The sequence below is a fragment of the Myxocyprinus asiaticus genome, chromosome 43 (genome assembly GCF_019703515.2).
Source record: "Myxocyprinus asiaticus isolate MX2 ecotype Aquarium Trade chromosome 43, UBuf_Myxa_2, whole genome shotgun sequence".
NCBI lineage: Eukaryota > Metazoa > Chordata > Actinopteri > Cypriniformes > Catostomidae > Myxocyprinus > Myxocyprinus asiaticus.
Genome location: NC_059386.1, coordinates 491737 through 780094, shown reverse-complemented (window position 1 = coordinate 780094; position 288358 = coordinate 491737). Strand labels below are relative to the sequence as shown.

Below are 288358 nucleotides of genomic sequence, written 5' to 3'. Positions count from 1 at the left end.
CATACATCACAGGAGATTTTTGTCATCCCATTCATTTCCAGCACATCTCAAATTCTGTATTGTGTTTAATAGAATTCTGTGCTGGAAATGATGCTGATGGAAATGGCATTATTAACCTTTTTCAAATAAAATGACAGACTCCTTTATCCTTGTGTCCTAAATACACACAATTAAATCATATTTTCCTGAAAATCTTCTGTGATTTTTCTTTGTTTTGTCTCATATTTCATCTCAAGCATGTTCTTCACTGACACTTTTGTCCACTTGGTTAACATGTACATTAACTTTTGAAAAACTGTATTAAACGCAGAATTGTTTGGTTGTACTGTACTGTAATTTTTGAAAATTTTATAGAAATCATTTTCACACAGTAAACATTGAAATGGTTTATTTTACTCTTTGTGTAAATGATCATAGATTTAAATATGTAATAATTAGTTTTTTATAATGTATTTTCATAGTTTAATATTTATGGTCTGGGTCTCGGACAACAAGGCTAAAACAGTCAAATCTACTGTATACATAAAAGACATTTGAAAAGTACAAAAATAAATGAAGGCCTGGTGAAAAGTTTCCAGTTCAGTTTTAATGAAGTTGTAGACTACTTTAAAAAAAAACAGCTTTGTTCTCTCTGCCCTATTTGGACAGGCTTATTTTATACGGGACGTGGGGTCATGTAACGTTACTGTTGTAACCCCCGTTCCCTGATGGAGGGAACGAGATGTTGTGTCGATGTAGTGACACTAGGGGTCGCCCTTGGGAGCCCCAAACACCTCTGATGTTTGAGAAAAGGCCAATGAAAATTGGCGAGTGGAATCTGCATGCCACTCCCCGGACATACAGGTATTAAAGGAGCTGGTGTGCAACCACTCATTCAGGTTTATGCTGAGGAGGTTCGGGCATACCAGTACAAGGTCCTCCCCTTCGGTCTGTCCCTGTCACCTCGCGTGGCCGACAGGTTTACTACATCGACACAACGTCGAGTGAGTGACAGATAGGGAACAGCATAATTACAAGAGCTTCTTATTTATTTGAATCCTGTGCTAATCATTTTTGTCAGTAATTGTTTCAGAGTTTTTGTAGACTACACAGTCCCCCATCAGTAAAGATAATAGTGTCTTTTACCTATCAAACACACTGTAAAAATAACCCGTTATTCTTATTCCGTGCGAATTGACAGCTCCTCCAAGGTTATCTCAGAATCAAGATAATTTTTTTGCTCAGTCGTCAGTTTAGGGAGTTCTAATGGTTCCACAAAGTTTCTTATATCTTCATCAGTAGACGAAGACATGGAACTATAAAGATCAAGATAGAATTCTTTAAAAGCATTATTAATATCAATGGCCGAGGTAAAAATTTCACCACCAGCAGATTTCACTGAGGGAATGGTAGAAAAAGACTCTCTCTGCTTTATATATCTAGCCAAAAGCCTCCCTGCTTTGTCCCCCGACTCAAAGTATGACTGTCTTGCCCTGAATAGCCAAAACTCCACCTTCCACGTATTATAACCGTATGTCAATCAGGTCAATTCTCTGAGGCTATCAGACGACATTTGGCGCTTCAGCTCTGCCTTGGCACTTATTACTATTCCCTTCCAACTCCACGAATTCTCGTGCTTTGGACTTTTTGATGAATGAGGCATACTGTATGATCCGACCCCTAAGAACCACTTTAATTGCCTCCCAAGCCAGAGGATATTGAGCACCAACTGGTCTCCATATGCACATTGATTTGAGCCTTTAGCATTTGTTGGAATTCAGGATTTTGCTAAAGGGATATATTAAAGTGCCAACTATATGATTTCCTTTTCTCCATATGTGGCAACACCTCTAAACTCACCAGGGCGTGATCTGAGACTAAGATGTTTCCAATTGAGCAATCCACAAAAGATGAAATTAGGGACTTAGATATAAAAAATGAATAAATTCTAGAATAAATCTTATGATCTGATGAAATAAATGTATAGCCCCTACTAGATGGGTTAAAAAGTCTCCAAATATCTGTAAAACCAAGATGTTTACACAATCTGTGAAGCGTCAATGTTGCTCTAGGGGGCTTACACACATTTGCTTCACTATGATCAAGGACTGAGTCCATCAAAAGATTAAAGTCTCCACCCAATATTATATCATGAGGAGTGCCAGCGGCTTGCAACATCTCTTCAAGAGCTATAAAAAAAGCCCTGATCATCAACGTTAGGTGCATAAATATTAGCCAAAATCAACCTTTGCCCCTGAATTTCTGCTAAAACAATAATGACTCTTCCTAATTTATCTTTAATCAGTTTGAGACATTTGAATTGTAGATGCTTACTTATCAATGTAATGACTCCCCTGCTCTTACTCGAGCCTGCACTAAAGAAAACATGCCCACACCATATCTTCCCAAATTTTTTAGCTTCCTGCTGGGAAAGATGCGTTTCTTGAAGAAACACTATATCATATTTATTACATTTAAGAAAAGAAATAACCTTCCTTCTTCTTATGGGGTGCCCCAACCCATTCACATTCCACATGGAGAGAGACAATCCCCTCATATTAACATTTGACATTTTGACATATTAGAAAAAATAGATTGTGTGTCAAAAACAAGATTATAAAGACCACATTCCAATATTAGTGCAACAAACAAACCCCGAACTTCCCCCTGAACCAAACAAACAGAAAAAAGAAAAACATGCACATTAAACCTGTGCACGACATCGCCAACCGACATCCATCCCGCTAAACTCAAACTGTCCATGTACGTACGCCTACGAGAGCCCCCGCGACAACTTTGCCATTGCTCAAGTCCGGTGCTTCTGTACAAATTTTGTGAGACAGAATTACACAACAGAAGATAATCTATAAAACAAACTCCAGCCAATAGACGGGATAATCACACAGAGACGTGTAGTTTCATCCACATAACTGTTCCGAAGGTGTGTTCCTCCACAAAGCAAGCTCCAGCCACTAGGCGGAACCAGCACACACACACACAAAAAAAAGCACCCAGTTTCCTCGCACAGTCAAGTGAATGTTTAGTGAGTCAGGCCCACTCGGCTGTTACATGAGTGAAAAAAAAATGCCCTAATCACTCCAATGTTTTGCAAGAAATATTCCACAACAATAACTCCAACCAATAGGAGGCGTAAGCACAAATAAAATGCAGATTCATCCACAAACTGTCCCAAAGGAGTGATACTCCACAAAACAAACTCCAGCCGCTAGGCGGAACCAACATAAAAAGGAACAAAGAAGGCGCTCAGTTCCTCGGACGGTCAAGTGAATGTTCAGTGAGTCAGGTCCACTCGGCTGTATAGACAGTATCACACAATGACTTATTCATTTATTCCACTGACTTTATGAAGGACATTACTTGCTGTGGGCAAGTAAATATTTTACAGCCATCCTTAGTATCTATTTTCAATTTGGCCAGGAACATCAGTGCAAAAGTGATGTAAGAGTTTCTTTCATTCCTTGAATCGATCACGTTTCTCTCTTATCGAATTCGCAAAGTCTGGGAACAAGAAAATGCTGTGGTTCTTCCAAGAAAACCTTCCTTTATTCCTCGCCTCATGTAACACAAGATTTTTTTCGGATGATCTCAGAAATTTGGCCAGAATTGATTGGAGCCTGTCTCCCTCAGCGGATCTCCGAGCCGGAAACCTGTGAACTCACTCGATTTCCAGCTTATGGCCTGTTATGTCGAGCAGACTCAGGAAGAGCTGGTCTAGGAATTTCACCATATCTCGCCCTTCTACATTCTCAGGAATTCCAACAATTCGGACATTGTTTCGTCGGCTACGATTCTCAAGGTCTTCCAACTTTTCGCAAAAGCGTTCCAAGTCTATCTTGTTCACTAGCGTGTTAGCAGCTAATTTCCTCTCCGATGACTCCAGATAATCGATCCGTTTCTCAACATTCAACTCTCTTTTAACCACCTCAGAAAAATTTCGTCTCCATGGCAGTGATCGATCGACGAATTACAGCAAGATCCTCCAAGTCTGCAACGACCTTCACCAGCATTGCTGACATGCTCGACAGTTGACGCTGAATCTTCACTTTTTCAGTCAAACATTTTGGTACTCTGGGTTGCAACAGAATATGGAGAGAAAAGCAGAAAAGACACCAGTCCAAACTGAGTCTCTGGTCTGCGGCCCTGTCTGCGGTATCAGCTTGAGCACATAAGTGTCTTTTAATGTCTCCAGAGCCCGAGGACTTTGAATTCTTTGACATATTGTCTTCATAGAACAGTTATGGAACAGGGTGTATCGATTCTCACCAGTTTATGACACAAAAAGTATTAAAAACTAGCAAAGTGCGCAGAGCTCACCATTCACACATCCGACCCTCGCGTGGCGCCACGCAACTCTCCTATATTTTCTTTTTGAATATCCTGTTTCACTTGGAAATATGTCATATTACTAATGTTAAATGGGTTGCGAAATCTGTTTCATATTGACTCTAAACCCTGCCCTTGACCTTTAAACTGGATCAGCCATCATACCAATCTCCACAACACAGTTACAAAAAGTTAATCTGTCAACCATATTACAATACAATGAAAGCACTTCACAGGGCTTATTAATTGTCTAATTATCAAGTATTTATTTACCATACCTGACTTGTAAATTCCATTCATACTTGTGGTTCTCTGCTGTTTAGTCAGTGATGAATCATAGATATGTTAATAGCTGTAAATGATGTGTATGTGTCACAAGAGTTGATGAATCTCAAACCTTTTTTTTCTAGAAGAATGGTCCTCCACCAATTTGTGGATCACATATAGACATAGGACAGGCAAATCTGATGATAACAGCATTTGTTCTCGGGCACAAGATTACAGGAGCAGCACTTCAAGATCTTCTTACTCTTCTAAATGAACTGATACCCGGTGTAGCACCCCATACTTGTATGAACAAACTCTAACAGGTGTATATGGTGAAATGGAACTGCAATTATATTGTCCATCTTGCACTGAGTATATTGGAGAAACTGGAGATGGTGTATGTAAGAATACCTACTGCCTATCCAAGTATGATTTGACAACATGCAAAATAAAAACATGAACATTTTTATCTATTTACCACTAGCATCACAATTAAGGGACCTCTTAGAAAATGAAGAAATTTGCTCTAAACTTGAAAGGTCCCAGAGCCATAGTAGTGATGTGGTTTTAGACATACAGTATGTGATGGTAATGAAATGCAGAAAACAATATGGGAGAATAACATAAGAGAGACAGATTTAACACTACTTTGGAACTGTGATGGTGTTCCAGTTTTTGAATCATCTGGCTATTCCATCTGGCCTTTACAATGTCTTGTCAATGAATTGCCACCCGAAAGCCGAAAAAAGCATGTGCTTTGCATGGCTTTATGGTTTGGAAAGTCATCACCCAATATGACTTCAGTGTTCACTCCTGTCATTGAGGAAGCTAAGGTGCTTTCCACACAGGGCTTTACCTGGCAAAATCCAATCACAAATACACCTGTTATCTCCCGAATATTTTTACTCACTAGTGCTTGTAATGCATTTGCACAGCCTTGGCTGAAACATTCCATTCAGTTCAATGGGAAATTTGGCGTGATTGGTGTCTCCATCCTGGTGAAACTGATGAGAAAGGAGCTGGGTTGGTGCATGTATATCCATTCAGTGTTCCTGAGCCTGAACAGAGAACACAGGACAAGTGGGAAGATCAACGGCAATAATACATCTGTAAATGGTGTGCGTGGCCCTTGTCAGCTTCTGTTCTTGCCATTATTTAACATATTCAAAGGTTTTGTACCTGACTTGGTTAGGCAATGGACTACTCTGTGGTTAGATCCACAATACAGTCAGCACTACCTTGGTAGGCACATACTCTGGACTCTAGGCTACTCAGGATGAAACCACCGAGGGAGATAAGCCGGGCACCATGTTCACTCAGAGAGAGAAAGTTCTGGAAAGCCAAAGATTGGAAGTCTTTCCTATTGTTTTATTCACTTTTTGTACTTATGGGTGTACTCCCCACTAAATTCTATCAGCACTGGTGTCTTTTCTGCTTTTCTCTCCATATTCTGTTGCAACCCAGAGTACCAAAATATTTGACTGAAAAAGTTTGTCATATATGCTGAAACGCATCATTCAATGTGCACCAGCTGACACATTAAGCCAGTAATGTTTATAGCTTGGGACATCTTTGGGCTGCGTCTGCCTTTTCTTTTGAGTTCAATAACAGAAAGTTGCTGAGCTTTTTCCATGGAACTCAACATGTACCCATTCAAATCATGAAATCTTTCTTGTTATGGAGAAGATTCCCCAAAATGCTAAAAGCAGCAAAGGATGCATCACCATCTGTGGTCAGCTTTGCTGAAAGACTTTGGCATTGCAGAAGTGTTCTCTCACAGAAACCCTTTAAAAGAGATATCTTTACTTTTTTCTCTCAGGGTATAGTGAAACAGTTGCCTGTGTAACATATACTGGCCTTAAAGGGACTTCTGGGTAGAAGTTTGCAATTTGACCACGGCTTTTATCATTGAAAGGTTTTAATTGGACAGAACCTATATGCAGTGGAGTATAGTTCTCCATCAGAATGGAGATGTAATTACGTGGTTGAATTTTGTGATGGCATATTTGGCATTTTAAAGCATATTCTTGCACCAAAGTGAGTGAAATGTGACAACATTTTTACTACAGAAGTTCAGTGTGACTGCAATTCTTCGGTAATGGTTTTGTACTCAAGTCTGACAACTGACTTACCTGTGCTTTATAGAAACACACAGATAGGTTTCACTTCGGCAGGTTTTACGCACAGAGTTTCCATGGGGAATGGAGTTAGAGCTAAATTTTCAAAACACCTGAAATGAAAGTGCCTCTTGATTTCATTTCAAGATACTTTGTTTGTTGTTCCAATTATGAACACAGTAGAATCTGACTAAGGACATTCAATGGAGTGTCTAAAGGAGCAGCCTGTGTTCTGACACCCCTCTTCTTTTTCCTGTAAAATAATAGATAATCCAGTAGTATAATTTTGTAAATAATAGATGTTCAGTAGGTCTACAGTATATGTCATGTCTTCTTAAACATATTACTGTTATTGTTAAATTACAGTTATTTCTGTTATTGTTATCAGCATCAAACAGTTGTCATGAATTGTAGTAATTTCATCAATCTTTTAAAACTGGTGAGAATGTATCACACTGTATCTCTGCTAGAAAAATTATTTTGTAGTTTTATAAAATTTACAAAAAGCAGATCAAACCATAAGCTTGTTTATTCATCAGCTGATCAAATCATTGTTGATCATACATTAATCCAGATCTACTATAACCTCCAACAGGTCACATTTTTGTAACATTGATACACTATACAATATGCTATTTTTATATTCCAACTCACAGACGGCAATACATTTCTGCCTGCACCACCCTGGACAAATACTGCAGCAAAAAGAGGTCAATGTTTTGATAACACTACACAAACAATACAAATACTGATTCTTATAGTATATTCTTGTGATATTGCACAAAAGAACATGCTGTGGAAGCCCTGTCATATTCAGCTGTGTTCAAATGTTTTGGTAATACCCAGGGTTGGGAGGGTTACTTTTGAAATGTATTCCACTACAGATTACAGAATACATGCTGTAAAATGTAATTTGTAACGTACAGTATTCCGTTAGATTACTCAAGGTCAGTAATGTAATCTAAATACTTTGGATTACTTCTTCAGCACTGGTAGATTTTTTCACTTGTTTTGACTATAAAAACTCTGTCAGTACAGTAAGACAAAAAACACGTTAAAAATACATCCTCTGAAAAACCCAAATATCTTATGCAGTGTTGTTTCTAAAACAAGATAAATCAAACTGATCTTGTTTTAAGGATTTTAAGATATTTTTACAGGAAAACAATACAAAAATGATCATCAAGAATATGATTTTTTTTTAAAGAAATTATGATCCAACGTGAATTTTCTTGATAAAAAATATGATCGTGCCTGGTAACATGTGCATGTAAAATGGCTAGAAATAGCATTTTAGCTTAGCGTAAAGCTGACAATTTACACAAGGTTTATTTCTATTTCTTCTGCTCCAAACTTACTTCAAACTTACTTCTCTGTCTGCTCGTATGAATGTAACACATCATAAGAAAGTGTTTCACCGCTGTTCAAATGCACTTTGGATCACATCATTTATATGTATAAATGTTTTCCATCTGAAAGGACTAAATATTAAATGAAACAAATGACAATAAAATGCAAAGTAATCTCTTCAGTAATCAAAATACTTTTTGAATGTAACTGTATTCTAATTACCAATGATTTAAATTGTAACTGTAATGGAATATATTTTGTATTTTAAATATGTAATCCCGTTACTCCCCAACCCTGGTAATACCACACAAAAACAATAAAAATACCACAGACTGCACCATGGTAAACTCTTGTGATACTGTACAACAGAAAGTGCTGAGATAATCCTGTTATAATCTGCTCTGTTCAGATGTTGTGTGGTAAATTGCTGTTTTGCGGTAGTACCATATGAATACAGCAGGGCGTTTTTACTTTTTTTTTTTGTTTTTTGTTTTTCCAATGTGCTTGTGTTTATCGATTTGTCATTATTGTCTGCAAAACATAGTGCCAATAAGCACTTTGAAATGGAAAATTTAGTGAGATGGCCACTAGATGTCGCTCACACTACACACATCGCAGAGACACTGTAAGAGAGGACAGACGATGAGTTAGTACAGCATCAACACTATAAACAAGAGAATGATTTAAGCACATGTTTAATTATAAATCCACACACAACAGCATTATCATTAAGTGCTCTGATACACACAAGATATTATATGAGCTCACTGTGTAGCTAATTAGCTATTATAAAATATTGGGGTGACAATACGTCCTGTTTTCCCGGACATGTCCTCTTTTTCGGACCTTAAAAAAGCGTCCGGCCGGGATTTCTAAATTTGTGAAAATGTCTTCAGCTTTAGTTGCATTATGATGTGCATCTGGTCTAATACTTCATTGTGTGCGCGCATATTTGCATTGCTTTAACCCCTCTTTGTAAGTCCCGCCTTCTTGCACACAATTGGTAGATTATAAGAGGCTTGCAGCAACTATTGGCCAAATTCCTGCCTGTCAATCTCTCCGCGAACGCGCAAAGCACTGTTGTGCTCAGCATCAAACAGTTGCTTGACAGCAGCAGCAAATGACAGCTGAGTGGAAACAATGCCCAAACGAAAGTGCAAATTTACAGAAGATTTGCACAAACAATTCCCATGCTTTCGTCCAGGTCGAGATCCGTGGGAAGCAGAATGTATGACATGTAAAGCTGTTGCTAATAAAGGTGCAAGTGATTTAGAAGCACACATTAGCTCTGCGAAGCATAAAGGGTCAGCAAAAGGTGAAAGATCATCAGGTAAATTAACGGACTACTTTTTGCGACCAGGTAAAATTGTTATCACATTGCTTCATTTTCCATGGCCATTCAAAATAATACTAATAGTTAATGAAGGTACACTCATGGCATCAAATATTTTATTTTAGTACATGGACATTCAAAAGAATGTTGGAAATGTTTATTTATTTATATATATATATATATATATGTTATGCTAATAGAGTTTCTTTTTCACTGTATTAAAGTTTGCATTCATAGTAACACTGTTTTGAACCCTATTATTCTCGCTATTTGATCGCACGCAGGGAACATTATTTTATTTAAATGAAACTTTACTCCTGTAAGAGTTTATCGGCTAAAATTAACTTGATATTCGATAAATGACTCACATTTCGGTTTATTATCTGTATGAAAGTTGACTTGTTAAAGATTAATTCTCGAGGGTAAAGTGAATTAGAAAAGTTGAAGTCACCTTTGGCTTCTACGTGCCGAGTTTTAAATTCCATTAGGCAGGGCCAGAGTGGGATTCATATTCAGCCCGGGATGTCATGTCCAAGTCAGCCCACACCCAAATGGGGGGTTGGTGGTGAAGATGATAACAATAAAACAAGATCACAGCAAAAATATGCAATATATGTAATTACTTGAAAATTATTTAAGCTCTCCATGTCATTATACCACATACAGCATTCACTAAGATTTTCACTTTGCCATTAGACATCATTGTATGTGTTGTAAAAATAAGTGAATGTTAAAGGGACATTTGATCATTTCCTCACCCTCATGCCATCTGAGATGTGTATGACCTTCTTTTGCAGAACATGAATGAAGATGTTTAGAAGAACTGTTGGTCCATTCAGTGCAAGTAAATGAGAAGCGGTGAGAAACAGATCAATAATTAAGTCATTTTTTACAATAATTCTCCACTTTCAATTTCTTAAGCACTCTTCTCTCTTAAGAGTTCTTCTTCTGTTTTTGGTGATTTACATAAGCATATTGCCCCATACTGGGCAGGGAGGAGAATTTATAGTAAAAAAAATAAAAAATAAAATATTGATCTGTTTCTCACCCACACCTATCATATCGCTTCTGAAGACATAGATTAAACCACTGGAGTTGTATGGATTACTTTTATACTGCATTTATGAGATTTTTGTACCTTCTGAGTTCTGATCACAATTCACTTGCATTGAAAGGACCAACAGAACTGAGAAATTCTTCTAAAAAGCTTCAAGACAGAAAGTCATACACATCTGGGATGGCATGGGGGTGAGTAAATGATGAGAGAAATTTAATTTTTGGGTAAACTAAGTTTATTTTAAAGACTATCTAAGCACATAATAACACTATAGAACTGTAAATGTTTATAACTCTTTCAAGATGTACAGGCTCACACTTTAAATGGTCAGTGCTTTGTATTTTAGATCATTAAAATAGCAACAGATCCAGTGAAACAATTAAGGTTGAGTGATTGTTTTTACATTTTTACATGCCATTCAAAAACGTGCCATTTTACAGTGATGAGAGTGAAATAAAAGACTAAAAATAACACATTTGTACTTTTATTTTACTTGGAATGTAAATGTTCAGGACAAAGGCAAAATGGTTACTGTCTCTTTAAGAGGGTTTTATCACATGGTACAACATTGAAGGCACTGTGCAGTTTGTTTCGTTGAGTTTAGTCTTTTGAGAGCTGTAAAGTCCCATTATTTTCGTACCGTGTCGAGCTGTTGCATCTGTATTCATTTACTTTAAGTATTCTGTTATTTTGTGACAAAAAATAATTTTGCTATTATCATTCTGCACTGCTAAGGAAGAGGATTTCAGAGATTAATTGATTGAGATTGTGAGACTGCAGTCAGTATTAAACTTGTGATGATCTTGTAGGCTACCTGAAGCACGTTCATCCATTCAGCTATTAGTAGCCTGTCTATTCTCGATGGATCTTCCGTGATCCTTCCCGCGCTGTTAAGTGAAGTGGCGCAACATCAGTTTTGTCTCTCACAGGCTACTCTCTCATTTGTTTGGGTGTGAGATGATAAAATACGAACTGCGTCCGCTATAGTACGGAACGCAATTCTGATCCTTTAAATACCGGATGTTACGGACTGTTAGCAATTGTTATGCGACATATGATGAAAGTTTGTCAATCAACATGCGGACCTAACCGGACCAATTTTTGACCGGCCCAGCGAATGCTCCCGATCTTCCCGATTGCCACTCCGGCCCTGCCATTAGATGTGTTCCACTTGAACTGCGTCTCGATTTTACTGATCGGTGAGATTTGCCGGTTGCGGTCGGGGGAGGAGTTGAAAAGAGAGTCGTCAAGCCGGACACTTTGTGCTTACAGTAGTCTGCTGAACCTACACCAGTCACGGAAGATCACGTGATGTTTGCAGACGCAGTGGAATTCAGATAGACAGATGCTTGAATTTGACACAAAATATGTAGAAACATTATTCATTTGAAAGGTTTATGTGCTGCTTAATACAGTGCCTGTTGGGTGTGCAAGAAGAAAGTCCAATAAAAGTCTTTATTAATTTTATTACCAAAAAAAGAGTGTATTTTTAATCATTTTTTTTTATTTATTTTTTTTATTTATTTTTTTATGAATAAACATGATATTACTTCGACAATATAATATAACATGATTTATACTGTGGTCTGTTCTACTACTCAATTCTGACTGGCTGGAATGTGTGCAGTTCAAACTGTTGAATGCTAGTTCCAGTCAGTTTTACTCACCATTCTATATTAATGCACCTTCTCACTGTCCTCCGTTATGACACATTATGATAGTTTTATGCCTCTATTCAAACGAACTCTGGACGTGAATATAGTGTCAGAGCTGAGATTAACTATCACATCACAAAACAATATCATCAAGTCATGCAGTGTCGTCTTTAAATCAACTGTGACACCAGGTGGACAGAAGGTAATCGGGACCAATCAAAGGCATCTTTCGTTGTCCAGCAAGACGATTTATATTGTAATATGATAAATATCCATCTAAAATGGCTGCTTTACTCAACATGTGCACATATAACCACTAGAGGATGCCATGAGATCACACATCGCTGACTGAAGCTCTGAATGGAGATTGTTTCATAACAAGCAGCCTTTCACAGTTTAGTAATCATGCAAGGCCGCATCGCAATTTTATTCTTAATTCAATCAATCGTGCAGCCGTAATGGATACCATCTGGATGTCTCAGAGGTCAAAGTCTGCAGGAATAGAGTGTTTTGGATGATTTTCTCCTCATCTTGAACAGTAAGTGCAACTTTTACACTTCAGCAACGCCCCTTTTTCCTCATTATTTTGAAAATGACAATGAACAGGAATTGAATATTTCATGTTCTCAGGAATGCCAACCCTTCTACATTATGTGGCTATTATTATATCTGGATTGAGTATTTAAATTCACAGTTTTTAAAGAGTGTTTGGTCTCCAAAAAACTATATTATTGCATTACTTTATCTCTGAATCTGATTTAGAACGGACAAAACTCTAGATCTAACAACCTGGATAAAGTTACTGTAATTTTTTTCTTCTAGTCAAAATTTGTGCTGCATTAATTAATGACAGTTTTAACTAAACAATGCTAGCAAGTGACCATCATATAAGCAGGATAATCCATGGCAAGGTGTGTGTTAAATGATTTTAAATGCACTTTGCGGAGGCATCAGATGGTTCTTCTTGCACACCTAGCCGTGGATTATCCCTTACATAAACAGATGTACTGTTATAAAAACAAGAATTTGTTAGAGTTTTCGCAGAACTGCAGGTGTCAGAATAAACACCTTGTTAACGGCATACTACCATACTACTCTTATTACTCTTATACTCTTATTTATAGACTGACACAGCAGAAGTGGTAAGAATAGTATGTGAAGTATGCAATTGTGAACACAGCCTAAGAAACACGTGTAACCTTTGTCACGTTGTGAGTCTGGCCAGTTCAAATAAGCTGTGTAGTCATTCAGAGCTCGTGCAGTCGCTCTGGAGAAGCTGTGCCGGCTGAGCCAGACGGCTGCTCTCGAATTGCTCTCGCAGTACTTTGATGGCATACATCTTGGTGATGCAGCGATTGCACTGTCTCAAGTCGGACAAAAACGGTGTACGGTGCAGATCCATCTGCGCAGCGCTGCATGAAGTCGAACACACCAATAGAACTTTTTCACACTCTGGGTTTTGTAACGCAGAACTAAATGTTTGCAGGATAAACTTCAACAGCGGTGAATGGGAGATCACAACAAATATTATTTTCACTTACCCATTTGCTCCAAGACCAAAGAAAAAAATCCACTATTACATTTGAATGACTTTCCAGAAGAAGAATAAAATAGAGAGCAGTGGATTAAGACAGTAAAGTGGGAGAAGATGCCAAATTTACTGTCACTCTCTCAGCAGCTGCAATAGAAACCTCATCGCAGCTGTGGTAATTCATTTTTTTAAACTAATTCCAGGGTAATATAACACAAAGAATAATGTTATAAACTTGCACTCAATATTTAAAAAAATTATCTTATAAAAAAGTTTGCTAGATTTACGCTGCTAAATAAGACAGAAACGCGTCATCACAGTCTGTGAAAAAGGTATATTGGCTCTCTGTAGCTGCATTTATGATGTCACAGTAGCGCCACTGAGGAATGCCTATAAAACAGATGAAGCAGTAAAAATCGGTCAAATCAAGTCACGGCCAGGACAAGAACTCTCTTGATGACTTGAAGAGGACTGCTCAAGAGCTTTACATTGGCAAAGCAACTAGTAACAAGTGTGTAACTTAAACACACATTTACAGAAATACACTGTGAAATGTTTTATTAGGTAACCCAAAAATGTGCTTTATGATTTTACATGTAAATTAAATGGTTTTATTCGAGTCAATGATATTTTTTACATGACTGAATCAATATGAATACATTAGGTTACACCAAAGGAAGTCATTTTGAACGGTTGAATCAGAAATCGATCTTTAAGGTAACAATTGCGTGCAGCACGCAGCAGCTTGCCCGTGTTCACTCTTCCGTGCCTCGTGACATGGTTCAGTGCCTGCGGTGTTTCCTATAGGAACCCCTAGTGTCACTACATCGACACAACGTCGAGTGAGTGACAGACAGGGAACATTTTGGTTACTGATGTAACCTCTATTCCCTGATGGAGGGAACGAGACGTTGTGTCCCTCCTGCCGCGGCGCTGAACCAGCCACTGACATGGCCAGGACTCTCTATCGGCTCCTCAGCATAAATCTGAATGAGTGATGCATGCCATCTCCTTTTATACCCGTATGTCCGGGGCGGAGAGTGGCATGCAAATTCCACTCGCCAGTTTTCATTGGCCTTTTCTATTTTAAGCAAAAGTGATTGGGGCTCTCAAGATCGAACCACTAGTGTCACTACATTGACACAACATCTTGTTCCCTCCATCAAGGAACAGAGGTTACATCAGTAACCAAGACATTCTCTCTCCACTGCCCCTCCCCGAGAGCCCTCCAAGAAGGCCAAATAGCTGCCCTGTTTTTTCAAATCAAATCACTTTATTGTCACTCAACCATATACACAAGTGCAACAGTGGGTGAAAGTCTTGGGTGTAGTTCCAAGCAACTTAGCAGTCATGACAGTGATGACACTTACCAATTTACAATAAACATCAGATTTACACAACACAATTAACGAAACAATTATACACATAATTACTCAGTACAATTTACGTGTCGTGTATTTTGTTGATTCATGTCTTTTATTTTGAAAAGTATAGTTCCTGTTTCATGTCATGTGATCCCTTGTCATGTGATTTCATGTTTTCCGTCCATGTTCATGTGTCAAATTTTCATTGGTTTATTGTTTAATTATCTTGTTAGAGTTCTGTTTGTTCACTGGTTTATGTTCTCCCATGTCTTGTATTTAAGCCCTCATGTTTTCCATTGTCCCTTGTCAAGTATTGAATGTGAATGTTTATGTAAGGTTGGTTCAAGTCAAGTCTTGCTTATAGTCAAGTCATAGTCAAATTCATATTTATGTTTTATGTTTCACGTTTGTAGTTAGGGTTATAGGTTATCACGTTTGTAAATAAACTGCACTTGGGTTCTCTACACTTCGTCATCGTCATTGTCTTCATCATTGCCAGCACTGCCAACTACGTTACATTACGAAACTAACATACACATAATTACTCACAACACAATATACAAATAATAATATACAATGTACAGTATACAATACACACAATATAGAATACACAGTATACAATAAAATAATATATATAAATGTGCAGTAAGGTTGTATAGTGTTGTATTGACATTCAGGCTGTCGGTTGATAGTCAGTTGCCAGTGTGTTGTTAAGAGAAATATAATTATGACAGTCCAGTGTGAGATTAATAAAGGGCAATGCTGATACACAGTTGTGCTCATACGTTTGCATAGCCTGGCAGAAATTGTGAAATTTTGGCATTGATTTAGAAAATATGACTGATCATGCAAAAAAAAAGTATTTTATTTAAGGATAGTGATCATATGAAGCCATTTATTATCACATAGTTGTTTGGCTCCTTTTTAAATCATAATGATAACAGAAATCACCCAAATGGCCCTGATCAAAGGTTTACATACCGTTGAATGTTTGGCCTTGCTACAGACACACAAGGTGACACACACAGGTTTAAATGGCAATTAAAGGTTAATTTCCCACACTTGTGGCTTTTTAAATTGCAATTAGTGTCTGTGTATAAATAGTCAATGAGTTTGTTAGCTCTCACGTGGATGCACTGAGCAGGCTAGATACTGAGCCATGGGGAGCAGTAAAAAATAACTGTCAAAAGACCTGCGTAACAAGGTAATGGAACTTTATAAAGATGGAAAAGGATATAAAAAGATATCTAAAGCCTTGAAAATGCCAGTCAGTACTGTTCAATCACCTATTAAAAAGTGGAAAACATGAGGGTCTCTTGATACCAAGCCAAGGTCAGGTAGACCAAGAAAGATTTCAGCCACAACTGCCAGAAGAATTGTTTGGGAGACAAAGAAAAACCCACAGGTAACCTCAGGAGAAATACAGGCTGCTCTGGAAAAGACGGTGTGGTTGTTTCAAGGAGCACAATATGATGATACTTGAACAAAAATGAGCTGCATGGTCGAGTTGCCAGAAAGAAGCCTTTACTGCGCCAATGCCACAAAAAAGCTCGGTTACAATATGCCTGACAACACCTTGACATACCTCACAGCTTCTGGCACACTGTAATTTGGAGTGACGAGACCAAAATAGAGCTTTATGGTCACAACCATAAGCACTATGTTTGGAGAGGGGTCAACAAGGCCAACAAGGGGAATACCATCCCCACTGTGAAGCATGGTGGTGGCTCACTGATGTTTTGGGGGAGTGTGAGCTCTAAAGGCACAGGGAATCTTGTGAAAATTGATGGCAAGATGAATGCAGCATGTTATCAGAAAATACTGGCAAACAATTTGCATTCTTCTGCACGAAAGCTGTGCATGGGACGCTCTTGGACTTTCCAGCATGACAATGACCCTAAGCACAAGGCCAAGGTGACCCTCCAGTGGTTACAGCAGAAAAAGGTGAAGGTTCTGGAGTGGCCATCACAGTCTCCTGACCTTAATATCATCGAGCCACTCTGGGGAGATCTCAATTGTGTGGTTCATGTAAGACGACCAAAGACTTTGCATGACCTGAAGGCATTTTGCCAAGATGAATGGGCAGCTATACCACCTGCAAGAATTTGGGGCCTCATAGACAACTATTACAAAAGACTGCACACTGTCATTGATGCTAAAGGGGGAAATACACAGTATTAAGAACTAAGGGTATGCAGACTTTTGAACAGGGGTCATTTCATTTTTTCTTTTTTTTTTTTTTTTGCCATGTTTTGTTTTATGATTGTGCCATTCTGTTATAACCTACAGTTGAATATGAATCCCATAAGAAATAAAAGAAATGTGTTTTGCCTGCTTACTCATGTTTTCTTTAAAAATGGTACATATATTACCAATTCTCCAAGGGTATGCAAACTTTTGAGCACAACTGTATGTTGATCGTGAGCGATCAAGAGTTCAAAAGTCTGATTGCTTGGGGGAAGAAGCTGTCGTGAAGTCGGCTGGTGCGGGTCCTGTTGCTGCATGCCTGATGGTAGCAGTGAGAGCAGCCCATGACTAGGGTGGTTGGAGTCTCTGATGATTCTCTGAGCTTTTTTCACACACCGCCTCATATATATGTCCTGGAGGGAGGGAAGCTTACCTCCGATGATGTGTCTGGCAGTTCGCACCACCCTTTGCAGGGCTTTGCGGTTGAGGGTGGTGCTGTTGCCGTACCAGGCAGTGATGCAGCCAGTCAGGATGCTCTCTACAGTGCTGGTATAGAACCGTGTGAGGATGTGGTGGTTCATTCCAAACTTCCTCAGCCATCTCATGAAAAAAAGGCACTGGTGAGTCTTTTTCACAACAGCCTCAGTGTGGAAGGAGTTCCTCAGTGATGTGGACACAGAGGAACTTGTAGCTGCTGACTCTCTCCACCGGTGCTCCATTGATGGTGATGGTGTTGTGTTCTCTGTCTTTTCTCCTGAAGTCCACCACAAGCTCCTAGGTCTTACTGACATTGAGGGAGAGGTTGTGCTCCTGGCACCAGCATGTCAGAGTGTGCACCTCCTCTCTATAGGCTGTTTCATCATTGTCAGTGATCAGACCTACCACGGTCGTATCATCAGCGAACTTGATGATGGTATTGTTGCCACACAGTCATGTGTGTACAGGGAATACAGGAGTGGGCTGAGAACACAGCCCTGCAGGGCTCCAGTGTTGAGGGTCAGTGATGAGGAGATGTTGCTGTCCATTCTAACAACCTGGCGTCTGCTTGACAGGAAGTCCAGGATCCAGCTGCACAGCGAGCTGTTTAAGCCCAGAGCCCAGAGTTTTACATCAAGCTTGGAGGGCACTATGGTGTTGAATGCTGAGCTGTAGTCTACAAACAGCATTCTCATTTATGTGTTCCTTTTTTCCAAGTGGGAAAGAGCAGTGTGTATTGTGACTGCAATGGCATCATCAGTGTTGCAGTTGCTTCTGTAAGCAAACTGTAGTGGGTCCAGTGAGGCAGGCAGCACAGAGCAGATGTGGTCTCTGTTAAGCTTTTCAAAGCACTTACTGATGATAGGAGTTAGGGCAACAGGACGCTAGTCATTTAGGCAAGTTATCTTTGACTGTTTTGGTATGGGCACAATGGTGGATGTAAAAATGTTAAAGCATGTAGGAACCACAGACAGGGAGAGGGAGAGGTTGAAAATGTCCATTAAAACACCCGCTAGTTGATCCACGCATGGTCTGAGAGCGCAGCCCGGAATGCCGTCTGGACCCGCAGATTTGCGAATATTCACCCGTTTGAGAGATCGGATCACATGCGCAACAGAGACCGTAAATTAGCTAACCTCTGCTGGGTCGGACACGGGAATTCTCTCCATGGAGGAGATGTTGTTTTCCTCAAAACGAGCATAAAATATGTTTAGCTCGTCCGGAAGAGAGGCGGTGGTGTTCACAGCGGAGTGATTAGTTGCTTTGAAATCTGTGATTATGTTAATTCCCTGCCACATACTTCTCACGTCGGTGGTGCTGAACTTTGCTTCCACTTTGTTTTTGTATTGTTGTTTGGCTGCTTTGATTATTTTGTGGAGAGTATAACTGCCATATTTATATTCCTCAGTGTTCCCGGAATTTAAAGCGGAGGTCCATGCATTAAGTGCTGCACGAACATCGCTATTAATCCACGGTTTCTGGTTAGGGTAGATCCGTATTGTTTTGGTCGGCACTACATCACCTATGCACTTCCTGATGAAACATGTTATCAGCGTAGACCTCGATGTCGTCATCAGAGATGGACCAGAACATTTCCCAGTCCTTATGATCAAAACAGTCCTGTAGCGTAGAATGTGACTGGTCCGACCAGCACTGGATCATACTGAGGGTGGGAGCTTCCTGTTTCAGTTTCTGCCTGTAAGCGGGCAGAAAGAGAACGGAAGAGTGGTCCGATTTGCCGAAAGGTGGGTGGAGGAGGGATTTGTAAGCATACCGGAAGGGAGAATAGCAATGATCTAAAACCCCCCTGTGTGTTGCATCTGATGTGTTGGTAGTATTTAGGCAAGATTGTCCTGAGATTGGCTTTGTTAAAGTACCCTGTAACAATGAATGCAGCCTCAGGGTACGTGGTTTCCTGCTCACTTATACTCCCATACCAGTTCCCTTAGTGCTTGCTCTGTGTCGGCTTGTGGAGGATTGTACACGGCTGTGATGATGACCGCTGTGAATTCCCTCGGTAACCAGAATGGTCGACACAGTAGCGTGAGGTATTCCAGATCAAGGGAGCAAAAAGACTTGATAGAGTGTACGTTCCTTCGATCACACCATGAATCGTTGATCATAAAACATACGCCCCCTCCTCTGCTTTTCCTAGAGAGATCTTTAGTTCTGTCCGCACGATGCACGGAGAACCCCATTGATTGCTGAGTCTGGGACCTCACTAGACATCCAAGTTTCTGTAAGGCAGATAATGCAGTATTTTCGCATCTCTCGTTGGTAGGAGCTTCGTGCCCTAAGTTCGCAGAGCTTGTTGTCCAGAGACTGGACATTCGCCAGAAGAATGCTGTGTAGCGGGGTCGGTTGGCACGACGTCTGACCCTGACAAGGACGCCGGCTCTCCTTCCCCTTTTTTGGCTGCGCTTTCGTGGTTGCGGCCGCATGTTCCAAACAAAGGGCTCCACTGCTGTGTTTGTAAAAAGAGCACCATCGTCATTGTGGGACTCAAAGCTTGGTTTCCAATGTGTTAATGAAAATCCAATGTCCAGAATAGTTTGCCTGTCTTATACAATAACACTGATGACATCTAACACAAAAAAACCATGAACTAAAAACATTAAAAACAAGAAACTGCTAAGTTGTGTTGGAGCTCGCAACATGGCTGCCATCCTCTGATGATATCTTGGACTCTAATTGACTTTATTGAATGAATCTAAATTGCCTAGCCTTCTACATGACATTTCCTCAAATGTCGCCACCCTCCGATCAGATAATCGATCCGTTTCTCGACATCCCCCACTCCTGTGACCACATCAGTAAACTTCGCCTCCATGGCAGTGATCGATTGACGTATCACAGCAAGATCCTCCAAGACAGCAACGACCTTCGTCAGCATTGCCAACATGTTCAGCATCTCTCGCTGCATTTCCCGCATCTCTCCAACCAAATCCACTCCCAGGCCCGCGGCCTGCTCAGGGGTGTCAGCTTGAGCATGTAAGTGTCTTTTAATGTCTCCAGATTTTAATACTTTTTATGTCATAAACCAGTGAGATTCGATACACTCTGATTCTTAACTGTTCTAGGAAGACAATATGTCAAAGAATTCAAAATCCTCGGGCTCTGGAGACATTAAAAGACACTTACGTGCTCAAGCTAAAGCTCCTCCAGAGGCCTCGAGCCCGGGACTCAATTTGTGCGGTGGAAAAGATTCAGCGTCAACTGTCAAGCATGACGGCAATGCTGATGAAGGTCATTGCTGATTTGGAGGATCTTGCTGTAATACATCGATTGATCATGGCCATGGAGACGAAATTCACTAGGTTGGTTACAAGAGTGTCAGATGTTGAGAAATGGATAGATTATCTGGAGTCATCGGAGAGGGAATTATCTGCTAATCCACTAGCAATTAAGGTGGACTTGGAACGCATTTGGGAAAAGTTGGAAGATCTTGAGAATCGTAACCAGCGAAACAACGTCCGAATTGTTGGAATTCCTGAGTGAGCAGAGGGTCCCAGAATTTGCAAATTCGACAAGAGAGAAATGTGATCGATTCAAGTAATGCAAGAAACTCTTACATCAACGGAAGGTTGCTTTTGCACTGATGTTCCCGGCCAAATTGAGAATAGATACTAAGGATGGCCGCAAAATATTTACATGCCCACAGCAAGCGATGTCCTTCATAAAGTCAATGGAATGAGTAAGTCATGGTGTGATTCTCACATTGCAGTCGAGTGGGCCTGACTCACTGAACATTCACTTGACTGTTCGAGGAAACTGGGTGCCTTTTTTGTTTCTTTTTGTGCTGGTTCCGCCTAGTGGCTGGAGTTTGTTTTGTGTAGTAACACTCCTTTGGGACAGTTTGTGTATGAATCTGCAAGTTCTTTGTGTTTATTCTGCCTATTGGCTGGAGTTTATTTTATAGATTTTTTTCTGTTATGTAATTCTGTCTCACAAAATCTGTATAGAAACACCGTATTTGAGCAATCCGATGGCAAAGTTGTCGCGGGGGCTCTCATAGGCGTACATGGACTGTTTGAGTTTAGAGGGATGGACGCCGGTTGGCACTGTCTTGCGCATGGCCTGTTTGTTTTTTCTGTCTGTCTGGGGGAAGTTCGGGGTTTGATTATTGCACGAATGTTGGAATGTGGTCTTTATAATTTTGTTTTTGACACACAATCTATTTTTTCTAAAATGTCAAATGTTAATATGAGTGGACTGTCTCTCTCCACATGGGATGTGAATGGGTTGGGGCACCCCATTGTAACGTTGGTGTCTTGGAGAAGAGAGGAGACACAGGAGTAGATTCTTTTAATCTTTTTAATTATAAACATTGGAGTATCACAGTAATCACAGGAGTGGAAACAGAAGAAAGGCTCAACAATAGTAATCGCTGGAGTGGAACAAACGCTGGAACAAACACTAAATCTTAACATTCAAACTAAGCTTAACATAACACCTCATAACGAAACATTTCACAACGTAGCACTTCAAGGACTGACAACTGAATTAACAATACTAGAGGGTATTTATACACAAAGCACTAAATGAAGGAATGGGATACAGGTGAGGAAAATAAGGAACAGGTGGAGTGATTAGGGCAGAGAATTCTGGGAAATGAAGTCTGGGGGAACATTTCAAAATAAGAGTCCTTGAAGAAAATGAGGGAGACAAACTGTGACACCCATAAAATGAAGGAAGGTTATTTCTTTTCTTAAAGGAAATAAATAATATATAGTGTTTCTTCAAGAAACACATCTTTCCCCACAGGAAGCTGAAAAATTTGGGAAGATATGGGGTGGGTATGTTTTCTTTAGTGCTGGCTCAAGTAAGAGCAGGGGAGTCATTACATTGATAAGTAAACATCTACAATTCAGATGTCTCAAACAGAGTAAAGATAAATTAAGAAGAGTCATTATTGTTTTTGCAGAAATTCAGGGGCAAAGGTTGATTTTGGCTAATATTTATGCTCCTAACGCTGAAGATCAGGGCTATTGTATAGATCTTGAAGAGATGTTGCAAGCCACTGGCACTCCTCATGATATAATATTGGGAGGAGACTTTAATCTTTTGATGGACTCAGTCCTTGATCATAGTGAAGCAAAAGTGTGCAAGCTCCCTAGAGCAACACTGATGCTTCTCAGGATTAGTTAAAATCTTGGTCTTACAGATATTTGGAGACTTTTGCACCGATCTGGTAGGGACTATACATTCTTTTCATCGGTCCATAAGATTTATTCTAGAATAGATTTTTTTATATATCTAAGTCCCTCATTTCATCTGTTGTTGATTGCTCAGTTGGAAACATCTTAGTCTCAGATCATGCCCTGGTGTGTTTAGAGGTGTTGCCACATATGGAGAAAAAGAAATAATTTAGTTAGCGCTTTAATGTATCCCTTTTGCAAAATCCTGATATCCAACAAATGTTAAAGGCTGAAATCAATGTTTATATTGAGACCAACTGGTTCTCAGTGGCCGGATCATACAGAATGCCTCATTCATCAAAAATTCCAAAGCACAAGAACTTGTGGAATTGGAAGGGAATATTAAAAGTGCCGAGGCAGAGCTGAAGCGTCGAATGTCAGCTGATGGCCTCAGAGAATTGACCCAATTGAAATACAGATATAATACTATTTTGTCATGGAAGGTGGAGTTTTGGCTATTCAGGGCAAGACAGTCATACTTTGAGTCGGGGGACAAAGCAGGGAAGCTTTTGGCTAGATTTATAAAGAGAGTCTTTTTCTACCATTCCCTCAGTGAAATCTGCTGGTGGTGAAATTTTTACCTCGGCCATTGATATTGATACTGATGAAGATATTAGACATTTTGTGGAACCTTTAGATCTCACTAAACTGATGACTGAGCAAAAAAGTTATCTTGATTCTGAGATAACCTTGGAGGAGCAAGGTAAGTAAGGCCTTGCCTACAGGCAAGACTCCGGGACCAGATGGCTTTGCTGCTGAGTTTTTTAGATCTTATGCTACAGAACTGGCTCCACTTTTGCTAGAAGTTTATACAGAATCTTTAAAGAATGGAAAGCTTCTGCCAACCATGTTGCAACCCTGGATCAGTCTGATTCTTAAAAAGGACAAAGACCCAAATGAGTGTTAGAGTTACCATCTAATTTCCCTGATCCAGCTAGACATTAAAATGTTGTCAAGATTTTGGCTAATTGATTAAGTAAAGTTATGACATCTCTTATACATATAGATCAGGTGGGGTTTATTCGGGGCCGCAGCTCCTCTGATAACATTAGGCATTTCATCAGTATCATGTTGTCAGTGGCATATGATCAGACTCCGGTTGCTGCCATCTCTCTTGATGCCGAAAAGGCGTTTGATATGGTAGAATGGGATTATCTTTTTAAGATTTTGGAAATGTATGGGTTTGGGAGTACATTTATTGGTTGGATTAAGTTACTTTATAAACACCCTGTAGCAGCGGTACAAACAAATGGATTAATTTCAGATTATTTTATTCTGGATAGGGGCACTCGGCAGGGCTGCCCTCTTTCCCTGTTATTGCCCTGGAACCATTAGCAGCCGCGATAAGAAAGGAGGATGATTTTCCAGGGGTGATTGCAGGAGGTGTGGCGCATAAGCTTCTGCTTTACGCAGATGATATTTTATTATTTGTCTCTGAACCTACTAGATCTATGCCTTGCCTTCACAGAATTATTCATTCCTTTTCTAAGTTCTCAGGATACAGAGTCAATTGGTCTAAATCTGAAGCTTTGGCTCTGACAGCGTACTGCCCAGTAACAGCTTTTCAGCCGGCACCTTCCAGTGGCCCCAACAGGGCATTAAGTATTTGGGCATTTTATTACCAGCAAATTTGTCTGATTTAGTTAGAGTTAATTTTGACCCTTTAATAAAAATTTGTATCTAAAATTTTTGAGCAATGTGGGCATGTGGGCTTCATTACATTTATCTATGATTGGAAAGGTTAATGTTATTAAAATGAATTGAATTCCAAAATTTAACTACCTGCTACAATCTCTCCCTTTAGATGTCCCCCTCTCTTATTTCAAGCAATTTGATAGCATAGCATAATCCTTCATTTGGAATGGCAAGCATCCCAGATTACATTTCAATAAGTTTCATATTGCAAAGCCTTTCTATCAATCTAAATGGAGAAGTTAAGTTACACCCCGTTATCTCGCATTTGCACTTGGTATGGACAAAAGTGTCCAGAGTGTTTAATTCAGACATTTATTTAAATGTTGCCTCGAGCATATGGCAGAGCCCAAAATTATGTATTAATAAGTCCCCTTTCTGCTGGTCAGAGTGGATTGTGAGGGAGGTTAATACGCTCGGTGACCTATATGAAAGTGGAGTGTTGAGATCTTTTGAAAATTTGGTTCAACATTTTGGAATTCCCAGATCTCAGTTTTATAGATATTTACAGCTGTGCCATCTGCTCTGTACTATTTTTGGGAGTAGCATACACCCCCCTAAAGTGCAAGATACTCTGGGAATGGTGATTATTGCTTTTGGAAAAGGTCATGAGTCATCAGTGTATTACTCCCTGCTAATTCAGAGTCTGGGGGACGGAGCTTTAACTTCTATCAAGAGATTATGGGAGAAAGATTTCAACTTGGTATTGGAGGAGGAAGTGTGGGCTAGGATTCTAAAAAACATAAAGTCTGCATCTAGAGATGCAAGGGTGCACCTTATGCAATTCAAGATTTTACATAGATTTAATTGGACCCCCTCTAGATTGTAGAGGCTTGGTCTTAAAGACACATCCACCTGCTGGTAATTCCAGTTGGAGGATAGAGACACGGCCCATGTTTTTTGGTGGTGTGTTGAGATCCAGGAATTCTGGTTGAAGGTTAAGAGTTTTGTATGAGACGTGTTGGGCACTCTGGTTTCGTTTTGCCCCAGACTCTGTGTTTTGGGCAACGGGGCGGTCATCGATGTGGGGAATAGACACATAGAGAATTGGGTTCTGACCAGTGTGATGATTGCCAGGCAGATTATTTTGAGGGGTTGGAGGTCAGCTGGAGTGCCCCCATTTTGGGAGTGGTGCACGGAGATGGGGAGGGTGGCGGCTTTTGAGGAGGTGTCATTTGGAAGACGGGGTAACTTGGATTTGTTTGTTGGGAAATGGGGCAACTATTTGGAGTTTTTGGAGGGCTCTCAGGGTGGGGCAGTGGAGAGAGTAGTATAGTTTTAAATGTGTATGATTTTTATATATATATATATTTTTGTTTGTGTGTTTGTTTGCTTTTTTTGTGTATATACTCATGTGTGACCACAGGGATGTTTGTTGGGGGTCAGGGCAGGGTTGGGGATTGGGAGGGGGAGGGGTGGTTGTGGAGTTTAAATGTTGATTGTATGGGTATATGTTTTTGCTTTTCTTTATTTATTGTAAGAATTAATAAAAAATGTTAAATAAAAAAAAAAGAAATAAAAAAAAAGAAGACACACATATTATAAAATAACCACATAACATTTATTTTTTATATTAAACAGCAACAGTCATTTAAATTATGTGTACGAAGTCTGGAAAAATATATTAATTTAAATATATAACAATTAGTGCTGTCAGAATTAACACGTTATTACATTAATACAGCATATACCAGCACAAACACTGGTTGGGAGGTTGGAACCTTTGTATTGTGTCAACGTGTCTGCCCGGAGTCATTACACTGATTCACACACCACAACAGCGCTTCCCTGTAAGTGATAAAATGATGGAGAAAGGAGCTATAAGCGCTATTATTTTATGTACAAAACAAGCCAAGATGGGAATTGTGATAGAAATAAAATATTTTTCAGACTATGTAAGGCACATTTTAATTACCACAGAAGCATGTCAAATCTTAACTCTTACTCCGCTTTTCCTGTGGAGTTCATAGCGGCGCCGGACACTGGCATTGTTGCACCGACGCGAATCATGAACGCAGCTTCACGATTGCTGTAGGAAAGCTGAACAAGCTCAAAATGGTGGAGATGGTTGTGGACTTTAGGAGGAACTCCCCAACACTGACCCCCCCCTCACCATTCTAAACGGCAATGTGGCAGCAGTGGAATCATTAATGTTACTTGAATTGGTGATATTTTAATACATTTCTGTCTTTACTGTGGAAGGTTGTGTTTGGAAAATGTTAATAAAGCATTATATTGTTACATATTTTTTTGTTTTCTAAGATGGAAATAAATGCATTTTGACAGGAAAATTTTGTATATATGGTATAAAATTTCAGCATTTTCAAAATCTGTGATTAATTGCAATTAAAACATTTGAATCGACTGACAGCCCTAATAACAATACATTTTTGTAAGTATACATGTGGATGTATTATATTAACTTATATATATGGATGCAAGTTTATTTATTTTACTTTTATTTGTATTTACACAAGTATATTGTGTCATCTTCCTTAAACCCCGTGATCAGCGCGACTTATCTGTTGTCTTTGTTTGATGCCATTTGTCAAGTGAAATGAACTTTAACAGATGTCCTGTGCTCAGTGAGTAGGGAGCAGTGAACACTGCGTAGGGACCCTCCGGATTAGAAAAATAGCATTAACACCAACAATGTAGTGAACATGACAGAATTTACATCCCATGTCATGTGTCGTCACAACAAACAGCAAGCGAAGAGGAACTCAAAAATAGAGGAACTTTTTCTCAATTAAAAAAAATACAACTACATTACCTTTATTCTTGACGGAAATTTTTGCATACTCTTTATGGACTGCGCATTTGTGCGTAAAGTTTACAGCGTCTTTTGCCAAAACATCTGGTAAAAAGAACCCCAGTTTATACTAATCCCATACAATTGACATGCTGGTAAAAAACAAAACAAAACTGTGAATCTGCACTGTCCAGCCTGTAAGCCTTTTTTATGGTTGTTTAAGTTCTCAGAGTGTCTCAAGTGGATGTTGGCCAGTGAAAATACACCAGAAAAATTGTTACTTTTTTATTGTATTGCAATTTTTTAAAGAGTTTTGATAACAGAAAAAAAAAATAACTGCAGATCATGCTGGCTGTTGCTTAGGGACTAATGCATGTTTGTCTTAAGCATTTCATGCTATCTAGTGTTTATTTACACATGTAAAAGAAAAAAAAAATATGTACGTTTTATTTTGGATAGAAAATGAGTGAAGAGGAGTGTTTTTTTAATCCCCTTTTGCTCCCCAATTTGGAATGCCCAATTCCCACTACTTAGTAGGTCCTCGTTGTGGCGCGGTTACTCACCTCAATCCGAGTGGTGGAGGACGAGTCTCAGTTGCCTCTGCTTCTGAGACAGTCAATCCGTGCATCTTATCACGTGGCTCGCTGTGCATGACACCGCAGAGACTCCCAGCATGTGGAGGCTCATGCTACTCTCCGCGTTCCACGCACAATTTACCACACGCCCCATTGAGAGTGAGAACCACTAATCACAATACCCCATGTGACTCTACCCTCCCTAGCAACAGGGCCAGTTTGGTTGCTTAGGAGACCTGGCTGGAGTCACTCAGCACACCCTGGATTTGAACTCGCTGAGCTACCTAGGCCCCAGTGAAGAGGAGTGTTAAAGTTTTTGTGTTTTTTGGACAACGTAGACCCCCGTTTCACAACATATTATCTGCAGGGACACATAAAATTACATAACATGAACGGATTGTCCATATTCTTTATGCAAGAGTGTAATATAGGACTATAGGCTCATTAATGCTACCAGTTCTGTTGTATTTTTCCAGGTTTTCCAATCACTTTCTTATAAAATGGTCAGATACAGACAAGCTACTTGTAACACTTGGGACATTCTCCCTAGCAGCCACTAGAGGTCACTAGAAGGATAAAGACTTTTAGTTTGAAGATTGGTTTTGGTGTTTGTTGTGTCTCTGTTCTCTGTGTTCCCCTTGATTGATCACAGCTGTGTCTTGTTAACCTTGTTAGTTCTTGTGTACATATTGCCCTCATGTTTTCTCTGTCTTTGTCAGTTGTTAACCTTTCATGGATGTAACGATTTGTTCTGTTGTGATGTTCTTTTATGCTTATTTCTCTAAGTTTTAATTAAAAAGCCTGCACATAGATCCTCCTTTTCTTGCCTCTTCCTGCAAACATTACAAAACAACTGACCAGACTATAGATCTAGCGGCTTGGCAATTGTTGTCTCTCAGACAAGGAGGTGATACCATAGATCAGTCTCACCCAGGATTTCAATTGTGGAGATATTTGTCTCAAGGACTGCTATCGGTTCGGACTTAATGAGCCTGTGAAATCCTGTCTGCCAGGTGGCAGATGTGAACTTTCCTTGGTTGAATTCATTGACTATGTTTTGAGGCTCACATTCTCCCCTTACAATGTGGGATATGGCAGTAATCCCATGCTGCTGCCAGCGTCCATGCCTGCCATGGTCAACAACCCAGAGCCAGCGCCTGAAGTCTCATCTGTCCCAGAGTCAGTGCTTGAAGCCTTGGTCATCTAAGTGCTAGCATCCTCCCACAGCAGTGCTCCTGGCCATCTGGAAGAGGAGGAGGAGAAGGGCCCCTGCTCTCCAGTCACAGCCTGCACTCACAGCCACGGAGGCCATTCCCCAGTTGCTGACAGCGCTCCCGACCACGGAGGCCATTGCCCAGTCGCTGCCAGTGCTCCCGGCCACAGAGGCTGTTCCCCAGTCACTGCCAGTTCTCCTGGCCATGGAGGCCGTTCCCCAGTCGCTGCCAGTGCTCCCGGCCATGGAGGCCATTCCCCAGTCGCTGCCAGGGCTCCCGGACACGGAGGCCATTCCCCTGTCACTGCCAGTGCTCCCGGCTACTGAGGCCGATCCACAGTTGCTGCCAGTGCTCAAGGCCATGGAGGCTGTTCCCCAGTCGCTGCCAGCGCTCCCAGCCACAGAGGCCGTTCCCCAGTCGCTTGCCAGTGCTCCCGACCACTGAGTCTGTTGACCAGCCTTTTCTGTTCCCCGAGGCTGTCAACAAGTCTGTCCTGTTCCCCAAGGCTGTCAACGAGCCTATCCAGTTCCCCCGAGGCTATCGACGAGCCTGTCCAGTTCCCCGAGGCTGCCAACGAGCCTGTCCAGTTCCCCGAGGCTGCCAACGAGCCTGTCCAGTTCCCCGAGGCTGCCGACGAGCCTGTCCAGTTCCCCGAACCTGTCCATTCCCCCGAGCCTGTCCATGAGCTTGTCCAGTTCCCTGAGGCTGTCCACGAGCCTGTCCAGTTCCCTGTACTCATTGAGCCTGTCCAGTTCCCAGCAGCCGTCGACCAGTCTGTTGCTCAATCCAGTGGTTAGCACCTGTCAGACACAAGCTACCAGTCTGTTCAGTGTCCAGCAGCCACCCACTTCCAGTATGATCCCTGTCCAGCAGCCGTTATCCAGTGTGCTGACCACTGTACAGCGGCTGTCATCCAGTGTGCTGACCCCTGTCCAGCGACCGCCATCCAGTCTGCTGATCTCTGTCTAGCGACTCCGCTCTCTGAGTCTCCACCTCCTGTGGTTCTGCCTCCTGCTGCTCCGCCTCCTGCAGCTTCGCCCCTGAGTCTCCACCACCTGAGCTTCTGAAGCTCCTCCACCTGAATCCTTGCCTCCTGTGGCTCCATCTCTGGAGCCTCCGCCTCCTGCAGCTCAGCCCCTGAGCCCTTGCCTGCCATAGCTCCATCTCTGGAGCCTCCACCGCCTGCGGCTCTGCCCCGAGTCTCTGCTTCCTATTAACTATTTTTTTGTTTTTTGTTTTTGTTTTACATGTTAGATGGGGGGCTCTGTAACACTTGGGACATTCTCCCTAGCAGCCACTAGAAGTTGCTAGACTTTTAGGTTGAAGATTGGTTTTGGTTTTTGTTGTGTCGTTGTTCTCCAGTTTTCCCCTTGATTGATCCCAGCTGTGTCTTGTTAGCCTTGTTAGTTCTTGTGTATTTATTGCCCTCGTGTTCTCTCCATCTTTGTCAGCTGTTAACCTTTCACGGATGTAACGGTTTGTTCTGTTGTCGTGTTTTGAGTTCTTTTATGTTTATTTCTCTGAATTTTAATTAAAAAGCCTGCACATAGATCCTCCTTCTCTCGCCTCTTTCCTGCAAACGTTGCACTAATTCTCCATTTAAACATCATCTGATGTTTCTTACGATTGCATTATTTGAAATTAAAAGGACAGTATGCTGGCCAATTTTAATAAATTGTCTCAATACTCTAAATGGTCTCCATTTTACACAATTGTGGGGACATCTGGGATACGAAAGGTATAAAATTTGCGATACAATTTACACACAAAATTCTGTAATGGCTAAAGGGCAAATTTATTTTGCGCTAAACCAAAACTTATGTGACAAAGTGTTTTTTTTAAAGAATGACGTCGTGACCCACACCCTCTCCCTCTAGCTGAGAGACGAGTCCAGTCCACTCCCCTCCCACCATGCTCCTTCTGTGGCACCCTTAGGACCACACGATGGAGACATGCAAGGACGGGATGAGCTGGATGAGTTTTAGGAGGAGATGTCTCCGGTTCAAGTCTTGTGCGTCTCCTCACCTCATCCGCACACTAAAACACATATGATACACAGATGAAAACATCATTCAAAGAGACATTAGTAGTGATTAAAATATACTGTTCCATCAACATTAATGTTCTAACAAACTCTAGACTGCTATCAAACACAACTCCTCACTCCTCACACTATTTTGGCCAGAAATTAACAGCCCATACTGCCGACTGAAACAAGTATAAGAGAGTAGAGGAGCAATAACGATAACCTGTCACTTGGAACCACTCTCGTTTAATGCCGAAGTTACGCTCTACTCGCTTCTCATCAAGAGACCTGTCTCTGTCGGGTGTCTCCGCATGTACATGATGTGGAAGGGGGTTATCGCGCCACCACAGAGAGGAGCTGCCACACTCACACACTGAATTTGAAAGCACACATTGAGGCCAACGGCCCAATATTTTGGACCATAATAAACATAAATAAAATGATAAACGTCTCTCAGAGGGCTGATGGCACATCCACTGTTTGTTTACCTAGTCATTCATGTTTAATTGTAGGTCCGTTTTTTTATATAAACCACCCTAAATCCCTAACTGAGATTTAAATAAGAGTTTAAAGTATTGGGAGCAATATGATTAAAGTTAATACAGATTTACATTGAATTTAAATCAGGATCAGATCGATGGTTAAAATGTAACCCTGAAACAAGGTTTAAAGTTTGGTGCAACAAAATTATCAGATAAACCTTGATTTAATCAAAATTTAAGATTAATCCTTGTTGGTGCAACCCACCCCAAGTATTGTGGAAAATCTGGGAGGACAAGGAAACTGTTATGCTAGTTCTGCCGGAATGGCCCAACCGTTCATGGTTCCAGAATTAATAGAGCTCTTGAATGCCCCTCCATGGAGGATTCCACTGAGCAGCTATCTGCTCACGCAGGCGGGGGACATGATTTGGCATCCACAACTGGAATTGTGGAAACTTCACATCTGGCCCCTGAACGGTACCCGTTCAATGCAAAATGGCTCTCCCAACCAGTGCTCGACACCATATTACAGCCCAGAACTCCATCGACGAGATGTTTTTACACCTTGAAATGGCAAGTGTTCACTGATTGGTGTTCCTCTCGAGGCGAGGACCCTGTAAATGTGCTGTACAGCCCATACTTTACTTTCTGCAAGAGTGCTTGGATGTGGATCTTACCCCATCTATGATTTAAGTGTATGTTGCTGCCATAGCAACCGGTCATGTCCCACTGGGCGCTCTGTCAGTAGGCAGACATACTTTGATTGTGAAATTCTTACATGGCACGTGACGGTTGAGACTGTCTCACCCCATTACTGTTCCGGTTTGGGACTTAAAAACACTCACAGGCTCACCGTTCAAGCCATTGGATACAGTGAGTTTACACATACTCTCATCAAAGATTGCGGTGCTTCTCACTTTGGCTTCAGTGAAACGTGTCAGGGACCTTCAAGCACTATCGGTCGATGACTCTTGTTTAGAGTTCGGACCAACTAGTCAAAAGCCATTCTCAAATCCAGAAAAGGCTAAATGCCAAAAAGTTTGACTTCAGAGTGCAGAGTGCAGGTTATTACCCTTCAAACTTTCCTCCTCCGTTTGATTCAGATGAGGCGCAGAGGCTGCACACTATGTCTCATAATGGCTTTATGTGCATATGTCAATCATATGAAGCAAATGAGGTTGCCAAATCAGCTCTTTGTATGCATCACAGGTCACTTTAAGGGTTTGGCCATTTCCAAACAAAGGCTTTCACTTTGAATCGTAGCAGAGCATGTGAGCGGAGCATTGAGCGGAGTGGTGATAATTCCACCTAAGCAGAGAGCGCCTTTTTGAGGATTCCACTCCGCTCGCTCAGGCTGCTTAGTGCCACTCGCTCAACCCAGAATGCGCTTCATGACATGCTGGTTTGGGAACCTGCTAAATAAGCAATAGGCCTGAGGTTATGGAGTTCAAACATTGTTTTAGTGAAGTTGCAAACTTTATACATAAATAAAAAGTAAAAATCAAAGTTAAGAATGAGGAAATCGAAAGGGAGGCTGGAGAGACCATGAGAATTGGCAAATATTCCTTTTGGAATGCCAGAAAGCACGAGGATGTGCTACGCAAACATGATAGTGCAGCAAAATCTGAGCTAGTAGACTACACTACTATTTGATAAGAAATTAATAGATAAGTAGATCGTAAAGTATCTTGTTGTTTTGCAATCATGTCAGTGCAGCTGCCAGATAGATGCAGGCCTGGTTCTGCTGGGTTGCGAACATTAGAGCACCCTTAACTTAATATGTAAGCTTATTTCCTTGAATCCCGGCGAACACACACAAAAAATCACTGCATCAAAACTAATAAATGTATGATCTTGCAGATCAGTGTGTCCCAATTTGCAGGCGCAGCATTCTGCATTCTGCTTTCATGCCTCCATTGTACAATTGAGCATTTGAATGGTAAAGATTTCCACTGTCACACAGAGAATTTCATACTAATTGTAATGCGTGGTAATGCGCTAAAGAAAAAGGTACCAGCGGGCTGTGAAACTAGGAGACCAGCAGGTTAGTCAGATAATTTAGGGAGTTAGGTTTACTTGGGTCAGTATTTAGAATTTCCATGACAATCTGGCAGGCCAGAGCCAGGAATCTGAGGGCTTTTCTTTCTTCAGCTGCCACAGAGTTTCCTTAAGCTGAGAAGATTTGAAGTTGTGTTTAAATTTTTTTGTCACACATTCAGAGCCAGCGTGAACCCATGACGGCTGAGGAGGAAAATCTGGAGCTAAAAAAGGACTTAGGACTCAAGGTAGGAACCAGACATTTATCTTTCGGAATTGAGAATAGCACATTTGAAATTGTAAAAATTGGAATTATCATCAGAAATAAAAATTCAAAGACAGTCGTGGCCTTAAATTGAATTCTAATTGAGATTAAATTTAAGAATAATAGAATTAATTTGAATTGTGTTTCATAAAAAGTTTTTTTTCTGACCATGTCAGGGTCATTTTTGTGGTGCACCATGCTAAACCGAGCATACATCTTCTCGATAAAGAATGATGGCAACAATTAGACAAGAGGACAGGTTTACCTGAAAAGCCTCTCAACAATCCAGATCTGATGTTTTGTTGATGTCTCGAGCCTCAGATCCTCAAGAAGGTTCTGTGTTCTTTTGTGTGTTTCTGTGTCTCGAGTAAAAGTGGTGTACACACAGAATAATGTCATTATTGAAACTAACTTTTCTCTTTCAGAATGAAAATGGAAAGTAATGCATAGAGAGAATCTTAAATAAGATGATATTAGGCATATAATAAGGCAATCAATTAAATCAAAATTGTATGTGGGTGTGGTCACGTGCACACACAAAGAGATATTGAATAAAAGATAATAAAGTATGAAAATACATTATATATTTCAACTCTGTAAAGGAAACTGAATCTGAGAATCATAAATTGGTTTATGTGTAATTATCATGCCTCTAAAAAATAAAAATGCAGGTTAATGTAAATTATTAAAAAACTGTAAGACTGGTCATAGATATAGAGAAAAGAGATACATTTCGCAATATTTGGGAAGCTGTTGAACAGGTTGCTATGTAAACATTTAGGGTTTCCTATGTAAACATTCTGATACTAACAATGAATAAAGAATAAATATCACTCCCATATTTAGATGCAATAAAAAACAGCTGAAGGTGAATTTGATATTGGACACTGTTGTGGTAGACCAGGTAAAACTTTGCTCTTGGTCCATTTAGGAAAATGCCAAAGAAATGCTATTTCATAGAAGAACAAAATCAAGTTTTCATAGTCCCTCAGAACAAAGAACCTACAAAGAGGGATGAAGAATTATGTTGTTGATGTTGTTGTTGCTTCACAGTTTGAGTAGACTTGAAGGGAGCCATGGGAGTGGTAGTTGACAAGAGGAAGAGGAAGTGAAACTTAGTGCGGTGGATGCCGCTCACTACTGCCATCAGAAATAGATGGGTGAAATTGTTGAAGAATGCTAACGCCAAAGCCTGCATAAGTGAGGCATGATTCATGTTCCTCTAACAGGGAAAGGACTGATCCTGAGATCAGAATGGGAAGCAGAGGTATGGAGGGTGTGGCAAGCTGACAAGAAGCAGGCCCTGTCCAGAATACCCAGCCACTGGGTAAGGGTCTTTAAGCGACCACGGTGCCATGAACTCTCCCCTCCTCGCCGCAACTTCTCACCCCCTGGTGGCCATCCTAACAGTCTCCTGACCTACCCTAATCTCCCAACTGCTAACCCCTCAACCACACAGGACACATAGACTTTCTTTTTCAAATGAACTGAAACAAAACACAGTAAGAGACAGGCTTAACCCAGTCGTGGCCTCTTTTCCCCTTCTCTTTTTTCCACTCCCAAAAAAAGAAGGGGGATTATCCGACTGGGCTGCCAGGTCTAGTCGGGGGGTGTCCCTCCCAAGGGGAAGACACCGCGGAGACCACACCTCGCCCAAGAGAGGGGGGGATATTTAAGTGGAAGAATACGTCACATGGTCTTTCCAACCATGTGGAGAGTCTTCAAGGTAGATCCTACCCAATGGGGGAGGAGTTATTACAAACATGGAGACTGGGGCAGAAGGGCTCTGCCCAAGGAAGACGCAGTTTGCCAACAGGGAAACGAATTAGCGGAAGATATACATCGTATGGGGTTAGCCTTACAGGGAACCGCCACATGCGGAGCACCTACCCCAGAACAGGACTCTTAGTTAGCACGTGTACTGGGCTGGCAGCGAGTCTCTCCGAAAACTCGACTGCCACAGGGCTCGGAGGAAGTCAACCAGGGAACAAAACTTGTGAACACTACTGGGAATTAATGGCACACAGTCTTCAGCTCAAAAGGAGGTGGAAGGCGCTATGTGCAAGTGATTCATCCGGCCGGCTATCCCGGGCTTATCTGCTTGTATTGCATGTCCTGGGTGTGATATGCCATAGTTATGGCGTCAATGAGCCAGTGGGCGGTCCTCTGCTTGGACACAGCACTTCCTTTCCGCTGTGCACCAAAGCAGACAAAGAGCTGCTCAGAGATCCTAAAGCTCTGCGTGAGATCCAAACAGATGCTTAAAGCGCGCACCGGACACAGCAACGACAGGGCTGGGTCTGCCTCCTCCTGGGGCAGCGCTTGCAGGTTCACCACCTGGTCCCTAAAAGGGGTCGTGGGAACCTTGGGCACATAGCCCGGTCGGGGTCTCAGCATCACGTGAGAGTAACCCGGACTGAACTCCAGGCAAGTTTTGCTGACAGAGAACGCTTGCAGGTTGCCCCACCACTTAAAGGCATACAGGTGTCTCGTAGAGGGGGCCCTAGTCTGAGTGATCGTGTCTACCACTGTGTCCCATCCAGGGGCCAGACATGGTGGTCACAGGTGCCAGATGGTGCCCCGTCCCTGAGAAAGAAGGTCCTTCCTCAGGGGAATTCACTGGGGGGGGGCTGTTGCGAGGAGCGTGAGGTCCTAGAACCACGTCTGGGTGGGCCAGTAGGGTGCTACCAGGATGACCTGCTCCTCGTCCTCCCTGACCTTGCACAGGGTATGTGCAAGTAGGCTCACTGGGGGAAATGCATAATTGCGCAGGCCAGGGGGCCAGCTGTGTGCCAGCACGTCAATGCCAAGGGGAGCCTTGGTGAGGGTGTACCAGAGCGGGCAGTGGGAGGATTCTTGGGAGGCAAACAGGTCCACCTGTGCCCGTCCGAATCAACTCCAAATCAGCTGGACCACCTGAGGGTGAAGTCTCCACTAACCTGCCATGACAGCGCGTCCGCTGTAGTGTTGAGGTTGCCCGGGATGTGAGTGGCTCGCAGCGACTTGAAGTGCTGCTGACTCCAGAGGAGGAGATGGCGGGCGAGTTGTGACATACAACGAGAGCGCAGACCCCCTTGGCGGTTGACATATGCTACCGTTGCCATGTTGTCTGTCCGAACTTACACGTGATTGCCCTGGATCAACGGCCGAATCCTCCGCAGGGCGAGCAGAATTGCCAACAACTCGAGGCAGTTGATGTGCCAATGCAGTCGCGGGCCCGTCCACAGGCCTGCGGCTGCGTGCCCGTTGCAAACAGCACCCCAACCCGTTTTGGAGGCGTCTGTCATGACCACGACGCACCTGGAGACCAGTTTTAGAGGAACACCTGCCCGTAGAAACGAGAGGTCGGTCCAAGGGCTGAAAAGACGGTGACAGACCGGCGTGATGACCATGCGGTGTGTCCCGTGGCACCATGCCCATCTCGGGACTTGAGTCTGGAGCCAATGCTGTAGCGGTCTCATATGTATCAACCCGAGCGTGGTGGCTACCGCCGAGGATGCCATATGCCCCAGGAGCCTCTGAAAAAGTTTCAGTGGAACCACTGTTTTCTGTTTGAACGCCTTCAAACAGGCCAGCACCGACTGGGCACGCTCGTTCATAAGGCGCACCATCAAAGAGACTGAGTCCAGCTCCAAACCGAGAAAAGAGATGCTCTGAACCGGGAGGAGCTTGCTCTTTTCCCAGTTGACCCGAAGCCCTAGTCAGCTGAGGTGTGAGAGCACCAAGTCCCTGTGTGCGCACAACATGTCCCGAGAGTGAGCTAGGATTAGCCAGTCGTCGAGATAGTTGAGAATGCGAATGCCCACCTCCCTTAACGGGGCAAGGTCAGCCTCTGCAACCTTCGTGAAAACGCGAGGAGACAGGGACAGGCCAAAAGGGAGGACTTTGTACTGATACATCTGACCCTCGAATGCAAACCGCAGGAAGGGTCTGCGTCGAGGAAGGATCCAGATTGCCCCCAGTGCTAGCCACACTGGCCACATACCCGTAGGTAGAAGGACCGAGGCGGGGAGCCGCTGGGGTGGCGACCGCAACGTTGCCATGGTCATGTTCTCGCAATGAGAACATGAACCATCCACAAACGCTGCCTCTGTGTGGGTCGCACCCAGACAGGAAAGACAGCGATCATGACCATCCGAAGTTGAGAGATAACGACCGCAACCAGGAATAACACACAATCGGAAAGGCATCTTTAAAAAGACGTGTCTTTAAAAGACATTCCGTGTGTGCCGCACTTTCAGAGAAATATACTCTTTTAGAGGAAAAAGCTCTTTCAGAAAATATACTCTCTTTGTTTTCTGCCAAAGCGCCCAGGGGCATTCTCTGCGGTACACCAGTACAGAGGAGGGAGAAGCCACTGAAATGTGCCATCAGATCCAGCAGAGGTGAATGAACAGTAGAATTCAGCTCAATGAGCATGACCGTTCAGCTCCGAAGAGAAAATCTGAATGAGTGGTTGCATACCAGCTCCTTTTATACCCGTATGTCCGGGGGAGTGGCATGCAAATACCACTCGCCAATTTTCTTTGGCCTTTTATCAAAGACCAGAAGTGTCTCGGGCTCCCAAGAGTGACCCCTAGTGTCACTACATCGACACAGCGTAGAGTGAGTGACAGATAGGGAACCAATTCTGTTTTCATTTAAAACATTTTAGGTCAAATGTGGATAGGATACCACAGGGATGGAATAAATTCCCTGTTTGTCACTCACGCTACGTTGTGTCAATGTAATGACACTAGGGGTTCGATCTTGAGAGCCCCAATCAACTTTGCTTAAAATAGAAAAGGCCAGTGAGAATTGGCGAGTGGAATTTGCATGCCACTCTCTGCCCCGGACATACGGGTATAAAAGGAGATGGCGTGCACCACTCATTCAGATTTTTTCTTCAGAGTTGAATGCATGCTTGTGTTCATCCTCTCACCTTTTGCTTACGCTGCTGGATTTTACGGCGCATATCAGCGGACACCCTCACACGGTCGAGTGTTGTGTTTCCCCTGGGCGCTTTGGCAGCTGAGTCTGCGGGTGCTAAAAGAGTATATTCAAAAGAATATGTTTCCTTCTAAAAGAGCTCGCGCAAACGCTTTGCGTCTTTTTAAAGATGTCCTTCCGCATTTGCGCTACTGGATGTGGCCATTATCTCTCCCCTCTGGACAGCCATGAAATCTGCCTCGAGTACTTGGGGCCCCAGCACGCCGAGGCAGCTTTCGTGGAAGGGACATGTTCTCATTGCGAGAACATGCCCATCAGAACGTTGCGGTCACAGCTCACTTCCTTCTTGAGCCACCGCGGCTGCTCCCCAACCTGGTCCACCCTGGGCTGATGCTCAGCCGGCCAGGTCGGCAAGCACCGCTGGCGATCTGGATGTTGACATGGGAGCTTTTCCGCCGGCTCAGCCCCGCGGACCTCCCATCCCCCAGCTCGCTCATTCTATCCGGACGAGCTGTCAAGCGATATAGGCGGTCCGCCTCAGGGCGGATTTAATGTGTCCTTCGTGGCTTGCGACGAGGATGAGTTTTCGGTCGCAGCATCGGAAGGTTGGCTTCTGCTATTGGAAGTGGGCAAATCTTCTGAGCTCCTGCCCACGGGCAATAGAGTACAGGATGAGGCAGACGCTGAGATGGCAGCCGTGCTTGCCCTGGCAGCTGCGAACATCGGGCTAAGTGGAACCCTCCACCCTGCCCTGAGTGTTCGTGGCTGGATAATGGGCTTCTGGGCTCGGAGCACGACTCATGGCCGCGCCCTGCCCCGGTGCCTTTCTTCCCGGAAGTGCACGAGGAGCTAACGAAGTCGTGGAAGGCACCTTTTTCTGCCCATACATGCTTCGCAGGCTCATCCACTCTGACACCCTGGGCCGGACGATGTCCACTCTTGTGGTCCAAGAGCGGCACCTGTGGCTCAACCTTGCAGAGATGCGTGACGCCGAGGAAGTCCGCTTTCCCAATGCGCCCATCTCCCAAGGAGGGCTTTTTGGTGACACCATCGAGGATTTCATCCATCAATTCTCGACGGTGAGAAAGCAGACCAAGGCGATTAAGCACATCTTGCCGGCGTGACTCGGCCGCCTCCAGGCCTCCGAAGTCTCGCGCCCCGTCTGCTTCTCACCAGAGCCATTCCCCTGCGGTGCCGGCCCCGGCTCCCGAACTATCGGAGTCCATATGCCGGCCTCAGAGAAAGAGATCCTCCTGCGGGAAGTTGGCTCCACCTGCCCGTCAGTCAGCCCCCAAGAACCCCATATGGGCTTTGAGGTGGCCCTGACAAGGGCAGCCCAGGGATGAGGTGACTGCCTTCGACCACGTGGTGAGTATTCTATCCCTGAGTGCCCCCTGGGCCTCAGCACCCACATGGTAAGTAAAAGGGCAGTCCTCAACCGGCAGCAGATGCGCTCTCATGGCAGGTAATGTTCCACAGGGAGTGGGGACTCCACCCCCATGTAGTCCAGCTGGTTTTGGAGAGATTCGGGGAGGCGCAGGTAGACCTGTTCGCCCCAAGAGTCCTCTCACTGCCTCCTATGGTACTCCCTGTCCGAGGCCCCCCTCGGCGCGGATGCCTTGGCACACAGCTGGCCTCAGGGGCTGCGCAAGTATGCATCTCCTCCTGTGAGCCTCATTGCACAAACTCTGTGCAAAGTCAGGGAGGATGAGCAGCAAGTCCCCTCTACGAGGTGGCTGTATGCCTTGAAGTGGCGTCTCTTCGCGAACTGGTGTTCTTCCTGTGGGGAAGACCCACAGAGATGTGCCGTCGGGTCTGTGCTGTCTTTCCTTCAGGAAGGGCTCGGGAGATGGCTGTCTCCCTCTACCATGAAAGTGTACATGGCTGTCATAGCAGCTTATCACGACACACTGGACAGGAAACCCTCATGACAGTGTGACCTGATCAACAGGTTCCTCAAGGGCGTGAGGAGGTTGAATCCTCCTAGACCACGCCTGATTCCCTCTTGGGTTCTCTCTGTGGTCCTACCTGCCCTTCAGAGAGCCCCCTTTGAGCCCCTGGAGCAGGCCGAGCTCAGCACTTTGTCTCTGAAGATGGCCCTCCTCGTGGTGCTTATTTAGAGGGTGGGGGACCCGCAGGCGATCTCTGTTACCAGTGAATGCCTGGAGTTCGGGCCGGCACACTCACGTTATCTTGAGACCCCGGCCACTAGTGGTGTTGCGTCCTCCTGGGCACTGGCAAGGGGGGGCATCTGTAGCGGACATATGCAGAGCTGCGGGTTGGGCTACACCCAATACCTTTGCGAGGTTTTACAACCCATGCATAGACCCGGTTTCGACCCAAGTGTTACAGGGTACCAGCAGGTAGACTGGGTGGCCGGTTGGGTGTATTGCTTGCATTGTGCATTTCCCCTTTTTCAAAAGGTGATAATGTGTGCCTTTTTGTCCACAAAAGTTCCCCGTATCCATTGAACCCCGGACGCCTCTTTAATTCTTAAGCACTGTTCGGTGACGAACTCGGCGGAGGAGTAACGGCACCAGGCCCAGTACTCGTGGTATGCCCCTTTTCAGGTGAGTCCGTGTGCTCGTGCTCAGTGCTCCATGCATGGTGATTCCCCCTTGGTAATCCCGTATGATGAGTTTCCACTGTTCAGGTTTCCTCTTAGGTGAACCCTGTGTTTCCCCTAGTCAGAGCTTTCTCTGCCTCGGCCACTGTTGCTGCATACCCTCTCTGAAGATTGGGTCCTCCAGTGGTATCATTCCATATGTGAACTCCCCTGTTGGTAAGTCCATGTGAGATATTCTCCACATGTTAACCTCCCTCCGGTAGGATGTGGTCTCCGTAGTGGTCCCCCTCCAGGAGAGGGAAGAGCACTTCCCAGCATTACTCTAGAAAGTGCTCGGCGGGAAATTGCTTAAAAGCAATCAGGTAAGGCTCTGCCGGTTGCCTCCTTGGGTAAGTGCCTCCTCCCCACTTAACGGGACTAGGGAGACACCTTACCTAACTCGCTGGAAGGTCACGACGTGGTTGAGCGCTCGCTGTCCACTCTTCCATACCTCGTGACGGTTCAGCACCTGCAGCGTTTCCTATAGGAACCCCTAGTGTCTTTACATTGACACAACGTCGAGTGAGTGACAGACAGGAAACGTCTTGGTTACTGATGTAACCTCTGTTCCCTGATGGAGGGAACAAGATATTGTGTCCCTCCTGCCGCAGCGCTGAACCGGCCGCTGACATGGCCGGGACTCTCTAGCGGCTCCTCAGCATAAATCTGCATAAGTGGTGCACGTCATTTCCAGGCGTTGCTGTGACATGGCATGGAGCAGACTCAGGCGTGGCTGTGACATGGCATGGAGCTGATTCTGGCGTGGCTGTGACACGTCATGGAGCTGATTCTGGCGTGGCTGTGGCATAGCATGGAAACTTGACTTGACTTGACATGAAACGAGGTTACACCAACAATTTTACATTAACAATACCTGACAAGAGACAATGGCAAACATGAGGGCTTAAATACGCAGACATGGGTAACAAGTAAACAAGATAACCAATCACAAGACTGATCTAATAATAAGACAATGAACCATGAAAACAAGACACATGAACATGGAGGGGAACAGGATATCACATGACCATGAACACATGAGGAAACAGGAAATCACATGACATGAAACCACATGACCTGAACAGGAACAGTAACTAAACTTAAAAATAAGACATGAAAACCAGATCAAAACACATAAATGTGACAGCATGTGTGGGGTAAATGATTAATGAAATCATGAGGAGTAGAGAGTGACAGTATATTCAGTTAGATCCTATAGCTATGAGGCAAGAGAATGATTTTGACAGTTGGATGGATAAGAGAGAAGGATGTTGTGAATGATGAAGTGTATGAGATAATGTCTGGAGGGGTAAGAGAGGAAACTGTTTAAGGTTAAGTAATCGATAAATTGATGATCGTTTAATAATGATCGAAGGGGGGATTTTGATAGCAAATTTTTAGCTAAATATGAAAGGTAGCTGAGAAGGGGAGCAAAAGAATGGTCAGTGCAAGTGGAATATTTTAAGGCACACTGAAAATGCTAATTCTTAGAATTAGCTAAACATCTTGGCAAGAGATCAACATTATGATATATGGTTATAAAAAGAGAGTATGATTAAAATTACAGTCATCGTTAGCTGCATATTCCAGTACATAGAGTTTCACAATGTCAGTTTCACATTTTATTTATTTTTTTATTTTTATTGATTCATCTATTAAACAAAGAAAAGCATATACAAACAGAATCAATACTTTTCAATCAATTCCCCTCTCCAAATGCTGCCACCCTGCCCATCTCCGAGCACCACTCCTGAAATGGGGGCGCTCCAGCCGACTTCCATCCCCTTAAAACTATCTGACTGGCGATCATAACACTAGTTAGGACTCAATTTTTTATGTGCTTATTCTCTATATTGATGACCGCTCCATCGCCTAAAATACAGAGTCTGGGGCAAAATACAATTTGGGTGCCCAATACCTCACACATAAAACTCCAAATCTTCAACCAAAATTCTAGGATCTTAACACACCACCAAAAGACATGGGTTGTGTCTCCATCTTTTGATTGACATCACCAGCAAGTGGGTGTGTCTTTAAGACCAAGCCTATACAATCTAGAGGGGGTCCAATAGAATCTATATAAAATCTTGAATTGCATAAGGCACACCCTTGCATCTCTAGATGCAGACTTGATGTTTTTTTAGAATCCTAGCTCACACAAATTTAAATCTTTCTCCCATATACTCTTGATAGAAGTTAAAGCTCTGTCCCCCAGACTCTGAATTAGCAAGGAGTAATACACTGATGCCTCATGACCTTTTCTAAAAGCAGTAATCACCACTTCCAGAGTATCTGCCACTTTCTGGTGGTGTAAACTACTCCCAGAAACAGTACAGAGCAGGTGGCGCAGCTGCAAATACTTATAGAACTGAGATCTGGGAATCCCAAAATGTTGAACCAAATTTTCAAAGGATCTCAACACTCCACTCTCATATAGGTCATCGAGTGTAGTAACCCCCTTCACGATCCACTCTGACCAGCAAAAAGGGGACTTATTAATACATAATTTGGGGTTCAGCCATATGCTCGAGGCAACATTTAAATAAATGTCTGAATTAAACACTTTGGACACTTTTGTCCATACTGAGTGCAAATGCGAGATAATGGGGTGTAACATAACTTCTCCGGTTAGTTTGATAGAAAGGCTTTGCAATGGCGAAATAGGGGCAAGAACTTCCTGTTCAATACAAAACCAGGGAGGGGCTCTCTTAGGTGGAAGTGACCAATGAGCTGAATGCATAATAATATAACAAAATCTTGGGTAGGCCTAGCCCACCTTTGTCAATCGGCCTATGTAACTTATTGAAATGTAATCTGGTACGCTTACCATTCCAAATGAAGGACTTCACTGTGCTATCAAATTGCTTGAAATAAGAGAGGGGGACATCTACAAGGAGAGACTGCAGCAGGTAAATACATTTTGGAATAAAATTTATTTTAATAACCTTAACCTTTCCAATCATAGATAAATGTAATGAAGCCCACCTGCCCACATCGCTCGAAAACCTTTTTATTAAGGGGTAAAAATTAACTCTAACTAAAATAGACAAATTTGGGGGGAATAAAATGCCCAAATACTTAATGCCCTGTTTGGGCCACTGGAAGGCGCTAGGCTGAAAAGCCGTTACTGGGCAGTACGCTGTCAGAGCCAAAGTTTAGGATTTAGACCAATTGACTCTGTATCCTGAGAACTTAAGGAATTAATAATTCTGTGGAGGCAAGGCATAGATCTAGTGAGGTCGGAGACGAATAATAAAATATCATCTGCTTAAAGCAAAAACGTATGCGCCATACCTCCTGATACCACCCCTGGAAAATCATCTTCCTTTCTTATCGCGGCTGCTAATGGTTCCAGGGCAAGACAGAACAATAATGGGGAAGGAGGGCAACCCTTCCCGGTGCCCCTATCCAGAGTAAAATAATCTGGAATTAATCCATTTGTTTGTACCGCCGCTACCAGGTGTCTATAAAGTAACTTAATCCATCCAATAAAAGTATTCCCAAACCTGTATATTTCCAAAATCTTAAAAAGATAATCCCATTCTACCATATCAAATGCCTTTTAGGCATCAAGTGAGATGGCAGCGACCGGAGCCTAATCATTTGCCACTGACCACATGATATTGATGAAATGCCTAATGTTATCAGAATAATGTTATCTCGGCCCCGAATAAACCCCACTTGATATATGTGTATAAGAGATGTCATAACTTTACTTAATCGGTTAGCCAGAATTTTAGACAATATTTTAACGTCTAGCTGGATATGGGAAATTGGATGGTAACACAGGATCTTTGTCCTTTTTAAGAATCAGACTGATCCGGGCTTGTGTCATGGGTGGCGGAAGCTTTCCATTCTTTAATGATTCCGTATAAACTTCTAACAAAAGTGAAGCCAGTTCTGTAGCATAAGATCTAAAGCATTCAGTGGAAAAAACATCTGGCCCCGGAGCCTTTTAGGCAAGGCCTTAATTACCTTGCCAAGCTCCTCCAAACTTATCTCAGAATCAAGATAATTTTTTTGCTCATTCGTCAATTTAGGGAGTTCTAATGGTTCCACAAAATTTCTAATATCTTCATCAGTAGACGAAGACGTGGAACTATAGAGATCAAGATAGAATTCTTTAAAAGCATTATTAATATCAATGGCTGAGGTAAATATTTCACCACCAGCAGATTTCACTGAGGGAATGGTAGAAAAAGACTCTCTCTGCTTTATATATCTAGCCAAAAGCTTCCCTGCATTGTCCTCCAACTCAAAATATGACTGTCTTGCCCTGAATAGCCAAAAATCCACCTTCCGCGACAAAATAGTATTATATCTGTAAGGTTAGCATTTTCAGTTCCCCTTGAAATATTCCACTTGCACTGACTGATCAGTGTCATTTTGATCCCCTTCTCATCTACCTTTAATATTTAGCACTAAATTTGCTATCACACTACACAAAGCTTAAAACACAAAGGGACTCCTCCCATATCTCATGCAAAGAAGTCGTACATCATGCATTGCTGTGTTCGCTAAAAACTTGTCAAAATAGTGAATCAAATAAAACGGCATAATTAAAATGGCAAAATGTTACTTTAAATGTTAAAGGGTTTCATTATAGTTGATTAATCAAGTTGAAATTCAAATGAATCTTTCTCTAACTTGTCGACACACACAGATGTTTTTATGTTATGACGTGTCATGGTAATGATATTTATTCAGTTTTTGAAGAAAGAGACAAGTTGAAATCAATTATTTTGAAATCAATTACCTTGAACTTATAGAAATAAAAAGAATTTGTTAAAACCTTTTTTGTTGTTGTTAATCATGAAAAGAGCATACCCAACATTACTGTCCGGCTGCTTTGAATGCTTTTCCAGAGCCCTTTCCAGAAGAGATGTGTTCACACGATGCATCATCAAAAACTGTCCATTGAAATGAAAGACGGGAATGTCATATCTGTATCTGTATCTGTCCAACCAAACTTTGTTCTCTGGAAGAGTGATGTCAGCCTGCTGCAAACTGAAACAAACAATTGTTTGAAAAGAAAACAAATCTATGCTCAGAAAAGCATACTACTAAACTTCTTGCAGTATACATTAAGAATACAAATATTGTATACTGTTCACAATATATAAATGTTCTGTTTGCATGGATGATCAACTACATTTGCCAAAGTGCATTATACAACAGTGCACACTGCATAAATTAATGTCTAACATACTCAGCTTGACCTTTAATTTCCAGTGTAATGAATGAACAGACAGGAATATCAATTGTGATTTTATCATCTCTTTCTTGACTGTTTTCAACAGTTATTTTAGCACATGTCATTCAAGGAGGTGATGATCCACACACAGATAATATCATTCTATCACTTTTATTTAATATGTTTGGAAGACAGATGCTCAGGACTTCCTCAGTGTGTAAAACAATCCATATGATCATCCTCATCTTATACAGACAGCATCTCCAAACAATAAGTGTCTAAGTGATCCCATAATTGACACATGAGTAATCACATAATATTTGGGTCATTGTCCAAGGTGAGACAAATGTGACATTTAAAAAAAAATCTAGTTTAAAACACGTGTCAAGTTCACAGAGATGTAAACTTTTTGTCTATGTTGGTTTCGTAAATGTCTGAAAAACATTTATAGGATTTTCTACAAAAAATTTTGAGTAAATGACTTGTAGTGTAACCATCAAGTAAAAGCTATTAAAATACATTTCTTGCATCTTGAAAACATGAGAGTGTACGCAGCATTATCATTAATTTTAAAAAGTTTTCAAACATATTTTTCAAGGTGACCATTTTTTTTTTTTTTAGAAAAATAATGACTTTTTAGATCACAAATATAAAGACATATATATATATATATATATATATATATATATATATATATATATATATATATAGAGAGAGAGAGATTAGTATTTATTTTTTATTATTATTATGTTTTTTTTTTTTTTTTCAGAAGACAACAAAATGCTATCAAGTAATTATTTTGTGTGAATTACATTTGTAATGTATTTTTGAATAATGTAATAGATCTGGACAAAAAAATTAGCATTGTGTCATTGACCCATAAACAATAATCATAAAGATACAAAAATATTAATAACCATTAAAAATAAAACAATCAAAATACAAATATTCAGACATTATAAACCACAAAATTTATTTTGCATATTTTACATGATCTCAAATAAAGATCATAACAGAGGATGATCTAGATGAAAATCGTTGAACAAGTAATTTGGCCTGTTCATCAAATTCAGCAATGAATCAGCATGTGGTGATTCACAATGTCAGAATAAAAAGCTCTCAAATCTAGAAAGACAGCCAGTAGTTCTAGGCAATTGATGTGCCACGCCCATTTCGCACCTTTCCAGGTCCCAAAAGTTGGGCTTCCATCACACAACGCCCCCCAACCTGTGTTGGATGCATCTGTGGCACCACTCTTCTTCTGATTTTTTGACCCAACATAACACCATGTTGGTAGAAGGCTGGCGCTGACACCGCGATGCGTGTGTGCCCGAGGCACCAGGCGCGATGTGGAATGTACCGCTTGAGCTAGTACTGGAGAGGTTTCATGTGTAACTGAGACAGACTCAGAAGAATGGTCTGTATGCGCTCATTCGTGAGGTGTGCACGCACACTCATGGAGTCGAGATGAACCCCTAAAAAGGAGATTTGCTGGCTGGGGGAAAGTGTGCTTTTCGCCCAGTTGACATTCAGACCCATATTTTTCAGATGGTAAAGCAGCAAGTCTCTGTGTACTATCAGTAGTGCCTCTGATTGGGCTAGTAATAACCAACTGTGGGACGACCGCCACATCGATACATTTTGTGAATCTGCGGGGAGCCAAAGACAGACAGAAAGGAAGGACTTTAAATTGATATGCAGTTCCCTCGAATGCAAAACCACTTGTGACGCGGTGCAGTTGTTACATGAAAATACGCATCTTTCAGATATATTGACGCAAACCAGTCCTGAGGACTGATGTGCAATAAGATCTGTTTCTGAGTTAACTTTTTGAATGGGCGCTTTGCGAGCGTGCGATTCAAGTGTCTCAGATCTAGAATGGGCCAAAGCCCCGCCGTCTCTCTTCGGAACGAGAAAATAACGGCTGTAAACCCCACTGTGTGTTTTGCGGTCTGGGACAGTCTCTGTCGCATTTTTTGCAAGGAGACTGCGAATCTCTGCGCACCACAGATTGCAGAACGCCGGTAAAGTGAGGTGGCTGGCGTTCAAACTGAATCGAATAACCGTGGTCGATCGTTTTTAGCACCCAGTCTGACACACCCGTAAGGGCTCGCCACGCGTCCGCAAAGCGGGACTGCAGGCTTATTGATTTGCTCACTATAGGCGATAAAGCGCCGCTCACCATAGGGAAGTGGTTGAGCATAACGTGTGGGATGCATGATACGGTAAGAGAATGGCCCTTTTTCTGAGAATGTGTGAACGTCCCATGTTTGTACAACGGACGTTTTTTCTCTTTAAAAAAATAAATCATATAGTTGCCATTTTAATGTATCCCTTTTGCAAATCCTGAATTCCTACAAATGCTAAAGACAATCAATGTCTATATGGAGACCAACTGGTCCTAAGTATCATCTGTGGGCGTGGCTTAGGAGGCACTTAAGGTGATTCTTAGGGGCCGGATCCTACAGTATGCCTCATTCACCAAAAAATCCAAAGCAAAAGAACTCGTGAAATTGGAAGGGAATATTAAAAGTGCCGAGGCAGAGCTGAAGCGCCGAATGTCGTCTGATGACCTCAGAGAACTGACCTGATTGAAATATGGATATAATACTATTTTGTTGCGGAAGGTGGAGTTTTGGCTATTCAGGGCAAGACAGTCATATTTTAAGTCAAGGGACAAAGCAGGGAAGCTTTTGGCTAGATATATAAAGTAGAGAGAGTCTTCTTCCATTCCCTCAGTGAAATCTGCTGGTGGTGAAATATTTACCTCAGCCATTGATATTAATAATGCTTTTAAAGAATTCTATCTTGATCTTTATAGTTCCACGTCTTCGTCTTCTGATGAACATTAGAAACTTTGTGGAACCATTAGAACTTCCTAAACTGACGACTGAGCAAAAAAATTCTCTTGATTCTGAGACAGACTTGGAAGAGCTTTGCGAGGTAATTAAGACCTTACCTACAGGCAAGGCTCCAGGGCCAGATAGCTTTGCCACTGAATCTTTTAGATCTTATGCTACAGAACTGGCTCCACTTTTGTTAGAAGTTTATATGGAATCATTAAAGAATGGAAAGAAACAGAAACACTGTGTGCCTCTAATTGAGCCTTCTTCAGCTCTGGGCCATGAATAACAGCGAGCTCTGGGCTCCTCTTCACAGGGCTGGGCATGTCAGTAACGTTTCTGTTGCCTGGCCTGAGTTTTTTCATTAGTGCATTTTCATGCTGAGACGGCAGGTGCTTACACTTGGGCAACGGCTTGCGTGGCTTCACTGATGGCTCATTAGTAGCTTTCGGTTGCGCTGGGGAAGCAAGAAATGAATTCTTTGTTGGCCGCTGACCAAAATTAGATTGGGATCATGCCAGGAAAGGGGAAGTGCTACTTCTCTTTGGTAGAAAGTGTTTAAATGCTTGAGATTGCTTTTGCGCCATGATGAAGCTCTCTGAAAAGCTTTCTATGGCATTGCCAAAGAGACCATCAGGCGACACCGGGGTGTCGAGGAGGGTGGCTTTCTCTGCATCACGCATCTCCGTGAGAGGTAACTAAATATGCTGATCCAAAACCACCAGGTTGCTCATTGTTTTACAAATGGCCTGAGCGGTAGCTGTTGTGGCTCGCAGTGCAAAATCTGTAGTGGTGTGGAGCTCTTTGAACAGCTCTGGATCGGAGCCTTGCTCATTCATTTGTTGAAGAAGCTTAGCTTAAAAAACCTGGAGCTCTGACATGTTGTGGAGTGCTGAACCAGCTAGGCCTGCTGCTGTATAAGTTCTTTCAGCCAGTGCGGACATCAGTCAACATGGCTTGGAAGGGTGGGCATTGTGGGATTTCCATCCCATGGCAGTATTATGGCAAAGGTGTGCTGCAACCGCCTGTTCTACAGGGGGAAGTTTTGAATATCCTTTTTTATCAGCGTGGTCCACTTTAGTGAGGACGGCAGCACCTCCAACCTGAATGCGTGAATTGTAAGGCGCACACCAGGTCTTTGTGAGCTCCGCATGGACCTCAGGGAAGAAAGGTGTGCTCCTCCGGACTGTGGCCTGTTGACGGGCGATTTGCAAAAACCATTCATCCAGGCTCTTCTGGAGGGGACCACTCAAGACCAAGCTCTTCAACCATGTTTGCAAGGACACGAAGAAGCTCCTTGTCTGTGGCATGTGCATGCTCTTCACCCTTGCATCCTCCGTGAACCACTCGCCCGAAGTAGCGAGTGACACAGGGCTTGCGCCTGCACGAGATCCTCCTCTAAGACTTCCAGCTCTACCTCACTGCCCTGCCATGCCTCATGTGGTCCCTCGGGACTTAACACAGAAGAGGAGAGTGGGAGGGCATGAGAGGCTGGACCTTCACTTAGAATGAGGTCGATCCTAGATCAAAATCAAATCAAAAATCAAATAACTTTCATTGTCACACAGCCATATACACAAGTGCAATGGTGTGTGAAATTCTTGGGTGCAGTTCCGATCAACATAGCAGTCGTGACAGTGATGAGACATATACCAATTTACAAAAACATCAAATTAACACAGCACAATTTAAAGTCTAATATACACATAATTACACACAACAATATACAAATAATAACATACACTGTACAGTATACAATACACACAATATAGATACACATTATTCAATAAAAATAAATAAAAAATACAAAATATATATAGTAGTATATATAGAATGTACAGTAGGTTGTATTGTACTGTATTGACATTCAGGCTGTCAGCTGATAGTAAGTTGTTAAGAGAGAATATAATATAATAATAATATAATTTATGACAGTCTGGTGTGAAATATAAGAGTAAGAGTAATAAAGTGCAGTTCTGATGTATTTTGATCGTGGGAGATCAAGAGTTCAAAAGTCTGATTGCTTGGGGGAAGAAGCTATCATGGAGTCGGCTGGTGCGGGTCCTGATGCTGCGATACCGCCTGCCTGATGGTAGCAGTGAGAACAGCCCATGGCTCGGGTGGCTGGAGTCTCTGATGATCCTCCAAGCTTTTTTCATACACCGCCTGGTATATATTTCCTGGAGGGAGGGAAGCTCACCTCCGATGATGTGTCTGGCAGTTTGCACCACCCTTTGCAGTGCTTTGCGGTTGTGGGCTGTGTTATTGCCGTACCAGGCGGAGATGCAGCCAGTCAGGATGCTCTCTACAGTGCAGGTGTAGAACCGTGTGAGGATGTGGCGGTTCATTCCAAACTTCCCAACTGTCTCAGGAAGAAGAGGCACTGATGAGCCTTCTTCACAACGACTTCAGTGTGGATGGACCATGTGAGTTCCTCAGTGATGTGGACACCCAGGAACTTGAAGCTGCTGACTCTCTCCACTGGTGCTCCATTGATGGTGATGGGACTGTGTTCTCTATCTCTTCTCCTGAAGTCCACCACAAGCTCCTTTGTCTTACTGACGTTGAGAGAGAGGTTGTGCTCCTGACACCAGTGTGTCAGAGTGTGCACCTCCTCTCTGTAAGCTGTTTCATCATTGTCAGTGATCAGACCTACCACCGTCGTGTCATCAGCAAACTTGATGGCATTGAAGCTATGTGTTGCCACACAATCATGTGTGTGCAAGGAATACAAAAGTGGGCTGAGAACACAGCCCTGTGGGGCTCCAGTGTTGAGGGTCAGTGATGAGGAGATGTTGCTGCCCATTCTAAACACCTGGCGTCTGCTTGACAGGAAGTCCAGGATCCAGCTGCACAGTGAGCTGTTTAAGCCCAGAGCCCGGAGCTTCTCATCTAGCTTGGAGGGCACTATGGTGTTGAATGCTGAGCTGTAGTCTACAAACAGCATTCTCACATAAGTGTTCTTTTTTCCAGGTGGGAGAGAGCAGTGTGTATTGTAGATGCAATGGCATCATCAGTGGAGTGGTTGTTGCGGTAAGCAAACTGCAATTGGTCAAGAGAGAGAGGCAGCACAGAGCAGATGTAATCTCTGATTAGTCTCTCAAAGCATTTGCTGATGATGGGGGTCAGAGCAACAGGACGCCAGTCATTTAAGCAAGTTATTTTTGATTGCTTTGGAACAGGCACAATGGTGGATGTTTTAAAGCATGTGGGGACTACAGACAAAGAGAGGGAAAGGTTGAAAATGTCTGTAAAAACACCAGCCAGCTGGTTCGCGCATGCTCTGATGACGCAGCCCGGAATGCCGTCTGGGCCCGCGGCTTTGCGGATATTCACCCATCGGAAGGATCAGGTCACATCCGCTACAGAGACGGAGAGTGAACTAACCTCTGTAGCTTTGGCCGCGAAAGCTATCTCCACGAGGGCGGTGTTATTTCCCTCAAAACGAGCATAAAAATTATTTAGCTCATCCAGGAGAGAGGCAACGGTGTTCATGGCGGAGTTTTTATTCCCTTTAAAGTCCGTGATGGTGTTAATTCCCTGCCACATGCTTCTAGAGTTGGTGGTGTTAAACTGTCCTTCAATCTTGCTCCTGTACTGGCGTTTTGTTGTTCTTTGGAGGGCATAACTGGCTTGTTTATGCTCCTCCGCATTCCCGGAATTGAAAGCGGAGGTCCGCACATTAAGTGCCGTGCAAACATCGCTATTTATCCATGGTTTCTGGTTCGGATAGATCCGTATTGTTCTGGTCGGAACGACGTCCTCCACGCACTTTTTGATGAAACACATTACGGTATCAGCGTAAAGCTCGATGTCGTCATCAGAGGCGGACCGGAACATCTCCCAGTCAGTGTGATCAAAACAGTCCTGTAGCATAGAGTCTGATTGGTCTGACCAGCACTGGATCGTTCTGAGGGTGGGTGCTTCCTGTTTCAGTTTCTGCCTGTAAGCAGGCAGAAGCAGAATGGAAGAGTTGTCCGATTTGCCAAATGTTGGGCGGGGGAGGGATTTGTAGCCATCCCGGAAGGGAGAGTAGCAATGGTAAAAAACCTGATCCCCTCGTGTGTTGAAACTAATGTGCTGGTGGTATTTTGGTGCGACTGATTTGAAACCGGCTTTATTAAAGTCCCCGGTCACAATGAACGTGACCTCAGGGTGCGCGGTTTCCTGCTCACTTATACTCCCATACAGTTCCTTGATTACCCGGTCTGTGTCGGCTTGTGGGGGGATGTACACAGCTGTGATAATGACCGCTGTGAATTCCCTCGGTAGCCAGAATGGTCGGCACAGAAGCATGATAAATTCCAGATCAGGAGAGCAGAAAGACTTGATAGAATGAACGTTCCTCTGATCACACCAGGATTTGTTGATCATAAAACATACACCACCACCTCTGCTTTTACCTGAGAGGTCTTTCGCTCTGTCCGCTCAGTGCACGGAGAACCCCACGGGTTCAATGGCTGAGTCTGGAATCTCCGCAGACATCCAAGTTTCCGTAAGGCAGATAATGCAGAAGTCCCTCGTCTCTCATTGGAAAGAGATCTGCACTTTCAGCTCGCAGAGATTGTTATCCAGAGACTGAACATTTTCTAGTAGAATAGTGGGTAGCGGGGGTCGATTTGCACGGCGTCTTACTCTGATGAGAACGCCGGCTCTGTTTCCCCTTTTCCTTTTGCGTTTCCGCGTCCGGACTGCCCAGACAAAGGGCTCCGCTTGCGTGTTTGTAAACAGTGGGTCGGCACTGAGGAATTTGAAGTCCGGTTTACGGTGTGAAATTGCTGAACCAATGTCCAAAAGTGTTTGTCTGTCGTAGACAATAAGGCAGACAACATCCAAGACAAAAAACATAAGAATTGTGAACAAAACATACAAAACACTACCATGTTGCGTCGGAGCTCGCAACGCAGCAGCCATACTCGGCGCCATCTTGAGTCCAATAGAGCGCAACATCCAGAGATTCCTCACAGTGAGGGCAGTCTGTCTCCATGAGAGCTGCTTGTGCATGGATGTGGCCCAGACAGTGAACACTGTGGCACAGTGACAGTGCTCATCAGGTGACAGGAAGTGCTGTTAGCATAGAAAACACTTGTGGAACGGCATCTTTAGAAAGATGCGTGTCATGCAAGCGGCTCTTTTAGTCAATATTGTATATATATATTGTCTTGGTTGCTGATGTAACCTCTGTTCCCTGATGGAGGGAACGAGATGTTATGTCGATGTAGTGACACTAGGGGTTCGATCTTGAGAGCTCCAATCACCTTTGCTTAAAATAGAAAAGGCCAGTGAGAATTGGCGAGAGGAATTTTCATGCCACTCTCCGCCCTGGACATATGGGTATAAAAGGAGATGGCGTGCACTACTCATTCAGATTTATGCTGAGGAGCTGATAGAGAGTCCCAGCCATGTCAGCGGCTGGTTCAGCGTCACGGCAGGAGGGACACAAAGTCTCGTTCCCTCCATCAGGGAACTGAGGTTACATCAGTAACCAAGACGTTCCCTGTCTGTCACTCACTCGACGTTGTGTCGATGTAGCGACACTAGGGGTTCCTATAGGAAACGCCGCAGGCGCTGAACCGTGTAACGAGGTATAGAAGAGTGGACATGAGCCTCGCAGCGAGTGCTCAACCACGTCGTGACCTTCCAGCAAGTTAGGTAAGGCATCTCCCTAGTCCTGTTAAGGGGGGAGGAGGCACTTACCCAAGGAGGCTTTTCCTGATTTTCTATCAAGCAATTTCCCACCGAGCACTTTCTAGAATAATGCTGGGAAGTGCTCTTCCCTCTCCTGGAGGGGGAGCACTACGGAAACCACATCCTTCTAGAGGGAGGTTAACATGTGGAGAATACCTCATATGGACTTACCAGCGGGGAAGTTCACATATGGAATGATACCACCAGAGGACCCTATCTACAGAGAGGGTACACAGCAACAGTGGCTGAGGCAGAGAAAGCTCTGGTGAGGGAAAACATAGGGTTCACCTAAGGGGAAACCGAACAGTGGAAACTCATCATACAGGATTACCAAAGGGGAATCACCATGCATAGAGTACTGAGCCCGAGCACACGGGCTCACCTGAAAAGGGGCATACCACGAGTACTGGGCCTGGTGCCGTTACTCCACCGCGTTCGTCACCAAACAGTGCTTAAGAATAAAAGAGGTGTCCGGGGTTCACCGGATACGGAGAACTGTTGTGGACAAAAAGGTGCACATTATCACCTTTTGAAAAAGGGGAAAGGCGCAATGCAAGCAATACACCCAACCGGCCGGCTGGTCTACCTGCTGTTACCGCATAACACTTGGGTCGAAACCGGGTCTATGCATAGGTTATAAAACCTTGCAGCTATTGGGTGTAGCCTAACCCGCAGCTCTGCATATGTTTGCTAGAGAGGTCCCCCCCTTGCCAGTGCCCAGGAGGATGCAACACCTCCACCTAGTGGAGTGCGCCCGGACTCCCAAGGGGCACGGCAAGTCCTGAGATTAGTATGCGAGAGAAATGGCATCCACAATCCAATGGGCTAGCCTCTGCTTGGAGACAGCTTTCCCCTTCTGCTGTCCTCCAAAACAGACAAAGAGCTTCTCTGAGCATCTAAAGCTCTGCGTGCAGTCCAGATAGATGTGCAGGGTATGAACTGGACACAGCAACGACAAGGCCGGGTCTTCCTCCTCTGAAGGGAGCGCTTGCAGGTTCACCACCTGGTCCCGAAAATGAGTGGTGGGAAGTTTGGGCACGTAACCGGGCCGGGATCTCAAGATCACGTGAGAGTGTGCTGGCCCAAACTCCAGGCATTTGCTGGTAACAGAGAGCACCTGCAGGTCCCCCACCCTCTTGATGAAAATGAGTGCCACCAGGAGGGCCACCTCGTTTTCATTCACATCAAAAATCAAATATGGCACTGCTGTGAATATGATCTGTGGGCAGTTGATGTAGAAAACTTAACAGAGGGGTACACTTAATTTGTATGACCAGGCTCAATTGGACAGACTTCAAAATAAACTTAACAAAATCTATGAGGTAAAAGCAAAAGGAGCTTTTATTACAGTTGCAATTTAAATTATTCAATCCCCCCAAGACAGTAAGGATTTACAAACGTAAGCTTTTCTGATGACCCAGAATTTTTAAACTTTACATCTATATCAGTTGAGTGACACATCAAAGTCATAGTGTGAATATATAACCTAATATTTGTAAATAGTAGGATTTTTAAAAATACAGCCATGTCATAATTATTCAACCCCTATTGCATGTAGCTGTTTCTTAAATATGTAAGGCTACACAATTTTGTTTTAAAACAATTACTTAAGTCATCAATCTGCAATGGCACTTATTTAAGTTTAAAAATTTAAGTTTAGCATTGTAAGCAAAAATTTATTTCTATGCAAAAAATGCAATTAAAAATAAGCTGTCTCTAAAGCTAATAGAGGAGATTATTTCATTACACAAGAAAGGTCATGGCTAAAAGTACATTTCCAAGGCACTTCAATTTCCAATAGACAAAGTTGGCAGCACCATTCATACATTTTTTAAATATGGTACAACAGCTACCTTCTTGGGGTGTGGAAGAAAGCAAAACTTCACCAAGGGAAATGTTGACTTGAATATTCTAGAAGTAATTAGGAAAGACCTGTGGAGTCCTGGAAGAAGGTTTTATAGATATATGACACTAAATTGAAAATTAGTTTTAGACCCATGGGTCAGCAGTACATCTGGAGTAAGATGACAAGGTGATGACAAGAACGTCACCATCCCCACAGTCAAGCATGGAGGTGGGTCAGTCCTGTTATGGGGGTGTTTTGCGGCTGCAGGAAACGGCTATCCTGACTATGTGACTGACACCATGGATTCTTTCAGGTATCAGGCCATTTTGGCATGAAAAATGTGATGCTTTCAGTGTGTAAATTGAAGCTCAGTGATCACTGGACTTTCCAGCAAGACAATAACAGCAAGGATTCATCCAAGTTGTCCAAAATCTGGTTCAGGGTAGGTCATGGAATGTCCTTAAATGGCCCTTTCAGTCCATCATTAAAATCCCATTGCAAACCTTTGTTGGGATTTCAAGGAAGCAGTGGCAGCACAGAAACCATCCTGGTTACTTTCATAACCTCTGTTCCCTGATGGAGGGAACAAGATGTTGTGTCGATGTAGTGACACTAGGGGTCACTCTTGGGAGCCCTGAACACCTCTGCTTTTTGAAAAAAGGCAATGGGAATTGGCGAGTGGAATTTGCATGCCACTCCCTCAGACATACGGGTATAAAAGGAGCTGGTATGCAACCACTCATTCAGGTTTTGTGCTGAGGAGCCGAGACAAGGTCTCGGCCATTTCAGCGGGTAGTTCAGCGTTGTGGCAAGAGGGACACAATGTCTCGTCCCCTCCATCAGGGAACGGAGGTTACAAAAGTTACCAGGATGTTCCCTATCTGTCACTCACTCGACGTTGTGTCGATGTAGTGACACTAGGGGTCCCTATACAAAACGGCTAGCTGAACTGTGTTACGTGGACTGGCAGTGCGAGACAGACAGACCACTGTGTGCCTCATAGCCAGTGCACCAGGCCGTCACGTAACCTCCCCCAATGCTCTTATGAGCGTCGAACGGTCCTTCGGGAATAAGTCGACTGCCCAACAAATAGGGACAGGCTAGCCCAGCCGTGGCCTCTTTTCTCCCCAAAAAGAGTGGAATTTGTTAACTGACTGGGGGCCATAAATGTCTATGTCAGGGGTGTGTCACTCCCAAGGGAAAGACACCACGGAGACCACATCCCACCCAGTGAAGGGGGGGGTATTTAAAGTATATATTTAGAGTATTTAGAGATACGTCACATGGTCTTACCGAGTCTTGTCAGAAGTATGTCATGTGGAGAAGTCGCATGGTAGGTCTTACCCGAGGGGGGAGGAGTTTCTACAAGCATGCTGACCGGGGGCAGAGCGACCTCTGCCCAAGGACGATGCAGTTTACAGACAGGGAACTTATTTAGCAGAAGATATATCATATGGGGTCACCTATGGGGAACCAGCATATGTGGAGCACCTACCGCAGTACAGGGCTTAGTTAGCACATGTACTGGGCCGGCAGTGAGTTTCTCCGCAAACTCGTCTGCCACAGGACTAAGGAGGAAAGTCATCCAGGGATCACAACTTGTGAACACAACTGGGAGTCAAAGGCACACGTCTTCACCTCATGGGAGGGGAAAGGCGCTATACGCAAGCGGTACACCTGGCCAGCTATCCCGGAACTTACCTGTTCGGACCTGACAACATACGTGACGAAACCAGCTCAACCCGGAGATTATAGAACCTCGCAAAGGTGTTGGGTGTTGCCCAGCCCACTGCTCTGCAGATGTCTGCAAAATCACGATGGCATCAAAGACCCAGTGGGCGATCCTCTGTTTGGAGACAGCACTTCCTTTCCGCTGTCCACCAAAGCAGACAAAGAGCTGCTCGGAGCTTCTAAAGCTCTGCGTGCGATCCAAATAGATGCGTAAAGCACGCACCAGACACAGCAACGGCAAAGCTGGGTCTGCGTCCTCCTGGGGCAGAGCTTGCAGGTTCACCACCTGATCCCTAAACGGGGTCGTGGGAACCTTGGGCACATAGCCCGGTCGGGGTCTCAGGATCATGTGAGAGTAGCCCGGACCAAACTCCAGGCACGTTTCGCTGACAGAGAACGCCTGCAGGTCCCCTACCCTCTTGATGGAAGTGAGCGCACTCAGGAGGGCAGTCTTCAAAGAGAGTGCCTACAGCTCAGCTGACTCCAGGGGCTCGAAGGGGGCTCCCCGTAGACCCCGAAGGACTACAGAGAGGTCCCATGAGGGGAAGAGACATGGTCTGGAGGGATTCAACTTCCTAGCGCCTCTCAGGAACCTGATGATCAAGTCGTGCTTCCCTAAGAACTTACCGTCCACTGTGTACATACACCTTTAAGGTGGAGGGGGCAGCTGCCCCTCCAGGCTGTCCTGCAGGAAGGAAAGCACCGATCCGACTGCGCATCTCTGGGGGTCTTTGCGTCGGGAAGAACACCACTTAGCAAACAGACGCCACTTCAAAGCATACAGGTGCCTCATAGTGGGAGCCCTAGCCTCAGTGATCGTGTCTACCACTGTGGGTGGTAGGCCACTTAGGTCTTCCGCGTCCCGTCCAAGGGCCAGAAGTCTGGTCACAGGTGCCAGATGGTGCCCCGTCCCTGAGAAAGAAGGTCCTTCCTCAGGGGAATTCGCCGGGGGGGCAGTCACGAGGAGTGTGAGATCCGAGAACCACGTCTGGGTGGGCCAGTAGGGTGCTACTAGGACAACCTGCTCCTCGTCCTCCCTGACCTTGCACAGGGTGTGGGGGCCAGCTGTGTGCCAGCGCGCCTTTACCGAGGGGTGCCTCGGTCAGGGCGTACCAAAGCGGGCAGTGGGAGGATTCCCGGGAAGGAAACAGGTCTACCTGTACTCGACCGAATTGACTCTAAATCAGCTGGACCACCTGAAAGTGGAGTCTCCACTCTCCCCTGAGGGTAACCTGACATGACAGCACGTCCGCTGCGGTGTTGAGGTCGCCCGGGATGTGAGTGGACCAATACATGCTTGCTCTAGATCAATGGCCGGAACCTCCGCAGGGCGAGCAGTACTGCCAACAACTCGAGGCAGTTGATGTGCCCATTGCATACGGTGCCCCAGCCCATCTTGGAGGCGTCTGTCGTAACCATGATGCACCTGGAGACCTGCTCTAGGGGAACCCCTGCCCGTAGAAATGCAAGGTCGTTCCCATCTCGGGACTCGAGTCTGAAGCCAGTGCTGAAGTGGTCTCATATGCATCAACCCGAGTGGTGTAGCAACCACAGAGGATGCCATATGCCCCAGGAGCTTCTGAAAAAGTTTCAGTGGAACTGCTGTCTTCTGTCTGAACGCCTTCAGACAGTTCAGCATTGACTGTGCATGCTCGTTCGTGAGGCATGCCATCATCGAACCGGGGAGAGCTTGCTCTTTTCCCAGTTGACCCGAAGCCCTAGACGGCTGAGGTGCCTGAGCACCAGGTCCCTGTGTGCGCACGGTAACTCTTGAGAGTGAGCTAGGATCAGCCAGTCATCGAGGTAGTTGAATATGCGGATGCCCACTTCCCTTAGCGGGGCAGGGGCTGCCTCTGTGACCTTCGTGAAGACGCGAGGGGACAAGGACAGACCGAAGGGGAGGACCCTGTACTGGTACACCCGGCCCTCGAAAGCAAACCGCAGGAAGGGTCTGTGTCAAGGTAAAACCGAGACGTGGAAGTACGCGTCCTTCAGGTCTACCGCCACGAAACAATCTTGATGCTGGACGCTCGCTAAAATGCGTTTTTGCATCAGCATCTTGAATGGGAGTCTGTGCAAGGCCCGGTTCAGAACTGTCTAGTCAGGATTTATGAAAGTTCACCATATTTCCAATAATTTAATTCAATAAGTTTTGGATTTGATTGATTATAATTACTTGATCTCAGACCCCTTTCTGATTTTGTTTTAAAATTTCCAAAAAGCTTTTGACACTGTTAACCCAGTTAATTTAATTGTTAGTGCCCGACACGTTTTTAATTTAGATAATTACTTTATTAATGCTATTAAAATGTTTCATATGGCCCTCATTTCATCTGTTGTTGATTGCTAAATTGGAAACATTTTAGGCTCAGATCATGTCCTGGTGTGTCTAGAGGTGTTGCCACATACACAGAAAAAGAAATCATATAGTTGGCATTTAAATGTATCCCTTTTGCAAAATCCTGAATTCCAACAAATGCTAAAGACTGAAATCAATGTCTATATGGAGACCAACTGGTCCTCAGTATCCTCTGCGAGGGGGACCAAGGGGATAATCACGTCGGACATGGGGACGCGGGTGGGGCCTCGCGGCGGGGCGGAGCCTGAGGTGCCACATCGTGGGGGCTCAAGCCCCGTGGCCGTGCTGAGTCCAGGGACATCGAAGCATTTACCTGGCTCCTATATCCACCATAAGATTGGTCGAGGAGGGTGGAGGAACAACATCGTCCCCGCAGTCCATCGGAGAAAAACCCGGTGTGGGTATGTTTGTGCCACAGCTGGGCACGCAGGGGCGGAGGGGTCTGCCGCTGGAGCGCCAAACCTGCCGAAATGGGACGGTGGACGGCAGTCGTGATGACGGCCATGCGCACCTGACATGTGACCCAGAGAACAAGGAAACTACTCTTTTGTTGAAGTTTTGGGTACTGCAGCCTCTTGGGCATGCGGCGAAAAATGAAACAAAAGATTCTCCTCCCGGCCCATGGGACCTCATACTGCTCCAGTGATCTATTGAAGATCTGTGTGAAGATGGGGGCCAGCTGTTTAGCACAGGATCAAAGACACGCTGTTGAGACACTACCTGGGCCTGAAGCTTTCCTCGTCTTTTGTTTCCAAAAGACCCGGCTCACATCATCTTCACAGATCACAGGGGGGTTGCAGGAGGTGTTGGTGTTTGTGTGAAGTGAAGGTCAGAGTGGGTGTGGGGTGTGAGATTGGGCCTTTCAAATCTGCAGTAGAACACATTCAGGTCATCAGCCAGTTGTTGGTCCACCACAGGGTTGGGGGTAGGAGTCCTGTAATTTGTGAGTTGTTTCATGCCACTCCACAATGATGCAGGTTCGTTAGCTGAAAACCTTTTTTGTTTTTCAGCTTCTCAGAGTATCTTCTTTTAACCTCTCTGATTTCCTTGTTCAGTGTGTTCCTGGCCTGATTGTACAAGACTTTATCCCTACCCCTGTAAGCATCCTCTTTGGCCTGACGAAGCTGCCTGAGCTCTGCTGTAAACCACGGTTTGTCATTGTTGAACTTTAAATAAGTCCTAGTAGGAATGCGCATATCCTCACAGAAACCGATATATGATGTAACAGTATCTGTGAGCTCGTCCAGGTCTGTGGCTGCAGCCTCAGAAACACTCCAATCTGTGCAATCAAAGCAGGCTTGTAGTTCCAGCTCTGCTTCATTGGTCCATCTCTTTACAGTCCTTACTACTGGCTTGGTTGATTTTAATTTCTGCCTGTAGGTTGGAAGAAGATGAACCAGACAGTGATCAGAGAGTCCCAAAGCTGCTCTAGGGACAGAGCGATATGCATCCTTTATTGTTGTGTAGCAGTGATCCAGTATGTTCCTGTCTCTGGTGGGGCATGTAATGTGCTGTTTGTATTTGGGCAGTTCACGTGTGAGATTTGCTTTGTTAAAATCCCCAAGAATAATAATAACTGAGTCTGGGTATTGTTGTTCTGTGTCTGTGATTTGATCATTCAGCTGTTGCAGCGCTGTTCACAAACGCGTTTGGCACGATATACACACTCACCAGAATAAACAAGAAAAACTCCGGTGGCGAGTAGAATAGCTTACAGTTAATAAAGAGCACTTCCAAATTAGGACAGCACATCCTCTTTAACGTTGTTACATCTGTACACCAACTTTCATTGATGTAAATGCATGTTCCACCGCCTCTCGTTTTCCCCGTTAACTCCACGATGAGATCCACTCTGAACAGCTGAAAGCCCGGCAGATGTGACGCGCTGTCCGGAATGGCTTCACTCAGCCAGGTTTCTGTGAAGCACAAGGCAGCAGAGTTTGAAAAGTCCTTGTTTGTATGGGTGAGGAGATGTAGTTCGTCCGTTTTGTTAGGAAGAGAGCGGAGATTCACTAGATGAATGCTCGGCAGCACTGTTCGAAAGCCGCGCCAACGGAGCCTGACCAGCGCGCCTGCTCATCTCCCTCACCTGCTTCTCATAGCGCATTTAAACAACACAGCTTCGCCTCCAACTAAAATGTCCAGCAAAACGTCCAAATATTCAAAAACCGGGAAAGATTGTCTGGTATATGCTGCCGAATGTTCAGCAGTTCGTCCCTGGTAAAACTGACTGGAAAAATATTACTAAACACAGGACAAACAAACGAAAACAACAAAAAAACTGAAGAGCTACACACCAAGGCGGCTATCTGCGGCGCCATCTTTTTACGATATCAAAGTGACCCTAATCTATTTGACCCTTTACCTACTCTATCATTATCAATTACAAGAGGATTGTTAGCAGTGAGTTCAATCTTCAGAATCAGAATCAGAATCAGAATGAGCTTTATTGCCAAGTATGCTTACACATACAAGGAATTTGTCTTGGTGACAGAAGCTTCCAGTGCACAAACAATACAACCACAAGACAGAGATAATTAAAAAATAGAATAAAAACAAAAAGCAAATAGAAAATATAAGTATATATAGAAATATACAATAAGACAATATATATATACAAATACAAATCTGTTATATATATGGATTTGAACCCAGGTCACTGAATGTTTTGCCAGCAAGCCTAACCACTGAACCAGTATCCCAGCCGTTTAATCAGATAAAAAAATAATAAATCTCCCAGGAGTAATGGTTTGAATTTAGAATTATATAGAATGTTTTGTGACCACACCTCTAAGTTCTTATTAGCAGAATATGAGGAATCTTTAATCAAGGGCCACCTTCATTATCATTGAGAGAGTGTCATGCGCTTATATCAAAATCACGAAAAGTCACCTCTTTGACAACTGGCGTCCGATTACTTTATTAAATAATAAAGTTGTTCTTGCATCAGTGTTAGAAAAATTACTTTAATTGGGTCTTGATGAAGTGGTGGATGAAATCCAGTCAGGATTTATGAAAGTTTGCCATATTTCCAATAATTTAATTCAATAAGTTTTGGATTTGATTGATTATAATTACTTGATCTCAGACCCCTTTCTGATTTTGTTTTAAGATTTCCAAAAAGCTTTTGACACTGTTAGCCCAGTTAATTTAATTGTTAGTGCCTGACACGTTTTTAATTTAGATAATTACTTTATTAATGCTATTAAAATTTTTCATATGGCCCTCATTTCATCTGTTGTTGATTGCTAAATTGGAAACATTTTAGGCTCAGATCATGTCCTGGTGTGTCTAGAGGTGTTGCCACATACAGAAAAAAAAGAAATCATATAGTTGGCATTTTAATGTATCCCTTTTGCAAAATCCTGAATTCCAACAAATGCTAAAGACTGAAATCAGTGTCTATATGGAGACCAACTGGTCCTCAGTATCCTCTGTGGGCGTGGCTTGGGAGGCACTTAAGGCGGTTCTTAGGGGCCGGATCATACAGTATGCCTCGTTCACCAAAAAATTCAAAGCACAAGAACTTGTGAAATTGGAAGGGAATATTAAAAGTGCCGAGGCAGAGCTGAAGCGCAGAATGTCATCTAATGGCCTCAGAGAATTGACCCGACTGAAATACAAATATAATACTATTTTATCACGGGAGGTGGAGTTTTGGCTATTCAGGGCAAGACAGTCATATTTTGAGTCGGGGGACAAAGCAGGGTAGCTTTTGGCTAGATATATAAAGCAGAGAGAGTCTTCTCCTACCATTCCCCCAGTGAAATCTGCTGGTGGTGAAATATTTACCTCAGCCATTGATATTAATAATGCTTTTAAAGAATTGTATCTTGATCTCTATAGTTCCACATCTTTGTCTACTGATGAAGACTTTAGAAACTTTGTGGAACCATTAGAACTTCCTAAACTGACAACTGAGCAAAAAAATTATCTTGATTCTGAGACAACCTTAGAGGAGCTTGGCAAGGTAATTAAAGCCTTGCCTACAGGCAAGGCTCTGGGGCCAGATGGCTTTGCTACTTAATCTTTTAGATCTTATGCTACAGAACTGGCTCCACTTTTGTTAGAAGTTTATACGGAATCATTAACGAATGGAAAGCTTCCGCCAACCATGACATAATGAGTCCCAGATCAGTCTGATTCTTAAAAAGAACAAAGATCCAAGTGAATGTAAGAGTTACCATCCAATTTTCCTGATCCAGTGAGTCATAAATATATTGTCAAAAATTCTGTCTAACTGATAAAGTTATGACATCTCTTATACATATAGATCAGGTGGGGTTTATTCGGGGCTGCAGCTCTTCTGATAACATTAGGCGTTTCATCAATATCATGTGGTCAGTGGCGAATGATCATACTCCGGTCGCTGCCATCTCACTTGACGTTGAAAAGGCGTTTGGTAGAATGGGATTATCTTTTTAAGATTTTGGAAATGTACGGGTTTGGGAATACTTTTATTGGATGGATTAAGTTACTTTATAGACTCCTGGTAGTGGCGGTACAAACAAATGGATTAATTTAAGATTATTTTACTCTGGATAGGGGCACCCGGCAGGGTTGCCCTCTTTCCGCATTATTGTTCTGTCTTGCCCTGGAACCATTAGCAGCCACGATAAGAAAGGAGGATGATTTTCCATGGGTGATGGCGGCAGGTGTGGCGCATAAGCTTTTGATTTAGGCAGATGATATTTTATTATTCGTCTCCAACCCCACTTGCCTCCACAGAATTATGAATTATTTTTCTAAATTAATTAGAGTTAATTGGTCTAAATCCGAGCTTTGGCTCCAACAGCATACTGCCCGGTAACGGCTTTTGAGCCAGGCGCCTTTCAGTGGCCCAAACAGGGCATTAAGTATTTGTGTATTTTATTCCCAGCAAATTTGTGTGATAATTTTGACCCTTTCAGTTATTTTTTTTTATTGATCCATAGACATATCACAAAGAAAAAACACAACATATATACATTGATGTAATGAACTGGCCGTGGAGATGGTGTTAGGATCCACGTGCTGGAAGTTTATTAGAACACAAGCAAACAATCCAAATCAGCAGGCAAATAGAGATAGGCGTTATGCAGGCGGTATAATCCAATAAACCAAAAAGACAGTTCAACAAGGCAAACAAAACAAAGGGGTATCCAAAAAGCAGAAAATCCAGGAATCAGGCAAAGGTCATAACAAATAAACAATCAGTAATGGCAATGGAAAAGCGCTTGGTAAGGCAGGGTAAGCTGGCAATACTTCGCAACTTGACAGTGGAAACAGCATGGTATCTATATAGTTCAGACAGGAAGTAATCAATGAAGAAACGGTACAGAGTTAGTATTCGGGAGAGGGCTCCCGTGGTTGGTAGGAGGGGTAACAACCTCAGATGTTACAGAACCCCCCCACGAACAACTCCTGGTGTTCTTCTGCTGGGACATCCCCTTGGTCGTGGTGCTGGACAATCAGGATGAGCATGATGAAATTCTTGGATCAGGGACGGGTCCAATATGTCCTTGGCAGCTACCCTTGATCTCTCCTCTGGTCCGTAACCCTCCCAGTCCACCAAGTATTGCATCTGGCTCCTTTGTCGTCTTGAGTCCATGATCTCTCTGACCATATACGCTGGGGCTCCATCTACCTCCAATGGAGGTGGAGGCTCAGAATCCGTGGTTCCGGAGCCAGATGCCGGGTGGATGGGTTTCAGCAAGGACACATGGAAGGAAGGAGAGATATGGTAATTAGCAGGAAGCTCTAAATGGTAAGTAACTGCGTTTATTTGACAGATAATTCTGAAAGGACCCACATACCTTGGACTGAGCTTCCTGCAGGTTAGCCGCAACTTGAGATCCCTTGTGGACAACCAGACCCTCTGTCCCGGCTGATAGTTGGGATAGGGACGCCTCTGCCGGTCAGCCTGGAAACGTTGAGCTCTGACAGCTCGCTGTAACCAGACATGTGCGCTGTCCCACACCCTCTCGCTTCGCCTAATCCAATCGTCCACCACTGGCACCATAGAAGGTTTTCCTGACCAAGGGAACATAAGGGGTTGGTAGCCCAGCATGCATTGGAAGGGGGTTAGACCCGTAGAAGTATGGGTGAGAGAGTTCTGTGCATATTCGGCCCAGGGCAGGAAGTCGCTCCATCTCTCCTGTTCACAGCTACAATAGCTTTGAAGGTATCTCCCAAACTCTTGATTCAGATGTTCCACCTGTCCATTGGCCTTAGGGTGATAACCAGAGGTGAGACTCACATTAATGTCCAACTGTTTGTAGAACGCCTGCCAAACTCGTGACGTGAACTGCAGACCTCGATCGGACACAATGTCCTCTGGTAATCCATAGACCCTAAAGACTTGGTGGAATAAAGCATTAGCGGTTTCCATGGCAGTGAGTAAACCCTTGAGAGGGACAAGTCTACATGATTTGGAAAATCGGTCAATGATTACCAGAATGGTAGTGTATCCATGGGAGTTTGGCAGGTCTGTGATGAAGTCGATGGACAGGTGAGACCGTGGTCTTTGAGGTATGGGCAGTGGTTGAAGCAACCCCATGGGCAGTTCTCTGGGGGTCTTGGATTGAGCACACACCTGGCAAGACTTCACATAATTAGTCACATCATGAATCACAGATGGCCACCAGAAGGAATTACGTATCAGAGTGATTGTTCTTTGGATGCCAGGGTGTCCTGTGCTCAAGGAAGTATGGACCCATTGGATCATCCTCTGTATGTAGTGCTTGGTTGGGGGGCAGTTAGGTTGTGATGGTTCATGCTGTTGTGCTTGTTGTATTTCCTCCATTATGTCCCAGCTAATCGGTGCTATGATGACAGATGGTGGCAGGATGGACCCAGGGTGAGGTTGGAGGAGAGTTGGATTGTGTCTGCATGAAAGAACATCTGCCTTGCTGTTCTTGCTGCCAGGGCGGTAAGTGACTGTGAAATTGAACCTGGTGTAAAACAATGACCATCGGGCTTGGCGTGGATTCAGTCTCTTGGCTGCCTTGATATATTCAAGATTCCTGTGGTCGGTGATAACTTGGAATGGGTGGACTGCCCCCTCTAACCAATGACGCCATTCCTTGAGTGCCGCTTTCATGGCAAGTAACTCCTTATTCCCCACATCATAGTTACGTTCAGCTGAGTTCAACTTTCTGGAGAAGAAGGCATAAGGGTAAAGCTTGCCTGGTGTTCCGTGACGTTATGACAGGGTTGCTCCAATCCCACAATCTGAAGCGTCTACCTCAACGACGAAGGGAAGATTGGGTCAGGATGTTTCAGTATTGGAGCAGTTGTGAAGCTTGACTTGAGGGATATGAAGGCTTGCTATTCAGCATCGTTCCATGGCAACTTGCTTGGCTTTCCCTTGAGCAATGACATGAGTGGTGCTGCAATGGTACTGTAGTTCCTAATGAACCAGCGATAGAAGTTGGCAAAGCCCAGGAACTTCTGTAGTTCCTTGAGTTTAGTAGGTCGAGGCCATTCGGTGACAGCTGTTACCTTTGAGACATCCATCTCTACACCTTGATGGCTGATGTTGTAAACCAGGAAGGTGGTATGAGAGGTATGGAACTCACATTTCTCTGCCTTGACGAATAGTTGATGTTCCTGGAGACATGACAAGACTGTCTTGACCTGCTGGATAAGTTGTTCCATGTTTTGTGAGTAGATGAGGATGTCATCAATGTAAGCCACCACACAATGATTCAGTAAGTCTCTGAAAATCTTGTTGATGAAAGACTGAAAATTCGAGGGGAGTCCATACGACAAGACCAAATATTCATAGTGCCCCCTGGTGGTGATGAATGCAATCTTCCACTCATCCCCTTCTTGGATCCTGATGAGGTTATAAGCACTCCTTAGATCCAGTTTGGTATAGATCTTGGCTTCACAGAGTTGTTCAAGGGCAGAGGGGATAAGTGGCAATGGGTAACGGTATTTTATGGTGACAGAGTTCAGGCCTCAATAGTCGATACAGGGACGTAGACCTCCATCCTTCTCCACGAAAAAGAATCCTGCAGCAGCTGGGGAGGTGGAGGGACGGATGTAACCGGAGGCAAGGGCTACCTCAATGTAACTCTCCATGGCGAGGGTCTTGGGGCGTGACAATGCATATGCCTTGCTTCTCGGTAGAGCTGTATTAGACAGAAGTTCAATGGCACAGTCCCATGGACGATGAGGAGGAAGTTGTGTAGCTTTAATCTGGCTAAACTCTTCACTGAACTCTGCATACTCCTTGGTAATCATGGTCTCCTTCTGTGATTCAGGGCTCTCTACACTGGTGATAAAGCAAGGCCTGGAAACAGCAACATGAAGACAATGTTCATGACAGAAACTTGACCAATGTGTGAGCTCACCTTGGTTCCAGGATATCGATGGGTCGTGAACGGCCAGCCAGGGATGACCCAGGATAAGAGCGTGATTTGGTGAGTTGATGACATATAGTGAAATATTTTCAACATGAAAAAGTCCAATCATGATGGTTATAGCAACAGACATTGGGTTATGCCAGTACCAATAGACTCTATGCTACAAGACTGTTTTGATCACACGGACTGGGAAATGTTCTGGTCCGCCTCTGATGACGACATCGAGTTTTACGCTGATAGCGTAGCGTGTTTCATCAGAAAGTGCGTAGAGGACGTCATTCCGACCAGAACAATATGGATCTACCCGAACCACAAACCTTGGATTAATAGCGATGTTCGCGTGGCACTTGATGCGCGGACCTCCGCTTTTAATTCCGGGAATGCGGAGGAGCATAAACAAGCCAGTTATGCCCTCCGAAAATCTATCTGAACAGCAAAACGCCAGTACAGGAACAAGATTGAAGGACAGTTCAACACCATCAACTCTAGAAGCATGTGGCAGGGAATTAACACCATCACGGACTTTAAAGGGAATAAAAACTCCGCCGTGAACACCGCTGCCTCTCTCCTGGATGAGCTAAATACTTTTTATGCTCATTTCAAGGGAAATAACACCGCCCTCGCGGAGAGAGCTCTCACGGCCGAAGCTACAGAGGTTAGTTCACTCTCCGTCTCTGTAGCGGATGTAACTCGATCCTTCTGACGGGTGAATATCCACATTCCGGGCCGCGTCGTCAGAGCATACGTGAACCAACTGGCTGGTGATTTTACTGACATTTTCAACCTTTCCCTCTCTTTGTCTGTAGTCCCCACATGCTTTAAAACGTCCACCATTGTGCCTGTTCCAAAGCAATCCAAAAATCACTTGCTTAAATGACTAGCGTCCTGTTGCTCTGACCCCCGTCATCAGCAAATGCTTTGAGAGACTAATCAGAGATTACACCTGCTCTGTGCTGCCTCCATCACTAGACCCATTGCAGTTTGCTTACCGCAACAACCGCTCCACTGATGATGCCATTGCATCTACAATACACACTGCTCTCTCCCACCTGGAAAAAAAGAACACATGTGAGAATGTTGTTTGTAGACTACAGCTCAGCATTCAACACCATAGTGCCCTCCAAGCTTGATGAGAAACTCCGGGCTCTGGGCTTAAACAGCTCGCCGTGCAGCTGGATCCTGGACTTCCTGACAAACAGACACCAGGTGGTTAGAATGGACAGCAACATCTCCTCATCACTGACCCTCAACACTGGAGCCCCGCAGGGCTGTGTTCTCAGCCCACTCCTGTATTCCCTGTACACACAAGACTGTGTGGCAACACACAGCTCCAATGCCATCATTAAGTTTGCTGATGATATGACAGTGGTAGGTCTGATCACTGACAATGATGAAACAGCCTACAGAGAGGAGGTGCACACTCTGACACACTGGTGTCAGGAGCACAACCTCTCCCTCAACGTCAGTAAGACAAAGGAGCTTGTGGTGGACTTCAGGAGAAGAGATAGAGAACACAGTCCCATCACCATCAATGGAGCACCAGTGGAGAGAGTCAGTAGCTTCAAATTTCTAGGTGTCCACATCACTGAGGAACTTACATGGTCCATCCACACTGAGGCCGTTGTGAAGAAGGCTCATCAGTGCCTCTTCTTCCTGAGATGGCTGAGGAAGTTTGGAATGAACCGCGACATCCTCACACGGTTCTACACATGCACTGTAGAGAGCATCCTGACTGGCTGTATCTCCGCCTGGTACGGCAATAGCACCGCCCACAACCGCAAAGCAATGCAAAGGGTGGTGCGAACTGCCAGACACATCATCGGAGGTGAGCTTCCCTCCCTCCAGGACATATATACCAGGCGGTGTGTGAAAAAAGCTCGGAGGATCATCAGAGACTCCAGCCAACCGGGCCATGGGCTGTTCTCACTGCTACCATCAGGCAGGCGGTATCGCAGCATCAGGACCCACACCAGCCGACTTCATGATAGCTTCTTCCCCCAAGCAATCAGACTTTTGAACTCTTGATCTCCCACAATCAAAATACATCAGCACTGCACTTTATTACTCTTATATCTCACACCGGACTGTCATAAATTATATTATTATTATATTATATTCTCTCTTAACAACACACTAGCAACCTACTATCAACCGACAGCCTGAATGTCAATATAGTACAATACAACCTACTGTACATTTTATATATACTTTATTGTATAATGTGTATTCTATATTGTGTATATTGTATACTGTACATTGTATGTTATTATTTGTATATTATGTGTATATTAGATTTTAAATTGTGTTGTAAATCTGATGTTTATTGTAAATTGGTATATGTCTCATCACTGTCACGACTACTATGTTGCTCGGAACTGCACCCAAGAATTTCACACACTATTGCACTTGTGTATATGGTTGTGTGACAATAAAAGTGATTTGATTTGATTTGATTTGAGGTGCGTTATCCACAGTGGTGATGTTAAGCTTAGGAAAGCATTCAGTGGTGGGTATGTTGAGTTCTTGTACAATCCCCTGATTAATGAGATTAACAGCAGCCCCAGAATCCACTAATGCTGTAACACATCTTACATGATCACCAATGGAGATCTCTACAGGCAAGAGAAAATTATGTGAGAGGGGTGATTTAATAGTATCATAGTATTCACGTGCTGCCTTGACTCAGGGAACCTTGATTTCTTGTGTGGGCATGCAGCATTGAGATGACTTGGTGAACCACAGTAAAAGCAAATGTTTTCGTTGCGTCGTCGTTGGCGTTCCTCCAAGGAAACACGAGTGCGAGCAACATGCATGGGTTCGGGTGATACAGTGGACGTCTGAGCCTGTACTGAGACTGTAGAATCCGGGGTGAAACATAACTGAGGCCGTGAAGCATTCTGAAGCAGGTTATCAATCTGGATGGCCATAGTGATATATTCAGAAAGATTCATACCTTCACCCTTGAAGGTTAGTTCTGTCCTGAGTTTCAGGTTAAGCCCCTCACGGAAAACAGTCTTCAGAGCGACATCATTCCACCCACTCTGAGCCGCTAGTGTCCTGAACAGAACTGCATAATCTGCTGCTGATCGATGACCAAGGCGTATATGAAGTAGCTGAACAGAGATATCTTGACCACCTACTGGATACTCAAAGACTTCATGGATTTGTTGAACAAAGTAATCAAATGAAACCTGGATTTGAGTATCTTTATCCCAAACAGTGGCGGCCCAATCGAGAGCTTTGCCGGTAAGCAGTGACATCAAAAAATAAAATTTCCTGGCATCTTCATCAAATGATTCAGGCTGATTTTGAAAAAAATACCTTACGTTGTCGTAAAAAACCCGGCATTTTTCAGCAGAACCATCAAACTTATCAGGGAGAGCAAAGCTTACCGGGTTAGCATGGGGAGCTGGCAGTGAGTGAATGTATTGTGTCAAACATTCATTGGTAGCTCGTAGTTTGTTCAGCTGGTCTTGGTAACCCCTTAATACCTCGCACTGGTGCGTGAATGCAGCCTGGAGCTGTGAAACTTCCACTGGATCCATGTTAGGCGAAGTATTCTGTTATGAACTGGCCATGGAGACGGTGTTAGGATCCATGTGCTGGAAGTTTAATAGAACACAAGCAAACAATAAAAATCGGCAGGCAAATAGAGATAGTCATTATGCAGGCGGCATAATCCAGTAAACCAAAAAGACAGTCCAAGAAGGCAAACAAAACAAAGGGGTATCCATAAAGCAGAAAATCCAGGAATCAGGCAAAGGTCATAACAAATAAACAATCAGTAATAGCAATGGAAAAACACTTGGTAAGGCAGGGTAAGCTGGCAATACTTTGCAACATGACAGTGGAAACAGCATGGTATTTATATAGTTCAGACAAGAAGTAACCAATGAAGAAACGGTACAGAGTTAGTATTCAGGAGAGGGCTCCCTCTGGTGGTTGGTAGGAGGGGTAACAACCTCAGATGTTACAACTGAATCACATTTAACATTTAATCCCCACTATTAGCAGGTGGGTGTGTCTTTAAGACCAAGCCTATACAATCTAGAGGGGGTCCAATAGAATCTAAGTAAAATCTTGAATTGCATAATGCACACCCTTGCATCTCTATATGCAAACTTTATGTTTTTTAGAATCCTAGCCCACACTCCCTCCTCTAATACCAAGTTTAAATCTTTCACCCATAATCTCTTGATAGAACTTAAAGCTCCGACCTCCAGACTCTGAATTAGCAGGGAGTAATACACTGATGCCTCATGACCTTTTCCAAAAGCAGTAATCACCTCTCCCAGAGTATCTGCCACTTTTGGGGGGTGTATGCTACTCCCAAAAACAATACAGGTTGTGCAGCTGGGTGGCGCAGCTGTAAATACCTAATGAACTGAAATCTGGGAATCCCAAAAAGTTGAACAAAATTTTCAAAAGATCTCAACACTCCACTCTCATATAGGTCACTGAGTGGAGTGACCACACACTCCACTCTGACCAGCAGAAAGGGGACTTATTAATACTGTTGAAGTCGGAAGTTTACATACACCTTAGCCAAATACATTTTAAACTCAATACAAATAAACATTTTATACATTTCACAATTCCTGACATTTAATCATATTAAACATTCCCTGTCTTAGGTCAGTTACGATCACTACTTTATTTCAAGAATGTGAAATGTCCGAATAATTATAGAGAGAATGATTTATTTCAGCTTCTATTTCTTTCATCACATTCCCATTGGGTCAGAAGTTTACATACAATTTGTTAGTATTTAGTATCATTGCCTTTAAATTGTTTAACTTGGGTCAAACATTTTGGGTAGCCTTCCACAATCTTCTCACAATAAGTTGCTGGAATTTTGTCCCATTATCCAGACAGAACTGGTGTAACTGAGTCAGGTTTGTAGGCCTCCTTGCTCGCACATGCTTTTTCAGTTCTGCCCACAAATTTTCTATCAGATTGAGGTCAGGGCTTTGTGTTGGCCACTCCAAAACCTTGACTTTGTTGTCCTTAAGCCATTTTGCCACAACTTTGGAGGTATGCTTGGGGTCATTGTCCATTTGGAAGACCCATTTGCTGCCGAGCTTTAACTTCCTGGCTGATGTTTTGAGATGTTGCTTCAATATATCCACATAATTTTCCTTCCTCATGATGCTATCTATTTTGTGAAGTGCACCAGTCCCTTCTGCAGCAAAGCACCCCCACAACATGATGCTGCCACCCCCATGCTTCAGGGTTGGGATGGTGTTCTTTGGCTTGCAGTCCTCACCCTTTTTCCTCCAAACATAACAATGTTCATTATGGCCAAAATGTTCCATTTTTGTTTCACCAGACCAGAGGAAATGTCTCCAAAAAGGAAGATCTTTGTTCCCATGTGCACTTGCAAACTGTAGTCTGGCTTTTTTATGGCAGTTCTGGATCACTGGCTTCATCCTTGCTGAGCAGCCTTTCAGGTTATGTTGATATAGGACTTGTTTTACTGTGGATATAGATACTTGTCTACCTGTTTCCTCCAGCATCTTCACAAGGTCCTTTGCTGTTGTTCTGGGATTGATTTGTACTTTTCATACCAAACTACGTTCATCTGTAGGAGACAGAATGCGTCTCCTTCCTGAGCAGTATGATGGCTGCGTGGTCCCATGGTGTTTATACTTGCGTACTATTGTTTGTACAGATGAACGTGGTACCTTCAGGCATTTGGAAATTGCTTCGAAGGATGAACCAGGCTTGTGGAGGTCCAAAAAAAGTCTTGGCTGATTTCTTTTGATTTTCCCATGATGTCAAGCAAAGAGGCACTGAGTTTGAAGGTAGGCCTTAAAATACATCTACAGGTATACCTCCAATTCAGTACACCTCATATCAGAAGCTATTTGGCTAATTGTCTAAATGCTTGACATCATTTTCTGTAAATGTCCAAGCTGCTTAAAGGCACAGTTAACTTAGTGTATGTAAACCTCTGACCCACTGGAATTGAGATATAGTCAGTTAAAAGTGAAACAATCTGTCTGTAAACAATTGTTAGAAAAATTATTCGTGTCATGCACAAAGTAGATGTCCTAAATGACTTGCCAAAACTATAGTTTGCTCATATTAAATCTGTGGAGTGGTTAAATAATGAGTTTTAATGACTTCAACCTAAGTGTATGTAAACTTCTGACTTCAACTGTACATAATTTAGGGTTCAGCCATATGCTTGAGGCAACATTTAAATAAATGTCCAAATTAAACACTCTGGACACTTTTGTCCATACCGAGTGCAAATGCGAGTTATCGGGGTGTAACTTAACTTCTTCGATTAGTTTGGTAGAAAGGCTTTGCAATGGCAAAATAGGGGCAAGAACTTCCTGTTCAATACAAAACCAAGGAGGGGCTCTCTCAGGTGGAAGCGACCAATGAGCCATATGTCAGACTGAATGCATAATAATAAAACAAAATCTTGGGTAGGCCTAGCCTACCTTTGTCAATCGGCCTATGTAATTTATTAAAATATAATCTAGAATGTTTACCATTCCAAATGAAGGACTTCGCTATGCTATCAAATTGCTTTAAATAAGACAAGGGGACATCTACAGGGAGAGATTGTAACAGGTAGTTAAATTTTGGAATACAATTCATTTTAATAACATTAACCTTCCCAATCGTAGCTAAATGTAATGAAGCCCACCTGCCCACATCGCTCAAAAACCTTTTTTATTAAGGGGTCAGAATTAACCCTAACTAAATCAAACAAATTTGCTGGGAATAAAATGCCCAAATACTTAATGCCCTGTTTGGGCCACTGGAAGGTGCCCGGCTAAAAAGCCGTTACTGGGCAGTACACTGTCAGAGCCAAAGCTTAGGATTTAGACCAACTGACTGTATCCTGTGAACTTAGAAAAGGAATTAAAAATTCTATGGAGGAGAGGCATAGATCTAATGGGGCCGGAGATGAATAATAAAATATCATCTGCGTAAAGCAAAAGCTTATGTGCCACACCTCCCACCACCACCCCTGGAAAATCATCTTCCCTTCTTATCGCGGCTGCTAATGGTTCCAGGGCAAGACAGAACAATAATGGGGAAAGAGGGCAACCCTGCCGGGTGCCCCTATCCAGACTAAGATAATCTGAAATTAATCCTTTTGTTTGGTACGCCGCTACCGGGTGTCTATAAAGTAACTTAATCCATCCAATAAAAGTATTCCCGAACCCATACATTTCCAAAAAGATAATCCCATTCTACCATATCAAATGCCTTTTAGGCATCAAGTGATATGGCCGTGACCGGAGTCTGATCATTCGTCACTGACCACATAATATTGATGAAACGCCTAATGTTATCAGAAGAGCTATGGCCCCGAATAAACCCCACCTGATCTATATGTATATGAGATGTCATAACTTAATCGTTTAGCCAGAATTTTTTGACAATATTTTTATGTCTAGTTGGATCAGGGAAATTGGATGGTAACTCTTACAGTCGCTTGGATCTTTGTCCATTTTTAAGAATCAGACTGATCCGGGCTTGTGTCATGGTTGGCGGAAGCTTTCCATTCTTTAATGATTCCGTATAAACTTCTAACAAAAGTGGAGCCAGCTCTGTAGCATAAGATCTAAAAGATTCAGTGGCAAAGCCATCTGGCCCCGGATCCTTGCCTGTAGGCAAGGCCTTAATTACCTCACCAAGCTCCTCCAAGATTGTCTCAGAATCAAGAGAAAAATCAAAATTTGCTCAGTCATCAGTTTAGGAAGTTCTAATGGTTCCACAAAGTTTCTAATGTCTTCATCAGTAGACGAAGACGTGGAACTGTAGAGATCAAGATACAATTCTTTAAAAGCATTATTAATATCAATAGCTGAGGTAAATATTTCACCACCAGCAGATTTCACTGAGGGAATGGTAGAAGAAGGCTCTCTCTGCTTTATATATTTAGCCAAAAGCTTCCCTGCTTTGTCCCCCGACTCAAAATATGACTGTCTTGCCCTGAATAGCCAAAACTCCACCTTCCGTGACAAAATAGTATTATATCTGTATTTCAATCGGGTCAATTCTCTGAGGCCATCAGACATCATTATGTGTTTCAGCTCTGCCTCTGCACTTTTAATATTCCCTTCCAACTCCACGAGTTCTCATGCTTTGAATGTTTTGATGAATGATGCATACTGTATGATCCGACCCCTAAGAACCGCCTAAAGTGCCTCCCAAGCCACGCCCACAGAGGATACTGAGGACCAGTTGGTCTCCATATAGACATTGATTTCAGCCTTTAGCATTTGTTGGAATTCAGGATTTTGCAAAAGCGCCAACTATATGATTTCTTTTTCTCCATATGTGGCAACACCTCTAAACTCACCAGGGTGTGATCTGAGACTAAAATGTTTCCAATCGAACTATCAACAACAGATGAAATGAGGGACTTAGATATAAAAAATGGGTACCAGATGGGTTAAAAAGTCTCCAAATATCTGCAAGACCAAGATTTGTACACATCTTGTGAAGTGTCCTGATCATCAGCATTAGGTGCATAAATATTAGCCAAAATCAACTTTTTCCACTGAATTTCTGCTAAAACAATAATGACTCTTCCTAATTTATCTTTAATCTGTTTGAGACATTTGAATTGTAGATAGTTACTTATCAATGTAATGACTCCCCTGCTCTTACTTGATCCAGCACTAAAGAAAACATGTCCACCCCATATCTTCCCAAATTTTTCAGCTTCCTGCAGGGAAAGATGAGTTTCTTGAAGAAACATTATATCATATATCTTATGTTTAAGAAAAGAAATAACCTTCCTTCTTTTTATGGGATGCCCCAACCCCAACATTCCACGTAGAGAGAGACAATCCACTCATATTAACATTTGACATTTTGACATATTAGAAAAAATGTATTGTGCATAATAAATACATTTATAAATTAAAATTATAACAACCACATTCCAGCATTAGTGCAACAATCAAACCCCGAACATCCCCCAGAACAACAACAAAAAAAAACAGAAAAAAGAAAAACGTGCACATTGACCCCACGTACAGCAGCGCCAACCGGCATCCATCCCTCTAAACTCAAACAGTCCATGTATGCCTATGAGAGCCCCCGCGCAACTTTGCCGTCGGATTGCTCAAATCTGGTGTTTCTATACAGATTTTATGAGACAGAATTACACAACAGAAAATAATCTATAAAACAAACTCCAGCCAATAGGAGGCATAAGCACAAAGAGCATGTAGATTTATCCACATAACTGTCCCGAAGGTGTGTTATTCCACAAAACAAACTCCAGCCGCTAGCAGAACAAGCACAAAAAAAAAATATATACACTCAGTTTCCTCAGACAGTCAAGTGAATGTTCAGTGAGTCAGGCCCACTCGGCTGTTACATGAGTGCAACAACTGACCTAATCACTCCAATGTCCTGCAAGAAATATCCACAAAACAAGCTCCAACCAATAGGAGGCATAAGCACAAAGAACATGCAGATTCATCCACAAACTGTCCCGAAGGAGTGTTATTCCCTAAAACAAACTCCAGCTGCTAGGTGGAACCAGCACAAAAAGAAACAAAAAAGGCGTTCAGCTTCCTCGGACAGTCAAGTGAATGTTCAGTGAGTCAGGCCCACTCGGCTGCAACATGAGAACCACAAATAACTTACTCAGTCATTGACTTTATGAAGGACATTGCTTGCTGTGGGCATGTAAATATTTTGCGGCCATCCTTAGTATCTATTCTCAATTTGGCCGGGAAAATCAAAGCAAAAGCAACCTTCCGTTGATGTAAGAGTTTCTTGCATTCCTTGAATCTATCACATTTCTCTCTTGTCGAATTCACAAGGTTTGGGAACAAGAAAATGCTGTGGTTCTTCCAAGAAAGCCTTCTTTTACTCCTCGCCTTGCGTTACACGAGATCTTTATTGGATGATCTCAGAAATTTGGCCAGAATTGATCAGGGCCTGTCTCCCTCTGCAGATCTCCGAGCCAGAACTCTGTAAGCTCGCTCGATTTCCAGTTTATGGCCTGTTATGTCGAGCAGACTCGGGAAGAACCCTTCTAGGAATTTCACCATATCTCGGCCTTCTTCGTCCTCAGGAATTCCAACAGTTCAGACATTGTTTCGCTGGTTACGATTCTCCAAGTCTTCCAACTTTTCCCAAACATGCTCCAAGTCTGCCTTGGTCGCTAGAGGGTTAGCAGCTAATTCCCTCTCCGATGACTCCAGATAATCTGCCACTCTTGTAACCAACTCAGTGAATTTTGTCTCCATGGCAATGATCAATTGATGTATTACAGCAAGATCCTCCAAGTCAGCAATGACCTTCGTCAGCATTGCAGACACTTTCATCAATTGACGCCGAATTTCCTGCATTTCACCATCCAAATTGACTCCCGGGCTTGTGGCCTGCTGCTCAGGGGCTTCAGCTTGAGCACGTAAGTGTCTTTTAATGTCTCCAGAGCCCGAGGATTTTGAATTCTTTGACACATTGTCTTTCTAGAACAGTTAAAAATCAGGGTATATCGAATCTCACCGGTTTATTACACAAAAAGAATTCAAACTAGCAAAGTGTGCAGAGCTCACCATTCACACATCTGAAACTTGCATGGTGCCACACGACTCCTCAGTTTTGACCCTTTAAAGAAAAAAATTGAGCGATGTGGGCAGGTGGTCTTCATTGCATTTATCTATGATTGGGAAGGTTAATGTTATTAAAATGAATTGTATTCCAGAATTTAACTACCTGCTGCAATCTCTCCCTTTAGATGTCCCCCTCTCTTATTTGAAGCAATTTGATAGCATAGCGTAGTCCTTCATTTGGAATGGTAAACGTCCCTGATTACATTTCAGTAAGTTGTATAGGCCGATTGACAAATTTGGGCTAGGCCTACCCAAGATGTTGATTTATAATTATGCATTCGGTCTCAGACATTTGGCTCATTGGTCACTTCCACTTGAGAGAACCCCTCCCTGGTTTTGTATTGAACTGGAAGTTCTTGCCCCTATTTCGCCATTGCAAAGTCTTTCTATCAAACTAATTGGAGAAGTTAAGTTCACCACGTTATCCCACATTTGCACTTAGTATGAACAAAAGTGTCCAGAGTGTTTAATTTTGACATTTATTTAAATGTTGCCTTGAGCATATGGCTGAACCCTAAATTATATATTAATAAGTCCCCTTTCTGCTGGACAGAGTGGATTGAGAGGGAGGTTAATATGCTCAGTGACCTATATGAGAGTGGAGTGTTGAGATCCTTTGAAAATATGGTTCAGCATTTTGGGATTCCTAGATCTCCGTTCTTTAGATATTTACAGCTGCGCCACCTGCTCTGTGCTATTTTTGGGAGTAGCATACACCCCCCTAAAGTGGCAGATACTCTGGGAGTGGTGATTACTGCTTTTGGAAAAGGTCATGAGGCATCAGTGTATTACTCCCTGCTAATTCAGAGTCTGGGGGCGGAGCTTCAACTTCTCTCAATAGATTATGGGAGAAAGATTTAAACTTGGTATTGGAGGAGCGAGTGTGGGCTAGGATTCTAAAAAACGTCAAGTCTACATCTAGAGATGCAAGGGTGTGTCTTTTGCGGAGAGAGAAGTATAGTTTTAAATGTGTGTGATTATATATATATATATATATATATATATATTTATTTATTTATTTATTTATTTAATTTTATTTTATTTTTTATTTTTTTCTTCTGTGTATACTCATGTGTGACCACAGGGATGTTTGTTGAGGGTCAGGGTGGGGGTGGGGATGGGGATTGGGAGGGGGAGGGGTAATAGTGGGTGTTAAATGTTGATTCTGTGAATATATGTTTTGCTTTTCTTTGGCAATTTTGTGAATCAATAAAAAGTGTTAATCAGAAAAAAATTCTTCATATGGGAGGAAGCAGCTTTAAAGTTTCTTGTTGAGCTACACTAAAATTTTCAATTCAAACAGGGTTGTCCCATTTCACCCATCCTTTTCCTATTGGTAACACAATTTCTGTCTTTAATGGTCAGTCAAAATATTGGTTTTGAAGGTATTAGAATTCAAGAAGAATAAATGAAAATCTCACAATTTGCAGACGATACCACATTTATGCACCAATGTAAGGTGCCTAAAGCTTTATATATAATAATAATAATAATAATAAAAAATCCCAAATCTCTGGATTTTCCCTAAATGTTTCCAAATGTGAAATATTAACTTAAAATTATTTATTTTTAAATAAAAATAAAATACTGATAGATCAGCAATTTGCAGAATCCAGTTAAAAGACTTAATTACTTATTTGGGGGTTCAGATAACATTAAATTGAATGGTGAGTCTTACTGATATAAATCTGAACCCCATGACTGATAAGATTAAAAAGAACTGTAATTCATGGCAAGGAATTTGCAAGGGATCTGTCTCGCAGTGGTCGAGTTTTGTTATCCAAAGTATAGGGTTTCTCAAGAGCATCTCTTTTCTTTTCTGTTCTAGATAGTCCTAAATTTTCTTGTTTTTTGTTAGATAAATTACTCTATAATTTCATGTGGAAGAACAAACTGCACAAGATCAAAAAGGAGGTGTTAAAATATAACATTTTAGGTTTGTGTGTTGTTGACTTTACAATATTCCACAATACTGTTATGATATTTAAAAAGAAAAAAACAAAAAACAAAAAACAATTCAACATGTAATATTATTCAGAATGTAATCTTTGAAAAACTTGAAGGTATTAATGTCTCATTGCAGTGCCCCTCCTCAGTGGGTAAATTACTAGTCAAGCTTGCTCAATTTCACCAGCAAGCATTGCTGTCATGGTCATTAATTGATAAACATATTTTCTCACCTCACTTAATTTGGGATAACTGTAATATTACTGAATAAATCACGTTTGTTTGATAATTTATTTAGTAAGAAGATTTTTATTGTTAGCCAGTTGCTAAATGACCACAGTTGTTTATTTTAAGATGTATTTCACAAAAGTACAATTTTGTATTCAGTGTCTCCAACCAACAATGCCCCAGTTCAAGGAATCCATGTGACTGATGACAAGTTTAAAATCCACTTTATCTATAATTGTCTTATTAGAAGATATATTCCAGCATCTTCTTTTCAATGGATGGCTATTTATAAGGAGAATTGGAACTTGTTTTGGCCTCTTCCTCATAAATATTTAGTGACTAATAAAGTTAGAGAGTCCTCTTTTAAAATATTACACAAATATTATCCTTGTAATAGTATGTTTTCTAAATATATTGACAAAATTAGGAAAATGTAACTTTTTGTGAGAAAGATTAGACGATTGAACACCTGTCTTTTGTGAATGTGTTACTGTTAAATCTTTCCGGAAGGATCTGAGCAAATATCTCTCCGAAAAAAAAAAAAAAAAATGGTATCTGATATATGTATTAATGCTTTTGAAATATTTTTTTATTATAACAACAAAAACGCACAGATTCAATATAGTGTCGATTTGTTTATTATTTTTGGAATATGTTTCATATATAAGTGTAAATTCTCAGGCAAGAGTCCACTCCTCCCACTATATTTGGTTGATTTGAATTCTTATGTTACACATTTATTGGCCATAAACAAAAATGTCAACGAATACTGTTTATTGATAACCTTTAAGAACTGTTTCCCACTGGCTGTTGTATTTTATTTTATTTGTATTTTCCTTTTTTGTGTGCTCTTGGCACTAAAAAAAAAAAAAAAAAACCTGACGTAGAAACCGAATCTCAGACGCTTTCTCCACAGAACAGCGGCACCTATTGGCTGTCCGCCGATGACTTCATAAGAGCAGTAGAGTCTCGCTTGAGGAGTTGAAGCTGCGCGAGTAACAGTAGTGGAAAACTCCACCAACAGCGAATTCCTTCATTAAACAGATTTCTGTTCTGTGACACTCACATTAAGCGGATTCCATGTGTTTGGATCAGACGGAAACTTTTGTTTAGAAGTGGTAAGTTTTTATTTTCATAATATTACTGACACATTATATACACAGTATTGTGACTAAACCACTTTTATTTCATTCATATTTTATATATTTCTGCTGCACGGACACAAAACAACACTTAAGCTTCATCATAAGATAAGACCAAATACATCGGACTTCATAGTAAATTAATTGGATATGTGTATTTTTTCCAGGTATCGTTAATATTAGTTCAGTTTATGAATGTTTTAATGATAAGGGGGGTATTCAATTATATTTGAAGTATTATCTAAGTACGTAGCTATAATCTTAAATCAATTAATCTGATCATTCATTACTTGAGTTTTTGTGCGTGTGTTTGTGTGTGAGTGAGTGTGTGTGTGTTTGTGTGAGTGAGTGTGTGTGTGTGTGTGTGTGTGTGAGTGAGTGAGTGAGTGTGTGTGCGTGTGTGAGTGAGTGAGTGAGTGTGTGTGCGTGTGTTTGTGTGTGAGTGAGTGTGTGTGTGTTTGTTTGAGTGTGTGTGTTTGTGTGAGTGTCACGCTCATGTGACTGTCTCTGAATGCAGCAGCACACATTAATCTCTAATTCTCTTTTCTCATTTAAACACTCAGAACTTAAATCAAACAGAATGTTTTACTCTTGTGCCTTTAGTTTTCTCTTCTTTTTTTCTTTTTAATTTATTTGTGGAACACTTTTTACAATACATGTTGTACTTTATACAGAATAGTGCATTAAAAGGTTACTGTGGCAACTCAGGATAAAATGATACATTTATAAGATGTTGAAGTAGTTGAGGACAAAACCTTGAGAGAAAGTAAGACTGCGCTGGGAAGTCCTCATGCTCCCACTGGCACATATTCAAACAAATGATGTACTGTATGCACTCTATATACAATATGTGTATCACAAACCCTTTTGACATTTAATCATGTGCATGATATAAATTATAGATATCTACAATTCTTGATATCATTAATGGAATTACTACAAGTGAAAATGTACAATTTTGATTTCAGTAAGTAGGTTTGCACTAGTAAAAATGTTAATTCTTGATACAAAAAATGACATTTTTGATTGTAACTAGTAAGAAAGCCTTTAAGATATCTTTAATTGACCTTTCATGTATTAATATCTGAAACGCCAAATCAAATATGTTGAATTCGAATGCAGTGTATTGTGTATATCAGTAAATATGAGTGAAGCTGATGAATGATATCAAGTCTCTCTATTCTGTCTGATGGTGAGATGAGCAGACGGCATTATAAGAGGATTTCTGTATTTTGCGTTCAGTTTTCTACTTCATGTCTGCAACAGTTATATTTCAGTAAACTAGTATTCTCATGTAGCCAGACCTTTGATTAAAACAGCAAAGAGCACAGACTGTGGGCCGTCTGAAGCTGAGAATATAAACTAGTTACCTGATGTGTTTACTTGTGTAGGCCACTTGTAAAATAAAAATGTAGTGTGATTCAGTGTGTTTGTGCTCATTATTCTGTTAGCAGATAACATCCATCAGTGTTGTGTGGGTGTTTTGCTGCTGTGATTCTGACCATCTGATGATGAGAATATCTCTGTTTAGAATAGTTTGAGATGCTCCAGCTGCTGGCAGTAAAGCAGCATTATTCCTGATCATAATTACAAGGTTTGTTATAAACCAACGTTTCCAAAAGATTAAAATAAATCAGGCCATAGCTTCACATTCTTCTGCTGTATGTTTGTACGTGTATTTGTACTTCATATTCAGCTGATTCTGCAGTCATTTTCCCTCTCAGAATCTAATGGAGATGAATTCACATCCATTAATATTTGTTCATTTCGAATATCACAATGAGGTGTTTTAATGAGGGAGTTTGATTTGAGCTGTTGTGAGTATCTCATATTGTTGTGTTTGTTCAGAGGCATTGATGCAGTCTTGTTGCTATTAAAAGAGAAGACGATAGGTAAAAAGATGCTAGGGAGTTAAACTGAAGCACAAACTGAGCTGTGTTGATTGACAGCAACACGTGTGTGTGTGTGTTCACTGGGTAGTTTGAGAGAAAAGCCATGACGTCAGTGACCTACAGAGATGGGTCCTCTTTCCCAAAAAATCCCATGAATTTTGAGCTATCTAATACACTTTTAACATTTCTACTTTTCTGATGATATAGTCTGGGTTTGATTTTTTCAGAGATATTGTTAAAGTACATGAATATATTGACCAAACACAACACCAGTACTGCACACTGATGAAAATATTTATTTAATTAATCACATATTATACATTTGCACATATACAGTGAAATTCTTTTTTTCCACATATCCCAGCTAATCTGGGGTCAGAGTGCAGGGTCAGCCATGATACAGTACCCCTGGAGCAGATAGGGTCAAGGGCCTTGCTCAAGGGCCCAACAGTGGCATCTTGGCAGTGCTGGGGCTTGAACCCCTGACCTTCTGATCAATAACCCAGAGCCTTAACCGCTGAGCCACCACTGTTCCCTAGTTCTCTCCACACTGTAAAATCAGTCAATACATCCATTCATAGAGTAAACACAGCAAAACATTCATGGAGACAAAAGAGAGAGCATGAATTAAAAAAAAAAAAAAAACCCTAAGCATCATCTCTTCGCCTAGCTGGATCTCACCATAGCACTTCGTCCACATCACAGGCTATGTCTTCTCTTGCAAGACAGCAAGGGGAGAATCTTCTTGAATGGCGAATCCATCCTTGCACAGAGCCTGCATCAATTAGGTCGCAGGCCTCCTCCATGGCTTGAATGAGGGGTATCCTGACATAGGGCTGGAGATCGTAAACCTTCCACTGCCATGCGGAAAAAAATCCTCAATAGGGTTAAGGAAGGGAGAGTGTGGTGGGAGGTATTTGAGTGAAAGTTGTAGATGCTGATGAAACCAGTTTTGGTCCCAGATGACAATGTATCTCATCTGCTCTGCATCCATTTGGTCTTCTGCTGTGACGATGTTCTGTAGTCTGTCTAAAAATGTGAGTATGTGGGCCGTGTTGTAAGCACCTAAGTTAGTGGAGGACCCCATTCTGCGTGATTGCAGCGCACATTGTGATGTTACAAACCAACACGTTGGCCCGGGACATTGAAAATAGCTCTGTGGCCAATGATGTTTCTCCCTCTTCCTCTTCCTCTTCCTGCAACGTTGCTTTCCATTTTTGTTGAAGACAGGTAAACTCACCTGTTGCCTTTTTATAATGCTTACGCCTGATCAGGGAGTTTACAGTTAAGCACCTAAGTGTCTTTACACCTGACAGCCGTGTTTGATCAATTGGTTCATAGGTGTGGTATTTTGTAAGGCAGTGCCTTGAAATGGCAAAGAAGTGACATTGTGTTAGATTTCTGTGTCTAATGTGGAGAAGTGTGTTTAGTGTTTTGCAAAAAGTGTGAGGCTGAGAATGTGCATATAGTTGTGCAGATCTGGGCTGAGGCTTTGCTCCTTGAGTGTCAGGTTTCACTAACTGTGTGTTTTTAATCTTAGTGTGAAAGCAATCGTAAAAAAACTGTAAATGACACCTTCATATCTGAAATCATAATATTCATTTTCATTCATTCAATTCACATGCATTTCCCTTGAGTTTGTCTTTTAGTTTTATGTAAAAAATCCATCGATAGACCATAAAGGGAAAAATGTCTCAAGTAATTTCTGTGAAAGTAACTTGATATTTCAATCAGTGATTGCTGCCTCTGAAACCCAAACATGACCAGAATACAATGAAAACACATCAGAAATGTCATTTATTCTTTGGCGTATCACCACAACAGTATTTATTTATTTTTTGCCTGAGCAAGAATACATCATGTCTATGTAATAATGGTTATGTCGATTTATTAACACTTAAAGGGGTCAAGAGAATCAAATTGTCCTTGATATTTAGACATATAAGAGGTAATTGTACTATAAAAACATGCTGTACATTTCAGAACTCAAAACTTCCTCCACAGTCTAAAAAGAGCATTTATAGTTACCACCCAGCTGAAACGTTTCGTTTTGAAATCTGTCTGTTCGTGACATCACAAAATATTGCTCATTTGTATTTACACATCCCACAACATGCGTCATGGCCCCGCCCACTGGCGCAGTTCAAATAAGAGAGCAGGCCTTGTGTGGCTAACTATTCCTTAACACCAAAGAGGGACCCATCTGGACTATCTTTAATTATTTTGTATATAAACATGAACTACACAGACTCACTGCCATGTATCTCGCCACTTTTAAAAGATGCGGTGTCAAGTTACAACTCTGAAAGGGAGAAGCAATTTTCTTTCATTCAGCTGCTGCCTCTTGTTGTTTTGAGAACAAACGCGTCATGGACCCGTTCTTTCGCCCATCTGCACTATATTTAATTGTTGGTGTATATAAACATGAACTAGATGGACGTCTTTGACCGCTTCAGTGTGTTTCCGGTGATGTGCGCCTCAGTGTGCCTACAGTATGTGTGTGTGTCATTTCACCATGCTTTGGACTGTGTGTGTGTGTGTGTTTTTTTTCGGCTCATGTCAGCGTGTATTGCTTGTGAAACATTCATAATACGATTCAAGCTTTGCAAAGGAACTGTTATTGAAGAATGGGACAATTAAAAACACTTCAAAAACGTAAGTAAACCTTTTCATTCATGAATATTTCAAATGTCATGACTGTTTGCTGAATTTGAGGGGCTGCATGATGTTATTTAATCATAACAGTGGGTGTTTGCGTTGAAGTTGTTAGGAGGCGCTTAGGCCAAAACCAAGTGTTTCAGACAGAGGGCCAAAAACAGGGTGGAAAATGATATATGATATATGATATATTACAAAATTGTGACTGTTTTGGTGCAAAAATATTTGTATAACATTATCATTGGACCTCAGGGAAGATAATACAATTATAAAAAAGCACTTCATGACCCCTTTAAAGGAACATTCCAGGTTCAGACAAGTTAAGCTCAGTCGACAGAATCTGTGGCATTTCAGGCAAAAAAATAATTTCAACCCATCCCTCAATTTCTTTAAAAAAATGCAGATACCTGGGTTACAGTGAGGTACTAGTAGTAACATTGTTACTAGAACAAGTATCCATTCTTGTTGAAACTAGTACAAATGTTAATTTTCTGTACATTTATTTCAACAATAGATTTGGCATTTTAGATGTCAATAAATGGAAGAGCAATTTAAGATATCTTAAAATACTTTCTTACTAGTTCCAAATTACAGAGCTTTATAAGAGATCTAGAGATCTGTCCACATTATAACTCAAATAGACTATTCAGATGTAATCACACTTAAGACTTGTGTATTTATTGGAGGAGATGAATAAAAGAGCAGCTTTCACATTGACTTTACAGATTGTAATCCCAGTATGTCCTGTATGCGAGTTTTGCTCTTTGTCTGAACTGGTTCCCCTCACAGATAAAGAGTGTAATGTAATATTTCCCCCCTTGTGCAGAGCTCTTGAAGTGCCACTAGACATGTACGAATGTACAGTAGTAGACACAACACTAATTTCCTGCTCACTTCTCCACACGTCGTCTACAGGGCTTATAATGCTCTTGATGTGTGGAGCTCAGCGTAAACATGACACACTGCACATCTGCTGAAACCATCAGCAATAAAACTTGAGCACATTACAATATCCAAAGAAATACTGGATGAATGATTCGGAATCTGTGTTCATGTGTTGGTTTGAGCTGAACGAGACTGATGCAGTGATCATTGAGGGCATCTTAGTAACATCTGCTCCTTCAACTGTTCTGGAGACAGTTTAGAGAGGACACACTTTACTCCTGTTGAGTGTTCATGAGCCCATTGTGTAGTGTTACTCTATCAATACTGTCAATGGGCTCACTGACTGCACATACCACACAACATTATACAAGACTGTTATCAGCAGATATCCTTACAGTCATTAGTGGTTTCTTTAAAGAGCACCTATTATGGTTTTTAAATGTGCCTAATTTTGTTTTAAAGGTGTCATACAATAGATTTACATGTATCCAGAGTCAAAAAACACTTTAATTTGCTCATAATTTAAATTGCAGCATTACCTTTTTTTCCCCAGTGTCAGAAACGACTCGTTCAATGATCCATTCTAAAGGATTCATTCTAAACTCCTCCTTTCAGAGAGCCTACTCTGCTCTGATTGGTCAGATGTCCCAGTCTGTTGTGATTGGTCTACCACTTAGTGCAGTGTTTGAGGGTGGGTCAAAGCTGTTCGTGAGCAGCCAACGAAGACCAGAGGTGGGTTTTTTGTACCAAATTACATAGGTTAGTACAGGAAGTATGTCTGGAATTACTAACGACTCATTTCAGGTGTTCAGAATCGGTTCTTTCTTTTGGGAGTCAATAACTCCACTTGTTGTGCACTTTGATTTTTTTAGACTTTTTTTACATTCACAAACAGCTATATAACACACTACATGAAAGGTAATATTTGAAAAACCATAACAGGTGCTCTTTAACTTCAGGCACTTTTATCACTGTGGACTTCTAGACAGTAAAGTCTCATTAAAACATATTTCAGTCTCTCACTTTAATTTAATTTGTTTATTAACAATGTCCAACATCACAGGAGCTTTATGTCATTCCATTCATTTCCAGCACATCTCAAATTCTGTATTGTGTTTAATAGAATTCTGTGCTGGAAATGATGCTGATGGAAATGAAATTATGAACCTTTTTTCAAATAAAATGACAGACTCCTTTTTCTTGCTCAGGATAATTTAATAGCTAACATTTAAATGTCTTAAATATACACAATTAAATCATATTTTCACACTTTTTTTAAATTTTTTTTTTTTTTACACTTTTGTCCACTTGGTTATCAAATACACAATTGAAAAAACGTTATTAGGTGCATAATTGTTTGGTGTACTGTGTGAACACAACACATTGGAAAATACTAGTAAATTTTGCACTGGCTATTTCCCTGAATGAGAAGTTGTAACATTACCTAAAAATTCAGTTTTGATGCTGTGTGAACAGAGTCGATAGATTAACGGTTTGAGCACGTACAAGGTCAGGATGCCGTAAAATGGAGATGATTCATATATACGCTGTACTGTAGAGGAAATCTCATAGTGTATGATGCTCCATGACTCAAATATGAAGTCATACAGTGAGCAGCCAATGGAAGTGGACCGAGCATGGCCACAAAACTGGACCACGAAGAAATGGAGATGGCGCTCAAAGCACTCAACAAACATTTATGGCCACTCACCTTCAACTCACATCGCAGTCTTGTCTTTCTCAAGACCACACCCAAATGAGCTCGGCCCATTTCTTTTGAGACTGAACAGAGAAGCAGCAGCATCAACGGCAGCGCTCCCATACATCCATGTTTGTTTCCGTCTGTCATGTGTCTCCTAGAACGGGAGCTTGTGTTTCCACTTGAGTTTGTGATCAGATTGACTTTACGGCCAGAGTGATTCTCAGTCATTTAGTGAGTAATGCTAAATTTTTGTTTATAGCCATTTACATAGCCCCTTTCACAAATGCAACCAGGTAAATTACAGGAAAATCATTAGGTTGCCTTTAAATGAACCACATGTGTTATTCACACATGCAAAGACTTTCTGTAATTTTTGTTTTGATAGTACCATTCACACAACAGCACCAAATGCCATTAAACTCTGTGTTGCCGTTTGCCGAAAATGACATTTACATGGCTGTGTTGGAAATGTAGTTTTTTTTTTCTCCCCAATTTGGAATGCTCAATTCCCACTACTTAGTAGGTCCTCATGGTGGTGTGGTTACTCACCTCAATCTGGCTGGTGGAGGACAAGCCTCAGTTGCCTCTGCTTCTGAGACAGTCAATCCGTGCATCTTATCACGTGGCTCGTTGTGCATGACACTGTGGAGACTCTGCATGTGGAGGCTCATGCTATTCTCTGCAATCCACGCACAACTTACCACACACCCCACTGAGAGCGAGAACCACTAATCTTGACCACAAGGAGGTTACCCCATGTTACTCTACCCTCCCTAGCAAATTTGGTTGCTTAGGAGACCTGGCTGGAGTCACTCAGCACACCCTGGATTCGAACTCATGACTCCAGGAGTGGTAGTCAGCATCAATACTCACTGAGCTACCCAGGCCCCCAGAAATGTAGGCTTTTTTGAAAACATGGTGGGGTATTATTTTTTTATCTTAATGTATGTGGTCGGTAATGTTGGTTAATGTTTTAAATTTTTTGTCAAATGTTTACATTTATTTAGTTGCTTGAGACTCAACAACATCGTATGCGATGACTTTATGAACTACAGAGAAAAAAGGGTATATGTTTATTTCACTTTTTGTTTAGATGATCATAGATTTAAATGTAATTATTTTTATTTGAATAATGGATTTTCATAGTTTAATATTGAAAGTCTGGGTCTGGAACAAGGCTAAAATCTATTCATAAAAGGCATTATAAAAAGTACCAAAAACAAATGATGAAGGTCAGGTCAAAATTCAAGTTTCTATTAAGGTGATCTTTATATAGCGAATAAAAAGAAAAGTTGTGTTTTAATTAAAATCAACCCCTGGGCAATGTTGGTTGTAATCCTATTACAAAGTAATTTGTTACTTTAATCAAATTACTTTAAAGTCAAAAGTAATGTAAGTGATTAAAATTTATTTTTTGTAATCAGATTACAGTTACTGACTTTTAAATAGCTGAAAGTGTGCGATAATATACAAGGAGGAAATATAGATATTATTTTGAATTATTTGTTTGGGAAAACAAAAGCTTTCATATGAAAAGTGTTTTAGAAAGAAATTTAAAAGTAAAGTAATTAGTAATGTGATAAACTTTTCGTTAAAGTAATCAGTAAATAAACAGGTTAAAATTTTGAAGAAGTAATTTGTAGTGGTTTACTTTTTTGAGTAATTTGCCCTACACTGTCCCTAGGGCATGAAAGTGCCTGAAGTTGAAGAAACTTGCTTGATGTGAATAGTAAAGACTGTCACTCACTGAGCGAATTGTTGTTTTGTAAAGGAGATATTTGGGGACAGACCCTCTGTCCACTCTGGAATGACTTCTGAGGCTTCAGAGACTATTGAGTTTTGGTTACTCAGTGTTCAGTGCTGTAGAAATCCCCCCTCAGGCGCCTGCAGTGCATGGCCGAGTCATCTCTTGTGTGTATACGGCTGCAGTTTTTGCGAGTGCAGCTGTGTGGCATTAACTCTCAGTGAAACTGATGTTGGACAGCACTGCTATTCCCATTAACTGCCTGCAAACACACTGGGTCACAGAGTCATCTTACACCCTCATTTACAGCTACAACACAGATATTCCTACTATGTTGCCAGGTTGTTAATACTGCAGTTGAGACACTAAATCAAGACGGAGTCCTCTCATGTGAACGCTCAGTAAATGCAACACAAGCAGCTGTAAATGGATGCTTTCAATGGAAAGTGGTTGTTTTTCATAAATTTTGGGGATGTTGTAAGTACATTGTAGACAAATAAAAATTCTGTATTTTAATGGTGTAGCAGAATAAAGAGGAGTAAACACAATAATATTTAAAGAATAATTGTGAATATAGATGCTTCTGAGAGGCGTTGATTTACAATAAACTGGGAAAGTGATGCTGAAGAGTGAAGATACTGAAAGATCTCTAGCAGGGTGTGAATTACAGGGTCTGACACCATCCACCCCGGACCACCCTAATTGTAGGTTAGGGGGGTCCAGACAAAAGTTTTGGGGCTCTTAAAAGGTAGACCATATCACATATTCAAACTACACACTGTATTCTCATTCAAATCACTTTTAATTCAGAAAACGTCATGAACGCTTCAGTAACTGCAAAAGTCAGTTAGACAAATGAGTTTGAGTGCACTAAATAGACGCCTGCAAACATAAGTTGTTTTTGCCAGAAGAAGTAACCATAGCAACAGTAGATTGCACATTCAGTTTCAATAGAGCGCAACAGTGCCCGCCCACTTTATCAGCTGTCCTGATTCCGGAAGTATTTTTCTCATTCATTTTTTTCCTTGGGAATTCATAAAATCTTTCACAAAAGAGTTGTGCGCCATGAACCAAACCAACCAGCTCCAAGGTGAATCACAACATCATGAACTTTGATTTGAAGCACAAAAGTATTTCAAAATCAGACAAAAAGACAAAAATACAAGATGGTGTGCTTAACATCTTTAATGAGGGAATAAACTACAACCCCATGAGGCATTGTGAATGAAGTAATTGAATTAAAAACTATGCTTGATTATAAGTGTAGAAACAATATATTTTATTCATTTCAAAATATTTAGACATATACAAATATATAAGTAGTTTGAGAGTGATTCGATTGCATCATTCACAGTGCATCATGGGAGTGGGCAGAGCTGCAGAGCTCTTTTGGCATGATTCTCTGATTGGTGAATCTTTTCTACAGGATCATGGGTAAGTTCTTCATCAGGAATTCCGCTTTTAAATACTATTTCAAAAAAATTTGAAAAGTTGAAAATAAAACAGAAGGATGGCTTCAACAGAAGCATATACCATCGATTAACAACCTCGGAGCTCAAGGTAGGTCTGTCTTTAAAAGTTTATATAGTAAGTAATTTATTGTTAAAATCAATTACACAATGGAAAACATTTATGGGATTTTTACTTCCGGAACCAGACAATTGCGCTCTATAGAGTGCACGAGATGAACCTCAACAGATTGCGTCAGTAAAAACTCGACCACCCTGAATGTCACTGTATCTTTGGCACACTGATCTTAACAGTGGCATACTGATGAGTGTAGTGATGATTGTTGTGAAGTCTGGAATGTAGCACAAACAGCACGTTTTATAAACTGCATTTTTTAACTGCGGGAAGGGGACACCCCTCGGAGGGTCGTTCCAAATGAAGAACTGCGGGAAGAGGATACCACTCGAAGGGTCGTTCCAAACGAAAGTACGAAAAAAAGTTCTCTATGAAGCGCCCATCCACAAGACTGTTAGCGAAGGGTCCATTTATACAGTAATGTCATGTTCCCTTCAGAGTGGCCACATCAAGAGATCTGTCTTTTGGAGTGAGTAGGGCATAAGGAATGGGTCATAGTGAGTCACAGGTGGGGCTAGTCAAGTTCAGTTAGACTTTGTCATGTGTTCCCTATCTGTCACTCACTCGACGTTGTGTTGATGTAGTGACACTAGGGGTCACTCTTGGGAGCCCGAGACACCTCTGGTCTTGGATAAAAGGCCAATGAAAATTGGCAAGTGGTATTTGCATGCCACTCCCCCGGACATACAGGTATAAAAGGAGCTGGTAGGCAACCACTCATTCAGATTTTCTCTTTGGAGCCGAATGGTCATGCTCACTGAGCTGAATTCCCACGACTGTTCATTCACCTCTGCTGGATCTGACGGCGCATTTCAGCGGCTTCTCCCCCCTCTGCACTGGTGCAATGCAGAGAATGCCCCGGGGTGCTTCGGCAGAAATAAAAGAGTATATTTCTCTAAAAGAGTGGCACACACGGAACGTCTTTTTAAAGACGCGTCTTTCTAAAGACGCTTTTCCGATTGCGTGTTATTCCTGGTTGCTTTCGTTATCTCTCGCCTTCTGACGGTCACGATCACTGTCTTTCGTGTCTGGGCACTGCTCACGTGGAGACAGCGTTCTCATTGCGAGGACATGTCCATGGCAACGATGCGGTTGCGGCTCGCCTTCGTAAGAAAGCAAGCCACCCCAGAGGCTCCCCGCCTTGGTCCTTTTACCCACGAGTATGAGGCCAGCGCGGCTAGCACTGAGGGTGATTTGGGGACCCAAATGGGACCGCCTCTGCCGGGTATCCCCCCGTGGACCTCCCATTCCCCGGCACGCTCGTCTGCCCTGATCGGGCTTCCGGATGAGTCCGCCGGCTCATCTCACAGCGAGTTCGACCTCTTATTCGGAGCCCGTGAAAGTGATGAGCTCTCGAGTGCAGCATCGGAGAGCGGGCTCGTCCAGTCGGAAGCCTCAGCTGGGCTCCTCCCTTTGGGGACGATTGTCCAGTCACAGGCTGACGCGGAGATGAAGACATGCTTTCCCGGGCAGCCGCGAGCGTCGGCTAGAGTGGAACCCTCTGCTCTTCCCTGAACCCTCGCGGCTCGATGATTGATTGGTTCCACTCAAAGCCACGCCCCGCCCCCGTTCCTTTCTTCCCGGAAGTGCATGAAGAGCTGGCAAGGTTATGGGAGGCACTTTTTACTGCCCGGTCCCGATCTTTTCAGCTTCCCTGCCCTTACTACCCTCGATGGTGGGGTGGCCAAGGGCTATTCGGCAATCACCCGGTGGATAAAGGCGCTCGCAGTGCACCTATGCCTGCAGAGCGACGCCACCTGGCGCGGGTGCCCAAAGCCCCCGTCCAAGGCCTGTAGGTTTACGTCGTCTCTGATGGCCAAGGCCTACGGTGCCGCTGGACAAGCCCCCTCCGCCCTGCACGCCATGGCTCTCCTGCAAGTCCGCCATGGCGCTAAAGTAACTGTACGAGGGTACTTCCGCCCCGAGATTGATGCAGGAACTGCGCTCGGCAACCGATCTCGCTCTCAGAGCGACGGAGGTCACGGCGTGGTCTCTCGGGCGGACGATGTCCACATTAGTGGTCCAGGAGCACCACCTTTGGCTCAACCTGGTCGAGATGGGTGAGGCCAACAGGACACGATTCCTTGCTGCCCCCATCTCCCAGGCTGGCCTATTTGGCAACACCGTCAAGGACTTTGCCCAACAGTTCTCGATGGTGGAGCCATAGATGGATGCTAGCCGGCATATCCTGCCCCGGCGCGGCTCAAGATCCCGCACCCCGTCTACTCATCCCCCTGCGGTGACTGCACCGGCTCCACCACAGCCCACCCCTTCGGCCCGGCCCCGGTGTGGAGCCCACTGCAGGAAGCAGACGCCACCCGTCTCGCGGCCGCCCAGAACCCGTGAAAGGCTTCAAAGCGCCCTTGAGACGGGCGACCCAGGGATGATGAAACCCGCTGCTCTGGAGCTGGTAAGCAGATCTCTCCATCTTTTTGTTACCTTTTGCATTTAATTGCGCTGCATGCCCAAGTGGCTGCAGTACTCAAGAGTTTAGCAAGAGCAGTTTCCTTGTTCCCTGGGTCACGTATCCGGTGTGCACGGCCGTCATCACGACCACCGTCCACCACTCTATTTGGCAGGTTTGGCGCTCCAGCGGCGGTCTCCCGCCCCTGAGCGCCCAACTGTGGCACAAATCCGCCCCCGATGTGACAGTCTCCACGGGTCATGAGGACAGGCCTCTTCCTCCCCGTCCCAGGCTGTTCTGGGGGTGGTCACAAGGAGCCAGGTAAGTGCTTCGATGTCCTTAGACTCAGCACGGCCACGACGTGGTGTGGCACCTTGAGCTCCGCCTCGCCGCGAGGCCCCACCTGCCGGTACGTCCGATGACGTTGTCCCTTGGGACCCCCTTGCGTGGAACTTGGACGCGTGGCTTGCGCTTTCCAAACCATCACGATGGCTGGTTCCTTCCTGCAGGAGATGTTGGAAGGGAGGCTGTCCATTTCCACCTTGAAGGTGTACGTTGCCGCCATAGCAGCACACCACGACGCAGTCAATGGTAAGTCCTTAGGGAAGCACGACCTGATCATCAGTTTCCTGAGAGGTGCCAGGAGGCTGAATCCCTCCAGACCGCGCCTCGTTCCCTCATGGGACCTCTCTGTAGTTCTTCAGGGTCCACAGAGAGCCCCCTTTGAGCCTTTGTAGTCAGCTGAGCTTAAGGCACTCTCCTTGAAGACTGCCCTCCTGACTGCATTCACTTCCATCAAGAGGGTATGTGACCTGCAAGCGTTCTCTGTCAGCGAAACATGCCTGGAGTTCGGTCTGGGTTACTCTCACGTGATCATGAGACCCTGACCGGGCTATGTGCCCAAGGTTCCCACCACCCCTTTTAGGGACCAGGTGGTGAACCTGCAAGCGCTGCCCCAGGAGGAGGCAGACCCAGCCCTGTCGTCGCTGTGTCCGGTGCGCGCTTTATGCATCTATTTGGATCGCACGCAGAGCTTTAGAATCTCTGCGCAGCTCTTTGTCTGCTTTGGTGCACAGCGGAAAGGAAGCGCTATCTCCAAGCAGAGGATCGCCCACTGGCTCATTGACGCCACAACTATGGCATATCTCGCCCAGGACATGCCGCCCCCGGTAGGGCTACGAGCCCATTCTACCAGGGGTGCCTCTCTAACAGACATTTGCAGAGCAGCGGGCTGGGCAACACCCAACACCTGTGCAAGGTTGTACAACCTCCGGGTGGAACCGGTTTCGTCCCAGGTAGTGGCACGCAACAAGCGGATAAGCCCGGGATATCCGGCCGGGTGGATCGCTTGCACATAGCGCCTTCCACCTCCTTTTGAGCTGAAGATGTGCGCCATTAATTCCCAGTAGTGTTCACAAGTTTGTTCCCTGGTTGACTTCCTCCGAGCCCTGTGGCAGTCGAGTTTTCGGAGAGATTCACTGCCGGCCCAGTACATGCGCTAAGAGCCCTGTTCTGGGGTAGGTGCTCCGCATGTGGTGGTTCTCTGTAAGGCTAACCCCATGCGATATATATCTTCTGCTAATTCGTTTCCCTGTTGGCAAACTGCGTCTTCCTTGGGCAGAGCCCCTCTGCCCCGTCTCCATGTTTGTAGTAACTCCTCCCCCATTGGGCAGGATCTACCTTGAAGACTCTCCACATGGTTGGAAAGACCATGTGATGTATTTTTCCATTTAAATATCCCCCCTCTCTTTGGGCGAGGTGTGGTCTCTGCTGTGTCTTCCCTTTGGGAGGGACACCCCCTGACTAGATCTGGAGGCCCAGTCGGATAATCCCCCTTCTTTTTTAGGGAGTGGGAAAAAAGAAGGGGAAAAAGGCCACGACTGGGTTAGGCCTGTCTCTGTCTTTTGGGTAGTCGACTTGTCCCCAAAAAGAGCCATTCGACACTCATAACTATGTTGGGGGAGGTTATGTGTCGACCTGGTGTGCTGGCTATGAGGCAAACAGTAGTCTGCCCACCACACACCACCAGTTCACGTAACACAGTTCAGCCAATTGTGGCATTGCGAATAGGGACCCCTACTGTCACTACATCGACACAACGTCGAGTGAGTGACAGATAAGGAACGTCATGGTTACTTGTGTAACCTCCGTTCCCTGATGGAGGGAACGAGACGTTGTGTCCCTCCTGCCACAACACTGAACTACCCGCTGAAATGGCCGGACCTTATATAGGCTCCTCAGCATAAAACCTGAATGAATGGTTGCATACCAGCTCCTTTTATACCCGTATGTCCGGGGGAGTGCAAATACCACTCGCCAATTTTCATTGGCCTTTTATCAAAGACCAGAGGTGTCTCGGGCTCCCAAGAGTGACCCCTAGTGTCACTACATCGACACAAAGTCTCATTCCCTCCATCAGGGAATGGAGGTTACACAAGTAACCATGACGTTTCTTTTCATTATTCTTTTGTGAAGTGTTCGGTGCTGACCATGATTTGAGCAAAGAATTCAGATGATGCTGATATAGAAAATTGCCTTAACAATCTAGATCTAACTACATAGAATACAAGTGGGGTAGTCCAGTGGCATTTCTGTACATTAAAAGTATCATAAAGTATCAGATCAGTTTGTGCCAGCCAGAGGAAGACATATTGCAGCTGCTTGAATCTTCATTCCTCTGCATTCTTCTGTACTGATCATCTGAAATGAGTTGGTGTGCTTTTCCCAGGGCACAAGTAATACGGAGGTCAAGTTCTTCTCTTAATCTCCAGCTCTTGTGCTGCCTCTTTTTCATTTAGAATTATGCAGCACTAGTAATAGTCTTCAAACCCAGGGTAAGTGTGTACTGTCTTTGTGGTGGTGTGAAGGAGCCACACTGTCTGTAGTGTCCTTCACAGTCATTCCCAAGTATTTTTGAGTTGGTGCAGTTCTTCCGGTTCTTAAAGTTGTAATGACATCTGCCATTATGAAGTAGATGATGGCTCAATCTGTGCAGTTTTGTTTTACATGCATTGTATAATGTATTTATGTAGTTTACTGTATATATACATTGTCCAGTTTTCTTTTTTTTTTTTTTCAGTTTTGCTCTAAGTCCTCGTGGTGTAGTGACTCGGGGGGGAGGGGGTTTAATCTGAAAAATTGATTCCGTTTTTTATGTTGTGTTTGTATGTTTTTATGTTTGGAATAAATAAAATTGTTAATAACAAAGTTTTTGCCGCAAAATATCCCATTATGAATGCTGAAATAAATGTGTTATGTTAGATTGCATATATCGGTATTTGTGCTGTCAGTCACATACATCCAGGGGCATAGTTGTCAGGGGAGATGGGGGGATGTAACCCCCCCCCCCCCCCCCAATAATCAAAACAAGCAAGTACAACCCCCAATATTTATACCATGATCAATGGAAACATGTAAATGCTTCACGTTGCAACCCACCCCCCCCCCCCCTCCAAGTCGCTGCAAGCCACTCACATCCCGGGCAACCTCAATACTACAGCGGACGCGCTGTCACGACAGGTTACCCTCAGGGGAGAGTGGAGACTCCACCCTCAGGTGGTCCAGCTGATTTGGAGTTGATTCGACAGGCATAGGTGCACCTGTTCGCCTCCCAAGAATCTTCCCCACTGCCCGCTCTGGTACGCCCTGACCGAGGCCCCCTAACCCTAGCCAAATCTACACCCTTGAGTTCATAACTGTTTCAATTACTGACTATTTATTGAAAAGTCCTGCCCATTTAAGAGCTTGACCAATCATCATGTAGAGAAGCCAAGCTTCCAGATGGGACAAAATTACATTGATTGAAAGCCTGATGTCCAATAAACAATCAGATGCAGATCCAATGCAAATCAAACTCATGAAGCTCCCAAAGACTCCAAGAGAAGCGTCCAGGCAGTACACAAAATTAAATTTTTACGAACATCAATCTCTCCTCCCCTGAAATCTACTGGTACAGGTCAGGGTCAGAAATGATGGGGTGCTCAGGTCAAAAATGCCACTGAAAGTGACAAAAATGCTCCAGAAATTCAAAATATAGAGGGAAAAAATGCCACATAAATTCCTCTATTTAGGCCTAATTACACACATTACTGTGTACAGTATGAGTTGATGTTGATTTAATTTTATGGGTAAGAGGTAATCAATTCTCAATCTAGTTATTCATATTTATTTTAATCTATGATTTAAGTGTTTGACATAAAAGATAACACTGCATATATTTTATTTGGTTTGTATGTCCAATATAATATACAAAATGCCCCTGAAAATCAAATCCAGGTACTGAATATTGCCCCTTTATGGAAAAGTTCATTTCTCATCCTTGGTACAGGTACATGCTACAGACGCCCATTGAAGCAGCTTCTGTATGACTTATATGGACATATTCATGTAGAAAACCATCAGCAAAAGTTTAATAATATGCTCCTCATGAATGTGTTGTGTTTAAAGCATTAAGCAGGATTGTGTGAAGGACATATAGTGCAACAACAACAGCAAAAAATTATAAAACTAAAAAGAAAGTCGTCTGTGAATCAGTCTTAATGTCCTGCTTCTCAACAGCACTTATGAACCCATAACACATCACTCATTAAACATGCCCAACATCACAGTCAACAGCTTCACACTTCTTCTGACAGGACTGAATACTGACATTTATTTATTTGAACCAATGTTAGCTGAGCATAAATATCACCATGTGTCTGTACTAAACACAGTTCCATTACAGCCCATGAACTTCTCACGTATGAATGATTTTACTGTGTTTATGCTTGTTTGTGCAAAGGTGTTTGCTGTAATGATGCCATCCTGTACTCCTCTTCTATTGGCTGTCTCATGCTGTGTGATTGCTCTGTCAACATCACTTAACCTGGATGATCCCAACGTCTGCAGTCACTGGGAGAGGTGACAAACACATACATATAAATGCTTTATTTGGATTCACATCTAATTTTATTAATCTTAATGAGGACATATCATAGATCTCTATTGGTCTATTATTGTATAATTAATCCAGACTAATTCTCACCCAAACCTCCACCCTAACGTCAGTATTCTTGTGTTTTGTGCCTAGAACAATATGCTTTATGTAAAAATGTGATCACTATGATTTTTTGTTCTCATAACAGTGTTGAACTCTTGAGCTTGAGTGTAAACATACTGAAATTGTGATAAAGACTTGAAGTCTCAAACTCTGCTCTTTAAAATTTTTTAACTTGTTTACATAACTTGTAGTCTGGGTTCTTGTCCTTTGTGTTAAGATTAATTGAATTAGCTTTCAGCAGGCAAGTTCCTTCACCTCAAAAGAGTAAACTCACAACCACACAGAGTTTTAACAGGCAGGAGATGTCCGTGGCCAAATTAAGGAACGGCTCGGAAATCCATTAAAGCAGATTGAAAAGAACAAAGCTGTGGGTTTGTTTCCCAGCTAGATTCACTTTCACACAGTAATGTGTGGGAACAGCTGTGAGCTGAGAGTGTGTTTCCTAAAGCACAGAATGTGTGACCGTACAACATAACACAGAGTTCCTCAAGACATTTACAGTCTGATGTTGTTTTACTGTAGTAATACTGCTGCTGAAACACAGCTACATCATTGTGATGCAGCACACAATACTTTAAACCAGTGTGACACAATGATTTTCAAATCAAATCAAATCCGTTTACTGTCACTTAACCATATACACAAGTGCAACAGTGGGTGAAAGTCTTGGGTGCAGTTCCAAGCAACATAGCAGTATGACAATTACAATAAACATCTGATTTACACATAAAACAGTTTACACATCTTGTTACACAACACATTATACAATATACACCTAATAATATACAATATACAGTATACACATAATAAGAAGACTGTATACAATAAAAATACAATGTACCCCCCCAGTGGAAATAAATATGAAGTGTTGTGTTGACATTCAACGGTTAGTGTATTATTAAGTGAAGTATAAAATGTTGGTCCAGTCTGAGGCTAATAAAGTGCGTGCTGATATATGTGTCGTAAACGATCAAGAGTTCAAAAGTCGGACTGCTTGGGGGAAGAAGCTGTCATGAAGTGGGCTGGTGCGGGTCCTGATGCTGCGATACCGCCTGCCTGATGGTAGCAGTGAGAAAAGCCCATGGCTCGGGTGACTGGAGTCTCTGATGACCCTCCAAGCTTTTTTCACACACCGCCTGGTATAGATGTCCTGGAGGGAGGGAAGCTCACCTCCGATGATGTGTCTGGCAGTTCGCACCACCCTTTGCAGGGCTTTGCGGCTGAGGGCGGTGCTGTTGCCATACCAGGCGGTGATGCAGCCAGTCAGGATGCTCTCTACAGTGCTGGTGTAGAACCAGGTGAGGATGTGGTGTTTTTTTTTTTTATGCATTTGGCAGACGCTTTTATCCAAAGCGACTTACAGTGCACTTATTACAGGGACAATCCCCCTGGAGCAACCTGGAGTTAAGTGCCTTGCTGAAGGACACAATGGGAAGTTTGGTTCATTCCAAACTTCCTCAGCCGTCTCAGGAAGAAGAGGTGCTGGCGAGTCTTCTTCACAACGGCCTCAGTGTGGACGGACCATGTGAGTTCCTCAGTGATGTGGACACAGAGGAACTTGAAGCTGCTGACTCTCTCCACTGGTGCTCCATTGATGGTGATGGGGCTGTGTTCTCTGTTTTTTCTCCTGAAGTCCACCACAAGCTCCTTGGTCTTACTGACGTTGAGGGAGAGTTGTGCTCCTGACACCAGCGTGTCAGAGTGTGCACCTCCTCTCTGTAAGCTGTTTCATCATTGTCAGTGATCAGACCTACCACCGTCGTATCATCAGCAAACTTAATGATGGCATTGGAGCTGTATGTTGCCACACAGTCGTGTGTAGAGGAAATACAGGAGTGGGCTGAGAACACAGCCCTGTGGGGCTCTAGTGTTGAGGGTCAGTGATGAGGAGATGTTGCTGCCCATTCTAACCACCTGCCATCTGCTTGACAGGAAGTCCAGGATCCAGCTGCACAGCGAGCTGTTTAAGCCCAGAGCCCGGAGTTTCACATCAAGCTTGGAGGGCACCATGGTGTTGAATACTGTGCTGTAGTCTAAAAACAGCATTCTCACATATGTGTTCCTTTTTTCCAGGTGGGAGAGAGCAGTGTGTAGTGTAGATGCAATGGCATCATCAGTGCAGCGGTTGTTGCGGTATGCAAACTGCAGTGAGTCCAGTGAGGCAGGCAGCACAGAGCAGATGTAATCTCTGATTAGTCTTTCAAAGCATTTGCTGATGATGGGGGTCAGAGCAACAGGACGCCAGTTATTTAAGCAAGTGATTTTGGATTGCTTTGGTACAGGCAAAATGGTGGACGTTTTGAAGCATGTGGGGACTACAGACAAGGAGAGGGAAAGGTTGAAAATATCTGTAAAAACACCAGCCAGTTGGTTCGCGCATGCTCTGATGACATGGCCTGGAATACCGTCTGGACCCTCGGCTTTACGGATATTCACCCATTGGAAGCATCATGTTACATCCGCTACAGAGACAGAGAGTGAACTAACCTCTGTAGCTTTGGCCGCGAGAGCTCTCTCCCGCAAGGGCAGTGTTAGTTCCCTCAAAACGAGCATAAAAAGTATTAAGCTCATCCGGGAGAGAGGCAGCAGTGTTCACAGCAGAGTTTTTATTCCCTTTGAAGTCCGTGATGGTATTAATTCCCTGCCACACGCTTCTAGAGTCGGTGGACTTTACCACAGTTAAAGGGGGTTTCTAGGCACAACATGGAGTAAAATCCCCATAGCAATGGTAAAATCACTGCTTTTATAAAAAGGTGTTCAAAAAGCAGTTAATAATCAGAATATAATTAATCTGCTTAGTAATGCAGTTAATTATTCTTACTAAAATTTTTTCTACTTATTCTATACTGTAAACTTAGGGCTGCACAATTAATCAAATAAATAATAGAGATTAAATTCCAGATGCTACAATTAAATGGGTTAGTTCACCCGCAATCGTATCAGACGCGACTAACGGCACGGTTCCAAATATAGAAATCAAGTGATCGACAGAATGTCATGTCACTCGTCGCAGCTGCTTAGGACAAAAACTCTGATTAACATAGAAAAGATAACTTTTATTGCATGTCGTTTGGTGTCTGAGTAGGACACGGTGTGACAGTAGCTACCTTCAGCCCCATCTCTCTGTTTGATTGAGGACTCCGGTTCAAACAAATAAGGCTGGGTATAGAACTGCATCTATTCTTCACTACAAACTCTTCAGACAAGTTTTTAAGTTCTGCTCTCTGGTTTGTGCGCAGCTATGTTGTGTTTTTTGTTGTTAATATCGCAGATGGTCCTGTTGAAGCGAAACAAAACGAGTTTTCACTTGAACGCCCTTCCTCACGAGCAGCAGTGTAACTACTGTTGCTCTCGTGCATGGAGCTCTAAAGCTTGCGTACAGACTCATGAATGTGCACAGGAGACCAATGGTCGGTGAAGATTTTCACTAAACAGTACATTTGATTTTGGTTTGTTTCTCACCAAACCTTAACGTATGCTCTCATAACAATCATGAGTCTCATGGAATAATTTATTAGACTTCTGAACTATACATTTTGTTCTTTTGAAGCTTGAAGAGGTGGTCACCATAAAATGCCATTGTATGACATCACAGCACAAAATCTTTTCACAATTTCTCCCTTTGTGTTAAAAAAAAGAAAGAAAGTCATATGGGGTTATAATAACACAGGGGTGAGTAAACAATGACTGAATTTAAATTTTTAAGCAAACTAATCCTTTAACTAATTATATAAAGTAGTCCATGTAGGTTTATTTATGTTGCGTCAAAATGTTCCATTTAATGTGTATTTTTTCAGCAGTTCAACATTGTAACTAATCTTTCAACTCCGCTGCGCACATATGTGTATAATTTATTCAAAATCTGAATAACAGCTTTGTTTTTTGTTCTTCTAAGAGGACCAGTGTGAAGTTGAGCATTTAGTTGACTTGATTTACCAATATATAAAACGTCTGTAAAGTCATTCAGTAACACAGTTCTCAACTTGTTTTAGATGTGTAACTGACATAAAGATTACAGCATGCAGTTTATCCACCCAAAATATGTTTTGATGTAAATTCTATTAATTAAAATGAATTACAATTACAATAGCAAGGGGCATAATGGACATTATCCTGCAGCCAATGCACACCGTTTACAGTTGCAAAGAAACATAACAATAAGCGCATTAATATGAAATGTGCGCTCACAACTGTGAGTTTATAGTCATTTTACAGCGGATTCAAATGTGGCTCACCCAATTAGATTTTACAATCGGAAATATGCAGTTTATAAATAATAGTATATTATACACAGTGGGGGTTTCTTTAAGACTGCACATGAAGCACAGCTTCCCCTAAAAATGTCATCAAAAATACAGCAATAACGTCAAATTTATGAACAGTACATTATATTTCAATATTGTATAAATTAAAGCTGTCAGATATCACACATCATTATTGCACTGTTTGTTGAAGTAACACAATCAGTCAGTGGACACGTGGGCAGTTGAGCACTTCTGAAGCCGTGTTTCATTGGGAGTTTATTGCAGATACCTGTACCATTAGAATTCATGTAAAGATCTATGTTCATTGGATGAGAATCTCTAAACACTTCATTTTGGGTCCCACCCAGATGCCGGGAATCACTGTGAATCTAAAGGGCTTTTTTACACTAGAAATTGTTTTATATATATATATATGATCCTGGGTTATCTTGTTTCATGTTTCACACTGTTCATCCTTTGCCCTGGGTTAGGAATTAATGCTGCACATTTGTAAACCAATGGATTAACTAACCTATTTGCCTATGTATGAGGCCGATAACAATGATTGGATGAATACAGCTCGCGACAGTCAGCAACCTGCAGTAATAACTGCTTATTGATAGAACTGCTTGTCTGTGGAAATTTCGCCAAGCAAATGTGCAATGCAAGTGTTTCTTGGACACTGAACTTTCAATCAATGTATTTTTGTCCCAGCTGCCCCTGTTTACACTCTGACCAGTGCGTTATGCAGAGCAGGACACCAAACAGACACCTTATAAGGGCTGCCAGTACACATAAACAGCAACCAGTACTGTGATTTCATTTTGGCATCATCACTCCAAACATTAAATTAATAGTAATAATGATCTGGCTGTTGCTATTTATAATGATATATCTTATTTAGGGGTCCAAGCACTGAAGGTGCAGGAACCCTATTGTATTCGTTTCTGATTTTCTTATTATTTTTAGGGGTTCAAGTGCTTAGCGCTGAAACCCTATTGTATTTGTTAAGATTTTTATTATTATTATTATTATTATTATTCTGCCATAAAACTGATCGGGCAGAGCAAACCGTAATGCCTAGAGACTTGAAACTTGGTCAGATGGTAGTAGTATTGCTCGCTACTCAGAAACACGGACTCGGTCAAATCGGTCAATAGGGGGCGCTACAGCGATCAAAAACGTGAAACTGCTCATAACTCCTAGACCGTTTGTCATAGACTCAAGTGCTTTTTACCATTGGAATCCTTAGCTCAAACCAAACTAAACGTATATCTCCGATTTAATTTCCACCTATAAAAATTTTCCGTTTTATTTTTCATAAAACCTACTTTTGCGAACTAGTCCTAGGGTTTTCGTCCGATTGGGACCAAACCAGTGCCAAACGATTCTATGGAGTCTCAATATCAAAAGTTATCAAAAAAAGTTTGAACTTTCGACTCGAGCTAGCTATGGTATGCGAAAACATAGGAAGTAGGAGTGGCCAATTTTACGTAAATGGCTATAACTCTTGAAGGAAATGAGATATCTTCACCAAACTTGGTATGCTTATGTAAGAGGTCAATCTTTGGTCGCCCAGAAAAGTTGGCATGGTTTTGCCACATGGTGGTGCTATAATACCAAAAAAACATGAAATTGGCTGTAACTATGAAACCGTTAATCCTATTGACTTCACAATTTGCATACATTGTTTTTGTCTCAGCTGCCATCATTGTCTCTATGGACATTCACGTATGTTCAAAAACATGGCCGCCATCGGCCAATCAAATTTCAGCAGTAATTACACAACGTTAACAATGACCGATTGGAACGAAACTTGGTGGACCTATTTGACTCTTGGTCTGAGAGGGTTGTGCAAATTTTTAAAAAAAATCGCCCACTAGGTGGTGCTATTACGATTTTTGTAGGTGGTAATGGTTGTATATAATGCAGTGTTGTGAAAAAACACAAGTAATATATATCACCTGATAGCTCTTCTCATTCTAAACAACTTTGCCATAGGAAGCATTGGTGTCTGTCGAACCGTTCGGTAAATATTTCAGATAATGTTAAAAACCTAATTTTGTGAACTAGTCTTAGGTTTTTGCCCGATCGGAACCAAACAAGTGCAGAAATATACTCTGGAGTCTGATTATCAATAATTATAAAAAAAAAATTTAAACTTCGACTCACGGTCACTAAGGGGTGCCAAAACGTTCGAAAAGGGTGGGCCATTTTTACTAAAATGACTATAACGCCCGAACGAAATGAGATATTTTCACCAAACTCGGTACACATGTGTATGAGCTCAATCTGAGGTTACAGTAAAAAACTGAAAAAAACATGAAAACAGCTCTAACTACGCAACCGTTAGTCTGATTGAGTTGTAAATCGGCATGCAGTGTCTTTGTCCAAGGTGCCATGACTGTCTATGAGGACATTGGCGTATCTCAAAACAACATGGCCGCCATTGGCCAATGAAATTTGAGCACCTATCAGACAAGGTTAACGGAGGCCGATCGGCACAAAACTCAGGTCAGAGACCGTAAGTCGTAGAGATTCCAAACTTGGCAGGATGGTTCCAAATCCCCCCCACTACTCAGGTGTACAGACACACATCCGTCAGACACTAGGTGGCACTATTGCGAAGAAAACAAACAAAAATCACATTTTGGGCCATAAATCTTGTACCGTAAGGGCTAGAAACAAAATTTTGATTCCTCTGATTCCTTGCGTCATGCCGAAGAGTTTTACCCCCTGCCCCAATATGAGAAGTTATCAAAGGAATTTTGAAATTCTGATTTATCATCAAACGGTACTCAAAACGTTCGTAGTGGGCATGTCCATTTTACTAAAATGGTTATAACTTTTGAACGAATTGAGATATTATCACCAAATTTGGTACACATATGTATCGGCTCATTCTGAGGACACACAAGATGTTGCACACCTTTGCCTCTTGGTGGTGCTATAATAATTAAAAAGCTAAAAGTGGCTCTAACTATGGAACTGTTGGTCCAATCGACTTAAATTTTGCATGCAGTTTATTTGTCCAAGGTGTCATCAGTGTCTATGAGGACAGTAGCATTTTTTGAAAAACATTCCCGCCATCGACCAATCAGCTTTCAGCAGCTTTTATATAGTCAATTTGTGTCATTTGGCAATTTCTGTCAATTCTGATTATTTTGGTTATTTCTTCACATGTGCTTGGACCCCGATGATTGCCGCTTGCGGCTATATTTATAAGTGTGTATTGCTCTTCTTGCAAATAAATGGCTATAAACACAGCCAGTGGACACAACTGTTCTGACTGTAATCACACAAGAGCTGTTGTCACTGTAACTGTATGAATATCACACAAATACAGACAGACAGGTGCCTACATCACTACATACAGAGCTGCTTTAATGTCAATACTGGTGTGTTTTCTATGTGTATTTTGGAGCATTAGTAACCCCCCCCCCCCACAAACACACAACAAACACATGATGATATTTAGTTTCTCAACATGTTTATAATGATACACAGATAATTACACACAGCTGCTGCTCTCAGACATTTGTGATGCAGTAATAGGACCACACACATGTGAGAGATACAGGCTTCATGTGTGTGTGTGTGTGTGTGTGTGTGTGTGTGTGTGTGTGTGTGTGTGTGTGTGTGTGTGTGTGTGTGTGTGTGTGGGTGCAGTTACTCTGTCACCGTGCAGGAGTCGTATGCGCACCCGTTTGATCAGATCTACTACACCAGCTGCACAGACATCCTTAACTGGTTCAAATGCACTCAACACAGGTGTGTGAGCATAACATCACTTCACAACACTCACATTTCATAAAGAGGACCTTTTTTCATATTTTTATCATATTCACTTACAAAGTTTAGAATATTGAATGATTAGTAGATAATGCATTATATATTCTTGAAATAAGAAATTAATAAATGAAAACTGTCACAGGATTGGTAAAGATGAATAATTGTATCCATCTGTGTTTGGCGGTTGTTTAAGGGTGAGCTACAGGATGGCGTACCGCAGGGGTGAGAAGACGATGCATCGACGCAAGTCTCAATGCTGTGCAGGATTCTATGAGAGCAGAGATATATGTGTCCGTGAGTATTACTGCTGTGTTTACTGTATTTACACCTGTAATAGATGCCATTTAGCACGGTCACTGCTCACAGTCCATCTGCTGTTCACCAATATATTGTAAAATACATCTTTCATCCAAAGAAGTGTGGTCTAAGCCAGAGCAGGAGTTTTCATGAGGTCATGATGAGGTCATGACCCCATATGAGGCACACTCAGAGGTTACATAAACACAAAGTAAACAACTATTATATATTTATTGTAGGTGTGTCTTTTAGACAGACAGATAGATAGCTAGATATATAGATAGATTAGGACTAGATTAGGACACAGAAGGAAATAGCTGCAGAGCTCAAAAAAGGGAGCTTCATACCACCTCAAGCCCTTAACCTAACCCTTTCCCTAACCCTAACTGTGTGTAAAAGTGTTGCTTCCTTTTGAATTTGGCACAACCAGATTCTGAAGTAATTTACTTTAAGTAACTCAATTTACGCATTGTATCACTCAGTATTTGGCCTTGTTTTAATCTGTAGCACCTTGTTTAAGAAATCGTGTGTAATGTTTCATGAAAATAAGCAATAAATAAACCACATCTGTTTAGGTAAGTCTATGCTGTGCACAAATAAACAGCTTTTAGTCTGTAAGTAAAAAAAGATGCCTGTTGTAATCGATTTCATTTATTAACGTTAGCGACTGTCTATCTGTGGATATTTCTGATATTTGCAACCCTCTTTGCTATGCACTAATTATCCGGTGTTCCCTGACTGTCACTCAGTTGACGTTGTGTCGATGAAGTGACACTAGGGGTTTGATCTTGAGAGCCTCAATCACCTTTGCTTAAAACAGAAAAGGCCAATGAAAATTGGCGAGTGGAATTTGCATGCCACTCTCCGCCCCAGACATACGAGTATAAAAAGAGATGGCGTGCATCACTCATTCAGATTTTTTCTTCGGAGCCGAATGCTTGTGTGTTCGTCCTCTCACCTCTTGCTACACTGCTGGATTGTTTACGGCGCATATCAGCGGTCACCCTCACACGGTCGAGTGTGGTGCTTCCCCTGGGCGCTTCGACAACCTGAGTCTGCGGGTGCTAAAAGAGTATATTCAAAAGAGTATATTTTCTCTAAAAAAGCTCAATCAAACGCTTGCCGTCTTTTTAAAGATGTCCTTCTGCGTTTGTGCTACTTGATATGGCCGTTATCTCTCCCCTCCTGATACCCATGAAATCTTTCGTGGAAGGGTTGTGTTCTCATTGCGAGAACATGCCCATGAGAACGTTGCAGTCACTGCTCACTTCCTTCTTTATGAAGCAAGAAGCCACCGTGGCTGCTCCCCAACCCAGTCCATCCTGGGCTGACACTCAGCCGGCCGGGTTGGTAAGCACCGTGGGCGATCTGGATGTGGACATGGGAGCGTTTCCGCCGGCTCAGCCCCCGCGGACCTCCCATCCCCCAGCATGCTCGTTCTGTCCGGACGAGTTGTCGAGCGATGCAAGTAGTCTGCCTCAGGGCGGGTTTAATGTGTCGTTCTCGGCTTGCGACAAGGATGAGCTTTCTGTCGTGGCATCGAAGGGTGGGCTTCTGCTACCGGAAGTGGACGAATCTTCTGAGCTTCCGCCCACGGGCAGTAGAGCACAGGATGAGGCGGACTCTGAGATGGCAACCGTGCTTGCCCGGGCGGCTGCGAACATCGGGCTGAAGTGGAACCCTCCACCCTGCCCTGAGCGTTCGTGGCTGGATGATTGGTTTCTGGGCTTGGAACACGACTCACGGCCGTGCCCCTCCCCAGTGCCTTTCTTCCCGGAAGTGCACGAGGAGCTAACGAAGTCATGGAAGGCACCTTTTATTGCCCATACACACTTCGAGGGCTCATCCACTCTGACTACCCTCGACGGCGGAGCGGCTAAGAGATACGTTGGGCTTCCCTAGGTAGAGCGTGCCGTAGCAGAGCATTTATACGTGTGACGAAGGTCACGGCACGTGCCCTGGGCCAGACGATGTCCACTCTTGTGATCCAAGAGCGGCACCTGTGGCTCAACCTTGTGGAGATGCATGACACCAAGAAAGTTCGCTTTCTTGAAGCACCCATCTCCCAAGGGGGTCTTTTTTGCGACACATGGATATTGCCTATCAGTTCTCGACGGTGAAGAAGCAGACCAAGGCAATTAAACACATCCTGCTGCAGCGCGACCCGGCAGCCTTCAGGCCACCATGGTCCCGCACCCCATCTGCTTCTCGCCAGAGCCGTTCCCCTGCGGTGCCGGCCCCGGCTCCTGTACCATCATAGCCCGCACACCGGCCTCAGAGAAAAAGATCATCCCGCGGGTTGTTGTCTCCACCTGCCTGTCAGCCGGCCCCCAAGAACCACAGACGGGCTTAAAGGCGGTCCTGACATGGGCTGCCCAGGGATGAGGCAACTTCTCCTGACTGGTCTGGCCCGGGGAATCTCTCCAGCCCCACCATCGCCCCGGGGCCAGTATGTGGTGAGCATTACATTGCCGAGTGCCCGCTGGAAGTCTTTCCGGTTAATCAGGCGAACGCGAGTACCTCTCGTACCCTCATTCTCTGTCAAGAGACAGCCGGCGATCAGGTAAGTATGTTGGTCTCTGGGGCCGCTCGCCCGCCCTACTCACTGGCCACCATTGCGGGCTTGCGGAGCAGCACGTCCCCCCTGGGCTGTCTTCCAGGTTGGTGCCTGCTCTGCCTTGCCACGAACCACCCTGCCCGGACACAGTAAGTCCAGTCATCCCCCTGGTGCTGCTGTCGCGGAGGCTGGAGGCCTGGTTAGGTGCCCCTTGCGGTGGCTTATCAGGACGATTCACCTCGGCTATGCGATCCAGTTCGCCAGATGCCCGCCCCGGTTCAGTGGTGTCCTCTCCACTACGGTGCAGGGCGAGGGTGCCTCAATCCTTCAGGTGGAAGTTGCCACCCTTCTGGTGAAGGGAGCAATAGAGTCCGTCCCCGTAGCTGAGCTGCACAAGGGCTTCTACAGCCCTTATTTTATCATGCCCAAGAGAGGGGGAGGGTCGTGCCCAATCTTGGACGTCTTTACCAAGATCGCAGAGGCTGCCCAGGCCCTGCTGAGGGAGAAGGGCATACGCATTCTGAATTATCTCGACGACTGGCTAATCCAAGCTTACTCGCAAGATCTATTGTGTGCACACAGGGACCTTGTGCTTCAGCACCTCGACCGACTCGGGCTTCAGGTCAACTGGGAGAAGAGCAAGCTCTCCCCTGTGCAGAGCATGTCACTCTCAGGGCAGAACCTTCAGGCAGAAGTTAGCAACACCAGTGAAACAATTTCAGAGGCTCCTGGGGCATATGGCATCCTCGTCGGTGGTTCTCCCCCTTGGGTTGATGCATATGAGACCGCTTCAGCACTGGCTACAGACACGAGTCCCGAGGTGGGCATGGCGCCACGGCACTCGGCGTGTGACCATCCGCCACACTGCCGTCAGACTTTCAGCCCTTGGTCGCACCTTACATTTCTACTGGCAAGTGTTCCTCTAGAGCAGGTCTCAAGATGCATCGTGGTCATGATGGACACCTCGAACTCGGGCTAGCAGGCAGTGTAGGGGCTCTGGACATGGCCCTGACTCCAATGGCACGTCAACTGCTTGGAGTTGCTGGCGGTATTGCTTGCCCTGAGGAGGCTTCGGCCATTGATTCAGGACAAGCATGTGTTGGTCCAAATCGACAACACAGCGACTGTAGCCTACATAAACCACCAAGGCAGCGTACGCTTGCGTCGCATGTCGCAACTCGCCCGCCGCCGCCTCCTTTGGAGTCAGCAGACCTCAAAGTCTCTGTGAGCCACTCACCTTCTGGGCGTCCGCAACCGTGCAGCGGACGCACTCACGGCAGGTAACGCTTCGCGGGGAGTGGAGACTCCACCCCCACGTAGTCCAGCTGATTTGGGAGAGATTCGGGGAGGCACAGGTAGACCTGTTCGCCTCCCAAGACTCCTCTCACTGCCCCCTGTGGTACTCCCTGTCCGAGGCTGCCCTCAGCACGGATGCCTTGGCGCATAGCTGGCCTCGGGGGCTACGCAAGTATGCGTTTCCTCCTGTGAGCCTCATTGCACAGACTGTGCAAAGTCAGGGAGGACGAGCAGCAAGTCCTGTTCGTTGCACCATACTGGCCCAACCAGACTTGGTTCTCGGATCTGATGCTCCTGACAGTAGCACCTCCCTGGCGCATTCCCCTGAGGACCTTCTCACTCCAGCACCCGTGGCCGGACCTCTGGAATCTCCACATCCGGCTCCTAGCAGGTCTTCCACCAGCGGTGGTAGACACTATCACTCAGGCCAGGGCCCCCTCTACGAGGCAGCTGTACGAATGTTGCCTATGATGCTTACATAAAATACAGCCTATTGCAACAATTCTTGCTTGGAGAAAAAATTATAAAAAGAGTGAGTGATTTCGGGTTCGGGTCGGGTTCGGCTTAAAATCTAACCATTTGGGCCAAGTAGGGTTGGGTCACACAATCTTGGGTAGAGGTCGGGTTTTCATTTTAAGGCCTGTGCAGACAGAAGACATGAGGATGTTTCTGGTAAGGGAACATAGTGAACAACAATGCTCCCTGGTTTTTACGTTTCATTGCGTTGTAACGATTTCGCGATTGAGCCCTAGAAATGGCTGACTCCCTGGCCAGTGCTCTGACTACTGATCTAGGGTGCTGACTGAGATGCACCTCTTGATTAGCTTGTTCACATGTGTTTGATTAAGGTTGGATTTAAACTCTTCAACACTATGGCCCTCCAGGATCAGGATTTGACACCCCTGAGTCTGTCCTGCTATAAAGCTGTTTGGCTTCATGGATTTGGTTCTTTTCCTGCTTTAATTTCATTCACTATGTTTGCAAGGAGTCACCTCACTTTGTTGCAGAAGCTGTTTGTCTTTTGCGGGGCTTATTGATATCATGATCTCATCAGCATGTGTTTGTGTGGTTTGAAGTGGTTTTCTGTGGTTTCCTCTCATGTTTGTTTTGTGCTCCCCTCATTGAATGGATGTAATGTGATCAGACTCTCTCTTGTTTTCGCTGCAGCTCACTGTGCTGAGAAATGTGTGCACGGCCGCTGCATGGCCCCCAACACCTGTCAGTGTGAGCCGGGCTGGGGCGGAGCCGATTGCTCCAGTGGTGAGTCCCACAGCTGTGCCCATCTGTCTCTAACACACACACACACACACACACACACACACACACACACACACACACACACACATCTTCATCTACAATTCTATTGTTTTTGGATAAAGCTTATTATAATGACCACACTACCCACACCCTAAAATAAAACTTTGTTTTTTGAGAATAGAAAAAAAAATACTATTGAATACTAAAATATACAATTGAGGATGTCCCAAAATGTCCCCAGAAGAAAGTTTTGTTAGATTTAGCTCACGTCTGGATATAAATTTGTCCTGTCTAATTACTATAGATAAGTATACAGACACTAACACACACACATTCATCTAGTGTCTTTAGCAGCATCTGGATAGTTAAGTGTTTTGAGCGGACATCATTCAGAATAATATCTTATCTGATATAGTTAATCAGTCTAGTTCCTCAAAAGACTTTAAATTTGATGTTATTAGAGTTCTTCAGCTGCAGTATGGACCATTGGTTTGTCTGCTTTAAGTGGTGATTGCTTTAAGACTACATGAGAAGCACAGCATCCCCTAGATTTAATAGAAAATACAGCAATGAAGAGTTAAATATATGTACAAATAATCTATGTAAATTACATATCACTTTTTGTACAGCGAATTAAAGTGTCAAATATTACACATTACTATTGTCATGTAATCTGTTTTTTCTAATCAAATCAAATCCCTTTATTGTCACAATACCATATCCACGAGTGTACAGGTGTGAAAATCTTTAGTGGATGCTCACCAGCTATGCAGTGTGGACAAATATCAGACCACAAAATACACAATAGACGTATGTACAGTATGAACAATATTTACATATACAATATACACTGATATACATTTAGACATAGTACAAATGTACGGATAATATACAATGTACAGTGTACGAGGACTAATATATAAATATGAATAAATAAAATATACTGAATATAGAATAATGAGATATATAATGTGCATAAAACAAGACATAATAACAACCGTGATAGGATGATCATGTGCTGGATGAGCAATGCAGACTCTACATGAATATGTCAATAGTAGTCAGTGGGCTACCACCCACAGAGCACTGCTGAAGCCGTCTTTCAATAGAAGTCTATGGCTGAAACCTCTACAATTAGATTTCAGGGGAGGAAAGATTGATGCTGGATGCTCCTCTGTGAGTCTATGGGAGCTTTATGAGTTTTATTTGCATTGAATCTTCATCTGATTGTTTATTGGACATCAGGCTTTCAATCAATGTATTTTAACTCATCTGGAAGCTCGGCTTCTCTATATGATGATTGGTTGCGCTCTCAAATGGGCGGGACATTTTAATAAACAGCCAGTAATTGAAATAGCGATGTACATGATTGACAGCTTATTAAATGTAAAAGCACCGCTGTCGAGTGTTCGGTGGATTGGAGATATACATACAGATATTTGCAATCTGATGTAACACATTTATTTCAGCTATTATAATCAGATATTTTGCTGCATGAACTCTTTTGAGCTTAGTTAATTATTTTGGTTTAGTATTTGCACTGTTTGAGTTTTAGTTTGAGCAGCTTTTTTGGAACAACATTGCAGACCCCCCTGAGGGTAGTGAGAGCGGAGGAGCTCAGAGACCGGGTCCGGGCAGTGAAAGGTGCCCGTTGCGACCTCGTGAGCTCCTCACGCACCTCCGGGAAGAAAGGGACCAGGGCGTGGCGTGGCCGTGAACCAATCGTCAAGCTGCAAGGGTTCAGGGGGGTGGAGGGTTCCACTCCAGCCCGACGCACGCAGTCACCCGGGCAAGCATGGCTGCCAGCTGCACGTCAGCTTGCGACTGGGCGACCGCACCCGAAGATGGGAGCCCAGTCGAGTCCTCAGTGTCAGCCCGCTCTCCGATGCTGCAATCGAGAGCTCATCCACTTCGCGAGCGCCGAAACAAGATCGCGAACTTGCCCTGAGACGAGCTGGCAGTCTCATCCCAGTGGGGCAAAGGAGCGTACTGGGGAATGGGAGGTCTGTGGGGAGTTACCCGGCAGAGTGGCTCCCACTGGGGTCCCCAAACCCCCCCAGTGCTAACCGACGCAACATTGCCATGGTCACGCTCTCGTAGTGAGAACATGACCCGTCCACGAACGCTGTCTCAGCGTGGGCAGTGCCCAAGTACGTAAGACCGCGATCATGGCCATCGGAAGCGGAGAGGTAACGACCGCAACCAGGAAATACACACAAACGGAAAGGCATCTTTAAAAAGACGCTCTCCATTAATGCCACTCTTTTAGAAGGGAAAATATACTCTTTCAGTAGGAAGAATATACTCTTTTAGCTGCTGAAGCACCACCGGTGCAAGAGGGGGAGAAGCCGCTGTAATGCGCCGTAAATCCAACAGCTTTTCAAGGTGAATGGACCAGCAGAGGATTCAGCTCGCTGAACACAACCGCTCAGCTCCGAAAAGAAAATCTGAATGAGTGGTTGCGAGCCAGCTCCTTTTATACCCGTATGTCCGGGGGAGAGGCATGCAAATTCCACTCGCCAATTCCATTGGCCTTTTCTCAAAGATCAGAGGTGTTTGGGGTTCCCAAGGGCAACCCCTAGTGTCACTACATCGACACAATGTCGAGTGAGTGACAAATAGGGAACTGTGCCTTTAAGCAGCTTGGAAAGTTCCAGAAATTTTGGTTAAGCCTTTAGACAGTTAGCCAATTAGCTTCTGATAGGAGGTGTACTGAATTGGAGGTGTACCTGTGGATGTATTTTAAGGCCTTCCTTCAAACTCAGTGCCTCTTTTCTTGACATCATGAGTAAATCAAAAGAAATCAGCCAAGACCTCAGAAAAAAACTGTGGACCTCCACAAGTCTGGTTCATCCTTGGGAGCAATTTCTAAACGCCTGAAGGTACCACGGTACCACCTGTACAAACAATAGTATGTAAATATAAACACCATGGAACCATGCAGCCATCATACTGCTCATGAAGGAGACGCATTCTGTCTCCTAGAGATGAACATAATTTGGTGAGAAAAGTGCAGATCAATCCCAGAACAACAGCAAAGGACCTTGTGAAGATGCTGGAGGAAACTGGTAGACAAGTATCTATATCCACAGTAAAACGAGTCCTTTATCTACATAATCTAAAAGGTTGCTCAGCAAGGAAGAAGCCACTGCTCCAAAACCGCCATAAAAAGCCAGACTACAGTTTGCAAGTGCACATGGGGACAAAGATCTTACTTTGGAGAAATGTCCTCTGGTCTGATTAAACAAAAATTTAACTGTTTGGCCATACTGACCATTGATATGTTTGGAGAAAAACGGTGAGGCTTGCAAGCCGAAAAACACCATCCCAACCGTGAAGCATGTGGGTGGCAGCATCATGTTGTGGGGGTGCTTTGTTGCAGGAGGGACTGGTGCACCTCTCAAAATAGATGGCATCATGAGGAAGGAAAATTATATGGATATATTGAAGCAACATCTCAAGACATCAGCCAGGAAGTTAAAGCTCGGTCACAAATGGGTCTTCCAAATGGACAATGACCCCAAGCATACCTCCAAAGTTGTGGCAAAATGGCTTAAGGACAACAAAGTCAAGGTATTGGAGTGGTCATCACAAAGCCCTGACCTCAATCTGATAGAAAATTTGTGGGCTGAACTGAAAAAGTGTGTGTGAGCAAGGAGGCCTACAAACCTGACTCAGTTACACCAGTTCTGTCTGGAGGAATGGGCCAGAATTCCAGCAACTTATTGTGAGAAGCTTGTGAAAGATAAACAATTTAAAGGCAATTCTACCAAATACTAACAAAGTGTATGTAAACTTCTGACCCACTGGGAATGTCATGAAAGAAATAAAACCTGAAATAAATAATTCTCTCTACTATTATTCTGACATTTCACATTCTTAAAATAAAGTAGTGATCCTAACTGACCTAAGACAGGGAACGTTTTCTATGATTAAATGTCAGGAATTGTGAAAAACTGAGTTCAAATGTATTTGGCTAAGGTGTATGTAAACTTCTGACTTACACTGTATGTATTTTTCAATGGCTGATTTTTAAACTATTATCCACAATCCTAAACATGTGGTTACAGCCTTGAAAACTACTAATAGTTGCATCTGTAGGGATTTACTGGTTGTTTAGATCAGTGTTACTATCAGAAATAATTAATAATTATTTCTTTAGTTATTAATTAATATTTAAATTAATTAATTGAATCCAACTCATAGTCTAACTCATGTAGTGTGCTACGTTTAGGAGCGGGTTTGGTTATTAGCAACAATGAATAATTATCAAAGATAATTATTAATTATTAAAATCAATAGAACATTGATGAGAATCGATGAAACGTTAATTAAAATTAACAGCTTATTATTAGCTTATTGATTATTCAAATTCAACAATCATCAAAGATAATTATCAGTTATCAAAAATCAACAGAATATTAATAAGGATTAACATTGACGGGGCACTACCCTGGAATCAGGGACTAATAACCAGATAGTAAAACAGTCTCAATATTAGATTGTTTTCTTAGGAAAATCGACATTCGAAGAATATCGATTTTCGGCAAAAAAACAATGAATGAAGGTTTGAATCCGAGCACTGACATCCCGTCAGCATGACACAGGCGTATGCAAAAGAAACCAAAACACTTCTCTTTGTAATATAAACAAAGTTTATTTATGCAGTAATATCAATTAATAATTAATACAATGCAGTCAATAAACTTCTGACTTACAACTACAAACTAAACAGTGATATGATTAGATATGGAAATCAAAATAATCCTATAACACATGAGGGTGTGTGTGTGTTTGTGGTTAGTACGAGAGAGAGAGAGAGAATTAAGTGATGGCCCTAAAGCCGATTTCGCGAACGTGGGAGAGAAAGCAGCTGTTAGTTTATCGCTCAGAGACGCGGTGGACGGCTCGTAAAAGTCCTGCGTTCTTTGACTCTTTAATGGATAACTCAGTTTGCCGGTCTCACCCGCGATGGTGAAAACGCACGACAGTCCAATTTGGTTGGACCACAATACAGCAAAATAAATTTGTGATAATTAATACCCTGAGTATTAATAATGAGCGGACATGGTGGTCCGTAAACTGTACAAGCAAAAACCTTGAAACACAAGAATAACACACTAGAATATTCTATCTCTGCCCAGACGTAACCTCTTACTTGAATCGCATGAGGATGCAGAATGTGCGTTCATCCGTCCTTTAAATCTGACCCGGTTCCTTGAGGCTCAGGTGATGAAGGGAGGCCATTTCCTCGCTCTGTCGGCGGGCGTACGGCTGTTGATTCTCGGCGGGCTGGCGGAGAAATCAGAAATGTCGACTTGATTGAAGATGGAAGAGAAATCTTTAATCTCTTCACTTCTGCAGGCAAACGGATGAAGATGCGGATTGCTCAGCGGTCTCCTTCGGATCCGTTAGAGTGTTCGGTTGAACACAGAGTGATCTCAACTTGTGCAGCGAGATGGAGATTGTATGGCCACAGTTTCAAGTCGGACGTTACTTCCTTGTGCCACGAGGTTGCACCTGAGAGCAGCGATGAGCTACGTCTATACATGGTGAACAAAGTTGCTGGAAGCAAATCCCGGAAGCATTTCAGAGGTATTTCTACTCCTGATGATGTCATGGTTTGAGGGACGTTCTGTCGTGTGCCTCATCCAATAGGAGTTGAGAGTTCGATCCTTTAGTGAGCAAGGCTTCATGGGATTTGAAGTCTGTTTTGGACTCCCTTTGTTTGATTTTGGCGCAATTTTTATCAGTATAATTTATGACCAGGTATGTGGGGGCTTGAGTTAGGTTTTTACGACTGTGTTAGGCCTGCCTTTGTCTTCTATCTGAATACATGAGGCCCAACACATCATTACTAACCCTGAAGCGCAACATTATTTTAACCCTGTTTGGAATTCATATGCTTATATTTTGAATAGATAATTAAGTAAATTCTGATCGTATCACACAGTTTAAATGTGCCTTGTAATACTGTAAATCACACACTATTATTGGACAAAAAAAATATTGATAACCCATGACATTTCTCTTTCAAAACATATTTTGTGTTAACCCCATTACATTCAAACACCAGATTTCTTTTTTCCTGAGAGTGATTTGTGTATGTTGTAAAGTGCAGATGGTCTTTCAGGGGTCTGAACAACATGTCTTGAGTTTCAGCTCTTTATTGTATCTGTGTCCCTCAGGAACTAAACTCACTCAGTTGGTCAGGATTAGTTAACCACTGCTGGTGCTGGTCTTGGTTTGACTATAGTGGCAGACAAACAAAGGATTTGGTAACCTGATATTCAACCGGGTTTAATGAAAGGTCCTAATAACAGTATGAGATGGTGAAATCGTAAAAAATCTTAAGACGTACAACTTTAACTGCCATAGAGAAACAGAAACCAACTAAACATGTTTTTATTAAAATGTTTCCTTAGTTTAACCCCTAACCCAAACATAAACCTTACTATAATGTGTAAACCCTAACCCAAACCCTAAACCTAATGATTTTAATAGGGAAAAAAACTTCAGTGTACTACACAAGAAAGAAAATATCGGCGTTTGGAAGGGAAGTGTACATGATTGGTTGATCTAAAAGTTATACATTTTTTGGCACAAGACAAGTCGTACAATATCTTATGATTCTGCCATCTCATTTTAATTATTACAAGTTGTCATGAAACTATGTTGCTAATATCATATTTAAGCTTTTTGAGTAATTCTCAAATCTCAGTGTTATCTTGTAGGGATAATTTAGTTTGTCATTTAAATTTTGACAGCATGCTTGAAGACACTGAAGTTATGAATCCAAACATGTATAATTCCTTACACGTTAGATAGATTTTGTTGATTGTTGTGTATGATGTCACTATAATAACACTTTTTGAAATTTCGAGTTGTTTTTGCTGTTGACTCTTTGGTTTATCACAGTGTCAGTAAATGCTAGAAGACTTTAATTTCCTCAGAACATTCTTTGTATTTGGCCTTTCCACGTCACAGAACGGCAACAAAAAATAGCCGCACTGGATTGAAGTTGAAAGAATGATGAAGGAGAAAAGGCCTTTCTTCATCAAAACAAAGAGAGGAGTGTGATTGGCCAGAGAGGCAGGAAATGACCTCAGGGCTCAGATCATGTGATGTGAGATGTAGGCCAGAGCATGACAACAACACATCATCCTCAAACACACTTGACTGGCCTTAAACTCTTCCTTCAGCTTGACTACAAATGATAGAAGTATTCACCATCATGCACCATCTCAGCGTTCAATGGCATATTTACAAACACTTCTGTACATAACATCTCCATAATCAAATACAGCGAGGATAGTAGACATAATATTTTGACCAGGCAGATTAATCATCCTATAATTGGCCATTTTGAGATTATCAGAATCAGCAGATTACAGTTCATGATTGGCTGATTAAGAAAAGAGCTCTCATTGGTTGATCACTAATCAAAATTAGACACTTTGTCAGACACGTGTTTTTGTTGATCCGGTCACATGTGGTCAGGCGAGACACATCACCATTTACACTTGGTCGCTCAAATGCGTCTTCTGTGACCACTTTTGTTGGGATTTCAAGGGGTCCAACACAGTCTCATGAGAATTCATAAGAATAGTAAGAGATGGCAAATTCACATATGCTTCCTTCATCTGCTTCAAAACCCTCATATTTACTTTCTTCCATCATACACAAAACATATTTATCAATTACAATCATGGTCACAGGTTCAAATTTATGGTTTGGTTTGTGTATGGGCTTTGGTTTGGGGGGATTAAAATTACTAAATATATCACGAACACGCTTACTGATCCAGGAAGTTTTGTTTCTTCCATCGTACAGAACAGTGCTTTTTACATTACTATCATCGTAACTTTTAGGGTTTGGGTAAGGTGTTATGTAACCTGTCCTACTCAACCTCCTCCATGTGGGATTCGAACTGGCATCTCCAGCATGGGAGGCGGGTGCACTAACAAGAAGGCTAAAGGCTACAGCCTATAGCGTCAGATGCTAGTGCGCCTCTTGATGCCAGGGCAGTGAGGTTTATACACTGCACAACTACCTACCAGCTGGCTACCATTACAGTTACACTTCATTGTTAGGTTTACCTTTGCATCAAAACAGAATATATCTGTCAGGTTTTGTTGTAGAAAAGGCAGGACTCAAACACAGAGTAGCATAATGGGCTTTTATTGATAGAAAAATATAACAAAAACAACAAAAACTACTCCGAAGGGGAAAAAAAACACAGTCCAGGGCAACAAACAAGATGACGGGCTGGAGCAGACAAACAGGACAGGACAGGACAGGACAGGACTGGACAGGACTGGACTGGACTGGACAGGACTGGACTGGCAGACACCTAACAGGGAACAAATTCACAATGAACTGGCACAAGACAAAAAACATAATGGGGTTAAGTAGGGAAGAAAACGAGATAACGAGGAGGGCAAGTGAAAACAATCAACTAATGATCAGACAGATAACAAGGCAAACGAGAGGGTGGGGTTATCACGAATGCACAAGGGAATGAGAAAACACAAACCCAAGTATATTCACACAGCACAAGACAAAACACAAGTGTCTGGATTCAGCCACAGAGTAAATAAATCAAACCAACCGAAGTGGCTGAATCCAGACACAAGACATAAAACAGACATAGAACACTTACTTGTCAGGGCTCTGCCACAAAGGGGAAAAAACCCAAAACTAAGGGCAGAACCCTGACAGTAACAAGGAAGAAACAAAACATTGGGGTCTACTAGGACACATGGGAAGTGCATGTGGTGTATAAGTCGTACGTTTTCATACAAACAAAGTCGTATGATTTCTTACAAATTCACCATCTCATGCAGTTCTCATGAATTCTAATAAGATCAGGTTGGAGTGTGTCTGATTTCATGACAACATGCTGTACATCAATCATTATGACAGTGTATTACTGCAAGATAATGAAGGGCAGAAAAAGTAAAATAATACAATTGTGTAAAAATAGCATATTCTGTTTCTCCCAATTATACTTGCTTTTAATCCAAGCACAAACATGAATTTTAAAGCAGAATTCTCAATTATTTAACTGGCAAAGTTTAAATTCTTGTTTCAGCATATCAGTTGATTGACCGGTGAGTAGGCGGTGTTTCATTGCTGTTTGAACGCATTCGAACAGATGAGCATTTACACTGCGAGCCCAATGTGCTCACATGCATTTTTGTCCACATATGATGTGGTTGAAGTGGACAAATCTCAAAACATTTTGGGTCCCGTACACCCGTCTTTAGTGTTGTGTTTCAAACGGATTGCCCCAAAATGCATCTTAATACCTGGTGAAAACAGGGTCTATGAGATGTCACATGAAACATCCCAACATGATTTTCACGTATCACAGTAGTTCATTTTCACCGGCATGTTTCTAACAGTCACCATCCTTCGTTTCTTTGACTGCATCTGATGGTATCAGAGAGTTTTCATCTATTTACTGTGATACAGTATGTTTAATGGTCAGAGGTGGATTAGCGCATCTCATGTCATGAACACACGGTTTATTAAATCTTGCTCAGTGTATGTTTTCCCCTTATGTTTGCTGTGTTGTGACATGATCAGTCTTAGTCATGTGACAAAAACTAAATGCAATTCAAGTCATAATAATATGTTTTTCCTTCTGAGTGCAATATGCCATATAACTGCAAGATCAAATAATTGAATGTTTAGTGATGTTTGTAACGGATTGACATAAAGGGAGCATGTTGAATAGAGTAATTGTGTATGACCTTTACCTCCGCTGTTGAACTGGGTCACGTTCACTAATGCTCTTTGGTCAGTATTGCTTGGCTTTTGTCTCTTATTTGCCTGAAGAAACATTATGGATGCTTCAAAAACATGACCTAAGGCTCAGGTCTGACTTACAGAAAATAAAAGACTAAAATCTTTTCATGTGAAAGTCACACACACTGGATTGTGTGTTTGTTGTTTTTCAAAATTATTTGTCATGTCTTCTTAATATTCTTAGTTTGCAAAGGCAGATCATTGAACTGTGAGTCATCTTTATTCAAACTCATCTTTATTCATTGTTAAAAGCTCTGTTGAAATCTCCAGAGCAGTGTTGTATGTGAAGTAAGCCAGCACATTTATAAGAGGAGTGAACAATCATTTATTTCTCACAGGGTGAAGAAAATGAACATCACTCAGTGTATTTACGGCAGATTCCATGCGAACAAATGAAACGCATGCAGTGAATGTGAGAGAAATACACTGACACTCCTTAGGCTTCGTATGACTTCACAGCGTGAATTGAGGGACTGCTGCGTTCAAATTTTCACTGAAATGTGGCTGCATGATAACATTCCCGACTCGGCAGTTCAGCTAGATGGATTAGCCTCTTTCCGCGCGGACAGAAACTCATTATCCGGTAAGACAAATGGAGGAGGACTGTGTGTTTATGTGAACACAAACTGGTTTACAAACGCTTCAACTGATGATGCCAACTGTTCAGAATCTGCAGAATATTTAACAATACAATGCCGGCCCCACTAAACTGCCACCATCATCCCTGTCCCCAAAAAGTCATCAGTAGCCTGCCTCAATGACTACCGTCCTGTTGCACTCATGCCCATCTTCATGAAGTGCTGAGCGGCTGGTCATGACTCGCATCAAGGCTCTCATCCCACCCACTCTGGACCCTTTACAGTTTGCCTGCAGACAGAACCACTCCACTGCAGATGCAATATCATATGTCACCCACCTGGCACTCTCACATCTAGAGAACAAAGACACCTATGTCAGAATGCTGTTCATTGACTTTAGTTCAGCATTCAACACCATCATCCCACAGACACTCACCAGCAAACTCTCCACGCTTGGATTTAACACCGCACTTTGCAACTGGATCCTGGACTTTCTGACAAACAGATCTCAGGCAGTGTTCTCAGTCCACTACTGTTCATGCTGCTCACCCATGAGTGTGTCACCAAGCACCAGAACAATTATATCTTCAAGTATGCTGATGACACAAGTGGTGGGACTCATAACAATGAGTCGGCATACAGAGAGGAGGTGAGAGAACTTGAGCTGTGGTGCAGAGACAACATCTATCCCTTAATGTCAGCAAGACAAAGGAGATGATTGTTGACTTCAGAAAGTCTCCTCTGGTCCACTACCCTCTGCATGTCAATGACGCAGAGGTGGAAATGGTCCAAAACTTTAAATTCCTTGGGGTCCACATCACTGAGGACTTCACCTGGAGCCAGAACACCACCTCCTTAGTGAAAAGCCCAACAATAGCTCCACTTCCTTTGGAGACTTAAGAAGGCTGGTATGTGCAACACCATCCTGACAAACTTTTACAGGTGTGTGGTGGAGAGCATTCTGACCAGTAACATCACTGTGTGGTTTAGAAGCTGCTCTGCTGCTAGCAGGAAGACTGAAGACTGCTCAGAACATCACCGGGTCCAGTCTTCCCTCCGTGATGGACATCCACACAGTGTGGTGTTTAAGGAGAGCAACAAACATTGTGAAGGATAGCTCTCATTCCTCCACTGGACTGTTCTGCCCATTACCATCTGGAAGAAGGCTCAGGAGCATCCGCATATGGACCACAAGACCACAAGAGAAAGAGTTTCATCCCCCAGGCGATCAGGCTACTGAACTGCACTGCCTGAAGCCCCCCACCATCCCACCACACACTCATACACACTGGGAATCATCTGCTACCTTTATATATATACACTGGCGACCAAAAGTTTGGAATAATGTACAGATTTTGCTATTATGGAAAGAAATTGGTACTTTTATTCACCAAACTGGCATTCAACTGATCACAATGTATAGTCAGGACATAAATAACATGAAAAATTACTATTACAATTTGAAAGAAATGTTCAGAACTTGTTAAACTTCTTCAAATAATTCTCATTAAAAAATCCTCCACGTGCAGTAATGACAGCTTTGCAGATCCTTGGCATTCTAGCTGTCAGTTTGTCCAGATACTCAAGTGACATTTCACCCCATGCTTCCTTTAGCACTCGCCATAGGTGTGGCTGTCTTGTCGGACACTTCTCACGCACCTTACAGTCTAGCTGATCCCACAAAAGCTCAATGGGTTTAACCCTCTGGGGTCTGAGGGTGTTTTGGGCCCTGGAGAAGTTTGGACATGCCTTGACATTTGTGATTTTTTTCAGTTGCTTAAAAACATATTAATGGCTAAAGTCTGATAACACTGTATTCAGCACAAACTGGGCTACAATAATATGTGAACAACATGTATGTACATGATTGTATTTTTGAGAAAATAATGTTTATGCGTGGTTTTTGAAAAAACAAAAATTTTAAGTTTCAAGTTGAAATAAGGCCATATAACACATACTAAACATTTGTTCACAAGACTTTTGAGAACTGGATCTTGTAGCCTAGATTTATTGCTATAAAATGATGTGAAAACCATCCTGATCACTTATTCATACAAAACAATATAGTCATTTAACTTTTGTAAGACACTTTTAGTGTTAGAAAGGCTAAACCACAGGAGGTGTGGATGATCATGAATATTGATGTGATTCACACCTGAGGAGACAAAGACCCCTCCCCTGAGAGAGAATGAATGTTTGTAGCTTATTCACAAAATCAAGTTTAAATTAAAAGAAGTAATCTGACTATACATTTTCTTTACATAAAGACTTTACTTTAGACCTACACTACCATTTAAAATATTTTTTAATGTTTTTAAAAGAAGTCTCTTCTGCTCACCAAGGCTGCATTTATTTGATCCAAAATACAGCAAAAACAGTGATATTGTGAAATATTTTTACAATTTAAAATAACTGTTTTCTATTTGAATATATTGTAAAATGCAATTTATTCCTGTGATCAAAGCTGAATTTTCAGCATCATTACTGCAGTCTTCAGTGTCACATGATCCTTCAGAAATCATTCTAATATGCTGATTTTCTAATATGGGCATATTTACAGCACATTTTACATATTTACACCCGAACAGATATTTGCAAGCACAAGCTTCGTTGATGATAATGAGGCAGCTTAAACACTAGTTAAAATATAATCTAAACATTCATATTATTTTTATATCATATTACATATCATATTTATATCATACAGCATACATACAGCCGAAACAACATTTAAATGTAAATAAAACTTGCCTATTAGGACATATTTCACATTTCAATACTCTGAATCCTGGCTGGCAAGTCTGGAAAATGTGAACTCTTTGTCACTATCCAGGACCATCTGTAGAGCTTCCTCACCTGTGTAGAGTGCCATCTTCCAAACGCGCAGGAAAGTGAATGAATCTGATGATGAACTTGATGCTTTTTAAGGCATTGTTGGGGGCGTTTACCATTTGCGTTGATCGCCTCAGCACATTACCATATGAATAGCGCCCTCTGCTGGTGGGTGTGATCACATTAGCGATAATGAGCTGAGCCTGGAGAAACTGTACATCGCTTTGTTTCATACAGATTACATTGCAGGAGAATATTTGTTTTAAATTTGAATTGCTTTATTTAAAACTAGACATTTTAAGCTTTCTTAAGACGTATGTTTCATGTTTGTGTGATAAGTATTCGCTGAGTTTCAGTTCATTTTTGTGACGTGTTTCAGAAAGATGCTCACGGAGACAGAGATGGCTGAAAGCGCACCCTGTTTATTTTCTTTATTTTACAAAAGCACAAGGTTTTGTTGTTATTGTGAGTGTACACAAATAAAAGTAGACCCTTTATAGTTTGTAATGAGGTCTTACACTTATCTGTATGCCCAAACATGATGGAGTATTTTAAGTTGTTTCCGCTGTTATGCGGAAAAAATACAGCAGGACGCACCGGCGCGTCCGTTGACCCCAGAGGTTTAAGATGCATAACACTCTTTTCCAGTTATCTGTTGTCCAATGTCTATGTTTCTTTTCCCACTCTAACCTTTTCTTTTTGTTTTTCTGTTTCAAAAGTGGCTTTTTCTTTGCAATTCTTCCCATAAAGTCTTCTCTTTACTGTTGTACATGAAACTGGTGTTGAGCGGGTAGAATTCAATGAAGCTGTCAGCTGAGGACATGTGAGGTGTCCATTTCTCAAACTAGAGACTCTGATGTACTTATCCTCTTGTTTAGTTGTACATCTGGCCTTCCACATCTCTTTCTGTCCTTGTTAGAGCCAGTTGTCCTTTGTCTGTGAAGACTGTAATGTACACCGTTGTATGAAATCTTCAGTTTTTTTGCAATTTCAAGAATTGTATAGCCTTCATTCCTCAAAACAATGATTGACTGATGAGTTTCTAGAGAAAGCTGTTTCTTTTTTGCCATTTTTGACCTAATATTGACCTTAAGACATGCCATTCTATTGCATACTGTGGCAACTCAAAAACAAACACAAAGACAATGTTAAGCTTCATTTAATGAACCAAATATCTTTCAGCAGTGTTTGATATAATGGCAAGTGATTTTCTAGTACCAAATGAGCAATTTAGCATGATTACTCAAGGATAAGGTGTTGGAGTGATGGCTGCTGGAAATGGGGCCTGTCTAGATTTGATCAAAAATGACTTTTTTTTTCAAAAAGTGATATATATATATATATATATATATATATATATTTAGCTTATCTACCCCGCTATGTACATATGTTCCTCTTGGTTGGTTAAAATTCATTTGTACATATTTATATATCCTTGTCTGTCCCATTGCACTAAGAGTAACTGCAGCCTATCTTGCACATAATAAGCCTACCTCACTGCAATACATGCAGACTAGACATAACTTGCACTACAGCAACTACCTACACTAATTACTGCCTCACACAACTCAGTATGGGTGCCTGCACACATTAAAAAAATAAAATAAAAAAAAACTTTATTCATTATTTATTGTTTATTGTTGAATTCATTATGTGTACTTATCATGCACAGTGTTGTTTTGTATTGTTGATTCGTATTCACTGTTGTATTTAGTGTTGCACTAATTCATGTGTCTACCTGTGATAGTCTTGTAAGACATGTTACATGTTAAATGTTATGCACTGTGGTCTCAGGAGACACTTTGTTTTGTTTCTTCCCCTGTACACAGAAGGAAATGACAATAAAAACTACTTGACTTTAGGATGAAGGGTTATCAGTGAACACTTGTTATCAGTGATCTGGACACTGATTGATTAATGTCATACTGAAAATGTGTTTTTACACACTTCAGGCATGTAATGTAGTAATCATTGTGTGTTTGCCTAGCGTGTGACAGCAGCCACTGGGGTCCTCACTGCAGCAACCGGTGTCAATGTCAGAATGGCGCGCTGTGTAACCCCATCACTGGAGCATGCATCTGTGCACCAGGGTACCGCGGCTGGCGCTGCGAGCAGCTCTGTGATCACAGCACCTACGGCAACAACTGCCAACAGACGTGCCAGTGCCAGAACAATGCCACGTGTCACCACATCACAGGAGAGTGTGTTTGCAGCCCAGGATACACAGGAGCATTGTGAGATTTACCTGCACACACACACACATACATGCACACAGAAACACATGACTGAAGAGTATCTGACTGACAGGTGTGTGTGCTGTATTTCAAGTCAAGTCATTGTTATTTGTGTAGCGCTTTTCACAACACACATCGTTTCAAAGCAGCTTCAGAAAATCATGCATTAACAAAAAATGAAACTGAAATATCTATAAAGTGATCATTGTGTAGTTTGATTAAATATGATTGTAAATTGTGTATAAAAATTAAATAATTAAATAATAATTGTATATCTGCAGCTGTGAGGATCTGTGTCCTCCAGGTAAACATGGGCGTCAATGTGAGGAGCGCTGCCCGTGTCAGAACAGCGGTGTGTGTCATCATGTGACGGGAGAGTGTTCATGTCCTGCCGGCTGGATGGTACAAAACACACACACACCTTTATGAATATTATAACTGAAATTTTGATGCTTGAGAAAAAAACTCTTTACCTGCAATTTAAAATTCAGCAATAAGATAGAAGAGGTTGTTTTATATTATACACCGGTGAGCCAAAAACATTATGACCACTCACAGGTGAAGCGAATAATGCTGATCATCTCATCTACCATCATTTGATGGTAAGCGAAAAATCAGTTCTCATAGTCAACGTGTTGAATGCAGGAGAAATGGGCAGGAGTAAAGACCTGAGCGACTTTGACAAGGGTCAAATTATTATGGCCAGACAACTGGGTCAGAGCATCTCTGAGACAGCAAGGCATGTGTAGTTCTCCCAGTCAGCAGTGGTGAGTACCTACCAACAGTGGTCCGAGGAGGGACAAACCACAAACCGGTGACAGGGTGTTGGGCACCAAAGGCTCATTGATGCTCAAGGGCAACGAAGGCTCTCCATCTGGTCTGAACCGACAGAAGGTCTACTGTGGCACAAGTCACCAAAAATGTTAATGATGGTTACGGGAGGAATGTGTCACAACACACAGTGCATCATATCCTGCTGAATGGGGCTATGTAGCCACAGACCGGTCAGAGTGCCCATGATGATCCTTGTCCACTGTCGAAAGTGCCTACAATGGGTTAGTTTTAGGTGGGTGAGCATCGGAACTGGACCTTGGAGCAGTGGAAGAAGGTCACCTGGTCCGATGAGTCCCATTTTCTTTTGCATCACATGGACTGCTGTGTACGTGTGCGCTGATTACCTGGGGAAGTGATGGCACCAGGATGCACTGTGGGAAGATGACAAGCAGTGGAGGGAGTGTGATGTTCTGGGCAATGTTTTGCTGGGAAACCCTGGGTCCAGCCATCCATGTGGATGTAAATTTCACACGTGCCACCTACCTAAACATCGTTGCAGACCAGGTACTCCCCTTCATGGCAGTGGTATTTCCAGATGGCAGTGGCCTCTTTCAGCAGGATAATGTGCCCTGCCACACTGCACATATTGTTCGGGAATGGTTTGAGGAACATGATGAAGAGTTCAGGGTGTTGCCCTGGCCTCCAAATTCAACAGATCTCAATCTGATTGAGCATCTGTGGGATGTGCTGGACCAACAAGTCCGATCGAAAGCGGCTCCACCTTGCAACTTACAGGAATTGAAGGATCTGTTGCTAATGTCTTGGTGCCAGATACCACAGGACACCTTCAGGGGTCTTGTAGAGTCTATACCTCAGTGGGTCGGTGCTGTTTTGGCAGCACACATAGGACCAACAGCATATTAGGTAGGTGGTCATTACGTTTTCGCTCATCAGTGTGTATCCTATTAGAGTGCTGTTAGGCACAACACATACTCGAGTGAATATATTCACCATATAACAGTTACTACATAATCATGTCAAAATCCATGATCTCTAATATTTCTGGTTGAATATACAGGGGTGAATTACTAAAGAGTTGCACCACTGTTGCCCACAGTATCTCAGTGCATGTCTGTGTGTGTGTGTGTGTGTGTGTGTGTGTGTGTTCAGGGGACAGTGTGTGGTCAGCCGTGTCCTGCAGGGCATTTCGGTAAGAATTGTTCACAGGAGTGTCAGTGTCATAATGGCGGAAGCTGCTCGCTGTCCACTGGACAGTGTGTGTGCACTGCAGGATACACTGGAGACAGGTCAGTAAACACACACACACTATACCACTTTAAATCTCATAATTAGCCACTTTCACACATGAAACACGTTAAATTGCTGTAAAATTAACTTTTAATGTACCAGATCTGCTATTCACACATGCAACTGCTTTCTGTCTTTTATTTGTATTGCTACCATAAACATCAGCGCCAAAATGCCAGTAATCTTTTTTCTCTTTTTTCTCTTTTTTAAAATATATGCGTATAGCAGATATTAAAGGAAAATAGATAGTGGTGGGATAGCTTACACTATGTAATGATGGTCACCCACACTTTAGCAGTTCACAGTAACACCATGACCTCTGACCTACTGACATACTAGAACAACTGACATAGCGTTATCAAATACACACATTATATATCAGCCAGAAATAAAAGGATTTTTTTTAAGTCTGCTGCATCACTCTTTCTTGTACTGATTTTCATTCTTCTGTTACTACAACTGTTTAGAATATTCACTCACTGAGCACTTTATTATGAGCACTATGGTCCTAATAAAGTGCCTGACATGATCTTCTGCTGTTGAAGCCCATCCACCTCAAGGTTTGACGTGTTGTGCATTTTGAGATGATATCCTTCTCACCACAATTGTACAGAGCGGTTATCCGAGTTACCGTAGACTTTGTCAGTTCGAACCAGTCTGGCCATTCTCTGTTGACCTCTCTCATCAACAAGGCATTTCCGTCTGCAGAACTGCTACTCACTGGATGTGGTTTCAAGATGGCGCCGAGTATGGCTGCTGCATTGCGAGCTCCGACACAACATAGTAATGTTTTGTTTGTTTTGTTCACAATTCTTATGTTTTTTGTCTCGGATGTTGTCTGCCTTATTGTCTACGACAGACAAACACTTTTGGACATTAGTTCAGCAATCTCACATCGTAAACCGGACTTCACATTTCTCAATGCCGACCCGCTGTTTACAAACACGCAAGTGGAGCCCTTTGTCTGGGCAGCACGGCCGCGAAAACGCAGGAGGAAAAGGGGAAACAGAGCCAGCGTTCTCATCAGAGTAAGACGCCGCGCAAATCGACCCCTGCTACCCACTATTCTACTGGCAAATGTTCAGTCTCTGGATAACAAGCTCTGCGAGCTGAAAGTGCGGATCTCTTTCCAACGAGATACAAGGGACTGCTGCATTATCTGCCTAACAGAAACTTGGATGTCTGCGGAGATTCCAGACTCAGACCCACGGGGTTCTCCGTGCACCGAGCGGACAGAGCGAAAGACCTCTCAGGTAAAAGCAGAGGTGGTGGTGTATGTTTTATGATCAACAAATCCTGGTGTAATCAGAGGAACGTACATTCTATCAAGTCTTTCTGCTCTCCTGATCTGGAATTTCTTATGCTTCTGTGTCGACCATTCTGGCTACCGAGGGAATTCACAGCGGTCATATCACAGCTGTGTACATTCCCCCACAAGCCGACACAGACCGGGCACTCAAGGAACTGTATGGGAGTATAAGTGAGCAGGAAACCGCGCACCCTGAGGCCTCGTTCATTGTGACCGGGGACTTTAATAAAGCCAGTTTAAAAGGGGACCGGGTTTTGGACCATTGCTGCTCTCCGTTCCGGGATGGCTACAAATCCCTCCCCCGCCCACCATTTGGCAAATCGGACCACTCTTCCATTCTGCTTCTGCCCGCTTACAGGCAGAAATTGAAACAGAAAGCACCCACCCTCAGAACAATCCAGTGCTGGTCGGACCAATCAGATTCTACGCTACAAGACTGTTTTGATCACACAGACTGGGAGATGTTCCGGTCCGCCTCTGATGACAACATTGAGCTTTACGCTGATAGCGTAATGTGTTTCATCAGAACGTGCGTAGAGGACGTCATTCCGACCAGAACTGTACGAATCTATCCGAATCAGAAGCCATGGATAAATAGCGATGTTCGCGCGGCACTTAATGTGTGGACCTCCGCTTTTAATTCCGGGAACGTGGAGGAGCATAAACAAGCCAGTTATGCCCACCGAAAAACTATCAGAACCACAAAACGCCAGTACAGGAGTAAGATTGAAGGACAGTTTAACACCACCAACTCTAAAAGCATGTGGCAGGGAATTAACATCATCACGGACTTTAAAGGGAATAAAAACTCTGCCATGAACACCGCTGCCTCTCTACCGGATGACCTAAATACTTTTTATGCTCGTTTCGAGGGAAATAACACCACCCTCGTGGAGAGAGCTCTCGCGGCTGAAGCTACAGAGGTTAGTTCACTCTCCGTCTCTGTAGCGGATGTAACCCGATCCTTCCAAAGGGTAAACATCCGTAAAGCCGCTGGGCCAGACGGCATTCCGGGCCGCGCCATCAGAGCATGCGCGAACCAGCTGGCTGGTGTTTTTACGGACATTTTCAACCTTTCCCTCTCTTTGTCTGTAGTGCCCACATGCTTTAAAACATCCACCATTGTGCCTGTTCCAAAACAATCAAAAATAACCTGTTTAAATGACTGGCGTCCTGTTGCTCTGACCCCCATCATCAGCAAATGTTTTGAGAGACTAATCAGAGATTACATCAGCTCTGTACTGCCACTCTCTCTTGACCCGCTGCAGTTTGCTTACCGCAACAACCGCTCCACTGATGATGCCATTGTATCTACAATACACACTGCTCTCTCCCACCTGGAAAAAAAGAACACTTATGTGAGAATGCTGTTTGTAGACTACAGCTCAGCATTCAACACCATAGTGCCCTCCAAGCTAGATAAGAAACTCCGGGCTCTGGGCTTAAACAGCTCGCTGTGCAGCTGGATCCTGGACTTCCTGTCAAGCAGACGCCAGGTGGTTAGAATAGGCAGCAACATCTCCTCATCACTGACCCTCAACACTGGAGCCCTGCAGGGCTGTGTTCTCAGCCCACTACTTTATTCCTTGTACACACATGACTGTGTGGCAACACATAGCTCCAATGCCATCATTAAGTTTGCTGATGACACAACGGTGGTAGGTCTGATCACTGACAATGATGAAACAGCCTACAGAGAGGAGGTGCACACTCTGACACACTGGTGTCAGGAGCACAACCTCTCCCTCAACGTCAGTAAGACAAAGGAGCTTGTGGTGGACTTCAGAAGAAAAGACAGAGAACACAGTCCCATCACCATCAATGGAGCACCAGTGGAGAGAGTCAGCAGCTTCAAGTTCCTGGGTGTCCACATCACTGAGGAACTCACATGGTCCATCCACACTGAAGTCGTTGTGAAGAAGGCTCATAAGCACCTCTTCTTCCTGAGACGGCTGAGGAAGTTTGGAATGAACCGCCACATCCTCACACGGTTCTACACCTGCACTGTGGAGAGCATCCTGACTGGCTGTATCTCCACCTGGTACGGCAATAGCACCGCCCACAACCGCAAAGCAATGCAAAGGGTGGTGCGAACTGCCAGACACATCATCGGAGGTGAGCTTCCCTCCCTCCAGGAAATATATACAAGGCGGTGTGTGAAAAAAATCTCAGAGGATCATCAGAGACTCCAGCCACCCGAGCCATGGGCTGTTCTCACTGCTACCATCAGGTAGGCGGTATCGCAGCATCAGGACCCGCACCAGCCGACTCCATGATAGCTTCTTCCCCCAAGCAATCAGACTTCTGAACTCTTGATCTCCCACGATCAAAATACATCAGCACTGCACTTTATTACCCTTACTCTTATATCTCACACCGGACTGTCATAAATTATATTATTATTATATTATATTCTCTCTTAACAACTTACTATCAACCGACAGCCTGAATGTCAATACAGTACAATACTGTACATTCTATATATATATACTTTTTTACATATTTTTATTTTTTATTTTTATTGAATAATGTGTATCTATATAGTGCGTATTGTATACTGTACAGTGTATGTTATTATTTGTATACTGTTGAGTGTAATTATGTGTATATCAGATGTTTAAATTGTGTTGTGTTAATTTGATGTTTATTGTAAATTGGTATATGTCTCATCACTGTCACAACTGCTATGTTGATCGGAACTGCACCCAAGAATTTCATACACCGTTGCACCTGTGTATATGGCTGTGTGACAATAAAGTGATTTGATTTGATTTGATGGATGTTTGTTTTTTTGTAATTAACATTTTTATTAAATCATACAATAACAGTGAAATGTACAACATATATATATATATATATATATATATATATATATATACACATATATATATATATATATATATAAAATCAACATTTAAACCCCACAACCCCCCTCCCCGACCCGCCCCATATATATATATATATATATATATATATATATATATATATATATATATACACATATCAAATCAAATCACTTTATTGTCACACAGCCATATACACAAGTGCAATGGTGTGTGAAATTCTTGGGTACAGTTCCGATCAACATAGCAGTCGTGACAGTGATGGGACATATACCAATTTACAATAACATCAAATTAACACAACACAATTTAAACATATGTTATACACATAATTACACTCAACAATATACAAATAATAACATACACTGTACAGTATACAATACGCTGTTTTTGGTGGGGTTTTTTTGTTTGTTTTTTTTACTATATAGATACACATTATTCAATAAAAATTAAAAATAAAAATAAATATATATATAAAAAGTATATATATATATATATATATATATATACAGGTGCATCTCAATAAATTAGAATGTCGTGGAAAAGTTCATTTATTTCAGTAATTCAACTCAAATTGTGAAACTCGTGTATTAAATAAATTCAATGCACACAGACTGAAGTAGTTTAAGTCTTTGGTTCTTTTAATTGTGATGATTTTGACTCACATTTAACAAAAACCCACCAATTCACTATCTCAAAAAATTAGAATACATCATAAGACCAATAAAAAAAAACATTTTTAGTGAATTGTTGGCCTTCTGGAAAGTATGTTCATTTACTGTATATGTACTCAATACTTGGTAGGGGCTCCTTTTGCTTTAATTACTGTTAAATTACTGTTAGGTGATCAGTTTGTGGCACTGCCGAGGTGGTATGGAAGCCCAGGTTTCTTTGACAGTGGCCTTCAGCTCATCTGCATTTTTTGGTCTCTTGTTTCTCATTTTCCTCTTGACAATACCCCATAGATTCTCTATGGGGTTCAGGTCTGGTGAGTTTGCTGGCCAGTCAAGCACACCAACACCATGGTCATTTAACCAACTTTTGGTGCTTTTGGCAGTGTGGGCAGGTGCCAAATCCTGCTGGAAAATGAAATCAGCATCTTTAAAAAGCTGGTCAGCAGAAGGAAGCATGAAGTGCTCCAAAATTTCTTGGTAAACGGGTGCAGTGACTTTGGTTTTCAAAAAACACAATGGACCAACACCAGCAGATGACATTGCACCCCAAATCATCACTGACTGTGGAAACTTAACACTGGACTTCAAGCAACTTGGGCTATGAACTTCTCCACCCTTCCTCCAGACTCTAGGACCTTGGTTTCCAAATGAAATACAAAACTTGCTCTCATCTGAAAAGAGGACTTTGGACCACTGGGCAACAGTCCAGTTCTTCTTCTCCTTAGCCCAGGTAAGACGCCTCTGACATTGTCTGTGGTTCAGGAGTGGCTTAACAAGAGGAATACGACAACTGTAGCCAAATTCCTTGACACGTGTGTGTGTGGTGGCTCTTGATGCCTTGACCCCAGCCTCAGTCCATTCCTTGTGAAGTTCACCCAAATTCTTGAATCGATTTTGCTTGACAATCCTCATAAGGCTGTGGTTGGTTGTGCATCTTTTTCTTCCATACTTTTTCCTTTCACTCAACTTTCTGTTAACATTCTTGGATACAGCACTCTGTGAACAGCCAGCTTCTTTGGCAATGAATGTTTGTGGCTTACCCTCCTTGTGAAGGGTGTCAATGATTGTCTTCTGGACAACTGTCAGATCAGCAGTCTTCCCCATGATTGTGTAGCCTAGTGAACCAAACTGAGAGACCATTTTGAAGGCTCAGGAAACCTTTGCAGGTGTTTTGAGTTGATTAGCTGATTGGCATGTCACCATATTCTAATTTTTTGAGATAGTGAATTGGTGGGTTTTTGTTAAATGTGAGCCAAAATCATCACAATTAAAAGAACCAAAGACTTAAACTACTTCAGTCTGTGTGCATTGAATTTATTTAATACACGAGCTTCACAATTTGAGTTGAATTACTGAAATAAATGAACTTTTCCACGACATTCTAATTGATTGAGATGCACCTGTATATATATAGAATGTACAGTATTGTACTGTATTGACATTCAGGCTGTCGGTTGATAGTCAGTTGTTAAGAGAGAACATAATATAATAATTATAATATAATTTATAATAGTCCGGTGTGAGATATAAGAGTAAGGGTAATAAAGTGCAGTGCTGATGTATTTTGATCGTGGGAGATCAAGAGTTCAGAAGTCTGATTGCTTGGGGGAAGAAGCTATCATGGAGTCGGCTGGTGCGGGTCCTGATGCTGCGATACCGCCTACCTGATGGTAGCAGTGAGAACAGCCCATGGCTCGGGTGGCTGGAGTCTCTGATGATACTCCGAGCTTTTTTCACACACCGCCTTGTATATATTTCCTGGAGGGAGGGAAGCTCACCTCCGATGATATGTCTGGCAGTTCGCACCACCCTTTGCAGTGCTTTGCGGTTGTGGGCTGTGCTATTGCCGTACCTGGCGGAGATACAGCCAGTCAGGATGCTCTCCACAGTGCAGGTGTAGAACCGTGTGAGGATGTGGTGGTTCATTCCAAACTTCCTCAGCCGTCTCAGGAAGAAGAGGCGCTGATGAGCCTTCTTCACAACGACTTCAGTGAGGACGGACCATGTGAGTTCCTCAGTGATGTGGACACCCAGGAACTTGAAGCTGCTGACTCTCTCCACTGGTGCTCCATTGATGGTGATGGGACTGTGTTCTCTGTCTTTTCTTCTGAAGTCCACCACAAGCTCCTTTGTCTTACTGACGCTGAGGGAGAGGTTGTGCTCCTGACACCAGTGTGTCAGAGTGTGCACCTCCTCTCTGTAGGCTGTTTCATCATTGTCAGTGATCAGACCTACCACCGCCATGTCATCAGAAAACTTAATGATGGCATTGGAGCTATGTGTTGCCACACAGTCATGTGTGTACAGGGAATACAGTAGTGGGCTGAGAACACAGCCCTGCAGGGCTCCAGTGTTGAGGGTTAGTGATGAGGAGATGTTGCTGCCTATTCTAACCACCTGGCGTCTGCTTGACAGGAAGTCCAGGATCCAGCTGCACAGCGAGCTGTTTAAGCCCAGAGCCCGGAGTTTCTCATCTAGCTTGGAGGGCACTATGGTGTTGAATGCTGAGCTGTAGTCTACAAACAGCATTCTCACATAAGTGTTCTTTTTTTCCAGGTGGGAGAGAGCAGTGTGTATTGTAGATGCAATGGCATCATCAGTGGAGCGGTTGTTGCGGTAAGCAAACTGCAGCGGGTCAAGAGAGAGTGGCAGTACAGAGCTGATGTAATCTCTGATTAGTCTCTCAAAACATTTGCTGATGATGGGGGTCAGAGCAACAGGACGCCAGTCATTTAAACAAGTTATTTTTGATTGTTTTGGTACAGGCACAATGGTGGATGTTTTAAAGCATGTGGGGACTACAGACAAAGAGAGGGAAAGGTTGATAATATCCATAAAAACACCAGCCAGCTGGTTCGTGTACGCTCTGATGACGCGGCCTGGAATGCCGTCTGGGCCCGCGGCTTTGCGGATATTCACCCGTCGGAAGGATCGGGTTACATCCGCTACAGAGATGGAGAGTGAACTAACCTCTGCAGCTTCGGCCGCGAGAGCTCTCTCTGCGAGGGCGGTGTTATTTCCCTCGAAACGAGCATAAAAAGTATTTAGCTCATCCGGTAGAGAGGCAGTGGTGTTCATGGCAGAGTTTTTATTCCCTTTAAAGTCCGTGATGATGTTAATTCCCTGCCACATGCTTCTAGAGTTGGTGGTGTTAAACTGTCCTTCAATCTTGCTCCTGTACTGGCGTTTTGCTGTTTTGATAGTTTTTCGGAGGGCATAACTGGTTTATGCTCCTCCGCGTTCCCGGAATTAAAAGCGGATGTCCGCACATTAAGTGCCGCGCGAACATCGCTATTGATCCACGGCTTCTGATTCGGATAGATTCGTACAGTTCTGGTCGGAATCACTTCCTCTACGCACGTTCTGATGAAACACATTACGCTATCAGCGTAAAGCTCGATGTCGTCATCAGAGGCGGACCGGAACATCTCCCAGTCCGTGTGATCAAAACAGTCTTGTAGCGTAGAGTCTGATTGGTCCGACCAGCACTGGATCGTTCTGAGGGTGAGTGCTTCCTGTTTCAATTTCTGCCTGTAAGCGGGCAGAAGCAGAATGGAAGAGTGGTCCGATTTGCCAAATGGTGGGCGGGGGAGGGATTTGTAGCCATCCCGGAACGGAGAGTAGCAATGATCCAAAACCCGGTCCCCTCGTGTGTTGAAACTAATATGCTGGTGATATTTTGGTGCGACTAATTTTAAACTGGCTTTATTAAAGTCCTCGGTCACAATGAACGCGGCCTCAGGGTGCGCGGTTTCCTGCTCACTTATACTCCCATACAGTTCCTTGAGTGCCCGGTCTGTGTCGGCTTGTGGGGGAATGTACACAGCAGTGATAATGACCGCTGTGAATTCCCTCAGTAGCCAGAATGGTCGACACAGAAGCATAAGAAATTCCAGATCAGGAGAACAGAAAGACTTGATGGAATGTACGTTCCTCTGATCACACCAGGATTTGTTGATCATAAAACATACACCACCTCCTCTAGTTTTACCTGAGAAGTCTTTCGCTCTGTCCGCTCGGTGCACGGAGAACCCCGCGGGTTCAATGGCTGAATCTGGAATCTCCGCAGACATCCAAGTTTCTGTTAGGCAGATAATGCAGCAGTCCCTCGTCTCTCGTTGGAAAGAGATCCGCGCTTTCAGCTCGCAGAGCTTGTTATCCAGAGACTGAACATTTGCCAGTAGAATAGTGGGTAGCGGGGTCGATTTGCGCGGCGTCTACATCTGATGAGAACGACGGCTCTGTTTCCCCTTTTCCTCCTGCGTTTCCGCGGCCGTGCTGCCCAGACAAAGGGCTCTGCTTGCGTGTTTGTAAACAGCGGGTCGGCATTGAGGAATGTGAAGTCCGGTTTTCGGTGTGAGATCGCTGAACCAATGTCCAAAAGTGTTTGTCTGTCGTAGACAATAAGGCAGACAACATCCAAGACAAAAAACATAAGAATTGTGAACAAAACAAACAAAACATTGCTATGTTGTGTCGGAGCTCGCAACGCAGCAGCCATACTCGCCGCCATCTTGATTCTGATTATATACACATATAAATACATACATATACAAACATAAATACATATACATATATGTACACATGAATACAAACATACACACACATAATAATCATACTAACTTTAATACACTACTCTCTCCACACCCCACCCGAGAGCCCTCCAAAAACTCCAAATACCTGCCCCATTTCTGAATAAACTTATCCAAGCCACCCCGTCTTCCCAATGACACCTCCTCATAAGCTGCCACCCTTCCCAAACTCCGTGCACCACTCCGGATATTGGGGCGCACCAGCTGACCTCCAACCCCTCAAAATAACCTGCCTGGCGATCATCACACATGTCAGAACCCAGTTCCCTATATGGCCATCCCCTACATCGATGACCACCCCATCGCCCAGAACACAAATTCTGGGGCAAAACGAAACCTGAGTGCCCACCACGTCGCACACAAAATTCTGAACCTTTGACCAGAATTTTTGGATCTCAACACACCACCAAAAAACATGGGCCATGTCCCCATCCTCCGATTGGCATCTCCAGCAGGTGGGTGTGTCTTTAAGACCAAGCCTATACAGTCTAGAGGGGGTCCAATAAAATCTATGCAAAATTTTGAATTGTATAAGACACACCCTTGCATCACCTAGATGCAGACTTAACGTTTTTAAGAATCTTTGCCCTCACTCCTTCCTCCAATGCCAAGTTGAAATCTTTCTCCCATACTCTCTTGAGACAAGTTAAGGCTCCATCCCCCATACTCTAAATTAACAGGGAGTAGTACACTGATGCCTCATGTCCTTTTCCAAAAGCCGCAATCACCTCTCCCAAAGCATCTGCCTCCTTAGGGGGATGTGTGCTACTCCCAAAAATAGTACAAAGCAGGTGGCGCAGTTGTAAATACCTATAAAACTGAGGTCTGGGGATCCCAAAATGTTGGACCAAGTTTTCAAAAGATCTCAACACACCACTTTCATATAGGTCACCGAGTGTAGCAACCCGCCTCACAATCCACTCCGGCCAGCAGAAAGGAGACTTGCCAATACACAGTCTTGGGTTCTGCCATTTGCTCGAGGCAACATTTAAATAAGTGTCCAATTTAAACAATCTGGACACTTTAGTCCATACCGAGTGTAAATGCAAAATAACGGGGTGTAATTTAGGGCACTCAGGGCAGTGGTGGCTCAGCGGTTCAGGCTCTGGGTTACTGATCAGAAGGTTGGGGGTTCAAGCCCCAGCACTGCCAAGATGCCACTGTTGGGCCCTTGAGCAAGGCCCTTGACCCTAACTGCTCCAGGGGTGCCATATCATGGCTGACCCTGCACTCTGACCCCCAGCTTAGCTGGGATATGTGAAAAAAAAAGAATTTCACTGTATATGTGCAAACATATAATGTGTGATAATTAAATTAATTAATTAACTTTTCCGATTAGTTTGATAGAGATGTTTTGTAATGGCGAAATAGGGGCAAGAACTGCCTGTTCAATAACAAACCAGGGAGAGGCTCTCTCAGGTGGAAGTGACCAATTAGCCAAATTTCTGAGACTGAATGCATAGTAATAAAACAAAATCTTGGATAGGCCTAGCCCTCCCTTGTCTATCGGCCTATGTAACTTATTAAAATGCAATCTGGGACGTTTACCATTCCAAATGAAGGACTTCGCTATGCTATCAAATTCCTTGAAATAAGAGAGGGGGACATCTTCAGGGAGAGATTGTAGCAGGTAGTTAAATTTTGGAATTCAATTCATTTTAATAACATTAACCTTCCCAATCATCGATAAATGTAATGAAGCCCACCTGCTCACATCGCTCGAAAACCTTTTAATTAAAGGGGCAAAATTAACTAACTAAATCAGACAAATTTGCTGGGAATAAAATCCCCAAATACTTAATGCCCTGTTTGGGCCATTGGAAGGCGCCCGGCTGAAAAGACGTTACTGGGCAGTACGCTTTCAGAGCCAAAGCTTTGGATTTAGTCCAATTGACTTTGTATCCTGAGAACTTGGAAAAGGAATTAATAATTCTGTGGAGGCAAGGCACAGATCTAGTAGGTTCAGAGACAAATAATAAAATATCATCTGCGTAAAGCAGAAGCTTATGCGGCACACCTTCCGCCACCACCCCTGGAAAATCATCCTCCTTTCTTATCGTGGCTGCTAAAGGTTCCAGGGCAAGACAGAACAATAATGGGGAAAGAGGGCAGCCCTGCTGAGTGCCCCTATCCAGAGTAAAATAATCTGAAATTAATCCATTTGTTTGTACCGCTGCTACAGGGTGTCTATAAAGTAATTTAATCCAACCAATAAATGTACTCCCGAACCCATACATTTCCAAAATCTTAAAAAGATAATCCCATTCTACCATATCAAATGCCTTTTCGGCATCAAGTGAGATGGCAGCGATCGGAGATTGATCATTCGCTACTGACCACATGATATTGATGAGACGTCTGATGTTATCAGGAGCTGCGGCCCCGAATAAATCCCACCTGATCTATATGTATAAGTGATGTCATAACTTTACTTAATCGATTAGCCAAAATTTTTGACAATATTTTTACATCTAGTTGGATCAGGGAAATTGGACGGTAACTTTTACACTCACTTGGATCTTTGTCCTTTTTAAGAATCAGACTGATCCGGGCTTGTGTCATGGTTGGAGGAAGCTTTCCATTCTTAATGAATCAGTATAAACTTCTAACAAAAGTGGAGCCAGTTCTGTAGCATAGGATCTCAAAAATTCTGCGGCAAAACCATCTGGCCCCGGAGATTTGCCAGTATGTAAGGATTTAATTACCTCGTCAAGCTCCTCCAAGGTTATCTCAGAATCATATTTTTTTGCTCAGTCATCAGTTTAGGAAGATCTAATGGTTCCACAAAGTTTCTAATAGCTTCATCAGTACACGAAGCCGTGGAACTATAGAGATCAAGATAGAATTCTTTAAAAGCATTATTAATATCAATGGCTGAAGTAAAAATTTCACCATCAGCAGATTTCACTGAGGGAATGGTAAAAAAAGACTCTCTCTGCTTTATAAATCTAGCCAAAAGCTTCCCTGCTTTGTCACCCAACTCAAATAACCAAAACTTGAATAACCAAAACTCCACTTTCCGTGACAAAATAGTATTTTATCTGTATGTCAATCGGGTCACTTCTCTGAGGCCATCAGCTGACATACGGCGCTTCAGCTCTGCCTCGGCACTTTTAATATTTCCTTCCAACTCCACAAGTTCTTGTGCTTTGGATTTTTTGATGAATGAGGCATACTGTATGATCCAACCCCTAAGAACCGCCTTAAGTGCCTCCCAAGCCACGCCCACAGAGGATACTGAGGACCAGTTGGTCTCCATATAAATATTGATTTCAGTCTTTAACATTTGTTGGAAATCAGGATTTTGCAGAAGGGATACATTAAGGCGCCAACTAAATTATTTCCTTTTTTTCTATATGTGGCATGTCCACCCCATATCTTCCCAAATTTTTCTGCTTCCTGCGGGGAGAGATGTGTTTCTTCATGAAACACTATATCATATTTCTTACTTTTAAGGAAAGTAATAACCTTCCTTCTTTTTATGGGGTGCCCCAACCCATTCACATTCCTTGTGGAGAGAGATAGTACACTCATATTAACATTTGACATTTTGATATAGTAGAAAAAATAAATCGTGTGTCAAAAACAAAATTATACAGACCACATTCCCCATTAGTGAAACAATCTAACCCCGAACTTCCCCCCGAACAAAACAAACAGAAAAAAGAAAAACGTGCACATTATCCCCGCGCACGACAGCACCAACCGGCGACAATCCCTCTAAACTCAAAAGTTCCATGAACGCCCACGAGTCTCCACGACAACCTTGCCATCGGATTGCTCAATTTTGCCTCACAAATTTGTGATGAAGAACGAATAGATTAATCCACAGCTGTTCCAAAGGAGCATGATTCAATAGAACCAGCTCCAGCCACTAGGTGGAATCAATACAAAAAGAAACAAAACCGGCATACCTGTTCCTCGGATGGTCGAGTCAATTCACTCGGAGGCCGTATAAAAGTATATACCATGACTTATGTAGGGCTTTACTGGTTGTTTAGATCAGTGTTACTATCAGAAATAATTAATAATTATTTCTTTAGTTATTAATTATTTAAATTAATTAATTGAATCTAACTCATTAAAACCTCATATGGGGCTCCAGTAAATGTAGTGTGCTACGTTTAGGAGCGGGTTTGGTTATTAGCAATAATTCATAATTATCAAAGATAATTATTCATTATTAAAATCAATAGAACATTGATGAGAATCAGTGTTAGCTTTTTTAATCCTTTAAATCAACAATTATCAAAGATAATTGTTAATTGTTAACATCGATGAAACATTAATTAAAATTAACACTAGCTTATTGATCATTCAAATTCAACAATCATCAAAGATAATTATCAATTATCAAAAATCAATAGAATATTAATAAGGATTAACATTGACGGGGCACCACCCTGGAATCAGGGACTAATAACCAGATAGTATAACAGTCTCAATATTAGATTGTTTTCTTAGGAAAATCGACATCCGAAGAATATCGATTTTTGGGAAAAAAAACAATGAATGAAGGTTTGAATCCGAGCACTGACATCCCGTCAGTATGACACAGGTGTATGCAAAACAAACCAAAACACTTCTCTTTGTAATATAAACAAAGTTTATTTATGCAGTAATATCAATTAATAATTAATATAATGCAGTCAATAAACTTCCGACTTACAACTACAAACTAAACAGTGATATGATTAGATATGGAAATCAAAATAATCCTATAACACATAAGGTGTGTGTGTGTGTGTGGGTGTGTGGTTAGTATGAGAGAGAGAGAGAGAATTAAGTGACAGCCCTAAAGCCGATTTCGCGATAGTGGGAGAGAAAGCAGCTGTTAGTTTATCACTCAGTGGATGGCTCATAAAAGTCCCACGTTCTTTGACTCTTTAATGGATAACTCAGTTTGCCGGTTTCACCCGCGATGGCGAAAATGCACAACAGTCCAATTTGGTTGGACCACAATACAGCAAAACAAATTTGTGATAATTAATACCCTGAGTATTAATAATGAGCGGACATGGCGGTCTGTAAACTGTACAAGCAAAAACCTTGAAACACAAGAATAACACACTATAATATTCTGTCTCTGCCCAGGCGTAAACCTCTTTCTTGAATCGCATGAGGACACAGGTAGAATGTGTTTCCCTCCATCCTTTAACTCCGACCCGGTTCCTTGAGGCTCGGGTGATGAAGGGAGGCCGTTTCCTCGCTCTGTCGGCGGGCGGTACGGCTGTTGATTCTCGGCAGGCTGGCGGAGAACTCAGAAATGTCGACTTGATTGAAGATGGAAGAGAAATCTTTAATCTCTTCACTTCTGTAGGCAAACGGATGAAGATGCGAATTGCTCGGCGGTCTCCTTCGGATCCGTTAGAGTGTTCGGTTGAACTCGTCATGCAAGATGGAGATTGTATGGCCACAGTTTCAAGTCGGATGTTACTTCCTTGTGCCACGAGGTTGCACCTGAGAGCAGCGATGAACTGCGTCTGTACAGGACGAACAAAGTTGCTGGAAGCAAATCCTGGAAGCATTTCAGAGGTATTTCAACTCCTGATGATGTCATGTTTTGAGGTGCGTTCTGTTGTGTGCCTATTCCAATAGGAGTTAAAAGTTCGATCCTTTAGTGAGCAAGGCTTCATGGGATTTGTAGTCTGTTTCGGACTCCCTTTGTTTGATTTTGGCGCGATTTTTATCAGTATAATTTACGACTTGGAATGTGGGGGCTTGAGTTAGGTTTTTACGACTGTGTTAGGCCTGCCTTTGTCTTCTATCTGAATACATGAGGCCCAACACTTACATAATCCGTCAACTTCATAAAAGACATCCTTTGTGTGAGCTTGTAGATATTTTGCGGTCATCCGTAGTGTCCACTCTCAAACTGGCCGGGAACTTCCATGCAAAATGTCTTTAAGGAAAAGTGTTATTCACAAAACAAGCTCCAGCCGCACAGCGGAGCCAACGTAAAAAGAAAAAAGAAACCAAAATGACGCACAGCTTCCTCAAGAGTAAGTACAGCGAGTCAGACCCACTCACATGAGAAACATCCAATGGATTACTCAGACATTGAATAAAAGACATTGTCTGATTTGGACATGTAAATACTTTGTGACCGTTTTTCGTTTCTATTCTCAGTTTGGCCATGTTTCTCTCTTGTCGTGTTTCTCTCTTGTCGAACTCGCAAAGTCTGGGAACAAGAAAACATTATGGTTCTTCCAAGAGAGCTTCCCTTTGCTCCTCGCTTGGCGCAACACAAGATCTTTATCGGATGATCTCAGAAATTTGTCCAGAATCGATCGGGGCCTTTCTCTCTCAGCAGATCTGTGAGCTGGGACTCCGTGAGCTCGCTCGATTTCCATCTTGTGGTCTGCTATGTCGAGCAGACTCGGGAAAAGCTCGTCTAGGAATTTCACCATATCTCTGCCCTCTTCATGCTCAGGAATTCCAACAATTCGAACATTATTCCTGCGGTTTCTATTCTCAAGATCTTCAAGCTTTTCAAGGAGATGTTCCAAATCAACTTTGGTCGCGGGCGGATTAGCGGTTAATTCCCTCTCCGAAGATTCCAGAAAATCGATTCGTTTTTCAACATCAGTCACTCTTGTAGCTAACTCAGAGAATTTTGTTTCCATCGCCGTAATCGATCGACGTATTACAGCGAGATCCTCCAAGTCAGCAAGAATTTTCGTCAACATCACCGACATGTTGGACAACTGACGCTGGATCTCCTCTCCCGCCGTGCCATCCAAATCGAGTCCCCGGTCTGTAGGTCTGTCGGGGCTTTCATCCTGAACACATAAGTGTCTTATAATGTCTCTAGAGCCCGAGGATTTTGACTTCTTTGCCATGTTTTGCATCAAAGAGCAAAAGTGTAACTGGGTGTATCAAAATTCACCAGATTATAACATGAAAATAATAAAAAAGTTAGCAAAGTGCGCAGAGCTCGTTGCTCACACGTCTGCCTCTTGCATGGCGTCACATGACCCCTTACTCACTCGATGTTTTTTGTTTTTGGCACCATTTGGAGAAAATTCTAGAGACTGTTGTGTGTGAAAATCCCAGGAGATCAGCAGTTAAAGAAATACTCAAACCAGCCCGTCTGGCACCAACAATCATGCCACGGTCAGAATCACTGAGATCAAATTTTTTTCCCCATTCAGATGGTTGATGTGAACATTAAATTAAGCTCCTGACCCGTACCTGCTTATACATTTATACATTACACTGCTGCCACACAGTTGGCTGATTAGATAATAATCCTAATAAAGTGCTCAGTGAAAGATAAAACTACTGCAGTCAGTGTCACAACAGGATGTAGTCTAGTGATATGGATGTAGAATAAGTGAGTGTTGTGTCAGTAAGTGTTCACTGGAGCAGCAGCAGAATGTGTATGTGTAATTACAGTATGAGTGAGTATGTAGCATGTATTTAAACTGCAGGAATAGAAACTCAAGTGCATTTTTATGAGTTAATAAAAGCTTTGGCTTCAGCAGACGTCACAGTTACCTCCGATCTACCCTCATTTCACCACACCCTACCGCCCGGAAAATAATCACATCACAGCCGCAGGGAGGAGCCCACCAGACTGTGTGTATGTGTGTGTGTGTGTGTCCTAGCTATAGTTTGGAAATAACATTTGTCTCCAGAAGTCAGCTAAATCTGTCAATTTAGGGACATTTGAAGTCTTCAATTAGAAAATCCATTCCTAAATGAAGCAAATAATCTTTTATAAAATTCTAAAAAAGTTTCCTTTTACCAAAGACTGTTCTCAGGCAATACTCCTGATAATAGAACAAGTTAAAGCATCTCTCTTTCGTGTTTTTCTTCAGTCTGTCATCAAATTATTCATGATGAACTCATCTGCTCTGCTAATGAACCAGATAACTCTGTCCACATTCATGAGCAGCAGATACAGTCATACAGCGCTCAGTATATCAGTGCATTCTGCTCCACAGAGACTGAGAGAGAGTTCATAAAAAGAGAGTTCACAAAACAAATGATAAACACATACTTACTGACCTTCTGAGAAATACTGCTTTTTTACTGTTAGTATAGACAATATGTCCTCTCAATGCATTTTACAGGTGAAGTACACACACAGTAGATTACTAGAAGTACATATACAATATGTAATAGAAATATATCTTAGTCAGGGGCAGATTGGCCATCGGGAGCACCGGGCGTTTTCCCAGTGGGCTGCTGGGTAATTACCGGCCCATCATACAGGCCATATAGGCAGCCGCCCTGGGCTCCAACCTGCACGGACCCCTAACAAAGCGACAATTCAATAAACTCTGCAAAGTAAGCCAATACAATGGCTTTTATTTTGAAATTACTTACAAATAGAAGCTTATATCTGTATGAGCAAGTTATCGCTGTACTTCGCTTGGACCTCATTATTTGACATACACATCATAATAATGGTGACAACCAAAAACAACATATTAAGTATAAGATGAGCTCTGAATAATCACAAAATGACAAAGTTACAACAAATACAATAACAGAAGCATAAATAAAATCAGCAAACAGTAATGCTGCTGTACATAGTCATTTGCATAATTTATTCATACCGCAAAGCATTACTGGGAGCTAAAGTACAGCTTGCTGAATAATGTTTACGCCTGATAAAAATGCAGAAAATATGTCATGACCAATATTATTTTGTGGCTATTTGAGTCTTTGAGGCTTACTTTGTTTAAAGGATAGCAGAAACAGTGCTTGTCAACGCATAGGGCTTTTCACTTTTTCTCAAGAATAATCTGGGGAGGGAATTAAAACACTGCAGATATAAGGAAAATATGAACAATTAATCTGAAAAAAGTTATTCATTTTAAGAGGTATGTTTATTATGTTTTACATTTGTTTATATTTGTATATGTACATATTCTGGCCAACTTTGTTTTCAGTGGGGGTTTTTTAAATAAACATTTACACAGTTATGGGAGTAATTGACATGAAATTTTAAGCATTGACATCATTGTCCTGCTGTCTGACACTTTCTTCATCTAACATTTTATGATCTTGTATACCTCATATTAACTAAGACAATAGTTTATTTGCACTTCTAGAAAAAAGTTGAAAGGTGATTGTTTTAAAAACTTTGAAGAAATGCTGACTTGTCACAGCACCTAAAATACACACTTTCCCTTGTACTTTCATGTACATTTTATAAAGTGCATTTTATAAGTGCTTATTTTTTGTACTTTCTCTAAAAAATCCACTCATCACATTTACAGTGGTTTTATATGTTTTAATGTTGTGACAATTTGTGCACTGTGGGGCCTGTTGTCATGACTAGCAGTCAATAGAACTGTCTTGTTCTTTTTTCCAACACAAAATTTTGAAACTGAGCTGGAAAATGAAATCAATGAGCCGGTGTGTTTTGGTGTGGTGTGTTGTGGGCCGGGTTTGGTGGGCCGCTCTGGGCCAGAAAGTCCAGGGCCACTTTTTTGTCTCAGTCTGCCCCTGATCTTAGTCAACACACTACTTTTCATAATCACTGCTAGGCAGCAAAACTTGGTGTGAAATAAGATAAATTATTTCAATAGCTGTTGCACATGATTTACTATGGATATATTTAACAGCAAACTGAGACGGTATAGGATAAGACGAGTAACTGGTAAACATATTAATGGAAGAAAACGCTAGCAGCGGTTTGAATGGAAGTCCTGCCTTACAGTTAAAAGAGCTTAAAACCTTTTTGATAGAGATATCACCTCTCGGTCTAATCAAGAATATGCATGTGCATTAGCTGCACCAGCCTGAAAAATAGCAGGTTTTAGCATGATCTGAGCTTAAGGAGCACAATTATGATTTGATTGTCAGATTTTACTGCTGATTTGAAATTTGAATTTGAAATTATTTGCACCAATCTTGACCAGCTGTTTTGGAGATTTCGGTCTTTCCGGTTCTCTGCCCTGAGGCGTTACGAACATACCCACTGAGTGGGCACTTTAAACTCTCTCACATTATCAGAAATTTAACTTTGTTTCGCGTGTAATTGTAAAATTTTATACCCCAAACATGTGTAATGCATAAAACGCAAGAATTCTGAGTTATAAATAATGTGATGTGGTGCAATGATACATTACAAATGCAAAACAATGACTTGAATACACCTTTTCTATGATTAACATGTTTTCAGTTACGGAGTTCAAAGTCACTTTAATATTTTTTCTGGGGCTTAAAGTAAATCAATTTCATGTGGTGCAACCGTCCGCAGTAAAAAAAAATGAAAAAACGTAAAATCTCCAAAAAGAAAAAGCTGAACATCCTTAAATTGGCATGAGTAGTGCAGGATTAATAATATTTAAAAACGTTTGTCCAGCTAATCAAAGTCATGTGGTGTAACCAACATGTAGGTAGCATTTTGTCATGTGGCCAAAAAAACAAAAAACAGCCCTTTTGACCCTCAAGACAATGTTTGTGAAGTTTAAGAAAAATATTTTGTCATATCATTAAATATTAATATTTTGATATTTTATGTGTAACGTATACTCAAACTCGAGGATGATGTTTGAACCCAAGCAGGTATTTATCGACACACAAAGACAGCAGGTAAGTGTTGATGTGACTGTACTAGGTTGCAGTGGTGATAGTTTACGCACTGAAGACTAATGCTGATAGAGATGGGGACTTTCCTTGAGGTGGAGGGTTTGCAACAACGAAGCTTGCATTGAGGGGATGGACACTGGAGAGGAGAAGAATCATGATGACATTAACACTGGTAATACAGGCAAGTGAGTCTGTACACAAAGTTAGGACCAGACACAGAATGGAAGAGGAGTGAGGTTTATATAGAGGGGTTGATTGATGCAATGATTGGAGGCAGCTGTTGGTGATCAGTACTCAGGAGGGTAAGAGGTTTGAGTGAAATTGGTAGGTGGGTCAGAAGGATCCGTGACATTATGAAAAGGCACATTTTGTTCAGGTCATATGGCATAACCCTGAGAGAAGTTCTTTATCTTTTTGATCTAAAAAAATCATCATATTTGAAAATATAAAAAAAATAATTTTCACCTTGAAAAATATGTTTGAATTTTTTTAATTTTTTTTATGAATGATTAAGCTGTGTACACTCTGTATTAAAGATGCAAGAAAAGCCTTTACTTGATGAATACACCACATCACAAGACATTTACTTAATATCTTTTGTAGAAAATCCTTTAAATGTTTTTCAAATATTTATGAAACCAACATAGACACAAAGATTACATCTCTATGAACTTGACACGTGTTTTGAACTTGATTAAAAAAAAAAATTCTTATTTTTATCTCCTCTGGCAACCTTATTAATCAATAACCAATTTGGTAGCTAATGCTGTCATTAAAAATGTTTTGCATTTAACCCCCGAAACATTTGGAAAGTAACAGTGTTGACATAAACCATGTTTTAAAAGAGAAATGTCAAGCGTTATTAATATTTACCTCTGAAAATTGATAATCTATTAGATTAGAAATTCTTGCCTCGTGTACACGGTCCTTGTCTGTGCGCATCGTCTGCGCATGCACTGGCCATTGACTGCACTAGTGTCGCAAAGCAGTTGTAGTGCGCATGTGTCAAATACATTCCTATTCGTTCATGGTCAGAAAAGTATACTCAGAAAGGCAACACGGTCGGCTGGGCGCAGTCCGCAACGCACAAAAACAAAGTATACCTGGGCCTGAACGCTTCATTACGTAGAGCTCAATGTATTTGGCCATGCTGAAGTTAGACATGAAGAGACCCCTTACGAATCAGCCATTAAAAAAACATATTTGTTGAGCACTAATCGAAATATTGGCCCTGGTACTTTGGGTCCAAGCTGTGAAAATATGAATTCTTCATAGTTCTGTGGTGTGTTTGCAGGTGTCAGGATCAGTGTCCAGTGGGCATGTATGGTGCGGGCTGCAGTCAGTCGTGTCACTGTGTAAACGGAGCACAGTGTTATCACATCAGTGGCGAGTGTCTGTGTGAGGCGGGTTACACCGGCGAGAGCTGTGAGCAGCGCATCTGTCCTGATGGTCTGTACGGACTCAAATGTGACAGGAAGTGCCCGTGTCATGCCAAAAACACACGCAGGTAACACACACTTGTTCTCATCATACACTGAATACAGTTCACATGAAGAAAAGGGAATATTTACACTTCTGCGGATGTTTTCTTCATGTTCCATGAAACACCTCTCAATGTTTGAGGGGCAAATTCAGTAAACAGTTGTGGTACTTTTTAGAGAAGTATTTCAGCATAAACCCCTGTGTTTTATTTACTAACCACCTGAATTTTATTTCAAAGGGTTTTTTGATCACATTTACATTTAGTAATTTAGCAGACACTTTTATCCAAATGCAATGTGTCATACAAAAGTCTACAATATCTGCAGTATCACACTGCCAGGTTCTCAAAGTGACTGGAGAAGTATAGAAGCTATCGTAGAAGACAGGCTGACAAGATTTATATATATATATATATATATGTATATATTGTTAAATACTAGTGCATTTAGTGTGGACTGGTTAAATGTTCTCTAAACAGATGTTTTCAGCTGGTTCTTGAATGTTGAGATGGTTTCAGCAGATCGTGTGGAGGTTGGAAGCTCATTCCACCACAGAGAAAGTGAGTGATCGTGAATGCCTCTATGCAATGGGACCACCAGGTGCCGCTCGTTCATTGACCACAAAGAGCAAGTTGTCCAGAACAAAATCTGCAATTCAGCAGAAAAAAGCATGATAATAATCCATCAGAAAAATATGTTCCTGACTCTATATATTAACATAAATATTACACATCACTGTTATGCAGAGAATCTCAGCTTTCAAAGGACACCTAGATAAAGCTTCTAGTCCATTCACAGGCCAAAATACTTATCAAAACCATGGGGAAGGTGAGTGGGATCACAAAATAGACTTAATGTTTATGGACGAGCACATAGCGAGTAACTCAGCTGCATTAGAGCGCCACCTGCAATTCAGATCTGTATATTGTGATGGAAGGTGATGGAGAAAAATTTCTTTTTCATAGTACTTGCTGCCATCTAGTGGAATGAACACTTTTTGGAGGGACATAAGAATGAACAGAGCCTGAATCACTGGCTTTCAAAGACAAAATTAAATAAAAATATACAGTATGTTCATCATAAGATTGCAGACATATACAATATTATTTATGATGCCCATGTCACCCATGCCTAAATCCACCCCTGTATGCAACAGAGCTAAATAAGTTAAAAATCAGATTCAGGTGTCTGGATCACAGCGTTGGAACAGCAGTGCTGACTGCGAATGCAAATAAAGCACACTATCAGCCTGCACAATTTATTCTTTGTAAATTCACCCACAGTGTTCTTCTGCGCATGCATTCAGGCATTCATCATATGAAATAAAGTGAAAATAAAGATCAGAGAGGAGCTTAAAATATGGTGAAAGTGTGTGTTGTTGTTTTTAAGTGTTTGTGTGTGTTTAGAGACACAGTTTCTCATTGTTTAGATCAGACAGACATGTACAGCTGACTCAGCGCATGTGTTGCATGTGACTGCAGCTGCTGCAGACGAACTGAAAGTGGTTGCACAGCTGCGCTGCAGTCAGATACAGCACACACAATCACAGCTCATGACATCTGACAGCAGACACTGAAGTGATTTACTGAAGCTGCTCTGCTGAAGAGGAATGACAAATCTACTGTACTTGAAACACAATAAATCGGTGACTGTAAATTGTGTAAATGTGTATTTGATGATCAGTAACAATATCAAATGACACTAACATAATCAACCTGGTCTCATAGACAGGGCCGTTTCTAGATCTAAATGGTATAAGAGGCTGCTTAGGACCCCCGACCCACCAGTGGGCCCAGCAAGGCATGGTATTTTTTTATTTTTTTATGTCTGGACACATTTTAGTGTAGCCTGGACTACCTGTAGCTGCTGGCGGTTCCCCCTCCTCTTGCAGCCGCTTGTACAGATGATTACAGGTGGACACGGGATCTAGCGTGTAGAATGAGGATGCATTCCGTCATTTCATTGTATTTGTCATGTCAATGATTATCAGTTCATAAACGTTTTTCATCCTGTTACTCACACAATGCTATCTTATGACATCTAAACACTTTTACTATAGCGCATGACTTGTTAGGCAATACATTTTAAGGTTTGCATTACATAAACAACTGCATTTACAAGCTTGTTTGGATGGTGCGGTAGCTCAGCTGATAGATCATTGCACTTGTGATGTAAAGGAGCAGGGTACGAGTCCTGAAGAGCACACGAGTTGACACGTGAGCCCAAAGTGTCATAGAAGCACCACAAAATGACATGAATGCTTCTGCGATTACATTTTTCATCTCACTTTTGCTTTTTCTGACACTATCAGTTAGGTTTAAGGTTTAGGGTAGGGAGGTATTTTTTTATTTTTTTATTTAAAACTTGATAGAACATTAATCTTAAAAACCTCATCTGTTTGGGAGAACATTTAACTCACTTTTAGTGCCACACAGTGGACATTTCACCTTGGAACAGCCGCGATACGAGTCATGAACCACATAATTTAATTTGACAAAAATGTCATCAGGCTCAACATAATATACTTAATCCACAGTGTCATTGTGGAATCAGTTTATTTAAAGGAATAGTTCACCTAAAAATTTTAATTGTCATCATGTACTCACCCTCATTTTGTTCTAAACCTGAATGTCTTTTTTATGTGGAACACTACAGGAGATGTTTTAATGAATGTCTCAGTCAGTCTTCTCAATACAGTGGCAGTTGATAGTGACTCAATTTAAAGCTTAAACATCCACGTGAAGTATCATAAAAGGAGTCCATGTGACTCATGGGTCATATTCCAAGTCTTCTGAAGGCAGGAAGTTGGGGTGGGACATATTGAAGGGCTTGTCACTGTTTTAAGCACTTATCACGCAATTCAGCAAGAGTAGGTCAAAAGTTCTGCTGCTGAAATCGTTCTGTGCTTACCTGCCCCCAGTAGCCGAATATGGAAGTGTTGTTGAGGTGAAATGTCCACAGAGAGGCATCAAAAGCATACTGTATTTTTAGTTGTAAATAATGTAAAACAGTCAAAAAGAATGTGTATTTTAATAACCCTACCTCCTAACCAAACCACAACCCTAAACCTAAACATCAGGGTAGGGTTGTACCAGCTGTGCGTAAGGTCTCACGTAAGTTGGGACATAAAGCTCACACTAAGGGCTTAGTAACTACTAGTTAGTTTGTAACTAAGTCAGTGCTTAATTTGGTTGTACCACCTGTTCTTAAGGCAAGACTTAACTAGTAGGTCGTAAGCTCTCCGTAAAGTAATGCGTAGTCACATATTATGACGTTTACCTGTATTTATCCAATAAACAGATGCTCACCTAACTGTCAGCTGTAATAAATTATATCCCCATTAAAATATGATATGTAATAAAAGTAGATTTGATAAATAGTATATTTGCCCTCTGTAAATAACAATAAATAGGAACTGTATCTAAAATAAATAAGGGGTGATAAATACTAATACAGCAGGCTGGAAAAATAGACATTTATTCATTTTAATATCCTATTTATATTTTGAATGTGTTGAAATTTGACACAGGGCAACACACCCTGAAAACTGCCCCGTTTGATCGGGTTTCATGCAGAAGAGCCCCTTAAAAGTAAGTTTTTTTTCTCTATCTCGTAAATGTAAACGAGTGTAAATGTCAACATCATACTGTATGTCGAAAGGACTGATGCCTGTCATGCAAAACATGAGCTCATTGATGTCATAAAATATCAGTCTGCTTTTTTATTCCAACCGTTACTCCTGGTCAGAGGCTTCCGTAAATATTTAGTTTATTCGTAGGGTTATGTCATACCTAAGTTTAATGGTGCAATGCTCAAATATTTAGTAGTGTGTAAATTGTGGCTTAGTGCCCATTTACGCCACAACTAGGTGAAGTTTTAACTTACGCACAGCTGGTGCAACCGGCCCCAGTGAAGTAAAAATGTAATTTTAGAGCAAAAATGCTACTTCAGAATCATGCACACCTTTGTTCATGTGAACGTGATTACTTCCTGTCTCAGAAAGTGTTCGCGTAACGTGCTATCAGTAGCGCTAGAGGGAAAGGTAAGCATGTTTGAATTGATGCAAAAATGTCAGATGGTGGATGGTGCTTGTTAGTAATTTGGCAGATTAGTGTTGATTTCAGAGCACATGAACAGTCAGAAGCAGTATGTTGATGAGAATTGAATGAGAATTGGCGAGTGGAATTTGCATGCCACTCCCCCGGACATACGTGTATAAAAGGAGCTGGTATGCAACCACTCATTCAGGTTTTGTGCTGAGGAGCTGAGACCAGGTCCTGGCTATTTCGGCGGGTAGTTCAGCATTGTGGCAATCAGGGAACGGAAGTTACGAAAGTAACCAGGACTTTCCCTATCTGTCACTCACTTGACGTTGTGTCGATGTAGTGACACTAGGGGTCCCTATACAAAATGCCACAACTATCTGAACTGTGTTACGTGAACTGGTGGTGTGTGATGGGCAGACCGCTGTACGCCTCGTAGCCAGCGCACCAGGCTGTCACGTAACCTCCCCCAACGCTCTTATGAGCGTCGAACGGTCCATCAGGAACAAGTCAACTGCCCAACTATATGGACAGGCTAGCCCAGTTGAGGCCTCTTTCCCTCTCTTTTCTCCCCAAAAAGAGTGGAATTTGTTAACTGACTGGGAGCCATAAGTGTCTGCGTCGGGGGGTGTCCCTCCCAAAGGGAAGACACAGCGGAGACCACACCCCACCCAAAAAGAGTGGGGGGTATTTTGAGTGGAATACATCACATGGTCTTACCGAGTCTTGTCGGAAGTATGTCATGTGGAGAGGTCCCATGGTAGGTCCTACCTGAAGGGGGAGGAGTTTCTACAGAGCATGTCGACCGGGGGCAGAGGGGCCTCTGCCCAAGGAAGACGCAGTTTGCCGACAGGGAAACGATTTTGCGGAAAATATCACATAGGGTCGCCTTCGGGGAAGCAGCACATGTGGAGCACCTACCTCAGTACAGGGTCTCATTAGTGCACGTACTGGGCTGGTCAGCGAGTTTCTCCACAAACTCAAACTGCCAGAGGGCTAAGGAGGAAAGTCATCCAGGGATCACAGTCTGTGAACACGACTGGGAGTCAAGAGCGCACGTCTTCACCTCAAGGGAGGGAAAAGGCGCTATGCGCAAGTGGTACACCCGGCCAGCTGTCCCAGAACATACCTGCTCATGCCTGCCAATACACGGGATGAGACCGGCTCAACCTGGAGATGTAGAACCTCGCAAAGGTGTTGGGTGCTGCCCAGCCCGCTGCTCTGCAGATGTCTGCCAAAGAGGCGCCACTGGCCAGGGCCCAGGAGGCCGCCACACTCCTGGTAGAGTGGGCTCATAACCCCGCAGGGGGTGGCAAGTCCTGAGCCTGATATGCCATCATGATGGCATCAGTGACCCAGTGGGCGATCCTCTGTTTGGAGACAGCGCTTCCTTTCCGCTGTCCACCAAAGCAGACAAAGAGCTGCTCAGAGCTCCTAAGTCTCTGCGTGCGATCCAAATAGATGCGTAAAGCTCGCATCAGGCACAGCAATGCCAAGGCTGGGTCTGCCTCCTCCTGGGGCAGCACTTGCAGGTTCACCACCTGATCCCTAAAAGGGGTCGTGGGAACCTTGGGAACATAGCCCGGTCGGGGTCTTAGGATCACGTGAGAATAACCCGGACTGAACTCCAGGCACGATTCGCTGACAGAGAATGCCTGCAGGTCCCCTACCCTTTTGATGGAAGTGAGCGCAGTCAGGAGGGTAGTCTTTAAAGAGAGTGCCTTAAGCTCAGCTGACTCAAGGGGCTCAAAGGGAGCTCCCTATAGACCCCAAAGGACTACAGAGAGGTCCCACGAGGGGACGAGGTGCGGTCTGAAGGGATTCAACCTCCTAGCATCTCTCAGGAATCTGATGATCAAGTCATGCTTCCCCAAGTACTTACCATCTACTGCATCGTGATGAGCCGAAATAGCGGCTACATGCACCTTCAAGGTGGAGGGGGACAGCCGCCCCTCCAGCCTCTCCTGCAGGAAAGAAAGCACCGATCCAACTGTGCATCTCTGGGGGTCTTCGTATTGGGAAGAACACCACTTAGCGAACAGACGCCACTTCAAGGCATACAGGCGCCTCATAGAGGGAGCCCTAGCCTGAGTGATCGTGTCTACCACAGCGGGTGGTAGGCCACTTAGGTCTTCCGCGTCCTATCCAGGGGCCAGACATGGAGATTCCAGAGGTCTGGTCGTGGGTGCCAGATGGTGCCCCGTCACTGAGAAAGAAGGTCCTTCCTCAGGGGAATTCGTCGGGGGGGGCTGTTGCAAGGAGCGTGAGATCCGAGAACCACGTCTGGGTGGGCCAGTAGGTTGCTACTAGGATGACCTGCTCCTCGTCCTCCCTGACCTTGCACAGGGTCTGTGCAAGTAGGCTCACTGGGGGAAACGCATATTTGCGTAGTCCAGGGGGCCAGCTGTGTGCCAGCGCATCTATACCGAGGGGTGCCTCAGTCAGGGCGTACCAAAGCAGTGGGAGGATTCCCGGGAAGCAAACCTGTGCTTGACCGAATCGATTCCAAATCAGCTGGACCACCTGAGGGTGGAGTCTCCACTCTCCCCTGAGAGTACCCTGACGTGACAGTGCGTCCGCTGCGGTGTTGAGGTCGCCCGGGATGTGAGTGGCTCATAGCGACTTGAGGCGCTGCTGACTCCAGAGGAGGAGACGGCGGGTGAGTTGTGACATGCAACGGGAGCGTAGACCGCCTTGACTGTTGTCCGTCCGTACCAACATGTGTTTGCCCTGGATCAATGGCCGGAACCTCTGCAGGGCGAGCAGTACTGCCAACAACTCTAGGCAGTTGATGTGCCAATGCAGCCGCGGGCCAGTCCAGGAGCCGGTGGCTGTGTGCCCGTTGCATCCGGCACCCCAGCCCGTCTTGGAGGCATCTGTTGTAACCACGAAGCACCTGGAGACCTGCTCTAGCGGAACCCCTGCCCATAGAAGTGCAAGGTTGGTCCAAGGGCTGAAGAGGTGGCGACAGATCGATGTGATGGTCACGCGATGTGTCCCATGGCGCCATGCCCATCTTGGGACTCGAGTTTGAAGCCAGTGCTGAAGCAGTCTCATATGCATCAACCCAAGTGGTGTGGCCGCCGCTGAGGATGCCATATGCCCCAGGAGCCTCTGAAAAATTTCAGTGGAACCACTGTACTCCGTCTGAATGCCTTCAGACAGTTCAGCACCGACTGCGTGCTCTCGTTCGTGAGGCGCGCTGTCAGAGACTGAGTCCAACTCCAAACCGAGAAAAGAGACGCTCTGAACCAGGGAGAGCTTGCTCTTTTCCCAGTTGACCCGAAGCCCCAGTCGGCTGAGGTGCCGGAGCACAAGGTCCCTGTGTGTGCACAACAACTCTCGAGAGTGAGCTAGGATTAGCCAGTCGTCGAGATAGTTGAGGATGCGGATGCCCACTTCTCTTAGTGGGGCAAGGGCTGCCTCTGCGACCTTGGTGAAGACGCGAGGGGACAAGGACAGGCCAAAGGGGAGGACCTTGTACTGGTATGCCTGGCCTTCGAAGGCAAACCGAAGGAAGGGCCTGTGTTGAGGTAAGACAAAGACGTGGCAGTATGCGTCCTTCAGGTCTACCGCCGCAAACCAATCTTGATGCCGGACGCTCGTTAGAGTGCGCTTTTGCGTTAGCATCTTGGACGGGAGTCTGTGAAAAGCCCGGTTCAGTACTCGCAGGTGTGTAACCTCAGTTCGCCGAGGTGAAGCGGACACCACTGAACCTGGGCGGGCGCCTGGCGAACTGAATCACGTAGCCGTGTCAGACGGTCCGGGTCAGCCATTGCGACGGGTTGGAAAACACGAGCCATGCACCCAAACTTCGGGCAAGGCGGACCAAGGGAATGATCACATCGGACGTACTGCCGGGTGGGGCCTCGCGGCGTGGGTCGCCCATCTCCAGGGCATTTCAAAGCCTTCCTCGGGTTATTAGCGGCTGGCCGCGAGACGGGTGGCGTCTGCTTCCTGCGGAGGGCTCCACGCCGGAGCCGGGCCATGGGGGCGGGCTGCGGCGGAGCCAGTGTTGTTGTTGCAGGCGGACGCCCTTGGCAACGAGCAGACAGGGTGCAAGGTCTTAAGCCGTGCCGTGGCAGGATATGTTGTAAGGCCTCCGTCTGCTTCTTCACCGCCGAGAACTGCTGGGCAAAGTCCTCGATGGTGTCACCAAACAGGCCAACCTGGGAAATGGGGGCGTCAAGGAACCATGCCTTGTCCGCCTCTCCCATCTCAACCAAGTTGAGCCAAAGGTGGTGCTCCTGGACCACCAGGGTGGACATTGCCCAGAGAGCGAGGTCGGTCGCCGAGCGCAGCTCCTGCATCAATCCCAGGTCAGAACTACCCTCGTGCAGTTCTTTTAGCGCCTTGGCTTGGTGTACTTGCATGAGAGCCATGGCGTGCAGGGCGGAGGCAGCTTTTCCAGCGGCACCGCAGGCCACAGTCGTCAGGGATGACGTAAACCTACAGGCCCTGGACGGGAGCTTCGGGAGCCCGTGCCAGGTGGCGGCTCTATGCGAACACAAGTGCACCGCGAGCGCCTTATCCACCTGGGGGAATCACCGAATACCCCCTGGCCACTCCACCATCGAGGGTAGTGAGAGCGGGGGAGCTGAAAGACCGAGACCGGGCAGTTAAAGGTGCCTCCCATGATCTTGTCAGCTCCTCATGCACTTCCGGGAAGAAAGGAACAGGAGTGGGGCGTGGCCGTGGGTGGCGCACCGAGACCAGGAACCAATCATCGAGCCGCGAGGGTTCAGGGGAGAGTGGAGGGTTCCACTCTAGCCCGACGCTCGCGGCCGCACAGGAAAGCATGTCCGTCATTTCCACATCAGTGTGAGACTGGGCGACCGTTCCCAAAGGAAGAAGCGCAGCCGAAGCCTCTGCATCAGACTGGACAAGCCCACTCTCTGATGCTGCGCTCGATAACTCATCTTCTTCCCGAGCTCCAAACGAGAAGTTGAACTCGTGCTGAGGTCTCGTGCGAGAGCCCGATCAGGGCAAGCGAGCGTGCTGGGGAATGGGAGGTCCGTGGGGGGATACCCCGCGGAGGTGGTCCCATGATGTCCCCAAATTGCCCCCAGTGCTAACCGACACGCCCTCAAACCTGTAGGTAGAAGGACCGGTGCGGGGAGCCGCTGGGGTGGCTTGCTTTCTTACAAAAGCAAGCCGCAACCGCAACGTTGCCATGGTCATGTTCTCGCAATGAGGACATGACTCATCCACGAACTATGTCTCTGCATAGGCAGTGCCCAGACACATAAGACAGCGATCGTGGCCGTCAGAAGCAGAGAGATAATGACCGCAACCAGGAATAACACACAAACAGAAAGGCATCTTTAAAAAGACGTTCCGTGTGTGTGCCACTCTTTTAGTGAATGAAAATATACTCTTTTAGAATATACTCTTTTATTTTCGCTTTGCTGAAGCGCCCAGGGGCGTTCTCTGCACTCCACGGGTGCAGAGGGGGAGAAGCCGCTGAAATGCGCCGTAAATCCAGCAGTTTTGAGGTGCGTCTTTGGAGGGAATTGAATACAGTGCACTGAATACAACCGCTCGGCTCCGAAGAGAAAATCTGAATGAGTGGTTGCATACCAGCTACTTTTATACCCGTATGTCCGGGGAAGTGGCATGCAAATTCCACTCGCCAATTCTCATTTTCCTTTTTTCAAAAAAGCAGAGGTATTTGGGGCTCCCAAGAGTGACCCCTAGTGTCACTACATCAACACAACGTTGAGTGAGTGACAGATAGGGAACTACATTTTACAAAGTTGAGGATCATTTCATGAATATGAGGATCATCTCAATTCTTAGTCTAAAAGATGAGGAGATTCCACACCGACCTCATGTGCCGAATGCTATTTTTTTTTTTTCATGATTTAACCTAACCCTTTGTTCTATTTCCTCATGTTTTCACAGCAATGACCTCCACTTTAAATGAAGATCACTGCATTTTCTGAAGCAAATTCTCATTCTAGAGAGCATTTTAATGGACAAAACATTTTTTATACACTCCTAAATGAGAAAATATGTCTTAAATTTTTGTTGGTTTTCCTGGAAGAAAAAGACTGTATCAGTTAAATATGTATTTCTGCTAGAAGGTCATTTTCTCAACTTTTAGGAGTACACCAGCTTTTAGATGACCTCACAACATGGTCACACGGGAAGTCGACATGTTTCTACCAAATGTGCCGGTACTCTGACATGTACCCCATTCTGATGAGTTACGGACAAGCGGCTTAAGCAGAAACGTCTGTAAAAATATACGCTTGCATTTTGAGTTATGCAGTTATATTTTTTCTCTGTATATTTTTGTTGTGCGTTTACTCTAGTGTCTTTTTAAAAGAGTCTCCCATCAGACATCTTGCATCAATTCAAATGTGTTTACATTTTCCTGTGGCACTAATGATAGCACATTGTGTGAGCAGCCTCAAAGACACATGTTCTGACTCCAGGAAGGAAACCAGGAAGTAATCGTGTTCACAAAAACAATGGTGAGCATGATTCGGAGGTTGCATTTTCCCTTTAAGATTACATTTTTACTCCACTTACAGTTCGGTCTATAAGTATAACGATTCTCAAAAGTCTTGAGAAAAAAGAAAAGAAAATGTGACACAAAGGTGGAATGTTACAACTAGAGGGTAATTGATGGTTCTTCAGTTCAATAATGTGATCTGTGTCTGTCTCTCAGCTGTCAACCGATGTCGGGCGAGTGTTCGTGTGAGTCGGGCTGGTCTGGTTTGTACTGTAATGAGACATGTGCTCCTGGTTTCTATGGTGAGGTGTGTCAGGAGGTGTGTCACTGTCAGAACGGTGCCGACTGTCACAGCGTGACGGGGGAGTGTATCTGTGCACCCGGATTCAAGGTACACACACATCATCACACATATAATGTATGATGTGTGAACATGGTAAAGTGAAGTGTTTATATACAGTAAGTGTGTCTGTGTTGACAGGGCACAGACTGCTCGTCACCCTGCCCCGCTGGCACATACGGCATCAACTGCACCTCTGTGTGCTCCTGTAAGAATGCAGACATCTGCTCACCCATAGACGGATCATGCTTCTGTCAAGCAGGTAACATTATTCTCTTATATTTAGTGATGGGAACTCCAATTTATTTTAGGCATGTCGATTCTTTTAGATGGTTCATATCAATTGAGCTCTGCGCAGCCTTAAAGGGACTTTAAGGGACTTTGCTTTTTTTTTTAAAGCAAAATATTTAGTGCATTGCTGTTGTTCTGTGAAAGAGGGTATTGTCTAGTTTATTAATATCTATCAAGTATGAAAAGTAACCATGGTTTTACGAAAGTTATATTGTAGTAATCATGACTGTAGTACCTTTGGTTAATTTTGTGGTTTTTACTACAAATACCATGGTTAAACTGTGGTTCTGAAGTAAAGTCATGGTTCATTTTCAAAATGGAATGTCACTCTAATTAAATATATATAACAATCAGGTGATATTATGAAATTCTGACATTTGGCAAAATTACATAATATCATCTGATTGTTATATATTTAAAAATATTTTCTTCTTTAAATAGCTTCAATATAGTTATGTTTTTTGCTAGTAGCTTGTAGTGTAGCTAATTACTTTTTTAAAAGAGTAGCTTGATTGTAGTTTAACTACTTTAATTTATGAGTAGCTTGTAGCTTGGGAAGAGACTTCCCCAACACTGTTGTAGTGTTCATTTCTATGGAAAGTAATACTTCTGCATTTTCTTTAAAATGTGTGGCTGGATAATTCCTCTAAAGCTGTCTTTACGCTGAAAATGCATCACAGACACTGCATACAGTATGTATTGCAATAAGATTTATTTATACAGACTGTTTAATGCGGCAAAGAGGTGGCATAAATGTATTTAGAATCAAAATAGCTGGAAACAGTATACTGCATGTTTGCTGTTGTTCTCTCCTAATGTCTCATGATCTTCTCACTGTGCTGTCACGCAGGTTGGCACGGGGTGGATTGCTCCATTAACTGCCCCAGTGGCACGTGGGGTTTGGGCTGTAACCTGACGTGTGTGTGTGGTAACCATGGTGCATGCAGCGCTCTGGACGGTGGGTGTACGTGTACTGCAGGCTGGAGAGGAGACCGCTGTCACCTGCACTGTCAGGTCAGATCATCAAAAACATCGCAAACATCACATCACAAATATCACATGCTGCATCATTTATATCAGTGCTTCTCAACCTTTTTGACTTCAAGGCCCCCCACTGTCCTAGACAACGTTCGAAGGCCCCGGTCCCCCAGAAACTAGGAGTGTCAATAGATTCAATTAGCTACTTAATCACAATTAATTTCACATTCCCAAAGGTTTTAGGAACTGGCTGTTTATGTGTTGTAGGACTAAATATTAATTTTAGCTGTTTTAAGCATTTAAACTAAGTTTGATTGTTTTAATATAACTTATTTTAAATCATTTTAAGTCATCTTGCAGCCCCCTTGGATGTTTGCTGAGGACCCCTAGTGGGCCCAGTCCCCTGGTTAAGAACCACTGATTTTTACAATATAGTCTATATACTGTGTATACAGTATATTTATTACAGGGGTCTGTTGAATGCTTGATTCTGATTGGCTGAAAGACATTCTAAGGGATGCAATTATTTTTCAGTAAATGCACAGCTATGAAGTGATTCCAGGTCTTGACCGCATACCGGTTCCATATCACTTCGCCAAATTATTTAAGTTATTTCACAGATCAGTACAGGCTACCCTAAAATATCCAAAATTATTTTAATATCTGTGGAAAGCACCTTTGCCCTTCAGCTCTTTCTCTCTCTCTCACTCTCCCCACAAACACACACAAAAAATGTCTTAAGGTATGGTAACCGTGGTATAAGCAGAGTAATTGACTCAGGCATGTTGAATTATTGGAAAATAATGCACACTTGTGGTGTAATGGCCACTCCGCTTTGCGCATTACCACCTTGGGATGTGCATTATTTTTTTAACAATTCAACGGGCCATTATCAATTATTCCTTACTTAACCTAGATTAAACTTTAAAATGTTTATGTTCTGTAATTGTTTAATCATTGCTTCATTAAATGTTTATTTTATTTGCTGTGGGACACAAAAGGAGTTTCTGAATATACTCTGCTGAAACAAAAATGACAAAAGCACCATAAAACAGTCATAAAAGCATTTCATTCTATTCATGCATTATAATCCATCTTCAGAAGACATATGATAGCTTTGTGTGAGGAACACACACAAAACATTTGTCACAAAATGTAGTCTTTATTGAATGATGTTTGTCTCTATCTTCTGTATCGCCATAATTGTCAAATCCTGTACTCATTTAAAGATTCATAAAATGTTTTACGCAGTGATGTCAAATTCTCATTAGCTTTCATTAGTATCTTATGACTGATTGCGATATCTTCACGGAGTGGATCAAGAGAAGGTTTTCAGAGATTAACAACTTCAGTTCCACTCTTCAGATTTTGCTGTTTCAGAAGGACATTGGTACTTTAATTCACCAACATGGCATTCAGCTGATCACAAAGTATAGTCAGGACATTACTGATGTGAAAAACAGCACCATCACTATTTGAAAAAAGTCATTTTTGATCAAATCAACACAGGCCTCATTTCCAGCACCCATCACTCTTGCCATTATATAAAACATAGTTTAAAGCTATTTGGTTCATTAAATGAAGCTTAACATTGTCTTTGTGTTTGTTTTTGAGTTGCCACCGTATGCAATAGAATGGCATGTCTTAAGGTCAATAACAGGTCAAAAACGGCAAAAAAGAAACAGCTTTCTCTAGAAACTCGTCAGACAATCATTGTTTTGAGGAATGAAGGCTATACAATGATTGAAATTGCCAAAAAACTGAAGATTTCATTCAAAGGTGTACACTACAGTCTTCAAAGACAAAGGACAACTGGCTCTAACAAGGACAGAAAGAGATGTGGAAGGACAGATGTACAACTAAACAAGAGGATAAGTACATCAGAGTCTCTAGTTTGAGAAATGGACACCTCATATGTCCTCAGCTGACAGCTTCATTGAATTCTACCCGCTCAACACCAGTTTCATGTACAACAGTAAAGAGAAGACTCAGGGGTGCAGGCCTTATGGGAAGAATTGCAAAGAAAAAGCCACTTTTGAAACAGAAAAACAAAAAGAAAAGGTTAGAGTGGGCAAAGAAACACAGACATTGGACAACAGATAATTGGAAAAGAGTGTTATGGATCTTAACCCCATTGAGATTTTGTGGGATCAGCTAGACTGTAAGGTGCGTAAGAAGTGTCCGACAAGATAATACTCAAACAAACCCGTCTGGCACCAACAATCATGCCACGGTCTAAATCACTGAGATCACATTTTTCCCCATTCTGATGGTTGATGTGAACATTAACTGAAGCTCCTGACCCGTATCTGCATGATTTTATGCACTGCACTGCTGCCACACGATTGGCTGATTAGATAATCACATGGATGATTGTTGGTGCCAGATGGGCTGGTTTGAGTATTTCTGTAACTGCTGATCTCCTGGGATTTTCACACACAACAGTCTCTAGAATTTACTCAGAATGGTGCCAAAAACAAAAACATTCAGTGAGCGGTAGTTCTGCGGATGGAAACACCATGTTGATGAGAGAGGTCAACAGAGAATGGCCAAACTGGTTTGAACTGACAAAGTCTACGGTAACTCAGATAACTGCTCTGTACAATTGTGGTGAGAAGGATATCATCTCTGAATGCTATTCTGAGATGCGGATTAGCGCTGTTTTGGTGGCACGAGGGGGCCCTACACAATATTAGGCAGGTGGTTTTAATGTTGTGGCTGATCGGTGTATGTACTGTATGTGTGTGTGTGTGTGTGTGTGTGTGTGTGTCTATATATATATATATATATATATATATATATATATATGTGTGTGTGTGTGTGTATATAGTTTATGTACACACTCACTTAGCACTTTATTAGGAACGTAGGAACACCTGTACACCTACATATTCATGTGATTATCTAATCAGTCAATCATGTGGCAGCAGTGCAGTGCATAAAATCATACAAATACGGGTCAGGAGCTTCATTTAAAGTTCACATCAACCATCAGAATGGGGACAAATGTGATCTCAGTGATTTCAACTGTGGCATGATTGTTGGTGCCAAATGGGCTGGTTTGAGTATTTCTGTAACTGCTGGTCTTCTGGGATTTTCATGCACAACAGTCTCTGGTGCCAAAAACAATAAACATCCAGTGAGCAGCAGTTCTGTGAGCAAAAATGCCTTGTTGATGAGAGAGGTCAACAGAGAATAGCCAGACTGGTTTGAACTGACAAAGTCAACGGTAACTCAGATAACCGCTCTATACAATTGTAGTGAGAAGAATATCGTCTCAGAATGCACAACACGTCAAACCTTGAGGTAGATGGGCTACAACAGTAGAAGACCATGTCGGGCACTTTATTAGGACCATAGGAGGACCAAGAAATTTAACACATTAATTTTTGCGATTAATAGTTGATTGTTTTACATGGTAAAAATGCAAATAATTCAGTATGCTTTTTTTTTTTACTTCCTGAAACTTCACTCATGTTTTTCCCCACTTTCTGTGGTTAAAATTGCCATATATAAATTTCCACGAGGTACATGCTTAACTCGACTACAGGTTCTAGGACAGAAACTGATTGTGTGGAAAAGTGCACACTTATTCATTACGGCCAAGCTGCCGTATCTCTTCACATCGCTTGAAACACTCACTTCTAAAGAGTGAAACCGCACGAGAGAGGCCCAGCGTGTGCACGATAGAGACTGAATGGTAGCCAGAGACATTTGCACACTTTAGAATGTATGTCAACCAATCAGAATCAAGCAACAGCCACATGGTATAAAGTGATATAAAAGCTGAACATGGCATCAGAAATCACACAGAACAGAATGAAATTATTATAATGTCAAATTAGGTAAATGCGTCAACTGCGTTGAATAAATGTGATGACATTGAACATTTAATTAATCTCATTAATTATACATAAACAAATGAATTCAGGGGGCCTTGGTAGCACAGTGAGTAAAGACACTGACTACCAACCCTGGAGTCGCGAGTTCAAATCCAGGGCGTGCTTTGTGACTCCAGCCAGGTCTCCTAAGCAACCAAATTGGCCCGGTTGCTAGGGAGGGTAGAGTCACATGGGGTAACCTCCTCGTGGTCACTATAATGTGGTTCGCTCTCGGTGGTGCGCATGGTGAGTTGTGCGTGGATGCCGTGGAGAATAGCGTGAAGCCTCCACACGCACTATGTCTCTGTGGTAACGTGCTCAACGAGCCATGTGATAAGATGCGCAGATTGACGTCTCAGACGTGGGGGCAACTGAGATTCGTCCTCTGCCACCTGGATTGAGGCACTATGCCACCACGAGGACTTAGAGCACATTGGGAATTGGGCATTCCAAATTGGGGAGAAAAAGGGGAGAAAAAAAATTCTTTCAAAGAATTCAATATAAAGATTGGTAAACAACATCTCTAAAGTTGTTGATATGTAAAGGAACCACACTTTACACAGAAATCTGCAAATACAAATGAGATCTCATTGGAATAACTGTATCTAACTGATGAATTACACAAACCTCATCAGTTTTCTTGTGAATTATTTATAAGTTTGTGTTCAAATACATTTATATAATAATGATATTAAATGTTATAAAATAAAACATTTAGCAAAACCTCTTATGTCTGTTGATAGAAATGTCCGTTTATGGAATGTATTTATAGTGTAAGTACATTATATGATGTATGTGATGTGTGCAGGATGGTACATATGGATTGGACTGCCGTGAGCGCTGTGACTGCAGTCATGCAGATGGGTGTCACCCGGAAACCGGACACTGCCGCTGTCTGGCGGGCTGGACAGGTAAACAGAATAGAAAGCGCAGTCATTCTCACCAAACTGTGCAAAGTACAAATACTAATTTATCGTTGCTAACCCTAAGTCTAAAGCACTACATTCTTTCAACCCTGTTTGTAAGTTTGTAAATTCTTGCAGTATCACTCAGTTTTGCAGTGTCTTGTGATAATTCACAATTGATAGTTTCGTGCATGTTCCATTTAAAATGAGAATATCAGCATCCAGCAATGAGCACATTAAAACATAAAGTTTAAACTCTGTCCCACACATTCCTGTGCTGTGTGTTCTACACGGGCAGCATACTAATGCTCTTATGAGCATCTCCTCAGGGCTGCTGTACTAGAATGATCTCCAATGCTCCCTCGTCACCTAGCAACTTGCCGAAGCTCTCAAAAGAGCTTTTGTCTGTGTTCTGGCTCGACGCACTACCGCAATCTTTTTTGAATACACACACAGAGTGACAGACAGTCAGAGACAGGGCTTATAGTCTTTACAGTAGTACTACACAACATGACTGTACATTTTTATAAAGGTCTCATAATGTGTGAAATATGGACATCACAACAGTCATAATTCTTCAGAAAGACTGAAATGCTGTCTTTACATCCAGAAAGGTTTCTGTTTCTTACAGACAATTCATTCCTCCCTTCAAATGTTTTTGTGTTTTTCTTTTTAGTAGGAACATTCTAGAAAAACATAATGTACATATGCACTTAGACCACACTAGATATCTGGTGTGTTCTTTATATGTCCTGTGTTTAATATGGTTGGACTGGTGTGCTGGGTCCATTATTACTGAAGCATTTGTAATCTAAAAAAAAAAAAATTTCCCTTTCATTGCTGTCACTTTGATGCTGTGTCAGTAGCTGAGGCTATGGGTGCACTGTCAGGTGTGATGATTACTGGAGCCAGGATAGAATCACAGCAATTTATTTGCAGATGGAGGACAAGCTCCGCCCCCTTGAACACACTCCTTGCAGCGCTTTTAAATGGAGCTTAGTGCCATTTAGTTGGATTTCATTCCTTCAGGGTTGTGTCCATTGAAGCGTGCTCCTGTGTAGTATGCACGTGACAATCTATGCCCCGATGCTAAGTCACATGGCTCCATCTCGTTTAGCTGTAAGGATGATGCAATGGATAGGCTGTCTTTCGAACCACTAGGTGGCAAAGATTTATGAAGGTAAATCAGTAGCAAAACTCGAGAGCTTGCATATTTGGATTTGAGAACTTGTACAATTAATATTTGTACTCGTAAGTTGAAATTTATACACACAACACTGATGTAAAAACTTGTCAAATAAAAATTTGAAGCTGAATGTTGTAATCTGCACTCACAGACAATAATTCGAAGCTTGTGTTCTGAATTCACAATTGCAGACAAATAGTCACAAATGTGTAAAATGACATTCACATAAATATAACTACAGACACAAACTTGTATTACACATTAACTTTTGTACTTTAATTTTTGCATACAACCTCAAATCGGCACTTACAACCTCTCAAATCTGGCACTGCAACTTTAAATCTTTGGGCCTTGACTTTTGCAACTACTTTTGTGAAAAAACCTGTAGCAAAACTCACTTGTGCACTTGTAAAATCCTGATGAGAGAGAGCAAGACCAGTGTTCGGCTGGGGAGGAGGAGGGGTCAATGAAGTCTTTTTATTGGATGGTGCCTAGCCAATGAAATGGGACGTTTTTGTACACGATGACATCACGCCACAGCGCCAGCCCGTGCCGGTGTTATGGATCAGCTGGGGATCATGTTAACTGGGGATGTGTGTGTGCATGTGAATAATTTCACTTGCCTTTTCAGCAGATTCGTTCAATGTGAATTGCACAGGAACAAAGGTAATGTTTTGCACATTATAGAAAATGATGGTAACACTATTAACCCGCTTTGTTTCATTGATGTCTGATCTAATGAATTTGACACAATTTAAGAGCGATTTTAACGGTTTCACAGGGTAACATCTGGTTTCCCACATTAACGTGGGACATTGGATTGAATGGAAACTGGTGATTAAACTTGTCAGTGCAGTAAATCGCAAGTGGATTTAATTTATTTGCAACATTAAAGCATCATAGGCTGATATGTGTCAGTAATATACTTTCAATTGCCTTTATTTCTTTATAATGAATAATGACTTGATTAACCTGAAAATCAACAAAGTGACAGATCAGTTAGAGCTGGGATGCTGGTCTAGTGGTTAGGCTTACTGGCAGTACATGCAGTGACTTGGGTTCAAATCCAGGTCAAACAGGATGCGTTTGTAGCTTTGCTGCAGATTTTGATGTATTTTTAACAGATATAATGAAAATAGTTTTGTAAAACACACATACACAGACAAACAATTTATAAAATTGTTTTAAATAAATCAAAATTGTGACTGAATCTGACAGACAGCAGTTACAGTATTATCTATTGAATTTTCTGAGAATGCTTGAATAACTGAGAAGAAAATATTATCTAAATTTTCCATACATAGTTAAGAGGCTTTTTAAAATTGTCAAACCAAACCAATCTTGAGGCCAGGGGAGAGAGGTTTACATGTACCGCACAGAACTTCCTGTTCCTGTTGCTGATGGCACGCTGCACAAGTGTTTGTATCTTGCTAGCCTGCTTAGCATTGCTTATTCTTATTCTTATACATTCATCATTTTATCCTTTGCCATTTTACTGCGTGCTTCGTGTTTTTCCACTTTTCTACTGTTTCATCTGTGTGTATTTTATCGTGCGCACCTGTTTCTCTCATTTTTTCATTTTTTCCGCTTGTCTACATCTTGCGTCTCAACTGCGTGCATTAGTTTTCTCCACTGTGTTTTACACGAATTATTGCATCAATCTCAAACATCTGCTGATTAGGAACCACATCGATCTCAAACCCTCGCCATTCAAAAACAACCACAACAACAACAAACAATTGCGGTAAGTCATGGCATCCGCTCATGTTATTGCTTCCTGCATTACATGCCACGTTTACTATAGCTTCTTCCATCAGCAGTGAGGAGCTTACATTTGATAAATGTAAGGAATGCTCCGTCAGCTTGAAATGCTGTCAAGCTGACGGAGAAGATTAATGAGATAGAGACATGCATCCAAACACTAGTGGAGGTCAGTGAGAAAGAGAAGCTGGTAGTTACTGTTTCGGATGCGGGTAGTACAGTGAGCAACACACACACTTTGGTTCTGGCAGAAGAGCCCCCAAAGCAGGGCATTTTGGTGACGTCTTGGCAGCATACTCGCTCAGCAAAGCGACACCACTCTCCCATTCATGTTAGGGTTTCCAATTGATTCTCCCCACTCAATGATGCACCCACTGATAATCATGTTGAAAGAGCCTTAATAATTGGTGATTCTATTGTAAGGAACGTGGAAGTAGAGACTCCAGCCACTATTGTTAAATGCATTTCAGGTTACAGAACGTCTGACATCAGATCAAATTTGCAAGTGCTGGCTAATATAAAACATATATTTTCTAAAATTGTTATTCATGTTGGTACTAACGATGTCCGGCTTCACCAGTCGGAGATCACTAGAGATAATGTTAAAGAGATGTGTGAACTTGCAAAAACGATGTCAGACACTGTAATATGCTCGGCCCCCTCCCTGCTCATCACAGTGTCAAGGTTTATAGTAGATTAGTGTCACTGAACGGCTGGATGTCTGAGTGGTGTCCAAAGGATAGCATAGGATTTATAGACAGTTGGAAGAGTTTTTGGGGTAGACCTGACCTGCTAAAGAGAGATGAACTCCGCTCTCCTCTCTATTAATTTGGCTCATAGTCTTAATAATGATAGTATTTGACTAACTGAGGCCCAGGTCAGGAAGCAGACAAACTGGTTAATCCGAACATCTGCTAGCTGCCTTGAGACGTCACACAGTTCACATAAACTACAGCACATAGAGACTGTATCACCTTGATATCACATAGTGACTGTGTCTGGTCCCCAAACTACAAAACACAAAACTCTCACTAAATCATTTAGAATTTTTTTTTTTAATTAAAAAATAAAAAAATAAATGAAGATAAACATCATATAAAGGTAGGGCTACTAAACAATAGATCTCTTTCTACCAAAGCACTAATTGTAAATGAAATTATTACAGATCATAGTTTGGATGCGCTCTGTTTTACTGAAACCTGGCTTAAACCAGATGAATTTATTAGTTTAAATGAATCTACTCCCCCAGGTTATTGTTTTTGGTGTTACTCAGAGGACAGGGTATAATTTTAAGTCTTTTGAACTAATATTGCTTAATATGACACTGTCAGATATAAATAAAAAATATCTGTCGTCTTTTGCCCTTGCTACAGTATATAGATCACCTTACTCTGGTTTCCTTCATAAATTTGTAAATGTTCTGTCACATCTAGTAGTTAATGGAGATAGTTTTAATTGTTGGTGACTTCAACATTCACATAGATAATGAAAATGACACATTGGGATTAACACTTATCGATATTCTCAACTCTCTTGGAGTCAGACAAAATGTGACAGGACCAACTCATTGGCATAATCATACGTTAGATTTAATTCTGTCATATGGAGTTGATGTTGATACTATAGGAATTCTACCGCAGAGCGATGATGTCTCAGATGTCATTACCTTGTCTCTTGTTTCTTGCAATCAGCTAATGTCACTCAATCTACACCACGCTATCATTCAGGTAGAACTATTCTTTCGACCACTAAAGATAGCTTCACTAATAATCTTCCAAAATTCTCACATACTCAGTAAGCCAAAAAGTCTAGAAGAACTTGATGTAATAACAGAAAGTATAAATAGAGTGTTCTCTAGCACTCTTGATAGTGATGCCCCCCCCACCCACCCCACCCACCTTAGATTAAAGAAAATTAAAGAAAAAAGCCTTGCACCATGGTACAATGATCACATTCATGCTCTCAAGAGAGCAGCTTGGAAAATGGAGCGCAAGTGGAAGAATACAAAATTAGAGGTATTTTGCAGTGCATAGAAGGATAGTGTCTGTAGCTACAGACAGGCACTAAAAGCTGCCAGGTCAGCATATTTTAGCAAATTCATCGAAAATAACCACAACAATCCTAGGTGTTTATTCAGTACTGTGGCTAAATTGGTTAGGAATAAAGTATCGACTGAACCAGATATTCCGTGGCAGCACAATAGTAATGACTTCATGAATTTCTTTACTGATAAAATTGAAATAATCAGAAATAAAATTGGAATTATGCAATCAACTGTCACAGCACCTCAGAAAACAGTGTCTCATAATTTTGCTCACGAGCAACTCCAATCCTTTGCTGTCATAGGTCATGAAGAGCTAACAAAACTTATCAAAAAATCAAAAGCCACAACATGTATGTTAGATCCAATACCAACTAAGCTCTTAAAAGATGTATTCCCAGTAATCTCAGAACTTCTTAATTAATATTATTAACTCCTCGCTATCCTTAGGACATGTCCCAAGAAACTTTAAAATGGCAGTTATCAAACCGCTTATTAAGAAGCCACAGCTTGATCGTAGAGAACTGGCTAATTACAGACCGATTTCAAATCTACCATTTATTTTGAAAATACTAGAAAAGGTAGTGTCCTCCCAGCTATGTTCATTTCTACAGATAAATTGAATATATGAAGATTTCAGTCAGGATTTAGGCCCCATCACAGTACAGAGACTACACTTATCAGAGTTACAAATGACTTGCTCTTACCATCTGATCACGGCTGCATTTCTCTTCTAGTGCTTTTAGTTCTTAGTGCTGCCTTCAACATGATAGATCACGACATTCTCTTGAATAGGCTGGAGAATTATGTTAGCGTTAGTGGACTTGCATTAGCATGGTTTAGGTCCTATTTATCAGAATGCTACCGCTTTGTATGTGTAAACGAGGAATTGTCAAATCAAACAAAAGTTAAGTAGGGAGTGCCACAGGGATCAGTTTTTGGACCTCTGCTTTTCTTCTTATACATGTTTCCCCTGGGAGATATTATCAGGAATCATGGAATAAGTTTCTACTGTTATGCATGATGATACCCAACTTGATATTTCTTCTTAACTCAACAAAAATTCACAATTCTCCAAATTAGCAGAGTGTATCAATTAAATCAAAGATTGGATGGCCAGAAATTTCCTGTTACGTCGTCTTCTACAGCAAAGAACTTAGGTGTTATATTTGATAACAATCTGTCCTTTGAATATCAAATTTCTAGTGTTTTAGAACAGCATTCTTCCACCTGAGAAATATTGCTAAATTACGACACATGCTCTCTGTTGCTGATGCCGAAAATCTAATGCGTTCATTACCTCAAGACTAGATTATTGTAATGCATTACTGGGAGGATGTCCAGGAAGTTCAATAAATAAACTTCAATTGGTTCAAAATGCAGCTGCCAGAATGCTGACTAGAACCAAGAAATATGATCAAATTTCGTATTAATCTTAAAATTCTGTTAACTACATACATTCAAGGTTTTGAATCATCTAGCTCCATAGACTTAAGTGACCTTTTAATAAATATTTAGTATATATTCCGTAATGTTCATTACGATCACAAAATTCTGGCTTGTTAATAATTCCAAGAATATCAAAATCCACAAAAGGAGGTAGATCCTTTTCATACTTGGCTCCTAAACTTTGGAATAGTCTCCCTAACACAGACACACTCACTCAGTTTAAGTCTAGACTAATGACTCATCTATTTAACCCGGCATACACCTAATTTATCCTTCAACTCACAACTAGGCTGCTTTAGTTAGGTCTGCCGGAACCAGAAATATCCATCATGATCTATAACTCTGCATACAATTTAATGGCATCTACGCTAATATACATTTTTTTGTTTCCACGTCTCAACCTTGGGATTCATATCCCGAGGATACCAGAGCCAGCCAGATCCAGCTCCGTTCCTGCTTGGTGTCAGACTCCACTGCTACATGTCACTGAAAGATGCCGACAAACTACAGCCAGTACCAGCCAGACTTCACTTCAGTGTTTTGACTTCAGAGGATGAACTGATGCCAACTCCAACAGTAAGACATGGCTACTTCATATGCCACTGCCTGAACATTGGACTTAGGATGGACCCCACCGAACCTCACCAAAATGACCTACAGGTTGAACTGCGATGCACCTCATTAATCTCTGCCTGCATCACCTTTGTCTATTGATGGACGGCACTCTTGAAATGGAATACATAGTCTATCATTTGATTGCCAACAAAAGCCTTCATCAGCCAACTAACAAAGGACAATGCATCAATGTGATCTTCTGCAGTTATTCCAGGATGGACTTCAAAGACATTAGTCATTAATCTTAAAGTTAAAAAAAAATCTTTTTTTTTTTAAACAATGGACCTTAATGCTTGCTTAATTTACAAATTTCAAACCATGACTTGCACTGCACATAAATAACTAATATTGTCATTATATTCATGTTGTTTAGCCAGATGGGAACTGGTCCCCACAGTGAGCCTGGTTTCTCCCAAGATTATTTTTCTCCATAAACCAACATCTCGCCTTCAGCTTGCTCACAGGGGTTCTAAATACAATTATTATTTAATTATTTTATTTTTATACACAATTTACAATCATATTTAAACTACATGATCACTCTAAGACTTTATAGATATTACAGTTTAAGTTTTTGTTAATGCATGATTTCCTGTAAAGCTGCTTTGAAGCGATGTGTGTTGTGAAAAGCACTATACAAATAAAAATGTCTTGACTTGAAAATCTTAAGATTTTGCCAAACAAACAGAATTATTAATTTTCTGAAGACATTTCTCATGCTTTCACAGAGTTTATTCACTTTTATTCTCACCCAATTTGGCAAAACAAAAAAACAAAAAAACAAAAAAAACAATTACTGTTCTGAAAGATCATCTTTTGGCAGTGTCATGGGTAGTTATAAACATATGACATTGTCATGCACATAACCTTTGAAAAGTAAAGGATGCTGTTATAACAATGTAAATAAAAATACAGATGTTCACAGGGGATTTGAACCCAGGTCAAAATCAAATCAAATCAAATCACTTTATTGTCACACAGCCATATACACAAGTGCAATGGTGTGTGAAATTCTGGGGTGCAGTTCCGATCAACATAGCAGTCGTGACAGTGATGAGACATATACCAATTTACAATAACATCAAATTAACACAACACAATTTAAACATCTGTTATACATAATTACACTCAACTTAAAACATCAAATTAACACAACACAATTTAAGCATCTGTTATACACATAATTACACTCAACTTAAAACATCAAATTAACACAACACAATTTAAACATCTGTTATACATAATTACACTCAATTTAAAACATCAAATTAACACAACACAATTTAAACATCTGTTATACACATAATTACACTCAACAATATACAAATAATAACATACACTGTACAGTATACAATATGCTGTTTTTGTTTTTGTTTTTTGTTTTTTGTTTTTTTTTACTATATAGATACACATTATTCAATAAAAATTAAAAATTAAAATATATATAAAAAGTATATATATATATATATATATATATATATATATAGAATGTACAGTATTGTACTGTATTGACATTCAGGCTGTCGGTTGATAGTCAGTTGTTAAGAGAGACATAATATAATAACAGTAATATAATTTATGACAGTCCGGTGTGAGATAAAAGAGTAATAAAGTGCAGGGCTGATGTATTTTGATCGTGGGAGATCAAGAGTTCAGAAGTCTGATTGCTTGGGGGAAGAAGCTATCATGGAGTCGGCTGGTGCGGGTCCTGATGCTGCGATACCGCCTACCTGATGGTAGCAGTGAGAACAGCCCATGGCTCGGGTGGCTGGAGTCTCTGATGATCCTCCGAGCTTTTTTCACACACCGCCTTGTATATATTTCCTGGAGGGAGGGAAGCTCACCTCCGATGATGTGTTTGGCAGTTCGCACCACCCTTTGCAGTGCTTTGCGGTTGTGGGCGGTGCTATTGCCGTACCAGGTGGAGATACAGCCAGTCAGGATGCTCTCCACAGTGCAGGTGTAGAACCGTGTGAGGATGTGGCGGTTCATTCCAAACTTCCTCAGCCGTCTCAGGAAGAAGAGGCGCTGATGAGCCTTCTTCACAACGACTTCAGTGTGGACGGACAATGTGAGTTCCTCAGTGATGTGGACACCCAGGAACTTGAAGCTGCTGACTCTCTCCACTGGTGCTCCATTGATGGGACTGTGTTCTCTGTCTTTTCTTCTGAAGTCCACCACAAGCTCCTTTGTCTTACTGACGTTGAGGGAGAGGTTGTGCTCCTGACACCAGTGTGTCAGAGTGTGCACCTCCTCTCTGTAGGCTGTTTCATCATTGTCATTGATCAGACCTACCACCGTCGTGTCATCAGCAAACTTAATGATGGCATTGGAGCAATGTGTTGCCACACAGTCATGTGTGTACAGGGAATACAGTAGTGGGCTGAGAACACAGCCCTGTGGGGCTCCAGTGTTGAGGGTCAGTGATGAGGAGATGTTGCTGCCTATTCTAATCACCTGGCGTCTGCTTGACAGGAAGTCCAGTATCCAGCTGCACAGCGAGCTGTTTAAGCCCAGAGCCCGGAGTTTCTCATCTAGCTTGGAGGGCACTATGGTGTTGAATGCTGAGCTGTAGTCTACAAACAACATTCTCACATAAGTGTTCTTTTTTTCCAGGTGGGAGAGAGCAGTGTGTATTGTAGATGCAATGGCATCATCAGTGGAGCGGTTGTTGCGGTAAGCAAACTGCAGCGGGTCAAGATTGAGTGGCAAGACAGAGCAGATGTAATCTCTGATTAGTCTCTCAAAGCATTTGCTGATGATGGGGGTCAGAGCAACAGGACGCCAGTCATTTAAACAAGTTATTTTTGATTGTTTTGGAACAGGCACAATGGTGGATGTTTTAAAGCATGTGGGGACTACAGACAAAGAGAGGGAAAGGTTGAAAATGTCCGTAAAAACACCAGCCAGCTGGTTCGCGCACGCTCTGATGGCGCGGCCTGGAATGCCGTCTGGGCCAGCGGCTTTACGGATGTTCACCCGTCGGAAGGATCGGGTTACATCCGCTACAGAGATGGAGAGTGAACTAAACTCTGTAGCTTCAGCCGCGAGAGCTCTCTCCGTGAGGGTGGTGTTATTTCCCTCGAAACGAGCATAAAAAGTATTTAGCTCATCCGGTAGAGAGGCAGCGGTGTTCATGGCAGAGTTTTTATTCCCTTTAAAGTCCGTGATGATGTTAATTCCCTGCCACATGCTTCTAGAGTTGGTGGTGTTAAACTGTCCTTCAATCTTGCTCCTGTACTGGCGTTTTGCTGTTTTGATAGTTTTTCGGAGGGCATAACTGGCTTGTTTATGCTCCTCCGCGTTCCCGGAATTAAAAGCGGAGGTCCGCACATTAAGTGCCGCGCGAACATCGCTATTGATCCACGGCTTCTGATTCGGATAGATTCGTACAGTTCTGGTCGGAATCACTTCCTCTACGCACGTTCTGATGAAACACATTACGCTATCAGCGTAAAGCTCAATGTCGTCATCAGAGGCGGACCGGAACATCTCCCAGTCCATGTGATCAAAACAGTCCTGTAGCATAGAGTCTGATTGGTCCGACCAGCACTGGATCGTTCTGAGGGTGGGTGCTTCCTGTTTCAATTTCTGCCTGTAAGCGGGCAGAAGCAGAATGGAAGAGTGGTCCGATTTGCCAAATGGTGGGCGGGGGAGGGATTTGTAGCCATCCCGGAACGGAGAGTAGCAATGGTCCAAAACCTGGTCCCCTCGTGTGTTGAAACTAATGTGCTGGTGATATTTTGGTGCGACTGATTTTAAACTGGCTTTATTAAAGTCCCCGGTCACAATGAACGCGGCCTCAGGGTGCGTGGTTTCCTGCTCACTTATACTCCCATACAGTTCCTTGAGTGCCCGGTCTGTGTCGGCTTGTGGGGGAATGTACACAGCAGTGATAATGACCGCTGTGAATTCCCTCGGTAGCCAGAATGTTCGACACAGAAGCATAAGAAATTCCAGATCAGGAGAACAGAAAGACTTGATGGAATGTACGTTCCTCTGATCACACCAGGATTTGTTGATCATAAAACATACACCACCTCCTCTAGTTTTACCTGAGAGGTCTTTCGCTCTGTCCGCTCGGAGCATGGAGAACCCCGTGGGTTCAATGGCTGAGTCTGGAATCTCCGCAGACATCCAAGTTTCTGTTAGGCAGATAATGCAGCAATTCCTCATCTCTCGTTGGAAAGAGATCCGCGCTTTCAGCTCGCAGAGCTTGTTATCCAGAGACTGAACATTTGCCAGTAGAATAGTGGGTAGCGGGGGTCGATTTGCGCGGCGTCTTACTCTGATGAGAACGCTGGCTCTGTTTCCCCTTTTCCTCCTGCGTTTCCGCGGCCGTGCTGCCCAGACAAAGGGCTCCGCTTGCGTGTTTGTAAACAGCGGGTCGGCATTGAGGAATGTGAAGTCCGGTTTTCGGTGTGAGATCGCTGAACCAATGTCCAAAAGTGTTTGTCTGTCGTAGACAATAAGGCAGACAACATCCAAGACAAAAAACATAAGAATTGTAAACAAAACAAACAAACCATTGCTATGTTGTGTCGGAGCTCGCAACGCAGCAGCCATACTCGGCGCCATCTTGAGTCCGGGTCAGTATGCATGGTTAGCAGACACACTACCATTAGACCAACGAAAAGAGATCAATCAGTATATCAAGATATTATTTTTCATAAATAAATAAATTTAATTTAAGTGTAGAGGCCAATTATTGAGACAATTTAGCCTATGATGCTTTAATTTTGCAAATAAAATAATTTCACTTGTGATTTACTGCTCTGACAAGTGTAATCACCAGTTCCCATTTAAACCAATGTTCCACATTAACATAGGTAACCATGTTGCCATGTGAGGCCGTTAAAATCGCTCTTAAACTGTGTAAAATTAATTAGAACTGACATCAATGAAACAAAGCGGGTTAATAATGTTACCAACATTTTTTATAATGTGCAAAACGTCTTTTCTTTGCTCCTTGGCAATTCACATTGAACAAATCTGCTGAAAAGGCAAGTGAAATTATACACGTGCATGCACACATCCCCAATTAACATGATCCACACCGGTGGCATTTATTGGCTAGGCAATCAACCAATAAAACAACTTCATTGCACCTTTCCCCTCCGAACACTGATCTTGCTCTCTCATTAGGATTTACAAGTGCTCAAGTGAGTTTTGCTACAGGTTTTTACGCAAAAGTAGTTGCAAAAGTCAAAGCATAAAGATTTAAAGTTGCAGTGCCAGATTTGAGAGGTTGTAAGTGCCAATTTGTGGATGTACTGCGAAAATGAATTAAAAACAAAAGTTAATGTGTAATACAAGTTTGTGTCTGTAGTTGTATTTATGTGAATGTTATTTTACACATTTGTGACTACTTGTCTGCAATTGTGAATTCAGAACACAAGCTTTGAATTATTGTCTGTGAGTGCAGATTGCAACATTCAACTTCAACACACACACATCGATTTCACATCGATGCTGAAAGTGTAAGTGTCAACTTACAAGTAAAAATGTTTATTTTACAAGTTCTCAAATCCAATGCAAGGTCTCGAGTTTTGCCACTGATTTACCTTCATAAAGATTGGCCTTTCGAGGGCAGCGCACATCCTGATTCCTCCTCACCCGGGGCAGAGCAGCACGTGTCTGCCACAGAGAAATGGATTAGAACTCTGAATTAAAATTAAAAGATTTAAAACTCTGCTGGATTACCTTTCTTTTGTTAAGCCAGTGCTCCCAATTGTCCCGCCACCCACTGCTGTTTATCTCGGAGTTATAGAGCTTAAGCAGAACTCGACTTTGTTCAAGCTCGGGCTGAACCTGCCACTTGGAAAGTTTCAACACATTCTAGGCCTAATGGCTGCTGCAGTCACAGTCACACCCTTGGGGTTGCTTCACATGAGGTCCCTTCAGTGTTGGGTAAGTCCCCCGGTGTATGTGGCAGAGCCTCTCGCTTTGGAAAAAAACCTCATTTTATGAGGAGGGGGTGGTGCTGGGCCAGGGGTCCCACCTCAAGGTGGTTATGACAGATGCGTCGGTCATAGGCTGAGGAGTCCTATGCGATGGATGTACCAAATTTGGTACCTGGGCAGGTCCACATGTGTTGTCGCACATCAATCACTTAGAACTGTTGAAGGTCTATTTGGCCAACAAAACTTTCCACTCAGAAGAGCAAGGGTTCTGATCAGGATGGCACCTTGGTAGTTGCTTATTTGATTCACCAAAGAGAAGTGCACTCGCATGCGATGCTGAGGCTGGCGCGTTAAATCGAGTGATGCATGTTGCAGAGCCAACTTGCTCTCTTACCAAGGCATGTTACCCTGGGGAGTAGTGACTGCACCCTCAGGCTGTTCAGAGGGTGTGGGACATCTTCAGAAGGGCAGAGGTGGGCCTCTTTTCCATCGAGGAAAACAATACACTGCCTCCTTTGGTTTTCTCTGGTGGCTCTGGATCCCTTGGAGATCGATGCTCTGGCACACAAATTGCCTTTGGGTTGCAGAAATGCCTTCCCTCTTGTGAAGTTGTAGCATAAGTGCTGTGCAAAGTGACGGAAGACAGGGAGTCCGTTCTGTTAGTTGTGCCTCTTTGGCCCAACCAGTTTTGGTTCACAGACATAGTTGCGTTGTTGGACAGTTCTCCTTGGGTGATCCCGCTGAGAGTAGACCTGCTCTCTCAGGCTCGCAGGACAATCTGGCATCCATAGCCAGAGAAGTGAATGCTTCATGTTTGGCCACTGGACACCACCCATGAGAGGGCAAGAGGTTAAGGCCATCTGATATTGACACAATTTTACATTGCAGAGCTCCTTCAACGCTGTGCACTCTGTACTGCACTTCCTTCAGGATCTTCATTATCAGAGCCCATTTGACAATGAACATAGAGCCTGGCCTATAGGCATGGCCCAGGAAGATATTTATGTCACAGCTGGGTGGGCATCGCCTCACACTTTTGCCAGGTTTTACAACTTGAATGTTTCTACTCTTGTTTCCCAGGTGCTGACTGTGAACAGAATTGAGACTCCGTAAGTTCCCTTGTGTTTTGCCCTAATTGGCTACTGATCACTTTTCTCTGCGGCAGTAAGCAGCAGTATGGGGCAGTTCAATACAGTTCAGCTACTGACGCAGCATCAAATTGACTAATGAAAGAGAATGTCTGGGTTAAGAAGATAACCCTGGTTCCCTGGATGAAGGAACAGAAGTGTACTTTTTAACTGGTAGTGCATGTACATTCATCACTAAACTATGTTTTTGTGTGTGTGTGTGTGTGTGAGCAGGCATTCATTGTGACAGTGTGTGTGCTGAAGGCCGCTGGGGGCCCAACTGCTCTCTGTCCTGTATCTGTAAGAATGGAGCATCGTGTTCACCTGATGAGGGGGCGTGTGAGTGCGCACCTGGATTCAGAGGAAACACCTGCCAGCGCAGTGAGTATCACATCTATCTTTCTTTGTCCATGTTGATTCATGGCCCCTTTAAAACATCTGTTGTCTCATTTCTCCTGTTGTTGTCTCAGTCTGTTCTCCAGGTTTCTTTGGCCATCGCTGTAGTCAGGCGTGTCCGCAGTGTGTCCATAGCAACGGCCCCTGTCACCATGTGAGCGGCCAGTGTGACTGTCTGCCGGGGTTTAAAGGGCCGCTCTGCAACGAAGGCAAGACAGTTCTGTCTCATTTACTCTCAAATCTGTCTGTCTCACTGATAACAATGTCACCTGCTCAGGTTTCTTACATACACTATATTGCCAAAAGTATTCGCTCATCTGCCTTTAGACGCATATGAACTTAAGTGACATCCCATTCCTAATCCATAGGGTTTAATATGACGTCGGCCCACCCTTTGCAGCTATAACAGCTTCAACTCTTCTGGGAAGGATTTCCACAAGGTTTAGGAGTGTGTTTATGGGAATTTTTGACCATTCTTCCAGAAGCGCATTTGTGAGGTCAGACACTGATGTTGGACGAGAAGGCCTGGCTTGCAGTCTTCGCTCTAATTCATCCCAAAGGTGCTCTATCGGGTTGAGGTCAGGACTCTGTGCAGGCCAGTCAAGTTCTTCCACACCAAACTCGCTCATCCATGTCTTTATGGACCTTGCTTTGTGCACTGGTGCGCAGTCATGTTGGAACAGGAAGGGGCCATCCCCAAACTGTTCCCACAAAGTTGGGAGCATGGAATTGTCCAAAATCTCTTGGTATGCTGAAGCATTCAGAGTTCCTTTCACTGGAACTAAGGGGCCAAGCCCAGCTCCTGAAAAACAACCCCACACCATAATCCCCCTCCACCAAACTTCACAGTTGGCACAATGCAGTCAGACAAGTACCGTTCTCCTGGCAACCACCAAACCCAGACTCGTCCATCAGATTGCCAGATGGAGAAGCGTGATTCGTCACTCCAGAGAACGCGTCTCCACTGCTCTACAGTCCAGTGGCGGCGTGCTTTACACCACTGCATCCGACGCTTTGCATTGCACTTGGTGATGTATGGCTTGGATGCAGCTGCTCGGCCATGGAAACCCATTCCATGAAGCTCTCTACGCACTGTTCTTGAGCTAATCTGAAGGTCACATGAACTTTAGAGGTCTGTAGCGATTGACTCTGCAGAAAGTTGGCACTATGCGCCTCAGCATCCGCTGACCCCGCTCTGTCATTTTACGTGGCCTACCACTTCGTGGCTGAGTTGCTGTCATTCCCAATCGCTTCCACTTTGTTATAATACCACTGACAGTTGACTGTGGAATATTTAGTAGCGAGGAAATTTCACGACTGGACTTGTTGCACAGGTGGCATCCTATCACAGTACCACGCTGGAATTCACTGAGCTCCTGAGAGCGGCCCATTCTTTCACAAATATTTGTAGAAGCAGTCTGCATGCCTAGGTGCTTCATTTTATACACCTGTGGCCATGGAAGTGATTGGAACACCTGAATTCAATTATTTGGATGGGTGAGCGAATACTTTTGGCAATATAGTGTATCAGGGAGCTGCAGGTATTACATTGTGTCCTCCTAACCAGATGCCTTGAGATAAGTATTGGTCTGTCCTCATTGAACACAAAACTGCTGCACGACATGGCACAATCACAACCAATCAGAATATATTTAATTTTTAATATACAGTAATGTGTAGCGGGAAATTAGCCCAATAAGCGTTCACATTGGGCGGGGCTACCCAGCATGACATCACAGAAAAAGAAACCAACTGATTGGGTCTGTTCCAAAACCTAGTGAGCTTCCTTGGTGCCTACTTCCTGCCTTCTAAAGCAGTATCCTAACAGAGATGGATCCTCATAAGTGACTTATTTGGAAAGCATATGCAGCAATGTACGTACCGCACAAATAGCGCTCCTCATGAGGGACTTGACTCCAATAGAGTTTGTCATAAATATATTGCTAAAGCCAGCATCACACTAACGGATTTTTCCAGCAATTTTCAGGAAATTCAGCTATTTATTTTTTTTATCAGCGATTACACTCAAGCTGCATATCATCACATATGCCAACTGTAATAGTGATTCTGTCACCAAGCCTTTTTCTGGAGTTCTCCTACACTAAAATTACTTATAAAATCAGAAAGCTGAGACAGAAATGTCTGTTTTTGTTGAACATAAATCCTTTTGGCAAGCCTTGAGGGGGGCTCCTGTTTATTTATGGATTTAAAAGCATTTGCATTGACCATACATTATCAACTGAACGCGATTTACTGATGCCTGTACTAAATTATGAAACCTATATTAAAGAGCTCATCAAATAAATAAAACTGTCCAACCATTCACATTAGAGGGCATTCATTTTTGCACTTCTGCTGGAAAAATGATAAGTAGATTTGGGAAAAAATTATACTTTAAAAAAAAAAAATTCAAAGAGTAAAGAAACATTTCTAAATATGTATAGGCTAGGGTTTAAAAAGAAAACAAAGGTTTTCTTTTTTTTTACTAATTTTTTTGTATTTATTTTTTTATTTAATTTCACACATTTAATTATTAGTAAATTTATTTCATGACTTAATAAATTTAACTTTTATCAAAACGTAGTTATGGCAGTTTGCCTGAAAGAAGACATGTTCAGATGTCTTACACACAATTTACACGTGGTTGGGAGCAGGTGTAAATTTTGTTCATACCAACTAATGTTTTGAAAATACGAAAAATTTCATTAATCCAAGAATTTACGTCAGAACGGCTTTACGAAGGATTTACACAAAAAAAAATTCTGCTCGTGTTTCATGAATGAGACCCATTCACAAGGTAAAGTTACTAAATTTATCATATTATAAATCACTGTTAAAATCCTTTATGTTCACACAGTACTCATATTGTTATTTAGCCAAACTCCACATGACAGGGAATTGGAAAGGGTCAGTATGTATGTCACCCGTCCACCATACTGAATCGGCAATTGTGTCACACTTTCGAGATCTCCGCAAAACAGTCAGAAAATGTGACATCATCCGCCAAAATCAAGTTGTTTGGTGTCGGCTAGTGTAACGCCAGCTTAAGCTAACGGTTGACAAGTCAAGCTGGTCACACACCGGACTGCATTGCGGTTTTGACAAGCACAGGTATCACACACAGAATGCATCTGTGCATATAGGTGGCAGCCCAAAACAAATCTACAGGACATTGCTAGTAAATCTACAGTACATACAGTACAAAGGTTTTTGGGCTTAAAGATTGAACAAAGTGACGTCAATAATTTTGCAGGTTAATGTATAAAACCAGTGGAACTGCACAAACTGAAAGATTAGAAAGGATGACGTTTATAACTTATCTATGTATTATCTATGTCTATGTAGACAAGGCTTAATTCAAGTTGTCAAAACAAATAGATAGATTTGTTATTGAAAAATTGCCTATCCATATTGTATCTTCTAGCTAAGTTGATAATATATGTCCCTTGATTATGATTTGGGTCTAATTAATTATAATTCAAGAAAAACTATGTGTGGCACTCAGTGGCACAGCAGAATTTTGAACAGTCTTTAGTCGTAGCTGGTGCGAATACATTCATAGAAAACAACTGTTTCGAATTTAAGGATGCTGACATGTCCAGTGTGCGACTCCCTTCAGACACCTTTCTTTAATTGGTATGATACTCTCATAAGCATTAAAATACACAGCACACAAATACTGGGTAACAGTTCATTTTTAATTAGATTGAAATATTTCTCAATCATTACTGAATAAAATTTGCGTTTATTTATAATGAACATTTCTCGGTTCGTCCGCCATCTTGAATTTAATTTTTCATAAGCTTGTTATAATGCATTCTGGGATTTCCTTATGCTCAAAGGATACACGTGATGCTGCCTGAGTTATATTAGGAGTTAGCATAATTAAGTTGCCTACCTTTTGATTTCCTTTATTTTTGGTTGCATCTATGATGCCTTAAAATGCTGCCTGCTCACTAAGTTTTGGAAAAGAGCTCAAATGTCATGTAAGAGATGTTTTTCTTGCTTGTCGTGTCATTGTGACGATACTGTGTTAAATGGATTCTCTGATGTGTTGTTTTCCATACACAGCATTTTTTCTTTTTGTAATTTTTGTTACATTTCTCGGTGTTTACATCCTTCCACTATTGATAGTTCACACTCACAGTTGTAAATCACACTTCACAGTGTAAATGTTAGCTGCGTTTTTGTACTTTTGAGCAGTTATATCATGATCTGTCTGTCTGATCTCTCTCGTGTGTATGCAGTGTGTCCCAGTGGCAGGTTCGGTAAGAACTGTGCATGGGGTTGCAGTTGCACTAATAATGGCACATGTAACCCCATTGACGGCTCGTGTCAGTGTTATCCCGGCTGGATCGGCAGTGACTGTTCACAGCGTGAGTTAACCACACTTATACTGATGCTCTTCCTAACCCCTAAACTAACCCAAACCCAAAGACTCAACTTTAGCTCAGCTCATCATATTATAAAGTAATCTCCTTAGGTTTCAGGTCATCAGACTCCAGGTGTGACTCAGTGTTTTCTCTTCAAGGGGTTGTTTCTGAGGACATTGTTCATATTTGGACAGTTTCTCTCATTTAACCTTTCTGTTTTGTAAGAAAATTCTGTTTGGGTCAGAAAAGGCTTGGTAGAGTTAGTCCTAGTTACTTGCGTAACCTCCGTTCCCTGATGGAGGGAACGAGACATTGTGTCGATGTAGTGACACTAGGGGTCACTCTTGGAAGCCCGAGACACCTCTGGTCTTTGATAAAAGGCCAATGAAAATTGGCGAGTGGTATTTGCATGCCACTCCCCCGGACATACGGGTATAAAAGGAGCTGGTATGCAACCACTCATTCAGGTTTTATGCTGAGGAGCCGAGACAAGGTCCAGCCATTTCAAGGGGTAGTTCAGCATTGTGGCAGGTGGGACACAACGTCTCGTTCCCGCCATCAGGGAATGGAGGTTACGCAAGTAAACAGGACGTTCCCTATCTGTCACTCACTCGACGTTGTGTCGATGTAGTGACACTAGGGGTCCCTATACAAAACACCACAACTGGCTGAACTGTGTTACATGAACTGGCGGTGTGTGACGGGCAGACAACTGTGTGCCTCGTAGCCAGTGCACCAGGCCGATACATAACCTCCCCCAACATAGTTATGAATGTCGAACGGCCCTTTGGGGCCAAGTCGACTACCCAAAAGATAGAGACAGGCTAACCCAGTCGTGGCCTCTTTTCCCCTTCTTTTTTTCCACTCCCTAAAAACAAGGGGGATTATCCGACTGGGCCGCCAGGTCTAGTTGGGGGGTGTCCCTCCCAAGGGGAGGACACCGCGGAGACCACACCTCGACCAAAGAGAGGGGGGGATATTTAGTTCATCTTGCCGACCATGTGGAGAAGTCTCATGGTAGATCCTACCCAATGGGGGAGGAGTTACTACAAACATGGAGACTGTGGCAGAGGGGGCTTTGCCCAAGGAAGATGCAGTTTGCCAACAGGGAAACGAATTAGCGGAAGATATACATCGCATGGGGTTACCTTACAGGGAACCGCCACATGCAGAGCACCTAGCATGTGTACTGGGCCGGCAGCGAGTCTCTCTGAAAACTCGACTGCCACAGGGCTCGGAGGAAGTCAACCAGGGAACATAGTTTGTGAACACTACTGGGAATTAATGGTGCATGTCTTCAGCTAAGAGGAGGTGAAAGGCGCTATGTGCAAGCAATACACCCACCCAGGCTATCCCGGGCTTATCTGCTTGTATTGCGTGCCACTACCTGGGATGAAACCGGTTCCACCCGGAGGTTGTAGAACCTTGCAAAGGTGTTGGGTGTAGCCCAGCCCACTGCTCAGCAAATGTCTGTTAGAAATGCACCCCTGGCCAGGGCCCAGGAGGCCGCTACACCCTTGGTAGAATGGGCTCATAGCCCTACCGGGGGTGGCACGTCCTGGGCGTGATATGCCATAGCTATTGTGTCAATGAGCCAGTGGGCGATCCTCTGCTTGGAGACAGTGCTTCCTTTCTGCTGTGCACCAAAGCAGACAAAGAGCTGCTTAGAGATCCTAAAGCTCTGTGTGCGGTCCAATAGATGTGTAAAGCGTGCACCGGAAACAGCAATGACAGGGCTGGGTCTGCCTCCTCCTGGGGCAGCGCTCGCAGGTTCACTACCTGGTCCCTAAAAGGGGTCATGGGAACCTTGGGCACATAGCCCGGTTGGGGTCTCAAGATCACGTGAGAGTAGCATGGACTGAACTCCAGGCACGTTTCGCTGACAGAGAACGCTTGCAGGTCTCCTACCCTCTTGATGGAAGTGAGCGCAGTCAGGAGGGCAGTCTTCAAGGAGAGTGCCTTAAGCTCAGCTGACTGTAAAGGCTCAAAGGGGGCTCTCTGTAGACCCTGAAGAACTACAGAGAGGTCCCATGAGGGAATGAGGCGCGGCCTGGAGAGGTGCCCCTCAGAACCTGATGATCAGGTCGTGCTTCCCTAAGGACTTACCATCCACTGTGTCGTGGTATGCTGCTATAGCAGCAACGTACACCTTCAAGGTGGAAGGGGACAGCCGTCCTTCCAACCTCTCCTGCAGGAAGGAAAGCACCGATCCGACTGCACATCTCTGGGGGTCTTCCCGTCAGGAAGAACACCACTTAGCGAACAGATGCCACTTAAAGGCATATAGGCGCCTTGTAGAGGGGGTCCTAGCCTGAGTGATCGTGTCTACCACCGTGTCCCGTCCAGGGGCCGGACATGGAGATTCCAGAGGTCTGGTCGCAGGTGCCAGATGGTGCCCCATCCCTGAGAAAGAAGGTCCTTCCTCAGGGGAATTCGCCGGGGGGGGCTGTCGCGAGGAGCGTGAGGTTCGAGAACCATGTCTGGGTGGGCCAGTAGGGTGCTACCAGGACGACCTGCTCCTCGTCCTCCCTGACCTTGCACAGAGTCTGTGCAAGCACTGGGGGAAATGCATATTTGCATAGGCCAGGAGGCCAGCTGTGTGCCAGCACATCTATGCTGAGAGGTGCCTCGGTCAGGGTGCGAGAGCACCAAGTCCCTGTGGGCACACAACATGTCCTGAGAGTGAGCTGGGATTAGCCAATCGTCGAGATAGTTGAGAATGCGAATGCCCACTTCCCTTAACGGGGAAAGAGCTGCCTCCGCGACCTCCATGAAGACGTGAAGGGACAAGGACAGGCCGAAAGGGAGGACCTTGTACTGATACGCCTGACCCTCGAATGCAAACCGCAGGAAGGATCTGTGTTGAGGTAGAATCAAGACGTGAAAGTACGTGTCCTTCAAGTCTACCGCCACGAACCAATCTTGATGCCGGACACTCGCCAGAATGCGTTTTTGTGTTTTCCTGCATCTTGAATTGGAATCTGTGTAAAGCCCGGTTCAGTACTCGCAGATCCAAGATTGGCCGCAACCCACCGCCTTTTTTTGGTACGATGAAGTAGGGGCTGTAAAACCCTTTCTTCATCTCGGCTGGAGGGACAGGTTCTATCGCACCCTTTCGTAGGAGAGTGGCGATCTCCACGCGCAAGGTAGCAGTGTTTTCGTCCTTCACCAAGGTGAAGTGGATACCGCTGAACCTGGGCGGACACCTGGCGAAATGAATCATGTAGCCGATTCGGACGGTCCGGACCAGCCATGCGACGGAATTGGAAAGCGCAAGCCATGCATCCAAGTTCCACGTGAGGGGGACCAAAGGGACAACGTAGTCGGACGTACCGGCAGGTGGGGCCTCGCGGCGGGGTGGAGCTCGAGGTGACACACCCTGCCATGGCCGTGCTGAGTCTAGGGACATCAAAGCACTTACCTGGCTCCTTGTGACCACCCCCGGAACAGCCTGGGACGGGGGAGGAAGAGGCCTATCCTCGCAACCCGTGGAGACTGTCACATCAGGGTGGATGTGTGCCACAGCTGGGCATGCAGGGGTGGGGAGACCACCGCTGGAGCACCAATCGTGCAAGGGAAGAAAGGTGGACGGTGGTCGTGATGACGACCGTGCACACTGGGTATATGACCCAGGGAAGGAGGAAACCGCTCTTTTGCTGAACTGTTGGATACCGCAGCCACTTGGGCATGCGGCGAAATCAAATGAAAAGGCAACAAAAGATTCTCCACCCGGCCCTCCACTGGGGGATGGAGTGGTCTTCTTACCAGCTCCAAGGCAGTGGGTTTTGTCGACCCTGGGTCACCCGTCTCAGGGGCGCTTTGAAGCCTTTCGTGGGTTCTTAGTGGCCGGCCGTGAGACAGGTGGTGTCTGCTTCCTGCAGTGGGCTCCACGCCGGGGCTGGGCCGAAGGGGCGGGCTGCGGCGGAGACGTTGCAGTCACCACAGGGGGGTGCCCTTGGCGACTAGCAGACGGGGTGCGGGATCTTGAGCCGCGCCGGGGCAGAATATGCCGGATAGCCTCCGTCTGCTGCTTCACCGTTGAGAACTGCTGGGCAAAGTCCTCGACGGTGTCGCCGAATAGGCCAGCCTGGGAGATTGGGGCAGCAAGGAACGATCTTGTCGGCCTCACCCATCTCAACCAGGTTGAGCCAAAGGTGGTGCTCCTGGACCACTAATGTGGACATCGTCCGCCCGAGACACCAGGCCATGACCTTCATCGCTCGGAGAGCGAGGTCGGTCGCTGAGCGCAGTTCCTGCATCAGATCTGGGACGGAAATACCCTCGTGTGGTTCTATTAGCACCTTGGCTTGGTGGACCTGCAGGAGAGCCATGGCGTGCAGGGCAGAGGTGGCATGTCCAGCAGCGCTGTAGGCTTTGGCCGTCAGGGATGACGTGAACCTACAGGGCTTGGACGGGAGCTTTGGGCGTCCGTGCCAGGTGGCGGCACTCTGTGGGCATAGGTGCACCACGAGCGCCTCATCCACCAGGGGAATCACCATATAGCCCCTGGCCGCCCCGCCATCAAGGGTAGTGAGGGTAGGGGAACTGAGAAATCGGGACCGGGCAGTAAAAGGTGCCTTCCACAACTTTGTCAGCTCCTCGTGCACTTCCGGGAAGAAAGGCACTGGAGCGGGGTGCGGCTGCTTTGAGCGGCGCCGCGAGCCCAGGACCAGTCATCGAGACGCAAGGGTTCAGGGGAGAGCGGAGGGTTCCACTCTAGCCCGACGCTCACGGCCGCCTGGGAAAGCATGTCCATCATCTCTGCATCAGCCTGTGACTGGGCAATCGTTCCCGCGACCGCAACGTTTCCATGGTCATGTTCTCGCAGTTCTCGCAACATGAATCATCCACGAACACTGCCTCCATGTGGGTCGCGCCCAGACATGAAAGACAGTGATCGTGACCATCTGAAGTTGAGAGGTAACGACCCCAACCAGGAATAACACACAATCGGAAAGGCATCTTTAAAAAGACGCGTCTTTAATTAGACGTTCCATGTGTGCCGCTCTTTTAGAGAAATATATTCTTTCAGGAAAATATACTCTCTTTTTTCTGCCGAAGTGCCCAGGGGCGTTCTCTGCAGTGCACCAGTGCAGAGGAGGGAGAAGCCGCTGAAATGCGCCATCAGATCCAGCAGAGGTGAATGAACAGTCATGAGAATTCAGCTCAGTGAGCATGACTGTTCGGCTCCGAAGAGAAAAATCTGAATGAGTGGTTGCATACCAGCTCCTTTTATACCCGTATGTCCAGGGGAGTGGCATGCAAATACCACTTGCCAATTTTCATTGGCCTTTTATCAAAGACCAGAGGTGTCTCGGGCTCCCAAGAGTGACCCCTAGTGTCACTACATTGACACAACGTCGAGTGAGTGACAGATAGGGAACAGCACACCTCCATTTTAATTATAAAAATTAACATTGCCTACATTGCCATAGGCTTGTTTTTCACACTGAACACAGGCTTTTATAGCATTCTATCTGGTGGTGTTACTATTCTTTTTCAGTAGATATACAGTAAACCCTTGTATCTGTTTGTATCTGTAACAAATACAGAATCATTGTTTATATTCTGAAAGATTTTATTTCGGAATACAGATGTCCGGATGGCAGATGAAACATTTTCAAAACATCCTATAGACTTCTATTGAAAAGGTCCTCACACATATCTAGGGATCAGGACATCATGGAGAATTCAGCTGTGTCCCAAACGACACACCATACACTATGTACTTATAAAATATACTATACACTCAGCCATGAAGTGTATGAATTTTCATAGTATCGTCCCAAATGAAACACTTAATGGATTTTTACTACACGGAAGCTTTCGCCATGTAACAGCTGACGAAATTGACGTTTCAAGCGCACGTGATGTGTTGCCACTAGCTTAAGCGCGTTAATCTCAGTTCCATACTTTTATCTCAAACAACATACAAATTCACACAGCTTGGGGTGATGGTAAAGCATTTAACTCACATTTGTAAGGTGTTGTATCCACTGAAGTTTATTTACAACTGTTTTGTCAGACCAGCAGTGCAGCCAAGTAACTCCACCCCTTCCGCTATGTACGGCAAGCCACGTGTGCTGAGTGCATGAAGTGTCCAACACGGTTGAAAAAGTGCATCATCCGGGGTACTTAAAGTACACTTCTTTTTGCTGCATTTTCAGTGTAAACGTATCATTTACATTACAAAATGGTGTAGAATAGTGCAGGAATGTGCGGTTTGGGACGCACCTATGGTGATAATCTTTTTTATCTTGGGCCAGTAAACAACCATCTAGTAACCATTTAGGAATACCCTGTCAACACCTAGCAACACCCTAGTAACCATCCAAAACACCACATGCATATATATATAATCAAGTATCATAAATGCAATACATTTTTGTTTTACTAATTAATGTATTAATTGTTGTAGAGAATCCAAATCCATTTGACCAAATACAAGATTAAGATTAGTTTTTTTTACTGTTTTTAACTCTTAAACAGGTCAAAAATGACCCGAACAGCTGTGAGGTTTAAGTGTGTTCTGAAAACCTGGTGGTAGTTTCAGATTTCTGCTAAAGACTTTGCTTTATTCCAGTGGCATAGCCACGGGTGTGCCAGGTGGTGCAAATGCCACCCAAAAAACATCAGCTTGCACACCCACCTAAAATAACAGTAGTGGTGTAAAAATGCATCCATGTGATGATGAACATTTGACACATTGATTATGGAATTTAGAGTTTTTCTCGATTGCTAACACATTTCTTGAATGTGTACTATGTTTTCTCAAAACCTTAAGCACATGTCTTGATACTCGCACCATTTTGGCCAAACCCTTGACTTTTGACACAAAAGTAAACATTGTAGTCAAAACCATATTATCTGTCATAGAAACCAAACTTCGCATTCAAATTACACACAAAACCATCAAATACAATCAACCTTCTGAATACCCTTTACACACTGCTGGGAGGAATTGAAAAACTATTATAAAAAGGTTTTCATGAACCAATAAATGTAAGCACAGCGCAGTTCTAGCGGGAAGACTAGCAGCTGTACATCGCACCAGCTAGGTAACTCCTAGCCAATCACATGTAAGCCAATGCTTTATAAGTCTGCTCACAATCTTTCACATTGCTATTTCAGTGTGCTAACACAGCAACCTCCACCACCCCACCACCACCAGTTGAGTCCCGTTCTGCACGGGGGTAGGCTCCTCGCCCCTGCCCCCTATCTCCGGCAGGATTTGACGGTTCCGAGTACAACTTCTTCGGACTGCCAGACGGGGCTTACGACAAAGAGAGACATTACATTTCTGTTTTATATTCAGAAACAAATGTCATCTTAAATTTCACTCAAGTCTGCGAGTCTTCCTGATAGAACTATAATGTGTCCCTGAATTTCAGATATGTTCCACCCATGAGTTTGACATGATGTGAATCATACAATCACACAAATACTACAATTGTGTACAATCAATTGTGTACTACAATCTTACAGGATGTTTATTTTCCATTCAAACATTCTGCAGTACAGTATTGCAATTGCTTGTTGAACAATCATGCTTGTCACTGTAGTGGTCACAGTAATGTACTGTAAGTCACCAACACAAATTTGCCAAAATGGAATTTGCGGAAAACAAAGAAGGCTAAGAAAACAAGGAAAGAAACATAGAGCATTTTCACCTAGGTAAAAGGGTTAGAGTATGCTACAGTATTGTAATAGCAATAACAGTTCATTCTGGGTCAGCATCCTGTCTCCGACCAGGGTCAGGCCAGAGATTTTCATTAACATCACAGGCTATGTTTTCCCTAGCCAAACAGTGGGGGGAAAATGCCCTGGAATGCCTGAGCCATCCCTGATATGACTCCACAGCAATGTCCCCACAAGCTTCCTCCATGGCTTGGAGAAGGTTGTTCTGTACATAGGGATTTCTGTCATAGATGTTCCACCGCCATGCTGAGAAGAAGTCCTCTGTCTGATTGAGAAAAGGGGAGTATGGTGGGAGGAACACATTTTTGAATCTTGGATCATTCATGAACCAGTTCTGGACCAGAACAGCATGGTGGAAACGTACATTGTCCCAAACAACAACATAACAAGGCTGCACTTCTCTCTGGGCATGTAGGAAAAGAGCTTCCCATAGGCCATCCAGAAAAGTCAGAAGACATTGAGTGTTATATGGGCCAAGAGTAGCATGGAGGTGACGGAGTCCATGTTTGCTGATGGCTGCACAAAGTGTAACGTTACCCCCACGCTGGCCAGGGACGTCCACAAGAGCACGTTGGCCAATAATGTTGTGCCCTCTTCATCTTCACTTTGTGAGGTTGAATCCTGCCTCATCCACAAAGATGAACTCATGCAAGGTGTCACTGGCATCAAGCTGGAGTATTGTCTGTATGAGATTTTGATTACATTACATTTCAATGCAGCCAATCCAGTATTGTTACAGTATGCCAAGAAAACTATATCACAACATGTAAGTTGTGTAGTTGATATTTACACCCAAATTATGGAATACATGTAAACACATACCTGGACATATTGGAAATGCAGCTCTTTCACTCTCTCCGAGTTCCTCTCAGATAGAACACGGTACACTTGTTTCATGCGCATATGGTTGCACCGAAGGATGCGATCAATTGTTGAAATGCTGACTCTCTCTATATGTTGGAAAATGTCATTGTCTTCAATAATTCTTGCCTGGATTTCTCTGAGGCGTATGAGGTTGTTTACCACAACCATGTTCACGATGGTGTTGATTTGGGCTTAGAAAAAATGCTTGGTCTACCACCAACAACTGGTTGCCTTTCAATTCTGCAAACAAACAACAGTGTTTGACATTGTCACACATTATTGACAATATGAATCCTCAACTTCATGTCATTTTCTTGTATTGTCTGCTTCTGCTACTGTAATGCATATAGTTTCATGGTACGTATAGTACATAAAAGTACAGCTTCATAGTATGGTACCTGTTTTCATCCCTGAAAGTCCGGACAATCGATGCAACACTGAAACGGCTCAGGTTTGGCTGTACTCTCAGCTCAGCTTCCCTCACTGTCATATTGGTCCACTACAGTAGCACGGATCTCATCTGTGATTGTTGTTCTTCTTCCTCTTCCTCTGCCTCTCCCTTGTCCACCTCCTCTCATTCTTACCATACCTTTGCCTCATTCTCTGATGTTTGCATCCATGAATCCGAAACACAGGTGAGCTTACCTGTTGCCCTTTTTATTCATTCCAATATCCTGATTGCTTGAGTAATTTTGGTCGCTAATGCTTTCACATGGACAACTGTTTGTTAAGGGTGTTTGAATTGCGCTGGTTTGAGTTTACTTATTGAACAGACAATTGTGTCTTAAAGTGAGAGGTGTGTTTAGACTTTTGCAAAGAAGTGTGAATGGACCACAGAAAAGTGGCAAAAAGGGTAAATAGTGTTTATAGACTGGGGTACATGGTCTTTCTGCTGGGAATTGGCAAAATTGTTTCATGAGGATGGCTTACACTACCAATTTTTGTGTGTTAACAATCGAGAAAAATGTCCTGGTTACTTGCGTAACCTCCGTTCCCTGATGGAGGGAACGAGACATTGTGTCAATGTAGTGACACTAGGGGTCACTCTTGGGAGCCTGAAACACCTCTGGTCTTTGATAAAAGGCTAATGAAAATTGGCAAGTGGTATTTGCTTACCACTCCCCCGAACATACGGGTATAAAAGGAGCTGGTATGCAAACACTCATTCAGGTTTTGTGCAGAGGAGCCGAGAAAAGGTCCCGGCCATTTCAGCGGATAGTCCAGCATTGTGGCAGGAGGGACACAATGTCTCATTCCCTCCATCAAGGAACGGAGGTTACGCAAGTAACCAGGACATTCCCTGTCTGTCACTCACTCGACGTTGTGTCGATGTAGTGACACTAGGGGTCCCTATACGAAACGCCACAACTGGCTGAACTGTGTTATGTGAACTGGCGGTGTGTGATGGGCAGACCATTGTGTGCCTCGTAGCCAGCGCACCAGGCCGACACGTAACTTCCCCCAACATTGTTATGAGTGTCGAACGGCCCTTCGGGGACAAGTCGACTGCCCAAAAGATAGAGACAGGCTAGCCCAGTGGTGGCCTCTTTTCCTCTTTTTTTTCCTCTCCCCAAAAAAAGAGTTAACCGACTGGGTCCACCAGGTCTACATCGGGGGGGTGTCCCTCCCACAGGGAAGACACCGCGGAGACCACACCCCGCCCGGGGGGGGGGGTATTTGAGCGGAAATATGTCACATGGTCTTGCCGAGCTTTGTCGGAAGTATGTCATGTGGAGAAGTCCCATGGTAGGTCCTACCCTACGGGGGAGGAGTTTCTACAAACATGGTGACTGGGGCAGAGGGGCCTCTGCCCAAGGAAGATGCAGTTTACCAACAGGAAACGAATTAGCGGAAAATATATGTCACATGGGGTTACCTATGGGGAACCAACACATGCGGAGCACCTACCCCAGTACAGGGCTTAGTTAGCACATGTACTGAGCCGGCAGCGTTTCTCCGCAAACTCATCTGCCACAGGGCTCGGAGGAAATCATCCAGGGAACACAGTTTGTGAACACTACTGGGAGTCAACAGCGCACGTCCTCAGCTCAGGGGAGGTGAAAGGCACTATGTGCAAGCGATACACCCGGCCAGCTGTCCCGGACTTACCTGCTTGTGCCTGCCACTATACGGGACGAAACCGGTTTCACCCGGAGAATGTAGAACCTCGCAAAGGTGTTGGGTGTTGCCCAGCCTGCTGCTCTGCAAATGTCTGTTAGAGAGGCGCCACCGGTCAAGGCCCAGGAGGCCGCCACACTCCTGGTAGAATGGGCTCATAGCCCTGCCGGGGGCGGCACGTCCTGGGCGTGATATGCCATTGTTATGGCGTCAATGACCCAGTGGGCGATCCTCTGCTTGGAGACAGCGCTTCCTTTCCGCTGTCCACCAAAGCAGACAAAGAGCTGCTCAGAGACTCTAAAGCCCTGCGTGCGATCCAAATAGATGCGTAAAGCGCACACCGGACACAGCAACGTCAGGGCTGGGTCTGCCTCCTCCTGGGGCAGCACTTGCAGGTTCACCACCTGATCCCTAAAAGGGGTCGTGGGAACCTTGGGCACATAGCCCGGTCGGGGCCACAGGATCACGTGAGAGTAGCCCGGACCGAACTCCAAGCATGTTTCGCTGACAGAGAATGCTTGCAGTTCTCCTTCCCTCTTCATGGAAGTGAGTGCAGTCAGGAGGGCAGTCTTCAAAGAGAGTGCCTTAAGCTCAGCTGACTGCAGGGGCTCAAAGGGGGCACTCCGTAGACCCTGAAGAACTACAGAGAGGTCCCATGAGGGAATGAGGTGCAGTCTGAAGGGATTCAGCCTCCTGGCGCCTCTCAGGAACCTGATGATTAGGTCGTGCTTCCCTAAGAACTTACCATCCACTGTGTCGTGGTGTGCCGCTGTAGCAGCTACATACACCTTCAAGGTGGGGGGGGACAGCCGCCCTTCCAACCTCTCCTGCAGGAAGGAAAGCACTGATCCGACTGCGCATCTCTGGGGGTCTTCGCGTTGGGAAGAACACCACTTAGCTTCAAGCCATACAGGCGCCTCGTAGAGGGGGCCCTAGCTTGAGTGATCATGTCTACCACCGTGGGTGGTAGGCTACTTAAGTCTTCCGCGTCCCGACCAGGTGCCAGATGGTGCCCCGTCCCTGAGAAAGAAGGTCCTTCCTCAGGGGAATTCGCCGGGGGGCTGTTGCGAGGAGTGTGAGGTCCAAGAACCATGTCTGGGTGGGCCAGTGGGGCAGTGGTAGCTCAGCGGTTAAGGCTCTGGGTTACTGATCAGAAGGTCGGGGGTTCAAGCCCCAGCACCGCCAAGATGCCACTGTTGGGCCCTTGAGCAAGGCCCTTGACCCTATCTGCTCCAGGGGTGCTGTATCATGGCTGACCCTGCACTCTGACCCCAGCCTAGCTGGGATATGTGAAGAAGAAGAATTTCACTGTATATGTGCAAATGTATAACATGTGATAAATAAAGAAAATCATAATCAGTAGGGTGCTACCAGGATGACCTGCTCCTTGTCGTCCCTGACCTTGCACAGGGTCTGTGCAAGTAGGCTCACTGAGGGAAACGCATATTTGTGAAGTCCACGGGGCCAGCTGTGTGCCAGCGCATCTGTACCGAGAGGTGCCTCGGTCAGGGCGTACCAGAGCGGGCAGTGGGAGGATTCTTGGGAAGCGGACAGGTCTACCTGTGTCTGCCTGAATCGACTCCAAATCAGCTGGACCACCTGAGTCTCCACCCTCAGGTAACCTGCCGTGACAGCACGTCCAATGCAGTGTTGAGGTCACCCAGGATGTGAGTGGCTCGCAGTGACTTGAGGTGCTGCTGACTCTAGAGGAGGAGATGGTGGGCGAGTTGTGACATACAACGGGAGCGTAGACTGCCTTTACGGTTGATATATGCTACCGTTGCCATGTTGTCTGTCCAAACTAACACATGCTTACCCTGGATCAGCCGAAACCTCTGCAGGGCGAGCAGAATTGCCAGAAACTCGAGGCAGTTGATGTGCCAATGCAGCTGCGGGCCCATCCAGGAGCCGGCGGCTGCGTGCCCATTGCATACAGCGCCCTAGCCCATTTTGGAGCCGTCTGTCATAACTACGACGCGCCTGGAGACCTGCTCTAGGGGAACGCCTGCCCTTAGAAATGTGAGGTCGGTCTAAGGGCTGAAGAGGCGGTGACAGACCGGCATGATGGCCACGCGATGTGTCCCACTGCGCCATGCCCATCTCGGGAATCGAGTCTGGAGCCAGTGCTGAAGCGGTCTCATATGCATCAACCCGAGCGGAGTGGCCACCGCTGAGGATGCCATATGCCCCAGGAGCCTCTGAAACAGTTTCATTGGAACCGCTGTCTTCTGTCTGAACGCCTTTAAACAGGTCAGCACCAACTGTGCGCGCTCGTTCGTGAGGCGTGCCGTCAACGAGACTGAGTCCAACTCCAAGCCAAGAAAAAAGATGCTCTGAACCAGGAGGAGCTTGCTCTTTCCCCAGTTGACCCGAAGCCCTAGTCGGCTGAGGTGCGAGAGCACCAGGTCCCTGTGTGCACACAACACATCCCAAGAGTGAGCTAGGATTAGCCAATCGTCGAGATAGTTGAGGATGCGAATGCCCACTTCCCTTAACGGGGCAAGGGCTGCCTCTGCGTCCTTTGTGAAGATGTGAGGGGACAATATCGTCAGTGTGCACGATGGCTCTTTGGGGAACCATTAAGAACACCGTTTGGTTTGGTAGCCTTAGTTTAGTGGCCTTAGCTTAGTGGTTGTATCATGGCAGTCGTATGACTTCGGTGGCTGGTGTGTTAACGAGCCAGCGACTGCCTGCTCGCTCTACCTTTGTCTCTGTTCCTTCATCTTTGATGGACATGCTATCATGACACTTGTTCATGGAATTCGGCTCTTTGGCCACAGAGGTAGTTAGTCACCTCTCTAACAAAGGGGTTGCGTTTTGACAAACCCAATGAATGTGTACATTACCTCTCTGAAAACCAACATTATATACAGATTTTAGTCTATATATATTCTGCCTATGACGGTAGATTGAGGATAAATCCTATTTTGAGGTTCTGAGGATTTACATGGATTGGAATTTCAATGCCAAAACTATATGCCATGTGTATCTGTGAAGGTAGCACAATGGAGATAGTTGCAGATCTAAGGATTTGTTTGACAAGGTTTAAGGAGACCAGGTAAGCTGGAATCCTTCCATCACTCAGACTGTTGACTGAGGAGCTAATTTCCCTGGGGGTGTGTCTGGTCACCACCCCCCTGGTTCTGTTGCCTACCCTGCTGGTGGGATGATCGGCGCCTCTGGGGTCCTGTTCTAGCATTCACCTTAACGTGAGGCGTTTTGTTGCCTTCAAACGCTAGGTCTGCATATGAGGCTTGGATCCCCAGGGCTCTGGCGTCGCCTTCATGCCCTCGGGCAGGGCGCACACGTGTCTCCCATGCCAGTTGCGCGTACTTTCTGATTTCCTGCATGGTGGGGTTGCCCATTCTGCAGTGCATTGTGACGTCATATCGCACGCACTCGTGGAGGTTGTGAAGGAAAAGAGACTTGAAAGCTCGTTCCTCCTCCAGACCTGGTGCATTACTTCCTTGGAAGTACATGGTTCTCAGGCGTCTATAATACTCACGCGGAGGCTCGTGCCTCTTCTGGGTGATGGCGAAAGCAGCTATGGTAGTGGAGGCTTCATTGATATACAGCGAATACTCCTCGCGTAGGGCTTTACACAGAGCTGAGTAGCGGTTTCGTGTACTAGTCGGTAGCGTTTCCATGAACGCATGGACACTCCTTACCGTGGTCTTCCATATGAGCTTGAGTTTTTCGCGCGACGAAGCGTAAGGCAAATCAATCAGGCAGTGCTCAATTTCCCTAAGATAATTGTCGATGTTTGAATCTCGATTATTTGGGTCAAAGCGTTCTATGTCCCCTGCGAGGGACTCAAGTTGTCGGATGCGCAAGCGTTGGTGTCGGTATGACCACGGGTCGTCCGAGTCATCCGAAACATCATAGTCACTCGGATCGCTATAGCGATGAGGACGACTTCCTCCCCTTCGTGGTGGGGAAGGAGTCCAGTCGACGCGTGGGGGTGGACCCCGGGTTGTGTACAGCTCCCTGGCTAATGGGATCTTTGAGCCGCTTACACCACTCTGGGCTTGAAAATAATTGTCCCCCCTTCGTGGTGTGGAATCAGTCGGTTTGAAACGCAAGGTGGCGTGACTGAAAATTGACTGAGGAGGACAACTATAAGGAGGGGCACCTGCATCCAACCAGCGGGCCGCTGGAGGATTTTGAAAGGTGTCTTGGAGGACGAAGTCAGAGACTGTACCACTAGGGGCAGCTCGGCTCCTAGCGTGTGTTCCTGGGTTTCTCAGGGGCACATTTCTATGCGTATCGCTAAAAAGGGAGCCCTCTTCTATGTCAGATGTCGTGCGGTGCGTTTCAGCTGCACTTACCTGATCAGACTCTACTTTTAGCTGGGCAGCTTGAAGCTGCCTGCGCAGGGCTTCGTTTTCCTCCTGCATCCGGGCATTATCTTTCTGTGCCTGGACTTTCTCAGCTTGAGTGCACCTAATTTCTTGGTGCAGGCTGAGATTTTCCCTCTGGACCGCATGATAGCTGCTCTGCAGCTGTGCGAGCTGGGCCTGGTGCTCGGCGGTTTGCAGTTGGGTTTTGCGGTGATGAAGAAGGAACATTTGGCCCACAAGGTCCAGGATTGTGCGCATTGGCTTCCCGACCGGGTTGTTGACATAATCAACTAGTTCCTGCAATGCTTCATCACAACGACTAATATTGTAGCCGTTAAGGTTATCTCTCTCCTCTATGGAGAGATGAAGGACAGCAGCAACTACATCTTGCAGTGCTGGGTCGACTAACCTCTGTGGAGCTTTAGCTCCAGTCACGCAGGGCGATTGGTGACTCATTTTACTGGGGCCGTAAAAATTCTTGTGATAATGGCTCTGACAGCTTGTTGTTTTACAGTTGATATAATGCTAACACGAAAGCACAGTTGAGAGGCTTCGACCTGTGGCTTACGGTCTTTACTGTTATGTAATGTGCAAATTTCACTGTGTTCTCTCTTTGGTGGATGTCAATGAAGTGACTTGGCACCTCTCTGTAACATTTAGATGAAAAGTGTTAGGAGTTAAATAACAACAACAGCAGGTTTTAAGCAGACTATAGTAAATTTACCAACCCCTAATTCACTCTTAAGAGCACTTTCACACCACACTGGCTTATGTTTGGCAAGTTTTGAGAAATAAATTGTCAAACAGAAGCAAACTTTGAAGTAAGGATTTCAAGTTATTACTTTGGATTCTTATGCATACACACTGTGACAGAACTGGCACGTAGGAGTCCTCACACGGGGCACCAATTATTATGTAGGGCTTTACTGGTTATTTAGATCAGTGTTACTATCAGAAATAATTAATAATTATTTCTGTAGTTATTAATCAATATTTAAATTAATTAATTGGATCTAACTCATTAAAACCTCATATGGGGCTCCAGTAAATGTAGTGTGCTACGTTTAGGAGCAAGTTTGGTTATTAGCAATAATGAATAATTATCAAAGATAATTATTAATTATTAAAATCAATAGAACATTGATGAGAATCAATGTTAGCTTTTTTTAATCCTTTAAAATCAACACTTATCAAAGATAATCGTTAATTGTTAACATTGATGAAACATTAAAATTAACACTAGCTTATTGATCATTCAAATTCAATCAAAGATAATTATCAATTATCAAAAATCAATAGAATATTAATAAGGATTAACATTGATGGGGCACCACCCTGGAATCAGGGACTAATAACCAGATAGTAAAACAGTCTCAATATTAGATTGTTTTCTTAGGAAAATCGACATCCGAAGAATATCGATTTTCGGGAAAAAAAAACAATGAATGAAGGTTTGAATCCGAGCACTGACATCCCGTCAGCATGACACAGGCGTATGCAAAACAAACCAAAACACTTCTCTTTGTAATATAAACAAAAGTTTATTTATGCAGTAATATCAATTAATAATTAATACAATGCAGTCAATAAACTTCCGACTCACAACTACAAACTAAACAGTGACATGATTAGATATGGAAATAAAATAATCCTATAACACATAAGGTGTGTGTGTGTCAGTGTGGTTAGTGAGAGAGAGAGAGAGAGAGAGATTATTAAGTGACAGTCCGAAAGCTGATTTCGCGATAGCTGGAGATAAAACAGCCGTGCTCATCACTCAGAGACGCGGTTTTACGAGCGGGGCTCGTAAAAGTCCCTTGTTATTTGACTCTTTAATGGATGAACTCAGTTGCTGTCTCACCCGCGATGGCGAAAATGCACAACAGTCCAATTTGGTTAGACCACAATACAGCAAAACAAATTTGTGATAATTAATACCCTGAGTATTAATAATGAGCAGACATGGCGGTCCGTAAACTATACAAGCAAAAACCTTGAAACACAAGAATAACACACTATAATATTCTATCTCTGCCCAGACGTAAACCTCTTACTTGAATCGCATGAGGACACAGGTAGAATGTGTTTTCCTCCGTCCTTTAACTTTGACCCGGTTTCTTGAGGCTCATGTGATGACGAGAGGACGTTTCCTTGCGCTGTCGGCAGGCGGTATGGCTGTTGATTCTCAGAGGGCGGTACGGCTGTTGATTCTCGGCGGGCTGGCGGAGAACTCAGAAATGTCGACTTGATTGAAGATGGACGAGAAATCTTTAATTTCTTCACTTCTGTAGGCCAACGGATGAAGATGCGAATTGCTCGGCTGTCTCCTTCGGATCCGTTAGAGTGTTCGGTGGAACACAGAGTAATCTCAACTCGTCCAGCGAGATGGAGATTGTATGGCTACAGTTTCAAGTCGGACATTACTTCCTTATGCCACGAGGTTGCACTGGAGAGCAGCAAAAAGCTACGTCCGTATTCGGTGAACTAAGTCGCTGGAAGCGAAATCTTTAAGCATTTCAGAATTATTTGAACTCCTGATGATGTCATGTTTGAGGGACGTTCTGTTGTGTGCCTCATCCAATAGGAGTTGAGCGCTCGATCCTTTAGTGAGCAAGGCTTCATGGATTTGTAGTCTGTTTTGGACTCCCTTTGTTTGATTTTGGCGCGATTTTTATCAGTAAGATTTACGACTTAGAAGGAGGGGGCTTGAGGAATGTTTTTTATGACTGTTAGGCCTGCCTTTGTCTTCTATCTGAATACATGAGGCCCAACACTCTTTTATTTCTGCTGAAGCGCCCAGGGGTGTTCTCTGCAGTGCACCAGTGCAGAAGGGGGAGAAGCCGCTGAAATGCGCCATCAGATCCAGCAGAGGTGAATGAACAGCCGTGGGAATTCAGCTCAGTAAGCATCGACCGTTCGGCTCCGAAGAGAAAATCTGAATGAGTGGTTGCATACCAGCTCCTTTTATACCCGTATGTTCGGGGGCCAATTTTCATTGGCCTTTTATCAAAGACCAGAGATGTTTCGGGCTCCCAAGAGTGACCCCTACTGTCACTACGTCGACACAACGTCGAGTGAGTGACAGGTAGGGAACTGTAATTATCGATTTTTATGACTATAACTTTCCACCAGAAATTAATCTGCCACAAGCCTACAGTCGAACTGCAGTGCACCTCACTGACCTCTGCCTGCATCACCTTTGTCTATTGATGGACTACACTCTTAAAATGGAATACATAGATAATAAATTAACTACCAGCTTAAGCCTTTATTAGCCAACTAACAAAGGACATTGCATCTATGTGAACTTCTGCAGTTAATCCAGAATGGATTTCAAAGACATTAGTCTTAATCTTACAGTTCATACAAAATCTTTGTTTAAACACGAGCCCTTAACACTTACTTAGTTTACTAATTTTAAACCATGACTTGCACTGCACATAAATAACTAATACTGGCATTATATTCATGTTGTTTAGCCAGAGGGGAACTGGCCCCCACAGTGAGCCTGGTTTCTCCCAAGATTATTTTTCTCCATTAACCAACATTTTATGGAGTTTTGTGTTCCTTGCCACAGTCGACTTCAGCTTGCTCACTGGGGTTCTAAATACTTATTTATAATTATTTATTTTTATACATAATTTACAATCATATTTAATCAAACTACACAATGATGACTCTAAGACTTCATAGATATTACAGTTTCATTTTCTGTTAATGCATGATTTTCTGTAAAGCTGCTTTGAAACGTTGTGTGTTGTGAAAAGCGCTATACAAATAAAAATGACTTAACTTGATAACTATGCTAGATTTGTTTCAGAGGCCATCTCAGATTACATGTGCTCTCTTGCAAAAGACACGGAGCGCATGACTCAGGAAACAAACATGCTTGTTAATGCTATATTGAGTTCGGCTTTCTTCATCATTATTCATAATTGCGAATAGTGCATTTTTACAATAGTATTGGTAACGTTTACTCTTGCGTGATGCTGCATCTTCGCTGCTATTGTAGGTGTCAGTGCAACTCAAAAAAATACAGAGGGGACCTGTAGTATTGGACTTTGCGTCCACACGAGCACAAAGATACCTTAGTTGTTGTTCTTTTTTCCTCAATTACAATATATGCATATTATGAAATATTTGGAGAAGACACTTGGAAAGTTAGGCTACTGTAATGCTCCTTTACGTAATGATTCGTTCATGAAGTGTTATACACCATTAAGTTGTTAATTTTGTTGATTTAATGATGAGCCATTATCGGTCTATTTAGATGACAGATTTCATTTATAGTTAAGTTATTGGTTCAGTAGGCTACATTTTCTCATTAGATGATAAGCAAGCAAATCTGTTATGCATAATCAACGGTCTGTATACCCACTGTTTGTTGGTTTGCATGATTGCATCATCAGTTAATTTGTGACAGATTTCAGTTTTTATAATTAATTATACTAAATATAAGCCTAATATTTGAATACATTAACAGGCCTACCTACTCCTTTGACAAAAGTAGCATTAATAAAAAATAAAAATAAAAATAGGCCTACGTTAAGTCATTATATCGTAACAATAATTTAGAGCTAAAAAGACACTAATGCAATGGTTGTTAATGGTACATCACTTTATTGTGCTTCAATTTTCCCATGGCACAACCAGAGACTTTATTCATTACTCATGATGAACACATGGATAGACGACTCCTGTGTCTCTATTGTTTCTTATGTGATTGATTAAAGTCTTTCAGCTCCTTTATGTTTCAGTGTTCATCCTGCATACTATGTTTAACAGCGCTGAGTGTGAATTGTGGTGCAAATGTGTTTAGTAAATGTAAATGTCATATAGAGGAACATTTCAACTTTTACAGAGTATGGAAATCAAGCATATTTATTCTTTAGCTCAGCACTTCCCAGCAGTTTTAACAAATCCTCTCATCTTTTGATTAAAACACTTACAAACACTTCAAACATCTACGGTCAGACAGTTGTGTCATGTTCATATTTGTCATGAGCTGTTAATTTGCCTGCAGTTGACTTGACTACATACCCAGTAAAATGGTTCTCCATTATTCCAAATATTTAAACTTTATTGGCAGCATTCCATCCCTTTAATCTCACTAACAATTATTTATAATTGAAACATGTAACATGACAATTTTCATGATTGTGCTTCTGAATATGAGCATGTCTAAATTAGAGAAGGGTGTTTGCCAGTTCTCACAAATAAGAAAGAGATGCGCAAGTTTGGGAAGCACTGGTAAATATGAGCAAACAAGGTTGTAAATGAAAATGTCTTTGTTGTTTATCCTTTTGATCTTTCATTCAAAATATTCACAAAAATCGAACCTTTAATTGAAGTAAAATAATTGAAAGGAGGGAAAAATCTCATAATTAAATAAATATTTTTCTCCAGAACACAGTTGCCATAATTATTGGCGCCCCTAGAAATTCTTATGAGTAAAATATATCTGAAGTATATTGCCATTCATATTTTACATTTTTGTAGTACACCTGGTTGACTAGGAACATAAAATTGTTCAGCCATGACTTCCTGTTTCACAAGAGTATGAATATAAGGTAACACACAAGCCAAATTCCCTAAGTCATCCATCACAATGGGTAAGACCAAAGAATAAAGTTATGATGTACGGCAAAAGGTTGTTGAGCTTCACAAAATGGGAAGTGGCTATAAGAAAAAAACTAAAGCATTGAAAATACTCATTTCCACCATCAGGGCAATAATTAAGAAGTTCCAATCAACTGATGATGTTAAGAATCAGCCTGGAAGAGGACGTGTGTCTATATTGTCTCCACGCACGGTGAGGAGGATGGTTCGAGTGGCCAAAAATTCTCCAAGGATCACAGCTGGAGAATTGCAGAAATTAGTTGGGTCTTGGGGTCAGAAAGTCTAAAAAAAATACATCACCTATATTACCATAAGTTGTTTGGAAGGGCTTCAAAAAAAAGCCTCTGCTCTCATCCAACAACAAACTCAAGCATCTTCAGTTTGCCAGACACGACTATGTTCTATGGTCAGATAAAACAAAAATAGAGCGTTTTGCCAGCAAACACCAGAAATGGGTTTGGTGCACACAGAGAGGTGGCCATAGTGGAAAAGTACCTCATGCCCATGGTTAAATATGGTGGTGGATCTTTAACGTTGTGGGGCTGTTTTTATGCCAGATGTCCTGTACATCATGTATCAAATACCAACAGATAAAAAATCAAAACCTGACAGCCTCTGCCACAAAGCTTACAATTGGTCCTGGTTGGATTTTCCAGCAGGACAATGATCCAAAACGCACATTAAAATCAAGACAAAAATGGTTCACTGACCACAAAATCAAGGTTCTGCCACGGCCATCCCAATCCCCTGATCTGAACCCCATAGAAAACCTGTGTGGTGAACTAAAGAGGAGAGTCCACCAGCGTGGACCTCTGAATTTTGAAGGATCTGGAGAGATTCTGTATGGAGGAATAGTCTCAGATCTCTTGCCATGTGTTCTCCAACCTCATTAGGCATTATAAGAGAAGACTCAGAGCTGTTATCTTGGCAAAGGGAGGTTGCACAAATTATTGAATAAAAGGGTGCCAATAATTGTGCACACATATATTTGACAAAAATATTAGTTTTTTTAGTAAACTTGTGTTGTTTGTGCAATTGTTTGGTATCCATTAGAGGATATATTTTTGTGAATATTCTGAATGAAAGATCAAAAGGATAAACAATAAAGACATATTTTTTACAGCCTTCTTTGCTCATATTTACCAAGGTTGCCAATATTAGTGGAGGCCACTGTAAATAGATTTTAGAGATTTACATATATGGGTCTATATGTTTCTGTGTAGCTTGTCCTCCTGGTCAGTGGGGTCCGAACTGCATCCATACATGTAACTGTCATAACGGAGCGTTCTGCAGTGCATATGACGGCGAGTGTAAGTGTACAGCCGGCTGGACGGGTCTGTACTGCACACAACGTGAGTATGATGTTATCTCTCCATGTCAGCTTAGTGTTACTGGTTATTAACTAGTCTCAGCCTCAGCTGGCACGCACACAGTCTGTTCTCTAACCATTGTAGTCAAAGGTCTGGCTATGTGAGACTAGTTATTGACTAGCAGTGTGCTATATGATGCATGCTGTTTGTGTTTCTCTCATGACCGTACAGTTTATTGTACACATGTCTTCAGTATGTTGATGGTATTGTTGTGTTTGTTCACTGCAGGCTGTCCGCTGGGTTTCTATGGTAAAGAATGTGTTCAGGCGTGTCAGTGTGAGAACGGCGCTGACTGTAATCATATCTCCGGTCAGTGCACGTGTCGCACCGGCTTCATGGGACGACACTGTGAACAGAGTGAGTTTTCCAGAGCGTGTACAACACTGTTTACTTCTGATACCGTGAGCTGCAGTGTGTTTAATTGAGTGTTATCCACATGCTTTCAGAGTGTCCCGCCAGCTCATATGGTTACGGCTGTCGTCAGATGTGTGACTGTCTCAATAACTCCACCTGTGATCACATGACTGGCACCTGCTACTGTAACCCCGGCTGGAAAGGCACTCGCTGTGATCAGGGTAAGAGCAGAATTGTTCCACTATAAATGGATGTTTTAGATCAAGCATGTTCTTCTTTTTACAAAATAAATATTGAAATGGTTTACGTTTATTTCACTCTTTGTTTAGATGATGATAGTTTTAAACAGGTAATAATTTGTATTTTATCATGGATTTTCATATTTTAATATTGAAAGTCTAGGTCTGGGACAAGACTAAAACAGTCAAATACATCAAAGACATTTGAAAAGTACCAAAAATAAATGATGGAGGCCTGGTTAAAAGTTTCCAATTCAGTTTTAATGTGACCTTCAACAAAAAGAAAAAAATTGAAATCTGTTCATTTAAATAAAAACCAACCCAAGTTGAAGAAACACGAATCAAATTTTTCCACACAAATTTCATATGAGTGTGTGGTATTGTGAGATTCATGTTGTGGTGTTTGTCATTAGTTCTGTGATATAAGTGTTTCCTTGTCTCTCTCAGCTGGTGTGATCATTGTAGGTAATCTGAACAGTCTGACCAGCACTGCTCTTACTGTGGACTCGTATCAGATTGGAGCGATTGCTGGAATCATCGTGCTGGTGCTGCTAGTGCTCATTCTCCTCCTCCTCTTCATCATTTACTGCAAGAAACAGAAATGCAAAGAATCCACCATGCCCACAGTCACCTATACTCCCAACATGAGAGCCAACAGTGACTACGCCATCGCAGGTCAGTGTCAACAACAGACTGTGAAGACAGACTAACGTCTTCTCTAAATATCACATCATGTCTTGCTGTAATAATTGTATTTCCTACAATTCAAATCAGTGACTAAATGTGTCTGCAGTTGTATGTCAGACTTGACTAGAATTGTTTAATTACATTGGGCTGTTTGATGTGTTTCCTGTTTTAGAGTCACTGCCACAGACTAATGACGTCCTTCCCAACAGTAATTATTTCTCCAACCCCAGTTATCACACATTGACCCAGTGCACCAGCCCACCTCACATCAACAACCTGCCCTATGGAAAGGTTAGATCACAGCATCTAAACCTGCTTTAAATGCTCAAAATAATACTGTGTGTGTGACCACGTATTTGTTATCTTTATTTGGCCTGTGCATTTAGTTAAGTTGTTTAACCGCTGTGGGAACTGTTGGACTTCATACGTATTGATGTATTGATTTTGGCTGCTTGTATTTTATAATAATTATAATTTTCTTTATTTATCACACATTATACATTTGCACATATACAGTGAAATTCTTCTTTTTCACATATCCCAGCTAGGCTGGGGTCAGAGTGCAGGGTCAGCCATGATGCGGCGCCCCTGGAGCAGATAGGGTCAAGGGCCTTGCTCAAGGGCCCAACAGTGGCATCTTGGCGGTGCTGGGGCTTGAACCCCTGACCTTCTGATCAGTAACCCAGAGCCTTAACCGCTGAGCCACCACTGCCCCAGCAGTGTGTATTGATGGGGGGGGAGGGGGTAATGTGCGTGAATGTGTGTATTTATAACATACTGCTGTTGAATCGGCAACTAGATTAGTGGAATTGTAAGAAAATTGTAGAAAGGTTCTTCATTTGTTAACTGTTAGCGATATAAACTGTTTCTTTTGTTCCTTCTGACAGCCAAAGAATAACCAGTTGTTTGTGAACCTAAAAAACGCTGGGCCAAGGAAACGGCTTTCACTGCTTGATCACACAGGAACTCTACCAGCTGACTGGAAACAGGGCGGATCTCTCAACGAGCTCGGTGAGACTTCTGAGTCAACTCAAACCAGGGCCGCCGAAAAATTATCGGGGCCCGGGAAACATTCCCAGTTGTCCCCCAAATGACTACACTGCCTTAAAAACCATTATACTATAATCAAAACTTTACATTCTTGTGCAAATTGTGACTTAATATCACTAAAACAGCTGTATAATTGTATAAATGTTCAACAGATAAGATAGGTTCCTTAAAAGGTGTTCACACAAAACCAGTTATTGCGTTCAATAACAGCCGGCTGGAGCACAACAGAACACTGGGGTCTCAAGATAGACTCGAGATGCTGAAAAACAGTGTGAGATAAGAGACATTTGAATAAAAATGCAGACTGCCTATGAAAACTTGCTCCTGGTAGACAATTTGAAGTCTGACAATAATTAAAAATGTATTGTTGAAAGCTGTGAATTTTTTACGAAAGCAGCTCTTTAATGGATGTGGTGGCGGTGCTTTAAAGGGGATGAATTTAAAGATGCAACTCCTGTGCTGACCGTTTAAAAGCACACTAAAGCACAACACACTTGAAAAAAATTTAGATAAACTAGTCAACCTCATTAATTGACTGGTCGGTTGGTGGATGCTACTCACTATGTGCAACATACTAAAGTTAGCAGTTTCAATGTGTAATATTGCTGTCTTCTGTCACACAGTGCCAGTGTCTTTCCATTCATGTAATTTCCAGGACTAAATCATTTTTATTTATTTATTATTCGTTAGGAGCATACGCCGTTGACAGGCGTTACATGGGAAAATCACTTCGAGGTAAGAGATCACTTTGCAAGGAAAGAGTTTTTAAACTTGACTTTGATTATAGATCATGACAATAACAAATCTCTTTCTCTGTAGACCTTGTGAAGAGTGTGCCCTATCATGCCAGTTCCTGCTCTCTCAATAGTTCAGAGAACCCGTACGCCACAATCAAAGACCCTCCTCTGCTAATGGCCAAGACCTCTGAGTGCGGTTACGTGGAGATGAAGTCTCCCGCTCACAGAGACTCACCATATGCTGAGATACACGGCTCGAGTCCTACCAACAAAAATGTATATGAAGTTGGTAAGAGTTTTATACATCCATCAACACCAATGACCTACTCAGTGATTGTTTTGTTATTCAAAGCTTACATAATACCTTGGATGTCAGATGAATGTTATTCTCAACTTTCATTAGCTCAGTTCTCAACTATCTCTCAACAATTATAGAACTGTAGATTTTAATTTACACTCCATACCATGTTACTGCATGGAAGAATTGTTCTATTTCACTGATGGGACTATACCAGTCACAGTACTCTTGGATATCTTTCCGCACCATGGAAGGATGAATCAAGATTATCAGAGTAACTGTGCACAAGTATGATGCATTATCCCCCCGTTAAATACCTGAATGTAAGACATGCTGCTGCTGCACAATAAGTCATACATTCATAAGAAGATCTAGACATTTGGTGCTGGGGAGGAGGAGGGTTTCAGAGAGAAAACTGTTATAGTGTGCTGCAGTGAAATTGGCTTACCTGCAAACAACTGCTTGCTCCATGTAGAGTTTCATGACTTAACCCTGAATCATGAATACTGATCAAGGATACAAGGAACCTGACATTGATGGCATGTCAGTCGATACTGGTCAGGAACTGGATGAGGATCCAGCCTCAAATCCAGCTCACAATGGCTCAGATCACCTCACTGAGCATGTTGATAGTGAAGCACCACCTGTATCTGGAGTTCCTCACTAGAGATCTGCAGACTCTGCATTGATCCTGACACTCTCAGCATTCCTGTTGCCCCAGTGACCTGGGTTTTCACTTGCTCTAACTTAGACTTGGACAAAAGTTTCAAGCAGGTGCAAACCTTTGACCTTGTAAGAATACAGACTCCAGTTCCAATGTCGGAACGTTAGCTGGACACCTTTACCTACAAGTGGCGAAGGGTTAGGCTGTATTCCTGGGGTCTCAAACCACTGGCTTGAAGCAAAATTCGGCCTGAGAGTTGTGGCATACAGCCCACGTAGCTTAATAGTTTATCCTCAAATCCGGCCTACAAATTAATTTTCACTTTTTGCATTTTGGTTTGATCTTTAACCTCCTGAGACCTGAGCGTGACTGCTGTGTGTATTTTCCATTTCTATTTTTGATTTGTAACTAGTAGCACCTAATAATCAAGCAAAAAAATAAATAAACTCTCGAGCAAATTGTTTTCCTAAAAATTGCTGTCCACACAAGTTGTGAAATTTTAAGTAATACCAAGCTATAGAAAGTCAGATTTTTTTCATCAGATTGTGTATTATGTTTCCAGGAGTGTTGGTTTTTCATGTTTTTGAGACGTTACAGACATTATATCAGAAATTAGCAGACATAATTATGATTCAAAGCAATGTCCAGCATCATCCAATCACTGCCAGCCATGTTAAAATAAAATGATACATTATAAATTCTGAATCTATGTGCTGATTACCATTGTCCCATGTCTGCCAAACATGTTGAGTGGTCCAAATGTCATCTGCAGCCTAAACTGAACTTTTGGTTGGATTTTAGGATTGAATGCACTTCATAGAGAGCTATATGATGCACCTTTTCTCCCTATTTAGTGAATGACTTAACCTCCAGTGTGTTGTCTGTCTGCACTGGTCAACAGTTTGAAATGCACATTATTTTCATCGTAACTCCATATAAAGCCTCTGAATGCAACAATTTATTAGCTTTTGGATGAACCCATTGATTCTCAAGGTGAACATGCACAGTAAATATAGGAATGCACTTTATAATGTTAATGAATAGAACTGTATTGTACAGTAATAACAGGTGCAGACTTAAAACATTTTTATGGGGTGGCAAGGGGGTGGCATGCAGACTGTGAGGGGTGGCAAGTGCCCATGCTTAGTTCTTATGGATTAAGGTACCACGCTTCATTGCAACAAGTACTAGTTCCTAGAATCATTATCAAATTACAAATGTCCATGAATTTGCAATACATCTGCATTTCCACAGGAACCACATAGTAACCATTTTGCTACTGATTTGCCAACATTAAAAAAAGAAATGTTTGCATAACAATAAAAAATAAGTAACAAAATTTATATCTCCAGAGCATCAAGACATTGTCTATTAAACACATCAACAATTCTAAATGTTCCTTAGCTTGACATATAGGCCACGTACACACTGCAGCTAAATATGGTTGTCAGTTCACCTTTTAGTTATTAATTCTGTTCTGTACACACAAGTTCGATAAAATATGCTAGTGACAACCGCATTCTACAACCGAATTAACTCCCGAAAAATTCAGGTAGTGACAACCGCATTTTCAGAAATTCCATGTAGTGTGACAACTAGTTGTAAATGACGTGATTAATGCCACGTGTGAGATGTGTCCATCATCTCCTGGTGCAAATCACATTCATGAATATTAATTACTGTATGTTAAGCACAGTAAAAGATTCTTTTAAATTACCTGTTTTGTTAAACAATCAGTCTTAATGACCGATTCAAGCACTCAAATAAATATTTCACATAATATGGTAATTTCATTTCTACATCTACCTTTGTCAGTCTTGGGATTTTGTTAGTCAGTAGATACATAGATCAGCACATTAATTTAGAACATGACTGATCTAGTGGTAACTTTTTGCCTCTATTTTTAGAGTTTCCAGGTTCTAATTCGTACAAATATAACTTTTATTTTAATAAACCAAGATTGCATGCACGTCAGTGGATGGGTAATACATTTTAAAAATAAAATGTACGGGTATAACACTTTAAAAATAAAATGTAATAAAATATGCGAGGAGATGAGAGTAGCATCAACAATCACCTGGTTACCCCACACCTTAAAGTGATTAAGAGAGAGGGAGAGAAAGAGAAAAAGACTACACAAACACAAACAATATGGTGGAGAAGGCCATCACAATGGGGGCACGGAAAAGAGCGCGAGCTGCGGAAAAACTGCAGACACTAAACGACGCTGATAACAGCCGCAGCAAACACTTATAATAACATTCAAAATAACACATTCCAGCCGTATCGCCAGTCAAAACATACAGATGTACAATAAACTCCTACTCGAGAACTGGAGATGTTTCATCTGGATTATACACATACCTGACGAAAGCTATTTCAAAAAGTGGTAAGGACATATCTCACCCATCTCAACCAATAACTGACGGCGATGTATCTAATAATCATTCAGTGAATACTTGGAAGAAATTAATCTTTTACCTCTTTTTTTCCATGTATTTGTCCATGTGGTCATTGTTGTGGTTGTTGAAGAAATAAGACCAAAACACCTCAACCTGCTAGAGCCCAAACACTGTACACGCATTGCAGTAGCAAGTATGTGATTGGTCGCTGCTGTAATCAATCAGGGGATTGGCCGCTGCTATAATCAATCACGGGATTGGCCGCTGCTGTAATCAATTACGCTATGGGTCTGTGTTGTCATTTGTGCGTTTGGTGAGAGTTGAGGCAGTTTTACATGAATAAACCCCTACACAATGTCAACATCAACTATAATATACTTAATATACTTAAAAAATATAATATACAGAAAGTATTCAGACCCCTTCATTTTTTTCACATTTTGTTATGTTGCAGCCTTATGCTAAAATGCTTTATAGATTTTTTTTACATCAGTCTACACTCCATACCCCATAACGACAAAACCAGATTTGTGATAACTTTGCATATTTATTAAAAAGAAAAAAATGAAATATCACATTGACATAAGTATTCAGACCCTTTGCTATGACACTTTAAATTTAGCTCAGGTGCATCCCATTTCTCTGGATCATCTATGAGATGTTTCTACACTTTGATTGGAGTCCACCTGTGGCAAATTCAATTGATTGGACATGATTTGGAAAGGCACACACCTGTCTATATTAGGTCTCACAGCTGAAAATGCATATCAGAGCAAAAACCAACCCATAAGGTCAAAGGAACTGCCTGCAGAGCTCAGAGACAGGATTGTGCGGGGAAGGCTACAAAAACATTTTGGCTGCATTGAAGGTTCCCAAGAGCACAGTGGCCTCCATAATTCTTAAATGGAAGAAGTTTGAAACAACCAGGACTCTTCCTAGAGCTGGCCGCCTGGCCAAACTGAGCAATTGGGGGAGAAGGGCTTTGGTTGAGCTCCAGAGATCATGTGTGGAGATAGGAAAAACTTGCAGAAGGACAACCATCACTGCAACACTCCATCAATCTGTTCTTTATGGCAGAGTGGCCAGATGGAAGCCTCTTCTCAGTGCAAGACACATAAAAAAGCACCTAAAGGACTCTCAGACTGTGAGAAACAAGATTCTCTGGTCTGATGAAACAAAGATTTAACTGTCTGGCCTCAATCCCAAACATCATGTCTAGAGGAAACCAGGCACCACTCATCAATTGCGCAATACTATCCCAACAGTGAAGCATGGTGGTGGTAGCATCATGCTGTGGGGGTGTTTTTCAGTGGCAGGAACTAGGGGACTGGTCAGGGTTGAAGGAAAGCTGAACACAGCAAAATACAGAGATATACTTAATGAAAACCTGGTAGAGAAAGCTCAGGACCTCAGACTGGGCCAAAAGTTCACCTTCCAACAGGACAATAACCCTAAGCATACAGCCAAGACAATGCAAGAGTAGCTTAAGGACAACTCTGTGAATATGTGTGTCACGTGACTCAGTGCGCCAGAAGTTTAAAGGTGCTGTAAGCGATTTTTTCATGGAAAGGCATGCAAAATATGTCCTACTCCCTGAAAGATATTAATGAAATAAGTGTTGTGAGATATCTAACCGGTCTCTGTGACAGCCCTAGATTATGTAAACAGTAAGTGTGTAACAGTTCTCTGTAAAAAAAAAAAAAAAAAAACGTACGGTTTGCCACCCATGGTTCGGTAAGCATTGGCACCACGGTTCACCTCAAGTTTAATGATGCATTTGGACCACAAGGTTTGGCAAAGAAAACAAAGCATCAAACAGGCACAGTTACAACCTCCACTAATGCACCTGTCTGGCTCTGTAAATGGATACGCTCTGCCTGTGTTTCACGTGGGTCAACTTGATGACATCACAGTTCTGCATGCGTTGTGTGTAGTTGAAAACGGCAAGCAGAGAAATCGAGCAGCTTATAGAGAAGCTCCCTGCGTTTCCTTTCTGGGAAATTTTTTTTTGCAGTCAGTTACAACAGTGATGGTCAAATTTTTTTTACAAAATAAGCACTGTTTGCAGACATCGCTTGACGCGAGTGCCATATACTAGTAATATATGTCAATAATGCGTGTGAGGGTTTAAAACACTTGAGCAAGTTCTTCCTGTTTCCTCACGCAGCTGTAATCTATCGCACGCGTAAGCGTCGGTAATGCGCTTTGATTAATGCCATTAAAATGCTGTTATAGTTATACATCGATACATGAGTAATCATTTGCGCCGACATAGCGTGGCACGCACAGAGCCACAGGTGAGCCAAAACTGTATACACTCCCTTACGTTTTAAGCAGGTACTCAGTGCTAATTTGACAGACATGAAACAATAACTAAAGTGCTTGAGGTGTTCATGTGCGATTTCCAAGTATGATTAAAATACTCGAGCCACATTATCACAACATCCCTTCTCATATCCATTTAAATAGCAAGGTTATTCCTTCAGTAGTGATGTACAGCTTCCGAATTGTGAATATATGTTGAGTTGAGTTTCAAATGCACTTTGTTGATGCATGTAGCATAATAGTGCAGATAATAAGTTAAAATGTTGATTTAGTCAATTTAGTAGTTTAAGGACCCTGACAAATATTAACCATGGTTTTACTATAGTCATATTGTATTAACCATGACAGTAATAACCATGACTGCTGTCAGAATGATTTTCTTAGCAGAACTCATGGTTTTGATACAATTAACATCATGGTTACTTGCATAACCTCCGTTCCCTGATGGAGGGAACGAGACGTTGTGTCGATGTAGTGACACTAGGGGTCACACTTGGGAGCCTTAAACATCTCTGCTTTTTGAAAAAATGCCAATGGGAATTGGCGAGTGGAATTTGCATGCCACTCCCCCGGACATATGGGTATAAAAGGAGCTGGCATGCAACCACTCATTAAGGTTTTGTGCTGAGGAGCCGAGACAAGGTCCCGGCCATTTCAGCAGGTAGTTCAGTGTTGTGGCAAAAGGGACACATGTCTCGTTCCCTCCATCAGGGAATGGAGGTTACGAAAGTAACCAGGACATTGTGTCAATGTAGTGACACTAGGGGTCCCTATACAAAATGCCACAACTAGCTGAACTGTGTTATGTGGACTGGCAGTGCGAGACGGGCAGACCGCTGTGTGCCTCATAGTCAGCACACCATCACGTAACCTCCCCCAATGCTCTTATGAGCGTCGAATGGTCCTGTTGGATCAAGTCGACTGCCCAACAAATAGGGACATGCTAACTCAGCCATGGCCTCTTTTCCTCTTTTTTTCTCCCCAAAAAGAGTGGAATTTTGTTTACCGGCTGGGGGCCATAAGTATCTACAACGGGGGGGTGTCACTCCCAAGGGGAAGACACCACAGAGACCACACCCCACCCGGAGGGGGGGGGGCATTTAGAGTGGAAATACGTCACATGGTCTTACTGAGTCTTGGCGGAAGTATGTCATGTGGAGAAGTCCCATGGTAGGTCCTACCCAATGGGGGAGGAGTTCTACAAATACGTTGACCAGGGGCAGAGGAACCTCTGCCCAAGGAAGATGCAGTTTACCGACAGGGAAATTATTTAGCAGAAGATATATATCATGGGGTCACCTATGGGGAACCAGCGCATTTGGAGCACCTACCCCAGTACAGGGCTTAGTTAGCACATGTACTGGGCCGGCAGCGAGTTTCTCCGCAAACTCATCTGCCACAGGGCTAAGGAGGAAAGTCATCCAGTGATCACAACTTGTGTCAAAAGCGCATGTCTTCACCTCATGGGAGGGGAAATGTGCTATGCGCAAGTGGTACACCCGGCCAGCTGTCCTGGAACTTACCTGCTCATACCTGACAACACACGGGACGAAACCGGATCAACCCGGAGATTATAGAACCTCGCAAAGGTGTTGGTTGTTGCCCAGCCCGCTGCTCTGCAGATGTCTGCCAAAGAGGCACCAATGGTCAGGGCCAGGAGGCCGCTATACTCCTAGTAGAGTGGGCTCGTAACCCCACGGGGGGCAGCACGTCCTGAGCATGATATGCCATCATGACGGCGTCAACGACCCAGTGGGCGTTAATAATTGAGGATGCGGATGCCCACTTCCCTTAGCGGAGCGGCCCTTGCCCCGCTAAGGGAAGTGGGTGTCCGCATCCTCAATTATCTCAACGACTGGCTAATTATCTCGACCCTTCCGTAGAAGGGTAGCGATCTCCGCACACAAGGTAGCGGCATTCTCGCCCTTCACCGAGGTGAAGCGGACGCCACTGAACCTGGGCGGGCGCCTGGCGAACTGAATCGCGTAGCTGAGTCGGACGGTCCGGGTCAGCCATCGTGACGGGTTGGAAAGTGCGAGCCACGCGTCCAAACTCCGGGCGAGGGGGACCAAGGGGACAATCATGTCGGACGTACCAGCAGGTGGGGCCTCTCGGCGGGGTGGAGCCCGAGGCGCCACGTCGAGTGGGCTCGAACCTCGTGGCCATGCTGAGTCCAGAGACATTGCAGCACTTAACTTGCTCCTGATGCCCACCATAAGATTGGTTGAGGAGGGGGGAGGAGGAATATCGTCTCCTTAGTCCATCGGAACCAACCTGGTGTGGGCATGTTTGTGCCACAGCTGGGCGCGCAGGGGCGGGGGGTCTGCCGCTGAAGCGCCAATCCTGCTGAAATGGGACGGTGGACAGCGGTCGTGACAATGGCTGTGTGCACCTGACATGTGACCCAGGGAACAAGAAAACCAATCTTTTGTTGAAGTTTTGGGTACTGCAGCCTCTTGGGCGTGTGGCGAAAAATGAAACAAAAGATTCTCCTCCCAGCCCTCCACCGGGGGATGGACTGGTCTGTCTACCAGCTCCATAGAAGCGGGTCTCCTCATCCCTGGGTCGCCCATCTCAGGGGCGCTCCAAAGCCTTCCTTGGGTTCTTAGCAGCCGGCCTTGAGACGGGTGGCATCTGCTTCCTGCGGTGGGCTCAACGCCGTCACTCAGCTCCGAAGAGAAAATCTGAATGAGTGGTTGCAAATTCCACTCGCCAATTCCCATTGGCCTTTTTTCAAAAAGCAGAGGTGTTTAGGGCTCCCAAGAGTGACCCCTAGTGTCACTACATCGACACAACATCGAGTGAGTGACAGATAGGGAACCATGTTTTTATAACAGTAATACTGTAGTTTCTGTATAGTAACCATGGTTTTATTATATATTGTAACCATGAACGTAACCATGTTGATTTTGTGGTTACTATGATGTTACAACAAATACCATGGTAAAACTATGGTTACTGTTGTAAAACCATAATTTTTATTAAGGGCAAACCTGTTGAAGTGTTTACCAAATAGAGTATTCTTTTTTCTGAACATAGCGAATACCAAACCGCACCAAAACTGTGACCCTAAAACCGTGATACAAACCGAACTGTGAGAAATTCAAACCGTTACACACCTAGTAAACAGCATACAAAAATGAATCCACCGGCCGCTGTCAATGACACTATCTGCCTGTCAATCATTTTGCACGTTCTCATAGTATTGTAATTTCAGCAAATTACTGAGGCACAGTTTCAAATCAGTCGCACCAAAATACCACCAGCACATTAGTTTTAACACACGAGGGGACCGGGTTTTGGACCATTGCTACTCTCCCTTCCGGGATGGCTACAAATCCCTCCCCCGCCTACCATTTGGCAAATCGGACCACTCTTCCATTCTGCTTCTGCCCGCTTACAGGCAGAAACTGAAACAGGAAGCACCCACCCTCAGAACGATCCAGTGCTGGTTGGACCAATCAGACTCTATGCTACAGGACTGTTTTGATCACACGGACTGGGAGATGTTCCGGTCCGCCTCTGATGACGACATTGAGCTTTACGCTGACAGCGTAATGTATTTCATCAAAAAGTGCGTAGAGGATGTCGTTCCGACCAGAACAACACGGATCTATCCGAACCCGAAACCATGGATAAATAACGATGTTCGCATGGCACTTAATGTGGGGACCTCTGCTTTTAATTCCGGGAACGCGGAGGAGCATAAACAAGCTAGTTATGCAAAACGCCAGTACAGGAGCAAGATTGAAGGACAGTTTAACACCACCAACTCTAGAAGCATGTGGCAGGGAATTAACATCATCACGGACTTTAAAGGGAATAAAAACTCCACCATGAACACCGCTGCCTCTCTCCCGGATGAGCTAAATACTTTTTATGCTCGTTTTGAAGGAAATAACACCACCCTTGCGGAGAGAGCTCTCGCGGCCGAAGCTACAGAGGTTAGTTCACTCTCCATCTCTGTAGCGGATGTAACCCGATCCTTCCGACGGGTGAATATCCACAAAGCTGCGGGCCCAGACGGCATTCCGGGCCGCATCATCAGAGCGTGCGCGAACCAGCTGGCTGGTGTTTTTACGGACATTTTCAACCTTTCCCTCTCTTTGTCTGTAGTCTCCACAGGCTTTAAAACATCCACCATTGTGCCTGTTCCAAAGCAATCAAAAATAACTTGCTTAAATGACTGGCATCATGTTGCTCTGACCCCCATCATCAGCAAATGCTTTGAGAGACTAATCAGAGATTACATCTGCTCTGTGCTGCCTCTCTCTCTTGACCCGCTGCAGTTTGCTTACCGCAACAACCGCTCCACTGATGATGCCATTGCATCTACACTACACACTGCTCTCTCCCACCTGGAAAAAAAGAACACTTATGTGAGAATGCTGTTTGTAGACTACAGCTCAGCATTCAACACCATAGTGCCCTCCAAGCTAGATAAGAAACTCCGGGCTCTGGGCTTAAACAGCTCGCTGTGCAGCTGGATCCTGGACTTCCTGTCAAGCAGACACCAGGTGGTTAGATTAGGCAGCAACATCTCCTCATCACTAACCCTCAACACTGGAGCCCCACAGGGCTGTGTTCTCAGCCCACTCCTGTATTCCCTGTACACACATGACTGTGTGGCAACACATAGCTCCAATGCCATCAAGTTTGCTGATGACACGACGGTGGTAGGTCTGATCTCTGACAATGATGAAACAACCTACAGAGAGGAGGTGCACACTCTGACACACTGGTGTCAGGAGCACAACCTCTCCCTCAACGTCAGTAAGACAAAGGAGCTTGTGGTGGACTTCAGAAGAAAAGACAGAGAACACAGTCCCATCACCATCAATGGAGCACCAGTGGAGAGAGTCAGCAGCTTGAAGTTCCTGGGTGTCCATATCACTGAGGAACTCACATGGTCCAGTCTTTGTGAAGAAGGCTCATCAGCGCCTCTTCTTCCTGAGACGGCTGAGGAAGTTTGGAATGAACCGCCACATCCTCACACGGTTCTACACCTGCACTGTAGAGAGCATCCTGACTGGCTGCATCGCCCACAACCGCAAAGCACTGCAAAGGGTAGTGCGAACTGCCAGACACATCATTGGAGGTAAGCTTCCCTCCCTCCAGGAAATATATACCAGGCGGTGTGTGAAAAAAGCTCGGAGGATCATCAGAGACTCCAGCCACCCGAGCCATGGGCTGTTCTCACTGCTACCATCAGGCAGGCGGTATCGTAGCATCAGGACCGGCACCAGCCGACTCCATGACAGCTTCTTCCCCCAAGCAATCAGACTTTTGAACACTTGATCTCCTACGATCAAAATACATCAGCACTGCACTTTATTACTCTTACTCTTATATCTCACACCGGACTGTCATAAATTATATTATTATTATATTATATTCTCTCTTAACAACTGACTATCAACCGACAGCCTGAATGTCAATACAGTACAATACTGTACATTCTATATATACTACTATATATACTTTTTTATATATTTTTATTTTTTATTTTTATTGAATAATGTGTATCTATATAGTGCATATTGTACACTGTACAGTGTATGTTATTATTTGTATATTGTTGTGTGTAATTATGTGTATATCAGATGTTTAAATTGTGCTGTGTTAATTTGATGTTATTGTAAATTGGTATATGTCTCATCACTGTCACGACTGCTATGTTGATCAGAACTGCACCCAAGAATTTCACACACCATTGCACTTGTGTATATGGCTGTGTGACAATAAAGTGATTTGATTTGATTTGATTGAAGCATCAGCTGATGTGACGCGTGTCCAGCAATACACATCAATTATAGACCAATTTCCAAATTGCCTTTTATTTCCAAGATTTTGGAGAGAGTTGTTTATTCGCAGCTCTACTCCTATCTAAATACATTTAACATTTTAGATACATTTCAGTCTGGCTTCAGACCCTTGCACAGCACTGAAATTAGTGCTGAAGGTCACTAATGTATTTTTCTCTCTGTGGATTCAGGTTTACCTGTTGTCTTTAGTTTTATTAGACCTCAGTGCCGCGTTTGACAATATCGACCATAATATTCTTCTCAATCGTACTGAGTTGGCATACAGGGTATGGTCCTCCAGTGGTTTGCCTCCTATATAAAAGATGGGACATTTTCTGTAAATCTAGGACATTTTTCTTCTACGACACCTCAGTTATCATGTGGTGTCCCTCAAGGATCTATTTTGAGACCCTTACTATTTTCGCTGTATATGCTCTCTCCGAGTTCTATTTTCCAGAAGTACAGCATATCTTAGCACTGTTATGCTGATGATTTCAATTTTATCTCCATGCAAGGTTAGACAAGAAGTGTATCTTGCCTACAGCTGGTTCAAAATGCGGCAGCCGGGCTCTTGTCAAGAAAGAGGGATCACATTTCCCCCATATTAGCATCTCTACACTGGCTTCCTGTGGAATTTTAAAATTCTGATTTATGTCTACAAGGCACTATCTAGTCTTGTGCCCCAATATATCAGTGAACTTCTCCCTTACTCCCCCACTAGAGTGCTCAGGTCTTCTGATCAACTTCTTTTAAGGGTTCCTTGTTGTTGCTCTAGATCTAAGGATGATCGTGCCTTTTCTGTGGTAGGTCCAAATCCCTGGAACAGTCTCCCTTTCCATGTGAGGTCAGTTTCTTCATTAGCCATTTTGAAATCTTCTTTGAAAACATATTTGTATTCTTTAGGTCCTTGAAAAGGTTGAAATAGGTAAATACATGATGCTGTATTTAAAGGTATTTATTTATTTAATATTATATATATATATATATATATATACATACACACACACACACTATATGGCCAAAAGTTTGTGGACACCCCCTTCTAATTAACGAATTTGGTTACTCCATTAAATCCAGTAAAGAAAAATCTTAATGTTTCTTTATGTAATGGCTTGGGATTTGTGTGCTTCCAAATTTGTGGCAACTGTTTGGGGATAGCCCTTTTCTGTTCCAGCATGACAATGCCCCTGTGAACAAAGTGAGGTCCATAAAGAAATGGTTTACTGTGTCTGGCGTGGAAGAAATTGACTGGCCTGCACAAAGCCCACACCTGAACCCCACTGATCACTTTTGGGGTGAAGTGAAATAGCAACTGTAAGTCAGGCCCCATTGACCAACATCAGTTCCTGACCTCACAGATAGCCTTGTGTCTGAATGAGAGCAAATCCCTGCAGCCATGTTACTACATACATTATAGTGGAAAGCCTTCCCAAAAGAGTGGAAGCGTCATGGTTACTTGTGTAACCTCCATTCCCTGATGGAGGGAACGAGATGTTGTGTTGATGTAGTGACACTAGGGGTCACTCTTGGGAGCCCGAGGCACCTCTGACCTTTGATAAAAGGCCAATGAAAATTGGCGAGTGGTATTTGCATACCACTCCCCCGGACATACGGGTATAAAAGGAGCTGGTATGCAACCACTCATTCAGGTTTTATGCTGAGTTAGCACGTGTACTGGGCCGGCAGTTGGACCACCTGAGGGTGGAGTCTCCACTCTCCCCTGAGGGTAACCTGCCGTGACAGCGCGTCCGCTGTAGTGTTGAGGTTGCCCAGGATGTGAGTGGCTCGCAGCGACTTGAAGTGCTGCTGACTCCAGAGGAGGAGATGGCGAGCGAGTTGTGACATACAACGAGAGCGCAGACCACCTTGGCAGTTGACATATGCTACCGTTGCCGTGTTGTCTGTCTGAACTAACACGTGATTGCCCTGGACCTCCGCAGGGTGAGCAGAATTGCCAACAACTCAAGGCAGTTGATGTGCCAATGCAGTCGCGGACCCGTCCAGAGGCCGGCGGCTGCGTGCCCATTGCAAACTGCGCCCCAGCCCGTTTTGGAGGCGTCTGTCATGACCACGACGCGCCTGGAGACCAGTTCTAGAGGAACACCTGCCCGTAGAAATGAGATGTCGGTCCAAGGGCTGAAAAGACAGTGACAGACCGGTGTGATGACCACACAATGTGTCCCGTGGCGCCATGCCCATCTCGGGACTCGAGTCTGGAGCCAGTGCTGAAGCGGCCTCATATGCATCAACCCGAGCGGGGTGGCCACCGCCGAGGATGCCATATGCCCCAGGAGCCTCTGAAAAAGTTTCAGTGGAACCGCTGCTTTCTGTTTGAACGCCTTCAAACAGGCCAGCACCGACTGGGCGCGCTCGTTCGTAAGGCGCGCCATCAAGGAGACTGAGTCCAACTCCAAACCGAGAAAAGAGATGCTCTGAACCGGGAGGAGCTTGCTCTTTTCCCAGTTGACCCGAAGCCCTAGTCGGCTGAGGTGTGAGAGCACCAGGTCCCTGTGTGCGCACAACATGTCTCGAGAGTGAGCTAGGATTAGCCAGTCATCGAGATAGTTGAGAATGTGAATGCCCACCTCCCTTAACGGGGCAAAGGCAGCCTCTGCGACCTTCGTGAAGATGCGAGGAGACAGGGACAGGCCGAAAGGGAGGACTTTGTACTGATACGCCTGACCCTCGAATGCAAACCGCAGGAAGGGTCTGTGTGGAGGAAGGATCGAGACGTGGAAGTACGCATCCTTCAGGTCTACCGCTGCGAACCAATCTTGATGCCGGACGCTCGCCAGAATGCGTTTTTGCATCAGCATCTTGAACGGGAGTCTGTGTAAGGCCCGGTTCAGTACTTGCAGGTCCAAGATTGGCCGCAACCCACCGCCTTTTTTCGGTATGATGAAGTAGGGGCTGTAAAACCCCTTCTTCATCTCGGCTGGAGGAACAGGTTCTATCGCGCCCTTCCGTTGGAGGGTAGCGATCTCCGCGCGCAAGGTAGCAGCGTTTTTGCTCTTGACCAAGGTGAAGTGAATACCGCTGAACCTGGGCGGGCGCCTGGCGAACTGAATCGCGTAGAAGAGTCGGACGGTCCGGATCAGCCATCGCGACGCATGGTCTAGAACCTGTTGATCAGGTTGTGCTACCGTGGGGTCTTCCATCCAGTGTATCATGATATGCTGCTATAGCAGCCACGTACACCTCCAGGGAAGAGGGAGACAGCCATCTCTCCAGCCCCTCCTGACAACACAGACCCGACTGCACATCTCTGTGGAAGAACACCAATTTGCGAAGAGACGCCAGCATACAGCCGCCTCGTGGAGGGGGCTCTGGCCTGAGTGATCGTGTGTACCACCGCTAGGGGAAGGCCTGCTAGATCCTCCGCGTCCCGTCCAGGAGCCAGACGTGGAGATTCCAGAGGTCTGGCCACAGGTGCCGGAGTGTGCCCTGCCCATGAGTGAGAAGGTCCTGCCTCAGGGGAATGTGCCAGGGAGGGGCTATTGCCAGGAGCATCAGGTCTGAGAACGAAGTCCGGTTGGGCCAGTACGGTGCAACCATCAGGACTTGTTGTCCGTCCTCCCTGACTTTGCACAACGTCTGTGCAACGAGGCTCACTGGGGGAAACACATACTTGCGCAGCTCCCGAGGCCAGCTGTGCACCAAGGCATCCATGCCGAGGGGAGCCTCGGACAGGGAGTACCAAAGGGGGCAGCGAGAGGACTCTCGGGAGGCGAATAGGTCCACCTGCGCCTCTCTGAATCTCTCCCAAATTAGCTGGACTGCACGGGGGTGAAGTCTCCATTCTCCGTGGAGCTTTAGCTGCCGTGAGAGCGCATCCATTGCACTGTTGAGGATGCCCAGGAGGTAAGTGGCTCACAGAGACTCCAAAGGAGGAGCAGACTCCACAGTCGCTGTGTTGTCTGTCCGGACCAACACATGCTTTCCCTGAATCAACAGCCAAAGCCTCTGCAGGGCCAGCGATACCGTCAGCAACTCTAGGCAGTTGATGTGCCATTGCAGGCGGGGCCCTGTCCAGAGCCCTGATACTGCCTGCCTGTTGTACACGGTGCCCCAGCCCGAATTCGAGTCATCTGTCATGACCACGACACGCCTCAAGACCTGCTTTAAGGGATCTCCTGTCCGTAGAAATGCCAGATCTGACCAAGGGCTGAAGTTTGCCGGCACTATGGCATGATAGTCACACGCTGGGTGCCGTGGTGCCATGCCAACCTTGGGACTCGAGTCTGTGTCCAGTGCTGGAGCGGTCTCATATGCATCAACCCTAGGGGAAATACCACCGCCAAGGATGCCATATGCCCCAGGAGCCTCTGAAATTGTTTCACCGGGACCACTACCTTCTACCTGAAGGTTCTCAGGCAGGCCAGCACCGACTGTGCACGCTCGTTCATAAGGTGTGCCATCATGGTGACCGAGTCCAACTCCATACCAAGAAAAGAGATGCTCTGTGCAGGGGAGCGCTTGCTCTTTTCCCAGTTGAGCTGAAACCCCAGTCAGTCGAGGTGCCAAAGCACAAGGTCCCTATGTGCACACAATAGATCTTGCGAGTGAGCTAGGATCAGCCAGTCGTCGAGATAATTGAGGATGTGAATGCCCTTTTCCCTTAGCGGGGCCAGGGCCGCCTCTGCGACTTTGGTAAAGAGGCGAGGGGACAGGGACAGACCGAAAGGGAGGACCTCATACTGGTATGCTCGTCCCTTGAAGGCGAACCGAAGAAAGTGTCTGTGTCGAGGAAGGATCGATACGTGAAAGTACACGTCCTTTAGGTCGATGGCCACGAACCAATCCCGATGTCGTACAGACGTTAGGATGCGTCAACATCTTGAATGGAAGCCTGTGTAAGGCTCTGTTCAAGGCTCGCAGATCCATGATTGAGCGCAACCCCCCCTTGCGCACGATAAAATAAGGGCTGTAAAAGCCCTTGTGCAGCTCGGCTAAGGGGACGGGTTCTATCGCTCCCTTCGCCAGAAGGGTGGTGACCTCTGCCCAAAGGACCAAGGCATCCTTGCCTCGCACCACAGTGGAGAGGACGCCACTGAACCTGGGTGGTCGTCTGGCGAACTGGAACGTGTAGCCAAGCCGGATCGTCCTGATGAGCCATCGCGACGGGCTGGAAAGCACTAACCAGGCTTCCAGCCTCTGCGCTAATGGCACCAGGGGGACGTTAGGATTTATCACACCCGGGGTGGGTGGTTCGCGGCGAGAAAGAGCAGACACCCCACGAGCCTGCAACGGTGGCCAGTGGCTGGGGTGGGCGAGCGGCCCCAAGAACCACCGTACTTACCTGTTTGCCGGTTTTCCTTTGACAGAAAACAAGGGAACGCGAGATACTCACGTCCCACTCGTTGACCGGAAAGACTTCCAGCACCTGGCTGTCGCAAGAATGACTCAGGGAATGAGGTAACTGCTCTTTTACTGACGAACTGGGTGCCGGGGCCCAGAAGGCACCTGGTGATGTTGTGACCGATAACTCATCCTCGTCGCGAGCCGTGAACGAGATATTAAATCTGCCCTGAGGCGGCCCGCCTGCCTCACTCATGAACTCTACCAGGCAGAACAAGCGTGCTGGGGGATGGGAGGTTCACGGGAACTGAGCCGGCGGAGAAGCTCCCATATCCACATCCAAATCGGCCACAGCGCTCACGACCCAGCCGCCTGAGTTTCAATGCAGTCAGAAACCGGGTCAGGAAGGAGCCGCGGTGGCTCTCTGCTTCACAAAGGCAAAAAGACATCTTTAAAAAGACGGCAATCGTTTGTGCGAGCTTTTTTGAGAAAACGTACTCTTTTAAATATACTTTTTTTTTACACCTGTGGACTCAACCGCCGAAGCGCCCAGGGGAAGCACAACACTCGACTTTGCGAGGGTGACCGTTGATATGCACTGTAAAATCCAGCAGCGATAGCAAGGTGACAGGAGGAATACACACATGCTCTCGGCTCTGAGTGGTGCACGCCATTTCCTTTTATACCCGTATGTCCGGGGCGGAGAGTGGCATGCAAATTCCACTTGCCAATTTTCATTGGCCTTTTCTGAATAAAGCAAAGGTGATTGGGGCTCTCAAGAGCGAACCCCTAGTGTCACTACATTGTCGAGTGAATGACAGACAGGGAACTAATGTTTAGTAGCCCTACATTTATATGATGTTTATCTTACATTTTTTTGTTATATTAAAGTTTGATATCAATCAATTTTTTTTTATTAATGACTTGGGAAGAGTTTTGTGTTTGGTAGTTCAGGGAACAGACACAGTCTCTATATGATATCTAGGTGATACAGTCTCTATGTGTTGTAGTTTATGTGACCTGTTTGACGTCTCAAGGAAGTTAGCAGATGTTTCGGTTTAGCCAGTTTGTCTGCTTCCTGACCCCAGTTAGTCAAACACTATCACTATTAAGACTATGAGCCAAATTACTAGAGAGGAGAGCGGCACCTTCCCTGGAGGGATAGAGTCCATTACTCTTTAGCAGGTCAGGTCTACCCCAAAAAATGCTGTATATGCCTTAAATCCTATGCTATTCTGTGGACACCACTCAGACATCCAACCATTTAGCAACACTAATCAACTATAAACCTTGTCATCATGATGAGCAGGGAAGGGACCAGAGCATATTACAGTGTCTGACATAGTTTTTGCAAGTTGACACACCTCTTTAACATTATCTTTAGTAATCTTTGACTGGCGAAGCCGGACATTGTTATAGCCAGCACTTGTAAATTTGATTTGATGTCTGATGCTCTGGCACCCGAAATGCCTTGTACTATGTTGGCTGGAGTCTCTATTTCCACTTTCCTTACAATAGAACAATGTACTACCCACATCTGAAACAATATCTACAGGCTTCTCGCTGACCTCCACTAGCGTTCAGATGCATGTCTCTAACTCAACCTTCTCCGTCAGCCTGACTAATTCCTTACATTTATCACATGTTAATCCCTCACTGCTGACAGATTAAGCTATCATAAACGTGGCGCAGTACAAGTAGCAATAACGTGTGCTGTTGGCATTACTTACCGCAATTTGTTGTTGTGGTTCTTCTTGGGTAGCGTGGTTTTGAGATCGATGTGAATCCCTCACGCAATTGTTTGTTGTTATGGTGGTTCTTGATAAGCGGTGCTTTGAGATCGATGCAATAATCCATGTAACACAGAGGAGAAAATGGGTGCACGCTGTAAAATGCACGCAGTTTAATCGTGATAAAAATGAAAACGGATGCACGCAGAAAATTCACGCAGTTAAATCGCAACACGAGAATAATGCGGGGAGAAAAATATGCACGCGGAAAAATGGCAGAGAATAAAGATTAAATGCTGAGAACATAAAGATAAGAAATGCTAAAAATGCTAGCAGGCTACAAACATAGACTGGAGCTAGGTGCCAGCAGTAACAGGAATAGGACACATGATATGTCACTTGCCCTGTCAGTCCATTCCAATCCTGATTTTGCAACACCACAGCGGAAAAAGAAACAATAACCAGTGAACCCGAATCGATATGGAACGGCAACGTTCTGCAACGAGAACAGTTCAGCCAAATGGAAAAGTGCCTATTTAAAGCAGGACAGGCTACATCTACTCCTAAAGTGTATGCAGCAGCTATATCTGAATGCCATGATGTGGGCCCTGAGGCCAATTGCAAGCATCCTCTACTCACAAGGGATGAGTTTGGAATGGCACCTTACTACCTTACTACTCATACTATTTCTACCGTACATAGATATGAGAACTCAGCCATGGTCTTTTAAGGGCGTCAGTAGATGGTGTCAGCAGAGGTGACCTTAAGTTGGGACCTTGATGTAGTGCTTTTGGCACTGTCAAGGCCACCCTTTTAGCCTGAAGAGACAGAAGAGCTCAAGCGTTTCTCTTTAAAGACAGCTTTTCTCTTGGTAGTTGTATCTGTATATCAGCAAGGAGATTCCCACTCATTTCCCCCTCCTCTTTTACATATGAGTGACATTCTATTACCTATTATGTCTAGTGAGGGATTATAGGTACACTGACCTGTCTCTAAACAACATTTGTCTAAATGGATCGTGAACGCCATTGTAATGGTTTATTATCTTGCTGCTCACAACCTCCCTTCCCCTGTGGTGGTCCACTCCAAGAGGGATGGAAACATTTTGAGCATTGCTTGAGGACATTCTTTTGGCAGCAATCTGTGCAGCTGCCAACTGGCCATGAGCTGGTAACTTCACTAGGTTTTACGAGGTCAGTGTGGCTGCTCCCCACAATTATGTTCAGTTTCAACCAGCCCACCTTCCTCAGCAATAGATAAACGACAGGTGTTTATCACATTGCCTGATTCTTGGCATTGATGTACTGTAGCGATAATCATTCTTGGCACTAATTAAAATGAACCAATATGGCGCTTCCCTGTTTCAGTGTTCTGATTGGCTGTTAAGATCAGAGGTGTCACCCATAGTGTGGCCCAACGTTTTTTCTCTCATTTGCATAGTTTAAAGTTCACTGTTAGTAAAGTGTCTTTAAGGTTTTATCTATGCATCGTTCACTTTCCAAACCACTTCCAAAATACTCTTGGCATTGTGCAGAATGCATAGAGTCCAACTATGGTGCTGAAAGGTTGAACTTTCACCAGTGCATTCATTTATACATTAACAGCTACATTTGTGTGAACTGTTGTGTCACAAATAGTTGTTGTTAAGCTAATACCATTCTCTGAATAGATATGTGATACAGTTTTGTGTGTATTTTAGGATTAAATCTCTGTATGTGAAGATGTGTCTATAGTTGCTCCAGACAAATGGTAAGGCCGATCAGCAGAACCAGTTTGATGAGGTCTTGAGACGTCCTGTTGCCATTCACACCTAGGTCTTAGGATTGAGAGTCAGGAAGTGAACAAAAGGGTATCCAATGATGGGGACAACTGCTTTGCAGGGCCCTTTGTCTTCCAATAAGATGACTGGAAATCATCTTTTCAGTCTTATCTGATGGCAAATGGCATTTGCTTACATAAGGCTTGATCACATCAGGAACCTGATCACATCAACATGAAGATTCATCCCCTGTAGTGGATGAAAAGGCTTTGGAATGCTTTAGTCTTCTTGCTGTCCACTACAGTAATCTGTATTGTCATCCCATGAGTATTGTGTCTATAATGGTCCTGTCAGTAAAATAGAGCGAAGGGTACTCTCGTAACCACAGTTCTATGAAATGAGTGACTATGCTAGTCCAGCTGTCAAGTCCTCACAGCCTGGGGAAGACTCAGGAAACATTCCCATATTCAAAGGGGTTTGATGCATCAAACTTATACAAAATTACTATATTCAATATTAGTTTATCCTGCCATGGGGCGGAAGGATATTGACACAAGCATAGTCACTAATAGTGCCTCAAATTATAGAATTGTGTTTACTACAAGAATAACTTTTGTTTTCAAATGGCACTTTCTTTTTAAAATATCTAAGCATATGCAACAATAGCATATTACTATGGAATTGTAAGCACAGTTTTATGATTTAGGATTTAACTATTATATTTTGACTTTATTATCAAAACTTTATGCAGTGTTATTACTTTATTGTTTTTTGGCAGCCAGTCAATCATTTGGACCCTGTACTTGAATCTACTTGTTTTCCAGTGGAATTTGACTTTGCGCAGAACACAAACCGTTGTATTTTAGCCATGATTGTTTAAACCCATTAAGTTTTTCGGTATTTATAAATATTTGGTGAGATAAATGCAAATATATAGCCCCACCATTGCCAGTTGACTGCTTATTATTGCAAACATTTTCAAACTGTATTGTTCTCTTCCAGAGCCGACCATTAGTTCTGTCCACACACTCTCTAACAACAACTACAATGGACCATTTTGTCAAGATCCATATGACCTACCAAAGAACAGCCACATCCCATGTCATTATGACCTATTACCCACGAGAGACAGCACCTCCTCACCCAATGAGGACATGGACAGCAAATAAGCAGCCTTCAAGGAACATACACCTGTAACATGATCATTTGATACATGTCTCCACATCTATTTTTTTGTCATGGATTGTTATAATCATTCTTAGGCCACGTCCACATTAATATGTTTTCATTTGAAAATGCATCTTTTTCTCTATGTTTTGGTCTTCCGTCCACACCGAGACTGCATTTTTGACAGAGAAATCTGAACTTTTCGAGAATGCTCTCCCAAGTGGTTACATTTGATTTGATTTTTGCATTGTAGTGTGGACAGGGAAAACGGAGATATATGAAAACAACTATGTATTTGTTGTTATGTGACGCAGTCATGTGATCCATTCAGCCCAAAACAATCAAGATGGCGGCCCATGTTGTAGCGGCATTGTTGTGCCTGATATTCACATTGATAGTGTTATCAACCTTTGTACAACCTTCACATTACATTTCTTCAAAGACGAAGGGAAGTTTATTTGAAATTGCTGTCCAGCGATGGAACACAAGGATGATTACGCTTCAGACCATACATGGAATGGCGATTTTTTGCATATAAGGGGATTTAAGAGTTTCCATATGTTTCAGTGTGCTTTGGAAAACGCTTGAATACGGCAGTGTGGGCGGAGAGTGTTTCGAAAATGAAAACTGTGTTTTCAAATGTATCCGGAGTAATGTGGATGTAGCCTTAATTGCTTCTGAATTACAAACGTTGAAGCATTGTAAAACAATGAATAGTTATATTAAAAACAGGTATGCTTAGACTTATCCATCCTCTGGGGGAATAAAAGGTCTTTCAATGGAGGAAGCAAACATTCAAATTCACGGCATTAACTTGATTCATTTGAACATAAGCAAATCATTTCATTCTTCAGTAACAACGCATCGCACAAATACAGAACAGTCCTCTGCATTTCTGTAACATTTATATATATATATATATATATATATATATATATATATATATATATATATATATATATGTGTGTGTGATTATTCCATATTAGACATTTCCTTTTATTCTGATTTTCAGTATTTAGTATAGTAGCACTGTTTATTAAGAGCAAACTTTCAGCTCAGTGTTACTTTATTGAACATTTTCTTTTTTTGTTGTTGTCTGAAAGCATTTCAGGTTTACCAAAGATTGATGTGCTATGATGAAGTAGTATTTTTGTTGTATTTATATTGACAGTCGTCCATTAAGTATAGATTACAGTCGCCATTTCCAAGATTATTATTGGGGGGGTCTTGTGCCTTTTGATTTTAGTCCTTTAAAAACTCTTAGTGATCACTGAAATGAAGATCAAATACTTTATAGTTTGTAGTAAGTGAGCTGAAGCTGGACTTTTGTGAAGAAATCTGTATGTTCATGTGACATGAGGTCAGTTGGATATGGATAAGAGTATTAAGGACGTTCATATGTGTTAAAGTCATATGTGAGTCTTAAAACACTCTGAGCCTTTATAAGAAATGTAATTGTATAAATCTGTATATAGTGCCAATTCTTTTATGAATTGCAATTATTTTCTTTGAAAATGTAACATTAAATTCCTCTGTAACTTTACCAATACTGTTTAATGCAGGACTTGCGGTGAAGACATCATTCCTCTACTGACTTAACTCAATGTACTGTTTTCCTTTGAAATTTTGTACTTTTACTTCACTAAATATGCCACACAAGACACGGTAAATAATACTGGTTCCAAAAGGGAATTAAAATGTGGAACAACTGCAGTGTGTTTGAGTGTGTATGTATGTATCTTTCAAACTATATCATTGTTTTATTTTTGTGTTTTTTAAGAAATACATAAAGTTGCACAGCTGTTGTTATTTTGCCTTCCTAAAGAGCTCCAAGACAATTAGCCTATATATGTACCTTGCAACCATGTTTTTTCACATACTTTGAATATTTGCATTTTAGCTGTAATATACTGGATATGCAATTGTGCTTTAAAATAAAATGATAAAAGTGTGTCAAGTTGGCAGTAGGGTGGTGTGAGTAATAAATATAAATTAGCATCATTGTAAATATTTAAATAGTGAGAATGTCTCAGGCATAAAATCTCCTAAAAAAAAAACTGTAAAATGATTAAATAAAACAATTTTACTTTTACAAACTATTGTAAATGGTCTGAAAGCAGTGTGAGGGTTAAGTGTTACTACTCCACCAATGCTTACAATACTATTCAAATCCATATTGTAGTGTTTGAATCATTCTTTTGTATCAGTTCCTTGATGAATAAATTGCTCAAACTGAATTGGTCTGAACTGAACTCAGAGTTATCAGGTGATCATATTAAAAGAATATTCCAGGTTCAATACAAGTTAAGCTCAGTGATAATGTTAGTAAAAAAAAAAAAAAACAAATCACCAAAACAATCATAATTTAGTGATATATGATCATTTTCCACACTGTTTTTGGCCCTCTGTCTGAAACACTAGGTTTTGTCTTAAGTGCTTCCTTAAAACTTCAATGTAAATGCCCAGTATTATGATTGGCTAACATCATGCAGCCCCTCAAATACAGCCATATTTGAAACTCAATCTGAACAGAATGAACAGCCCCACAATATAATAAAACTACATTGCAGGGGTTACACATAATGCACACTCAACAAATTGCATTTGAATATGTTAAACAGTTCATCTCAAGCACAACTGTTATAACTCAACAGCATAAACTATCAAACAGTCATGATATTTGAAATAGTCATGAATGAATTTGTTTACTTACAGTTTTGCGATCATGTCCAAGTATTTTAACTGCCCCATCCATCAATAACAGTTCCTTTGTAAAGATTGAATAATTTTATGACTGTTCACAAGCAATCCATGCCGAAAAATGTATAATCGACGCTGAAATACACTGAAGACATATCCACATGACATGGTCCAAAGCACAATGAAGACACACACATTTCCAGTTTCCAGTATCATCGTGCACTGAAATGCACATAGCCAGAAATGATCAAAGACGTCCACCTAGCCCATGTTTTTACACCAACAATTAGGGTGCTTTCACACTTGGTTCGATTGCTTGGGCCGAACCCGAGTTCTGAAGTTTTATTTCCCCCTTTGTAATTGAGATTGTAACTTCTGTTGAAATGTATATTAATGTACTTTGTCCTGTTAAATGTATATGGAGTGTAAAGTGTCCTTGAGCTTGTGGAAAAGCACTATATAAAAAAAATAAACGTATTATTATTATTAGGCTGCTTTCACACTTGGTTCGATTGCTTGGACCAAACCCGAGTTCATTTCCTCCCCCTTCCCCCGCTGGTCTCTGTTCACATCATAACCACGGTCCGATTACATCATCAACGTGAGTACAAGCGGCAGCTGTTTACCACTGTATCTAGGTAATAACTTGAGAAAACATCACTGTGTTAAGTGAAGTATTAAAGTTTGTCTCTTTGGATTTACCACGAAAATTTGCCATGCACAGAACAACACTTGTGTTTGTCCCCCGCAGATGCATTAAATGTGCAATGATGTGATGAATATTAGCGTTTGTCTTCCGCGAGCTCATGGATGTGTTGCAAGAGATGTGAAGAATGTGAGCTGCTTCAGAGGAAGGTGGTGAATTTGGACACAAGCAGGTATGAGAAATGCGTTATACCATAATAATTTTGAACGGGAGCCTGCAAAGACATAAATGAACATCATCATAAGCGGATCACTTCTGCGATTTGGTACGATTGTGTTCATATCAGCAGCGGACCCGGGTGTGGTTCACGGGTGTGAACCCGAGTTTGGAAAACAGCATTCACATTATCCAAACGAACTGAACATTGACGTAATTTGACCCCGGGTGCGCACCAAAAGTGCTAGTGTGAAAGCACCCTTAAAAATAGTGCAGATGGGTGAAACAACGCTTCCGTGACACGTTTGTTCTCAAAACAGCAAGAGGCAGAGCAGCTGATAAAACAGAATGGCTTCTCCTTTTCAGAGTTGTAACATAACACCACATCTTTTAAAAGCGAACTGAATCACCAGTGGGCGGGGCCAAGCGTGTGATAAGGTGATGATGTTTTTCCACTATTGACTTGTTTCATGTGATGTCACGGTATGACCTCGCCACCATGTTTGTGGACAAAATTCCATTTACCTTCAGTGTGCTGCGCTGTGGGATGCGGCAAAAGTCAGCAAAATTTTTGCTTCTATATATAAATCTTTAAAAGCTTATGTTGCTGTTTACTTACCATAGCCAAAATGTAATTTTTCTTTCAGTAAAGTTTTATCTTTTAAGTGACATGGCTTAATTTCGAAAAGTCAAGCAGCAATGAAAGGGGAGAGCAGGGATAAAAACAATTTGTGGATCTTTGCTCATTTATTAAGACATGCCAGTTATCTGTACACGTGTCAATTATATTTATAACATCATCGATTCAGATACAGTTAAACTTGAAATGCACAGATGACTATGTTATTCACAAAACCCAGACTGTATAAAGGTATGCGATAATTGTAACATGTTGTCATAAATAAATAAAAAAAAGCACTATAATGTGAATATATAGTATATACTGATGTGTATATACTAATGTTAGTCAATAAGCAACACATCAGAATATTATTATGTAAATAATTTATTCACACTACCAGACCACAATCTTAACATATACTTTAAGTCTTATTCACTAATATGCCTCGGTTGCTTTCTGTGTATTTCTTTGCATTTCCACAGATGGGATCATCACAGACATTTTGTAATATTATGACCAAATCAGAGCAGAAAACAACACAAACTGTTGTAACTTCTGAATGGGAGCTCCCGTTCGATTCAGTTCACTCGATATTGCTGTAAGCACTATGGGGAGTGTCCTTCTTCACGATCTTGCTGAAACCCTTATACAATCACACCAATCCTCTGATTGGCAATGTTGTCTGAGCCCTGCCCCTTCATACCCCACATACAAGCAGCTCTCATGGAGACAGACTGCCCTCACTGCGAGGGAATGAATCTCAGGACGTTGCGCTCTAGGATTGACCTCGTTCTGAGGGAAGATCCAGCCTCTCACGCCCTCCCACCCACTTCTTCTGTGTTAAGTCCCGAGGGACCACATGAGAAGGCACGGAGTGGCAGTGAGATTGAGCTGGAAGAATTAGAGGAGGATCTCGTGCCGGCGCAAGCCCTGCGAGCCCCCCAAACTTCCGATCTAACATCCTCGCCTGTGCAATATGCGCGTGATGAGCTCCGTCCCTCTATTGGAGCGCATGGCCTCATTATGTTTGGTGGCTCTGATGATGGGGATGATGCGGTGTCACTTGCAGCTTCAGGTGGGTGGTCCACGGAGGATGTTGCCACCCCTTCCCCTGGCGAGGGTGAAGAACATGCACACCCCACAGACAAGGAGCTTCTTCGCTTCCTCGCGAGGGTGGTTGAAGAGTTCGATCTTGAGTAGTCCCCTCCAGACGAGCCAGAAAAGTCTTGCCTGGATGAATGGTTTTTGCAAACTGGCTATCGTCAACAGACCGTGGTCCGGAGGAGCGCACCATTCTTCCCTGAGGTTCACAAAGACCTGGCATGCGCCTCACTCAGGTCGGATGTGCTGCCATCCTCACTAAAGTGGACCATGCCGATAAAAAAGGCTACTCAAAGCTCCCCCCGCTGGAACAGGTGGTCCCAGCTTACCTCTGCCATAATACTGCCATGGGATGGAAATCCCGTGCCACCCACCCCTCCAAGCCATGACAACTGACTGACATCTGAACTGACTGGAAGGGCTTATATAGCAGCAGGCCAAACTGGTTCAGCACCAGGTTTTTCAAACAAATGGATGAGCAAGGCCCCGATCCAGAGCTGTTCAAAGAGCTACGCACCATTACAGATTTGGTGTTGCGAGCCTTGAAAGCTATCGCTCAGGCCATCGGCAAAGCGATGAGCAACCTGGTGGTTCTGGACTGGCATATTTGGCTATCTCTCATGGAGATGCGTGACGCAGAGAAAGCCGACCTCCTCGACACCCTAGTGTCACCTTATCGTTTCTTTGGCAATGCCATGGAAGGCTTTTCAGAGCACTTTGTCACAGCACAAAAGCAGTCTCAAGCAATGAAACACTTTCTGTCAAAGAGAAGTAGCACTTCCCTTTCTCGGCAAGCTCCTGATCTAATTCCGGTCAGCGCCCAGCAAAAAATACATCTTTCACTGCCCCAGCACAGCCAACAGTGCCGTCTGCAAAGCCACGCAAACCGTGGCCCAAGCGTAAGTACTCAGTGCAAAAAACACACTGACAGAAAAACCCTGGCCAGGCAGTAGAAATGTTCCTTACATGCCCAGCCCTGTGAAGAGGAGCCCAGAGCTCGCCGTTATTCATGGCCCAGAGCCTAAGAAGGCTTGATTCAAGGCACACATTGTTTCTCCCCTCTTCCCCAATACTATTCATCAGGAACAGGATATTGTTCAAAATGTTGCTTCTGTGTGTATTACTCAGTTAAAAAAAAATTCACAAAAGAGAAAAAAGCGCCCATTGTACAAACACGGGACGTTCAAAGGGCCATTTACTCTACACGTATCATACACCCCACACATTATGCTCAACCCCTCTCCCTATGAGTGTGTCAGACTGGGTCTTAAAAACGATCGAGCATGGTTACACAATTCAGTTTGTACGCCAGCCACCTCACTGTTGCGCAAAGAAATTCACAGTCTCCTTGCAAAAAAAGCAATAGAGACTGTCCCAGACTGCAACACACACAGCGGGGTTTACAGCCGTTATTTTCTCGTTCCAAAGAAAGACGGCGGGCTTCGGCCCATTCTAGATCTGAGACGCTTGAATCGTGCGCTCGCGAAGCACCCATTGAAAATGTCAACTTAGAAACAATCTTATTTCACATCCATCCTTAGGACTGGTTTGCGTCAATAAATCTAAAGGATGCGTATTTTCATGTACCAATTGCACCACGTCACAGGCGGTTTTTGAAATTCGTGTTTGAGGGAACTGCGTATCAATTCAAAGTCCTTCCTTTCAGTCTGTCTCTGGTTCCCCGCACGTTCACAAAATGTATCGATGTGGCGCTCGCCCCATTGAAAATGAATGGTGTGCGTGTTTTGAATTACCTTGACGATTGGTTATTATTAACCCAATCAGAGGCACTACTGAGCGAAAACAGAGACTTTCTGCTTTGCCAAGTGAAAAATCTGGGTCTGAATGTCAACTGGGCGAACAGCACACTTTTCCCCAGCCAGAAAATCTCCTTTTTTAGGAGTTTGTCTCGACTCCGTGAGCATGCGCACGCACCTCACGAACGAGCATGTACAGATCATTCTTCGGTGTCTGTCTCAGTTCAAACTGGGGAAAACATTGCCACTAAAGTCATTTTAGAGAATGCTGGTTTTATGGCAGCAGCATCCACCATCATACCGTTAAGTCTACATGAGACCTCTCCAGTACTGGCTCAAACGACATGTTCCACATCGCGCCTGGAGCCACGGGCACATGCGCATTGCTGTGACTCGCCACTGCCTGGCTGCACTAGCACCATGGACAGCACCAGCCTTCTACCAACAGAGTGTTATGCTCGGTCAAATTTTCAGAAGTGACCACTGATGCATCCAACACAGATTGGGGCGCGGTGTGCGATGGACACCCAACTTTCGGCACCTGGACAGATGTGAAACAGGTGTGGCACATCAACCATGTAGAACTACTGTCTTTCTAGCTATGAGAGCTTTTCATTCCGACATTGTGAATCACCACATTCTGCTTCGTTCGGACAACACAACAGTAGTGGCGTACATAAATCGCCAGGGCGGACTCCGATCACCACAATTAATGAGCATGACACAACACCTCCTCCATTGGAGCGGGCGTCATCTCCTTTCATTGTGTGCAACACATGTCCCGGGCCATCTGAATTTCAGAGTGGATCTGTTGTCACGCCAGGGAGCATTACCAGGGGAGTGGAGACTTCATCCTCATACAGTGATGAGGATTTGCGAAATATTTGGCAAAGCGGAAGTCGACCTATTCACCTCCGCGGAGAATGCCCACTGTCCCCTTTGGTACTCCATGTCCCAAGCCCTGCTAGGTGTGGAGGCACTGGATCACAAATGGCCGGCGAAACACAAGTATGCGTTTCCCCTGGTGAGCCTCCTTCATTCATGTCATCAGCAAAGTCAGAGTGGACATGACAGTTGTAGGGCTTTACTGGTTGTTTAGATCAGTGTTACTATCAGAAATAATTGATAATTATTTCTTTAGTTATTAGTTAATATTTAAATTAATTAATTGAATCTAACTCATTAAAACCTCATATGGGGCTCCAGTAAATGTAGTGTGCTACGTTTAGGAGCGGGTTTGGTTATTAGCAATAATTAATAATTATCAAAGATAATTATTCATTATTAAAATCAACAGAACATTGATAAGAATCAATGTTAGCTTTTTCTAATCCTTTAAATCAACAGTTATCAGATAATCGTTAATTGTTAACATTGATGAAACATTAATTAAAATTAACATTAGCTTATTGATAATTCAAATTCAACAATCATCAAAGATAATTATCAATTATCAAAAATCAATAGAATATTAATAAGGATTAATTGACGGGGCATCACCCTGGAATCAGGGACTAATAACCAGATAGTATAACAGTCTCAATATTAGATTGTTTTCTTAGGAAAATCGACATCTGAAGAATATTGATTTTCGGAAAAATAACAATGAATGAAGGCTTGAATCCGAGCACTGACATCCTGTCAGCATGACACAGGTGTATGCAAAACAAACCAAAACACTTCTCTTTGTAATATAACAAAGTTTATTTATGCAGTAATATCAATTAGTAATTAATACAATGCAGTCAATAAACTTCCGACTTACAACTACAAACTAAACAGTGATATGATTAGATTGGAAATCAAAATAATCCTATAACACATGAGGGTGTGTGTGTGAGAGTATGTGTGTAAGGAGGGACGTGCACAAAATGGCAGATGTGACTCTCGTGAAGAGTCTGTCACGCGAGACTTCCGGCCAGAGAATGTGGCCGTGAATGTGGGCGGAGAGAAACCAGTCAATGGTAGTTTAGGGACAAAGCTGAGCTTTATCACGAAGCTATCTACTAGCCAAAAATGTGTGCGAGAATGTTTGTGAGGGGTCACGCGCATGTGTATATGGTTAGTACGAGAGAGAGAGAGAATTAAGTGATGGCCCCAAAGCCGATTTCGCGATCGTGGGAGAGAAAGCAGCTGTTAGTTTATCACTCAGAGGCACGGTAGACGGCTCGTAAACCGTCCCGCGGTCTTTGATTGTTTAATGGATAAACTCAGTTTGCCGGTCTCACCCGCGATGGCGGAAATGCACAACAGTCCAATGTGGTTGGACTACAATACAGCAAAACAAATTCATGATAATTAATACCCTGAGTATTAATAATGAGTGGACATGGCGGTCCGTAAACTGTACAAGCAATAACCTTGATACACAAGAATAACACACTATAATATTCTATCTCTGCCCAGACGTAAACCTCTTACTTGAATCGCATGAGGATGCAGAATGTGTGTTCATCCGTCCTTTAACTCAGACTCGGTTCCTCGAAGCTCGGGTGATGATGGGAGGCCGTTTCCTCGCTCTGTCGGCGGGTGGTATGGCTGCTGATTCTTGGCGGGCTGGCGGAGAAATCAGCGACGTCCACTTGATTGAAGATGGAAGAGAAATCTTTAATCTCTTCACTTCTGCAGGCAAACGGATGAAGATGCAGATTGCTCGGCAGTCTCCTTCGGATCCGTTAGAGTGTTCGGTGGAACACAGAGTAATCTCAACTCGTCCAGTGAGATGGAGATTGTATGGCCACAGTTTCAAGTCAGACGTTACTTCCTTGTGCCACGAGGCTACACCTGAGAGCAGCGATGAGCTGTGTCTACACACGGCAAGCAAAGTTGCTGGAAGCAAATCCTGGAAGCATTTCAGAGGTATTTCTACTCCTGATGATGTCATGCTTGAGGTGCGTTCTGTCGTGTGCCTCATCCAATAAGAGTTGAGAGTTCGATAGTCTGTTTTGGACTCCCTTTGTTTGATTTTGGCGCAATTTTTATCAGTAAAATGTATGACTTATGTGGGGGCCTGAGTTAGGTTTTACGCCTGTGTTAGGCCTGCCTTTGTCTTCTATCTGAATACATGAGGCCCAACACAGTTCTGTTAATTGCGCCAAAATGGTCCAATCAGTCCTGGTTTCTGGAGATGATACTAGACAGCCCTCCATGGGAAATACCACTGAGGAGAGACCTTCTCTCTCAAGCACAAGGCAGGAATTGGCATCCCCAGCCAGAGCTGTGGAACCTACATGTGTGGCCCCTGAATGGAGCACATCGGATGAGCCAGAATTGGCTCAGTCAGTGGTGAACATTATTTTACAGGCTAGAGTACCATCCACGAGATGCCTCTATGCACTTAAATGGTGCGTGTTTGCAAATTGGTGCTCTTCATGTGCTAAAGACCTGGTGAATTGCCCCACAGCTGAGATTTTAACATTCCTTCAAGAGCAGCTGGACGCTGGTCTTACCACGTCAGTGCTCAAGGTTTATGTAGCGACTATCTTAGCATACCATGCCCTGGAGGCTGGCTCTTCGATAGGCAGACATAATCTAAACATAAAGTTCCTTAGGGGAGCAAGGAGTTTTAACCCCCGATTTGGGACTTAAATCTGGTGCTGAAGGCACTCACAAACTCCCCGTTAAAGCCAATCTGTTGAGCTGCTGGTGCTTTCCTTAAAGACTACACTCCTATTGGCTTTGGCCTCATTTAAATGGGTGGATGACATGTATGGTATATTTTCATTTAATCATTCAGTTAGTCCATTTTGATAATTGAATTAACATGTATGCAATATGCAATGATCTTAAAATGATAATGTGTAACCAGTGTACTATGAATAACTGCATTATGAATGTTACTCAATATGTTAGATATTTAATCATTCATTTATTGATTTAATTATCATTTACTGATACGTTTAATAATCAAGGTGCAAATCAATGGAAAAATGCAGCTTGGCTTCTCTAGGGAGAATTACAGCCTCTTTTGCCAAACTTTGTTTGACTCTAAAGGAGATGTGTGTGGGGATACCAAAAGGATGATTTAATGTTTTAATAAGAGCAGAGCTGGTGTCCAAAAAAGGCAGATGATATATGTGCTGTAACATCCGAGGTTGTTACCCATCCTACCAACCACCAGAGGGGGCCCTCTCCCGAATACTAACTCTGTACCATTTCTTCATTGGTTACTTCCTGTCTGAACTATATAAATACCATGCTGTTTCCACTGTCATGTTGCGAAGTATTGCCAGCTTACCCTGCCTTACAGAGTGTTTTTCCATTGCCATTACTTTTGATTGTTTATTTGTTATGACCTTTGCCTGATTCCTGGATTTTCTGCTTTTTAGATACCCCTTTGTTTTGTTTGCCTTTTTGGGCTGTCTTTTTGGTTTATTGGATTATACCGCCTGCATAACGAATATCTCTGTTTGCCTGCCGATTTGGATTGTTTGCTTGTGTTCTAATAAACTTCCAGCACATGGATCCTAACACCGTCTCCATGGCCAGTTCATTACATGTGCGTTAATTAATGCTAGAAATGACATGAAACAGTATATGTGAGCAGCCTCTTTTTGTTAAACTTTATTTGACTCTAAGGGAGATGTGTGTGTGGATATTAAAAGGATGATTTAATGTCAGAGACAGGAACTGTCTGGTGTCCAAAAAAGGCAGATGATATATGTGCGTTAATTAGTGCTAGAAAATTAGATGAAACGTGTATGTGGGTGGACATACAAATCTCCATTTTTAGGAATGTGTGTAACCAATGACTGTAATAAGGGAAATCATTTAATATACTAATCAAATTAATTTAGGGAGTAAGGATAGTTAGTCAATATAAAATATGTAACCATCTGAAGTGATTACAGTGTGTTTTATACATAGAAAATGAAATAGTCATGCTTTTGCCATCATTGAAGCACGTTGGGGTGGGATTGGAACAGGAGCGGAATGCAGGCTGCCATGTCAGGCTGGCAGAAGGTGAGCTGCACAATGGCTGGCCACTTGAGGTAAGCAACTTTGCTTTTAGTAAAATTGTTTGTGTAGTTTGCCACAGGTATGCCCGTAGTGGTAAGAGCATTCTTAAAAAAGCTTCTCCAAATTAAACAAATACATTTCTGATTCCAAAAGAATTTACTTGCGGGCAAAAATTTGTGCTTTACTGTTAAGTGGACCTAGATGGATAACAGTGAAAATTTAAGATAAATTAATGTGAGGGTTGCCCTCTTTCCCCATTATTGTTCTGTCTTGCCCTGGAACCATTAGCAGCTGCAATAAGAAAGGATGATTTTACAGGGGTGATGGCAGGAGGTGTGGCACATAAGCTTCTGCTTTACGCAGATGATATTTTATTATTCGTCACTGACCCTTCTAGATCTATGCCTTGCCTCCACAGAATTATTATTTCCTTTTCTAATTTCTCGGGATACAGAGTTAATTGGTCTAAATCCAAAGCTTTGGTTCTGACAGAGTACTTCCCGTTGACGGCTTTCCAGTGGCCCAAACAGGGTATTAAGTATTTGGGTATTTTATTCCCAGCAAATTTGTGTGATTTAGTTAGAGTTAATTTTGACCCTTTAATAAAAAGGTTTTCGAGTGATGTGGGCAGGTGGGCTTCGTTACATTTATCGATGATTGGGAAGGTTAATGTTATTAAAATGAATTGTATTCCAAAATTCATCTACCTGCTACAGTCTCTCCCTATAGCTGTCCCCCTCTTTTATTTCAAGCAATTTGATAGTATAGCGAAGTCCTTCATTTGGAATGGGAAACGTCCCAGATTACATTTCAGTAAGCTGCATAGGCCAACTGATAATGGTGGGCTAGGCTTACCCAAGATTTTGTTTTATTCTTTCTATCAAACTAACCGGAGAAGTTCAATTACACCCCGTTATCTCGCATTTACACTCAGTATGGACAAAAGTGTCCAGAGTGTTTAATTCGGACATTTATTTAAATGTTTCCTTGAGCATATGGCTTAACCCCAAATTATGTATTAATAAGTCCCCTTTCTGCTGGCCAGAGTGGATTGTGAGGGAGGTTAATGCACTCTGTGACCTATATGAGAGTGGAGTGTTGAGATCCTTTACAAATTCTTTAGATATTTACAGCTGCGCCACCTGCTCTGTACTATTTTTGGGAGTAGCATACACCCCCCTAAAGCGGCAGATACTCTGGGAGTGGTGATTACTGCTTTTTGAAAAGGTCATGAGGCATCAGTGTATTATTCCCTGCTAATTCAGAGTCTGGGGAACGGAGCTTCAACTTCTCTCGAGAGTATAGGAGACAGATTTAAACTTGGTATTGGAGGAGGGAGAGTGGGCTAGGATTCTAAAAAACACCAAGTCTGCATCTAGAGATGCAAGCGTGCGCCTTATGCCATTCAAGATTTTACATTGATTTTATTGGACCCCCTCTAGATTGTATAGGCTTGGATTTAAAGTCACACCCACCTGCTGGCGATACCAATCAGAGGATGGAGGCATAATCCATGTCTTTTGGGGGTGTGTTAAGATCCAGGAGTTTTGGTTGAAGGTTCAGAGTCTTGTGTGTGATGTATTGGGCATTCGGCTTTCATTTTGCCCCAGACTCTGTATTTTGGGCAATGGGGCAGAATAGACACATAAAGAGTTGGGTCCTAACATGCGTCATGATCACCAGACAGATTCTTTTAAGGGGTTGGAGGTCAGCTGGAGCACCCTCATTTCAGGAGTGGTGCTCGGAGATGGGGAGGGTGGCGGCTTTTTAAGAAGGGTCTTTTAGAAGACTAGAAAAATTGAATTTGTTTATGGAAAAATGGGGCAGATACCTGAAGTTGCTGGATGTGTAATTATTATTATTATTATTTTTTTTTTTATTATTTTTTTTTTTTATCTTTTTATTTTTGTGTGTGTCTGTAATCATGTGTATATACTCATATGTGACCACAGGGATGTTTGTTGGGGTTCAGGGCGGGTTTGGGGATTGGGAGGGGGAGGGGTGGTTGTGGGGTTTAAATGTTGATTCCATATATATGTTTTGCTCTTGTATATATGTTTTGTAGGAATCAATAAAAATTGTAATTACAAAAAAAGACAAGTGAACGTGTAGAAAGTCCTATGGATACCGTTTTTATTGCGTAGCGTTAAGAGGTCTGCACGGGTAGGCAGGAAAAGAAAGTCCTACGGATACCACTCTGCTATATTAGCAAGATATTTTCATCTTTTCGAGGAAGTGAATCAGTGAGAAGGGCTGCTTGGTAGGTCACCTAAGAGAGGTGGTAGAATAGTTGTGTTTTAGAATTTTATTGTATTTTTTGAGAGCTCTGTGTTTATAAAGGCCTTGTTTTTGTAAAAAGTGTCAAAGTTTCTGTGTTTGTGAGAGTGTTTATATCTGTCTGAAAGTGTGTGTAAGTGACTGTGAAGTGTGATTGTTTGTAAAAGTGTGAATGAGTTCATGGGCAGAGTAGAGGGACTGGAATGTATGATGAGTCCTTAAAAATAATAAGGAACACAGAGTGTATGTTTTATGAGCCCTATCAATAAAGGGACAGGTGTGAATCGAATGTTACATGAGCCCTTAAAATAAAGGGACACAATGAATGAAGTAAATGTTGTCTAATAAACAAGGTTTGTCTTTTATATGTTGAATGAATGTTGGGAATGAAAGCCTGTCTCTTGTGAAAATTTGGAAAGATATTTTCTTTGATAACACAGAGAAAACTAAAAACATTCCAAGATATTGTTCAAGATGGCGCTGAGTATGGCTGCTGCGTTGTGAGCTCCGACCCAATATTGCAGTTTTTTTTTTGTTTTGTCTACAGTTCTTATGTTTTATTATCTTGGATGTTGTCTGCCTAATTGTTTACGATAGACAAACACTTTTGGACATTGGTTCTGCAATAGCACACCGAACACCGGACTTTAAATACCTCAATGCGACCCGCTGTTTTCAAACACAGCAGCGGAGCCCTTTGTCTTGGCAGCCCGGCCACGGAAATGTAGTACGCCAGTACAGGGACAAGATTGAAGGACAGTTCAACACCACCGACTCTAGAAGCATGTGGCAGGGAATTAATATCATCACAGACTTCAAAGGGAATAAAAACTCTGCCGTGAACACTGCTGCCTCTCTCCTGGATGAGCTTAATCATTTTTATGCTCATTTCGAGGGAAATAACACCATCCCTGTGCAGAGAGCTCCCGCGGCCTAAGCTACAGAGGTTAGTTCACTCTCCATCTCTGTAGCGGACATAACCCGATCCTTCCGACGGGTGAATATCCGTAAAGCCGCGGGTCCAGATGGCATTCCGGGCCACGTCATCAGAGCGTGCGCAAACCAACTGGCTGGTTGGTTTTATGGACATTTTCAACCTTTTCCTCTCCTTGTCTGTGGTCCCCACATGCTTTAAAATGTCCAACATTGTGCCTGTACCAAAGCAATCCAAAATCACTTGCTTAAATGACTGGCGTCCTGTTGCTCTGACCCCCCATCATCAGTAAATGCTTTGAGAGACTAATCAGAGATTACATCTGCTCTGTGCTGCCTGCCTCACTGGACTCACTGCAGTTTACTTACCGTAACAACCGCTCCACTGATGATGCCATTGCATCTACAATATACACTGCTCTCTCCCACCTGGAAAAAAAGAACACTTATGTGAGAATGTTGTTTGTAGACTACAGCTCAGTATTCAACACCTTAGTGCCCTCTAAGCTTGATGTGAAACTCTGGGCTCTGGGCTTAAACAGCTCGCTGTGCAGCTGGATCCTGGACTTCCTATCAGGTAGATGCCAGTTGGTTAGAATGGGCAGTAACATCTCCTCATCACTGACCCTCAACAATGGAGCCCCGCAGGGCTGTGTTCTCAGCCCACTCCTGTATTTACTGTACACACATGACTGTGTGGCAACACACAGCTCCAGTGCCATCATTAAGTTTGCTGATGATACGATGGTGATAGGTCTGATCACTGACAATGATGAAATAGCCTACAGAGAGGAGGTGCACACACTGACACGCTGGTGTCAGGAGCACATCCTCTCCCTCAACGTTAGTATGACCAATGAGCTTGTGGTGGACTTTAGGAGAAAAGACAGAGAACACAGCCCCATCAGAGAGTCAGCAGCTTCAAGTTCCTCGGTGTCCACATCACTGAGGAACTCACATGGTCCGTCCACACAGAGGCCATTGTGAAGAAGGCTCACCAGCACCTCTTCTTCCTGAGATGACTGAGGAAGTTTGGAATGAACCACCACATCCTCACACAGTTCTACACCAGCACTGTAGAGAGCATTCTGACTGGCTGCATCACCACCTGGTATGGCAGTAGCACCGCCCTCAACTGCAAAGCCCTACAAAGGGTGGTGCAAACTGCCAGACACATCATCAGAGGTGAGCTTTCCTCCCTCCAGGACATCTATACCAGGCGGTGTGTGAAAAAAGCTCGGAGAATCATCAGAGACTCCAGCCACCCAAGCCATGTGCTGCTCTTACTGCTACCATCAGGCAGGCGGTATCGCAGCATCAGGACTCGCACCATCCGACTCCATGACAGCTTCTTCCCCCAAGCAATCAGACTTTTGAACTCTTGATCTCACGGAGACCAATATACATCAGCACTGCACTTTATTAATCTCACACTAGACTGACATAACTTATATTCTCTCTTAACAACACGCTGGCAACTGAATATGAACCAACAGCCTGAATGTCAATACAGCACAATACAACTTACTGTATATTTTATGTATAAAAATGTTTTGTATACTGTGTATTCTATATTGTGTGTATTGTATACTATACATTGTTTATTATTATTTGTATATTGTGTTGTGTAAATCTGATGTTTATTGTAAATTGGTATATGTCTCATCACTGTCATGACTGCTATGTTGCTCAGAACTGCACCCAAGACTTTCACCCACTGTTGCACTTGTATATATGGTTGAGTGACAATAAAGTGATTTGATTTGATATTGGCTTTGTAGATTGTTTGGTCATTCTTCAAACTGTAGTGATCCAGATAGAAAGACTCAACCTTTGCTGCATAACTAATAAGGAGTAAATATGTAATTTACAGAAAAGAAAATCTATTTATGCCTATATTTAACTTTCCATTAATATATGAGGTAGAAGAGATCTGACCATTAGAGGCAGAGTTTTCTGGTTGTATGATAGTGGAGTTAGTACCAATGATTAAAAAAATGGAAGGGTAAATATAATACAGTATAAATTGACAATAGGAAAAAGAATAAAAAAGTGAGACAACACAGCTGTATCCAATAAAACTAAATGTGCAGGAAAGCAAAAGTTAACTCTTAGCTGGCTGGACAAAATTTAGCCTTGGGCTGTTCTTTTCATGCCATGAAGGAAGCATGATATAAGATTAACCAAACTGAGAAAGAGCAGCTGTTGTGATTGTTGGACGTGTGCCAAATCATATTTCCTAAAATTAGACTGTAGCATAAAAGCTTATTTGACTTTATACAGAGAATTTATACAGTCAAGTTGTATAAATGTGCTTAGGGTTAAAGTTCATATCACAGTGAGAAGTAAGAATATTGAAATTATAAAGAACTTTAAAGTGATTGAATTCCATTTGGGAAATCACATTATCTGGACAAACAATGAAGCTTTGAGCCCAGTGTATTACTTTAAACTAAAGTCAACTAAATAATTGGATTCTAAACAAAGGCTGTATTGAAGATAAGTGTTGTTACATTACGATAAGGTATAATTATGGCAAACACTCCAGTGGAAATACTAAAATCTAGAAATCCACTGTGTAGAGAATTGATTGATAAAATCTCAAAGAAATGGGAAAGAGAAATTAATAAAAAATATATAAATAAAAAAGGTGAAACTGATTAATAAGAAAAACATTTCCAAAATCAAATTCTATTTTGTAACTTGAGCATGAAAAACAAACCTTAAATATGAAAACTTCACATTCATGTGTCTGTTTTATGTTCTGTCTGGTTCAGTTTATGAGAGAATAAAATTTTGAACAATATAAAATTAAACACTGTAAAGTCTTGATATCTAAATGAAAGAACCCATGATTATTTGTTTTGTTTTTGATTTCCTATGTGTTTAAGTATGTCTGGAGAATGAATTTACATGAGTTGCAACTTTATCAGTGTAAACTTGAAAATAAGATAGGTAGAGTTTATTATTTTGTTAGGGACTGTCTGATGGAGAGATTGAGTGAGATGCTGTTAGTGCCCTGAATAAAAAGAGACCTAAGACACCCCGCATTCTGTAAGGAGAGTAAGCAGAAGGTGTTACACCCCGTGCTCTGTAAAGAGAGTGAATGGGAGGGATTACACACCGTACTCTGTAAGGATGGTGCACAAATGATAGTCTGCAGACTTTGAATGGGAAAACTCGTCTCTCTTGATGTCTTCACTCAGACAGGGGCACCCCGAATTTAGAAAAGGTAGATAGCAGATTCTTTTAGTTATGAGAAGATATTTATTTTAATTTTATTTTTTTATATACACAGTGTAGGCATTGGTTGATCATGGGTACACTGAGAATATAAATAAAGTTCCAACCTCCAATAAGGAGTCAGAACTAAGCAAACTTTGTAAACAGTTTTGCTCAGATGCTCTGATATCTAATAAAATGGAAGTTTTCTTCTTTTAGAAGTGTATAAAATGGAAGATTTTATTCATGCTAGAAGTTCTGATTTGAAGATTTAAGAAATATCTTGGACATATGTAATTGTAAAACATTATTGATAATGCTAAGGAAAAACTGGTCAATGGTAGTAAGTGGAGAAACGTTAAGATTAAATTGAACATCATAACTTCCTCAACTATGTTAATATGTTAATAGCTTCATATTCGTGCCTCTATTCTGTGTGTGTCTTAGATACTAACTATGTTTTACCATTTCTTTTGTCGTTATTGTGTGTATGTTTTTCACTAACTCATTCTGGAACCAGTCTCTCACCATTGCAGATGGCTGGGTCAGATGATTTATTGAAGCTGCTAATACTGCAGGAGGAAGTCCGGAGAAAAAGACTGAAAATGAGGTGGGCTTTTATCCGATTGGTCCTTCCGCTCTCATGACTGCTGGTAATTATTACTGATTTGCCATTTCTAATGTGGATTCAAATTTCTCTAGATAAGTTGATTTCAGTCTCATACCATCAATTGGGTTTATGATTTATCAGACTGCCATCCATGGGTTCAATACCCATGTCTAAATTGTTCTGAAGGTCTAAATTTAAATCCAGCATCTAACCAATGATTTATTGATTTGAAGAGTAAATATTACAAACTTGATGGCAAAGTTAGAGTTACCTATTGGACTGGTTACTCCCCCAAATTTTCCAGAGAGTACCCTCACTTTAAATAAAGGTTAGTAGGTGCTACAAAGAAGGATTTAGTGTCTTTTTCTAGTACTACTATTTCTATTTTGAGATTAATTTATGAAAGTCTCATTTTTGAGGCATACAGTTTCTGCACCGTGACATTTGGCTCTGCAATTTAACTGAATAATTTGTCAGGAAATTCTGATAAATATAAGAGAATAATAACATTAGGATATAAAAAATAAGAGACATGAGAAATTAAATGTAGTGTATATCAATTATTTCAAAACACAAGAAAATAGTTTTTTTTTTTAATTTCCATTGTGCCTCTTTACTACTATATTCTGTTTAAATTTGTACTTACTTTTCTGTTAGTTTAAAAAAGTGTCATAATCATTAGATAGAACGGTTAGATAGAAGTTCCTTCTCCTGAGAAAGAGTAAGGAAAGGGAGAAAGTAATCATAAGAGAGTTATTCGATTTAAAAAGAAAAAAGAGAGGATTATATTAATAAGATGACAGGACTACAAGATAGGTGTTGTAAATTTAAAGCTCTGCTTGAACAGAAGGCTAAAGTAAGTTGTATTGAATATAAAGAGTATGTCAAAAAAGAAAGGCAAAGTTTGTGTTTGAAGGTTCTACAGTTTTTGATGTATGTTGTTTGAATGGACAAAAGAAAGTAGGGGATGATAGAAGTAGGTTGAAAGTTCTGGAAGAGGTTTTCTTGAAGATGGTTTAAGATGGGAAAGTTTGAAAGAAACCTTTGGAGATGCTTTGTGAGAAAAGCAGTTAATATAATTAATTATTATAATTATCACTATTTTCACTGTTGAAGAATAACTTAAATGCATTATTGTGAGATTCTAAAATGAAAAGGAACAACTGTAACAAGATTAGAAACAGCGTGAGGGAGTGGAATATCCCGCTCTTAATTCCTCCCCCACCCTACTCTCTCTCTCACTCTCTCAGTCTCTAAGTTTGATAAGTGTCTGCTTGAGACAGAAACACATGGGCAGTGAAGGTCAAGAAAAATTTGAAGTGTGGCACATCTCTAAATTGTTTTATTTTCTTTCATATGGAAAATTATGTGACTTGACAATAATGTTAGATACAGTGATATGAACGAGAGGTTCAAACAGCTTTCCTCATCATGACTAAAGATTTTATATATTCAGAGGGCAATCTGAAGTGTTTAAACTAAAGACAAGAGATTCAGTTGAAAGCTGATCTGACACACTTAGTGTAGGTTCAAAACAATCTAGAGACTATTATTGAATTAAGGTGCTGTTTTTAAATTAAGCTTACTAGAAGTTTGAAAGAGGATACCCTTTATTTTGTTTTGTTCTGAAGTTAGTCCCCACCATGATACAAAGTATTTTATGACATTTGCTAGAAGTAGTAGAAATACAACCTGAAGGGAAATTAATGATCTGTAAATTAGTTCAGTTTTAGCATTCTTACTTTTAATTTGGACAATTTTAATAGATTGTTGAATTTTGAATAATGCTTTGTGAATTTAACCATGTTTTGAACTGTCTCCATATTTAAGCAGTTGTAGATGGTTCCATTGGCTGTTACGGTTCTCAAGTGTTACTCCCCGAAACAAAAGAAAATATCTGTTTACTGATACCAAATTATTAAGGATTGACTAATAGGACTGAGCAGTATCTAGATCAGTGGCAAGAGGTGATGACCCAATGATGGGGGGGTCAACCTAAGGCAGGGCATCACCGCCCTAGAAATTTGCCTCAGAAGGAAGGTGTGATATGGGTTTAAGGAAGTGGATGGATGCTCTTAGGCCAGAAGCATCAAAAGGGAGGTCTAGAGGAAACCTACCTGAAAATTGTGAGTTCCACTCAACCCGACTGCATTTTAATAACCTCTTTATTAAAACAGCTTATTACAGTGTTAAATACCAAGTATTCTGTCACTGTGCCATCAGGGGATCATACCCTGTGTAGAAGATTATTTATAGATTGGTTTTGGGGGTAAAGTTTTGAGAATCGTTGCAGACAAAGGAGTGCCTGACTTATTAAAGAAATATTAAACAAACCTGGGTATGCTTGTATGATGAAAGATGATTTATTACTTTTACTTATGCTTTTATTGAACTCATGTACATTTTAATAGTAATGACGAATGGAAAAAATCATGGTGGTGACTAAAGATTAAGATTGCTTGTCTTGTTTGTTTATAACAATTTAAATATAATTGTTTAATAGATAGTCTTTTATTTAAGGATAGTGATCATATGAAGCCATTTATTATCACATAGTTGTTTGGCTCCTTTTTAAATCATAATGGTAACAGAAATCACCCAAATGGCCCTGATCAAAAGTTTACATACCCTTGAATGTTTGGCCTTGTTACAGACACACAAGGTGACACACACAGGTTTAAATGCCAATTAAAGGTTAATTTCACACACCTTTGGCTTTTTAAATTGCAATTAGTGTCTGTGTATAAATAGTCAATGAGTTTGTTAGCTCTCACATGGATGCACTGAGCAGGCTAGATACTGAGCCATGGGGAGCAGAAAAGAACTGTCAAAAGACCTGTGTAACAAGGTAATGGAACTTTATAAAGGATATAAAAAGATATCCAAAGACTTGAAAATGCCAGTCAGTACTGTTCAATCACTTATTAAGAAGTGGAAAATTCAGGGATCTCTTGATACCAAGCCAAGTTCAGGTAGACCAAGAAAGATTTCAGCCACAACTGCCAGAAGAATTGTTTGGGATACAAAGAAAAACCCACAGGTAACCTCAGGAGAAATACAGGCTGCTCTGGAAAAACATGGTGTGGTTGTTTCAAGGAGCACAATACGATGATACTTGAACAAAAATGAGCTGCATGGTCGAGTTGCCAGAAAGAAGCCAATGCCACAAAAAAGCCTGGTTACAATATGCCTGACAACAACTTGACACTCCTCACAGCTTCTGGCACACTGTAATTTGGAGTGACGTGACCAAAATAGAGCTTTATGGTCACAACCATAAGCGCTATGTTTGGAGAGGGGTCAACAAGTATTGTGCTCCTTGAAACAACCACACCGTCTTTTTCCAGAGCTGCCTGTATTTCTCCTGAGGTTACCTGTGGGTTTTTCTTTGTATCCCGAACAATTCTTCTGGCAGTTGTGGCTAAAATCTTTCTTAGTCTACCTGACTTTGGCTTGGTATCAAGAGATCCCCGAATTTTCCACTTCTTAATAAGTGATTGAACAGTACTGACTGGCATTTTCAAGGCTTTGGATATCTTTTTATATCCTTTTCCATCTTTATAAAGTTCCATTACCTTGTTATGTAGGTCTTTTGACAGTTCTTTTCTGCTCCCCATGGTTCAGTATCTAGCCTGCTCAGTGCATCCATGTAAGAGCTAACAAACTCATTGACTATTTATACACAGACACTATTTGCAATTTAAAAAGCCACAGGTGTGTGAAATTAACCTTTAATTGCCATTTAAACCTGTGTGTGTCACCTTGTGTGTCTGTAACAAGGCCAAACATTCAAGGGTATGTAAACTTTTGATCAGGGCCATTTGGGTAATTTCTGTTATCATTATGATTTAAAAAGGAGCCAAACAACTATGTGATAATAAATGGCATCATATGATCACTATCCTTAAATAAAAGACAGTTTTTTGCATGATCAATCATATTTTCAAAATCAATACCAAAATTTAAAAATTTCTGTCAGGGTATGCAAACTTTTGAGCACAACTGTACATAGAAAATGAAATAGTCATGCTTTTGCCATCAATGAAGCATGTTGGGGTCAAGGGTGACCAGCTAGAAGGGAGACGGCGAAGATGAAACTAGGGTTTTGAACTTCTTGTTGAGCAGCTTTCTTGGCTGCAGCATCTGCTCGTGCATTTCCTGCAGGAATGGGGTCAGGGGAGTTAGTGTGATCCTCACATTTACACACAGCAACAGAGGATGGTAACAGTACGGCCTCCAGCAGGACCACCACCAGGGGTCAGTTAGAGATGGGTTTGCCTGTAGATGTAAGGAAGTCTCTTTGCTTCCAAATGGTCCCAAATTCAAGGCCCCAAATTCTTGTGCGTATTGCAGTAACTGTCTGCCCACTGTTTCTTGTGAGGCTTCTGTGAGGTGCCATTTTGTTCGTTAGCATGGTGTAAGCATGTGAGTGCCCTTCAGAGTCAGTATATCTGGTCAGTACTACCCCTGCTTTGTTAGCCTTTAACATGATGCCCAGAGTACACATTAAATCACATTCCAACAAATTTATTGGGCAGCATTTTGACAGTAGGAACGAATGTTTTATGGTGCCCTTCAGATCATCTTCAATCAAAAGTGGCACCATATAAAACTCTTTTACTGAATCACCAGTCACCCCAATTGTTCTAATATATCGACCACTAAATCTGGTAGGGGATGTAAATTCTTTGTTCATGATTACAGATTCTGTGGCACCGGAGTCCACTAGAAATGTAATTGGTTTGTTTCCAACTTTCAATGTGATGGTAGGCATCATTTTATAGGCTGAATTGGAGTGCATTGTGTAAACAGTGTTTGTGTTATGTGTCATTTTCAAACTCATGAGTCCCTTGCTCTTCCCCACCTGTTCTCAACCCCTCCAGGAGTCAATCCGCTTTAGTCTCTTGTTTTCTCTAGCCCTTGTCCTCACAGTTCTGGACAGTCCTTTATCCAGTGATCAGTAGCTCCGCAGTTAAAGCAGCCTTTTTCCACTGCCCTGGTTTCTGCCTCTGCCCTGCCCACGCCCTCTCTGGCTCTGTGCCTCGTATGCTTGCAGCTGGGCCATTTGCAATCTCGCAGCCGTAGCTTTCTCTTTCCATTGTATTTTCTCGTTCAACAATTTTTCAGCATGCACAGCGTGGTTCTCTATGTGCTGCAACCTTCCCGTTTCACAGTTTACACAATGATTTTTCACATGTTCTCTTATCTCAGATCTCAGTCCTTCGAGGAAATGGTCACGCAAATGCGCTTCCCTGGGCGATATATTATTGGTGTCCGGTGGTTTATCCATACCACAGTTTGCAGTGTGAACCTCAGTCAGGCGCACTAACTACTCAGGCATTGGTTCTGTAAGACCCTGCTTGCATGAGGCAATCTTTCATAAACCCATTAATTTAGGAAATGTCATTAAAATTCTGTTCAACAGTCCAGTCACCACCCGCACATGCTTGCTGCTATCTTCTTCGCTATATGGGTGCTGGGGCTTCGAGGCGGGGGCACAGGTGTAACCGCTAGCTAACTGATCAGACCCGCCTCCACTTTATTCTTCAGGCACTGTATATCATTCAGCTCCATGTGTGTGAGGGAGAGGTCAGGTCCACGCTGATGCTGTTTTGATATAACGGCGGAGCTGAGTGCATCAGCGGTCGTGGCACTGCAGGGCTGGCGGCTTGCGGTAGCTCCTGCACTCCTTCATTTTTTTCTGCTTGATTCGGATGTTGTCTGGGAGGGGTCGAGGGCCCTGTCCCTCCCTGGTGCATTTTCCTGTTCCTCAAATTTGTTTCAGTTAACCAGTCAGAAAATGCTTTCCAATAACACTTAAACAATTTGTGTTTTCTGCTCCTTTTTAGTCATTGTCTCGTGTTTTTCCTGACTTGCCTTTTCCTTCTCTATCAGTTTTTCCTTCAACTGTTTCATCTGTCTTGTGCTAAAACTTCTAATCTTTGGAAAACCACATTCAGCTACTCAGATCTCTAATTGAGCACAGCTGCTTGGTCCGTAATTAGTTAACAAGTATTTACAATTTGGAGCATCCATATCTGGACAGAGTTCTGGACCTCTATTGTCGTCATTATTTTTGCTCGAATTCAAACCCATTTTCCCTCTTTACTTACTTTAGGGAAGTGGGTAAGACCCGAACGCAACAGGCAATGTACTTTATAGCTCCGTGGTACTGGGTTCGTGGATGCTGCGTGGCACCCCCTAGGTGATTTTTGCCAACATCTTGCACATTTCTGTGCCTGGGGGGTCCGCCAGAGGTGATGGGAGGCGTCCCCAAGCAGCTGCACCCCAAGGTGGCTGCGCTAGGAGCCAACAGCCCCCCCAAAGAGCAGCTCAGCCATCACCCACAGGGTGGCGACACCACGTCCAACGGCAGGTGTATAGCAATGGGTGCTTTCTCCATTCACATAAATTGCAGGTGGACACCGGGTGGGTTAGGGAACACCCCCAATGTTCCACAGACCATATATTTTTCCCCTTACCTGCTATTTGGGGAAGAGCCCCCCAGTGTCAGGCTCCGATTGGCTGACGTCAGGGGTGTTCCCGGGAGGGGCCGGGGGGTATTTGTCCACTTACCAAATATATTACATGACTTCATCCCAAAACACAGGAAGATCCCAAGTGCAATGTATTTAATGGCCACCAAATACTAGGTTTATGAACATTTAATTTAAATGAATTTAATTATTATTTACAATACATATAATTGATTGAAACACCTGTTTTGCACTCAAAAATCATGTTATTCAGAGGGAGTCACAGAGTCACCTAAATATGTTTTATAGTCAATAATTTGATCCTGTACCTTATAAAAAAGTATGTCCATGAACCAGGTATTCATAAACCATTGTATACATTGTACAAGGGACCATCCCATTTCCAGTGTATTTACATTATCAAAAATACATGGTTTGTGGACATCAATTTATAAAAGGTCCAGGATCAAAATACTTATATTTACATATTTACTTTTAAAACTTAAATTGTTTACTGTCCATGAACATGTATATTGTTGTATTGTATACATTGCAGGTGGTATCTCCATATCTCATATTTGGGACCACTTAGAATCTTGAAACCTGCACTTCTGTGCTTGCCTTGTCCTCCCCTGTTCATGTTTGAATATCAAGAAGATTGGAGAAAGACCAAAATCTCATCCAAAAAATCTCAAAGGTTAGGGTTATACCCCTTGGAGTTTATTTACATGATCAAAAATACATGGTTGGTGGACAGTCAGTTTTTGAGGATTTGAAGGGTACATGTTGTTCAGAGGGAGTCACATAGTCACCTAAATATGTTTTTAGTCAATAATTTGATGCTGTACCTTATAAAAAGTATGTCCACAAAGCAAGTATTCAGAAACCATTGTATACATTGCAGCTGGGATCTTCCTGAATGACTTAGAGCTACTGAGCAAAAATGTTCTCTTTTCTCATGTGAGGTTTAATAGTATATATATGGATCTTTTTGAATGTAACCACTTTAAGGGTACTTATAAAACTCAGTAGAACCAATTTATGTAACTTACAACTCATTAATATGTACAATACATAGAAAAATGAGTGTCCACGGACCATGTATTTGGCGGCCATTAAATATATTGTAGTTGGGATCTTCCTGTGTTTTTGCTAAGTCATACAGGAAGATCCCAGCTGCAATGTATATAATGGCTGCCAAATACTAGGTTTATGGATATTTTATTTAAATATATTAAATTAATATTTGTAATAAATATTATTGATTGAACCACCTGTTTAGCACTCAGGGCATACAAATAAACATATATACATGACTTTTAAGTCATAATAATGTCTAATTAATGTAATAAATGACTGTCCACAGACCATGTATTTGGCAGCCATTAAATACATTGCAGTTGGGATCTTCTTGCATGACTTACAGCTACTGAGCAAAAATTGCCTCTCTTTTCTTATATGAGGTTTAATATTATATATATATATATATATATATATATATATATATATATATATATATATATATATATATATATATATATATATATATATATATATATATATATATCTCTTTTGGAATGTAACCACTTTAAGGGTACTTATAAAACTCAGTAGAACCAATTTATGTAACTTACAACTCATTAATATGTACAATACATAGAAAAATTAGTGTCCACGGACCATGTATTTGGCGGCCATTAAATATATTGTAGTTGGGATCTTCCTGTGTTTTTGCTAAGTCATACAGGAAGATCCCAGCTGCAATGTATATAATGGCCACCAAATACTAGGTTTATGGATATTTTATTTAATTGTATTTAATTAATATTTATAAGAAATATTATTGATTGAACCACTTGTTTAGCACTCAGGGCATACAAATAATACATGACTTTTAAGTCATAATAATGTCTAATTAATGTAATAAATTACTTTCCATGGACCATGTATTTGGCAGCCGTTAAATACATTGCAGTTGGGATCTTCCTGCATGACAGAGTGAAAACACTCATAAATGTGGTGCAAACACCTAGGGGATTCGAATGCTCACTCACTGAGCCCCTGTGAACACGGTATTGAAATTTTATTTCAGTTGGTGCTGAGCAAGTACTTGAAATAAAATCAGGCAAAATATTCTAAAAAAAATAACTGTCACTTTGCATTCACAAGTTGGCCAGTTTAGCACTTAAACTCATTCAGACTTCAAACTTTGCACACTGTCTAGGGGTCCCCTAAGAAGATATAAATTTAAAATTGGAGTCATTTGGAGGTTTCAGAGTGGTGTCCATAAACAGAGTATAGAAATGAATGGTATACATTACACATGGACGTAGGCCTGGCATCGCATCCGTAGGTCTGACAGACCCCAAATTTCACACTGTGACACATTGAGTGCCCCTCAACAACATACTAAGGGGATTAAGGCCTGGGATGCATAAAAGTATTTTTCATTATTTTCAATAGATCTCCCTGCCTGCCACAGGAATCAATGAGACAGCCTGCCCTGTAGGCCTGTGTGCAGCAGTACGTTCATCAGAGGCTTTAATATTTAGCAAGCACCCAGGGCCTCCAAATTCTAGGATGTGATTTGGGGGCCCCTGACAGTCGTGGATCTAAAATTTCAAGGTCCTACAACCTTTTGACCCCTCTTTTCTAGACGGGTTTTCCATACCGGGTTTTTGGATACCGTCCCTAAATGGGCAAATCTTGTATCAAAAGAGGTCAAAGGGTCGTGGAACTCTTAACACTGTCTGAGGACACCCCGACAAGATGCGTGTGTCAATTTCGGGACATTTGGAGATTTCTGAGCACTGTCCACCAAACCAGTATAAACATTAATGGAATTCATTGCACATGGGATGTGCCCCCGTATCACACCCAGAGACCCCAAATTTGACAGGGTGGCACCCCGAGGGGCCCTCGGAAAGATACTAGGAGGGCAAAAGTTTTCACTGACTTTTTGGTCGACGGTCAAAACATTTATTTAAAGGGCACTCGGCAGAAACAGCGGGCACCCACCTTGTACTCCGAGGCAAAGTCGAGTTTAAAAAAAGCAAAAAAATTTTAAGTGCCACGAAGGTCTGTAAAAGCACTCAGGATGACCTTGTGGGATCCCTGGGCGCTGTGCGGTGCCAATCGTGGTGATGTATGGCATCAGGGGGCAATCTGGGGGCAAAGGCATGTAAAAGTAGTTTTTTCTGGGTAAGGGGGCAAATACTGGGTCTGTGGACAAGAGGAAGACCAACGAGGAAGACTCCTAGGTAAGTGGACACAATACTGTGTCTGTGGACGTGAGGAAGACTACGAAAGGAAGACTAGTGGGTAAGTGGACACTATATGGGATTCGTGGACACAAGGAAGAGTATGGGGAGACTATAGGGTAAGGGGACAAAATACTAGCCCTGTGGACGTTTAATATGGGAACTATGCCCCCGTGGATGATACATGGTGCGTAGGATGGCACCAGAGTGCCTGAGGTAGACACCCCTACAGATGTCCATACAGAGAGTTTGGGCCCTAACTCAATCTTACCTCGAGTAAGGCGATTCTCTAGCGGTTCCAAACCTGCCATAGTACTCATCAATATAAAAGAATCCCTTTATCTCATTTCCAAAATTAGATATATCAACAATCCACTTACCAGAAAGGTCACCTTAGTTCGAGTCTTCGGGTTTTCCCCTTTCGTTTCGTTCTTTGGATGGTGCATTGATCCGACCCCATCCTCAGGCTTCAGGTTCCCGCTTCTCACCCTCTTTTGTAGGGCATCACAGTTCAACCGGCCGGTAAGGTGAGGTCTATCCTAAATCCAATGTTCAGGCAGTGGCATATGATGTATCCAATAGTTGTCAGTTCATCCTCTGAAGTCCATCGTAATAGATTGAAGTGATGTTTGGTTGGCACCGGCTACTATTAGTCGTCATCACTCAGAGGGATGTAGCAGTGGAGTCCAACACAAAGCAGGAATGGAGCTGGATCCAGCCAGTTCTGGTGACCTCAGGATAGGAGTCCCGAGGTTGAGACAGGGAAACAAATAGAATAATATTAACATAGATGCCATTCAATTTATTGCAGAGTTATAGATCATGATCAATATTTCTGGTTTCTGGTTCCGGCAGACCTAACTAAAGCAACCTAATTGTAAGTAGAAGGATAAATTAGGTGTATGCCTGGCTAAACAGATGAGTCTTTAGTCTAGACTTAAACTGAGTGTGTCTGCATCTCAAACAGTGTTAGGGAGAATATTCTATAGCTTAGGAGCCAAATATGAAAAGGATCTACCTCCTTTTGTGGATTTTTGCCAGAATTTTGTAATTGTAATGAAAGTGATGGAATATAGCATGATAGAAGGTAACTTAAGTACTGTGGAGCTAGACCATTCAAAGCTTTGTACGTAGTTAATAGAATTTTACAATTAATACGAAATTTAACAGGTAGCCAATGTAACGATGATTAAATGGGGCTAATATTATCATATTTCTTGGTTCTAGTCAGCACTCTGGCTGCTGCATTTTGAACCAATTGAAGTTTATTTATTGATCTTGCTGGACATCCTCCCAGTAATGCATTACAATAATCTAGTCTTGAGGTCATGAATGCATGAATTAGTTTTTCGGCATAAGCAACAGAGAGCATGTGTCGTAATTTAGCAATATTTCTTAGGTGGAAGAATGCTGTTCTACAAACATTGGAAATTTGATTTTCAAAGGACAGATTGGTATCAAATATAACACCGAAGTTCTTCGCTGTTGAAGATGATGTAACAGTACATTCATCAAGAGTCAAATTATATTTTAGCGGCTTCTTTTTAGAGGTTTTTGTTCAATAATTAGTACCTCTGTTTTGTCGGAATTGAATAGAAGGAAATTCTGGCCATCCAATCTTTGATTTCATTGATAAACTCTGCTAATTTGGAGAATTGTGAAATTTCGTCAGGTTTTGAAGAAATATAAAGTTGGGTATCATCGGCATAACAGTGGAAACGTATTCCACAATTCCTGATAATATCTCCCAGGGGAAGCATATACAAAGGAGAAAAGCAGAGGCCCTAAAACTGATCCCTGTGGCACTCCATACTTTTGTTTGGTTTGACAATTCCACATTAACACAGACAAAGTGGTAGCGGTCTGATCAATAGAATCAACATAATTCTCTAGCCTATTCAAGAGAATGTCGTGATCTATCGTGTTGAATGCAGCACTAATATCTAAAAGCACTAAAAATGCAGCTGCGATCAAAGGATAAGAGCAAGTCATTTGTAACTCTGATAAGTGCAATCTCTGTACTGTGATGGGGCCTAAATCCAAACTGAAATTGTTCATATATACTATTTCTCTGTAGAAATGAACATTGTTGGGAGAATACTACCTTTTCTAGTATTGTCGACATAAATGAGAGATTTGAAATTGGTCTATAATTAGCCAGTTCTCCAGGATCAAGTTGTGGCTTCTTAATAAGCGGTTTGATAACTGCCATTTTAAAGTTTCTTGGGACATGTCCTAAGGATAGCGAGGAGTTAATAATATTAAGAAGAGGTTCTGAGATTACAGGGAATACCTCTTTTAAGAGCTTAGTTGGTATTGGATCTAACATACATGTTGTGGCTTTTGATGTTTCGATAAGTTTTATTAGCTCTTCATGACAGTGAAAGATTGAAAGTTGCACGTGAGGAAAATTATGAAACACTGTTTTCTGAGGTACTGTGACAGATGATTGCATAATTCCAATTTTATTTCTGATTATTTCAATTTAATCAGTAAAGAAATTCATGAAGTCATTACTCTTGTGCTGCGACTGAATATCTGGTTCAGTTGAGGCTTTATTCTGAACCAATTTAGCCACAGTACTGAATAAACACCTAGGATTTTTGTGGTTATTTTCTATTAGTTTGCTAAAATATGCTGACCTGGCAGCTTTTAGTGTCTGTCTGTAGCTACAGACACTATCCTTCCATGCACCGCGAAATACCTCTAATTTTGTATTCTTCCATTTGCACTCCATTTTCCAAGCTGCTCCCTTGAGAGCATGAGTGTGATCATTGTACCATGGTGTGGGGCTTTTTTCTTTAATCGAAGGGGGGTGACACTATCAAGAGTGCTAGAAATGACTGTATTTATATTTTATGTTATTTCATCAAGTTCTCCTAGGCTTTGGGGCTTACTGAGTGTATGAGATAGATCTGGAAGATTATTAGTGAAGCTATCTTTAGTGGTCGAAAGAATAGTTCTACATGAACGATAGCATGGTGTAGATTGAGTAACATTAGCTGATCGCAGCATACAAGAGACGAGGTAATGATCTGAGATGTCATCGCTCTGTGGTAGAATTTCTTTAGTATCAACATCAAATCCATATGACAGAATTAAATCTAGCGTATGATTATGGCGATGAGTTGGTCCAGTCACATTTTTTCTGACTCCAAGAGAGTTGAGAATATCGATAAATGCTAATCCCAATGTGTCATTTTCATTATCTATGTGAATGTTGAAGTCACCAACAATTAAAGCTCTATCTACAGTAACTACAAGATCTGATAAAAAAACATAGCAAATTCACCAAGGAAATCAGAATAAGACCCAGGTGATCTATATACTGTAGCAAGGGCAAAAGACGACAGAGATTTTTATTTATTTATATCTGATGGAGTCACATTAAGCATTATTAGTTCAAAAGACTTAAACTTATATCCTGTCCTCTAAGTAACACCAAAAGCTTCACTGCAGATTGTAGCAACACCTCCTCCTCGACCCTTCAGATGAGGCTCATGTTTATAACAATAACCAGGGGAAGTAGATTCATTTAAACTAATATATTCATCCGGTTTAAGCCAGGTTTCAGTCAAACAGAGCGCATCCAAAATATGATCTGTAATAATTTAATTTACAATTAGTTCTTTGTTAGACAGAGATCTAATCTACCTTCATATGAAGTTTATCTTTAATTTTTTTGTTTTGTTCAAGTTTGAACAAATTTTTTCTAAACGATTTAGTGAGAGTTTTGTGTTTGGTAGTTTGGGGAACAGACACAGTCTCTATGTGATACAGTCTCTATGTGTTGTAGTTTATGTGACCTGTGTGACGTCTCAAGTCAGCTAGCAGATGTTTGGATTTACCAGTTTGTCTGCTTCCTGACCTGGGCCCCAGTTAGTCAAATACTATCAGTATTAAGACTATGAGCCAAATTACTAGAGAGGAGAGCGGCACCTTCCCTGGAGGGATGGAGTCAGTCTCTATTTAGCAGGTCAGGTCTACCCCAAAAACTCTTCCAATTGTCTATAAATCCTATGCTGTTCTCCAGACACCACTCAGACATCCAGTCATTTAGTGACACTAATCTACTATAAACATCACCACGATGAGCAGGGAGGGGGTCAGAGCATATTACAGTGTCTAACATCGTTTTTGCAAGTTCACACACCCCTTTAACATTATCTCTAGTGATCTCCGACTGGCGAAGCCGGACATCATTAGTGCCGACATAAATAAAAAATTGAAAATGTACGTTTAGCATTAGCCAGCACTTGTAAATTTGATCTGATGTCAGATGCTCTGGCACCCGAAATGCATTTAATAATAGTGGCTGGAGTCTCTATTTCCACGTTCCTTACAATAGAATCACCAATTATTAGGGCTCTTTCAACATGATTCTCAGTGTGTGCATCACTGAGTGGGGAGAATTGATTGGAAACCCTAACAAGAACGGAAGAGTGGTGTCGCTTTGCTGAGTGAGTATGCTGCCGAGACATCACCCAAATGCCCTGCTGCAGGGGCTCTAGAGCCGGAACCAAAGTGTGTGTGTTGCTTGCTGTACTACTTGCATCCGAAACAGTATCTACGGCTTCTTTTTCTCACTGACCTCCACTAGCGTTCGGATGCATGTCTCTAATTCATTAACCTTCTCCGTCAGCCTGACTGATTCCTTACATTTATCACATGTGAATACCTCACTGCTGATAGAAGAAGCTATTGTAAACATGTTACATGTAATGCAGGAAGAAATAGCATGAACGGATGCCATGACTTACCGCAATTGATTGATGTTGTTGTTGGTGAGGGTTTGAGATCGAGGTGAATCCCTCACGCACTTGTTTGTTGTTATGGTTGTTCTTGATAAGCGGTGCTTTGAGATTGATGCAATAATCTGTGTAACACAGAGGAGAAAAATGGCGTGGGCGTTGGCTCGTTGGCCGTGGCAGGCTTCGAGTCCACTGAAGCCGGGGTCAGCGTAGGGAGAGGAGGATCCTCAGATTCCAGAGTGTCCTGGGTTAACCTCACATATTCCCTCCATGTGTAGTCTCCCATCTCAGGCAATTCCCTCCACCGATAATAGGTTAAACCTATTCGGTATATTGCCTTGAGATGGGAGTCCTCAAAACCTGTGAGGCTGGCAATGGCGCAGAAGAAACGGGAGTATTCCCTAATGGGTAAATCCGCCTGGCTCAATTGAGTGAACATGGCTACAAGATCCATTTTTTGGTCAGTCTTTCTGTGATGAGGCAGGCGAGGAATGAGGATCTAAACGCAGCTTTATTAATAAAAGGATAAACAAAGAAACTCGGAATATAAAAACCAAAACACGGGAAACCAAGCACAGAACAAGACAACACATGTAATTACAACACAAACTAACCAGGGGAAACAAGGGCTTAAATACACAAGGGAAGACAAGTAACACCTGGGGAAACAATCAGAGAGAACCAATCATGAAAAAAACTACAAAAGGACTACAAAACCACAGGAAACAGGAACTAAACAAGAATTTCAACATAAAAGTCTAAGCAAAAACACAGGGAATACATGACAGATATCAATCAACTTGAGAACGCGCATGTGCATTAACTAAACTAAAGATTTTTTTACATAATCTGAGGTAAAGAAGCACAATTTATTATACCATTTTAGTCAGATTTTACTGCTGATTTGAGCTATTTTCTTTGATCATAATCTAGACCAGTGGTTCTCAAACTTTTTTGTACCAAGGCACATTTTTGTAAATATTAAATTTCCAAGGCACACCATTTTTTCCCCCCTCAAAATACAATGATGCGTACCTCATCATAAATGTGAAATAAACTGTATTAAACCTTATGCTGCCTCTGAAACACAAGTTAAAAATGGACTTGAAACCATGGTAAATTATATCTGTGAAAAAATAATTTTAAAAAATGTACTACACAAATTTCATGGAATATTTGAAAAAGGTTATTTAGGTTGTAAGGACAAATCAGGGCTCTACGCAAACATTTCTATTTAGGGGGAAAGAAATGCAAAAGAATAATGACAGATAAAAATAATATGATGATTATAAAACAATGTTTGTTTATTTTTTGGAACTTGCATTGACCTGGAATTTGCATAAATTCCTGCTTGGCAGTTTCATCATAAAGTGTGGACATTTCAACAGGATATGCAGTTTTTGCTCTCTGGCAGTGCGTGGTTATAATGTTACAATGCGCACCTCCGTTAGAAGCAGAATATTCTTCAGTTTGGTGCGCTGTCACCCTCTTGGAGTTGTGCAAAGAGGCTCTTATTGTTAGAGTGACATTTCATAGTTATTTTTTTATGTTTGAGATTTTGCTTATCACGTTGAGTTAGATGACATGCTGTTTACTGGTATTGCGCATTTTATCAATCCATGCATTTTTATTTGACTCGCTATTTTTCTCAGAAACTTGCGTTTGAGTGCGAGGTTAAGACATCATCCATCAATAATTAATTATTCAAAACACTGTCCATCATTTTGGCAGATAGGCCTTCAAGCAAGAATCTCCGCTTTAACAATCTTCACGTGGTATATCTTCACTACCTGTCGGTCTACGTGTGCGTGAGAAAGAGAGGAGAGCGCTCGCAGCCGTGTGAGTCTGAGAAAACGGTGCTTTGAATGCAAAACTAACTAACGTGCCTCTTTTAAAAGTACTTTGTATATGATGCAAGATGCATCAAGGAGTTTATTCTGATTGTAGGTTGCAATAATAAGTTCATAACTTTGGGTGTAAGATCAGCTGTCACTCGCACCCTGCAGCAAAATAATTGCCAGAATTCGCACGCAGTAATTTGCACTCGCAAATGCTGGAGCTCTGCAAATTCCATGGCACACCGGCCCACCTGGCTCGTACACCAGGGTGCCGCAGTACACCGTTTGAGAACCACTGATCTAGATCCACCGTTTTGGAGATTTCGGTCTTTCCCCCATTCAAGTATATAGGAGCTGCACTGCCCAGATAGCAGAGCTACACTGAATCAACATTGAATCAATGTTAATGCATCAACCAAACTATCACTGAATCAATGTTGAAATTTAGCATTGATTTTTCATCAGGTTTGCACCCTGAAATAATGTTATTTCAACAATGAAAAATAGATCAATATTTTTTTCAACTTAAATCACTTATTTAACATCTAATCAACATTGAAACAATATCAAATCAATCTTGCTTTATGTACAGCAGGATTCTATGCCAGTAAATCATGTCAATTCTGACTCCTTTCAATCAGAGACCATGTAGGGATGCAATTAACATGGTTTTGAACCAAAAGTAACGAACAAAGTAAATACAATGTCCTTCAATTTACATGCAAATGTATTTATTTATGCCTCCACATCATTTGAACAGGAAATAACATCACATTTGGGGAAAAAGAGAGGTTCTAAAAATGGCATTTTGTGGTGACTTTAAAACGTATAGAGCTTAAAACAACTTAGGTACAGATTACGGTAAACTGCATGACAGTGACTTAAAACAATTAAATGGAATTGTTCATTTAGAATTCATAAAGCAGAATATAACTGCCAGGAGAAGAGCCTGGAAAACCATGACAACATAACAAATGCAACCTGCAACTGCAAAATGGAAGTAAATGCAAATGGAAACTCAACAACAAAAGACAGAAACACCACAGTACTACAGACAGAAACATTACCACTGTTCAGGACTCTTCAGCAGCTTTTCAAGGACTGAAGCTTCTGATGTGAAAAGGATGGCCTTATACTCCTCATTAAATATATACTCTGATAAACTCAGGGGTCTCCACCACAAATAATGCCCCCAAGCCGTTCAGGGGCTTAATGGAGCCATTTTTGCACTGGCACAGCAAAGACAAACTCCGAGGCCTCCTTTTTATCAGCTTTCACCTGTTGTTGTAAGGCATCTAAAGAATAAAAAAACAAACAGAAGTAGAACTGCACAATGTTCTAAAAATTTTGACTAGAAGTAGTGTATAATTGACAGAAGGTGGGTCCTAAATATTTGGAAATGTGACTAATTATATGTCACAAATGTACCACAAAATTAAAGTGCAACTTGAAAAATGATAAAAGTTAAAACCTGCTGAATTTAAATTTAAAACTATTTAATGACTTTTAATATAGACATTTTCCTTTTAAGCACCTGCAGATACACTAGAGGACTGAATGGAAAAAACACTTTCATTTGCTCAATTTAAATTGCAGCATTACCTTTTTTTTTCCCCAGTGTCAAAAACCATGTTCAATGATCAGTTCTAAATGCTTCATTCTAAACTCCTCCTTTCAGAGAGCTTACTCTGCTCTGATTGGTCAGATGTCCCAGTCTGTTGTGATTGGTCTACCGCTCAGTTTAGTGTTCGCGAGCAGCCAATGAAGACCAGAGGTGGGTTTTTTGTTACCAAATTACATAGGTTAGTACAGGAAGTAAGTCTGGAATTACTAACGACTCATTTCAGGTGTTCAGAATCGGTTCTTTCTTATGGGAGTCAATAACTCCATTTGTTGTGCACTTTGATTTTTTTAGACTTTGCAGACTTTTTTTATATTCACAAAAAGCTATATAACACACTACATGAAAGGTAATATTTGAAAAACCATAATAGGTGCTCTTTAAAAAACAATATTTGCCTAGTAGATATGTGTGTGTTGAATGTAAAACTTGCTTTTCTAAAAAACCTAAAGATTTAAATTACCATCACACATTTGGCATCTTCACTCTGAAGAATCCGCTCAGCTTCTTCTAACTCGGTCAAGTCTTTCAGAGGGAGGGAGAGAGGTAATGGGGGAGAGATTGGTAGCTGCCGTCTTATGAAACCCTGGGCCCGACTGCAACAGCTGTGCATAAGTAAAAACTTAGCCTAGCTGTTGCGTAAATGGGCACTAAGTCACAATTTACACACTACTAAATATTTGAGCGTTGCACCATTAAACTTGCGTAGGACATAACCCTAGGTATGAACTAAATATTTACGGCAGCCTTAGCCCATGAATAACGAATGGATGGAATGAGATGGCAGCCAGATCGATGAGATTATCATTGATAATGAAGATAATGAACCGCAAGTTCATCGACGAGTTTTACGGGACAGACATCATCCGTTGGATATTTATGATGATATGGACATATATGCTCGTTTGCTCGTTACTGACTTGATATCGACTGATATCCAACACGAAACAGACCGAAAACGGCGCACTCTCTCCAAGCCTCCAAGTGTGCATTGCGTTACGTTATTTTGCCACTGGATCAATGCAAAACGTAATAGGCGACAGCATACAAATTCACAAATCTACTGTATGTCGAGTGCTCCGCAGGGTGTCACTTGCCCTGTGTCGCCACATTAACAACTACGTGTGCATGCCAAGCATAAATGAACAAAACACAAACAGGCAAAAGTTCCATGCCACTGCCGGTTTCCCTGATGTACTTGGCTGTACTGATGGGACACAAATCAGGATAAAAGCACCCAGAGGATGCTTTTGTGAATCGAAAGGGGTTTCATTCACTGAACACCAAAGTCATCTGTACCCACAGTTTATGTTTTTTAAACTGTGTTGTTAGATGGCCAGGATCTAAGCATGACAGCTTTATTCTGAGAAGATCGAACATTTAGGAGAAATTTGATTCTGGGGAGAATCTTGGCATGCTGCTGGGTGATTCTGCCTACCCACTAAAAAAGTGGCTGATGACTCCATACCTAAACCCGTCCACACAAGTAGAGGAAAATTTCAATTCTACACACACCAAAACATGGGCAACAGTGGAAAAAGTATTGGTGTGTTAAAAAGGAGGTGGTCATGCCTCCACAGGGGTATGTGACAGCAGATTTTTATTTAGTTCATTTGATTAATTTAGACTAGGAATGGCTAATAGGGAAGACTCAAGATGGCGCCGAGTATACCTGCTGCGTTGCGAGCTCCAACACAACATAGTAGCGCTGGCTCAGCGGTTAAGGCTCTGGGTTACTGATCAGAAGGTCGGGGGTTCAAGCCCCAGCACTGCCAAGATGCCACTGTTGGGCCCTTGAGCAAGGCCCTTGACCCTATCTGCTCCAGGGGTGCCACTCTGCACTCTGACCCCAGCTTAGCTGGGATATGTGAAAAAAAGAATTTCACTGTATATGTGCAAATGTGTGATAAGTAATTATAATTAGTAGTGCTTTGTTTGTTTTGTTTACAATTCTTATGTTGAAGCTGCTGACTCTCTGATGGTGCTCCATTGATGGTGATGGGACTGTGTTCTCTGTCTTTTCTTCTGAAGTCCACCACAAGCTCCTTTGTCTTACTGACGTTGAGGGAGAGGTTGTGCTCCTGACACCAGTGTGTCAGAGTGTGTACCTCCTCTCTGTAGGCTGTTTCATCATTGTCAGTGATCAGACCTACCACCGTCGTATCATCAGCAAACTTAATGATGGCATTGGAGTTATGTGTTGCCACACAGTCATGTGTGTACAAGGAATACAGTAGTGGGCTGAGAACACAGCCCTGCGGGGCTCCAGTGTTGAGGGTCAGAGATGAGGAGATGTTGCTGCCTATTCTAACCACAGACTTTTGAACTCTTGATCTCCCACGATCAAAATACATCAGCACTGCACTTTATTACTCTTACATCTCACACCGGACTGTCATAAATTACAGGTGCATCTCAATAAATTAGAATGTCGTGGAAAAGTTCATTTATTTCAGTAATTCAACTCAAATTCTGAAACTTGTGTATTAAATAAATTCAATGCACACAGACTGAAGTAGTTTAAGTCTTTGGTTCTTTTAACTGTGATGATTTTGGCTCACATTTAACAAAAACCCACCAATTCACTATCTCAACAAATTAGAATATGGTGACATGCCAATCAGCTAATCAACTCAAAACACCTGCAAAGGTTTCCTGAGCCTTCAAAATGGTCTCTCAGTTTGGTTCACTAGGCTACACAATCATGGGGAAGACTGCTGATCTGACAGCTGTCCAGAAGACAATCATTGACACCCTTCACAAGGAGGGTAAGCCACAAACATTCATTGCCAAAGAAGCTGGCTGTTCACAGAGTGCTGTATCCAAGCATGTTAACAGAAAGTTGAGTGGAAGGAAAAAGTGTGGAAGAAAAAGATGCACAACCAACTGAGAGAACCGCAGCCTTATGAGGATTGTCAAGCAAAATCAATTCAAGAATTTGGGTGAACTTCACAAGGAATGGACTGAGGCTGGGGTCAAGGCATCAAGAGCCGCCACACACAGACGTGTCAAGGAATTTGGCTACAGCTGTCGTATTCCTCTTGTTAAGCCACTCCTGAACCACAGACAACGTCAGAGGCATCTTACCTGGGCTAAGGAGAAGAAGAACTGGACTGTTGCCCAGTGGTCCAAAGTCCTCTTTTCAGATGAGAGCAAGTTTTGTATTTCATTTGGAAACCAAGGTCCTAGAGTCTGGAGGAAGGGTGGAGAAGCTCATAGCCCAAGTTGCTTGAAGTCCAGTGTTAAGTTTCCACAGTCTGTGATGATTTGGGGTGCAATGTCATCTGCTGGTGTTGGTCCATTGTGTTTTTTGAAAACCAAAGTCACTGCACCCGTTTACCAAGAAATTTTGGAGCACTTCATGCTTCCTTCTGCTGACCAGCTTTTTAAAGATGCTGATTTCATTTTCCAGCAGGATTTGGCACCTGCCCACACTGCCAAAAGCACCAAAAGCTGGTTAAATGACCATGGTGTTGGTGTGCTTGACTGGCCAGCAAACTCACCAGACCTGAACCCCATAGAGAATCTATGGGGTATTGTCAAGAGGAAAATGAGAAACAAGAGACCAAAAAATGCAGATGAGCTGAAGGCCACTGTCAAAGAAACCTGGGCTTCCATACCACCTCAGCAGTGCCACAAACTGATCACCTCCATGCCATGCCGAATTGAGGCAGTAATTAAAGCAAAAGGAGCCCCTACCAAGTATTGAGTACATATACAGTAAATGAACATACTTTCCAGAAGGCCAACAATTCACTAAAAATGTTTTTTTTATTGGTCTTATGATGTATTCTAATTTTTTGAGATAGTGAATTGGTGGGTTTTTGTTAAATGTGAGCCAAAATCATCACAATTAAAAGAACAAAAGACTTAAACTACTTCAGTCTGTGTGCGTTGAATTTATTTAATACACGAGTTTCACAATTTGAGTTGAATTACTGAAATAAATGAACTTTTCCACGGCATTCTAATTTATTGTAGATGCACCTGTATATATTATTATATTAGATTCTCTCTTAACAACTTACTATCAACCGACAGCCTGATTGTCAATACAGTACAGTACAACCTACTGTACATTCTATATATACTTTTTTTATTGTATTGTGTGTATTGTATACTGTACAGTGTATGTTATTATTATCAATTTTAATTCAAGAGCTCCTTCCATTTTCGTACTTTGCAGTTTGAGAAGCTTACAGCGGCTGGCGTTTATGTCGTCTTCCAACTCATTTCCACGTTTCCTTTTCCTTGCATTTTCTACTGAAGGTGGCGGTTCTTTATCTTGTGTGCTCTCTGGACAGTACGGATGAAAGACAGGCAGATCTTTTGCTGTTGCAGGTGGTACTACGGTTGTTTTCAGGGCAAGGTTCTGTTGCTTGGGTTGGTTGACTTTGTGCAAAAACAACACCTGTCATTGGATAAACAAGAACGTGCTTTCCACCACTCTTTTTACTTTTTAACTTAACAACTAATTAGAATCATTAGAATAATAACAATCGTAAAAAAAAAAAACAAAAAAAAAAAAACAAACAACTGTAAATACTTGGATCAATGTCATCCGTGGCTTCACTTCCACTTTAAACTCCAACGATTCCACATACGGTGGGTGAGTTATCGCCAGTTATTTCAAGGATGTTGAATACAGCTAGGCTCATGTCTCGGACTGCCTCCAGTGGGGACATACTTTGTGCAAGGGAAATCCTCAATTGCCTGGGATTTAAGGTCGCTCCACTTTTTCCTCACTTCTTTTATCTCCCGCTGCTCACAGCCTTTTGCATTTATTTTGTTCATTATGTTATGCCAAATTTCGCCTTTTTTTCGGTTTGTAACAGTGGAGTTGAGTTTGCTTTCAAAGGACTGTTTTGTTCACTTTATATCCCTCAATTAAAATTTGAATTTCTTCGTGACTGAAATTTTTCTTCCTGTTCCTTTTGTCCTCCATGTGTATGCTATGAAAGATATTTTAAATTAAATGTGTAATGTGTTAACATAACTTTTTAGATCGTACGTCTTTTTGACAGTTCACGCAAGGCAGCAGCTTGAAATTACGTGTGCGGTTCCCGTTTACAATTTGAAGGCTGATTGGTTACAAAAAAAAAAAAAAAAAAGTCATTCTGTGAGACTACGCATCAATTTACGGAGAGCTTACGACCTACTAGTTAAGTCCTGCCTTAATGTTGATGTGCATGCCCACCCAGAACTGATGTCACTTTATAGTCTAGTCAAGAAAGTGCTAATAATGTTGATAAATTATACAGATGTATAATTTGTCAACATTTTGAACAGCACACTACATACTAAATGTGAACTCATTTAAGCAAAGTAAAGTCAAACCCATGGGTGGGGTCAATGAGCATCAACAGGTTTTGAACTGGTGGTGCAACCGAATTAAGCACTGACTTAGTTACAAACTAACTAGTAGTTACTAAGCCCTTAGTGTGAACTTTACGTCCTAATTTACCTGAGAACTTACACACAGCTGGTGCAACCCTGTCCTTGACCTCTAGACAGAGTTCTTTCACTTCGGACACTAGTTCAGCCAGTGTTTCAGTCAGTTTAGAATAAGCAATTCTTTGAAAGGGACAGCAGTTTGAAAAAAAGGAACAATATGTCAACAACTGCTATGTTACACAGCCTTAAGTTTTCATAACCCTTAGTGCAGTGTTTCTTAACTCCAGTCCTCAGGCCCCCCTCCCAGAAAGTTTTAGATATCTCCCTATTTAACACACTAAAAAGCTGATGAGTTGAATCAGGTGTTTTAATTAGTGAGACATCTAAAACATTCTGGGAGGGAGGGCCTGAGAACTGGTGTTGAGAAACACTGCCTTAGTGCATTCTACTTTTTATTGTTGCAGCTTAATAAAAAATAAAATAACAAAAACATACTTCCCTTTACAAAAAAAAAAAGATTGTATTAACTTTCAGATGTTATGATATATATTTTGTAAATTCCTTAATTACTTGCCTTTTATTATCTGCCTTGATTCAGGAGATTTCATTCTCTGACCTTTAATTAAAAAAAGAAAAAATTAACTAATATTCAACACCTGTCACAGGTACCAATTGGCAGAAATTCAATCTTACCATATGTGAGCGAACCTAGGAAATGTCCCTCTGATGGGCCTACAAAAAGGGAAAAATGAAGGGGGATAAAAAACATTTGGGTTTTTTTTTTTATCATGTTTTGAATATTGCGAACCTTGGTGGCTATTTGTTGCCATGCAGCTCTAAAATGACTGTTACTTTCCAGATTAGCAAATAACTACATTTACTTTTCTGATATACAGTTGGCCAGTGTGGAAATGGCAACGGCAACATTTACCAGTGCTTCCTACAGGCAGACAATGACAATATGATTAAGTGTCAACCTGAATCCATGTAACACTTAACACATAAATCTTATTACACTGATATACATACCATTTCTTCCATCTTGTGGCATCTCATTGAAGGGCCTGCTATCAACTTGCTCATCTGCTAAAAGGAAAAATATTAAGTGACATGAGGTGAAGTAATAATGAAGTATTTATCGGCATTATTGCTTATAATATTTGTTTAAACAAGTTAAATTGGAGCTGCGGACACTGTAGGAGAAAAAAAAGGGGGGGATCATTAAAATAAATACATATTCACCACCTGAACACAATGTGATTTTCTTTGGGAACACCCACACCAAAAAGGAAAACAATAATTATAATAAAGTAAATAATAAATAAGGACCTACGCCGTAGCCTGACGTGCACCTCTCTAAAAATGTAACCAAATGTAAATACGCGTTGCGTATACAATACATGGACCGCAACAGTTGAGATTTGACCGTTGTGCAACCAGAGACCCTCCCCAGGATAAAAAATATACGTATCTGCAGTAGTTTCACATTCATTAGGAATTAATGTAATAGCATTTTATGAAAGCTTTTAATTAAAGTGCTGAGGCTTATTACATACAAACGGGTTGAACAGAGAAGCTCATAAACCATAATGAATCTAGCGATCTAAAAACATTCATAAAAAAAAAATAATAATTATCAATATAACAACAATGTCAGTCAAAACGTGACAGATATATTTAACAGAGATTCCAATAAATGTTAATTAACTCCAGTTTGAACAAAAGTAGCAATCTATGCACCGCTTCCCCAAGCACTAAGGTAAACAAACGTCGTCTTCTTCTGTTGCTGCGCTTTGTCAACTAGCAGCGACGCAGAACTATAAATCCAAACAGATGCGGAGGCTACGGCGTAGGTCCGACGGATAAGTATCAGCCTTTATGCCTCCTCTCCGTCTCTGTCCTCCTTTGTCTGTTTCGCGCGCATAGTCTGTTATGCCACGTTCAAGAGCATTGGAAAATTTCTTCCCAGCACAGAGCCTTAAAGTGGTTGCGATGAATTCCCGCTCAATTTACTTGAGTGACAAAATATCCATTTATTGTGAAACAGCAACAAGTAACACAGTAATAAATTACATAAATAATAAAACAACAAACACGGGTGTTAATTAATTACAATTAATTGATCCATCCACATTTTCCACGAATTTTAACGAATAATTTACCATAGAAAGCAACATTTCCATTGCCACCCTAACTAGCTGAGGAGGCCAACCGGCCTAAAATCTGTTTATCGTTTGAACAGAAACAAATAATACACTCCTATTTAAATTAATCACCAAAATGGGTGTAAATGTAGGCCAATTAAGTTGTATACCATAATATTGGCTAATTTTAAGGAACAAATTACTTCAGACAACATTTTAATTAATGCTTAACTGGAGGGTGACAGCTGAATCCGTGGCTCTTCCAGTGTTGCCAACTAGTTTCAATGGAAAACAGCTAAAGCCTGCTCGAAAAGTCGATAAATGTAGCTAGATGACGTCATGCGCTAATAAGCATATTCGTGACGTCATCGCGTCTCATTTGCATTTTGCATAGTGTCCGCCCTTTACATGTGTTTGCTCCTCTGTGCTTACCATACATACTGTAATACCCTATTAATTCCCTATATCTATCAATCACTCAGATAGAAAGTTAGAAGCCACAGAAACTTTCTTATCTTTTCTCTCACACAGCGCTCAGCCAAAACAAACCACTATGTGCATATTTACAAAAATTAATTATTTTATTGTCTAAGTAAGTGTCTGAATTCAAAGAGTTCAGAAACCGGAATGAACAACTGTCTAAAAATCTCTTGTGATTAAGTACATGAAAAGAATACAAATAAATGGTCAAATTAAACTCTTTAAATTTAAAACAAAAGGGAGCAAACAATACAGATTCGTGATTGGTCCTTGACAACACTGTTTGCACATGCGCAGCTCATTCACGTCTATGTCAGCTGCCGTGCGGTCAACTGATTGTGCTGCTCCGTCTTCTCGCCTGCTCACCTCTCTCTCTCTCTGTCAGTCTCACTGAACAGAGAAGAGGCAGAGAGAGGTGTGCTTCCGAGTCTGGGCAGGAAAGCAAGACCGCGCGCTCGCGGGGCAGTACTGGCGACTTTCTTCTATGGAAGGTAGCTACGGGTTGTCCAAAAAGTCGCTAGATTTGTCGCTAGGTGCTTTTTTGAATAAAAGTCGCTAAAGAGGTCTGAAAAGTCACTAAATCTAGCGACAAAGTCGCTAAGTTGGCAACACTGGGCTCTACTGTTGGACAAAGCGTAACGGTCAACTTGGATCACGTGTGCCTTGATAACCAATCACAATGTAGCCTGACGTCACTGAATCGCTGTCGGAGATGTACGACAGTCAATCAACCAAAAATCAACATTGATTCAATGTTTGTCTTTTCAACACTGAAAAGCAATGAATTATCAACATTGATTCAATATTATTTTAGCATTGAATATTCAACCTCAACCAAAATGATGATTCTGGATGGAATTTCAACATTGAATCAATGTCACCTTGCTATCTGGTGGCATGCCGCTTGTTTACATAGAAAAATAGCTCACCGGGAGTGTTCCAAAGATGTCTGCCAAGTGAACCACTAGGGGTAAAACGAATGGTTGTGAAAGTTGCGTACTCTATTGAATGACGTTGGTTTCATGTCTCTACCTCCTTTAACAAAAAAGCTATTACAAAAACAAACTTAATTTTGGACATGCAGTTCCCTATTCAACCACTAGGGGTAAAACGAAAGGTTGTGAAAGTTATGTACTGTCCTACTCTATTGAATGATGTTGGTTTCGTGTCTCTATCTCCTTCAACAAAAAAGCTCTTACAAAAAGAAACTTAATTTTGGTTAGTAACTCCAAAGATAGGGTAAAAAATAAATAAAAAATAAAATAAAAAAAGGTATTCACATGATGCCAAATACAGATTCATAGTACTTTACAATAGATGTACTTTTTGCATTTTTCATAACCTTAAGTGACTGCCTTATCCGATGGAGAAGATTTGGACATTCTGCATTTATGAATAAAAAATTTGCCATTTAAAATGATAAAGTTTAATAATTTGTCTATACTTTTGTCTTCATGTTTGTAGTAACAAACAATGTCTTTAACAGTCAATATTATCTTTAAATTAGTTTCCGCAGACAAAGCAGAAGAACAGTCTTTCCAAAATGTCTGTACAGTTTGACAATCTGAAAACAAATGACAAAGACTCCTCAATATTTTTACAAAAAGAGCATTCTTTTCCAATATTCATAAACTTAGAAAGTAAAATGTTAGTGAGATAAATTTTGTGTAAGATCTTTAAATGAATTTCTTTGACTTTATTTGAAATGCAAAATTTGTAGGGCAACAGCCAGGCCTTTCTGCAGTTAACGTTACTTAGGATGGAAATTCATTAAAATTTTCCCTTTGGAATAACTTTCTTTTTATCATGAAAGACTTGTCTAATATCTTTGTAAGTGCATCTTTGGTCAAATATATATTTGCCTTTTACAAGGAAATTACAGTCTTTATTTTCTATTTTATTATACTGTATGTCAGATGGCTACACATTAGATTAATAAGCCCAGAAGGAATAGCTTTAATCACTGCAAGAAATCTTTATATTTTTAAGGAAAATTATCCCATATTCCAACCATTTCTCCCAAAAAATACATTTGCCCTTTATAGTAATCAACTCGTTGTTCCAAATTTTCATTCTATGAGGAGAAAAATTGTGCACAAAGCACAGTTTCCAGGCCAAGAGTGCTTGCTCATGAAATCTAGACAGTTTTATGGGTAATTTGGTATGTAAGAAATTACAAGTTAACAGAAAAGAGACCACCAACTGTTTTTTAAATATTATGGGGGATATAAACCAAATTGATTCAGGGTCAGCATTACATTTTTTGATCCAATTGACCTTGAAAGTATTATTAACATCCACATAATCAAGCATTTCAAACCCTCCTTCACATTTCTTTCCAGCTATAATTGTCTTTTTAAGATGGTGATATTTATTTTTCCAACAAAAATGAACCAACAACCTGTAAATTTTTTTGCAAGTGGAATCCTGAACAAATAATGAAAGGCCAGGGAAAATAAATCTAGATAAACCTTCTGCCTTAGATAATAGGACTCTCCCTAAAATTGACAGATCTCTCCATAATCAATTATCAAAATTACATTTTGTTTTTTAAATTAAGTTGTTGTCTAACAGACATTTTTTTATATATATAAATTCCTAAATATTTAATACACTCCTTTAATGGAATGTTAAAAAATTATTGTTCAGGGGGGCCACGTGACGCCATGCGAAGGGCAGATGTGTGAGAGACAGCTCTGCGCACTTTGCTAATTTTTACAATTATATCATGATATAATCCGGTGAAATTTGATACACCCAGTTACACATTTGCTGTTTGAGGTAAACATGGCAAAGAAGTCAAAATCTTCGGGCTCTGGAGACATTAAAAGACACTTACAGGTTCAAGATGAAAGCCCAGACAGGCCTGTGGACCGGGGACTCGATTTGGATGGTGCGGCAGGAGAAGGAATCCAGCATGTCCAACGTGTCGGTGATGTTGACGAAGGTACTTGCGGACTTGGAGGATCTTGCTGTAATACGTCGATCGATTACGGCGATGGAAAAAAATTCTCTGATTTAGTTACAAGAGTGACAGATGTTGCGAAACGAGTCGATTATTTGGAGTCATCAGAGAGGGAATTAGCCGCTAATCCGCCCGCGACCAAAGTTGATTTGGAACGTGTTCTTGAAAAGCTTGAAGATCTTGAGAATAGAAGCCACAGGAATAACATTCAAATTGTTGGAATTCCTGAGCACGAGGAGGGCAGAGATATGGTGAAATTCCTAGATGAGCTCTTCCCGAGTCTGCTCGACATAACAGGCCACAAGCTGGAAATCGGGCGAGCTCACAGATCTGCTGAGGGAGAAAGGCCCCAATCGATTCTGGCCAAATTTTTGAGATCATCCGATAAAGATCTTGTGTTACGCCAGGCGAGGAGCAAAGGAAAGCTTTCTTGGAAGAATTACAATATTTTCTTGTTCCCGGACTTTGCGAACTCGACGAGTGAAACGCGATCAGTTTAAGGAATGCAAGAAACTCTTACATCAGCGGAAGATCACTTTTGCTTTGATGTTTCCGGCCAGACTGAGAATAAACACCAAGGACGGCAGCAAAGTATTTACATGTCCCAATCAGGCAATGTCTTTTATTGAAACAATGGGTGAGTAACCATTGGGTGTTTTTCTTGTGAGTAGATTGACTCACTGTACATACTCTGGCTTTGGAGGAAGCTGGGCGCCAATTTTGTTTCTTTTTGCGTTGGCTCCAGCGAGCGGCTGGCATTTGTTTTGTTTTGTGGATTAACACTTTTCCTTAAAGAAACTTTTGCATTGACGGAAGATCACTTTTACAATGAAGTTCCCGGGCAGATTGAAAATAGACACTACGGATGACCACAAAATATCTACGTGCCCACACAAAGGATGTCTTTTATAAAGTTGCCGGACTGTGTAAATCATGGGATATACTTTTATGCGGCCTCTGAGTGAATTGACTCTTGACCATCCGAGGAATTGGGATGCGTGTTTCGTTTCCTTTTGTGCTGGTTCTGCCTAGCGGTTGGAGCTTGTTTTGTTAAATAACACTACTTCAGGACAGTTATGGATGAATCTGTCAGTTCCTTGTGCTTATGCCTCCTGTTGGCTGGAGTATGATTTGTGGAGTATTTTCATGGGTCATTGGAATGATTATGTCATCTGCTGCACTCATCAGCTGGCTCACTGAAGATTCATTTGTCTGTCCGAGGAAAATGAATGGCTTTATATCGGCTGGAATTTGTTTTGTGAAGGAACACACCTTCGAGACAGTTCTGTGAATGAGTCTACACGTTCTTTGTGTTTATTCTGCCTATTGGCTGGGGTTTGTTTTACAAAATATTTGATGTTATGTAATTTTGCCTTACAAATTTGCGAGGCAAAATTGAGCAATCCGATGGCAAAGTTGTCGTGGGGACTCGTGGGTGTTCATGGACCTTTTGAGTTTAAAGGGGTTGTCGCCGGTTGGCGCTGTCGTGCGCAGGGTTAATGCGCACGTTTTTCTTTTTTCTGTTTGTTTTGTTTGGGGGGATGTTCGGGGGTTGATTGTTTCACTAATGGGGAATGTGGTCTTCATAATTTTGTTTTTCACACACAATTTTTTATTTTATTATATCAATATGTCAAATGTTAATATGAATAAGTTGTCTCACTCCACATGGAATGTAAATGGGTTGGGGCACCCCATAAAAAGAAGGAAGGTTATTACTTTTCTTAAACGTAAGAAATATGATGTAGTGTTTCTTCAAGAAACACATCTCTCCCCGCAGGAAGCTGAAAAATTTGGGAAGATATGGGGTGGACATGTTTTCTTTAGTGTTGGCTCAAGTAAGAGCAAGGGAGTCATTAGATTGGTAAATAAACATCTACAATTCAAATTTCTCAAACAGATTAAAGATAAATTAGGAAGAGTCATTATTGTTTTAGCTGAAATTCAAGGGCAAAGTCTGATTTTGGCTAATATTTACGCACCTAACGTTGATGATCAGGGCTTTTTTATAGATCTTGAAGGGATGTTGCAAACCGCTGGCACTCCTCATGATATAATATTGGGAGGAGACTTTAATCTTTTGATGGATTCAGTCCTTGATCATAGTGAAGCAAAAGTGTGTAAGCCCCCTAGAGCAACATTGACGCTTCACAGGATGTGTAAAAATCTTGGTCTTTCGGATATTTGGAGACTTTTGAACCCATCCGGTAGGGACTGTACATTTTTTTCATCAGTCCATAAGATTTATTCTAGAATAGATTTTTTTTTGATATCCAAATCCCTCATTTCATCTGTTGTCGATTGCTCAATTGGAAACATTTTAGTCTCAGATCACTCCCTGGTGAGTTTAGAGGTGATGCCACATATAGAGAAAAAGAAATCATATAGTTGGCGCCTTAATGTATCCCTTTTACAAAATCCTGATTTCCAACAAATGTTAAAGACTGAAATCAGTGTTTATACGGAGACCAACTGGTCCTCAGTATCCTCTGTGGGCATGGCTTGGGAGGCACTTAAGGCGGTTCTTAGGGGCCGGATCATACAGTATGCCTCATTCATCAAAAAATCCAAAGCACGAGAACTTGTGGAGTTGGAAGGAAATATTAAAAGTGCCGAGGCAGAACTGAAGCACCGAATGTCATCTGATGGCCTCAGATAATTAACCCGATTGAAATATAGATATAATACTATTTTGTCGCGGAAAGTGGAGTTTTGGTTATTCAGGGCAAGACAGTCATACTTTGAGTCGGGGGACAAAGCAGGGAAGCTTTTGGCTAGATATATAAAGCAGAGAGAGTCTTTTTCTACCATTACCTCAGTGAAATCTGCTGATGGTGAAATATTTACCTCAGCCATTGATATTAATAATGCCTTTAAAGAATTCTATATTGATCTTTATAGTTCCACGTCTTCGTCTACTGATGAAGATATTAGAAACTTTGTGGAACCATTAGATCTTCCTAAACTGACGACTGAGCAAAAAAACTCTCTTGATTCTGAGATAACCTTGGAGGAGCTTAACGAGGTAATTAAGTCCCTACCTACTGGCAAGGCTCCGGGGCCAGATGGTTTTGCCGCAGAATTTTTTAGATCCTATGCTACAGAACTGGCTCCACTTTTGTTAGAAGTTTATACTGAATCATTAAAGAAGGGAAAACTTCCTCCAACCATGACACAAGCCCGGATCAGTCTGATTCTTAAAAAGGACAAAGATCCAAGCGAGTGTAAAAGTTACCGTCCAATCTCCCTGATCCAGCTAGATGTTAAAATATTGTCAAAAATTTTGGCTAGCCGATTAAGTAAGGTTATGACATCTCTTATACATATAGATCAGGTGGGATTTATTCGGGGCTGTAGCTCTTCTGATAACATCAGGCATCTCATCAATATCATGTGGTCAGTGGCGAATGAACAATCTCCGGTCGCTGCTGTCTCACTTGACGCCGAAAAGGCGTTTGATATGGTAGAATGGGATTATCTTTTTAAGATTTTGGAAATTTATGGGTTCGGGAGTACATTTATTGGTTGGATTAAGTTACTTTATAAACACCCTGTAGCAGCGGTACAAACAAATGGATTAATTTCAGATTATTTTACTCTAGATAGGGGCACTCGTCAGGGTTGCCCTCTTTCCCTGTTATTGTTCTGTCTTGCCTTGTAACCATTAGCAGCTGCGATAAGAAAGGAGGATGATTTTCCAGGGGTGGTTGCGGGAGGTGTGGCGCATAAGCTTCTGCTTTACGCAGATGATATTTTATTATTTGTCTCTGAACCTACTAGATCTATGCCTTGCCTCCACAGAATTATTAATTCCTTTTCCAAATTGGATACAAAGTCAATTGGTCTAAATCCGAAGCTTTGGCGCTGACAGCATACTGCCCAGAAACGGCTTTCCAGCCGGGCGCCTTCCAGTGGCCCAAACAGGGCATTAAGTATTTGGGGATTTTATTCCCAGCAGATTTGTCTGATTTAGTTAGAGTTAATATTGACACTTTAATAAAAAGGTTTTTGAGCGATGTGGGCAGGTGGGCTTCATTACATTTATCGATGATTGGGAAGGTTAATGTTATTAAAATTAATTGTATTCCAAAATTCAACTACCTGCTTCAGTCTCTCCCTGTAGATGTCCCCCTCTCTTATTTCAAGCAATTTGATAGCATAGCGAAGTCCTTTATTTGGAATGGTAAGCACCCCAGGTTAAATTTCAATAAGTTACATAGGCCAATTGACAGAGGAGGGCTAGGCCTACCCAAGATTTTGTATTATTATTATGCGTTCGGTCTTAGACATTTGGCTCATTGGTCGCTTCCACCTGAGAGAGCCCCTCCCTGGTTTTGTATTGAAAAGGAAGTTCTTGCCCCTATCTCGCCACTGCATAGCCTTTCGATTAAACTAGCCGGAGA

General features: G+C 42.6%; 1 protein-coding gene across 4 annotated transcripts; it reads left to right on the top strand.

Moving 5' to 3' along the window:
- The first annotated feature begins 83201 nt into the window (after window positions 1-83201).
- LOC127433362 (multiple epidermal growth factor-like domains protein 10) lies at window positions 83202-239022 on the top strand. Of its 4 annotated transcripts, XM_051685189.1 has the most exons (26): window positions 83202-83348; window positions 89423-89539; window positions 101022-101140; window positions 109193-109294; window positions 109509-109609; window positions 114633-114725; window positions 129933-130179; window positions 130461-130581; window positions 132124-132260; window positions 153525-153737; window positions 164431-164605; window positions 164696-164816; window positions 165696-165859; window positions 170513-170615; window positions 184926-185072; window positions 185162-185296; window positions 189335-189463; window positions 211323-211451; window positions 211698-211826; window positions 211916-212044; window positions 212510-212737; window positions 212922-213040; window positions 213637-213760; window positions 214490-214534; window positions 214619-214825; window positions 235819-239022. In XM_051685189.1, the coding sequence occupies exons 2-26, from the start codon at window positions 89450-89452 to the stop codon at window positions 235983-235985; spliced, it is 3474 nt and encodes a 1157-aa protein (XP_051541149.1). In that variant the 5' UTR covers window positions 83202-83348; window positions 89423-89449; the 3' UTR covers window positions 235986-239022. The 4 variants fall into 4 exon arrangements, with proteins under 4 accessions (XP_051541149.1, XP_051541151.1, XP_051541150.1 ...); XM_051685191.1 differs by lacking the exon at window positions 189335-189463; XM_051685190.1 differs by lacking the exon at window positions 89423-89539 and having other exon boundaries at window positions 235819-239021.
- Window positions 239023-288358: the final 49336 nt, after the last annotated feature.

Coding starts and splice junctions, on each gene's coding strand:
- LOC127433362 (XM_051685189.1), top strand. CDS start 89,450: ATGTCCCAGTCTGTTGTGATTGGTCTACCACTTAGTGCAGTGTTTGAG. Junction 109,610..114,632: donor GAGCAGAGATATATGTGTCC/GTGAGTATTACT, acceptor TTTTCGCTGCAG/CTCACTGTGCTGAGAAATGT. Junction 212,738..212,921: donor CAGTGACTACGCCATCGCAG/GTCAGTGTCAAC, acceptor TTCCTGTTTTAG/AGTCACTGCCACAGACTAAT.